Raw genomic sequence first — 255,962 nt, 5'->3', positions numbered from 1 at the left:
GGCCAGTGAACACGCCATGGGCATGAAAGAGAACAGTTGAAAGCAAACAGAGAAGGACAATGAGATGCTTTCTGCCATAAATGCAGAATGTTTGGCCCCTTTTTCCTCCTTTCTAAAGGCAAAAGATTAAAGAGGAACTCTTGGCTATTCATGGCGTCCTGTTCCCATTCTCCTTGGGTGTCGTAAAACCCAGCTTGCTTTTCTGCTAATAAAACAGTCCCTGCTTTGTGTTGAGTTTCTTCACGGAACACGTGAGGAGCTGGCAACCCTCTGAAAGACCTACGGATTCATTTCAAGTTTTAAATAAGCGGCAGGAGTCGTGTCTGAAATCTAGGCTTGCCACTTACTTAAACTGCATACTGTGTAGTAATCATACTGCATACTGTGTAGTAATCATACTGCATACTGTTTAGAACGTACTGTTCAGTAAAAACAAATGCAGTAAGCAACAAATATCAGCATACTAGTATCATCCTACTGAGAATGTGCAATTAATGAACAATTGAGTTGATTGCCGCCATTCATTCATTTTGATATAGTTGATTATCAGCGGTTGTCAAACACGTTGGTATCGAAAAACTATTCTCGTTCTCAAGTGTGCAGCGAATTCTACTAGATGAAAAGCCGAAATGAGTATGACATCCTGGCATTTAAAAGCATACATTTTCAAAATTTCACATACTATATAAAAAAATGTGCATACCCAAAATGCCTGCAGTTTAGAATGCAAGTACAGGTATTGGGACATGGCCAATGTGAAAGAGAGGGGGGTATTTCAGATTTTTTACCCCCATCTTGACTCCATCAGCAACATGACGCTTCCAAAGGAACTAGAATGCAGTACAGAAAAAGCATGCCCAGAACTCTAATTCTTTGCGTAGAGTAGAGTAGCAAATTGTCAATTTTTCACTCTCTTCAGAATGCAACAGTGACGCAACTGCATCCTGCATTTTGCAGAACATTCTAAACCTGCAAACATTGTAGTCGCTTGGCATGGGCAGCTTTTTGGGCTTTGTCAAAATGGAGCACCGGGTGGGAAATTCATGGGAAATTCATGGAGATTTAGGAGGTATCCATTTATTGTTACCATCATCCAAACAAAAGCAGACCATATGCAGCTGAATACCCACCATGTTTAAGATTGCCTCCTCTCTGTTGTTCCTGCATGTGAAGCCGTAACAGTAGCAGAAAACAATGGAACAATTCATCGATCCATTAATGTCATGGATTGCTCAAAAGGTACACCTGGTTTCCAAGATATACATCTGGTTTTCACTACTCACTGGTTTGAAGGAAGAGATGAAAACCATCAGACACTGGCCACGAGGAGTGGAATTACTCATCCCTGAATCAATCCTTTTTTTTAACTCAAATAATTGTAGGAGCTACAAAGTAAAGCCCAGAAGACATGAAACTATAATTCAACACTTACTTCCAATGTGGTCAAGACAGACCACACCAACCAACAAAAACACCAAGTACAAAAATCCTTCACTCACCTCTGATTTGGTGGACATATTGTCCTCCATGTCAGAGTAGTTAGCGTCCATCAGCTCTGGGAACGGCGGCAGCGTCAACGCCTTTCTGCGCTCCCCCAGCACCTCGCGGCCGTCCACCCGCAGTTTAGCGGGCTGCACCTGGGATTTGTCCTTCAGCAGTTTCTTATCTGAGTGGTGGGACTGGGCGTGCGAAAGGGACGAGCCCCCTGACGGTTTTAGTGACAATTCCGCTAAGTTTTTCTTGCGCTTTTTGGTCATGTGGTCCTCGCAGTCAGTGACAGACAGTCGCTTGTTAGTCCCCGCCCCAGACCCGGCCCCATGCAAGTAGCCCCCGTCCTGCCGGTGCTCCTTGGACATGGCCTTTGGCTCCTTGAAGCCCATCTTGGGGATGGGGGGGTTGTCACGAAGAAGAGGCTGGTTCTCTTTGGGTTTCTTGGAGAAATCTTTGGAGGCTTTGCTGGGTTCCCTGCCACAGTCTCGGAAGGCACTTTTGGTCTCTTTTGAAGGCTTGTCTTTGTGGTCCTTTGAGGGTTTGTGTAGCTTGGATGAGCTGCTACTGTTAGTAGTGGTGGTGGTGAGGAGGGCGCCAGTTCCTTTGGAGCTGTCCTGCGGCAAAAAGCACAGGCCAAAGATTAGGTCTCAATTTATTTAGATAACTTGATGATAGACCATCTATAGGATCCTATCAACTTTGACTCTTGATTTGCAACAACTTGCTTGAGTTCGCTTTAGCGCTACCTTTAAGTTTAGTGGATAGTTTAACATTGATAGTTAGTGAAACATCTTAAACCATTTGGATTACATATAACATTACATAAGCTTTGTAAATAACGAAAGGTTAATTCAGCCCTAACTAATGCTCCAAGGATTACGCACTGGCAAGAGGGAAGTTGATGAATGGAGAAATCCCACTTCAGGGTCAGTGGACACGACAGGGCAAACACCTAATTAGTCTTTTTGACACGCTGGCGATTAGCAACAACGTGGGTCAAAAAGCTTGGCTAATAGTAACTCCCGGGATCCAGGGCAGATGGTAGGGGCCGAAAACTAACTTCTTGACCTCAAGGCCTTTTGTACATACAGCGCCTTCAGAAAGTATTCACACCCCTTGACTTTTTCCACATCTTGTTGTGTTGTTACAGCCTGAATTTAAAATGGATTCAATTAAGATGTCAATGGCCAACACACAATAACCCCACAATGTCAAATTGGAATTGTTTATACATTTTTACTAATGAATAAAAAGCTGAAATGTCTTGAGTCAATAAGTATTCAACCCCTTTGTTACGGCAAGCCTAAATAAGTTCAGGAGTAAAACTCTGCATTATTAACAAGTCACATGATAAGTTGTGTGGACTTACTGTGTGCAATAGGTGTTAACATGATTTTTGAATGACTACCTCATCTTTGTACCCCACACATACAGATAATTGTAAGGTCCCTCAGTCAAGCAGTGAATTTCAAACCCAGAATCAACCACAAAGACCAGAGAAGTTTTCCACTGCCTAATAAAAGAAGGGCACCTATTGGTAATGGATAACATTTTTTAAAGCAGACATTGAATATCCCTTTGAGCATGGTGAAGTTATTAATTACACTTTGGATGGTATATGAATACACCCAATCACTGCTAAGATACAGAAGTCCTTCCTAACTCAGTTGCCGGAGAGGAAAGAAACCACCATGAGGCCAATAGTGACTTTAAAAACAGTTTAGTGGCTGTGATAAGAGAAAACTGAGGATGTATCAACAACATTCTAGTTACTCCACAATAATAACCTAATTGACAAATGTGAAGAGGAAGCCTGTGCAGAATGACAATATTTCAAAACATGCATCCTGTTTGCAATAAGGCACTAAAGTAAAACTGAAAACAATGTGGCAAAGAAATTAACTGTGTCCTAAACACAAACGGTTGTGTTTGGGGGCACCACCAGCATGGTGGTGGCTGCATCATTTTATGTGTATGCTTGTCATCGTCAAGGTCTAACGATTTATTTTAGCATAAAAATAAACTGAATAGAGCTAAACAGGCAAATCCTAGAGGGAAACCTAGTTTAATCTGCTTTCCAACAGACACTGGGAGTATTGTACAATCCAGGTGTGGAATGCCTTTAGATTTACCCAGAAAGACTAACAGCTGTAAAATCGCTGCCAAAGGGGATTCTAACATGTATTGACTCGTGGATACATATGTAAATTAGATATCTGTATTTCATTTTCAATAAATGTGCAAACATTTCTAAAAACATGGTTTTCCCTGTCATTATGTGTGTGTAGATGGGTGAGATTTTTCTTGGTATTAATTTTGAATTCAGGATGTAACAAAATGTGGAATAAGTCAAGGGGTATGAATACTTTCTGAAGGCACTGTACGTACCACTGAAATTAGTCTAGAGTCTAGACTGTTGACTAGATATTCCAGGGAAATGTGTAATGAAATTAGACGTTTGCCACGTCACAGTGAGATTTATTGGGGTCAAAATCGAAAAAAATTAAATACTCTACTGGGGGACAATTTACTTGGCTTCTAGCGAAGGGGGCTTGATTACAATGCTCAAATCTATACACCCCTGACAACTAAATGAGCAAAGACAATGTAAAGTCTGGCCATAGCATATCAAAGGAATCCTAATAATCAGTGTTCATTCATTTTAGAGAAAGCCATTGTGCCACCCTGGGGCTCTTGTACTGCTGTGTCAATGAAGAGTCTATTCTAGAACAACAAGATAAAAGAAAAAAAAGGGGATTCCAGTTTGCTTGAGAAGAGACCTGGGAACTTGTTTTGTCCAGAATGTGGGGGAAGGGAGGGAAGACTCAACAGCTGTAAGCGCGACCTTAAAAATTTGCGCAGACGGTGAAAAAAAACCTGGAGGTGGAAGCGAGTGCATTTCCTTTTCTCCAACTAAACGTGACCGGGGTCACGCCTTCTGGCCCCCAGTCAATATTTCATAGATGTCTTAAAGCCATTAAGCACATCTAGACGGTAGGGGTGTGTTACGACCTACCCAAACCCTTTGATTTTGTCGATCTGCTCCTGACCCCTTGACCTTTTGGACATCTAGCTGCTAACCCGCTCACACAAAACTGTTTAAGACCAGTAAAAGGTGGAGATAAAGTGATGCTCTATCAATAACAGCCCCCCCCCCCCGCCGCCTTTCCCGATACCAAAAGACTGGCACGTTAGTAGATGCTCCCAGAACATGTAAACCTATAGAGGCCATGAAAGTGAATGAACTGAGCAAAATCGAAGGTACCCCATAATTGCACATGTCAACGGTTGCTGAATATCAAACAGCTACAGTCCTAAGAGTATCACAGGAATCCTTGCAAGTTAATACGATCTCTGTTCTAAAGAACTTTTCATGCCAAGCACCAGCAAATATAATCCATGTTATTTAAGATGGTAACATTTTAAATTGAGTATATGGATGTGTGCATTATGTACTTTACTAGTCTCCTTGTAATAATGACCTGCCACTCAGCACTATGTACAGAGAATATTACAACGCTGTACATAACAGTTCTGCTTAGATTAATAAAAAATACTCGAGCTGTTTTGGAGTGATGTGCAATAACGGAGTTTCAGCAGTTTTGTTTTGCCTATAAAAATGCACTTACAGTCAAGTAGAAAAAGGCAGACTGCCATAGCATTCAGTAACACTTAACAAAGCCATGTGGGGTACAAGTGAACCGGAAGGAGAGGAGACAACAGTAGGTGGGTTGCCATTGGACGTTAGTGGAAGTGTGTGTGTGACCCCTCTGCTCCATCAGTAATCCATCACACAATCTGTTTGGATTGGAAACCATTTCCATGTGCACCGGGCCTTTCGTAACCCGGCCCTTGCAGGAGTGGTCTCTGACGGGCCGTGGTAAATGATACCATTTAAAGGGCCTAAAAATAACCCTTAATGGAAGCAACATGCCAGTTAGACCCCATGTACAGTGGGGAGAACAAGTATTTGATACACTTCCAATTTTGCAGGTTTTCCTACTTACAAAGCATGTAGGTGTCTGTAATTTTTATCATAGGTACACTTCAACTGTGAGACGGAATCTAAAACAAAAATCCAGAAAATCACATTGTATGATTTTTAAGTAATTCATTTGCATTTTATTGCATGACATAAGTATTTGATCACCTACCAACCACTAAGAATTCCGGCTCTCACAGACCTGTTAGTTTTTCAGAAGCCCTCCTGTTCTCCACTCATTACCTGTATTAACTGCACCTGTTTGAACTCGTTACCTGTATAAAAGACACCTGTCCACACACAGACTCCAACCTCTCCACAATGGCCAAGACCAGAGAGCTGTGTAAGGACATCAGGGATACAATTGTAGACCTGCACAAGGCTGGGATGGGCTACAGGACAATAGGCAAGCAGCTTGGTGAGAAGGCAACAATCGTTGGCGCAATTATTAGAAAATGGAAGAAGTTCAAGATGACGGTCAATCACCCTCGGTCTGGGGCTCCATGCAAGCTCTCACCTCGTGGGGCATCAATGATCATGAGGAAGGTGAGGGATCAGCCCAGAACTACACGGCAGGACCTGGTCAATGACCTGAAGTGAGCTGGGACCACAGTCTCAAAGAAAACCATTAGTAAAACACTACGCCGTCATGGATTAAAATCCTGCAGCGCACGCAAGGTCCCACTGCTCAAGCCAGCGCATGCCCAGGCCCGTCTGAATTTTGCCAATGACCATCTGGATGATCCAGAGGAGGAATGGGAGAAGGTCATGTGGTCTGATGAGACAAAAATAGAGCTTTTTGGTCTAAACTCCACTCGTCGTGTTTGGAGGAAGAAGGAGGATGAGTACAACCCCAAGAACACCATCCCAACCGTGAAGCATGGAGGTGGAAACATCATTCTTTGGGGATGCTTTTCTGCAAAGGGGACAGGACGACTGCACCGTATTGAGGGGAGGATGGATGGGGCCATGTATCGCGAGATCTTGGCCAACAACCCCCTTCCCTCAGTAAGAGCATTGAAGATGGGTCGTTGCTGGGTCTTCCAGCATGACAACGACCCAAAACACACAGCCAGGGCAACTAAGGAGTGGCTCCGTAAGAAGCATCTCAAGGTCCTGGAGTGGCCTAGCCAGTCTCCAGACCTGAACCCAATAGAAAATATTTGGAGGGAGCTGAAAGTCCGTATTGCCCAGCGACAGCCCCGAAACCTGAAGGATCTGGAGAAGGTCTGTATGGAGGAGTGGGCCAAAATCCCTGCTGCAGTGTGTGCGAACCTGGTCAAGAACTACAGGAAACGTATGATCTCTGTAATTGCAAACAAAGGTTTATGTACCAAATATTAAGTTCTGCTTTTCTGATGTATCAAATACTTATGTCATGCAATAAAATGCAAATGAATTACTTAAAAATCATACAATGTGATTTTCTGGATTTTTGTTTTAGATTCCGTCTCTCACAGTTGAAGTGTACCTATGATAAAAATTACAGACCTCTACATGCTTTGTAAGTAGGAAAACCTGCAAAATCGGCAGTGTATCAAATACTTGTTCTCCCCACTGTACATGTCGTTTCTATCCATGATTCTAAAATTGGTTCTCTGAGACTGCTAGAGAACAATTGTATCACAATGAAACACTGATACGTACCAAATTTCAACAGGCTTTAAAACGAGTGACTTCTTTATACTGCCTAATGGATACATTATGGCCGTTGCTATAACCGCTATCAGTAGCATACCTTGCATAAGCCCAAGTCGAGCATCTCTTGAAAATCCACAGACTTCAAATACCCTCAACATCTTTGAACCTAGCCAACTATGCAGGGATTAAGCTGGGCGAGACTTCGAAGAAGTGGGAATTTTTGGGGAAGAGAGGGAGGACGGGGAGACCGTCTAGCCCCGGGCTGTACCTGGAGACCGCCACTGACTTTTGACCCCGGGAAGGCCTTGCTCTTCTTCGCATCAGACAATGTCAATGTCAGGGAGCTGCTGGGGAGGGTGGGCAGCTTGAGATGCTGGCCGAACAGAGATGTGGAGCCCTCCTGCATTACCATCACCTGGAAGTAAAATGGGGTCATTAAACCGATGCCTTCATCCGAAGTGACTTATAGATCATAGGTGACACCCATTTGAATATATAAAATGTAGCAGATGTGGGAATCAAACCTACAACAGAACCAACATTGTAAAGACAATAAAACACCACAATAAAAAAAAGACATTAACAGAATTATATTGTCTTGATCAGCATGTGTAAAACTGAGTTTTGTATCTTATTGTGCGCTCAGTCTGGGAGTGAAGAGCTTTATGAATTAATTTGAATTGAAAGTACTGCATCAATTGGACAGTTTCTTATTTCCTGCTTATAATAGTGGATTCTGTGTGAATCTTAAGACCGCTTTAGTTTGGACAAAAACTTAAGCGAGGCAAACGTATTATTGTAGCGGTCTTGCCGATCCCAAGAGCAGTAAACTTAACATTCGAGCACTTAACACTGCACGTTACTCCTGGAGTCCCTCAGACAGTCATCGCTTTGCATGGAATGACAGTGAGCACGCGAAGGAAAGACAACACAGCTGCTTCACTGTGGGTCTAAATTTGAGGGTGCATCCGTTTGCGGTGTCACTTCAACATAGCAGCCGAGGGAAGAATGAATGTTTCATGTCTTGCCTAGCAGCAAGAGGTTAACAAAGGGTTAAAGCTCCACTGAGAACACGCGGCCTGTTTCTCGGAAGCTCCAGTGCCCTGCAGTTGAAATGAGCTGCTGTGAGTCAGCACCAAAACAACTTAGTAAGCATTTCCTTTCATACAACTTTCCCCACCTTCCGGTCTTTCCATTACCCTTTCTCCAATAGAAGAGGGGGACAATAGAGCAAGGCACGGGGTGGGTTACGCCTTTACAATGGCAGAGGAAACACTGGGTCAACAACATGCGGAAAGTCTCAGAAATAATAGAAGCTCATCCAACTGTGCGTATTGGATACAGGTCCCACATTTTACTGTGAGTCATGCTTAGAAGTCTATATTGCCATAGTGAGAGAGTCATGGCATTGGGGAAGCTACAATGTCAACACATTCTTATGTAAATGTTTCAATTTGAAGAGAACGCTAGTTCACATGTCTTACTTTAGAGTCTTCCAAACTTCTTTTGTTAGGATCCCGTTCCTGTGGACACACAAAAAGCATGTCAGTGTACACACAGCAAACAGCTGTATTGGAGAAGGCCTGAAAACATCCAGTGGGCTGAAGAAATGTGACTGACAAACCAGTCTCTCAATTAAACCACATCACATTCAGTGCACATCTGTTGCCAATCGTATTCATTTCCTCTGAAAAGGCATCCAAATTACATTAAGGTGCATGGTGTTGTGCGCACAGCCATAAAGCATTGGTGTGTTACTGGAATGAGCATGGCAGGGGGGCCTGCTAAAAATTAAAAAAAACACACCCCTGATCTTGCAAATTCCATAAGTTCCTGAAGATATTGTGCACTGAAATAATTAAGAAATCTATTCCAAAATTGACATTCCTATGTGGGCACACAAGGCTTTCTGGAGGTCACTTCGAAGAAAGAATAAACGTGTGTATAAACAAAAAAGCACTTTGTTCCAGTCATAAAACATGACAGAGAGAGTGGTTTGCCTGCCAATGGCTGACCTGATACGCCCTTTTTCCTGCCAATGGCAGGTCTGATGTGTGACCGACATGGATGATACCTAGTTGCCAGCAAGGTCAAGGTTGTTTTTTAAAAGAGCTACTCATTGGTCTTATTCAACTTCTGAATTGTCATTTAAATCATTTACCTCTCCAGGGTGGTGTTTATCTCAAAAGCCTTAAGCATGGGTGGCCATACTGGATATTCAGGGCTTTGCGCCAGCCCCGGTCCTGATGATTACCTCAATCAGGTGTTCAAGCAGGGATGGAGCAAGCCTGTATATCCAGTACGGCTACCCATGCTTAAGGCTAATAGGACAAACACCTGCTATTGAGATGTTCCTCCCCCACCCTCCAGTCTTGTCGTACCCCGCCGGCTTTGAGCAGCTTCCTGCGGAACTCCTCCGTGGGGTTGTTGAAGGTGAGCTTCTCGCAGCGCAGGTGATTGACAGGCGGGTGGCCGTCCAGGTGTAGGAACAGGTCGTAGTCGAAGCGCACTTTCTTAGGTTCTTCCTGTGAAGAACAGTGGGACATCCGTAGGAACAAAAGAAAGGAGTGAAGTCAGTTGCGTACTAAAGTCCAAAATGGTAAACATTCATACAAAAAGGTAAAGTTGTTAACCATATGGAATTCATAAAGATTAACATCTGCACTGACCACATTAAATGTGACATTTTTCAAATGCTCAACATAGATTGATTAAAATTGACCAACGTGGGATGATCATGGTCACCAATGGTACATAAATCTGGTTAAGCCGTATGTTCACAGCTTGGGATCTTTAGTAAGCAATACGTGTCAAATCCTTGTTAAATGTACCTTATTTCTGAAGTAAACTTCAATGGGCAAGATGAAGCCTGCGTATCCAGACTCCTCCACTTTATAGGGTGGATCCTTACACACTGAAACGAAGGGGAGAAAAATCAGCTTTTCACTCAACGCAGGCGTCACGTGTCCTATGTAACAAATGCCAGTGTGTGCATAGAGTCCCTCAAGGATATATAAAATATCTGGGGAGCCGTGTGTCCCTGTGTGCTCGCTTCTCACCGATCTTCCACTGTTTCTAATGTGTCTGTCAATAAAGCCTTGAATAGGAAAGGGAGTAATTCTCCCCTCTCCTTTAATAAAAAAAGGTCATGTGAATGTGACAACAGCACCAAGTCTCAAGGTAGCAGTTCATTTCCTAGCATGGCTCTAATATAATTAGGTATATTACCATGCATATTCATCAAGGCTACCTTAAGATTACAAACAGAAAGCCCTTTGTGTGTGTGTACAAGACATCGGCACTAATGGGAATTGGAATCTGTTGCTGCCAGCCAGCAGCACTCGCTTACAACTCAACACTGCCAGTGCCAAGACACTACATGAAATGCAGCGCTCTCTCATGGGATCTCATTATAAAACATGAAGACAATTTCCGCCAATAATCTGACGCAACGTCGATACCAGAAACCCTGGGTTTATATTAGATACAAATACACATCCCAAAGACTTGGATCCACCCAGCAGCACACCACGACACACTTAGTTCCCATCAGGCTGATCAGGACAAACAACCTGCGCTTCAGGTCAGGTGACCCTCTGACACCCGTTTGTCATTCTCTACATCCCAGGGGGCTTTGCAGCAAGACTGCCAGCTAGTCTGCATGTGTATATGTATTTACTGATAGTAGTTTCTCTTCAATTTTCCTTTCAGCTCCATTTCAATTCTTTTCGCTTTTGTTAGTCTTTACAGATTAGTATGAGCAGTATAACCATAACCAGTACAGATTGGACATTTACTTAGTGCTTTATCAATGTACAATGGGCTCCATTGCCCATTTCATCTCATTTGGAGGGGTAACTACACTGTATTTTATTTAACTAGGCAAGTCAGTTAAGAACAAATTCTTATTTACAATATTCAGCCTACCAAAAGGCCTCCTGCGGGGACAGGGCTGGGATATTTAAAAATAATAATAATATAGGACAACACACACATCACGACGAGACAACACTACATAAAGAGAGACTTAAGACAACATATCAAGGTAGCAACACAGCATGGTAGCAGCACAAAACATGGTACAAACATTATTGGGCACAGACAACAGCAAAGGGCAAGAAGGTCGAGTTAACGATAAATCCCGCGAAGCAGCCACTGTCAGTAAGAGTGTCCATGATTGAGTCTTTGAATGAAGAGATTGAGATAAAACTGTCCAGTTTGAGTGTTTGTTGCAGCTCGTTCCAGTCGCTAGCTGCAGCGAACTGAAAAGACGAGCGACCCAGGGATGTGTGCGCTTTGGGGACCTTTAACAGAATGTGACTGGCAGAACGGGTGTTGTATGTGGAGGATGAGTACTGCAGTAGATATCTCAGATAGGGGGGAGTGAGGCCTAAGAGGGTTTTATAAATAATCATCAACCAGTGGGTCTTGCGACGGGTATACAGAGATGATCAGTTTACAGAGGAGTATAGAGTGCAGTGATGTGTCCTATAAGGAGCATTGGTGGCAAATCTGATTGCCGAATGGTAAAGAACATCCAACCGCTCGAGAGCACCCTTACCTGCTAATCTATAAATTACGTTTCCGTAATCTAGCATGGGTAGGATGGTCATCTGAATCAGGGTTAGTTTGGCAGCTGGGGTGGAAGAGGAGAGATTACGATAGAGGAAACCAAGTCTAGATTTAACTTCAGCCTGCAGCTTTGATATGTGCTGAGAGAAGGACAGTGTACCGTCTAGCCATACTCCCAAGTACTTGTATGAAGTGACTACCTCAAGCTCTAAACCCTCAGAGGTAGTAAATCACACCTGTGGGGAGAGGGGCATTCTTCTTACCAAACCACATGACCTTTGTTTTGGAGGTGTTCAGAACAAGGTTAAGAGCAGAGAAAGCTTGTTGGACACTAGGAAAGATTTGTTGTAGAGCGTTTAATAATCCGGGGAGGGGCCAGCTGAGTATAAGACTATCTGCATATAAATGGATTCCTATTGCCTGAGCAATGTTGTTGAAGTAAACTGACAAGAGTGTGGGGCCTAGGATCAATCCTTGGGGTACGCCCTTGGTGACAGGCAGTGGCTGAGACAGCAGATGTGCAGTGTATAAAGTCAGAACTCTTTGAGAGCGGTAGTTATCAAACCAGGCCAAAGACCCCTCAGAGACATCAATACTCCTTAGCCGGCCCACAAGAATGGAATGGTCTACCGTCTCAAAAGCTTTGGCCAAGTCAATAAAAATAGCAGCACAACATTGCTTAGAATCAAGGGCAATGGTGACATCATTGAGGACCATTAAGGTTGCTGTGACATCCATAACCTGAGCGGAAACCAGATTGCATACCAGAGAGAATACTATAGACGTCAAGAAAACCAGTCAGTTGATTATTTTTCCAACACGTTTGATGAACAGGGCAAAAATTAAAAATAAGCATATAACAGTTAGGATCAGCTTGATCTCCCCTTTAAAAATAAAGGATGAACCATGGCTGCCTTCCAAGCAATGTGAACCTCCCCAAAGAGGAGAGACAGGTTAAAAACGGTCAGAGATAGGCTTGGTGATGATACGGGCAGCAACCTTAAGAACCTAAACCCAGATGTTTTTTGGGGGTCAAGTTTAAGGAGCTCCTTTAGTACCTCGGACTAGTGACCGCCTGCAAGGAGAAACTTTGTAGCGGGGCAGGGGGAAAAGAGGAGAATCGGGGCTAGTTGCATTAGAAGGGGTGGGAGATGAGGAAATGTTGGACAGGCAAGGCTGAGTCAAATAGGAATCCTGACTTAATGAAGTTGTGATTAAAGAGCTCAGTCATGTGCTTATTGTAAGTAACAATCACATCAACAACATTAAGGGACATGGGCAGCTGTGAGGAGGGTTTATTCTCCAGGTCTTTAACTGTTTTCCAGAACTTCTTGGGGTTAGACCCACAGAAAGAAAACTGCTCCTAAAAGTAACTAACTTTGGCCTTCCGGATAGCCCGAGTGCACTTATTTCTCATTTGCCTGAACGAGAGCGTGTAAGTATGCGTGTGCCGAGCCTTTCGCCAAATGCAATTCTTCAGGTGGAGTAACTCTGCAAGATCACAGTCGCACCAGGGGCTGAACCGGTTTTTAATTCTCATTTTCTTTATGGGGGCATGTTTGTTAACAATACCACTGAAAATATCAAAAAAGAAGGTCCAGGGGTCTTCGTCAGAGCTTCGTCAAGCTGATTCTATACCATTTTACAGAGACCAGTTCATGAAGGAAGGCTTGCTCATTAAAGTTTTTTAGCAAGCGTCTATGACAAAATCAGGACAGGTCGTTTCACTGAGCCATTACGAACACAGGCTGTAAAACAGTGATCACTAAGGTCATTACAGGAAACAGACTATTACCCATCAGGATTATTTCTAAGGATAACGTTGAGGAGAGTAGTCTTTTCTGGGTGGTTGGAGTCATACCTTGTGGGATTGGTAATAATCTGAGAAATATTTAGGGTGTCCCATTGCTGTAGGACTTGGTCAGGTGGTTTAAGAATGTCTCAGTTTAGGTCACCTAGCAGGACAAATTCAGAGTTAATGTAAGGGGCCAGGAGAGGGCTTGGGGCAGGAAGGATACAGGCCGGTGCTGATGGAGGACGATAGCACCCAGCAACAGTCAAAGAGCTATTTGAAAGTTTAATGCTTAAAACCAGCAAATCAAATTGTTTGGGGACAGACTTGGTGGAGACAACCGAGCACTGAAGTTTATCCTTGGTAAAGTGCCACTCTCCCACTTTTGGAAGATCTGTCTTGCCGAAAAAGGTTATAACCAGAAAGTGTTAACATCAGTATTCAAAATGCTCTTCCTTAACCACGTCTCAGAAATGACTACACATTTGGATTGGAGCTGTGAACCCACACTTTAATTTGATCCATTCTAGGTAATAAGTTTCTAGTGTTAACTTTTTCTCAATAGGGGGTGCTGTTTGCACTTTGTAATAATTTCGTTCCCAAATTAAACTGCCTCGTACTCAATTCTTGCTCGTACAATATGCATATTATTATTACTATTGGATAGAAAACTCTCTAGTTTCTAAAACCGTTTGAATTATATCTGTGAGTGAAACAGAACTGGAGTTGGAGGAATTTTCCTATGAGGATGTGAGAATGCTGAATTCTGCAAGCTGTTCCCAGGTCAGTTTATTAATTTGCCTGTCTTCTATTGGTTGAGATGCACTGCATACGCCTTCCCCTGGGTGTCAGCGAATAGTGAGAATTGAAATGGAGTCTCTAGGCAGATCTGAAAGCCTATAAATACCCTGGCAAGGTGGTGTACTCCCTTTTTCCTCTTCGCCATGACGCAAAAAGGACATCGCCATGTCGTTCTAGAATGCTCCGGTTATAGCCCTTAGATATATCCGGCTCTGTTTTTATTCGATATAGGTGTTAAAGACATCATAATGTTGTTATTTTAAACCGAGTTATATCAGTTTATATCACTATATAGCGATTTTTCAGGTATTTATTTGTCCTGCGTTCTAGGGAGTTGGACACGTCTTAGCCACATGGCTAATGTTTACTGCTAATTCCAACGTTGAAGACGACATTCTACAACCGAGAAACGATTCTTTTGGACAAAGGACACCTTGCCCAAGATTCTGATGGAAGCTCATCAAAAGGTAAGAACTATTTAAGATGTTAATTCGTTGTTCTGTTGAAAAAAGTAAAATGCATATTCCGCCATTAATTTCGGTGCGGTCTCGCTTTAACGCACGCTGTATGCCGTAGTAACGTTAATTTTTAAAATCTAACAGCGATTGCATTAAGAACTAATGTATCTTTCATTTGCTGTCCAACCTGTATTTTTTAGTCAAGTTTATGATTAGTTACTTAGATTAGAATAGGTGCCTCTCCCAAGATTTCTCCCGACATATTGTTGGCAGCCTGGCTACTATTCTCATTGTATAACCACGATTTGTGCCGCTAAATATGCACATTTTCTAACAAACTCTATATGCATTGTGTAATATGATGTTATAGGACTGTCATCTGAAGAAGTTTGAGAAGGTTAGTGAAAAAATGTATATCTTTTGCTGGTTTATACGTTAACGCTATTTTTGGCTTGAATCAATGCTGTTGTGTGGTTGGCTATTGTAGTAAGCTAATATAATGCTATATTGTGTTTTCGCTGTAAAACACTTAAAATCTGAAATATTGGCTAGATTCACAAGATCTTTGTCTTTCATTTGCTGTATGCTGTGTATTTTTCAGAAATGTTTTATGATGAGTATTTAGGTAATTCACGTTGGTCTCTGTAGTTATTCTAGTTGCTTTGGTGAGAGTTGTGATGGTGGCTGCAATGGTAAACTATGATTTATACCTGAAATATGCACATTTTTCTAACAAAACATATGCTATACAATAAATATGTTATCAGACTGTCATCTGGTGAAGTTGTTTCTTGGTTAGTGGCTATTTATATCTTTATTTGGTCGAATTTGTGATAGCTACCTATGCAGGAAAAAACTGGTGGAGTAAAAAAAGTGGTGTCTTTTGCTAACGTGGTTAGCTAATAGATTTACATAGTGTCTTCCCTGTAAAACATTTTAAAAATCAGAAATGATGGCTGGATTCACAAGATGTGTATCTTTCATCTGGTGTCTTGGACTTGTGATTTAATGATATTTAGATGCTAGTATTTACTTGTGACGCTATGCTAGGCTATGCTAGTCAGCTTTTTTACTGATGGGGGTGCTCCCGGATCCAGTGGTTCCTCCTTTAAAAAAAGTTACGTCATACTGCGGCACACCCTGCGTGCTGCTGCAGCATTCTGTGGCACGTCATTTAATTCTCAGCTATTTCTGTTACTGTAAGTTATTAATAGTTTGACCACCAGAGGGCATCTTTGAGAGGCATTTGATGGTATTTCGTATTGTCATTACCAGAGAATTTCAAAAAAAAATTGTAATAACATAGTATACGGGATTGATTAAGAAATTTGGCTTAATTCATTTGACTAATATTATAGCGTTTCAAATCGGTGACGTCACTTGCTCTGAGACCTTGAAGTAGTTGTTCCCCTTGCTCTGCAAGGGCCATGGCTTTTGGGGAGCGATGGGTAACGATGCTTTGAAGGTGGCTGTTGTCTATATGTGCAGAGAGCCCCTGGTTCGAGCCCAGATAGGGGCGAGGAGGAACGAAAGCAAAACTGTTACACGGGCACCATTTTAAATCAAGAGAGTCTCCTCTTTGTAATTATGTAAGTCTGGGCAGCGAGCTTGTTTGTCATCGATCGCGAAACCAGAAATAGTCCGAAGTTTTGCATTTTTTCCTACTTTTTTATTATGCAGACATAAGCACAGCTGACAAGAGTTTACTGATGTTTACTTTCTACACAAGTAGTTTTTTCCCCCCAGTTTCGTCCGATGAACAGATTGTGGTAAAATAAAAAGGGATACATTTAATGGAATTCTAAGCATCACTCCAGTCAAAACAGGCTATGCGAACGTTTGATTTCATTAATTTGCTATGGGCTCGCGCTAGTGTTCAGCGCTATAGATAGCCAGAGCGAATTTACAAAAGCACCCGAATGTCCATTGAGAAAGCACAACGACTATACCATTTAGCTAAGCTAAGAATGACAAGAATAATCAAGTCAATAAACATTGGATAGTTAGATAACTATAGGCTAATATACTGGCAAGTTTGATGTATAACTGTTAACGTTAGGTAGCATACATAGCATATCATTACAGCAGTATATACACACACACACACACCGGTATGTGGTTCGTAAGGACAGCGTAGCTAACAAATTGTCAGCCAACATAACGTGTAAGGTAACTTATTTGAAAAGTCATTACTTTATTACATTGAGTAAATAGCAAGCTACCCCTTGGTCGTTTGGGCAAATCTGGTCTGTGTTAGGAGGGGGGTTTTTCACACCTAGCTCGGCTATTAGACTATTCTTTAGTAAAGGTTGAATAGTCTAAAGTTCAGCTATTAGCCCCTCCTCCCCAACTTGCAACAAATCTCATTCCTTTCCCTCTTCCACGCGGCATTATTCTGCTGCTGACTGGCTCGCTTGTGGGCATGCTGGCAGAATATGGCAGCATCTTCGGTTGTGCGTCAAGAATTCTGCATAAGGTAGCACGTTTGTATGAAGGTGTGGTTATTCACAGGCAAATTGTTATATGCTATGGAGGTACAGTTGTCTTTTTGTCGAGAGCAAAAACATTTTTATTATTTTCAATCAAAAATAATTGTTCTGAAAGCAACTTTTTTCCGACAAAGGAAGTCATAGCAGACCCCTAGGAAGAAGGACTCTGGTAAGCAGCACTGGGCTGTACTGACGTATCCTGAAAATGACATCTGCTGCTTTAGATTGAACGGTCATCTCTCAGTTATTGTTTTCATATCTATAATTTAAAAAAAGCTGTTTTCTTTACTTTCAGAGAGCAAGCTGACCAAGGGGTCGAACATGTAGATATTGCCAGATGTTCACTGCCCGAAGAACAGGCCGTGGAAGCTTTATTGCTGGCAAAAGTGTCTAGAACCAGAGGTAACTGTTCTGTGTTCTTTTTCTCCATCTCTGCCTGTCTTGTTGTACATGGAACCTGTCTCACATGCATTAAATATAAAACCCTTAAGATGTCAGCTGCTAATTTTCAGATTTACACCACATAAACACAGCCATTTTCACTGGACTATCTGTTGCTGCCAAGTCATGATTTCCCTGGGGGTTAGCCTTGCAATAACCAAGTGGTGAGACACATAGCCCTCTATATTTAAATGTTTCAGGTACACTCCGATAGGTGTCTGCGTCACATACAGTATCTTCTATTGACATTATCTTCTATTGTTTGTCCTCATGTGTCTGTTTTTCAGCATAAAGTACTCTGTAGCCACTTAGTGTGGACACCAGGTGAGACCACACACACAGTCTTTCTTCTTCACTTCATCCCTCTCCCCCCTAAATCCTCTAGGTTTTATCAGCTGTTTTGGTGAACCCCTCCCGCATCTGAACTGGCTGACAGAGGGCACAGCATGATCATAGGTGAGATGTCACTTCGGTCGGGTCAACAGGAAGTATTATTGAAGAGATGCTTTACATAGAAATACAGACAGATGTAGTAGTCCCAGAGTTAATGATTCAAGGTCAGTTTTGCATTTCACCTCCTGATTTAAGATGACTGACCGTGTTACAATAAAAAAAAACAAGGCTTAAATCATGCTCTCTCGTCTGCAGGTATGTTTTGATGTGAGAGAGGAAGCCAGTCCCGTCATCGCCACCTCACCCGCTCTTAAGATAACCAGCCTTGGGCCCCCAGTTGGCCCGAAGGTTAGGAGACACCGCAATTGTCATGAACTGAGAGAATATTAGGGTAGCACTAATTCATGAACCATATGCTGTCTGCCGCTGTTCTTACCTCGTTCCCTTTCTGTCTTCTACACCTCTCCCCACCTCGTCTTTGTTCCTCGTTTTATAATGTACACCATATGTGCATTGAAGTACAGATTGAACTTGTAATTGTAATATTATAAATATCAGAATTCTAATGCATTTATGTATTTATAACACCTGGATAATGAACCTGGATAATGATATAGGACTTCAATAAAGCGTTTCACATTTTCCACTGGTTGAAATGAAGTATCTCATTGAAATACTATCCTGTGTCCTCAGATTAATGCAGATGAAGGGAGTTTGATATGCATTGTTTTTCTCTCTGTATATATGAATTACAAATCAATTATGTTTCTAGTCTAATGCATAGTTACAATGTGTAATCATTGATGTCCCAGGAGCGATAAACACTGTTGAAGTGTATAATTGTAATACATACATGCAGACACATCATCATTCAAATAATGGAGTTTGATATGACTGAAAAAGAATGTCTCAGATTCATACCTGAACCGCACCTTTATTTGCCAAGGAAGAGTACATGATCAGTGAACATATTCAATGTACAGGCTACAATGTTGGAATCTCACAAGTGGTAATAACTACAGTACATGTGTATATAGGACTTGCATCCTTGGCACAATAAAGTTATTATATTCTACTCTATCCATAGGCTTCATTAATGCCATTCAGACTTGAAGTTGATACAACTATGATAGCTGAGGTTCATAGATTGGTATGAATATTAGTTTTAGGGTCCATACACAGACCGGCTATATACTGTAGTAAGCTACACATTCATAGGCATACAGTTATTTTTATCCTCCACTACACAATAAGCAAGTAAATAGTTAGCTAGCTATGTTACTTCAGCTGCATTGCAAGGCAAGCTTACACAACTGTACATTCAATTTGCAGTAAATACTTTAGCTTGCTAGATTCTTTACATCCACTGTTTCACAAGATGACAGCCTGGTTTGTGCTTCTCTGGAGTCCCTAAAACATTAAACACGAATTACAAATCCATTATACTAACACTAGCTAATGTTAGCTAGTCAGATAACTTGCTAAATAGCGATTTTTGTAAATTAACTTTGACAAAAAAATATGTACAAACGTTTGTCTCTATGTTTAACATATACCTTTCAATTGTAAATGTTTTGTTCGACTCGTTATAACAACTTACATCTGGTTCCACCGTAATGTTTTGTCAGCCATCTTTGTTGAAGAACGCCAAAAGGCAAGGGTGGCCCGTGTCAAAATGTGTCATTGGAACCACTCGATATGATTGGTCATATAAAAACCTTGGGACCCAAATTCATAATGAGTGCTCTAACTCTCCCCTGTGGTGGTCTGGAGCAATGAAGCCGTGATGATGGGTAACTCTAAGTACAAGCTCGCAACTTTTAAAAGGAAGAACCACTGTTTATATATATAAAACGATTTGGGGCTTGCCATTGTCAGTTCAGTCAAACTGTCAAGGTCAGACAATAGTCTACTAAAGGCAGTAAAATGGCAGGGCACAGCATGACATGGACAACCAACAAGGATAAACAAAACAGCGGTTTTAAAAATGACTGCATTCTCCACCAGTGTTTGCCAACCATTCAAATGTGCCAAATCTCATAGAAAACCAGACAAAATGTAAATATAAAAACATTGTCAGAATGGCCAAAACAGCACTCGTCCCCTAAAGAGTCTTGGCTGGAAGTAGCCTAGAAACAGAATGCTAAGGAGCCAAACTGCAGTGACAGACAGGAAGCCAGTTGCTCACATTACACCAGCTCCGAATGACTGACTGCTCGGATGGCTAGACAGAGGTCGACCTCACCGCTGGGGTACGGGGGTCAACCTCACCGCTGGGGTACGGGGGTCAACCTCACCGCTGGGGTACGGGGGTCAACCTCACCGCTGGGGTACGGGGGTCAACCTCACCGCTGGGGTACGGGGGTCAACCTCACCGCTGGGGTACGGGGGTCAACCTCACCGCTGGGGTACGGGGGTCAACCTCACCGCTGGGGTACGGGGGTCAACCTCACCGCTGGGGTACGTGCTGCCCCATAACCAAATAAAACGAAGCAAATATTGTGGGTTATGATTAATTGCGCGGTCAGGTCAGATTCAATTACATGCGGCTAAAAGATTCCATTCACAGTAACCAACTGGCCTTATTTATGTAGAACCTGGGTTGACAAGATGAGCTACACCACCCAGAAACAGTGTAGGATAGTCTTGAGCAATTCTCTTCTTTTAGCCTCCAGCTCCTTTTCCTGTGTGGGTGTGAAGCAAGTGAAGAAGCAGGTGTGTGGACCTGTGAGACCGTCTGGAGGGTGGTTCCTCGGAGGGTTAGCTAGCGTCAAACACCTGGTCTACCTCCCACAGGGTCTCCCTCCTCATTGCCGAGGCAGAATCTCCCCAATCATTTAACACAGCAAAGCTCAACAATCCATCCACCTGTCTTGAAATCCCCTACAGCCATTGGAAGCTGTAATTTACATTTTATGGATCAATCAACCAATGAACAGCCTGCCTATTGTATTGCAGCAGTTGGGGTTTCCAACATGTCGAATCAACCACTCACTCTGTAGGCTTTGTTAAAATCACCACAACCCCAATGTTTTGAAACTATTTCATCAACTAATTTATCACCCACTAAAAAAGTATTACAGCTCAAACACACAACGACGACGAACCGCTAAAAGCAGCAGGTGGCCGTCCTATCGCTTGATGTACTTGGCCTTCCGTTATGGTGTACTTGCTCTCGAAACCTAAATCAGTAGACATCAGTATTTCAATGCAGGATCCCGGTTGCATGGTAAGTCTCATGTGGCAACTAAACTGGACAGCAACCTGTGCAATGTAGATCTCCATTATAAGCAGTGTGCTCCTACAACAAGTGACCCTAGAAGGAACTCATCAATACATTGATCTACCAAGCCAATACATTGGCTATCTTACCCTCTCTGTGTGCGTCACATCAGACAAGAAAGGGTGGGGGAGTTGGCTTTGCGGTACCATCTTGGCTACGTTTCCCTAGTCAAAGTTGAAAAGGTCACTGTACATGCAAAGGAGCGACTGGAAGAGCGAGGCGCACAATACACTCATTGACCTGTAACAGGAACTTTGCCAACGATTACAGCAAAGTTTTGGAAGGGAGAGCCTTTTTATTGAGCAAGCCCGAGGCACTCACTTTTTCCCTCTGCAGATCAAGCCGAGAGGCCAATCATAGAACAATGCATTTGTCCTTTCCCCAGAGACTGAGTTGTAATGAGCCAGAGTTGGATGACAGAACTGAACTGTAAAAGAAAAAGGTTGGAAAAATAAAATCGTCAAGAAAACGTCTTGCGTCTACTTCACCAACAGCTCCTTCCTCCTACGAAATCTTCCCCTCTAAACCCCTGCCCTCCATTATTTTTTAAAACCTTTATTTAACTAGGCAAGTCAGTTAAGAACAAATTCGTATTTTCAATGACGGCCTAGGAACAGTGGGTTCTGCCTTGTTCAGGGGCAGAACGACAGATTTGTACCTTGCAACCTTTCGGTTACTAGCCCAATGCTCTAACCACTAGGCTATTTGCGGCCCTTCACCTTGAATGGTGAGCGTTTATTAACTTAACGGGCCCTTACTGTATTGTACTTGGGATTAGAACCATCAATCAATTGAGTTCTAACAGATGCACTTAACTATTAGAATACAGTTTATGCACTTAAACTATGCAAGACTTTACCCTAAGGCACTTTCAAGAGAAAATATATTTTTAAAATCTGTCAAGTCGATCGGTCAAAGCGGCTGAATAATACACTGTCAAAGACATGCTGTCAAACTCCATTTCAAGCTTTATTCAACAATGATAAAGCTAACAGTTTAAAAACTCAAGTCGTTTTAAAGCTAGTCTTCAGTATGACCCTTTCAATTCGACGACATTTGGTCCGTGACTCAGCTGAAACACTGCATTATCCATGACTCAGCAGCCTTTAAACAAACATAATAGGTGCACTAATTGTGTGTTGCATCGTTTAATTAGAACATCTAGATTCTAGTTACTGAAAAAGGCCATCAAGCCACAGTGAACGATGTCCATTTTTTAATTGAAAGACCCAGCTGCGAGGTCTTGAATGACAGACCATGCTGTACTTATTTGGATGGCCATTGGCAGCAGCTACTCTTCCTGGGGTCCAAACAAGATTTAAACAATTACATCACTACACATTTACAATACAAAGTGTATAATACCACAATATTACATTGCAATGCATGTATGCAGAAAGGTCAAGCGTCTTCCCAACTGGAAGGGATAGCACAGAAAATGTGTTTTAGATGCCTCCAAGTCAACTTTAAGGTTGTCATTCCTATGGGTCTTTTTGAACTTGCCACAAGAAACAATACTTACAACAAGTGTTGACAAAAGCTTTGTTTCACGTGGCTACAAGTTATGCTTTGCTCAAAGGGTCCAAATGGCCATATGCCAAATGGTGAACTCCCACTACAGAGACAAATGAAGTTGTGAAAAGGAACACCGCTTATCTCCTGAACACAAACTTCAATGGCGGAACAGTGAGTCGGCTTCCATCGAGACGATTTAGTAGTGGTGTGAGTTGCTCAACCTATGGAGAGTAATGATTAGACGCGCCGCAGGGGTGAGACCTCAATCCGCTAATGAACATCCTCCCTCCAACACCGGGGTCATGGTGCTGGAGCCCCCCCGAGGAGTGGTCACCTGCTCCTCTTTGGACTAATCGAGTTAGCAAGGGACTCAATACGCAGGGGGCCATACGCTAAGCGCTTAGGATCAGCACACACTGCAAAAAAGGTGTCATCCAGGATATCCCCTCATCAAGCAAGGGCCACGGGGTCAAACATCAGAAGGTGGAAGGTTATGGCCTTAAAAGGAGTTGACTGAAGAGTGCAGACAGAATTGTACAACGCTCAAGTGCAGGGGGGGGTGGGGGGGGTGTCAGGCCTTCAAATCTGCTCATTCATTTTCATTTGGCCGAACTGCGGCCAACCTGTAATAACAAGCCATTTACAAAATCGGTTTGCCGATAATTGGTCCCAGGCATGGACTACTTAATTACCACAGCCCCAATGCTCTCCTCTCCCCGTTCGCTCTCGCTCCAGCCTTCTTTCTTCTGCACTATTGACCTATATGACTGGCTGCACTGCAGACTGCTGTACAAGCCCACGAGCAGCCCAAGACTGATTACAGGAAAATCTAAGCATTTTCAACCTATTTGTCTGTCCAATCAAAAAAGGGGAGGAAAGTAGAATTTCACTATTGTGATCTGAAAAGAATAGGCATTAACATTCATCTAGGACTATATCTATCATCATCATCTATGCTTGGATCAAACACCAGTGTAATTCCTCAAGCAGGCGGCTACACAAATATCTGACAGTCATCAGCATGCCAACCCTTGTCAAGTTTACCTTCTAGTTTAAGCCAGTACTGTTTAGTGTAGTTGTGTCCACTATTTCAACCACTTGATTGACTACTAGTTGTAGTTTTGACCACTACTACCAAGTGACTTTGGGATTCTAGTTTGTAATGAAAAGCGCTGTATAAAAATACTACCACCACCAATCCTGACAACTCATGCGCTAATCAAAGCAATTTCAGCCAGTCATCCCCGTTTCCTTCCTGACTCCTGTCGGTGCCCAACTCGTTGTATAGGCAATTTGCTCCCGTTTGCCAATGTGGACTTTTGGATTAGTGGAGAGACACTCAAATGGCACACTCCTCAGACAAACAAGCAACGAGGAGAGGAGGGAAAACAAGAAAGAGGGGGAGAACCAGGGATGAGAGCACTTCCTTCCACAAAGGACACCTCGCCATATGGGGGGTGGGGACTCTAACACAAAGGTGTAAATCTGCCTACCACATGGGAAGACACCAAAGACAGGGAGGGGGTTGTGTCCCCGAAGCTACAGGGTGTCATGGCAGCAGCTCTCAGGGGGAGTACATGAACAATACAAACCTCGTAACCAAATCATAAACATCTGCCACTCAGATTCACTGGACGACTTCCTCAAGCATCCCTTACAGCATCAGAGTTGGTTGATTCGGACAAAAATCCATATCGCCAAAAAAATAAAAAAATAAAAAAAATAATAATCGCCTGAATTGATGCGATAATGATAAGTTTATCATCAATGTGCACCACCGTTGTTTTTTTAAATTAGCCTTTAAACTACTACTTTGACAGTTGTACCCATCAATTGTCCCATTAACAATCACCCATATTAGAAAACCCATTTCAATTAAAACGTCTAATTTCTGTAGTAGACCTATAGGCTACTCATCGTAATGAGCGAAATCAGCAATATGCCTGCGATAAATGATCAACGTTGATCACTTTCGGTTTACCGCCCAAGCTCTACAACATCACAAGTCACTATTCTACCTGATTATAGTAAGGGCACGGTGTGAGGAGAGTATTTTAGGGGCATGATGGTTGGATCTCTCATGAGAATAGGCTGGCCTACTCCATGACTACAGCATTAGAAAGTTCCCCCTCCTGCCTTTCTGTTTCCCCATGGTTCCTGCACCTATAGCCCGACCCCCCGGTTCAGAAATAGACCATTGATCTCTAGCCTAGATCTTGAAGGTGCAACTTCTAGTGCCATACACCCCTCTCCTTACCCCTACTGATCCAAAACCGCTGAATGTGAGCATACTGAATGATGATTCAGCGGCCAGGCCAACGCTGATGTAGAGGGGTGAACAGTGAACACACATCCTCATCCACCAACCACAGCTGCGAGCACTGGGCGAAAACACTCTCCTAACACTAAGCTTAACAGTCCATGGCTGACCTCATCAAAGTAAGCCCCAAACAAGAGCATTTTTTTGTTTGTTTCAAGAATAGTTTTCTAACAATATTGGAAAGACTTGTCCATTAAAAACTACGATTATTATTTCTCAAATGTTTTCAAAATCACTTAACTACCATTCACAGCAAGACAATGCATTTAGTGTGCAACACCACCAGCACGTCGTTGCTCTAACAATGGCATGTTACTGGGCAAACAGATTGGGTTAGTCAGTCTGCATGGGACCTGGACTGAACTAGGTATAGCCCCACCATGCCCCTCTTAGATGTGTGATCTCTCCCTGAAGCCAGCAGCCATCCCAGGTAATTGACCATTAGGAGCGGAGATGGTAAGGAGACACATTCCTTGATCGCAAAACCCCCAACACCGACCCCATCCCCAATCAACAAAACGACAGCAAGATATTTATTAGAAACAGGGCACTCACATCCCATAATTGGCCCCATACTAAGGTGATCAGTTGCTGGGTAGAATTCCATTATGGTTCTAATTAAAAGGCCATTAATGGTGGCCACACTGACCAGTCTCACTTCCTTGCAAGGTGATTTAATTTCCTGTACAGTATTGTTTTCAGTGCACCTCACTGAGCTCCCCAGCTTGTAAAAGGTTTAAGAACACCAAATCCCCCCTCTGACATATTTTACCCAGGGCGCCTTGCTGTCAGCGCACCAGCTGGCCATCAGTCAGCAAGGCCGTTGGTGGTTGCTCCATCACTCTCCAAGTTCAATCTGCTCCCCCAGCCTTCAGAGCACTCAGACAAGGCTGTTTCTTTCTTCAACCTCTGGCCCTCTGTTTCACCGTCCCATTGACTTCCACGTGTCCGGTTTCTTCAAATGCAATGGGTTTTCTACAACCACTGACCTTGGTCCTGTATGGTCCCACTGGAATAGCCGAGGCATGATGGGAGATTTCATAAATATCTTCAAAGAAAATTTGATTCTCATGAAATCTGTGCTTTTGAATGTTACAATTTCCTTTAAAATAGCCATCCATTCTGCAGCTTCCTTTCTTCTACGAGCAACTTCTTTGAAGGCTAAATTGACATCAAGGTTAAAGGTATAGTTCACCCAAATTACAAAATGACACATCAGTTTCTTTACACTGACATCAATCCATGCTTTGGTTTTATTTCTCTGGCACAGTTTCCAAATGTTAACATTTGTCATTGGACCGATATTAGCATTTTTTTCGCACCATGACCGAATCATCCGGAAGTATCTAAAATTGATTGTGAAGCTCAAAGTCCCTTAGATGACTTGAACATGAAAATAACAAGTAAACTAAAGCTAAGCATGGATTGCTGTTATACCCTGTCCATAGACTTCTTACAGGGTAAGGAAACCAATACATAATTCTGTAATTAGGGTGAACTTTCCTATAAAGACATATTACATGCAAGGACAACAAAGCTATCAGGAAACGCAGACAATCACCATCGTGTTAAATGGAACAAAGCCGGTGTTGCATCACCTGTTTGTCATCGCTGCCTCCATTCAGGCCTGCTCTCTGGGGGACCCTACCTTAGGATTACACCCAAACTCCTCTGGACCAGGAAGTATTTCCCACTCACCTTCAACTCCCTGGCCTTTCCTCATTTGGATAAAAGTCAGTCCTCCACCCGCTCTCCTCTTCAGTGTCCCAGAAACCGATAAGTGGTCGCGGAGATGAAAATTGGTTAGTAGGCAAACGGAAGTGTCGTCCCCTCCTCGATAGTCACCTTTCATCGAGGATAGTCATGTGTATGTATCCTAGCCGAGTCCTTCACTGACGAGTTTTGAAATCTTCCACACCCCCTTTGAAATCAGCTTTTGTTTTGTCGTCGGAGAAAAGCATGCACACGTTAAAAAACGATACTTATTGTTTTATCTATAAAATACCTTGCACAACTAATTCACTTTGTTTTTATCACATTTATTTTGGGATCCACCCCTGTAAAAAGTAATTTGCCTGATGACGCGCAAGTGGCAAAGGAGAGTCCCATTTCATACAAGCTCATTTTCATCCCTCTCCTCGATTACCTTTGACTTTTTTCAGAGAAGACGAAGGAGTTGAGCTAAAAAGGCCCCTGCAGTGCAGGCTGGGGAAGATTAATTGGCCTACACTGCATACATATTGGGATTGATTAAAGCAAATTACAATGTGGTCATGCCCACGATTAGGGCTGGGACTACACCAGTATGGCAAACTTTTTTCATGCCAAAAAAATAAAATCACGAAGCAGACCAAACTCTTTTTTCCTTTAAAAACCTCCTGTATGTAAAATAGTGTGCTTTTGCTTGGAAAATAAATGTGACTCTGGATGACAACACAATGATGTTTGTTTACAACATTATGTCTGTTTTCCTAAAGAAGTTAAATCTGCTTCGTGTTTTGTTTCTTTGCCACGATACTAACGAGTATCGCGATACTGGTATTAATTATCCCAGCCCTACTCATGATAGACCTAGTCGAACAATGCATAAAATAAGAGAAATCTTCAATAGTCTTTTTATACATGCCTTCATAAAAAAGGCTACTCATTATTAAAGCTTCATAAAATTAGGCACAAGTTGCTGTGTGAAAACACTTCCAACTGGCAACTTGTACACTTCTCATATTTTACAAGTAAAAACAGTCTTTCCAACCATTCTGAATGGAAAAAAGGAGCATGACAAAAGATGACTTAAATTACGGACTGCCAAAAAATACCCAGACTAATCGTTTATAATTCCTATTTTAAAAAGGCAGTGACAGGCCAGTCTTTGAAAAAGTGACCAATTGAAAAAGAATATGATAAACAAGAGGGAAAAACCCTTTTCTGGCCAAAAATTCCCAACTGTTAAACTAAAAGAAACATCTTATTTCTTTTTCCTCTGACATTATTATTGAGCCTGCGGTTTGTGGGATTTATAACAATTTGAGTGGAGTTGAGTTCCCAGCCATGTTTAGAGTTTGAGTTAAGCTTCACTGCTTGCCAAACTGACAACGGCCACTGAAGGATTCCCCGTTGTCGAAGCAGCGGGTCGGATTTCTGCCCTGCACCCTTGCTGTGCCCACCACATATCAAGTCCCTCAACCCTCTTGATTATTATACATTGCACGCCTTTGGAATCATCTTGTGAAAACCTCGTCTTTGATGGAAACCTGGAGGCCAAAATGGAACCAAAACCATTTTCATACCAACGTTTCTTGTGAGGCTACTCGTTTAGACCCCACTCTCAATTTCCACAAACACTGAATCAATTTAGTCCAAGACAGTACCCAAGAAAAACTTGTTTTTGCCATAAGATTGCCATAAGAGTATGGCAGGAGTGTATTAATCTCACACTAATTAAAATTACTCCTTGTGCTCATATCCCAGTTCAGCCAAGCCATTTGGCTCATTATTGAAAATGAGAAACAATCACTAACAGCAGCAAGTCTTGACACAAATTTTCCTGCTTTAGTTTCTGGAGATGCTGTAAATAAGTAAAAATGTATGGCGATCATGAACAAGAGTGAAAGACCTGGCAACAGACAGCCCTTATAAACCGTGCTTCCATAAAGCACTTCCGCCACCCTCGCTTTCATTGACAAAACCAGGGGAGAGTGAGCATTTACGGCTCAGTTCCTGTTTTTCAGGCGGCTGCCCCCCTCTCCATCCCCACCTCCTCCTCCCCTTCCCCAATCCTTTCATGCCAGCAAGAACAGCAGCAGCCTGCAGTTTCACGGCCCGGGACCTTTGTGCTCCACCTATACTAGTAGGTATGATTTCTGCCGAGTCGTAAAACAATTACTGGCAAATTCCTGCAGCTCTTTGATTTCTGGCCAGAGGCTGGAGGGGGCGAAGAGGAGGAGGAAGGGCCATGGGGCGGCTGACGGTACCTCTGCTATACAGTAAGGGGCGGGGGGGCACAAGGAAGTAGCGGCAGAGGGGGCTTTGTCCAGTGCTGGGAACATCAAGGAATACTGAATCTTTGTGACAGTGCAGAGCCTGTGGTCATTAGGAAACAGTAGAATGAACTGAAGGTAACATGAGCAGTTGCTAACCTCGAGCCGTCTTCAAATGCTCAGTACCGTTGACCAACTTCCTGTCTCTCCCCGATTAATAAAACACCTTTACTCTGAAACAATCTTGGATTGTAAAATGTATACAACCTCTTTAAAAAGTAAAGAGGGGTTCAATGCCAAAAAAGGTAATTTGCCTCAAATCCAAACAGTTGACACTCGAAACCCAAGAAGGACCGATGTCAATTGCCAAACTACAGCTGACAGCACTGTATTCTCTGCGGTTTCTCAACTTCGCCAAAAGCCTGTCTCTCATATCACAACTTTCGTGCCCCCTTAAACTAAATGAACTCAAATCTGTGGAGCCAACATCCAGCTGGCTGGCAGGAGGGAAGAATGTATGCCTTTCTGGCATGACTGTGGTCTTGGGGTGACTCTGAGGTAACGATACAGGCAGAGAAGAGGGGGAAACCAAACAGGTTTCTGGCAGGGGAGGGTGTTGCTGACAGACCTCCCAAATCATGAGGGGGAAATCGGGGGAGAGCAATGGTTTACACTCTGCACATCTCCAATAGGAAATAATCAGTCTGAGGCCAAGAATGTCATGTCAAGCCCCAGGGCTGGAAACCCAATTACCTCAGCTGAGATGTGTGTGTAGAAATTGTGTGCAGAGTGTGTGCGTGCACGCAATGTTGGTGTGTGTGTGTGTGTGTAGTGCATTCGGAAAGTATTCAGACCCCTTCCACACATTTTGTTACATTACATCCTTATTCTAAAATTGATTAAATTAAATGTTTTTCATCAATCTACACACAATACCCCATAATGACAAAGCAAAAAATTAAACAGACATAGCTTATTTACATAAGTACTCAGATTCTTTGCTATAAGATTTAAAATTGAGCTCCTGTGCATCCTGTTTACATTGATCAGCCTTGAGATGTTTCCACAACTTGGAGTCCACCTGTGGTAAATTCCTCTGTGGAGATGGGAGAACCTTCCAGAAGGTCAACCATCCTTGCAGCAGTCCACCAATCAGGCCTTTATGGTAGCGTGGCCAGATGGAAGCCACTCCTCAGTAAAAGGCACATGACAGCCCGCTTGGAGTTTGCCAAAAGGCACCTAAGGGCCTCTCAGACCATAAGATTCTCTGGTCTGATGAAACCAAGAAACCGTCACGTCTGGAGGAAACCTGGCACCAGCCCTACAATGAAGCATGGTGGTGGCAGCATTATGCTGTGGGGATGTTTTTCAACAGCGGGAACTGGGAGACTAGTCAGTATCGAGGCATTGTACTGAGGGATCGTTGATGAAAACCTGCTCCAGAGTGCTCAGGACCTCAGACTGGGGTGAAGGTTCACCTTCGAAAAGAACAAAGACCCTAAGCACACAACCAAGACAACGCAGGAGTGTCTTCTGGACAAGTCTCTGAAGGTCCTCGAGTTGCCCAGCCAGAGCCCAGACTTGAACCCGATCGAACATCTCTGGAGAGACCTGAAAATAGCTGTGCAGCTATCCAACCTGACAGAGCTTGAGAGGATCTGCAAAGAAGAATGTGAGAAACTCCCCAAATATAGGTGTGCCAAGCTTGCAGCGTCATACCCAAGAAGACTCAAAGCTGTAATCGCTGCCAAAGGTGCTTCGACAAAGTACTGAGTAAAGGGTCAGAATACTTATGTAACTAAAAAAAATACTGATATCATATGTCAAAATTTCTAAAAACCTGTCTTTGCTTTGTCATTATGGGGTATTGTGTGTAGATGGATTAAAATAGTTTTCCCTCATCAATTTTGAAGGCTGTAACATAAAATGTGGAAAAAGTCAAGGGGTCTGAATACTTTGTCTGCGCGTGCATCCCATACCTGTATGGGAAAGGCTAGCGTAAAAGACATCACGCTGCTTGCTTAGTGATTAACACTTCCTACTGATTCAGCTCATACCGGACCCGCAGATAACGATTTATTTTTATTTTTTAATCCCCATAAAAATCTGTAGTTTTAAGCTAGAAATCGTTTTTTTTGCATGGCCTGCGTCTCATTCCACTGCCTCCGCCGATGTCGGCTTTCCGCATCTGTGGGGAAAGATGGCAGAGCTACAACGGTGTTTGTCAGACCATGAGACATCTCGAAAAGCGATCTTATCACGAAAACGTCTGTAGCGTCCAAACGGTTTGGCCGACAAACTATTATCACACCTCTATGGAAAGGTGAATCTTACGAACACGTACACTACCGGTCAAAAGTTAAACCCTTGAATGAGTAGGCGTTTCCTTTATTTTTACTATTTTCTACATTGTAGAATAATAGTGAAGATATCAAAACTATGAAATAACACGTATGGAATCATGTAGTAACCAAAAAGTGTTAAATCAAAATATATTTTATATTTGAGATTCTTCAAATAGCCACCCTTTACCATGATGACAGCTTTGCACACTCTTGGCATTCTCTCAACCAGCTTCACCTGGAATGCTTTTCCAACAGTCTTGAAGGAGTTTCCCAAATGATAGTCCCACCAAGCACAAACCAGATGGGATGGTGTATCGCTGCTGAATGCTGTGGTAACCATGCTGGTTAAGTGTGTCTTGAATTCCAAATAAAATCACTGACAGTGTCACCAGTAAAGCACTCCCACACCATAACACCTCCATTGCTTCACGGTGGGAAATACACATGCGGAGATCATCCGTTCACCCACAACGCGTCTCACAAAGACACGGGACCAAAAATCTCCAATTTGGACTCCAAAGCAAAGGATACATTTCCACCGGTCTAATGTCCATTGCTCGTGTTTCTTGGCCTAAGCAAGTCTATTCTTCTTATTGGTGTCCTTTAGTGGTTTCTTAGCAGCAATTCGACCATGAAGGCCTGATTCATGCAGTCTCCTCTGTTGATGTTGAGATGTGTCTGTTACTTGAACTCTGTGAAGCATTTATTTGGGCTGCAATTTGTGAGGCTGGTAACTAATGAACTTATCCTCTGCAGCAGAGGTAACTCTGGGTCTTCCAGTCCTGTGGAGGTCCTCATGAAAGCCAGTTTCATCATAGCGCTTGATGGTTTTTGCGACTGCACTTGAAGAAACTTTCAAAGTACTTGACATTTCCCGTATTGATTGACCTAAATATAGTAATGATGGACTGTCGTTTCTCTTTGCTTATTTGAGCTGTTCTTGCCATAATAAGGACTTGGTCTTTTACCAAATAGGGCTATCTTCTGTATACCCCCTACCTTGTACAACACAACTGATTGCCACAAAACACATTAAGGAAAGAAATTCTACAAATTAACTTTTAACAAGGCACTGTTAATTGAAATGAATTCCAGGTGACTACCTCATGAAGCTGGTTGAGAGAATGCCGTGCAAAGCTGTCATCAAGGCAAATGGTGGCTATTTGAAGAACCTCAAATATAAAATATATTTTGATTTGTTTAACACTTTTTGGTTACTACATGATTCCATGTATTATTTCAGTGTTGATGTCTTCACTTTTATTCTACAATGTAGACAAATAAAGAAAAACCCTTGAATGAGTAGGTGTTAAAAACTTTTGACCGGTAGTATATGTCGGTAGATTTGCTCTACGACCCCCACAAATCACGGGACTCGTCTGAAGTCGGTACCGCCAATCTGCCAACTTCGTTCTGTAGCGTCCGACCACTTATATGTGTCTCGTTTCAGGACCCTAGGTGTTTGTTGCGCATCACTTCTTCACAGGAGAGCCATTTAAATTTAAACTTGATTTGTAAAAATGTTTGTTTTGGCAGAAATGCTGTCTGGACCATGTGAACTTTCACGTGCCTTAACAAACTTGTATGCCATATGCAAATACGAATATATATTTTTTAAATTACGAGCCTACTTGGTTTAGCCACGAATAAAGACAAGAACCTTCCCGCTAGCCATGATTGACTGAGATAATAGCTGGGCATGCCGAGAGAGAAGTTCAGATAGAAGCGTGCTACATGGCAGACCAGTCTGTAAAATGAGTTGGTCAGTATGTGTAGGTAATCCTTTCTAACGCAGCTTTTTTGAAAGATCTCTCATAGTAGAACTGGAAAAGTGTTGTTCTCCACTTTATGGCAGGACCAAGTTTTAAAATCAGTGGAATGCCCGGTGAAATTAGAGTATGATAGCTATGGAGAAAATTCTGCCGTTTGTCTGCATATTTGCAACCACACGTAAAAGGCTGTGGTATAAAACACCCATCTCCGGATTACATCTTCAAACTAAGGGCAACCATGGCATGTGAAAGGGAGAAGCATCCTTGCACGTATATGGGTAAGATAGTCTAGCTAGCTACATTTGCAGATATTACACATTTCCAATTTTGTCAGAAAGTCATTTTCATTTCAAGTTAAAGCATACTGTTAGCTACCTAGCAACGTTAGCTGGCTGGCTCGCTAGCTAATGTATGATCTGCATAGTAATATTATTCATATCTCAGTTATTTGCATTGCTAGTTATAGCCTAATAGCTAGCTAACATTGAACCTGGTTGGTTAGTCTAAACAAAAACAAAAAAAGACTCCACTATGCAAGTAACCATTTCAATAGAACGTTCATGGATGTCACTGCGACAACTGTAGATAGACGTAGCTGGTAAATTTGCTCTGGCCATCTACTCCGATTTCAGAGCACTCTCGTCTGAGTGTACCAGAGCGCAGAATAACTGACAAATTCACAAACGTGCTACACCCATTGAATATGGCCAGTGTCTGTAAACGTTAGCAAAAAGCATCATAAAAATGTTGCCAGCAGCAGTTGCAGTCACCAACACTCTGGATAAAATAAAACAGCCTAACCAGCACTGCTAGGGCGAGTAAAATGGTCAGAGTGAACTGTTCTCCCATTTGTCTGGAAGTAGCTAGCCAATGTTAGCTTGGGTGCTTGACTCCCGTTGTGAGGTCAGAACACTCCGGATCAACCCTACTCCTCGGCCAGAGCGTCCAGTGTGCGCCATGAACACTCCGAGAGCAAAACACTCAGAATTTACAAACAGACAATCTGACAACAGTGAGTTTACGAAGGCTCCGAGCACACTCTGGCACTCCAGATTGAATGTATAAAAACAGACCCGTAGTATAAACCAGCTTTTAGTCTTGAAATCTTTGGTTATTTAGTACATGGCCTCACATGTGAATCCTTAAAGAGATGGGTGGGGCTAAGGCTTAAGAGGGTGTGAACGATGCTGAATGGGTGTACTGTAGACAAAGAAGAGCTCTCCAGTAGGTGTACCAAGGGCCATTTTCTCAAAAGTGAGGTTATCAACTTTCAAAGCAGAATTACTTTCCCATTATTCCTCAACTATAGTGTACGATATACAATTTTCTAGCTTTCATCCATTGTGATTTTTTTTTTTTTTATAATGTTAATATATAAGACCGAATCGAGCCGGTCGGTCACATATGACCACTCTATGGTAAGGGAAGTCTCTCACGAACACAAACATGGATGCCCACAAGCCTCGCCTGAAGGTAACCCGATACGAGTAAAAAGTATATGAAGTAGTTTAGCGCCTAAAAAAAGGGGGGTTAAATCAGTGTCAAAAATAAATTGTTTACTGTACTCATCGCTCTCAGATATAGGACAGACTCTTCAAAACTTTATTTTATATATACAGTTGGGGAGAACAAGTATTTGATTCACAGCCGATTTTGCAGGTTTTCCTACTTACAAAGCATGTAGGTGTCTGTAATTTTTAATCATAGGTACACTTCAACTGTGAGAGACGGAATCTAAAACAAAAATCCAGAAAATCACATTGTATGATTTAAGTAATTCATTTGCATTTTATTGCATGACATAAGTATTTGATCACCTACCAACCACTAAGAATTCCGGCTCTCACAGACCTGTTAGTTTTTCTTTAAGAAGCCCTCCTGTTCTCCACTCATTACCTGTATTAACTGCACCTGTTTGAACTCGTTACCTGTATAAAAGACACCTGTCCACACAATCAAACAGACTCCAACCGCTCCACAATGGCCAAGATCAGAGAGCTGTGTAAGGACATCAGGGATAAAGTTGTAGACCTGCACAAGGCTGGGATGGGCTACAGGACAATAGGCAAGCAGCTTGGTGAGAAGGCAACAACCGTTGGCGCAATTATTAGAAAATGGAAGAAGTTCAAGATGACGGTCAATCACCCTCGGTCTGGGGCTCCATGCAAGCTCTCACCTCGTGGGGCATCAATGATCATGAGGAAGGTGAGGGATCAGCCCAGAACTACACGGCAGGACCTGGTCAATGACCTGAAGTGAGCTGGGACCACAGTCTCAAAGAAAACCATTAGTAAAACACTACGCATGGATTAAAATCCTGCAGCGCACGCAAGGTCCCCCTGCTCAAGCCAGCGCATGTCCAGGCCCGTCTGAAGTTTGCCAATGACCATCTGGATGATCCAGAGGAGGAATGGGAGAAGGTCATGTGGTCTGATGAGACAAAAATAGAGCTTTTTGGTCTAAACTCCACTCGTCGTGTTTGGAGGAAGAAGGAGGATGAGTACAACCCCAAGAACACCATCCCAACCGTGAAGCATGGAGGTGGAAACATCATTCTTTGGGGATGCTTTTCTGCAAAGGGGACAGGACGACTGCACCGTATTGAGGGGAGGATGGATGGGGCCATGTATCGCGAGATCTTGGCCAACAACCTGCTTCCCTCAGTAAGAGCATTGAAGATGGGTCGTGGCTGGGTCTTCCAGCATGACAACGACCCGAAACACACAGCCAGGGCAACTAAGGAGTGGCTCCGTAAGAAGCATCTCAAGGTCCTGGAGTGGCCTAGCCAGTCTCCAGACCTGAACCCAATAGAAAATCTTTGGAGGGAGCTGAAAGTCCGTATTGCCCAGCGACAGCCCCGAAACCTGAAGGATCTGGAGAAGGTCTGTATGGAGGAGTGGGCCAAAATCCTTGCTGCAGTGTGTGCAAACATGGTCAAGAACTACAGGAAATGTATGATCTCTGTAATTGCAAACAAAGGTTTCTGTACCAAATATTAAGTTCTGCTTTTCTGATGTATCAAATACTTATGTCATGCAATAAAATGCAAATGAATTACTTAAAAATCATACAATGTGATTTTCTGGATTTTTGTTTTAGATTCCGTCTCTCACAGTTGAAGTGTACCTATGATGATAAATTACAGACCTCTACATGCTTTGTAAGTAGGAAAACCTGCAAAATCGTCAGTGTATCAAATACTTGTTCTCCCCACTGTATGTGTGTTTATATATATATTTTTTTTTTTACCATCTGCTTATCCGTGTATGAATCGGTTATTCAATGCGTTTCTATGGGCTAATAGCAGTAAGGCCAAATTCAATGTTTCATCAAATAATTATATATATATTTGATACCTTAAGGGGTCAAATCAAATATAAATGATCCTTGGTATGACCATCTTAAAACAATTCCATATGTTAGCTTAGTAGACCCCTGAACACCCAGCTTAGAATCTAGAGGGTTAACATCCATTAACACTTGAGTCATTTGTCTCGTAATACCCCTTCAGAAAGTCATTACCACTAGTAAAACACAGGCATAGTCACACACATTCACCCTCACTCCCAATATCCTGACAAACTTGAACATTTAAATTTGACTACAAATTGAACCATACATCTAGGCTACCACAATCTCCAAAGCCATACTCCCCTAAACGAATCAGAATGTTCTACGTTGCAGACAAAGACAATATGGCCATCAATATCAAAGCCAGACAAGATCACATTCGGGAACCCACAGCAAAAGGAGGAAAGGAACACAACATCTAAGACATGTTTTAGCCTGAGGAGATCATGTATGGGTTACTCCAGTCACTTGACTTATGTGTGTGCACATACACACACGCCACAAAAGAATGATGGGGAAACGCAAAGAGAGGATGTGGAACGTTAAGGCTTCATGCTACAACTTCAGGGGCTCAGGAGAGGCCCAAGGGTCCAACATACTGACCCAATCATTAAGCTAAGCCACCACTATGGAGGGAATAGGGCAGGTGTGTGTGTGCGCTTAGTTTATTTAATCTGGTTATTGGAGAGCTTCTTTTACAGAATAATAACAAAGAGCCTGAAAAGAGCCCTTCACTGTCAGTCTGTTTCCACAGAAAGATCCATTAACGCTTCTGTCAACTCCCCCATTCCGCCCGCGTAATGCCGAAAGCCCTTTTCTCTACTTCCCCAGAGTCAGATGAACTCATGGATACCATTTTTATGCCTCTGCGTGCAGTTTGAAGCAAGTTGCTAACTAGCTCTAGCGCAATTGCAAACTGGCGTGAGCATAATGTCTGGAAGTCTATGGGTATCTGCTTTCAGATAGCATTCTGACTGGAAGTCTATGGGTAACGCTAGTTAGAATTGGCTTGTGAAACCACCTCTAACTTCCTACATACTTGGCAGAGACATAATAAATGGTATCCAAAAGTTAATCTGATTCTGAGGAAGGGCCTCATTGGCAAAATCCCAAAGTATCCCTTTTAGGTGACACTATTCATTAAATATTACCTGCACATCTTATGAGGCATCTCAAAACACAAAATTGCATAGACCCATTATTGCACCAATTCAAATTTACCCCTACCTATATATACACATAGCTACCTCATACCCCTGCATATTGACTCGGTACTGGTACTCTGTATATAGCCATGTTATTTTTTACTTGTTATTGTTATTCGTTGTGTATTTTTTCTCATCTTTAACTCTGAATTGTTGGAAAAGGACCAGTAAATAATCATGTCAATGTTAGTCAAAACCTGTTGTTTTTACAAAGCATATGATAAAATTGATTTGATTAAATGGCACCAAATAGAGTGCTAGTGCCAAATCGAGTGCAATTGGAGAGCAATACAAAAATAGCCCAGTCTCGGTTCCAGTCCAGACCCAACTTCGAGGTTGGTGAGCTCCACCGAGACGACAGTGATGCCATTCGCAGCGGCCGTCGCCACGGCAACACCTGAACGCCAGGACCCAACTGCCGGCGATAATGAAGCGGCACTGTGACTTTACAGACTGTTGCATCATTAATTTTAATGTGTTGAGAAGAAGCAGCTTCCCCTCCTGGACTGAAACTGAAAATCAGTGCAGCTGTGTGGGAACGTGAGAGGAGAGCTACAGCAACGTCTCCAGTTCGCTTCCTAAGCACCACATCAAGGCCAGGGGAGAAAAAAGTGATGTGAGCTAGAACCGTCCAAACAAGTAGAAAATGAAAGGCTGGTTAAGCAAAAATATAGGAACAGAGGATAAGATTTAAGACTCGGAACAACGCTCCGAGAGCCCGTTTTGACCAACACCTTGTTGACGTCTCTGCCAGTGTGAACCATCAGTTCACTGGAATCTTTTCACAGGGAAATAGATTTAGAGAGTGACACAAATGTGACCCGCTCAGCTCCCTAAAAATCAATAAATCAAACTTCCCATAGAGCCAACAGTCATGATATATTACCATCAGGCCTTAAAACTGTCACTGAGGTTTTGAATTACGATTATGACTGAGGAGTAATGGGAAAAGGCCAGCTATTCCCCACTGGCTTTGAAGCAGGTGAGAGCACCCTTACAGCAAACACTGCATATGAGTAAGTACTCATTTCAGAACCTGAAATGACAGGCAAAATGGCCAGTGAATGAAATGAATCCCTCGTCATTCTGAATATCGGTGAATATGAATATCATGAATATGCCTACATGACGCACTGACTTATCATTCTTTATGCAAAAATAGACTACTTTACCATGATACAAATACATCTTGTTCAGAGAAGTATACAATGACAGAATCAAGTCATGTATGCTTTGACAGGTGACGCCCAATGTAAAAATGGCCGACCAAACCATGTTCCAGTCCATTTATTTTGGGATGGGGTCGGTCTTACACTCCTTCTCACAGCACTAAATATCAGGTTTCCAAGGCTACACAGCATGGCAGCCAATCATAGCCATTTTCTTCAGGTCCGTTTAAATGTCTTGCTGGCCATAAAACTCCAAATTGGAAGCTTTAACCGAGAGAGCAGCACAGTGGAGAATGGGGACAGTAACTGACCACTCCTGTTGTGACAAATGTTAACTATTTTATTTTTCTTCCTAATTCACATATAGCCTGCCTTACTCTACATTTATGCCACATTTTTCAAATTTAGAATGGTTAAAAAGTATAACCATCCACAATACATTTTTCAAAGCAAGGTGAGTGAAAAGATTCCCTTTCAAGTGAGGAGAAGGCACCGGTGTAATCCACAACAGCTGCAAGACGGACTATATTAAAACAGTATAGCCAGCGTTTAGCCGCCTCACAAGAAAAGAGGGAAGTGAGAAAGAAAGAAAGAGGGAAGAAAGAGAGAAAGTAGAAAAGTGACCTAATGCTGAGCTGCACATTCTTGACCTAATGCCGAGCTGCACCTCCTTGGAAGGAGTGTCTGTGCGTCTCTGCAGGAGTAGGGGCAGGCAGCTGCGCCCTTATGAGACCACTCTGCGAGACTGTTAGTATTAAAACTGTCAAACACATGCTTGTCTATGTTACAAGGTTTCCCCTCAATTTCTTTGGCTTCGCCCGTTAGGGGCCCAATGTTGATCAAAGGTACCGGAGGGGAAGGGGTGGGGGGCTTCAGCTGGGCTGAAGACGGCTTGTGGAATTGAATGAATCGAGCTTGAAGACTCTTCAGGAGCAGTGTGGCATCGGCACCCTCTCTCTGTTGGGTAGATACCACCAAGTTTCAGAACAAGACCTGTGAGACGGTAGTTTGCTAACCATGATACAGAATGAACTTGCCAAGGCAGGTTTCAGCCTAAAAGGAGAGTGTCAATTGGTCAAATTCAGTGATAAGCTACATCATCCTTGCAAACAAAATCCAAATGTGCTTTCATTTCAAACGAGTTTAAGCAAGGCTGGAAGAATTTAAAACCATGGCCTAGCCTGAAAACTCTGAGCTTGCCTTAAAAACGTAACGAATGTCACTGTAGGCAACACCACGTTTTGATAAGTGAGACAGCACTTGTGCCGACAAGAGGGTAACAATGAACCACTATACCCAATGATGGAAACACTGCTCATTTCCCAAAAACTGCCTCAAAAGAAATAAGTCACTCATTACCCATGCACCCAAATGTATTGTGTCTATGTTTTATACAAAACCCTTCCAAAGAAATAAGGAAGTACTTAGGCTGGCAATTTGCCACCATGTGAAAACACACAGAAGTACCAGAATACCATTCACCTCCTTGGGACTGGGCTAGGATCTCATGGCATGTGTCATCAGGTGATTTACACGAGGTTAAGCATCTTTCTGATGGGTTTTTGGGACATTTTCTCCAGGCCCAGCACAACATTTATCAAGAAGGGGTGTGGGGGGGGGTACTCTCACTGGGCTCACCTCGTCATCAAAGGTCCTTCTTCAGAACATACATCTCACGCAGTGCCGTTTCCATATCAGGAACACGTTTAGCTGGAAGTTCACACACACCGGTAGAAATAAACGCCTCATCTGTTCTCATGACCTTTGAAATGCATCTATTCCTATGCCATAAATCAGAGTACTGGATGATAATAAGTACTTTCGCTAACCACAAACTCTCCTCTCCAGTCAGGTGTTCAGACTAGGGAAGAGATCGGTTGCATACGCCTCAAGAATTCACTGCATGCATTGAAGCATGCAAGCAGCAGCACTTTGGAGCATCAAGTACAAGCAACACTTTGTATACTAGCCCTTGCCTTGACCCCCTCTCCTCTATTTACACACTATAGATTTATGCCCGTTGAAATGGGAAAAATACGGTTTCTTTTCAACACGCATGTAAATGGCCAGACTTTCCAGTTTATTGACAGAACACTGATTTGCTAAATGACTTCGCAGGAAACTGATGCTCAAGGTGGATTCGCAACCAAATACATCATATGAAGTACATCTACTTCACTTGCCACCATGTTCAAATGAAGCTCTGTAGCTCAGCTATTACAGATGAAACAGTACATGACATTGGTGTTATGACAAAATAACAAACATTTACCAGCAACTGTTTATTTTTGAATTCAAAAGTCCAGTAGCAAGACAACTTACAATTACATAGTTTTTTCAGTATTCTCGCAGTGAAAGAAACAAAGCTTCTCTTTTAACTGATTTCAACCTCGTTCCTTGGCACTAGTCTAACAGGCTGTTGTCTCTTTACACCACAAAGAGCAGACTCAAAAGCAGCCTTTGGTGGGTTGTGTGTGTGTGGAGGGGGGGGGGGGGTTGGCAGAGAGGGGTTTGTACAGTCAACCATGTACGACAGACTGTAGCCTACCTGCACCAGTGAACAGAGACCAAGCATAAGAAGCACCAGCAAAACAACCTTATGGTGGTGGCTGGCTGGTTCTATGGTTGTCTTGTGTTCAAATCTACCAGCCTTTTAATGAATATTGTAATAGGCTATGTCATTCATCCAATCAAACTGTGACAATTCCTGTGACATTTTTGAATTTTAGAAATAGGAGTGAAAATCAGATCACTATGCTTCTATAGGGTATTGGTAACATCATGAAAGCACACAGGGGCCAGCTGTCAATGGAACACGTCAGACACTTACAGGGGATACTGGTAAACATCACCATGACACCATGTTGTGAACTGTAAAACTCCCTGGATAACGTAACAGGTATGTGATGTGTAGCCTTTGAGAGGGCTATCTAGTCCAACTGCCCATGCAACAACATCACTGTGTGACACTAGAAGTCATTGGCAGGTTGTTTAACAGCCTACAAAAATGGACAATCAAGTCACTAATATTTATACTATATAGGGGTGAAAGCATAAAAGTATAAGAGTTTTAACAAAGAATAGTCTACTCAAAATACTTTATTTATATAGTAAAAGACAGTGGTTCTCCTGCACCCAGTAGGCTATGAACTCATTGCTATTAGACCCATTTTGTACATTGCATAATGCATATTTTTCTTGATGCAATGACTATTCTTCAGACTGTTGAGAGTAGTGAATGAATGGTGGTTGAATGAATAACAGCATGATCTTACAACTGTTCCCAATAAACTGCAAATGTTCCCTGGTAATCTGAGTCGCATGTAATTAATATGACAGGGTCTCTCCAAGGCATCGACTTTGGCACATTTCCCTGCATTATTCACACCAAACACTCAAACACACCAGCAGGAAAGGAGGTAAAAATACCAAACCAACAAATAGTATAATTGATCCCTACCAGCCATGCCAGAAGCTTAAACAACCACTATGCTCTCCACTGTTTGAACAAGCCCTCTTATGTTTACCATCACCAAATGCTGGGTAGTAGTCACATTTAGCCTTTCTAGTTATTACTGCCACACCTAGCAACGTTGTTACGGTTTGTAGTTTACTCTCACCATTTTTTAAATAAAACGTGTGGGGTGGAATTAGTAACCTATTCTACTAAAACTGGTTTACAAAAGAAAACAATGCTTTAATCCAACCTCTCTGGTTATGTTTTAATTGTAGAGATACACATATGGGGAACTCTATCCTATGACGATCAAAGATGTTTACAGTATAAATTATCCAATAGCGCATCTAATTAATTTTGCATGCGCTACAGGCGGGCATGTTCAAATGAATTAAGTAAGTTTTTTTGGGGGGGGGGGGTCCATTTACAAACTTTGCAAAGTGAAGGCTATAACAAAAACAAAGTATTTTCAATGAACCGCCAAGGATGGTCGCGCACACAAATCAATAGGCTTAATTTGTCCGGAGTGGTAGGCTATTGCTATAAGCTTTGCTTTACAAATCAAGCAGTCTATTATTTTACGACAGTAAAACTCAAAAAGCAGGGTAAATGATATGCCTACCTCGTTTTGGTCTTGGGAAGCTTTCGTGCAGGTGAAAAACGACTTTTTCCACAAAGTGCTGAATGTTGCTGTGCTCTGGTCCTCGGACAAACACCATCCAGTCGTGCGTAAAGCCTTCCACGGTGGGTTTCTTTCTGACCTGGGCACGATGTCCGAGTTCTAGTTTCACCTGAACAGCACCCTAGAACATCCAAAATCATATCACATATTGTTGCCAATCGGAGAATGGTATCATTGCATGTTGTACAACCTACCTAAATCTATCCACGAGTAAAACCATACATTGTCTCAATAGACACCCTCAATGCGTGGAATAAATTAAATAAAACAATCACACGTTAACATGTTTCGATTTGATAGGTCTACTCAATCACTTGCACTCTATCCTACTTTGCATTTCAGCAAAGAAAGCAAGGTGTCTATAGCCTTCCCTACACTATAAAGACATTCATGTATTTATGTTCATGAAGTAGCCTAGGCTACAAACGGCAAATAATGTTGAACGCCGAAAAACTATTACAAGGAGACTGTAATTTGCCAGGGTATACTTCTTTTCATGATTTTACTATCCAACCATCACTTTTGCAAACATACTTTATACGTGAGATATGCAACATTCTAGACGCGCTTCGCTGCTCAACTAACGTTAGTTCTACTGTACTTGAATAGCAATATAAATATGGCTGGAAATCTTCGGCTCAGACGCACCGGGCAATACCGCCTTCTTCGAGCAAAGAAAACAATACGTTGGAACACACCCTGCCTAAGCATGGTCGCGAGCAGTGTACTCACCGACGTGGCCATTCTTGAGGCCGCGTGCAACCGCTATTTCATCGAGAATTTGTTCTAAATGAGAAGATATAGAAGTGCAAATGGCTGATGGCGGACATGGTCTCTCCTAATTGAACTCAACCCCCGAGTTTCAGACTGAGGAGCAAAGTAAGACGCATGCGCTGTTTTGTGCACTGACAAGAGACAGACAGAGCAGAGGGAAGAAAACCAATGAGACAACGCACACGCGCAGAGAACCAATGCATGGACTCGAGTAAAACCACCTCACAACTTCCCCACATAGGCAAGGGATTATTACCCCATGCCTTCAAACCATTGATGACTAGACCCAGCTCCCAGCATGAACAGTCAACATACATTTACTTGCACTCTCGCAACAGTGTTGAGTGGAGCACTCAATACTGTAACATTATCCAATATATCCAACATGATAAACAGTCTGCTATTAGATGTTTGTTTTTTTTAAGTATCAATTAGCCTACAACTGGATGTCAATATATTCAAACATTTCCCCAAATAGTAATTGAATCAACATAATCATTCATACACCATTCTTATCAAATCGAACAACATATTATGAGCCCCAAAATAGATAACTATTCATGTTTTATTCGAGCATCCCCTCCCATAATGCCCATTTCATCATCTCCGCCCATAATGTGACAACCAAGTAAATAAACACCTTGATTTTGAACTATACTCCAAATAGCCCACAAATTCTGATCATACCTATGATCTGAATGAGTTAACTACAATTTCTGACTGAGAAATCAATGAATGCAAGGTGTCAGTTTCCACTTTCTTTCAATAGGTGTCTGCTCTTCAGTTGTGCCAGCAGCAAAATAAGAAGTGTTGGATTTGACAACTAGCCAACTGTTCATCATTCCCTACTGAAAAACGATTGTTTTTACTGTCATTGCTGTGGCAACTTGATGTTGCTTCTGCATGAACACATTGATTATTGTTAAAGAGGTAATAATTACTTTATTGAGGATCAGATCAGGTGGTGCCCTAATCTGAAAACACTTAATTTCACTAGAATGGAGGCGAGGACAAAAAGGTGACCAATTGCAGGGGGCAGAGGTCATGGTGCCAAACCAAAGCTCCATGAATTAGCATCGACTCCTCATTGGTCCGTCGTTACAGGAAGTCCAGAGAAAAGCCAAACCTAACCAAGCCATCTTTGGCCATACTGACTTTACAATATACCTATCCAAATCACATTAAATCAAGTGAAGTAAAATATTTGATGGAATATTTTAAGTATACTATTGGACTAAAAACAGATCTGGCTAATTAATCTATATGGGCCAAATAATGATGATCCACACTTTTTTGAAAATGTATATAATAATCCATTGAGTTCACAAGCAACGAAATAATCTATTAATATGGTGGGAGATTATAATACGGTTTTAAGTACCTCAATGGATCGTAAAGGAAATCATTCTACAAACTATCACCCTCAAGCACATAAGGAGATCACAAAGATCATGGATACATTACAACTAGTGGATATATAGAGGTTGAAAAACCCTGACCTAGTGAGATATACATGGAGGCTTCATCAAGCTAGCCATCTTGATTACTTCCTAGTTTCATTCTTGCTGGCATCAAAAGTAAAAAAGTATTGATAGGAAACCGAATGTGATCGAACCACCATCTAATTGGCCTCCATATAACTCTTACAGAATTTCCACGTGGACGGGACTATTGGAAATTTAATCAAAGCCTATTGGATGACAATTTGTTCTTAACTAAGAAAAAAATTATGAATAATTGACTTTTTTTTTGTAGAACATACAGTTGAAGTCGGAAGTTTACATACACCTTAGCCAAATACATTTAAACTCAGTTTTTCACAAATCCTGACATTTAATCCTAGTAAAAATTCATTGTTTTATGTCAGTTAGGATCACCACTTTATTTTAAGAATGTGAAATGTCAGAAAGTAGTAGAGAGAATGATTTATTTCAGCTTTTATTTCTTTCATCACATTCCCAGTGGGTCAGAAGTTTACATACACTCAATTAGTATTTGGTAGCATTGCCTTTAAATTGTTTAACTTGGGTCAAACATTCCGGGTAGCCTTTCACAAGCTTCCCACAATAAATTTGGTGAATTTTGGCCCATTCCTCCTGACAGAGCTGGTGTAACAATGTCAGGTTTGTAGGCCTCCTTGTTCGCACACGCTTTTTCAGTTCTGCCCACACATTTTCTATGCGATTGAGGTCAAGGCTTTGTGATGGCCACTCCAATACCTTGACTTTGTTGTCCTTAAGCCATTTTGCAACAACTTTGGAAGTATGCTTGGGGTCATTGTCCATTTGGAAGACCCATTTGCGACCAAGCTTTAACTTCCTGACTGATGCCTTGAGATGTTGCTTCAATATATCCACATCATTTTCCTGCCTCATGATGCCATCTATTTTGTGAAATGCACCAGTCCCTCCTGCAGAAAAGCACCCCCACAACATGATGCTGCCACCCCCGTGCTTCACGGTTGGGATGGTGTTCTTCGGCTTGCAAGCCTCCCGCTTTTTCCTCCAAACATAACGATGGTCATTATGGACAAAAAGTTTAATTTTTGTTTCATCAGACCAGAGGACATTTCTCCAAAAAGTACGATCTTTGTCTCCATGTGCAGTTGCAAACCGTAGTCTGGCTTTTTATGGCGGTTTTGGAGCAGTGGCTTCTTCCTTGCTGAGCGGCCTTTCAGGTTATGTCGATATAGGACTCGTTTTACTGTGGATATAGATACTTTTGTACTTGTTTCCTCCAGCATCTTCACAAGGTCCTTTGCTGTTGTTCTGGGATTGATTTGCACTTGTCGCACCAAAGTACGTTCATCTCTATGAGACAGAACGCGTCTCCTTCCTGAGCGGTATGACGGCTGCGTGGTCCCATGGTGTTTATACTTGCGTACTATTGTTTGTACAGATGAACATGGTACCTTCAGGCATTTGGAAATTGCTCCCAAGGATGAACCAGACTTGTGGAGGTCTACAAATATTTTTCAGAGGTCTTGGCTGATTTATTTTTATTTTCCCATGATGTCAAGCAAAGAGGCACTGAGTTTGAAGGTAGGCCTTGAAATACATCCACAGGTATACCTCCACTTGACTCAAATAATGTCTATTAGCCTCTCAGAAGCTTCTAAAGCCATGACATCATCTGGAATTTTCTAAGCTGTTTGAAGGCACAGTCAACTTGGCGTATGTAAACTTCTGACCCACTGGAATTGTGATACAGTGAATTATAAGTGAAATAATCTGTCTGTTAAGAATTGTTGGAAAAATTACTTGTGTCATGCACAAAGTAGATGTCCTAACCGACTTGCCAAAACTATAGTTTGTTAACCCGAAATTTGTGGAGTGGTTGAAAAACGAGTTTTAATGACTCCAACCTAAGTGTATGTAAACTTCTGACTTCAACTGTAGGTACAGAAGTTCCCCTTATTGCATGGGACACTTTCAAATGTACTTTTAGAGGCCATTCAATACAATACAATACTCATCATTAAAACAGAAGCAGTTTAGATCAAAATAGATTAGAATAATAAAGGAAATAGAGGAAGTAACAGCGCAGGTAGATGGTAATGGAAACTGTACCATAGAGGCACACAATAGGTTAGAGGAAAAACAAAAAGAATTGGAGTTACTTATTCAAGAACGATTGAGTGTAATGTATTACAAAAATAAAGTGACTTGGATGGAAAATTGTGAAAAATGTACAAAAATGTTCTAGAATCTTCAACATAGGAATTATACCAAAAATAATTTACAGAGACTTGTTTCAAATGATGGAGTTATCCATGATTCACCAAATTATATTTTGAAAGAGGAAGCAAAATATTTTAAGCATATGTTTTCTTTTCAGTCTCCTCCATTTCCACTGAATGATTTATTTCATAATAATGATAATAATGTAAAATAAACAAATTTACAGAAAGACCTGTGTGAAGGCCAACTTACCAAATAGGAACTCTTTGAGGCAATACAATATTTTCAGTCTGGAAAAACACCAGGGCTTGATGGTATACCAGTAGAGGTATATGTGACCTTTTTTGATGTGCTCAAAGATCCATTATTAGCATGTTTTAATTACTCTTATACAAATGGTAGACTTACAGACCCTCAACAAGGTCTGATTTAATTACTACTAAAACAGGACCCAGGTGGTAAGTATAAAGATCCAGTCCATTTAAAAAACTGGAGGCCTCTAACATTTCAATGTTGTGATGCAAAAATCCTGGCGAAATGCATAGCACATAGAAAAAAAAGGTTTTACCAGATATTGTTCATGCTGATCAGACAGGTTTTTTACATGGACGATATATTGGCGATAATATATGACAATTACTAATTGAACATTATGAAACATCGAAGATACCAGGCCTGGTCTTCATTGTAGATTTTGAAAAAGCGTTTGATAAAGTACAATTAGAATTTATATATAAATGCCTAGATTACTTTAATTTTGGTGAATCTCTTATACTGTCACGCCCTGACCTTAGAGATCCTTTTTATGTCTCTATTTTGTTTTGGTCAGGGTGTGATTTGGGTGGGCATTCTATGTTCTGTATTTCTAGGTGTTGTATTTCTTTGTTTCTGGCCGAGTGTGGTTCCCAATCAGAGACAGCTGTCTATCATTGTCTCTGGTTGGGGATCATACTTAGGCTGCCCTTTTCCCTCTTTCTGTGTGGGATCATGTTCTTTGTTTGTGTGCTTTGTTTGTGTGATGACTCCAGTTTTTTCTTAAATTCGCAATCTGGATCCCTGTACAATCTCATTGAAGATCTTGATCACTTTTCTAGCCCCTCTGGATTAAAACCTAATTATGACAAGTGTACCATATTACGTATTGGATTGTTAAAAAATGCAGTGTTTACACTACCTTGTAGTTAACCAATAAAATAGGTGGATGGTGAAGTAGACATACTTGGTATTCACATCTCAAAAAATATAAATTAACTTACCACAATTCATTTCAATAGAAAGTTAGCAAAAATAGATCCGATTCTGCAACCATGGAGAGGTAAATACTTGTCTATTTATGGAAAAATCACATTGATTAACTCTTTGGTCCCATCAAAGTTTACTTACTTACTAATGGTGGCCTAATCCAGATGACTCGTTTTTGAAATCATATGAGCAAAAAGTATTTCGTTTTATATGGAATGTTAAACCAGACAAAATTAAACATGCCTATTTATATAATGAATATGAGTTTGGAGGGCTAAAATTATTAAATATTAAAGCTTTAAACCTCTCATTAAAAGCTTCACTCATACATAAATTATACTTAAACCCCAAAATGGTTCTCCAGTAGATTATTAAGAAAGGCTCATCCTTTGTTCAAAAATTGCCTTTTTTTGTCTTCATACAGATTTTTTCCGGCAAATTGGAAATGAAATTTTGTTTAAAGTATCGCCCTTTCTTCAACAAGCCATACAAAGCTGGTTACAATTTCAGTTATATCCTCCAGAAAAGATAGAACAAATATTACAACAAATGTTATGGTTAAACTCAAATATACTGATTAATAAAAAAAACATTCTGTCACGCCCTGGCCTTAGTTATCTTTGTTCTCTTTATTATTTTGGTTAGTTCAGGGTGTGACGAGGGTGGTTTGTGTGTTTTTGTCTAGTCTAGGGTTTTTGTACTGTCTAGGTTTTTTTTGTAGAGTTATGGGGTTGTGTTCATTATAGATGTTTATGAAAGTCTATGGTTGCCTAGATTGGTTCTCAATTAGAGGCAGGTGTTTATCGTTGTCTCTGATTGGGAACCATATTTAGGCAGCCATGTTCTTTGGGTATTTTGTGGGGGATTGTTTCCTGTGTCAGTGTTTGTGCCACACGGGACTGTTTCGGTTTGTTCACGTTTTTGTATTTGTTTTCATGTTCAGTTTTCTTTATTAAAACATGGACACCTACCACGCTGCGTATTGGGCTGATCCTTGCTACACCTCTTCAGAGGAAGAGGAGGAAGACAGCCGTGACACATTCTTTATGGATTTTTAAAAACATTTTAAAATTATATTTATTAATGATATGAGTAGAAACGGAGAAGTTATGTAACATATGCAGTTATCGAAAATGTATGGGAATATCTGCTCAATCCAAATTTACAACCAACTAATTGCAGTATTACCACCAAAATGGAGGCAAGTGGAAAAAGGAGAAGTGGGGAACTTGTTTGCCTGCCATATATTAAAGATATAAATTGGCTGAAAGGAACTGGCATAAATAGAAAAATATACCAGTTTCATCTTAGGGCAAAAATGTTGACAGCTGCGCCATACAGGTTGCAAATAAATGTGAGGAGATTTTTGATGTACCAATTCCATGGCATATGGTTTATGAACTGATACAAAAAACTACACTTGATTCAACATTTTTTGTTTTTCAATTTAAATGATCATATAAAATTCTTGCCACCAACAGAATGCTACATATATTTTTGGGCATACAACAATCTCAGTTCTGTAGATTTTGCTGCAAAGAGACAGAATCAATTGTTCATTTATTCTGGTATTTCCCATATGTAGCTTGTTTCTGGCCACAGGTTCAGGAATGGTTAGAAAAATCATAACATGCACCTAAAATTAACCTTACAAATAGCAGTGTTGGGCGATTTGGAAAGCCATAGTCAGTCAATAAATAATATACTAATACTCATAGGAAAGGTTTTCATCTTTAGCTCACAATCTGTGGATAACATACGATTAGAAAGGTTCCAACACTTTGTAAAACATCACAGCACAATTAAAAATATATGGCACATGGAAACCAAACGAGGGTGGTCTATGGTGATAGGTGGGATGGTCTGAGAGTGGCTGAGGGTTGGGATTAAAGGGTTTATGTTTGGTAATGTATTATTGGTATGTGACTGCTTTATATAAAAGTTACATTTTTTATTTATTTATTTCACCTTTCTTTAACCAGGTAGGCTAGTTGAGAACAAGTTCTCATTTACAACTGCGACCTGGCCAAGATAAAGCAAAGCAGTTCGACACATACAACAACACAGATTTACACATGGAATAAACAAACATACAGTCAATAAATACAATAGAGAAAGTCTATATACAGTGTGTGCAAATGAGTTAAGATAAGGGGGGTGAGGCAATAAATAGGCCATAGTGGCGAAATTATTACAGTATGGCAAATTAAACACTGGGGTGATAGATGTTCAGAAGATGAAAGTGCAAGTAGCGGTACGGGGGTGCAAAGGAGCAAAATAAAATAAATAAATAACAATATGGTGATGAGGTAGTTGGATGGGCTATTTACAGATTGGCTATGTACAGGTGCAGTGATCTGTGAGCTGCTCTGACAGCTGGTGTTTAAAGCTAGTGAGGGAGATATGCGTCTCCAGTTTCAGTGATTTTTTGCAGTTCGTTCCAGTCATTGGCAGCAGAGAACTGGAAGGAAAGGCGGCCGAAGGAGGAATTGGCTTTGGGAGTGACCAGTGAAATATACCTGCTGGAACACGTGCTGCGGGTGGGTGCTGCTATCTTGACCAGTGAGCTGAGATAAGGCGGGGCTTTACCTAGCAACGACTTATAGATTATCTGGAGCCAGTGAGTTTGGCGACAGATATGAAGCGAGGGCCAGCCAACGAGAGCATACAGGTCGCAGTGGTGGGTAGTATATGGGGCTTTGGTGACAAAACAGATGGCACTGTGATAGACTGCATCCAATTTGCTGAGTAGAGTGTTGGAGACTATTTTTAAATGACATTGCCAAAGTCAAGGATCGGTAGGATAGTCAGTTTTACTAGGGTATGTTTGGCAGCATGAGTGAAGGATGCTTTGTTGCGAAATAGGAAACCGATTCTAGATTTAATTTTGGATTGGAGATGCTTAATGGGAGTCTGGAAGGAGAGTTTACAGTCTAACCAGACACCTAGGTATTTGTAGTTGTCCACATATTCTAAGTCAGAACCATCTAGAGTAGTGATGCTGGACCGGTGGGTAGGTGTTGGCAGCGATCGGATGAAAAGCATGCATTTAGTTTTGCTTGCATTTAAGAGCAGTTGGAGGCCACGGAAGGAGAGTTGTATAGCATTGAAGCTCGTCTGGAGCTTTGTTAACACAGTGTCCTAAGAAGGGCCAGAAGTATACAGAATGGTGTCGTCTGCGTAGAGGTGGATCAGAGACTCACCAGCAGCAAGAGCGACATCATTGATGTATACAGAGAAGAGAGTCGGCCCGAGGATTGAACCCTGTGGCACCCCCATAGAGACTGCCAGAGGTCCGGACAACAGGCCCTCCGATTTGACACACTGAACTCTGTCAGAGAAGTAGTTGGTGAACCAGGCGAGGCAGTCATTTGAGAAACCAAGTCTGTTGAATCTGCCGATAAGAATGTGGTGATTGACAGTCGAAAGCCTTGGCCAGGGCGATGAATACAGCTGAACAGTATTGTCTCTTATCGATGGCGGTTATGATATTGTTTAGGACCTTGAGCGTGGTTGAGGTGTACCCATGACCAGCTCGGAAACCAGATTGCATAGCGGAGAAGGTACGGTGGGATTCGATATGGTCGGTGATCTGTTTGTTAATTAACTTGGCTTTCGAAGACCTTAGAAAGGCAGGGTAGGATAGATATAGGTCTGTAGCAGTTTGGGTTTAGAGTGTCTCCCCTTTGAAGAGGGGGATGACCGCAGCAGCTTTCCAATCTTTGGGGATCTCAGATGATACGAAAGAGGCCTCCAACTGCTCTTAAATGCTAGTAAAACCAAATGCATGCTTTTCAACCGATCGCTGCCTGCACCCGCACGCCCGACTAGCATCACCACCCTGGATGGTTCCGACCTAGAATATGTGGACATCTATAAGTACCTAGGTGTCTGGCTAGACTGCAAACTCTCCTTCCAGACTCATATCAAACATCTCCAATCCAAAATCAAATCGAGAGTCGGCTTTCTATTTCGCAACAAAGCCTCCTTCACTCACGCCGCCAAACTTACCCTAGTAAAACTGACTATCCTACCGATCCTCGACTTCGGCGATGTCATCTACAAAATAGCTTCCAATACTCTACTCAGCAAACTGGATGCAGTTTATCACAGTGCCATCCGTTTTGTTACTAAAGCACCTTATACCACCCACCACTGCGACCTGTATGCTCTAGTCGGCTGGCCCTCGCTGCATGTTCGTCGTCAGACCCACTGGCTCCAGGTCATCTACAAGGCTATGCTAGGTAAAGCGCCGCCTTATCTCAGTTCACTGGTCACGATGGCAACACCCACCTGTAGCACGCGCTCCAGCAGGTGTATCTCACTGATCATCCCTAAAGCCAAAACCTCATTTGGCCGCCTTTCCTTCCAGTTCTCTGCTGCCTGCGACTGGAACGAATTGCAAAAATCTCTGAAGTTGGAGACTTTTATCTCCCTCAACAACTTTAAACATCTGCTATCTGAGCAGCTAACCGATCGCTGCAGCTGTACATAGTCCATCGGTATATAGCCCACCCAATTTACCTACCTCATCCCCATACTGTTTTTATTTATTTACTTTTCTGCTCTTTTGCACACCAGTATCTCTATTTGCACATGATCATCTGATGATTTATCACCCCAGTGTTAATCTGCTAAATTGTAATTATTCGCTCCTATGGCCTATTTATTGCCTACCTCCTCATGCCTTTTGCACACATTGTATATAGATTCTCTTTTTTTTTCTTTTTTTCCCCTACTATGTTATTGACTTGTTTATTGTTTACTCCATGTGTAACTCTGTGTTGTTGTCTGTTCACACTGCTATGCTTTATCTTGGCCAGGTCGCAGTTGCAAATGAGAACTTGTTCTCAACTAGCCTACCTGGTTAAATAAAGGTGAAATAAAAAAATAAAAAAAGGTTGAACAAGCTAGTAATAGGGGTTGCAAAAATTTTGTCTGATAATTTTAGGAAGAGAGGGTCCAGCTTGTCTAGCCCTGCTGATTTATAGGGGTCCAGATTTTGCAGCTCTTTCAGAACATCATCTATCTGGATTTGGGTGAAGGAGAAATGGGGGAGGCTTGGGCAAGTTGCAGTGAGGGGTGCCAGGCTGTTGACCGGGGTAGGGGTAGCCAGGTGGAAAGCATGGCCAGCTGTAGAAAAATGTTAATTGAAATTCTCAATTATTGCGGATTTATCGATGGTGACAGTGTTTCCTAGCCTCAGTGCAGTGGGCAGCTGGGAGGAGGTGCTCTTATTCTCCATGGACTTTACAGTGTCCCAGAACTTTTTGGAGTTAGTGCTACAGGATGCAAATTTATTTTTGAAAAGCTATCCTTTGCTTTCCTAACTGCCTGTGTATATTGGTTCCTAACTTCCCTAAAAAGTTGCATATCGCTGGGGCTATTTGATGCAAACGCAGTACGCCACAGGATGTTTTTGTGCTGGTCAAGGGCAGTCAGGTCTGGAGTGAACCAAGGGCTATATCTGTTCCTGGTTCTACATTTTTGAATGGGGCATGCTTATTTAAGATGGTGAGGAAATCACTTTTAAAGAATAACCAGGCATCCTCTACTGACGGAATGAGGTCAATATCCTTCCAGAATACCCGGGCCAGGTCGATTAGAATGGCCTGCTCGCTGAAGTGTTTTAGGGAGCGTTTGACAGTGATGAGGGGTGGTCGCTTGACCGCAGACCCATTACGGACGCAGGCAATGAAGCAGTGATCGCTGAGATCCTGGTTGAAGACAGCAGAGGTGTATTGGAGGGCAGGTTGGTTAGGATGATATCTATGAGGGTGCCTGTGTTTTAGCACACTCTGCCAACCCTGATGTCCTTGCCGTGTCTGAATCCTGGCTTAGGAAGGCCACCAAAAATTCGGAGATTTCCATACCCAACTATAACACTTTCCGTCAAGATAGAACTGCCAAAGGGGGAGGAGTTGCAATCTACTGCAGAGATAGCCTGCAAAGTTCTGTCATACTTTCCAGGTCTATGCCCAAACAGTTCGAACTTCTAATTTTAAAAATTAATCTCTCCAGACATAAGTCTCTCACTGTTGCCGCCTGCTACCGACCCCCCTCAGCTCCCAGCTGTGCCCTGGACACCATCTGTGAATTGATCGCCCCCCATCTAGCTTCAGAGTTTGTTCTGTTAGGTGACCTAAACTGGGATATGCTTAACACCCCGGCAGTCCTACAATCTAAGCTAGATGCCCTCAATCTCACACAAATCATCAAGGAACCCACCAGGTACAACCCTAAATCCGTAAACATGGGCACCCTAATAGACATTATCCTGACCAACTTGCCCTCCAAATACACCTCTGTTGTCTTCAATCAAGATCTCAGCGATCACTGCCTCATTGCCTGTATCCGCTACGGGTCCGCGGTCAAACGACCACCCCTCATCACTGTCAAACGCTCCCTAAAACACTTCTGCGAGCAGGCCTTTCTAATCGACCTGGCCCGGGTACCCTGGAAGGATATTGACCTCATCCCGTCAGTTGAGGATGCCTGGTCATTCTTTAAAAGTTACTTCCTCACCATATTAGATAAGCATGCTCCGTTCAAAAAATGCAGAACTAAGAACAGATATAGCCCTTGGTTCACTCCAGACCTGACTGCCCTCGACCAGCACAAAAACATCCTGTGGCGAACTGCAATAGCATCGAAGAGTCCCCGCGATATGCAACTGTTCAGGGAAGTCAGGAACCAATACACACAGTCAGTCAGGAAAGCAAAGGCCAGCTTTTTCAAGCAGAAATTTGCATTCTGTAGCTCTAACTCCAAAAAGTTCTGGGATACTGTAAAGTCCATGGAGAACAAGAGCACCTCCTCCCAGCTGCCCACTGCACTGAGGCTAGGTAACACGGTCACCACCGATAAATCCGTGATAATCGAAAACTTCAACAAGCATTTCTCAACGGCTGGCCATGCCTTCCTCCTGGCGACTCCAACCGTGGCCAACAGCTCCGCCCCCCCCCCCCCCCCCCCCCGCTGCTACTCGCCCAAGCCTCCCCAGCTTCTCCTTTACCCAAATCCAGATAGCAGATGCTCTGAAAGAGCTACAAAACCTGGACCCATACAAATCAGCTGGGCTTGACAATCTGGACCCCCTATTTCTGAAACTGTCCGCCGCCATTGTCGCACCCCCTATTACCAGCCTGTTCAACCTCTCCTTCGTATCATCTGAGATCCCCAAGGATTGGAAAGCTGCCGCGGTCATCCCCCTCTTCAAAGGGGGAGACACCCTGGACCCAAACTGTTACAGACCTATATCCATCCTGCCCTGCCTATCTAAGGTCTTCGAAAGCCAAGTCAACAAACAGATCACTGACCATCTCGAATCCCACCGTACCTTCTCCACTGTGCAATCCGGTTTCCGAGCCGGTCACGGGTGCACCTCAGCCACGCTCAAGGTACTAAACGATATCATAACCGCCATCGATAAAAGACAGTACTGTGCAGCCGTCTTCATCGACCTGGCCAAGGCTTTCGACTCTGTCAATCACCATATTCTTATCGGCAGACTCAGTAGCCTCGGTTTTTCGAATGACTGCCTTGCCTGGTTCACCAACTACTTTGCAGACAGAGTTCAGGGTGTCAAATCGGAGGGCATGTTGTCCGGTCCTCTGGCAGTCTCTATGGGGGTACCACAGGGTTCAATTCTCGGGCCGACTCTTTTCTCTGTATATATCAATGATGTTGCTCTTGCTGCGGGCGATTCCCTGATCCACCTCTACGCAGACGACACCATTCTGTATACTTCTGGCCCTTCCTTGGACACTGTGCTATCTAACCTCCAAACGAGCTTATTTCGTAACAAAGCCTCCTTCACTCACGCCGCCAAACTTACCCTAGTAAAACTGACTATCCTACCGATCCTCGACTTCGGCGATGTCATCTACAAAATAGCTTCCAATACTCTACTCAGCAAACTGGATGCAGTTTATCACAGTGCCATCCGTTTTGTTACTAAAGCACCTCATACGACCCACCACTGTGACCTGTATGCCCTAGTCGGCTGGCCCTCGCTACATGTTCGTCGTCAGACCCACTGGCTCCAGGTCATCTACAAGGCTATGCTAGGTAAAGTGCCGCCTTATCTCAGTTCACTGGTCACGATGGCTACACCCACCCGTAGCACGCGCTCCAGCAGGTGTATCTCACTGATCATCCCTAAAGCCAAAACCTCATTTGGCCGCCTTTCCTTCCAGTTCTCTGCTGCCTGCGACTGGAACGAATTGCAAAAATCTCTGAAGTTGGAGACTTTTATCTCCCTCAACAACTTTAAACATCTGCTATCTGAGCAGCTAACCGATCGCTGCAGCTGTACATAGTCCATCAGTATATAGCCCACCCAATTTACCTACCTCACCCTCATACTGCTTTTTTAAATTTACTTTTCTGCTCTTTTGCACACCAGTATCTCTACTTGCACATGATCATCTGATGATTTATCACTCCAGTGTTAATCTGCTAAATTGTAATTATTCGATTTATTGCCTACCTCCTCATGCCTTTTGCACACATTGTATATAGATTCTCTTTTTTTTCTACCATGTTATTGACTTGTTTATTGTTTACTCCATGTGTAACTCTGTGTTGTTGTCTGTTCACACTGCTATGCTTTATCTTGGCCAGGTCGCAGTTGCAAATGAGAACTTGTTCTCAACTAGCCTACCTGGTTAAATAAAGGTGAAAAAAAAAAAAAAGAATTAATAATTTGTGTGAGATTGAGAGCATCAAGCTTAGATTGTAGAATGGCAGGGGTACCATGTATATAAAATGTATATGTAAAATGTAAAATGTAGCAGAAAATATGTTAAAAACTAAGATATTTGTCCTCCGAAGAGGAGGGATGGTGGAGGGGTTAATAATAAAAAATATAAAAATAAAGAAAATAAATATAAAAATAAAATATATATAAAAATAAAATACAAATTGTATGGCACACCGAATGTTTGCTGAAGAAACTATCCCAAGCGTAGAAACCGATGACAGTGGCTATGATTCATTATGATATAATTACATTTTAGGATTCAATCTAATTTTGTTTTCTTAGACATTTAATGTAACAGTAGGACTAATTCAATCGAATATGGTTTCACCTGTTTAGCCTACGGACTTATCAACACCATCATGCTCTGTGAGGACTGGTTTGGCCTAGCCACTCATCCAGCACATTCACAGAGAAATTCGACTTGAAATGTCCGAAACCCAAGGCAATACCAAGGCAAGGATCCTACTTTGTTCAAGGTTACAAATCAATCAAATCTAATTGTATTTATCACATGCGCCGAATACAAGAGCTGTAGACCTTACAGTGAAATACTTACTTACAAACCCTTAACCAACAATGCAGTTTTAAGAAAAAATAAGTGTTAAGAAAGTAGTTACTAAATAAACTGAAGTAAACAATAAATAAAATGACAAATAATTAAAGAGAAAGAATAAAATAACAGTAATGAGGCTATATGCAGGGGGTACCGGTGCAGAGTCAATGTGTGTGGGGGGCACATGTTCATTTAAAATTCAAGCAGAACAGAAACATTTCTTCACACAACCATTTCCTGGAAGCTGATTTTTTCATTCTTATCAACAATGCTATTTGAAAAACATTTTCCTTTTAATGATAACAGCGATTTACTGCAGTTAAAAAGACAATCTCTGTTATGATCTTACATGCTGAAATTAAGGAAACAACCATGAAAAAAACATGCTAAAACCACATTTTAGTGAAATGTTGATCTAACATTACAACATTTTTGGGGGGTGGCAATTTGGTGTTTTACAGGAAGCACATGATGTGTGTCCAATAATTCCCCCTATCCTACCCCATCACCTCCTCCTCCTCATCATCATCCTACTCCATCTCCTCCTCTTCCTCCTCCTCCTCCTCCTCATCATCATCAGTAAAAGCTAGATCCAAATCAATGCACATTTAAATATATGTATGCAATAATAATGAATGTCAGAAAAATAGGAATCTTATTTATTTAATTATAGATTCATTCTTTATTCAAATAAGATTTCATGACATAGTATGGAACTCTCAATTAGTTTTCCATACCCATTTGACCCTTACTGCACACCGTAACTGTGTTTTTGGCAGATCTGGACCAGAGGTACAGTCTGAAAATATAGATATTGGTCATAGAGAATGATAGAGATCTCTAGTGGCCAAAAAAATATATTTTAGCATGGGCAGCGCCATTGAGAGCTTCCATCATTTTAATGTAGTCTTACATCTTCATTGGCTGATCCCTCCTGGTGACCCTGTTGTAGTCAGATGTCCAGATGTCCTCTATCTATCTCTATGATATTGTTTTAACTTTTTTAGCTTGAAATTTTAAATCTGTAATGTAAAAGTATAGAAGTTTTAAATACTGTATCTTTTGTGTTTAGTTCAACTGGAATATGCTTTCGTGTGCACTGGTGATGTTACAGAAGTTCTACAAGCTAACTAACATTATTTAACAGTGGCCAGCTAGCTAACTTAGCAAGCTTGACAAATGCATAAAATGTAGTTATAATTTACACATACGCTCTGTTAGTTTGTACTGCCAACTGTGCGTGTTCTTTGCAAGTTATCAAGACCTCAAAATTATTAACCTAGCTGAAAGTGAAAGTGACCCAAGACAAAGTTAGCTGTAGCTTGATAGCTAGCTAGCTCAGCTACATATATTTTGTATTTGCAAGCATCAACAGAGGAAGAGATGAACCGAGAGGTTTTACTCCGCCCAACATCTGTTCACGAAAATATGCCCACAAGGTGAGGATTTTTTTTAATGGAGGTGAATGAGAGCGTGTCGAATTTGGTAAATAAATAATGTACTTGCTAATTTGCTACATGAGGCTTATGGGATTGAATAGAAGTTTCGTAATTGTTAGGTTGTTACGAATGGACTGATATAAGTGGACGCACAAGGTGTCACGAATCCCGTTTCCTGAGTCTGTTTTTTGCCTGTGTTCTGTCCTGGAGTGTTTTTTCCGGCGTCCTGGAACGCACCCTGTCTGGTTGCCGGGCAATGTAGCCAGTTGGGAGAGTTCTGATTACCCGCACCTGTATCCCATCAGCTATCTGCACACCTGGTCCTGATCATCATCTCTCCTCTTCTTAAGCCCGGACCTGACATCCATTCCCTGCCGGATCGTTAGCCATGAACAGTATGTTGTGCCCACGAACCAGCCTCCAGTTGATAGAGTTTGTTTTGTTTTGTTTTGTTGTTTTGTTTTGTACGTCTTGCTTGCCTTTAACTTACCTCCGTTTGTTCTGTCTACAGCCATTCACCCGGAACCCATATCCCATCGCTGTCTGCTCGTTGCCAGTTTTTGTTTATCCCTTGGATCTGCCTATCCAATCCCATCAACACACCTCCGCTGCCCGCTCCACCACCTGGAACTATCTACCTCCACGTTCTCATTTATTAATAAATACTCACCATCTTCATACTCACCTTGTCCTGGTCTGCTTCTGGGTCCAATTTTGGTAAACCCTGACACAAGGCATTTCGGCAACTTACCCAAACACAACTTTATATTGGCGTTGTGTCTGTCATTAAGGACTCATCATGGATATAACCCATTTTAGCGGGGACATTGCAATTGGGGGCTTCCACCATTTTAAATTAGTCAACTGGGTGGGGATTCCTATGAGTTGGGAGCAATCAGCCAATGAAGAAGAAAATTGACTACTTTAAAATGGATATAGACTCATTGGCGCTGCCCATGCTGTCCCAGATGCAAATGGCACAGATACAAAGTCCTCTACCTAGCTCTATGGCCTGTTGTTCACACGTATCCGCCCTCTCAATGGCTAGAATGGTCCCACCTGATCTCACCTCTTAACGCCTGCCTTCCATCTTTGAGGACATGTATTTCCGTTGTTAGAGCGGTCACTTGAATATCTTGTCAATATAATAGACAATCTTTGGCATAAGGGACCTTTGCTCTGTTCCAGGAAACTCATCATGATGTTATAGATATACAGTGCATTCGGAACATTTTCAGACCCCTTGACTTTTTCCGCATTTTGTTACATTACAGCCTTATTCTAAAATTGATTAAATAGTTTTTTTCCCTCATCAAACTTCACACAATATCCCATAATGACGAAGCAAAAACAGTTTTTTAGAACACTGAAAAAAAACGGAAATCACATTTACATAAGTATTCAGACCCTTTACTCAGTACTTTGTTGAAGCACCATTAGCAGTGATTACAGCCCCGAGTCTTCATGGGTATGTCGCTACAAGCTTGGCACACATGTATTTGGGAAGTTTATCTCATTCTCCTCTGCAGATCCTCTCAAGCTCTGTCAAGTTGGATGGGGCGTGTTGCTGCACAGCTATTTTCAGGTCTCTCCAGAAATGTTCGATTGGGTTCAAGTTCGGGCTCTGGCTGGGCCACTCAAGGACATTCAGAGACATGTCCTGAAGCCACTCCTGCATTGTCTTGGTTGTGTGCTTAGGGTTGTTGTCCTGTTGGAAGGTGAACCTTCGCCACAGTCTGAGGTCCTGAGCGCTCTGGAGCAGGTTTCATCAAGGATCTCTCTGTACATTGCTACGTTCATCTATGCCTCAATCCTGACTAGTCTCCCAGTCTCTGCCACTGAATAACATCCCAACAGCATGATGCTGCCACCATAATGCTTCAGCATAGGGATGATGCCAGGTTTCCTCCAGACGTGAGTCTTTGCATTCAGGCCAAATAGTTCAATCTTGGTTTTAACAGATCAGAGAATCTTGTTTCTCATGGTCTGAGAGTGTTTTGGTACCTTTTTGCAAACTCCAAGCAGGCTGCCATGTGCCTTTTACTGAGGAGTGGCTTCCGTCTGACCACTCTACCATAAAGGCCTGATTGGTGGAGTGCTGCAGAGATGATTGTTCTTCTGGAAGGTTCTCCTATCTCCACAGAGGAACTGCTCTGTCAGAGGGAACATCGGTTTCTTGGTCAACTACCTGACCAAGGCCCTTCTCCCTTGATTGCTCAGTTTGGCCAGGCGGCCAGCTCTAAGAAGTGTCTTGGTGGTTACAAACTTCTTCCATTTAAGAATGATGGAGGCTGCTGTATTCTTGGGGACCTTCAATGCTGCAGAAATGTTTTGGTACCCTTCCCCAGATCTGTGCCTCAACACAATCCTATCTCGGACCTCTATGGACAATTCCTTCGACCTCATGGCTTGGTTTTTGCTCTGACATGAACTGACAACTGTGGGACCTTACATAGACAGGTGTGTTTCTTTCCAAATCATGTCCAATCAATTGAATTTTCCACAGGTGGACTCACATCAAGTTGTACAAACATCTCAAGTATGATCAATGGAAACAGGATGCACCTGAGCTCAATTTCAAGTCTCATAGCAAAGGGTCTGAATAGTTATGTAAATAAGATATTTCTGTTTTTTATTTTTAATACATATGCAAACATTTCTATAAACTGTTTTAACTTTGTCATTATGGGGTATTGTGTGTAGAATGCTGAGGATTTAAAAAAATGTAATCCATTTTAGAATAAGGCTATAATGTAAAAAAAAATGTGGAAAAAGTCAAGGGGTCGGAATACTTTCCAAAGGCACTGTATATATACATCTGTGGAGGCTGCTGAGGGGAGGATGCCTCATAATAATGTCTGGAATGGAGTATTATGGCTGTGTTTGACACCATTCCATTGATTCCATTCCAGCCAGTATTATGAGCCATCCTCTCCTCAGCAGCCTCCACTGATATCTATTGTGTCTCTAGTAACCCCAGGCGCAGCGGTTAGACAGCTAGCTAAATTAGGCCACTATACAGTCAATGCTACACTGTTGGTAGAGTTTGTGGTGATTCTATCAAATGTATCCCATTGAAAATGTAAAGAGAATGTCCTATGTGTTCTGCCTGCCTTAACCAGTAACTAAATCGTTTTGGAGGACAAGCAACAAGCCATGGATTATTCTCCTATCCACAAGCGGCAGGACTGTCACTTTCAAAGGCACAGGATTGACCATTTAAACAATGTAACATTGTTTACACTAGCAATGCCGAGCTAGCAGTACAGGTCTGTCTACATTGTTAGTGAACAAGTTAAAGGCAGTCTAGAAACCCCTGGAACAGTTTCATTTACATGTGTTTTGCTGAGTAGTATTCCTCTTTGAGTTTGGAAAATGTGCTATGAAGCACAAGTGAAATAACATAGATTTTTATACTATCTGGGGGTCACAGCTCGACATAGACATTACATTTAACATTTTAGTAGAAACTCTTATCCATATCGACTTACAGGAGCAATTAGGGTTAAGTGATTTGCTCAAGGGCTCGTCCAACAGATTTTTCACCTAGTCGGCTCGGGATTTGAGCCAGTGACATTTCAGTTACTAGCCCAATGCTCTTTACCGCTAGGCTACCTGCCACTAAGCTAGACTAGACTAGCAAGGTGAACGTTCGAATGTCGTCATTTCAATCCATAAATAATTGAACACCATCTGTCTTAGGCCTAATTCAACAACCACAAATGTGTTTTTCCACTCAAAGAATATGAATGTTAGTTTATTCCTCTAATTGTCTCGTATCCACATTTAACTACATACCCCACACAATTTTGTTCTACATTTTGATCGCTTCACAACAAAATGTAATTTTATGGAACCGAACACCTTGTGCAGTGTAATAACATTGTGGTGGATTCTATCCTCTTTATAACACAAAGTCAAAGTCACTTAACAAAGAAAGGCCCTACGATCAGGCTCAACCATAAACACCAACTTGTAGAAGACAGTTGTCAGAAGTCTACTTTTAGCATTGAATATGAGGACCTTACCGGGTCGTAAGCTTGGGCTGCAGTAGTGTGGATGCTGTTGTGGCTGCTTTGTTAAGTCGTTGGGAGTGAATGTTATAGCTGCGTCAGAGACTGTGAATTGGCTGTTGCACACTGTTCGGCCTGTCACTTATCAGCACTTTAATATAGGGGGAACGGGTGGGGCTGGGGTGGGGTAGGGTGCAGTATGTGTGTGTGTGTGGAGGGGGGGGTCGCTACATTGTCTCTCGTATCCCCCTCTGTTCAGATAACATACAGATCTCCCTCTGGCTATCAGCCAGCCAGGCAGCCAGGGTTAGGCCCTGAGAGTTACCATCTGGTGGTCAGTCCACTCGTCTGTCCTCTCTGCCTCATTGTCCTTCTATAATGGGAAGACAACCTGAGATGGTCAAAGTTGCAATGCATTCAATGTAGCAACTAGCAAACTGCTTAGGAGCTTGTCATCTTTCTGTATTTGGGAAGGTCAAGGTGTCTCGTGAACAATGCATTAAATTCATTCAAAATTATGTCAGTGGCTGTAGGCCAGTGTCACCTGTCAGAGCTTTAGTTTACACTGCAGGGGTCATCTTTCAAATGGATGCAGGTACAGTACCTGCTAGGGGGCTGTTCTTCATTGTAGGTACACAGCGCATTAGGTAAGTTGTATATGACACAGCAGATGGCTAGAGTTTGGCCATCACTACTATTTCATAGGTTGTCATGTCAGTCCACTGGGAGCTAGGAGTAAAAATGTAGTGTAAAATATATCTTTGAAACATGGCCAGAAAGTTTGGTTTTCAAACTTAATCAATAATCTTTGTTTTGTTGTGTACTTTTGTTTCCAACAGGAGAGCTCCATTCTATTTGAGTTTTAAGTTATTTGAAAGCACAAAAACAGGAATATTTATCTTCTAGGCCTGATCTTTCTCTCTCCCTCCCTTACAAGCAGGCATGGCCAGAGGCCCTGTGATGCCGTGGTGCTCTCCACCAGGTACTACACACACACACACACACACACACACACACACACACACACACACACACACACACACACACACACACACACACACACACACACACACACACACACACACACACACACACACACACACACACACACACACACACAAAACACATAATTATTAAATTATTAAAATGTTGTTCTCCTGCTACGACAGCCTCCCTGCCCCACCCTGTAGAGGTATTAACAGATCTTATCCATACTGTCAGACATGTCCCTCTATCTCTCTGTGGTTCAACACTGATAAGGACATCCTGCTACACAGCATTGTCATGTCATACTGTAGAGCAGCTGATCACGTTAAACTAAAAGTCATTTTGAAACTCAACCTAGCTCTCCTATAAGCCTTATTGAGACATCACTCAATCATATAAATCATGTTATATTATTCGCTATCGGAAGAAAAGAAAATACAGTGCACTCCACGTGTAGAATCATCACTATGGTTACTATGATTCACTGTATGACACTGATGCGTATGTTGTTGTTTATTTTATTTGTATTCTTTTTTACACCACTTTCATTAAGGTCTGTCACCATGTCAACACTTTTAACGATGGTAATTTATTTGAGTCTGGGCACCTTGCCCTGTTCTCTTTACATTGTTCGGACACACCATGGGCATTCTCGCTGTAAATAAGGTGATGACAGTCATTTCACTGAGGAAGGGACACTCTGTCCTTGCTACTCCCCAGGCTGCTGCTGCTGACTATTGATCTTGCTTAGGTAATGGCCTTCACAGCAGGAAATGGAACGTCAATCAGCTTGTGACCTTTCCCGCCTCGGATATTATGGCATGCGCCGTCTAACATCATTGTGTAAATGTACAGTGTTCTTCTATTACTGAGTCAGTCATGAAGCGTGCGTTGAGACTGAGAGGGACTGGTTGGTATTTAATATCCCAGATGAAGAGGGATGTGTCTGAGTGTTTGTCAGACTGACTCGGACTGTCAGTCCTCAATGTAAAATAGTATATTTTGGGGTCAAATTAAAACATAACAGAGATGCAGTGTTTGTATAGTGCTCTGTGGGCCAGTGTTTAAATGTTTTTCAAAATGAAGATTGGAGCTGTTTCTTCCCCATGTGCACTCATCAATATCATGAAGGTCCTCGACACAGTATACTGTAAGTAAGTGGTTCCCAACCTTTTTCAGTTACTGTTCACTAACTGAATTTATCTCTGCCCGGAGTACCCCTGAAGTACCCCCTCATGTGCATTTTACCAGTAGGCCTACTGTCTCATGAGTCTTCTCAAGTACCCCCTGTGGATAGGCCAAGTACATGGGTCCAAGTACCCCTGGGTACTACATGGGAACCACTGGTATAGGTTATAGGTAGTTATATCCCTGACCTTATTCTTTTTTTCTTCTGTTTATTGTGGACAGAAATGTGCAGGGGTTGATAAAAGTGATAGGAAGGTTTCTCCAGACGCAAGTGGACCAGAGAGACAAAGGAGCAAGCTTTCACTTGTCCCTACTCCATCAGGTCAGTCCACTTTACTTGTCCCTACTCCATCAGGTCAGTCCACCTCACCTGTCCCTACTCCATCAGGTCAGTCCACTTTACTTGTCCCTACTCCATCAGGTCAGTCCACTTTACTTGTCCCTACTCCATCAGATCAGTCCACTTTACTTGTCCCTACTCCATCAGGTCAGTCCACTTTACTTGTCCCTGCTCCATCAGGTCAGTCCACTTCACCTGTCCCTACTCCATCAGGTCAGTCCACTCCACTTGTCCCTACTCCATCAGGTCAATCCACTTCACTTGTCACTACTCCATCAGGTCAGTCCACTTCACCTGTCCCTACTCCATCAGGTCAGTCCACCTCACTTGTCCCTACTCCATCAGGTCAGTCCACTTCACTTGTCCCTACTCCATCAGGTCAGTCCACTTCACTTGTCCCTACTCCATCAGGTCCGTCCACTTCACTTGTCCCTACTCCATCAGGTCAGTCCACTTCACTTGTCCCTACTCCATCAGGTCAGTCCACTTCACTTGTCCCTACTCCATCAGGTCAGTCCACTTCACTTGTCCCTACTCCATCAGGTCAGTCCACTTCACTTGTCCCTACTCAATCAGATCAGTCCACTTCACCTGTCCCTATTCCATCAGGTCAGTCCACTTCACTTGTCCCTTCTCCATTAGGTCAATCCACTACACATGTCCCTACTCCATCAGGTCAATCCACTACACATGTCCCTACTCCATCAGGTCAGTCCACTTTACCTGTCCCTACTCCATCAGATCAGTCCACTTCACTTGTCCCTACTCCATCAGGTCAGTTCACTACACTTGTCCCTACTCCATCAGATCAGTCCATTTCACATGTCCCTACTCCATCAGGTCAGTTCAATACACTTGTCTTTACACTATTATACAGTATCATCATCCAGTCTTGGTCATTCCCTGTGAAAATGCCACACAACTTTAGTAAGAAGAAATATTATTTGAAAGGAGAATCTTAGAATATATATGATACTATACAGTATATTTGAATTTTAAGTCCACTATGTAATTTTTAACCTTTATTTAACCAAGGCTGGTCAACAGTAGTCATTATAGGGAATAGGGTTTCCTTTGGGAAGTATAGAATTATTTCCCTTCGGAGCGATGCTAGTAAGTTAGCATACCAACCCCATCCATAGGATTGTTCTCTGGCCGAGCCGTCCTGTTGATAGGGATTCATATCTAATTTGGGTAACATCAACCTACTCTGATGGGCTGTTAAGGCCCAGCTCTGATTTAATTTCATAGTGGAGCAATGGACCATGAATCATGACCCCCTCAGGCGTCACCATAGGTGTCAGGAATAAGGAGCATGAATTGGGGGTAGGGTCGAATTGCGTCATGGGGGTACAAAAGGCCAGCATCTACTCCTACACTAGTGATCTGGGGCCGTATGTATCAAGATGTCTCAGAGTAGGACTGCTAATCTAGGATCAGGTCCCCCCTGTCCATGTAATAATATTAAATATAGACGCTTGATACATACAGCCATAGAGTAAGTAGGTGTGCACCTTGAGCCATCTAACCAGCATAAAACTCTCCAAGACAGATATGGTGATTCCGGTTTTGAGAATGAATGGATATGAACCACCAGGGGTAGAGGAATCTGGAGGCCCGTCAATACTAGGCATGATGAAATAAAAATCTCTTAGCTATACCCAGAACACAAATGGATGCTTTTCTCAGAGTTTGCAGAGAGAACCCTCCTTTCCATCCCCTGGTCTTTGATATGCACCTTTGCCAAGATCCCGGGGCCTCTGTAATCAGTTACAGAGTGGCGGAGAAATACACCGAGTTAGGCCTATCCTTTTATTTATTTATTTCTCCCTCCCTCCCTTTTGTTTTCTCACAGCATCCCCTTGTCTTTCTTTCCATCCCTCCCTTTCTCCATATTCCTCCTTTCCCTCCTTTCCCTTCTTTACCTCTCCTCTCCGTCTCGCTCCCTGTCATTCCCTGGTGAGAAGATGAATATGCCGGGGGCACCAGGGTGGCGCCGCAGGCCCGTCATTGGTGGACCAGCCTGGTTTAAATGCCGGGCCGGTTTAAATGCTGCAGGATTTATGAAGGATACCCACTAGGTGCCCATTGTTGACTGTCTGCCCGCCGCTGCCCCCGTGCAATCTGCCACAGAGACACTAAGCCACTTAACTACCCAGCGGGACCAGGAGGAGGGGGATAGGGAGGTTCAGGTGGGCCGCATTCTCCCAGGATTACGTCCTGGGTATGTCTATCTGTCCCATTAACCTCCTTGGTCCCTTGCAACCAGACAGGCTTCTCCCGTGCATCTGACCGATTTCCGATTCAGACTTGGTGTGGCACTAAAGCTGTCGGGTCTCCCTCACCCCAACCCCCACCTCCTTTTGTGTGTTCTGGGTTCATCTGGGAGTCAGTGTAACCTGCACACATTGCCAGACAGGTGTGTTCTTAAACGTACAGTCCAAAGTTAATGGGACAGTTAAAGGGACAGGTTTTTTTTTGTCCGAGGTTTTCTGACCTCATAACTGGTCTAATGTGGAGATGTGTGCATGTTGCATGCCATCAGGCTAGATCCAGCTGTATGCCTCAATCCCAAATGAATGGAGAAGATAGGCACTATCTTCCTAATTCTATTCAGTACTTACATTTTCGATTCATTAGGATTTAAGCTATATAACTCATACAGACTTTCTACACCACCATTGCCATCAGATGGGGACTCATCTCGACATTAGATCACTTTGATATCTGAAAACATCTGACAAACTTTGGTTTTGGAGAAAACAGTCCCTTTAACGCCCCGCTACCCTCCAACCCAGCGCTCTCTACTCTGCCACTGCCAGTGAACTTGCAGTTCAACAACGGCAAGGTCAGTCTTGTCAGTTTCGCTCCCTCCATTGTCTGGCTGTGAAAGCAGGTAATGGTGGGTCTGTCTGGCCTGTCTAGAGAGAAAGAAGAAGGTCTGATGGATGAGCCGCATTGAACTGGAGGCCGAGACAAGCCACAGGGAACCTGAGGACAGGGATAGAGAGATGGTCAGACAGATTAAGCTATGGGACGCGGAGGGAAGGGGGAGGTAAAGGGAAGGGGGACGCTTTGTCCCTAAGAGTCTGTGGCAGGCAAGCTGGTAAGTCACGCTCTCAGTTAACAGAGCGAGAGACAGACTTCCTTCCCCCGGTGTTTCGGGAGCACTCAGTGATGCGTGCAATGATTGAGGTGGGGCAGTGGTCAAGATCATGCCTGTCTGTCTGCAGGCAGTTTCTCCTTGCCACTCTTCAAGTGTGTTGTTTTAACCTCAACCTTTGGTTGGTTCAAAGGTCATATCCAATCTCTCTTGACATTCAGATGTATGATTCTAAAGAGTGGGATTCCTTGTTATTGTAATCCATGAATCACTTTTCATGAAAGGTTCTTTGGGGTCTTCAGCTCCACCAGGGGTTTGGAGTTTATCCACTTTTCTTCAACCACTAGACATTCTTTTTTATCCCCGGGAGCTTCTCTTTTGACCTAATTGAACATCATTGTGGATTGTTGTGACTGGAAACACCACAGGCCCTCTGTTTGCCAGTGGGCCCGTGGCCAGATCTTAGCCCGGGTACAGTCTGTCTGACGCCAGCCCTTCCCCAAACCCCAGGTGGCAGGGAGAGGTAGGGGGAAGACGGGGGTGAGGGGCGAGGGCAGGCATTAGCCTCAGAAGAGGGTTATTTGGCTTTGGCGCTCTTCCTGGTAATGTTTTTTTGCCTCTTTGTTTTGCCGTCCAGTCTCACAGCAGACAAGGCAAGATCCTGTTACAATGATAGCCAGGCCATTTGTAGGCGTTGACAGGAACTTTGTTGGTTAGAAAGGCTTCCTATGTTAACCGGTTTCTTGTAAAACCTAAACTCCATTAACCTGTGCTTGAGGCTTAGCACCTACATACATTCAAAGTTCTGAAGCTTGGTGGTCAGAAGTGGATCCATTGTCCCGGAGGAATTTCTGTACATTTTGGACAAATCAAGTTACACATAGATTTGTAGACAGAAGAAACGTTAAAGACTTTGGTTATGCATGTTTTTAAGGCTAATCAGCATGACAAAAAACTCCTAGCTTACTGTTTAAAGAATAAAAAGTGATAGCCTACCTTAGGCCTCAAAATAAGTTATTCAGAAGAACATCTGTCTGACAAACTCTTAGCCGATGAAGCCCAGAAGCCTGTCAGTCACACACATGTCTTCAAGGGCAGGCGTCTGCTAGCACGTCATATTCCAGCATTTTCTTACACACACACAGGCATGAACGCACACACACACACACACACACACACACACACACACACACACACACACACACACACACACACACACACACACACACACACACACACACACACACACACACACACACACACACACACACACACACACACAACCACCCAGGGAAAGATTAGGAGCCCAACAAGTGACCATAATATCTACAGTATTACCCACTGTGCTGTAATATAATGATATAACTAAAGAAGAACAGAACACATGAAACCATTTATCCATATGTCTTCGTTGGATGCAATGGATGATGGTTCTTCCTGTTTCCACATGTATGTTTTTATTTATCAAAGCATATGTGTCACATTAGCTTTCAAGCTAAACGCCAGCAGACCAGCACTTTTCCCATGGATGTGAAACCTGAAATCCTGACCGTGTTGCATTGTCCTCAATGAGATGAAACAGGACAGATAACTGATTATGAGTTATTGTTTAAAAATGTCTAAGCCCAGACATGTGGGCTGATAATACACTGAGACAGTCCCAAATGTCACCCTGTTCCTGATTTAGTGCACTACTTATGAACAGGGCCCATAGTGCTGTAGTCAAAAGTAGTGCAATATATAGGGAATATGGTTATTATGGTTATACTGGTTATACTGGTTATTTACAGCATGCGAGCAAACGTAACTCGTCTTCACATATCCATGGAGATTGCGTACCTGCTGGTAACCCAAAGCATAGCCAAACTAACAAATGAATGTGTTACAGGAGCAGCCCCCATCCACACACCACCGTGCTGGAAAACTGGCCCGACTGCTGGCCCGTTCTGCTGCTGGAGATTGATGACTTCATCCAGTGGGCCGCTGACAGGTTAGCTAAAGGGTTTCCGGCCTTGGCCAGACCTGGGCCAGGGGCCTTGAGTGGCCGATAAAACCTCCACAGGAACCAACTAGAAGAGAGGCCAAACTGCTCTCCCTTCTAACATTTCAAAGTAATCTGGTTGTACAGCTGGAGCGTCCTCCATAACTCATGACTGTCAGCTGGCTAACCTGTGTGATGTTTGTTTTTCTTGGAGGCATGATATTATCTACTTGAAATATGCTTTAAAGTTACATTTTATGACATGGATGTGCAGGTGTGTGTTTAACATTGAATTCTCCTGTCAGTTTGTGTGTGTGTGTGTGTGTGTGTGTGTGTGTGTGTGTGTGTGTGTGTGTGTGTGTGTGTGTGTGTGTGTGTGTGTGTGTGTGTGTGTGTGTGTGTGTGTGTGTGTGTGTGTGTGTGTGTGTGTGTGTGTGTGTGTGTGTGTGTGTGTGTGTGTGTGTGTGTGTGTGTGCGTGCGTGCGTGCATATAACACTTGCACGTGTGTGTGTGTGCATGTAGGGGTGAGCCTGCGCACGTTACCATATTGGCTCCCTTCCTGCTCTACCTGTACTGTGAGCTCCAGCGGCTGCCTGAGTACGCCCTGCTCACACACAGCCTCCTCGGGGACCCTCCAGCAAGGGGACCACACCCAGAACCAGAACCAAGAAAAGAAAGAAGACCAGGAAAAGGAAGAGGACCCGGGACAGAGCCCTGTGGTACGCCATAGAATGGTTTGCTTTCTCTACAAGCTGGTACCTTACATGCAGGTGAGACAAGATTGATTTCCCTTTTTATTATTTTGAGGCAACACACAGTGTAGACATGGACCTGTGAACATAATGTAGCACAACACAGTACACGACACAATAGGTGAAAGACAAAACATATAGCAGGTATGATGGAACCATTGACGTGACCTGTGTTATGTCTATCTCTAGGTGGACTATGTGAAGGCGGTGTTGGAGCTGCGGGGCTTTTCGTGGAGGCCCTGAGCCCGGCCCTGGAGGGTTCCCTGGGGGAAGGCTGGAGTACTCAGTGGTCCCATCTGGCCCTTCAGCTGCTGTGTGCCTGTCAGTTTAGCAGGGACTGCAGACCGCTACTCCAACTACTGCACCAGCTTCTCCCAGCCCGTACAGAGGTGTGCCAGTCACGCAAGACGAAGTAGACCAGGGCTGCATCTCACTAGTCTTTTAACCCACCTCCTCTTCTTCATATGCACAGATCAGAAAACAGTTTGTGTGAGTTCTAATGAGATCAGCCTTTTGCTTTTCGATGTTGCACCACTGTTTATGGTCATGCCATATTGCTGACTCTCAGTATAAAAGAATGAAGAACCCCCAGCAAACAATTTCCGCACAGACAGACACAAAGCACAGCAGCTCTTTAGCTTGTTTTTCTGCCTGCAGCTGTGGAAGTTTTGTTAAGGTTCTGTCTACATTGCCCTGCCAGGGTATCCAGATCCGACTCACTGTGTGATCCTAATCTCTTCAAAGCATTGGATGGGGAGCGCACACAGCTCCAAAGATTCCTCTTGTTGTCAGAGACTGAGATGGAATCTTTTGAGCTCAGTGTGCTTACGATCCCTGCGTTGTCAAGACCCCTTGAGGATCTGTTTGTAGTCCCACTTCCTCTAAAGTGTGTGTGTGGTGTGTGTGTATATGTGTGTTTGCCTCTATGTGTGTGTGTGTGTGTGTGTGTGTGTGTGTGTGTGTGTGTGTGTGTGTGTGTGTGTGTGTGTGTGTGTGTGTGTGTGTGTGTGTGTGTGTGTGTGTGTGTGGGCGCGCCTGTATGTGTGTGTGTATATGTGTCTGACTATGTGTGTGTGCCTGCATGTGTGTGTGTCTGACTCTGTGTGTGTGCCTACATGTGTGTGTGTGTGTCTGACTCTGTGTGTGTCTCTAGGAGTTCCCGGTAGAGGAGATGATAGTGGGTTTGGCTCTGATCTGTCCCAGCAGACAGGGCTTCTCACACTGGGTAATGAACCAACGCTATATCACTCTCTCAGCCTCCTCTCCTTACACACACTGTTACCTCGCTTTGTCCCTGTCTCTTATCTACAATTACTTCTATCACACACCTCTCTCTCTCTCTCTCTCTCTCTCTCTCTCTCTCTCTCTCTCTCTCTCTCTCTCTCTCTCTCACTCACCTCTCTCTCTCTCTCTCTCTCTCTCTTTCTCTCTCTCTCTCTCACTCACCTCTCTCTCTGTGTCTTTCACTCATCTTTCTCTCTGTCTTTCATTCACCTCTCTCTCTGTCTTTCACTCATCTCTCTCCGTATTTCACTCAGCTCTCTCTCTCTCTCTCTCTTTCACTCACCTCTCTCTCTCTTTCACTCACCTTCCTCACTCTCTCTTTCCCTCACCTCTCTCTCTCTCACTCCTCTTTCACTCTCTCTTTCACTCACCTCTCTCTCTTAAGTAAAAATACTTAAGTCGTTATTTTGGGTATCTGTACTTTACATGACACCCAAAAGTACATGTTACATTTTGACAGGAAAATGGTGCAATTCAGGCACTTATCAAGAGAAAAAAAAAGGGTCTGATCAAGCAAACCAGATGGCACATTTATTTTAGATGTTTTTAAATAGCCAACGGTACACGCCAACACTCAGACATAATTTACAAACTAAGCATGTGTGTTTAGTGAGTCCGCCAGATCAGAGGCAGGGGATGACCAGGGATGTTCTCTGTTTAGTGAGTCCTCCAGATCAGAGGCAGAGGATGACCAGGGAAGTTCTCTGTTTAGTGAGTCCTCCAGATCAGAGGCAGTAGGATGACCAGGTCATCCCTACTGCCTCTGATCTGGTGGACTCACTAAACAGAGAACATCCCTGGTCATCCCCTGCCTCTGATCTGGCGGACTTACTAAACACACATGCTTAGTTTGTAAATTATGTCTGAGTGTTGGCGTGTACCGTTGGCTATTTAAAAACATCTAAAATAAATGTGCCATCTGGTTTGCTTGATCAGACCCTTTTTTTTTTTTATGCCTAAAATGACATACCCACATCTAATATAAGGAATTTGAAATGATTTATACTTTTTCTTTTGATACTTAAGTATATTTAAAAACAAATTATTTTAGACTTTTACTCAAGTAGTATTTTACTGGGTTTTCACTTTTACTTGAGTCATTTTCTATTAAGGTATCTTTACTTTTACTCAAGTATGACAATTGAGTTCTTTTTCCACCATTGCCCCTTTGCTAATATAACAACCTCCACTCTTCTGGGAAGGCTTTCCACTAGATGTTGGAACATTGCTGTGGGGACTTACTTCCATTCAGCCACAAGCGCATTAGTGAGGTCGGGCACTGATGTTGGGCGATTAGGCCTGGCTCTCAGTCGGCGTTCCAATTCATCCCAAAGGTGTTCGATGGGGTTGAGGTCCGGGCTCTGTGCAGGCCACTCAAGTTCTTCACACCGATCTCGACAAACCACTTCTGTATGGACATCGCTTTGTGCACGGGGGCATTGTCATGCTGAAACAGGAAAGGGCCTTCCCCAAACTGTTGCCACAAAGTTGGAAGAACAGAATAGTCTAGAATAGTATGTTGTAGTGTTAAGATTTCCCTTCCCTGGAACTAAGGGGGCTAGACCAAACCATGAAAAACAGACCCAGACCATTATTCCTCCTCCACCAAACTTTACAGTTGGCACTCTGAATTGGGGCAGGAAGCATTCTCCTGGCATCCGCCAAACCCAGATTCGTCCGTCAGACTGCCAGATGGTGAAGCGTGATGCATCATTTCCAGAGAACGCGTTTACACTGCTCCAGAGTCCAATGGCGGCGAGCTTGACACCACTCAACACTTGGCATTGTGCATGGTGATCTTAGGGTTTTGTGCGGCTCCTTGGCCATGGAAACCCATTTCATGAAGCTCCTGACGAGCAGTTATTGTGCTGACGTTGCTTCCAGAGGCAGTTTTATGCGCTACACGCTTCAGCACTCAGTGGTCCCGTTCTGTGAGCTTGTGTGGCCTACCACTTCGCGCCGGAGCCGTTGTTGCTCCTAGAAGTTTCCACTTCACAGTAACAGCACTACAGTTGACCGGGGCAGATCTAGCGAGGCAAAAATTTGCTTTGACTTGTTGGATAGGTGGCATCCTATGACAGTGTGTTAACAAAGAGGGAGACAACGCGGAAATAAAGAAATAACAAACATATTTATTGAATAAAGTAAACTATATCCAAGTAACAATGGTGTGTGTGTAGTCAGTAGTGTAAGTAAGTGGATGCGTGCATCGATGGGGATAATGAGGGGTGTTGAGAGGTGCCAAAACAAATGAATACAAAGAAGCCCAAAAATGCCGCAACCAAAAACAACAGTATGTCTGCATTGAGAGAGTTTCCTCAGTCTATGGGGGGGAAAGGTGTATTTATCCCCGGGACACACCCAAATCCAGGTGTGTCTCATTTCGCTGACGACCCTCCCGGCTTCGCCCACCGACATCCTATTAAGGAAAACAAGAGCAAAGAGAAAGAATTCGGCAGACCGAGTGGGAGGGTCGTCACACAGTGCCAAGTTGAAAGTCACTGAGCTCTTCAGGAAGGCCATTCTATTGACAATGTTTGTCTATTGAGATTGCATGGCTGTGTGATCGATTTGATACACCTGTCAGCAACAGGTGTGGCTGAAATATCCGAATCCTCTAATTTGAAGGGGTGTCCACATACTTTTGCATATATAGTGTATCTTTATCCCCTGCAGCTCTGAGTCTGGCCCCTCCAGGCAGACCCTGCACAGGCAGCTACTGGAAACTGCATACTGGAACCACAGTTATTGAATTTGACTGTTCAACAAAAAAAACAAGTTCAACTCTATGGCACACAGAAATATTACACATACAAACAATGAGAAACAAGATTTTTTTCCCTTTTGGATAATTTGCCGGCCTTGTCGTGTACAGAACGGTACACCATAGCAAATTGTTTTGGAACAGCTTAGTGCAAGCCTTTGATTCTATAATTGCTCCCTGAGCGCCTGTAGTTCTGCTAGTTAACAGGGACCAGTAGGTTATTGATGCCTGTAGTTCTGCTAGTTAACGGGGACCAGTAGATTATTGATGCCTGTAGTTTTGATAGTTAACGGAAGCCAGTAGGTTATTGATGCCTGTTGTTTTGCTAGTTAACGGAGGCCAGTAGGTTATTGATGCCTGTAGTTCTGCTAGTTAACGGAGGCCAGTAGGTTATTGATGCCTGTTGTTCTGCTAGTTAACGGATGCCAGTAGGTTATTGATGCCTGTTGTTTTGCTAGTTAACAGGGACCAGTAGGTTATTGATGCCTGTTGTTCTGCTAGTTAACGGATGCCAGTAGGTTATTGATGCCTGTTGTTTTGCTAGTTAACATGGACCAGTAGGTTATTGATGCCTGTAGTTCTGCTAGTTAACGGAGGCCAGTAGGTTATTGATGCCTGTAGTTCTGCTAGTTAACAGGGACCAGTAGGTTATTGATGCCTGTTGTTCTGCTAGTTAACGGAGGCCAGTAGGTTATTGATGCCTGTAGTTCTGCTAGTTAACGGGGGCCAGTAGGTTATTGATGCCTGTAGTTCTGCTAGTTAACAGGGACCAGTAGGTTATTGATGCCTGTTGTTCTGCTAGTTAACGGAGGCCAGTAGGTTATTGATGCCTGTAGTTCTGCTAGTTAACGGGGGCCAGTAGGTTATTGATGCCTGTTGTTCTGCTAGTTAACAGGGACCAGTAGGTTATTGATGCCTGTAGTTCTGCTAGTTAACAGGGACCAGTAGGTTATTGATGCCTGTAGTTCTGCTAGTTAACAGGGGCCAGTAGGTTATTGATGCCTGTAGTTCTGCTAGTTAACAGGGACCAGTAGGTTATTGATGCCTGTAGTTCTGCTAGTTAACAGGGACCAGTAGGTTATTGATGCCTGTAGTTCTGCTAGTTAACGGAAGCCAGTAGGTTATTGATGCCTGGAGTTCAGCTAGTTAACGGAAGCCAGTAGGTTATTGATGCCTGTTGTTCTGCTAGTTAACGGAGGGCAGTAGGTTATTGATGCCTGTTGTTCTGCTAGTTAACGGAGGCCAGTAGGTTATTGATAACTGTTGTTCTGCTAGTTAACGGAGGCCAGTAGGTTATTGATGCCTGTTGTTTTGCTAGTTAACAGGGACCAGTAGGTTATTGATGCCTGTAGTTCTGCTAGTTAACGGAAGCCAGTAGGTTATTGATGCCTGTAGTTCTGCTAGTTAACGGAAGCCAGTAGGTTATTGATGCCTGTTGTTCTGCTAGTTAACAGGGGCCAGTAGGTTATTGATGCCTGTAGTTCTGCTAGTTAACGGAAGCCAATAGGTTATTGATGCCTGTAGTTCTGCTAGTTAACGGGGGCCAGTAGGTTATTGATGCCTGTTGTTCTGCTAGTTAACGGAGGCCAGTAGGTTATTGATGCCTGTAGTTCTGCTAGTTAACAGGGACCAGTAGGTTATTGATGCCTGTAGTTCTGCTAGTTAACAGGGACCAGTAGGTTATTGATGCCTGTTGTTCTGCTAGTTAACGGATGCCAGTAGGTTATTGATGCCTGTTGTTCTGCTAGTTAACAGGGACCAGTAGGTTATTGATGCCTGTAGTTCTGCTAGTTAACAGGGACCAGTAGGTTATTGATGCCTGTAGTTCTGCTAGTTAACGGAGGCCAGTAGATTATTGATGCATGTAGTTCTGCTAGTTAACAGGGACCAGTAGGTTATTGATGCCTGTTGTTTTGCTAGTTAACAGGGGCCAGTAGGTTATTGATGCCTGTAGTTCTGCTAGTTAACAGGGACCAGTAGGTTATTGATGCCTGTAGTTCTGCTAGTTAACGGAGGCCAGTAGGTTATTGATGCCTGTAGTTCTGCTAGTTAACGGAGGCCAGTAGGTTATTGATGCCTGTAGTTCTGCTAGTTAACGGATGCCAGTAGGTTATTGATGCCTGTAGTTCTGCTAGTTAACGGAGGCCAGTAGGTTATTGATGCCTGTAGTTCTGCTAGTTAACGGAGGCCAGTAGGTTATTGATGCCTGTAGTTCTGCTAGTTAACGGAGGCCAGTAGGTTATTGATGCCTGTTGTTCTGCTAGTTAATGGAGGCCAGTAGGTTATTGATGCCTGTAGTTCTGCTAGTTAACGGAAGCCAGTAGATTATTGATGCATGTAGTTCTGCTAGTTAACAGGGACCAGTAGGTTATTGATGCCTGTTGTTTTGCTAGTTAACAGGGGCCAGTAGGTTATTGATGCCTGTAGTTCTGCTAGTTAACGGGGACCAGTAGGTTATTGATGCCTGTAGTTCTGCTAGTTAACGGGGACCAGTAGGTTATTGATGCCTGTTGTTCTGCTAGTTAACAGGGGCCAGTAGGTTATTGATGCCTGTTGTTTTGCTAGTTAACGGAAGCCAGTAGGTTATTGATGCCTGTTGTTCTGCTAGTTAACAGGGACCAGTAGGTTATTGATGCCTGTAGTTCTGCTAGTTAACAGGGACCAGTAGATTATTGATGCCTGTAGTTTTGATAGTTAACGGAAGCCAGTAGGTTATTGATGCCTGTTGTTTTGCTAGTTAACGGAGGCCAGTAGGTTATTGATGCCTGTAGTTCTGCTAGTTAACGGAGGCCAGTAGGTTATTGATGCCTGTTGTTCTGCTAGTTAACGGATGCCAGTAGGTTATTGATGCCTGTTGTTTTGGTAGTTAACAGGGACCAGTAGGTTATTGATGCCTGTTGTTCTGCTAGTTAACGGATGCCAGTAGGTTATTGATAACTGTTGTTCTGCTAGTTAACGGATGCCAGTAGGTTATTGATGCCTGTAGTTCTGCTAGTTAACAGGGACCAGTAGGTTATTGATGCCTGTAGTTCTGCTAGTTAACGGAGGCCAGTAGGTTATTGATGCCTGTAGTTCTGCTAGTTAACAGGGGCCAGTAGGTTATTGATGCCTGTAGTTCTGCTAGTTAACAGGGACCAGTAGGTTATTGATGCCTGTAGTTCTGCTAGTTAACAGGGACCAGTAGGTTATTGATGCTTGTAGTTCTGCTAGTTAACGGAAGCCAGTAGGTTATTGATGCCTGTAGTTCTGCTAGTTAACGGAAGCCAGTAGGTTATTGATGCCTGTTGTTCTGCTAGTTAACGGAGGCCAGTAGGTTATTGATGCCTGTTGTTCTGCTAGTTAACGGAGGCCAGTAGGTTATTGATAACTGTTGTTCTGCTAGTTAACGGAGGCCAGTAGGTTATTGATGCCTGTTGTTCTGCTAGTTAATGGAGGCCAGTAGGTTATTGATAACTGTTGTTCTGCTAGTTAACGGAGGCCAGTAGGTTATTGATGCCTGTTGTTCTGCTAGTTAACGGAGGCCAGTAGGTTATTGATGCCTGTTGTTCTGATAGTTAATGGAGGCCAGTAGGTTATTGATAACTGTTGTTCTGCTAGTTAATGGAGGCCAGTAGGTTATTGATGCCTGTAGTTCTGCTAGTTAACGGAAGCCAATAGGTTATTGATAACTGTAGTTCTGCTAGTTAATGGAGGCCAGTAGGTTATTGATAACTGTTGTTCTGCTAGTTAATGGAGGCCAGTAGGTTATTGATGCATATAGTTCTGCTAGTTAACAGGGACCAGTAGGTTATTGATGCCTGTAGTTCTGCTAGTTAACGGAGGCCAGTAGGTTATTGATGCCTGTAGTTCTGCTAGTTAACGGAGGCCAGTAGGTTATTGATGCCTGTTGTTCTGCTAGTTAATGGAGGCCAGTAGGTTATTGATGCCTGTAGTTCTGCTAGTTAACGGAAGCCAGTAGATTATTGATGCATGTAGTTCTGCTAGTTAACAGGGACCAGTAGGTTATTGATGCCTGTTGTTTTGCTAGTTAACAGGGACCAGTAGGTTATTGATGCCTGTAGTTCTGCTAGTTAACGGAAGCCAGTAGATTATTGATGCATGTAGTTCTGCTAGTTAACAGGGACCAGTAGGTTATTGATGCCTGTAGTTCTGCTAGTTAACAGGGGCCAGTAGGTTATTGATGCCTGTTGTTCTGCTAGTTAACAGGGACCAGTAGGTTATTGATGCCTGTTGTTCTGCTAGTTAACGGAAGCCAGTAGGTTATTGATGCCTGTTGTTCTGCTAGTTAACGGGGGCCAGTAGGTTATTGATGCCTGTAGTTCTGCTAGTTAACGGAGGCCAGTAGGTTATTGATGCCTGTTGTTCTGCTAGTTAACAGGGGCCAGTAGGTTATTGATGCCTGTTGTTTTGCTAGTTAACAGGGACCAGTAGGTTATTGATGCCTGTAGTTCTGCTAGTTAACAGGGACCAGTAGGTTATTGATGCCTGTAGTTCTGCTAGTTAACAGGGGCCAGTAGGTTATTGATGCCTGTTGTTTTGCTAGTTAACAGGGGCCAGTAGGTTATTGATGCCTGTTGTTCTGCTAGTTAACAGGGACCAGTAGGTTATTGATGCCTGTTGTTCTGCTAGTTAACGGAAGCCAGTAGGTTATTGATGCCTGTTGTTCTGCTAGTTAACAGGGGCCAGTAGGTTATTGATGCCTGTAGTTTTGCTAGTTAACAGGGACCAGTAGGTTATTGATGCCTGTAGTTCTGCTAGTTAACGGAAGCCAGTAGGTTATTGATGCATATAGTTCTGCTAGTTAACAGGGACCAGTAGGTTATTGATGCCTGTAGTTCTGCTAGTTAACGGATGCCAGTAGATTATTGATGCCTGTAGTTTTGATAGTTAACGGAGGCCAGTAGGTTATTGATGCCTGTAGTTCTGCTAGTTAACATTGCCTTGTAGCAATGTGTGTGTGTGTGTGTGTGTGTGTGTGTGTGTGTGTGTGTGTGTGTGTGTGTGTGTGTGTGTGTGTGTGTGTGTGTGTGTGTGTGTGTGTGTGTGTGTGTGTGTGTGTGTGTGTGTGCGTGTGCATGTGTGAGTACAGTATAGCATGTTTGTGTCATTATAGCCTGTGTTTGTGTTTGTACATGCTGTGTTTTGTTACCCCATATACAGTTTTTATCGGCAGATTAATTTCTTTTTACACTATTGGCTCGTAGGTTGAACACCCCCTGACCCTCTGACCCCCATATCTCTCAGTAACTTTGAGGCTAAATCCCGACACCACCATCTCCACTGTGGCTGCCGCAGTGTACAGAAACCAGGGTGCTGCCAACACAAGATTTTACAAGCCAGAAACATAAACGCGCTAGGCTAGTACCTACAGTATTCATGTCCCTGTATTCAAGTCTCTGTCTTGTCACTACAATGCTAACTAGCAGCATCTTCAGGCACTGCAGTGATACAAGTGAAGGAAGGATCAGATGGTTGATTATTGTGTTGGAGAACACAGGTGGCCATTACCTCTAAAAGGAGAGAAAATGTCCCCCCCTCTCACTGTCCTCCAACCCCACCCCCACGATAAGCCATGCAGATGTTTGGGTTGCTAGGCAACAGGGCAAGGTCCAGGCGAACTGGGAGCGATAAGTACGTTATGCTAATTTAGGCGTAGCAGTGGCAGAGCCGGCGCTCTCATGGAGCCGAGGGCTCAGAGAAAGACCCCTTTTTTCCTTCTTCTACCCCTGAAGGAAGGAAATTAGAAAGGCAGGAAGGAACGGAGGAAGGAAGGAAGGTTGAAGAGAAGGAGTGGAGGAGTGCTTTTAACCTCTTTGCTCTGGCACGAACATTCCTGCCTTCATATTATGAATTTGGCACCCTGGCACACTTCCATTGGTGCGTTTAAGAGGATTCCCCAAAAATATAATTAACTGAAAATAGCTCTTTCACAGAGCACTAAACTTAAGTCCATAGCCTCTAATGCCAACATTCCGGGATGAAACCAGACGTTTTTGGCATTTTTTATGATTCTACAGATAACAGACAGAATAGGTAGAGGGCAGAACACACACTGATCCCCTACCAAATCAAACCCACCCCAACCCCCCATGCTCTAACAGAGCCCCACCCCAAAACCAGACTTAAAGCAGGCATGATATACAGTGAGTAATATAATCAAATAGTTAAAAAAATACAAAGATATTATAAAACAAAATGTTAAAAGAGTAAAAATAATGATACACATTCTAATTTGGGTTGGTTTATGGAGTTGTGAAATTAGCTGGGTCCATGTCTCCTACAAAGGATAGGAAAAGTTGCCAGATATTATAAAATGTAATTGCAGATCCCCTAACGGAGGAGCGTATTTTCTCTAGCTTGAGATGTTTCATAACTTCCTTTATCCAACGGTTAAAAGTAGGAGGAAACTGATCCTTCCACTTGAATAGTAGGAGACGTCTAGCTAGAAGAGTAGTAAATACCGGCATGTTGCCCATAGAACTGTTTAGACGGGCCTCCTGTGCTGCCCCTCTGAATAATGCAATAAAGCCAGAAGGTTCTATAGGTCTCTCCAGTATCTTAGAAGACGTCTCAAATTGATATCCAGATATCTGTCCAAAACATGTAATAAAGTAGCAGGAGCCTCAGTCACAAGTGGGATCCATTTGGCATTTGACCAATGCAGCTAATGAACTATTTTAAATTGAAATACAGCATGTCTTAGACATATAGATGAAGAATGTATTGTCTGAAGCATACTCTGCCACGTTTCGTCTGAAAGTTGCTCACCTAAATCCTCTTCCCATTGGCTCTTAAGAGAGTTCAGGGAATACAGGTTGTGCAAGTTTAATAACGTATAGATCAAACTTATGCCCCCTTAGATTTTTTTAAATGTAACCTTTATTTAACTAGGCAAGTCAGTTAAGAACACATTTTTATTTACAATGACAGCCTACCCTGGCCAAACCTGGACGACACTGGGCCAATTGTATGCCGCCCTATGGGACTCCCAGACACGGAGGCCGGATGTGATAGAGCCTGGATTCAAACCAGGGACTGTAGTGACACCTCTTGCACTGAGATGCAGTGCCTTAGACCACTGCGCCACTCAGGAGCCCATTTTTAAAGGGTTCACTTTAAAAATAGAATCTAGAAGGGAGGTAGGTGGGCGTGATGGGAAGTGGCTAGAGTATGAAGATACAAAACGACACAATTACAGGTGTCTAAAGAAATGGGAATATTATAGGAATATAGGAATATTGAACTTTTGTACTAACTGTTCAAAAGATGCAAAATCCATATCAATGCACAAGTTGTTCAGTGAGGAGATCCTTTTTCCACACCAGATATGAAACGCCCGGTCTAATAATGATGGAGAGAATGTATGGTTCTTTAATAATGGGGCAGAAATTCACTGAGACCAAACAATCACCTGAACTGTTTCCAGGTTTTTGGAGAATGCTTCACAGTAATTTTTTTTGTGCATTTGGAAACAGGCTCAGCTACTGCAAGGTTTGAGCAGAGTAAGGCAGCTAATGAGGTGGGGCCACAGGATGAGATCTCCAAGGTCAACAATTTCGGACCTATAACATCAGGGATTTCTGTCATTCAATATAAAATGATTCATATATTAGCTGCCCAGTAATAATATCAGTAAGAATATTGAAAGTTCAGAAGTGCTAGACCACCCTGGGTATGAGATCTCTGCAATACGTTCTTACGTATCCAGGGTTTTTCTTGTTCCAGATAAAAGCAGATATCAGTTTATGGAGTCTATGGAGATAAAAAAAATATATTTTGTCAGAAAGGAAGGAATGCATTGAAATAAGAATAAAACCTTACGAAATAGAAAGTAAATCCCAACATTCAATATCCTGTTTCAGACAGAGTATCAAGGGAGGGAAATTGGCTTTATAGAGATCTTTGCAATTGTGTGTGACCCAAATTCCCAAATATTTCCATTTCTGTGGAGTCATTCTGGAGAGAATATGACAAAAATAAATTTGCATGGCAGAAGGGTTAATAAGCATCAATTACCTTTTTTGTAGATTAACCTTATACCAGGATATTTACCAACTGTCTTTAGTAGAACCTGGATCTCTGGAAGTGAAAGGGTCAGACATATATAATAGCATGTTATCCGCATAGAGTGAAACTTTCTGCTCTAAGCCCCCTCTTCGAATACCTTTGATAGTGGTGTTATTACGTATTGTATGGCTAAAGGCTCAATTGCGATGGCCAACAGCTGAGGGGATAGAGGACAACCCTGTCTTGTCCCACGTTGAAGCTGGAAATAGGATGAAAGGTTATTTGTGTGCACTGCAGCCATAGGGGAGGGGAAAAGGACTTTGATCCAGTACATAAAATTGGGACCGAATCAAAATTGTTTGAGAGTATAAAATGGATAATCCCATTCCACCTGATCAAATGCCTTCACAGCATCAAGTAATAACAATATATCTGGAGTGTCAGATGAAGAGGGATTATAAAGTATATTATAAAGACGTCTGATGTTGAAAAAATAATGATGATTTTGAATGAAACAAGTTTGATCTGTAGAGATAATGGAGGGAAGGACTGGCTCAAAATGGCAGGCAATCTTTTTAGAAGTATATTTACATCGCAATTCAGTAAAGAAATTGGCCTATATGAACCACACTCAATAGTTTTTTTTTCCTTTTTCAGAATAATTGAAATACACGCTTGTCTCATTGTTGAGGGTAAAGAGTTTGAGGAGAATGATTCTTCAAATAGAAGGGAGAGAGTTGATCTGAGAATTGTTTTAAGAATTCACTCTGAAATCTGTTGGGTCCAGGGGATTTACCACACTGCATAGATTTAATTGCCAACACAATCTCTTCTACAGAGAATTGTTCTTCTAATTCTGCAGCTATCTCAGGTTCAACTGTAGGAATATAGACTCTTGACATCATTGAAAGCAGCACGGTCAAGCAGCACGGTCACGAGCAACGCTGGGAAATAGAGATGGGTGCTCCATTGCATCGAAGTGGGCCAAATTCTTTGGCACCACTAAAAACATCAATACAATCTTGATAGCAGTGTAGTTTAGCCACAATGACGCAAGATTTTCCGCCAGGCTGTGAGCGGTCTACAAGGATGTCTTTATCCAATTTGAGGGCTTCCTTCAATAACTTTGAGACTGATGAAGTAGAACTTGAGCCCGGGTCCTCAGCTACCCCCATGATCCTGATATTGGATCTTCACATATAACCTTGTAAATGTATGCATTGTTCCTTAAGGCTAGCCACATCAGTTTCGAGCTTCTTAACCGTGGTATGTAGCGTAGTCGTGTCGTCCGAGCATGTTGGCAAGCCTTGTTCCATGTCGGAGACAGTTTTCTTAACTGTATCCAGTTCAGTACGAACTATTGCTGTATGCTTTGCGAGTTCATTCTTGACTGCTTGTAACTCCGACTTAATAAAATTAAAGTCCTCACTGCGTGCCTCCTTGAGTTCCGACTTGAGCATAGATTAAATGTCCACTCTGAGGGCAGCAAGAATCTCGGCCTTCAAATCCTCGGTGTTCATTTTTTCACCGAGCCGAGGGGAGGAGCCGCTGCCCCCACTTGTTGAAGAACTCGAGTTCCTCGTCTTGGGCCTAGTGTTTTCTCTTTTGCCAGTGACTCCGCTGAACTTAAACTTTTGCAGGTTATGTGCCATTTATGCATTAAAACAAAAATAAAAGTTGAACAAAGTAAAGCACGTCATTCAAAGGCTGTGTTTCCTAGTTCTTTTTGGGTCAAAGTCCAAAGAAAGTATTAAATAAATGCAATTTCAGCAGGAGCTCGGAAAAACGTGATCTACTCCATGGCTTCCTCACTAGCGGATGAAACCAATTTAACAAAAATTCTCCCAAACCAGGGGCCCACAGAGTTAGGTGGAGACATGACATAAAAACATGTATAGTAGTGATGAATGGTAGGCACACTGAGACTAATGCAGAATACTATCAATCCAATGCATCCAATTTGTGCTAAGTGGTAAGGGGTATTCTTCATCACACCATGGTGTCCATAAGACCATGTTAATTGGCCAAATCATGAATGGTTCAAAAGAAGGAGCCCTGCGATCCATGGGGAGGGGTCAGAGGTTACAACCCTGTTAATGGGGGCACAGGGAGGGGTGAGGGTTACACATACGTCCCGCAGGACTCAAGGAGTTAATCCCGCACTGTCTCAGTTCAGAGGTTAGAACATTTTTGTAACTCGCCGCCGGCAGTTTTGCATAGCTCATTGCATTTTTGAGTTGTGTACATTCTATCTGGCCACAGTTTCTGTCTGGCCACATTTGACCCTTGGGACTGCTGTTTAGCAGCCCTGCACGTTACTGTACGGCTGTATGTTGGACATGTGTGCATTACCTCATTTGTCCTGATTGTATTCTTTTTTATATTTAGTACAAGTCAATGGTTCGGACAGACCTACTCATTCCAGGATTGTTCTACATTGTAGAATAATATTGAAGACATCAAAACTATGAAATAGCACATATGGAATCATGTGGTAACCAAAAAAGTGTTAGTGAAAAAAGTGTTTTAGATTTGAGATTCTTCAAAGTAGCCACCCTTTGCCTTGATGACAGCTTTGCACACTCTTGGCATTCTTTCAATCAGCGTCATGAGGTCGTCACCTGGAATGCATTTCAGTTAACAGGTGTGCCTTGTTAAAAGTACATTTGTGGAATTTCTTTCCTTCTTAATGCATTTGAGCCAATCAGTTGTGTTGTGACAAGGTAGGGGTGGTATACAGAAGATAGCCCTATTTGGTAAAAGACCGAGTCCATATTATGGCCTATTGTGAATAAGGCCTTCATGGTCAAATTGCTGCAAAGAAACCATTACTAAAGGACACCAATAAGGAGAAGAGACTTGCTTGGGCCAAGAAACATTATCAATGGACATTAAACCGGTGGAAATCTATCCTTTGGTCTGATGAGTCCAGATTTGAGATTTTTGGTTCCAACCATCGTGTCTTTGTGAGACGCAGAGTAGGTGAATGGATGATGTCCGCATGTGTAGTTCCCACCATGAAGCATGGAGTAGGAGGTGTGATGGTGTGGGGGTGCTTTGCTGGTGACACTGTCAGTGATTTATTTATAATTCAAGGCACTTAACCAGCAATAGATATCCCAGCATTCTGCAGTGATACACCATCCCATCTGGGCTATTTGGCCAAGAAGGAGAGTGATGGAGTGCTGCATCAGAGGACCTGGCCTCCATAATCACCCAACCTCAACCCAATTGAGATGGTTTGGGATGAGTTGGACCGCAGAGTGAAGAAAAAGCAGCCAACAAGTGCTTTGTAAATGTGGGAACTCCTTCAAGACTGTTGGAAAAGCATTCCTCACGAAGCTGGTTGAGAGAATGCCAAGAATCTTCAAAGCTGTCATCAAGGCAAAGGGTGGCTACTTTGAAGAATATAAAATCTGAAATATATTTTGTGTCCAAACTTTTGACTGGTACTGTATATATTATTGAAGGATATGAAACAAAAGCAGTTATACAAGTTCAAGTTGTAAATCCTATTTGTGTTCTATAACAAACGGCTTCATTTTCCTTTTGTGCCCTTTCCATATTTTCTTGTCTTGGCATGGGAGGATGATACCTCCACCAGAACTGACACTAATTTGGCTTGGGTTGTCTGTTCTGCCCCCAAGGCCCTACACGTCTGTCAGGATTTGTGGGAGGGAGAGAGAGAGAGCTTAGTTAGGAGTCTTGGAATGGCAAGAGCCTCCAGGGAAAGACTCTGCTATAGTACAACTCTCTGTCCGGCTGTCTGTCTGTCTGTGAGAGGTTTTAAGGAAGGAAGGAGAGAGAGAGTGGGAGAGAGAAACAGAGAGAGAGGGAGGGGGAAGGGTGAGAGAGACAAAAAGTGAGTGAGTGAGATAGAAAGGAAGGAAGGAAGGATTAAGAAGCTCCTTGAGAGAGAGAAAAAGAGTGAGAGAGGAAAACAGAAAGAGAGTAACTCAGAAAGGAAAGAACAGGGAGCTCCTTGAGAGAGAGAGAGAGAGAGAGAGAGAGAGAGAGAGAGAGAGAGAGAGAGAGAGAGAGAGAGAGGTGAGTGAGAGAGAGAGAGAGAGAGAGAGGTGAGAGAGAGAGAGAGAGAGAGAGAGAGAGAGAGAGAGAGAGAGAGAGAGAGAGAGAGAGAGAGAGAGAGAGCGGGGTTACACCAGTGCTGGAACACAACTTTCAAAGTTCAAAGTCTGACGATTCCTTCGCCACTTCCTTTCCCTGTGCGGGGGCGGCGGGCCAGATGGATCGGGTGTGACAGTGTGCAGCTTAGTGCGGCCCGTAATGATGTGCGAAGAACTCGGCAAGAAAGTAGAAATTTTACCCCCATTTACTCCTTCTCTCTCCCCCATACAATAAAAAAGTATTTCAGGTTGGCATGTCTGTCTGTCTGTCTGTCTGTCTGTCTGTCTGTCTGTCTGTCTGTCTGTCTGTCTGTCTGTCTGTCTGTCTGTCTGTCTGTCTGTCTGTCTGTCTGTCTGTCTGTCTGTCTGTCTGTCTGTCTGTCTGTCTGTCTCACTCACTCACTCATGTTCTATCTCTTCCTCTTTCCCATCTTTCTCTCTTTTGCTTTCTCTCTCTCTCTCTCTCTCTCTCTCTCTCTCTCTCTCTCTCTCTCTCTCTCTCTCTCTCTCCCTCTCCCTCTCTCTGTGTGTGTCTCTCTCTCTGTCTGCCCCCCCCCCCTCTCTCTCTGCAGGTCCCATCCTTCCTTCCTATTCTGTTGTTTAAGCTGGGGAAGGTGTGAGACCCAGACTTGTTCCACGCTGTGCTCTACTTGCTGCCAAACCTTGGGACCCACAAGGTACTTTGTCGTATCCCAAAACACAGGGGGATATCCTCAACGCAGTGGGAAATTACATACTTTTATCTGATATAACTAGTACGTCAAAAGACAGCCCTCAGTTTTATAGAAGACCTCCAGCTAAAGAAATGATGGGGTTTTGAATGTCTCATGCTGGAAATGACATGTTAGTACTGTGGTCAATTGACATATATTCTGATCAAACACTCAATTTGGCACCATTATCAGTTTAGCACAAATGCTAAAGTGTGAAAATATAATGCGAGGTAAAGAAAAATGTGAGTGTGTGTGAAAGAGAGACTGAGTTTGAGTGTGTTAACAAGCTGAGGAATAGATTACTCAGGTTTGCATCATTGTCTTTCATTGAATAAGATGCAAAGCCTGCCAAGAGAGCCTGCATGTGTACTAATTCATGCATGAGTGTCTTTGAAAAGTGTGTGTGTGTGTGTGTGTGTGTGTGTGTGTGTGTGTGTGTGTGTGTGTGTGTGTGTGTGTGTGTGTGTGTGTGTGTGTGTGTGTGTGTGTGTGTGTGTGTGTGTGCGTGCGTGCGTGCGTGCGTGCGTGCGTGCGTGCGTGCGTGCGTGCGTGCGTGCGTGCGTGTGTGTGTGTGGTATTCTCCTCTGACGTGTGTGTGGCTGTGTCAGTTGTGTATTTCCTCCACTGTCCCCTCAGTGTTCACCCTAAACCCTTCACTGTCTCCTCAGTGTTCTCCCTACACCCTCCACTGTACCCTCAGTGTTCTCCCTAAACCCGCCACTGTCCCCTCAGGGTTCTCGCTAAACCCTCCACTGTCTCCCCAGTGTTCTCCCTAAACCCTTCACTATCCCCTCAGTGTTCTCCCTAAACCCTTCACTATCCCCTCAGTGTTCTCCCTAAACCCTCCACTGCCTCCTTAGCATCCTATCTAACATATGGAATTGTTTTAAGATGGTCATCCCAAGGATAATTTAGCTATTACAATTTTAAGACCCCTTAAGGTATCAAAAAATATATATACTTTTTTTGGGGGGTGAAACATTGTATTTGGCATTTCTGCTATTAGCTAATAGAAAGGCATTGAATAACAGAACAACAGATAGTCTCAAAGATCATATAAAAGCAGTTGTTCTGAAGTGTGTATAAGAAATAATATATGAAAGATCAGGCAACGTTGTTTTATATCGTTTTTATATGTATTTATCCCATTATTTTAGGCACTAAACTATCTACATATATACTTCCATACATTTTTTTAAACTGGCACCAGGGACCTTCAGACAAGTCTTGTGAGGCTTGTGGGTGTCCTAGAGCAAAACGGAGCCACCGTAGTGTTCGTGTGAGTCTCAGCTGTCCACAGAGGGGTCCTATTAGTGTTCTATGGCTATAGATGTTTTTCAGAGGTGGTGGTGGTCTGACAAACACCGCTCTTCCACCTTCCACCGCAGATGCGGAGCGGAGATATCGTCTGATGCGGTGGACGTATCTAGCTTAAACAGACAGATTTTGCTTGGGATTTTTTTTATTATGTTCATGAGATTTCCATGGGGGCGGAATACTGTCTTACTCATCTATTACAAGCATTTCACTACACTCGCATTTAACATTAACATATGCTAACCATGTGTATGTGACCAATAACATTTGATTTGATTTGCTTCAGTATGTGCTTGTTACAATAAGCATAATAAAAAATTCAAAAATAAGATAGCATTGTTTTCTGGCGGTAAACAGGTGGTAGACATGGACTCCAAATAGAGGGCCCTGGGCCCCAAGCTGAGCTGTGGTTCCAAAGACCATAGTGAAGTTCGTGGATCACTGTCAAGACAGAGGAGTATGAGGTACAGTACCACTCTAAATGGTCAAAATGGTTTCTTATGAATGTAGTGCATTTGAATTAGATTTAAGCAACACCCGAACCTCAGACCAAGACATTTTCATGCACATTAATAATTTGATATGAAACGGATTATGGCAGTAGGCAGATTATGCGTTAGTCATGTAAACACCTTACTCTGCTTATCTTAATCGGGGTAAGGTGAAAATCGAAGTAAGCATACGCCGATTAAAACACCTGGTTTTTTGAGCAATCTTTCGAATTTTTAGGACATGTAAACACCTTAATCGGTGTTCCAGCGGTGTATTTGATCTGGGCATATGCTACCACCAGCCGAGAGCCTCCCTCTTAATAAAAAGGGAAGTGAGTTCGGAACAACTAAGTGTAGCGTAGTAAAGGTAGGCCTCACATACAAACTTTATATGTCCCGAAATCAGAATCAAATATACTTCCCAAAAATAGTATGTTCGCTGTGGTGGAACGTTTATTTTGATTGGCAATTTTTTGGGCATTTATCAGAGTGCCATCAGGTAACCTGATGTCAGATGTGTCCATGTAAAAAGGATTATTAGGGGAATCGTTCTTCTTCCAAAGCATGTAAACCTTTTAATCGAACTGACTATGCACAGTAATCGCATTATTGTGTGCATGTAACCGTACTCATTGGTTTGTCACCCTACAGAAACTCAAAGACAGGTGGTTAGCTTTCTCCGGGCTTTGCTCTCAACAAGGTTGGTAAAACCAGAGAAATCAGCATACATTTTTCATACACAGTTTTTTCACTACACTCATGTTACAGACGCACAACATTGACACATTTGTGTGTGTTCCAGGACTCTGAGGTAGCCAGTTGTGGCTACATGTTAAGGCTGTCGCTCTCCTCATCCTCAGACGAGGTGAGGAGAGAAGGATCTTCAGACCAAAATGCAGTTTGCGGGAAATAAGCCATCTTTTATTTTATAACAACGATGAAGATGGCAACACGAAAACAAACACTTTAACAAACTTACAAAATAACAAAACGACGTAGAACGAAACCTGAACATAAACTTACATAACTGAACGTAAACTCACGAACAGGAAACAGACGACATCGAAACGTAATGAACAGCCAAACAGTCCCATATGTGAAAATACATCGAACACGAGAGACATCACAGGAGACAATCACCCACACACAAACAGTGAGCACGCCCTACCTAAATATGACTCTTAATTAGAGGAAAACGCAAACCACCTGCCTCTAATCAAGAGCCATACCAGGTAACCCAAAACCAACATAGAAACAGATAACATAGACTGCCCACCCAAAACACATGCCCTGACCATAAACACATAAAAAACAACATAAAACAGGTCAGGACTGTTACAGAACCCCCCCCTCAAGGTGCGAACGCCGGGCGCACCAGCACAAAGTCCAGGGGAGGGTCTGGGTGGGCAGTTGACCACGGTGGTGGTTCCGGCTCAGGACGCTGTCCCCACACCACCATAGTCACGCCCCTCTTCTGTCTACCCCTTCTAATGACCACCCTAACACTACCTTCCCCTAAACAAACGGCCAGCACCGGGACAAGGGGCAGCACCGGGACAAAGGGCAGCACCGGGACAAGGGGTAGCACCGGGACAAGGGGCAGCACCGGAACAAGGGGCAGCACCAGGATAAGGACCAGCACCGGAATAAGGGGCAGCACCGGGACAAGGGGCAGCACCGGGACAAGGGGCAGCACCGGGACAAGGGGCAGCACCGGGACAAGGGGCAGCACCGGGACAAGGGGCAGCACCGGGACAAGGGGCAGCACCGGGACAAGGGGCAGATCCCGGCTGAAGGACTCTGGCAGGTCCTGGCTGAGGGACTCTGGCAGGTCCTGTTTGGACGGCTCTGGCAGGTCCTGGCTGGACGGCTCTGGCAGGTCCTGGCTGGACGGCTCTGGCAGGTCCTGGCTGGACGGCTCTGGCAGGTCCTGGCTGGACGGCTCTGGCAGGTCCTGGCTGGACGGCTCTGGCAGGTCATAGCAGGACGGCTCTGGCAGGTCCTGGCTGGACGGCTCTGGCAGGTCCTGGCTGGACGGCTCTGGCAGGTCCTGGCTGGACGGCTCTGGCAGGTCCTGGCTGGACGGCTCTGGCAGGTCCTGGCTGGACGGCTCTGGCAGGTCCTGGCTGGACGGCTCTGGCAGGTCCTGGCTGGACGGCTCTGGCTGGTCATGGCAGGACGGCTCTGGCTGGTCATGGCTCGCTGGCGGCTCTGGCAGATCCTGTCTGGTTGGCGGCTCTGGCAGATCCTGTCTGGTTGGCGGCTCTGGCAGATCCTGTCTGGTTGGCGGCTCTGGCAGATCCTGTCTGGTTGGCAGCTCTGGCAGATCCTGTCTGGTTGGCGGCTCTGGCAGATCCTGTCTGGTTGGCGGCTCTGGCAGATCCTGTCTGGTTGGCGGCTCTGGCAGATCCTGTCTGGTTGGCGGCTCTGGCAGATCCTGTCTGACGGACGGCTCTAGCGGCTCCTGTCTGGCTGGCGGCTCTAGCGGCTCCTGTCTGGCGGACGGCTCAGTAGGCTCATGGCAGACGGGCGGCTTTGCAGGCTCATGGCAGACGGGCGGCTTTGCAGGCTCATGGCAGACGGATGGCTCAGATGGCGCTGGGGAAACGGATGGCTCAGATGGCGCTGGGGAGACGGATGGCTCAGATGGCGCTGGGGAGACGGATGGCTCAGATGGCGCTGGGGAGACGGATGGCTCTGTAGGGAGGAGAAGGAGAGACAGCCTGGTGCGTGGTCTAGGCACTGGCTGCGCTGGGGAGGAGGAAACAGCAGGAGAGAGAACCCGGAGAGACAGCCTGGTACGGGGGGCTGCCACCGGAGGACTGGTACATGGAGGTGGCACCGGGTCTACCGGACCGTGAAGGAGGACACGTGCTCTTGAGCACCGAGCCTCCCCAACCCTACCAGGTTGAATGGTCCCCGTAGCCCTGCCAGTGCGGCGAGGTGGAATAGCCCGCACTGGGCTATGCAGGCGAACCGGGGACACCACCTGTAAGGCTGGTGCCATGTACGCCGGCCCGAGGAGACGTACTGGAGGCCAGATACGTTGGGCCGGCTTCATGACATCCGGCTCGATGCCCAACCTAGCCCTCCCAGTGCGGCAAGGTGGAATAGCCCGCACTGGGCTAAGCACGCGTACTGGGGACACCGTGCGCTTTACCGCATAACACGGTGTCTTACCAGTACGACGCCTTCTACCTCCACGGTAAGCACGGGGAGTTGGCTCGGGAATCCTACCCGGCTTTGCCACACTCCTCGTGTGCCCCCCCCCAAGAAATTTTTTGGTCTGACTCACGGGCTCCCAACCGCGTCGTCGCGCTGCCTCCTCATACCAGCGCCTCTCAGCCTTCGCTGCTTCCAACTCCTCCTTTGGACGGCGATATTCCCCTGGTTGAGCCCAAGGTCCTCTACCGTCCAGGATCTCCTCCCAAGTCCAGAAGTTCTTGTTGCTCCGTCGAGCATTCCCATACCGCTTGGTCTTAGCGTGGTGGGTGATTCTGTTAAGGCTGTCGCTCTCCTCATCCTCAGACGAGGTGAGGAGAGAAGGATCTTCAGACCAAAATGCAGTTTGCGGGAAATAAGCCATCTTTTATTTTATAACAACGATGAAGATGGCAACACGAAAACAAACACTTTAACAAACTTACAAAATAACAAAACGACGTAGAACGAAACCTGAACATAAACTTACATAACTGAACGTAAACTCACGAACAGGAAACAGACGACATCGAAACGTAATGAACAGCCAAACAGTCCCATATGTGAAAATACATCGAACACGAGAGACATCACAGGAGACAATCACCCACACACAAACAGTGAGCACGCCCTACCTAAATATGACTCTTAATTAGAGGAAAACGCAAACCACCTGCCTCTAATCAAGAGCCATACCAGGTAACCCAAAACCAACATAGAAACAGATAACATAGACTGCCCACCCAAAACACATGCCCTGACCATAAACACATAAAAAACAACATAAAACAGGTCAGGACTGTTACACTACAAGACTTCAGAGTTCCCAGAGGCAGCACACACACTCCTTCACCTCCCCAAGCAAGTGAGACAACACTCTCAACCACCCAGCGACATTATAGTGTTGACTTTCTGCTTCATTCCAAGTCTCGATAGATATGAATTTAGCCAAAAGAACATGTCAAATATTTTGCCCATCGAGTCTTGCTATGCTGTTTTGTCTTCATATTTTTAGCCAATCATGTGTTTGGTATGCTGGTTTGTCTCCTTGATAGGCCAGGCCGGTCAGAAAGTTTCCTGAAAGTGAGGAGGAGGAACAGGGGAAAGAGAAGGAGAAAGAAGGCTCCTTGGCCTAACATCCCTCGGAGTCCTACCAGGTAGAAGCTGCACCTGTCCAATCTACCCCACATCTCTGACTACCTTGGTTCTTTCTCCTTTCAAGTTTAAAAACAAGTCAATAAGCAAATAAAGTCATATAATGAAAAAGGAAAAATGTAAAAACATAACTAAAAATGATTGTCACATACACCTGGTAGGTGCCGTGAAATGTGTTGTTTTACATGGTCAGCCATAGTATTACGGTGCCCTTGGAGCAAATTAGGGTTAAGAGCCTTGCTCAAGGGCACATCGGCAGATGTTTCATCTTGTCGGCTCGGGCATTTGAACTGATGACCTTTCAGTTACTGGCCCAACACGCTAACCACTAGGCAACCTGGCGCGGTATAGCTGAAGTAAGATAGCTGATGTCAGTCCTGTAATACACGCCACAGCGGCAGTATCGAGCACCGTGCCAACTTTTGGGGTTTCGGGAACTCGATTCAATACGGTATTTAAAGTGTTCTGTGTGAAACTATTCAGAAATACTCACCGAGGACTGTCTCTGTGCTGAAACACAACACCACAGAGCAGTTGACTCAGATAAATCAGAAATTCGTCCCGATCCTTCGAGACAGCCGCATTCGCCAAATTCTACCCCTCTCCAGTTGCCTGCTCCAATGTAATTTAATGAAGCGTGTCATTTAAATTAAACGATAAGGAATTCTGAACAGTAAACCAACACTCAATGTCCTTTTGCAGACTTGCTTTGTTCACATATGCCCCCGGCCACTCTTTCCCATCTCTTCTCTTCTCTGCCTCGTTAAAATAAAGTATGTTTGTTTACACCATAGTCTCCCATTGTGTGTGAAACTGTGAACACTCTTCCCTGGTCTTACACTGGCTGGGGACATCCATTATGACATCCATTATATACGCCTGAGTTTAAATAGTATTTGATTGAGGCTTCCAGCTCGCGCACTTGAACTCATTCTGACATACCTGGTGAATGGGCCAGGTGCTCCGCGGGGTGTACCGCTCTGCCCTGACAGGGGGCAGCCTCCGGTCAGACCAGGGGAAAACCGTAGCAGGGATCCCAGGCTTCATGCTGAAAATCTATGACAAAAACAAACAGCCTGGTCTCAAGCCTGGCAGGTAGGAAGGAACACACGTACACCCGCAAAGAGAGAGGTTCAATAAGATCTCAATGACGTCACCTGAATTGAAATATAATGATACATTTATAAAAATTGTGAATCATCCAGTCAGTTAAATGTATGCAAAATAAACTATTCTTGACTGCATGATTTACTATGCATTTAGTATACTGTTCATGAAAATAAAGGTAACATTTCTCAAATAAATATTAAACATTTATTTGACTAGGACCAGGTTAGCTAGGTTTTATGCAAATGAAGGTTTATGTGATTAATGTTTGTATGTTCCAGCCGGCCTCCTTCTCTCCTATGACCTGCCTGTCCAGACCGACAACCAATCAACTGCTTCCTCCTCAGCAAGGGGTGGAGCTACCAGCAGATGTTAGTCCATGGTTTCCCAAACTCGGTCCTGGGGCCCCCCCTTGCTGCACGTTTAGTTTTTTAGCCCTACACATCTGATTCAAATAACCAACTCATCATCAAGCTCTAAGTATTTGAATCACCTGTGTAGTGCTAGGGCAAAAAATGTGCCTTGGGGTCCCCAGGACCGAGTTTGGGGAACGCCGTGTTAGCCACTCTCTTTCACGAGGTGTGCTCTCCTCTGTCCGTCTCTCTCTCTGTGTAGACACCTTTCTATTTCTCCCCATCCAGCTCATATTTCATCTCTCTTTCCTTCGCTCATGTTCTCTCTGTCTACTCACATTCAATCTTTCTTCTTTTTCTGCTGCCCTTACTTTTTCAGTTTCTCTTTGTCTCCTGTCTCTCTTTCTTTCCCTCCCTCTGTAATCATCGGTGGCTGTCTGTCATGTCCATGCCTGAGATATTTGGTTCTCTTGAGGAAAGTAACCTGACCATTTCTACATTTCTTCAGATGTATTATCTTAATTTGAGCCAGTTTGCTACAGCAGGGAAATAATCCTGCAGCAGCAGCAATATAATTATTCTGTGGATTGTAATTAAGGGACATTTTTGTAGGGGTTGATACATTTTTCGTAAGGGGACATCAAGTCTGAATTTTCAAAGTAGAAATTACAAACTTCATAAGCCTTTTTAAATCTCAAGTACACTACAGGTTTTAAATTTCCTGCTTTGCAGGAAAGTTATCCTGCAACAGTGTTGTCAAATGTAGATCCTACATCTGTACACACTTCCAGAGGTTTCGTCTGGTGACCACCTGGGATGCAACCAACAGCCATGTTTCAAATTGACAGTTGGTTGTACGCTACAGTAACAGTCTAACACATCCTCAACATACTCCACAAACTGTTTATTTTAGCAGTCCATTCATCGAAGGGTTTTCTATATGAGAGTTCATTTTATAAATGAGCTTGTGTACATACAGGCTTCCACTAGCCAGGCAAAACACCTTCCATGAAAACTCTACACCAAGGAGTGTTTTTGTGTGGGAGGATCTTCGATCTTTGGAACATGTTCAGTTATTTTCATATGAACATGTGAAAAGATGGACGACCTACGTCCGCATGTTTCTGTTAATTTGTACACATACTGTGCTGAAACACATGTACATGTACGCACATAGACAGTCAGTCTTTCTCTTCTTCTCTCCGTGGTCAGGTGACCAATCAGCCTTCAGAGTGGCATCGTGCCCGTCTCCTATCACAGGCCTGGCGAGGGTTCAGGAGGCGAGCGTTTCATGCCATCCCACAGGTGTGTGTGTGTGTGCCGTATGAATACTGCATGTCTGTCTGTTTATCTGAGTTTGCTGTTCAGTTTCTGGTCATGGTTTCAGTATGAGTACGGTTCATTTGCGATCATGTTGCTGTCATACAGATCCTATGACAGCAACATTGCTAGAGGGGCTATGTCATCAACCCTAAAAGTTCCAGGATGGGGTGAAAATGGCAGTCATGTTGGTCAGGGAGAAATCCATACCAGTCTAATGTGAATGAATGGCAGTAGAGGCATAATCCTGATTTTACTTATGTAGGAAAATAAAAGTAAGGCATGTGATATATCAGAAATTGTGTAATAGAATTATTGTCTATCTAAAATATTGTCTTATAACAGTTTATACAGGTTTTATACCAATCTTCTGTATAAATAGTCTCTATAATACATGTAAACAGTCTATAAATGTCTAAATGTTTGTTTTCGTGGAAAGCCGAGAGTGCTATCATGTGATACAATATCAGTACTTGTTGCATTTACAACTTGTCTAAGTCCCATCATCAACTGATTTCAGCCAGTGTACTGCTGTGGCTTGACTGCATTGTTTGAATGGAATGTTGGCATCAGTGGAGGCTGCTGAAAGGAGGACGGCTCATAATAAGTGGCTGGAACGGAGCGAATGGAAACCCCGTGTTCCGCTCCAGCCATTACCACGAGCCCGTCCTCCCCAATTAAGTTGCCACCAACCTCCTGTGGTTGACATACTGGCAGTATGGCATATCACATGCATACATCTAACGTGTACATGTGGAGCACGTGGGGATGTGTGAAACTTACTCCTCAGCCCGAAGTGTCCCCTCTTGAGCCAGCGAATAGCTAGACGCTCTTTTCACATGGCACCACCTGGTGAGATGCCTCAGAGGAGGAGCCACGTGCTCGCAGGGTAGAGCTCGTGCCAGGTATCGGCCGATTGTGGTACTTGCTAAGCAAACAACATGACATCTTTTACACATGAGAATGGAATCATTTACATTTTAGTCATTTAGCTGACGCTCTTATCCAGAGTGACTTACAGGAGCAATTAAGGTTAAGTGCCTTGCATATTTTTTCACCTTGTCAGCTCGAGGATACTGGCCCTATGCTCTTAACCGCTAGTCTACCTTACACCCATTCCTCTAAAACTGCATGGCGAGCTAGATACAAAACATACAGTGCAGATAAATTCTTCAAATTCATTATTTTACACAATATTTTATCACTGCACTGACAAACCATGGTTGACCAACCCCCTGACCCAAATGGCTGGCCTTTATCCCATCATAAGAAGGTTCATGTCCATTCTGGTATTCTAACTGTAATTGACATTGCCATTGAATTTCAAACTGTGTTTCAGATGGTTGCATTCACAATGTAACTTTTTGCAATGATATTAACGTTACAGTTATGCTTGGTGATTTCACCAGTTGTTTGTCTATTGTTTATACATTTGGTCTCAAACAAACAGTGGGACTATTCTAGACTGGGCAAATGCCATCCTTCAAACCCTTGATTAGTTGAACCAGGCGGGTTAATACAACACAAGGATGGAAGAGCACTGGCCTATAGCCAAGCTGTATAGTTGACGAGGGCGATCAGTCCTGCTACGGTTGTCATGGCCATCCGGTGCTACACCTGTGTCTTCGTGGCAACAGGGGCAGTCCGATGGTGCAGGGAATCTCTCCATCGTGGCTCTGAGTGGTCTGGTTGCGGTGCTGGACAAGTACAAGAGCAACATGCCTACTGACACAGAGGGAGGGCTTGGGGAAGAACATACTCCACACGTTATGGGAGCATTGTATTTTACAGCACCGGTACTTACCTGTTATTTACTAGGAAATTATGTGGTGTCAAGGGGTATGATGTGGTGTCAAGGGGTAAATGATGTGGTGTCATGGGGTAAATGATGTGGTGTCAAGGGGTAAATGATGTGGTGTCAAGGGGTAAATGATGTGGTGTCAAGGGGTATGATGTGGTGTCAAGGGGTATGATGTGGTGTCAAGGGGTAAATGATGTGGTGTCAAGGGGTAAATGATGTGGTGTCAAGGGGTATGATGTGGTGTCAAGGGGTAAATGATGTGGTGTCAAGGGGTAAATGATGTGAGGTCAAGGGGTATGATGTGGTGTCAAGGGGTATGATGTGGTGTCAAGGGGTAAATGATGTGGTGTCAAGGGGTAAATGATGTGGTGTCAAGGGGTATGATGTAGTGTCAAGGGGTATGATGTGGTGTCAAGGGGTATGATGTGGTGTCAAGGGGTAAATGATGTGGTGTCAAGGGGTAAATGATGTGGTGTCAAGGGGTATGATGTGGTGTCAAGGGGTAAATGATGTGGTGTCAAGGGGTAAATGATGTGAGGTCAAGGGGTATGATGTGGTGTCAAGGGGTATGATGTGGTGTCAAGGGGTAAATGATGTGGTGTCAAGGGGTAAATGATGTGGTGTCAAGGGGTATGATGTAGTGTCAAGGGGTATGATGTGGTGTCAAGGGGTATGATGTGGTGTCAAGCGGTAAATTATGTGGTGTCAAGGGGTAAATGATGTGGTGTCAAGGGGTAAATGATGTGGTGTCAAGGGGTAAATGATGTGGTGTCATGGGGTAAATGATGTGGTGTCAAGGGGTAAATGATGTGGTGTCAAGGGATATGATGTGGTGTCAAGGGGTAAATGGTGTGGTGTCAAGGGGTAAATTATGTGGTGTCAAGGGGTAAATGATGTGGTGTCAAGGGGTATGATGTGGTGTCAAGGGGTATGATGTGGTGTCAAGGGGTATGATGTGGTGTCAAGGGGTAAATGATGTGGTGTCAAGGGGTAAATGATGTGGTGTCAAGGGGTAAATTATGTGGTGTCAAGGGGTAAATGATGTGGTGTCAAGGGGTATGATGTGGTGTAAAGGGGTAAATTATGTGGTGTCAAGGGGTAAATGATGTGGTGTCAAGGGGTATGATGTGGTGTCAAGGGGTAAATGATGTGGTGTCAAGGGGTATGATGTGGTGTCAAGGGGTAAATGATGTGGTGTCAAGGGGTAAATGATATGGTGTCAAGGGGTATGATGTGGTGTCAAGGGGTAAATTATGTGGTGTCAAGGGGTAAATTATGTGGTGTCAAGGGGTAAATGATGTGGTGTCAAGGGGTATGATGTGGTGTCAAGGGGTAAATGATGTGGTGTCAAGGGGTAAATGATGTGGTGTCAAGGGGTATGATGTGGTGTCAAGGGGTAAATGATGTGGTGTCAAGGGGTAAATGATGTGAGGTCAAGGGGTATGATGTGGTGTCAAGGGGTAAATGATGTGGTGTCAAGGGGTAAATTATGTGGTGTCAAGGGGTATGATGTGGTGTCAAGGGGTAAATGATGTGGTGTCAAGGGGTAAATGATGTGGTGTCAAGGGGTAAATGATGTGGTGTCATGGGGTAAATGATGTGGTGTCAAGGGGTAAATGATGTGGTGTCAAGGGGTATGATGTGGTGTCAAGGGGTATGATGTGGTGTCAAGGGGTAAATGATGTGGTGTCAAGGGGTAAATGATGTGGTGTCAAGGGGTATGATGTGGTGTCAAGGGGTAAATGATGTGGTGTCAAGGGGTATGATGTGGTGTCAAGGGGTAAATGATGTGGTGTCAAGGGGTAAATGATGTGAGGTCAAGGGGTATGATGTGGTGTCAAGGGGTAAATGATGTGGTGTCAAGGGGTAAATGATGTGGTGTCAAGGGGTATGATGTAGTGTCAAGGGGTATGATGTGGTGTCAAGGGGTATGATGTGGTGTCAAGCGGTAAATTATGTGGTGTCAAGGGGTAAATGATGTGGTGTCAAGGGGTAAATGATGTGGTGTCAAGGGGTAAATGATGTGGTGTCAAGGGGTAAATGATGTGGTGTCATGGGGTAAATGATGTGGTGTCAAGGGGTAAATTATGTGGTGTCAAGGGATATGATGTGGTGTCAAGGGGTAAATGGTGTGGTGTCAAGGGGTAAATTATGTGGTGTCAAGGGGTAAATGATGTGGTGTCAAGGGGTATGATGTGGTGTCAAGGGGTATGATGTGGTGTCAAGGGGTAAATGATGTGGTGTCAAGGGGTAAATGATGTGGTGTCAAGGGGTAAATGATGTGGTGTCAAGGGGTATGATGTGGTGTAAAGGGGTAAATTATGTGGTGTCAAGGGGTAAATGATGTGGTGTCAAGGGGTATGATGTGGTGTCAAGGGGTAAATGATGTGGTGTCAAGGGGTATGATGTGGTGTCAAGGGGTAAATGATGTGGTGTCAAGGGGTAAATGATATGGTGTCAAGGGGTATGATGTGGTGTCAAGGGGTAAATTATGTGGTGTCAAGGGGTAAATTATGTGGTGTCAAGGGGTATGATGTGGTGTCAAGGGGTATGATGTGGTGTCAAGGGGTAAATGATGTGGTGTCAAGGGGTAAATGATGTGGTGTCAAGGGGTATGATGTGGTGTCAAGGGGTAAATGATGTGGTGTCAAGGGGTAAATGATGTGAGGTCAAGGGGTATGATGTGGTGTCAAGGGGTAAATGATGTGGTGTCAAGGGGTAAATTATGTGGTGTCAAGGGGTATGATGTGGTGTCAAGGGGTAAATGATGTGGTGTCAAGGGGTAAATGATGTGGTGTCAAGGGGTATGATGTGGTGTCAAGGGGTATGATGTGGTGTCAAGGGGTATGATGTGGTGTCAAGGGGTAAATGATGTGGTGTCAAGGGGTAAATTATGTGGTGTCAAGGGGTATGATGTGGTGTCAAGGGGTAAATTATGTGGTGTCAAGGGGTAAATTATGTGGTGTCAAGGGGTAAATGATGTGGTGTCAAGGGGTATGATGTGGTGTCAAGGGGTAAATGATGTGGTGTCAAGGGGTAAATTATGTGGTGTCAAGGGGTATGATGTGGTGTCAAGGGGTATGATGTGGTGTCAAGGGGTATGATGTGGTGTCAAGGGGTAAATGATGTGGTGTCAAGGGGTAAATGATGTGGTGTCAAGGGGTATGATGTGGTGTCAAGGGGTAAATGATGTGGTGTCAAGGGGTAAATGATGTGAGGTCAAGGGGTATGATGTGGTGTCAAGGGGTAAATGATGTGGTGTCAAGGGGTATGATGTGGTGTCAAGGGGTAAATGATGTGGTGTCAAGGGGTAAATGATGTGGTGTCAAGGGGTATGATGTGGTGTCAAGGGGTATGATGTGGTGTCAAGGGGTAAATGATGTGGTGTCAAGGGGTAAATTATGTGGTGTCAAGGGGTATGATGTGGTGTCAAGGGGTAAATTATGTGGTGTCAAGGGGTAAATGATGTGGTGTCAAGGGGTAAATTATGTGGTGTCAAGGGGTATGATGTGGTGTCAAGGGGTAAATTATGTGGTGTCAAGGGGTAAATTATGTGGTGTCAAGGGGTATGATGTGGTGTCAAGGGGTAAATGATGTGGTGTCAAGGGGTAAATGATGTGGTGTCAAGGGGTATGATGTGGTGTCAAGGGGTATGATGTGGTGTCAAGGGGTAAATGATGTGGTGTCAAGGGGTAAATGATGTGGTGTCAAGGGGTATGATGTGGTGTCAATGGGTAAATGATGTGGTGTCAAGGGGTAAATGATGTGGTGTCAAGGGGTATGATGTGGTGTCAAGGGGTAAATGATGTGGTGTCAAGGGGTAAATGATGTGGTGTCAAGGGGTATGATGTGGTGTCAAGGGGTATGATGTGGTGTCAAGGGTATGATGTGGTGTCAAGGGGTAAATGATGTGGTGTCAAGTGGTAAATGATGTGGTGTCAAGGGGTAAATTATGTGGTGTCAAGGGGTATGATGTGGTGTAAAGGGGTAAATTATGTGGTGTCAAGGGGTAAATGATGTGGTGTCAAGGGGTATGATGTGGTGTCAAGGGGTAAATGATGTGGTGTCAAGGGGTATGATGTGGTGTCAAGGGGTAAATGATGTGGTGTCAAGGGGTAAATGATGTGGTGTCAAGGGGTATGATGTGGTGTCAAGGGGTAAATTATGTGGTGTCAAGGGGTAAATTATGTGGTGTCAAGGGGTATGATGTGGTGTCAAGGGGTATGATGTGGTGTCAAGGGGTATGATGTGGTGTCAAAGGTAAATGATGTGGTGTCAAGGGGTAAATGATGTGGTGTCAAGGGGTATGATGTGGTGTCAAGGGGTAAATGATGTGGTGTCAAGGGGTAAATGATGTGAGGTCAAGGGGTATGATGTGGTGTCAAGGGGTAAATTATGTGGTGTCAAGGGGTAAATTATGTGGTGTCAAGGGGTGTGATGTGGTGTCAAGGGGTAAATGATGTGGTGTCAAGGGGTAAATGATGTGGTGTCAAGGGGTATGATGTGGTGTCAAGGGGTATGATGTGGTGTCAAGGGGTAAATGATGTGGTGTCAAGGGGTAAATTATGTGGTGTCAAGGGGTATGATGTGGTGTCAAGGGGTAAATGATGTGGTGTCAAGGGGTAAATGATGTGGTGTCAAGGGGTATGATGTGGTGTCAAGGGGTAAATGATGTGGTGTCAAGGGGTAAATTATGTGGTGTCAAGGGGTATGATGTGGTGTCAAGGGGTAAATGATGTGGTGTCAAGGGGTAAATGATGTGGTGTCAAGGGGTATGATGTGGTGTCAAGGGGTATGATGTGGTGTCAAGGGGTAAATGATGTGGTGTCAAGGGGTAAATGATGTGGTGTCAAGGGGTATGATGTGGTGTCAAGGGGTAAATGATGTGGTGTCAAGGGGTAAATGATGTGGTGTCAAGGGGTATGATGTGGTGTCAAGGGGTAAATGATGTGGTGTCAAGGGGTAAATGATGTGGTGTCAAGGGGTAAATTATGTGGTGTCAAGGGGTAAATGATGTGGTGTCAAGGGGTAAATTATGTGGTGTCAAGGGGTATGATGTGGTGTCAAGGGGTATGATGTGGTGTCAAGGGGTATGATGTGGTGTCAAGGGGTAAATTATGTGGTGTCAAGGGGTAAATTATGTGGTGTCAAGGGGTAAATTATGTGGTGTCAAGGGGTAAATGATATGGTGTTAAGGGGTATGATGTGGTGTCAAGGGGTATGATGTGGTGTCAAGGGGTAAATGATGTGGTGTCAAGGGGTAAATTATGTGGTGTCAAGGGGTATGATGTGGTGTCAAGGGGTATGATGTGGTGTCAAGGGGTATGATGTGGTGTCAAGGGGTAAATTATGTGGTGTCAAGGGGTAAATTATGTGGTGTCAAGGGGTAAATTATGTGGTGTCAAGGGGTAAATGATATGGTGTTAAGGGGTATGATGTGGTGTCAAGGGGTATGATGTGGTGTCAAGGGGTAAATGATGTGGTGTCAAGGGGTATGATGTGGTGTCAAGGGGTAAATGATGTGGTGTCAAGGGGTAAATTATGTGGTGTCAAGGGGTATGATGTGGTGTCAAGGGGTAAATTATGTGGTGTCAAGGGGTAAATGATGTGGTGTCAAGGGGTAAATGATGTGGTGTCAAGGGGTATGATGTGGTGTCAAGGGGTAAATGATGTGGTGTCAAGGGGTAAATGATGTGGTGTCAAGGGGTAAATGATGTGAGGTCAAGGGGTATGATGTGGTGTCAAGGGGTATGATGTGGTGTCAAGGGGTAAATGATGTGGTGTCAAGGGGTAAATGATGTGGTGTCAAGGGGTATGATGTGGTGTCAAGGGGTAAATGATGTGGTGTCAAGGGGTAAATGATGTGGTGTCAAGGGGTATGATGTGGTGTCAATGGGTATGATGTGGTGTCAAGGGGTATGATGTGGTGTCAAGGGGTAAATTATGTGGTGTCAAGGGGTAAATTATGTGGTGTCAAGGGGTATGATGTGGTGTCAAGGGGTAAATGATGTGGTGTCAAGGGGTAAATGATGTGGTGTCAAGGGGTATGATGTGGTGTCAAGGGGTAAATTATGTGGTGTCAAGGGGTAAATGATGTGGTGTCAAGGGGTATGATGTGGTGTCAAGGGGTAAATGATGTGGTGTCAAGGGGTAAATGGTGTGGTGTCAAGGGGTATGATGTGGTGTCAAGGGGTATGATGTGGTGTCAAGGGGTAAATGATGTGGTGTCAAGGGGTAAATGATGTGGTGTCAAGGGGTATGATGTGGTGTCAAGGGGTAAATGATGTGGTGTCAAGGGGTAAATGCTGTGGTGTCAAGGGGTCTGATGTGGTGTCAAGGGGTAAATTATGTGGTGTCAAGGGGTAAATGATGTGGTGTCAAGGGGTATGATGTGGTGTCAAGGGGTAAATGATGTGGTGTCAAGGGGTATGATGTGGTGTCAAGGGGTAAATTATGTGGTGTCAAGGGGTAAATGATATGGTGTTAAGGGGTATGATGTGGTGTCAAGGGGTAAATTATGTGGTGTCAAGGGTTAAATTATGTGGTGTCAAGGGGTATGATGTGGTGTCAAGGGGTAAATGATGTGGTGTCAAGGGGTATGATGTGGTGTCAAGGGGTAAATGATGTGGTGTCAAGGGGTAAATGATGTGGTGTCAAGGGGTATGATGTGGTGTCAAGGGGTAAATGATGTGGTGTCAAGGGTTAAATTATGTGGTGTCAAGGGGTAAATGATGTGGTGTCAAGGGGTATAATGTGGTGTCAAGGGGTATGATGTGGTGTCAAGGGGTAAATTATGTGGTGTCAAGGGGTAAATGATGTGGTGTCAAGGCATACTAGTTGTGAATAGTTCCTAGTGGGGATGTATAATGAATTTGAAGAAAAAACAACCAAGTAGTTCATGCCAACGTTGTTACTGTGTAATTATCATTGGATCATGTTATTTGTCAGTAAATAATTGGTCATTTCTGTACCATGATATAGGAAAGGAGTATCTTTATAATGATACCTCAAACTACAAGGGCACAAGGCGAGACCCAGATGCGGACACAGGAGGCAGATGGTTTGAGTCGTTGATATTTATTACATCCAAAAGGGGTAGGCAAGAGAATGGTCGTGGACAGGCAAAAGGTCAAAACCAGTTCAGAGTCCAGGAGGTACAGTGTGGCAGGCAGGCTCGGGGTCAGGGCAGGCAGAATGGTCAGGCAGGCGTGTACAGAGTCCAGAAAACAAGCAAGGGTCAAAACCGGGAGTACTAGTTAAAGAGAATAGAAAAAGGCAGGATCACGGGAAAAACACGCCTGTTGACTTGGAACATGCAAGACGAACTGGCACAGAGAGACTGGAAACACAGGGATATATACACCAGGGATAACAAGCAACACCTGGCGGGGGTGGAGACAATAACACAAGGACATGTGAAACTGATCAGGGTGTGACACAAACCATAAGGAATCTATTGTTTTACCACATCATTCCATGTATGAACTGAAGCAGGACTGCTTTTCTCACTGGGTGTTGCTGTAACTCTCTCCCTCCTGTGTTGTGCGCTGTAGGTGTGTCCTGAGATCCTGGCCACATCCACCTGGCTGGCCTTGGTCCAGGACACTCTCCGCAGTATCGGCAGCAGCAGGTACAAGCCCAGAGGACAAGTCTTTCCCTGGTTCTGTACAACTGTACAACAGCAACCTAGCTCTCCTATAAGCCTTATTGAGACGTCACTCAATCACATACATCTTGCTATATTATTCGCTATAGGAATAAAACACAATACTATTGATATCTAGAGGCTGTAGAAAAACTATTTTATGCTCTATAGTTTTAATGCATATAATTTTGTCTGGCTGGAGAGGCTTTATATGTATTGTTAGTTGTCAAATAAATAAATCAAGTCTAATAAAAAAAAGATTAATTATCGAATTATAGCATTCTCCCATCCCTCCCATCTCAGCGGTCGTACTCAGAGGAGAACACGGGCAGTGCCATTGCCCACTCCTGTTCCTGGTGGTGCCCGTGCTGGTGGCCTGGCACAAAGACAGTGCGCCCCAGGTCCTAGCCACCCTGAGGGCAGGGCTGCCCAGCTCGCCCAACACAGACGACTCCTAGGCCGTCCTGTTCCATTCTTGCCCTGGGATGCTGCTGTCGTGCCTGCACCAGGAGAGCCTCAGGTAGGGGGGTCTGCCATGGGGTGGAGGGTGTGGAGAGGGGGTGGTTTGTTGTGTGTGTCAGAATTGACTCTTGAGATGTGATGTGTCTGTTTTGTTTTGTTTTTGTTATGTTATGATGATTGTTGGTATTGTGACTTTGGGTGTTATTGCATTTACTCAACAGTTCAAGTGAATTTTTGTATGAGGGAAGCCTTCAACAATGTACTCCCTACCATGTTCCCTTCCCCTCCTCCTCTCCTCCCCTTCTCCCTCAGTGCGGGCTGTGAGGTGGGCCTGGTGCTGGGGGCCCTGAGTGGTAGTGGACATACAGAACACAGGGCCCATGTGGCCCTCACCCTGAACAAGCTGCTGGAGGCCCTACAGGGGGACAGCAGCAGTCAGGCTCGCATACTGTAGAAGGTATGGCCCAAATCTTCATAGTAGTCATACAAATATTATTTATTACCAATAACGTTGTCAATCACTGCTGTTTTACTGCCATTTTTTGTTTTGCCCTTTAATAAATCATTTATAAGGTTAATAGATCATATTTTTTAATAGTCTGCTCGCCTTTAATAAATAATTTATAAGGTTAATAGATCATATTTTTTAATAGTCTGCTCACCTTTTATAAATCATTATTTCTTCATTAGTAAATGTCAGTATGCTATCTCCTTCCTTGATTCCTTCCCTCCTTCCCTAGGTCTTGACCTACTCTGTAGCAGGTGTGGGGTGGTACCCTGGATCTTACTGGCTGGGCCTTCCGAGTGACCACACAACAACATGCCTCAGAAGTATCATACCTACAGGAATGCATACTCGAGGCCACTACGAGGGCCTCTCCGTGTGGATGAAACACGGGTATGAGGACAAGCTCCAGATGTATGGGGAGACCCTGGGTCTGCAGCAGTTCCAGCAGGACGTCTATCCCCAGTGCCTGGCCCTCTGTTTGTCCCTCCTCCGGGCCCTGGTCTAGGCCGTCTATCTACGGCAGGCTGTCTACACTCATTGAGAGCGGGCTCCTGAATCCTACTGTGGTTGGCGGTTGCTGTGAAAAAATATAAATATATACTACATATATAATATATACAGTATATATTTCCTTAATAATTATTATATAAATGCATTTTTTGTTTAAAAAAAATTGTTGCTGCCTCTTGGGCCCCCCACAAGCCTGGGCCCAGGGGCTTCAACCCCGGTAAGCCCCTGCATTAATCCGGCCCTGCCCCTAACAGCAAACCTTTTTGTTCTAGTCACAAACTACTCGACTAATCATCAATTACCTTTATTAGTTGAATCCGGTGTGCTTGTGCAGGTTTAGAATCACAACATGTCATGTTGAGGGGTACTCGAGGACTAGAGTTGGTAAACACTGGTTTATAACAAGTATACTTTGTTGGTGTGTCCAAACGAATGCAGTGACTATTAGAGTTGATGGGACTCATAATAAATGTTCCTTACGGCATGACCACTGTCAAATGTTGGGACTCCAGGCAGGTGAGTACAGTATTTTAACCCGCGCTATTCGCAGAAACATGTACACACCTGTGGAGGCTGCTGTGGGGAGGTCGGCTCACAATAATGGCTGGAACGGATCGAAAGGAATGGTATCAAACACATGGAACCATGTGTTTGATGTATTTGATACCATTCCACTGATTCCATTCCTGACATTACCATGAGCCCGTTCTCCCCAATTAAGGTGCCACCAACCTCCTGTGATGCACACATGCTGTGTTATTTCTGTGTATGTACAGTATCAGTCAAGAGTTTGGACACACCTACTCATTCCAGGGGTTTTCTTTATTTTTACTATTTTCTTACAACCTCATGCTAATGACATTAGCCTACGTTAGCTCAACCGTCCTGAGGACGGGACACCGATCCTATATAATTTATTTCCTTCTTAATACGTTTGAGCCTATCAGTTGTCTTGTGACAAGGTAGGGTTGGTATACAGAAGATAGCCCTATTTGGTAAAAGACCAAGTCCATATTAAGGCAAGAGCAGCTCAAATAAGCAAAGAGAAACGAAAGTCCATCATTAGAGTAGGTGAAAGGATGGTCTCCGAATGTGTGGCTCCTACCGTGAAGCATGGAGGAGGAGGTGTGATGGTGTAGGGGTGCTTTGCTAGTGACGCTGTCCTCAACCCAATTGAGATGGTTTGGGATGAGTTGGACCGCAGAGTGAAGGAAAAGCAGCCAACAATGCTCATCAAAACTATGAAATAACACATATGGAATCATTTAGTAACCAAAAAAGTGTCAATCAAATCAACATATATTTTATATTTGAGATTCTTTAAAGTAGCCACCCTGTGCCCCAATGACAGCTTTGCACACTCTTGGCATTCTCTCAACCAGCTTCACCTGGAATGCTTTTCCAACATTCTTGAAGGAGTTCCCACATATGCTGTCTTCAAATATATATTTTTAAATAACCCTGTTATTCTACAATGTAGAAAATAGTAAAAAATAAAGGAAAAACCCTTGAATGAGTATATGTGTCCAAACTTTTGACTGGTACGGCGTTAACGTGTGTGTGTGTGACAATTGACACACCATCACATGGGATAGCTGGTATGTTATAGTTCACGTGCAGGTGAGATATTGGTATGTGCTGCAGGTCTGTAGTGAGTGGGTTCTGGCTGATTGGCCATCCTTCAGGAATGACTTTTGTAATGTCGCCCCTCAGGAAGTTGAGTATGTGAAATTTGTAGCTGTGGAATTCAAGGAATAGGGTGATTTCTGACTTACAAAACATGGATTTGTTAGCATTGGTATGCATTTATAGTCTGTTAATTGCCAAGTGCACTGTGTATTCTTTTAATCAGGAAGTCTATTGTGTGTCACATATACTTGGGCTTATTAACCTGGACTCCATTTCCCATCATCCTGTGCAGGCAACAGACTTCCTGCTCCAGGTATTGGCTGCAGCGGTCGTCTCCTGGGGGCGACCACACCATGCCCCTCCTCCTGGGCATCAGGGTCCAGTGGTTTCCATGGCAACAGGGGTCGAAGCCACCTCGGTCTACTTCATGCCATGTGCGTTAACGTCGCGTTGGTCGAGCAGTCGGTCTCACTATGCCTGCTGGGATTGCCCCACAGCCTGAGTTAGCTATTGGCTAAGGAGCCCTGGAGGGAACAGTCACAGAAGGTAGGTAAGTGCCCCAGACTTCACATACTCTCGCAGCCCCAACTACAGACACCTTTGACAGGACTTTAGTGGAATATTAATGAGTAATGAAAATGACATTAATGTCATTGAGGCGCATTGTAGATGCAAAACTAATTTCTAGGCAAGCAGACAACAAAGTATTTTCTCATCTCATTGACAAAGTAAAAATGGTGTGTTTCTGTGTTAGTTCATTGACTGGCTCTTCAGCATCACAGAGGGTCCTGAAACTAAACTATCAGAGACCTCCATCAGCCAAAGGTGAGACAAAGCACCACACAAAATAAAAAGTATTGCGACAAAACTTTTCCACACACTTTTCCCCTAAAAATGAACATTTTATTTTAGTTTACATTGTCCGCACACATGTAAATATTTGGAACATTGACCATTCTTCTACTTGCTTAGTAACATTTAGTCCCACCCCATCCCTACAGCTACCTTGCTGGCTCTGAATATGTGTATTGCGGGTGGTATACCAGGGCAGCAGCTGCGTATTAGTGGAGCCTCAGAGGTGACCTTGGGGTTAGGGAGGAGAAGACGAATTCCCCCACTCTGAGCTGTCCTGCTTAAGACAAGGGTGTCCAATCTTATCTACAAATAATACAATTACTCCTAAAGTGATATATCCTAAAAGAAGAAATCCATGTCATGTCCTTCTCATCTTCTTATTCCAGTTATCAAGCTGCAGTTTTCTCTCCCTCAGTGAATGCCACACTGTTACATAAGCACCTAGAAAGACAAAAGGTTGACTCACAGTTGTTCCAGTGCTTGAAAGATTATTTTCAAACTCTTTTCAATACACAAAATAGACAAAGTGGAAGGCAAAATTGCAAAAATGGCTTTGTTTTACTGTTGCAACTCTCTGGCCCACAGAGAGAAAAAACACACACACCTCCTGAAGTTGGAATGTGGTTTTCAGGTACATTTCCTGACTACAATATCTTGGTCAGGTCAGCCTGCTGTGCAAACTCACTTCCTGTCTGCTCTCACCCTAGTTTCCTCAGAACACGTAATGCCTGACACATCACCACCAACTGTGATGGGATAAAACAGACACTGGGACTGGTTAAAACAATACCCAATGAAAGCGTACTATTACATTTATCTATTTTCACTCCCGTCTGTGTTTTTAGTCTTCATTCTCTTTAAAGGGGCATTCAGTAAGTTGTAAACATGCAATGAGCCCTGAGACTATAGATAAAGAATCTGTAATGGGTCTGTCGGTCAGGAACTAAATCCTGTCAGGAAAATAACATTCCAAACAACCTGTAAAACCACTGCTGAATGTTTACAGTCAAAGCATCGGTCTGACACCTTCAGTGTTTACTGAAGCTTCATTCCCATTTAATAGAACCCTCATTCTTCAAAGAAAAAGTAGGAATATTCACATCCCTGCAAGGAATTATTTTCTAAAACCAAGGGGTGTATTTTACTGTAATAGTTGAAATAATCAGTAAGCTGTGGCAATGACATCTTCCTGTAAAATACGAGTAATGTACAGTATGTACCTTCTGTGATGACTGAGACCATGCAGAGGGGGATGGACAGGGTGTATCGAGCCCACAGCATGGCAAAGGAATCAAATCAAACTTTATTTGTCACATGCGCCAAACACAATAAGTATAGACCTTACCGTGAAATGCTTACTTACAAGCCCTAAACCAACAATGCAGTTCAAGAACAGTTAAGAAAATATTTACCAAATAAACTAAAGTAAAAAATAATAAAAAGTAACACAATAAAATAACAATAACGAGGCTATATACAGGGGGTACCAGTACCGAGTCAGTGTGCAGGGGTACAGGTTAGTTGAGGTCATTTGTACATGTAGGTGGGGGTGAAGTGACTATGCATAGATAATAAACAGCGAGTAGCAGCAGTGTACAAAACAAATGGAGGGGGGGGGGGGGGGGGGTCAATGTAAATAGTCCGGTGGCCATTTGAATGCATGCCTATCTAACACAGGAGTGCATGGTGGGTATCTGCAAATGTCAGACACAACCAAACGTAACCCTTTAAGCACCCCCTAGGGTGGTAGACATTTTTGTTCCAGCCCAGCACTTACACACCTTATTTTACTAATCGAGAGCTAGGTGAATAGTTGAATCAGGTGTTAATGCTGGGCTAGGACAGAAATGTGCAACCCTTACTTTTATACAGTATGTCTTAGTTCCGATGACATAACTTATCTAGAACATTCCACAGGTAAAACTGGTTTCCTCTGGAACTCCTCTTGACTGATTATCACCACGAACAGTAGGACGTTTCTCTCCATAACCTGGACAAGGAAACGTTGACATGAGACTACTTTTGAGTTCTTTGATTTTGGCATGAACTATTACCACAGGAGTCAGTGGGGACATACTGCGCTTTCCGATCTGACATAGAGTATCACTTATCTCCATTTGTTGCTCGCACAATCACATACAGTCACATACAGACCAATCAGACATGAATTGCTCTATCTTAACCTGTCCAATTTGACCAGATTGGTGAACTGAACATCTTCAATTATTGGATGAAGGTTACACTTTGTAGTATTTGAACAGGGCCCAAAATGCAAAGAGACAGAACACAATATTAGGCTTGGGAGAGGCACACACTTGAACAAACCGTGGCAGAAGGCGTCCCTTCTCGATCTCATCAGCGATGTGGAAGAGCTCCAGCATGGACAGCATCTGGCATAGACTCATCACAACCTCTACAGCATAGAACATGTCAGCTCAACCTGGTCTCAGAGCATTAAATATGATTCTGTATGTAAACCCGAGAGACTCCATTAAGTATGATATGTTATGTTTCATATGGTATGTATTAATCTGTGGATGTCCATCACCCATTTTGTTTGATATGTTACCAATTACAATTGAAAGTCTCCATCAAAATCCATCAGTTTAAGATAGAGATATCTGTTTTTTTGCATTGGATGCGTCTCAATCCACCGCATCTGCTGTGTCGCACTTCTGTTTGGGCTACAAATGAATGGGAAAGGGGAGACTCTCACAAATATGATGGTGTTCTCTGTTTTGCTCTACGACCCCCACAAGTGTCACGGGACTCGCCTGAAGGTAACTGGTTTAAGATGAATGGAGGTAATTTAGTGCCTACCCCAAAAAGGGGGTTAAATATGTGTAAAAAAAAGTATATATAGTACCAGTCAAAAGCTTGGACACACCTGCTCATTCAAGGATTTTTTTTGTTTTGTTACTATTTTCTACATTGTAGAGCTATGAAATCAAACTACGAAATAACACATATGCAATCATGTAGAAACCAAAAAGGTTATATTTTAGATTCTTCAAAGTAGCCACCCTTTGCCTTGATGACAGCTTCGCACACTCTTGGCATTCTCTCAACCAGCTTCATGAGGTAGTCACCTGGAATGCATTTCAATTAACAGGTGTGCCTTGTTAAAAGTTAATTTGTGGAATTTCTTTCCTTCTAATGCATTTGATCCAATCAGTTGTCTTGTGACAAGGTAGGGGTGGTATACAGAAGATAGCCCTATTTGGTAAAAGACCAAGTCCATATTATGGGAAGAACAGCTCAAATATGCAAAGTGAAACGACAAGCCATCATTACTTTACTCTAAAGAATGAATACAAATCATGCAAAATGTAACATACTGTACTAAATGGAGCGTCTCCGATTAAAATACTAAATTCTCTGAGACCAGGTTGCAAAGCTGCATGGATAAGCATAGGTCAATGTGTCAATTCAGTGTGTTCAGTCAGTGGTGTTATTGCATGCAGAGACCAGTTGGCTAAATTGATGTCAGAAGTGGGAAGACACCATAGGGCCATTGGAAGAGTGAGCAGACCCATGAAGGGGCTAGTGAGAAATTGATGTTTGGATGTATGGCGATGCAATAGCTTATGGAACTTGGCACTCCAGTTATGCATCTGTTTTGCTGGTGTGGGCCAGGGGTTTCAGTAGCAGATTTCTGACTGTCTGTGAGATGTGGAGTTAATGCCCTCTAGTGGTTGATTTTGTACATGAGGTATTCAAATACAGGCCTTGGGGGTTTTAAACCTTACTCTACAATCTGGTTTTCAACCTTACCCTGTAAACCAGTGGTTCCCAACCTACTAGGACCCCTGGGTGTACTTGGTCTATCCACAGGGGGTACTTGAGAAGACTCATGAGACAGTAGGCCTACTGGTAAAATGCACATGAGGGGGTACTTCAGGTGTAAAATTCAGTTGGTGCTACAGTAACCGAAAAACATTGGCACTGCCGTACACCACCCTGTCTGACTTGATTTTAAGTACTTGAGGTAAAACCATAAACAGTTTTGGTATTTGTTTGGTATTATAAGGATAGCTCATGCAAACATCTCCACAAAGTCAACTTTGGGCTCATAGTGTAGTATGGAATGAATCCATGTGAATAACAGGTTGTGCCTCCCCCACCGTGGGTGTAACAGAAGCCATGCAGCGTGACATACCAAGGGGTCTGGCCTATAGCTGCAGCCTGCCACTCTGGCACCTCAGGATCGGGGTGAGAACAGCACCCACAGGGTCCAATCAGGGTGGGGGTTCGGGTTAAGCGTGTGTTAGAGCAGAAACACTGGAGGGAGCGACCCTGGATGCCGTGCATGGCTTAGAGTATTGATGACAGCTCACTATATCTTGCGTTGCATTTTTGAAAGATACATGCACTTTATTACTGCATAAAAGGGGCATCGAGCAATTTGTATTCTTCAGATCACACTGTCTCATCGACGAGGCTTTAGATTCCCATCATACAGAAGGTCAAAGTGACACCGGAGAAGTACTCAAGTCCATTCCAAGTTTGTAGTTTTTAGATGCCGGTGTCTGTCTGTCCTTGCTCTACCACAGTGCGGTATGAAGAAACGGCTTGATGAAGGGGGACGTTAGGACGCTCTCCACACAATTCCAAACAAAATGACTTCATGTCAATATGACTGCCTAATATGTGATTGATTACTGGTTAGGCTATACTTTATCTTACACGTGGCTATTTATTTACCTGATGTTCAATTTGAAAAAGTAGTAAGATAGATATTACATTATAAGTACATAGTCATTACTATTTTATTTGTTTGTGATTCATTAAAATAAGAACTATTTAGTACCATTTGATAGCAGGTATATGCTAAAAACTGTCTTGAAGTCCTCAGACTAAATCAAATCAAATCAAATGTTATTTGTCACATGCGCCGAATACAACAGGTGTAGACCTTACAGTGAAATGCTTATTTACAAGCCCTTAACCAACAATGCAGTTTTAAGAAAATACCCCCCAAAAAAGTAAGAGATAAGAATAACAAATAATTAAAGAGCAGCAGTAAATAACAATAGAGAGGCTATATACAGGGGTACCGGTACAGAGTCAATGTCAGTGTCAATGTACGTGGGCACCGGTGTCGAGGTAATTGAGGTAATATGTACATGTAGGTAGAGTTATTAAAGTGACTATGCATAGATAATAACAGAGAGTAGTGCCTTGCGGTCGGAGGCCGAGCAGTTGCCATTCCATGCAGTGGTATGGCAACTGCTCGGCCTCCGACCGTATAATGGTATTTTAGTAACTGTCAGTTTAGTTCATGATCTTACAGACAGTCTAAGGTCACCCAATCATCATATTCTTAGTAGAAAACAACCCTCCTCAAAACGGATTGGTAGATGGACCAGGGTCTCATTACGACCACAGGCTCCAGCCCTTAATATAGTTCTCTGTAGACAACCACAGGAGCCTGGTTGCTAACGGACAGCCCTTCAGAGAGCAACAGACCTGGTGCCCCAAGGAGGCCTGGAAAAATACAACCCAATGAGGTCAGTGTTGTCAGGGGGCGACTAAAGAGAGGCCCAGTGTCCGCTCAGATCTCCCAGCCAACCAAACCGCTTCCAATGTTTTCCATTGCCTCCCAACTTAATCCTAGACTTAGAGGTATGTGGAATTTGTGAGATGGGATCGATCCATGGTAATTCAGGAAATTAATTGAAATTCCAATTCAAGAATGGAGAAGTCCCATGTCGAAAATGCTGATTGAAGTAACTATCAATCACCATTAAAGTCCAAAGGTTATTCTTACCACCCACACAACATAGGGTCCAGTAGCAGGTTCCATACCCCCATGCCAGGGGCCATATCAGATTACCTTTACACCTAGTATCTACCCTTTCTTTGGGAATCCCCTGTCCAGCTCCAGCCCTAACCCCATTGGCTGACTGGCTGATAAATACATAGTGACAGATGGTGAAGCGGTCAGACTCCCACTGCCCCATTCACTAGGCCTCCTCTGGAGCCTTGCAGGCTGTCATGCTCCCACTGCCCCGTTCACCAGGCCTCCTCTGGAGCCTTGCAGGCTGTCAGGCTCCCACTGCCCCATTCACCAGGCCTCCTCTGGAGCCTTGCAGGCTGTCATGCTCCCACTGCCCCGTTCACCAGGCCTCCTCTGGAGCCTTGCAGGCTGTCAGGCTCCCACTGCCCCATTCACCAGGCCTCCTCTGGAGCCTTGCAGGCTGTCAGGCTCCCACTGCCCCGTTCACCAGGCCTCCTCTGGAGCCTTGCAGGCTGTCAGGCTCCCACTGCCCTGTTGTGATGCTACAGATACAGGGTGAGGAGGCCATCCGTCAACTACCCAACACCTCCACGTTGGTGGAACACTCCTGTTCCTGTTACGTTCTCTCCTGTGTGCGTGAAGTGTGACGCCACAGCCACTGCTAACATGGCGTAGTAGAAGAGGTCCAGGATCCATGTGTGAGGTTGTTACCTTTGTCGTAGAGCCTTTTATATTTTAGCATACGGTTGTTTACGCTCTCTTTTTTATCTGTCTCTCTCTAGCTCTCATTACGTACGAAAATGCCACGGGCATATCACGAATCATCCAGCCATTGGGTAACATCTGCTATCATGTGCCTTTTTAGATCACATTTAAAAAGGTTGCTCTTTATTTGGATAGTCCGCAATAGATGATTTATAAATGCTCAAACTATCAACAAACTATCAAACGCAACTGTTGATATGCAACAGCTTGCTAGCGTTAGGGTTCTTGGATAGTTAGTTGAATAACTTGTGGATGGTTAGTTGAACATCTATAAAACATCTGTTGCAGACTATCCAAATAAAGTGTCACCAAAAGTACAATAAAACATTGGAGCGTTACTCAACATCTGGATTTCAATCCAGACCCATAATATATAACGTATGTGTGCTTTGTCTATGAATTGAGATGAATGAGAAGGCCCATCTAGGAAGCCTTTATTAGCTACTAAGAAGATCTCTTGCCTTGCCTCCAGATAGCTGCAAAAAAAAATGTAATGTAACTGCATTGTTGGTTAGGGGCTCGTAAGTAAGCATGTGACTAATAAAATTGGATTTGATTTGATGTGCTTTAACTAAATCCATTGGGGTGAATTCAGTACTGTGCTGAATACCTTGAGGAAGTAGGTAATTGCTGTAATAATCACCTTGGAAATGTCTATAGTGACGTTGTACACAGTGAATACGCATTGTACAGTGAATATACAGTGTTTGCATGTGGTGGACATACACGTTATGGGTTTTGTGTAAAAAAAAATTGCAAAGTAATAGATCATACCAAATCACTGATCCAGTCTGCAGTGTGTGCATTGGTGAGGGATTGGGCATGTGCAGCCAGGTCACCCGTGATACAAGTCAATATTAGACGTCCATCCATGTCTGAGGACGTTGGGAGATGACGTGGAAACCGGCCACTTGGGCAACAGTGAGCTCTGTTACCTTCAAGTAGGTTTTGGTAAGCATCTGCCTCTGATTCCAAAGGTCGCAAGTTCAAATCTAGCGATTAAAAGTTGTTTTTTAGATTTTTGTTTAAGCCTATCCCAAACCTTAACCCTTACCTTAGTCATTCGGAGTAAATGCCTAACCTTAAGATTTCTGAGTAAATGCCTAAACTTAACCCTAACCTTAAAAATTCTGAGTTCATGCCTTAACTTAACCTTAAACACTTTGAAATTTGACGTTTGCAACAGCTTTGAAATTTGACATTTGAGAAACATGGATGAACGTCTAATTCTGACGTGAGACTGTGAGAGCTAGTTGGTGTGTGAGTGTGTGTATTCTTGTTAACCACCCGCAGAGGACTTGGAACCATTTACGATTAATGACCGACATGATTTAACACCTGCTGTTTTGATACGGGCACCAAAAGTAACTGTATCTACTCCTCAAGACTTGCACAGACCAGACCAACTGTCTAAAATAGCGCTCTAAATTTACCCTGTTTCAGTGGGAGAAGGAAGGTTTAGCCTTGGTCACAGCATGGAATGGTGTTTTTAAATGCAAGGGGTCCTCATAGATACACAGTGAGGTCTTGGTACTAGACAAACAGGCAAACAACTGACAGATATACAGAATAACAGATAGGCAGACAGACAGAAATATACAGACGGATGAAACCATTTGGATTATGCAATGGGGGCCCGGAGTTATTCGGATGCAAGTGGCCCTGACATAACTGAGGCTCAGCCCACTTTTGTTCTCTTCCCTAGGGGTCGGGTACCTCTCTGGTTACCTAGGCTGCGCTTAGACAGGCAGCCCAATTCTGATGATTTTCCATTAATTGGTCTTTTGACCAATCACATCAGATTTTTTTCACGACTGATCTGATTGGTCAAAAGACCAACTAGTGAAAAAAACATCAGAATTGGGCTGTCTGTGTCCACACAACCATAGATACCTTTTCTACATGACACATGACACTGTTGGCAGGCTGTGGAGCCATTGGGATTTTACAACATGGGCCTCCTTGTTGGATGCCTATCCTGACTCCTCAATGGTAAATTTGCTCTGATTGCTCATGGGCCTTTTCAATTGATAGATTATTTTCCTTTCCTTCTTCCCTTAAGGTTATCACTGGTCAAACAGAATTGGAAAAAGAAGTGCATGTTTGCATTAAATCTATTATCCGGTTATGGGATGTAACAAAAGATGGCTTGTAACAGAACGTGAGTCATGGCGAGTCAGATCAGTGAGATTTGTGTCGTGCTGAGTACAGGATCTTAATTTGAGCCAGTTTGCTACAGCAGAAAAGTAATCCTGCAGCAACAATAAATGTGAATTATTATGTTGATTATAATGGACATTTTTTGTAGGGGTTGATACATTTTATGTAAGGACAAATCAAGTCTGAAATTTGAAAGTGGGAAATTACAAACTTTAGAAGCCTTTTTAAACCTTCGACACACTACAAATTTGCATTTCCTTCTGTGGAAGGAAATTCTCATCAACAAAATACTGATCAAATTAAGATCCTACATCTGCAGGGCGGCGGGCTGGTCGTGACATGACCAGTGCTGTAAGTCTTGGCAGGGGTGTGTCTCTCCAGTATGAATCTTGGCAGGGGATGTGTCTCTCCGGTATGAGTCTTGGCAGGGGATGTGTCTCTCCAGTATGAGTCTGCAGATGTTGAATCTCAGAATGGAGTGTTGATAATGTCTGGTCGTCAACACTGTCTGTCACAGGGTGCACACGCACAGACGCACACACACACACACACACACACACACACACACACACACACACACACACACACACACACACACACACACACACACACACACACACACACACACACACACACACACACACACACACACACACACACACACACACACACACACAGGGCACTATTCAATCTAAACCGGTCTCCGGGTCAAAAAGTGAAAAATGGTGCTCTTCCACATCAGGATACAGTACACAATACAGTATATCACTTTCTACCATGTGGTAACATGTGATCAAACTATTTATGAAGCAGACCTACACACTACACACAGTGCTCCAGGGTGAAGTTTCCCCTAGGTACAGATCTAGGATCAGCTTCCCCTCCTCCAATCCTAACCTTAAACACATGGGGGAAATGCAAAACTGATCCAAGATCAGCTTCTAGTGGCGACTTCACCCTACTCCCCATCATGCACTTTTATGAGACACTGATAACAGATCATCAGATTGATATGAACAAGAGAAACACATCAGTGTTTAGCGAGGCCAGGTGATACCATGGCCTGTTTGCACAATCAGGAGCCCTGTGCCTATTTGCCCTGTGAGCAGCTGCTCACTAACAGCCCATAGCTCATACCTAGAGCCCTATAGAGCCATTACCAAACACATGAATCACCTTGAGAAATTGCATTTAGCGATATTGGTGTATAATCGATAACACTTGACTTAATCCTAAAGGACACTGTCATAATACTGTCAAGTCATAAACTCAGGGTGACTTACATATATGACTGTCATACATAAATAACTGCTTGTATCATGACTTACGTATATTTCCGTGTATGTGCACCAGCTCTCATGACTGTTGATGTCCACATGTCATTATTATGAGTATTAAGATAAAGTCTTTATCATCAATACATTTGCTACTATCTTTAATTTCCCTAGCTGAAAGAAAAGTTCTTCTTGGCACCTTTTAAAAGTTTTATTTATGACTTGGTCAACATGACATAAAGTTTCGAGCAGGAAATATTTGCACCAAACAAGTGTCAATCAAATGTAGTCTAATTCTGAAATAGAAAGTAACCCTAAAATAAAAAAAATCAGCATGTGATGCATAGTGTCACGCCCTTACCTTAGAGAGCCTTTTTATGTCTCTATTTGGTTTGGTCAGGGTGTGATTTGGGGTGGGCATTCTATGTTTTTGTTTTCTATGATTTTGTATTTCTATGTTTTGGCAGGGTATGGTTCTAAATCAGGGACAGCTGTCTATCGTTGTCTCTGATTGGGAACCATACTTAGGTAGCCCTTTTCTCTCCTTTCTTTGTGGGAAGTTAACTTTGTTTCTGGCACATAGCCCTTAAGCTTCACGGGTTGTTTTGTATTGTTTATTGTTTTTGTCGGCGTCATCCTAAATAAAAGGAATATGTATGCTCACCACGCTGCGCTTTGGTCTACTTCTTACGACGGCCGTGACACATAGCGAATTCTCTTCGATTCAGAGTGAGATACGGTATGCATAACAGTTAATATTGCGAGCTTATTTGCATGTGATTTGACGGAGGCGGTCCTAAGGAGCTGTCTACTACCATGGTTGTGCTAAAACAATTCTGAAAAGATGACTTTGAAGCAGAACACAGCAAAAATAGTTGTGTTATTATGAAAATCAGTACCTTAAAATTCTATCTAATTTGATGCATTATGAGTCATACTCCATATCAAGAGACATTTGTGTCTATGTATAACTTTACAAAATACGTTTATAAATGTGCTTTAATGAAAAATAAGATTGAGTGTTACATTTCATGATTTAATACATTGCCTGGAATGACTGTCATTAGCCTACGCAATGCGATTATTTATCAACACAAATCACTAGGCCTATTCATTGACACTGGAAGTAGAGAATAAAAAAATAGAGTAGGTTATTAAGATGCAACCGTGCGTAATCACCATCGCCTGTGTGTATTGCAAAACATTACTGTCTTATTGTGGCATGTGCCTACAAGCAACGCTCACAACATGACTATCCTATTCCCAGTGACACGCATCTCAATTATCATGTGGCTTAAACCACTGTGCGTGAAAGTGTGCTAATACACAGACACTTTTACAAGCATTTACATTAATAAGCTCAAAATAACTCCCATCACTTGTGGACGAGGCAGCTGATGATTTGTTTGCTGGGTGGAATGTATGTGGAGACAGCCTCCCTTGTCTGCCGTGTGAAACAAAACACGCCGCACATAACCGACGTTTAAAATAGCCTTTTTATAATTTTGTCACCATTTTTATGTTTGTGTTCTAGCATGTATTTTAAGAAGGGCAGCAACGGGTCCGTCTCCACACAGAATGCCACCTCTGTTCAACTCCCGTTCAGGCTTGGAGTTGGAGCAAATTATAGTAGTAGTAGTTATAGTAGTAGTTGCCATTATAGTAGGCCTAGCTTAATGCGTTAATTTTGTTCACGCCTGTGAAAGCGCACACCGGTTCGTAAATAGCTCGTCATTTTTAGATGCTTTGCTTACAATGGCTATGAGTTAGAATATCTGGAGTACCGGCGTGTCCAATGGCCTCCGAAGTGACAGTCCCGAGCGCAGCTGTCGGCCAGAGGCTGGCGCACAGCAATGCCTCCACTAGGAGCCTGTGGTTGGTTCTCTGGACATCAGGGAGTGACATAGGAAATCCTGGGGACTTCTATCTCTATTGTTTATTTTCTATCCCATTCTATCCCATAAAATTGCCAGCATACAAGGTGTGCGTAATGCAATGGAAACAATGGACGCGTCCGAGAAGAATCTAACTCACCCAAAGGACACCGACGTGTTAGAAAAGCGCATACCCGATAGCAAGGATACCACTGGGACGCAAGATGAATCGAAGTACGTTGAACTGAACGATTTACTTGATTTGGATACAGACGGCACGAAAACTGTCAACGTTTCTGTCACCAGTGAAGGAAGCCAAATGGCGATTGACGCGGGCAACTGGGAGTCGAGCGCAGAAGAAGAAACTCCTGGATATGGAGACATGGCGAGTAAGATGACTGATCATATCAACAGTGACACATTTAAGGAGGATATTGTCGCAAAGGAGTGTGCCAAGGGCTATCTATCCGGGTTTCTTGGAACTGCCTGCTGCTCCAAGGTTCCTATTCTGAATGAAAACATTATGGCCAGCACCGAATCACAACAAGACGTTGGTAATGGAGCGAACACCCGAGATTTTACCCCAAAAGAGGACGCAGAAAATACACCTGTTGATGAACAAAATGACAATGAAGATTTACAATACACTGACATGTTAAGCGAGCAAAGTGAATCGGACGATGACGTAAGCTTGGTGCTGTCCGGTGATTGTGATGATTGCGCGCCTTGCAGTGGGAAGGATGAGTCTCATTACATAACCACGCACGAGATCCAGCTCTCCGAGCTTTCAGATCACGATGTCGACTATGATATCGAGCAGGGGTGGGATGATAACCAGGTCTACTCTTTTGTCGATTATGCTGCTTTTGACGGTGATGGAACGACGGCAGGGAGAAAGGAGAGGGTGAAAAACAATCAGGGCCTGGCTAATAGAGGAGCAGCAGTCAGCACTAAGATGGAAAGTGATCTCGGTGACGGGGACAAGTGCGCCATCTCAGAGAAAGGTCTGTCAAAGAACCAAAAAAATGTTGCAGGGCAGATCCAGCTGTCAATCAAAACGACTTCCCGAGTTATAAATAAGCCTAGCAACGTCCAAGAAAGTCCAAATAATCTTTATCGTGCCAAGCACGCCGCAGACATGAGTCGCTATGTTTTTAGAGGAGCTGGGGATGCAAATACGGAGAAATTCTGTGACAGTGCTAAGTGTTTTATTGCCTCCCCCGGACGCTTGCACTTTGGTGGCAAATTAAAAGGGAAATATGTTAACGACTATTCCAGCGGAGCATCCAGCGCCTTCAGTGATCTTGACGACGCCGATAAGGAAGTGCGCAACTTGACTGCCAGAGCGTTCAAGAGTTTAGCATACCCTTATTTCGATGCCATCAATTTCAGCACCTCCAGCGAGTCCTCCGCCTCCGAGCTGGGGGTGAAAAGGTGGTCAACTTTTGTTGACCTTAAATATGGCAACATGAACATGTATCAGAGACGGGGACCGAATAAAGGGTCTAATAAAAGTTCCACGTCATCCTCTGAAATTGCTAAGAATAAAGACAATAAAGGATATAAGGGTTTGGTATTGGCTAATACTAAACCGTACCCGAACAAGCTCTTTGCTTTGAATGGTGCCCTTTCTGGCCACTATAACCCATCTTCCGCAGCAAGGAAATGCGAGTTTACGGGGGAATTTGGGCAGGGGCACAGTGGGATTATTACGCTCACAGAAACATTAAATGTTTGTTGTAATGTCACATCCGGGATGTCTGGGAGTGAAAGGCGCTCAAAATGTGCAAAAAACGCAACAGGATCACGTTCCACAGATGACGTTACCAACACATTGCCAAGCGGCCAGGGGAGTGAGAACAGGAAGCAACCGTGTAATGCAGGGGAAACCATGGAAGACACACACAAGAAAGCAATATTAGCCTCGAGCCTTCTTAAAAATGTAATTTCTAAGAAAATGCAGTTTGAGCAGGAGCGTAAAATGGAGAGGGGGGAGATAAGCGAGCCCTATCACGCGCCATCTCCCTTTCTCAAACAAGAGCCCGAAATTACGCACAGGGAGAGGACTACACCAAAGGAGTCTAAGGATTTTCAAAGGCAGAACTCGAAATACTCAGAGGCGAGTTCTGACCTAGCTATTGTTTGTGTGGATGAATTAGGAGATTTAGTGGACACCAGCTCATGCGATGCCAAAGACGACTGTCGGAGACAAGACAGTTTAATTATTGCATCAGAAACTAATTTTGAGTCGACAAATGAAGTAGGAATCGATACTAAAATAGGAGCATTCGAAGCGTCCAAAAGCACGCTGCTACGAAGTCAAAATAGCGCATTCAGATCCTGGAGGGACGGTGAGCTAGAGCTTCAAAGGGAACATAAAAACGATAAAACTCCAGAGGAGAAACCGTCTTCGTCCACCGACAACCAGGGGGAAACGGACTTGTACACCGATCCAGGCAACAGTAAGCTTACCAAAATGACACATTTGCTTGTGCCAAATATCCAACTGCTACTATCCAATGAGATAGAAGTTTCAAAACCCCTGCCGACTATGAATTATTTAACCCGCGCGCCCGCGGATCAAGGAGAGGAAGGTGTGAAGTTGCGCACCAACAACACCCTATACGTCTCCGATCCTAGAAGAATTGTAACATCTAAATCTCCGGAAATTAAAATCAGTTTACGGAGTGTAAAAGAAAACAAAGGCGCCCCGTTCAACGTTGCAAAGCTGGTGCCTCCCAACATAGGCTGTAACTCAGTGAAACTGATAAAGCCAGGAGACGAGTCCAAGTGCCAAGCGCTCGCTAAGGCGTTGAAGGGCGAGTCCTCCGAAAAAGTACTACACTTCACGGTCAGAGACATACGAGACCACAGGGCCGAGCTGCAAACACATATACACAAAGTTAGAGATGTGCGTAAATTGGTTAAAAGTTCTTATCACTTTGTGTCTTTGGATAATAACGCTACCGCCGGCGACTTTCACTCAGATCAGAAACTTTCCAAAAAGGGATCTTATAGAAACCCTTCGTCGCTTTCCCCCATCAAAATAAAGTATCAGTCTGTGAATACCAATAGCAATGTGAATGGGAAGCAATCTGTAAATCAAACAGAGAATTCTAAATTTCAGCTCAACGAGGATTCATTTGAAGTATTCAGGTCATCACCCAAGCAAGAGGCGGCCAAAAGCGGCATCCGACGACCGTCAGGGAGAGTGCCATTAGGCAATACAAAACAACTGAAAGGTGATTCGTCCGAAGGCCCCATTGGACTTCTAATTGAAACCAGCACAGCTTCTATAAGACAGGAGAAAACACCGGACATCGGTGACAAGACAAAACCTGAGTCTAAATTGTCCAACCTGGCTGCCTTCGAGAAATTACAGGATGCAGTCAAAACCATGGAGCAGTTGTATGTTTTTGATAGAAATGAGTGGAAGAGGAAATCCGAGCCACCCTCTATATTATCAGACAGTCATGCGCTCTCTCTCATATCCAGCAAGGAGGATGGGTCAGAGAAGGAGGGAGTGAATGTGGCCAATGCCATGGTGGCCATGCCAACATTTAACATGGGCAAGGTCATCTGGAGAGACTCGTACCCAAACTCTGACAAAATCCCACCTGCGATGACCACCTCGCCCAACTGCAAAACGACACCACCCAAGCGAAAGGAGAAAGAGCCCCCGGAGACGTTTTACATTCCCATCAGCCGGGATGTGCCCAAATCCCTGGCTCAGCCAGGTGGAACACCAGCGGGTACCAAGACTGTGTTTAATGTCAGCTCCAAGGCTTCAGGAAACCCCACCACGAGTAACAATATCAAGGCACCATCACAGCTACACCATTTATCACAATCACCTTACTGCAAAGGCTTCAGCCCAGTGTCTAATAAACTTCCAGCAGCTGAGGAACGTGGAGGAGAGAGAGCGAGAGAGAGAGAGAGGGAAAGGGCCAACAGTATGGAGGCAGACAGGCCCGTCCAGTTCAGCAGTGCCTCTGCCGAGCCCGAAAACTGCCTCACTATCCCCGTCAAGTCTCACGACACCATCGCCAAGCAAGCCGCCGTGTCTGCCGGCGGTGGCTATGAGAATACAGCTATTTATACCTTCGCCACCACGGGCGCCAAGATCCAGACCCAGACGGCCAGCCCACCTGGTCATGGTGGCGCCCGGAAGCAGGAAGAGATCCGACAGTCCCCACAGAAACGCTCCACCATCGTCATGGATACGAGAGCCCAGGACACGTTAACCGCCACAATCTACCACATGCCCATGGCTCAAAGCATGGCGTCTGCCCAACTTCAGATGTACTGCTTCTCCCCGACCATGGCCCCACAAGCCGTGCCCCACACTCAGAGAAAGATGCTCTTTGACCCCAGCACAGGGAACTACTACCTGGTGGACACCCCTGTCCAGCCGGCCACCTGCCGCCTCTTCGACCCCGAGACGGGACAGTACGTGGAAGTGCCCATCTCCCAGCAGCCCATGTCCCCCGTGCCCATGTCCATGCCCCAAATGCCGCCCGTGCCCATTTCCATGCCCATCTCGCCCTTAGCCCTGAGCCCCAGATCCTACGGCCCCACCTACACGATCTACCCAGGTTTCATGCCCGCCATTCCCGGCATGCCCCCCCTGATCCCCACTGATCCCCACAAGGGGTCGCAGCTCTCCATGCCGTCGGAGCAGGAAGACTCCGGAGACAAAGGAGGTTCCTCCCAGCCAGACTACATGGAGAGTCCCTACTACATGGCCATGGGGTCTGGAAAGTCTCCCCAGGCTGGAGGCTCCAGTATGGGCCAGGTCCAGCAGCAGGGACGGCCAGGGGTCCAGGGGTTCTCCAATGGGAAGCAGCCGGTGATCAGCATCACCTCCCAGCAGGGGCCCTGCATCGTCGCCCCGCTTTCCTTCGATGGGACCACCATGAGCTTTGTGGTGGAGCATAGGTAAACGGCAGAACGTGTCTCATGATACATAAGTGAGTCAGTCACATAGAAGGGAGAGAATGAGAAGGGGACCAGCACCTCCGGCACTAAGCCATTACATAAACAAATCATGGGGACATACCAGCGGGGAAGCAAGCACAGAAGACAGTTAGATTGGGACTTCCCCTACCCAACTAAAAAGTTATATACCAAGTATATTCACCTTGGTTACGGTTATTGACCCGCACATTGACTCAGTACCGGGACCCCCGTATAAAGCCTTGTTATTGTTATTTTATTGTGTTACTTTTTTAACTTTGGTTTATTTAGTAAATATTTTCTTAATTCAATTTTCTTAAAACTGCATTGTTGGTTGAGGGCTTGTAAGTATGCATTTCACGGTAAGGTCTACACCTGTTGTATTTGGTGCATGTGACAAATACAATTTGATTTGATTGATAAAACAAGGAGTATCAATGTTATTTGCAGAACATGTTTGTGTTGTAATTTCTGTGGTTCATTGTTTTTTTGGGAAGGATATTTCCATGCATACCGCATTCATTTGTAGCAGTGAATAAGCATGAATGCGGCATGTATGGCTTATTGACTGTTTTATGAATTCCTGTAGGTACCCTTAAAGTGTTACTGTTTTTTATGTAGGAAACATGACAAATTTACGGTTTTCTAATCCTAATCTCCCATTACATTGTGTTCTGTGTCCCACACAGGAGTGACTTTTGATGTTTCCTGATGTGTTCTGGATCGTCCAGTGCCACTAATCCTATCGTCTGGACTTTATAGTCCATGCATCCATCACGGTCATCACAGTCATCGTGGTTATTAGTCATCTCAACAGACATAGAATTGTTATTGCCTCACCCTTCTCTGAAGTAGGTTACCATCCCATTCTTCTTATCTTAACACCTCTGTGTTAAATTTGGGAGCTTGGTTGACATTTTTAATTGTTAAAAAATATCCACTGGTTAAAGGGATAATTCCGGAGTTTGGCAATGAGGCCCTTTATCTACTTTACCAGAATCAGATGAAGTCATAGATACCATTGTTATATCTCTGTGTCCAGTATGAAGGAAGTTAGAGGTAGTTTCGCGAACTAATGCTAACTAGCGTTAGCACAATGACTGGAAGTCTATGGGTATCATCCTCTAACTTCCTTCATACTGGATACAAATCCCAAGGTATCCCTTTAATAAAAGAATTTTTTTTACCTAGCGCTGTATATTTTGATTTTGATTTATATGATTTTGTGTCCTTTGTGATTTCATAGTGCAATACTCATGCAATGCAGTCTAACCACAATTGTACTCATAAGCATTCATGATAATCAATTTAACCTGGACATTGAATTAATAATAGTAATCATAAAAAAAACATGTATTTTCACGAGAGAAGCATAATTATCAAACCATGCACCATTGGTCATTAAGAAGATTTGCCTTTCAAATCCATTTGTTTGGGATCGTCAGCATTTGTGTGGGATCCCCACCATCTTTATTCTAGCCCAGCATTAACACTTCTGAGTAAACTAATCAAGGGTTGAGTTATTTTAGGTTTTCTGTGGAAAAATTAGCACTCCCTGAGGGGTCCCTAGGAATGGATTGGGCAACATGTTGTAGACATTTTAACATTTTAGTCATTTAGCAGACACTCTTATCCAGAGCGATTTACATTAGTGAGTGCATACATTTTCTTCGTACTGGTCCTCTGTGGCAATCGAACCCACAGCCCTGGAGTTGCAAGTGCCATGCTCAACCAACTGAGTCACGCAGGACCATTAGCTTTTTCTCATTCTCCACAGTTGAGGTCTATGTTCTCTAAATGTGTGACTTCCGGGACGGTGTAGGTTGTCCCATTTAGCAAGTGCATGAGTGCATGAGAGCACACTTGGACAGCACACTTGAACTCAGTCTTCAGAGTGCAAGGTAGGAGAATAGGACAGGGCTTATGTATCTTTTTGTGTCTTTCTTGACCTTGATCGGAACCTGAACTTGGCTCCCTCCCTTCTCTCTGTCACGGTGCCACCTGCTGTTTGCTATCTCGCTGTTGGTGATTTTAGTACAGGATGATCTAATGATATATTTTTTTAACCTTTAGCCTACAATTTCTGCTGCCCCACGGAAATGTAATTAACAATACAAAAATCCCCATCAAAATCCGTCTATTTAAGCTAGAGATATCTGTTTTTTGCATGGGCTGCGTCTCAATCCACCACATCCGCCGATATGGCACTTCCGCATCTGCGGTGAAAGGTGGCAGAGCTAGAGCAGTGTTTGTCAGACCATGAGACATCCCGAAAATAGGTCTTCTCACGGAAACATCTGAAGCGTCCAAACAGTTTGGCCTACAAACTAAGATGAGACTCTCACGAACACAATGGTGTTCTCCGTTTTGCTGTGCGGCCCCCACAAGCATCACAGGACTCGTCTGAAGTCGGGACGCCTCTTCTGACAACTTCTGGGTTTAGCATCCAAACAGTTTGGTCTATACACTCTAGGACCCTCACAAGACTCTTCTGACAACTTCTGGGTTTAACATCCAAACAGTTTGGTCTATACACTCTAGGACCCTCACAAGACTCTTCTGACAACTTCTGGGTTTAACATCCAAACAGTTTGGTCTATACACTCTAGGACCCTCACAAGACTCTTCTGACAACTTCTGGGTTTAACATCCAAACAGTTTGGTCTATACACTCTAGGACCCTCACAAGACTCGTCTGACAACTTCTGGGTTTAGCATCCGAACAGTTTGGTCTATACACTCTAGGACCCTCACAAGACTCTTCTGAAGGTCCCCAGTACCAGTTAAACAATGAATGGAACTATTTATGGAGATAGTTAATTGCCTAAAATAAGGGGATATTTTACCCCCTTTTTCAATCTTGTCACATCGCTGCAACTCCCCAAACGGCTCGGGAGGCGAAGGTTGAGTCATGCTTCCTCTGAAACATGACCCGCCAAACCACGCTTCTTAACACCTGCCCGCTTAACCCGGAAGCCAGCCGCACCAATGTGTCAGAGGAAACACAGTTCAACTAATGATCAAGGTCAGCCTGCAGGATCCCGGCCTGCCACAAGGAGTCGCTAGAGCGCGATGAGCCAAGTAAAGCCCCCCTGGCCAAACCCTCCCCTAACTCGGATGACACTGGGCCAATTGTGCACCGCCCTGTGGGACTCCTGATCACAGCCGGTTGTGATACAGCCCAGGACCGAACCCGGGTCTGTAGTGATGCCTCTAGCACTGCGATGCAGTGCCTTAGACCGCTGCACCACTCAGGAGGCCCGCTATAATTTTTCTATTGAAAATGAATGAGCCATTGTCTTGAATACAAATTGTGCAATATCTGGTTTGGTTTGCTATACAGTACTTATACTGAAATGAGTATGTTGTTGTCTGTTTATTCTGAGTATGTTTATTACTGAAATGTCATTAAGTGTTGAGAATTTTGCCCTGTCACATTTAAGTGCTCTTAATATACAGTAGGTAAGAGGTGAATGTTTAGACATTTCATAAGAACACAAGGTATGCAGTGAGGAAAGTATTATCCATTTTTATTGTTTTTATAGTAACAGGGACAGAGCAATCTCACATTTATGAACTGAAGTGTGTTTTGGAAATATTTTCTTTCCAGACCCCTAGACAGTATATGCAAGCATATTACTGTTCTATATTGATGTGTATAGCAAACCACATGCTTTCAGAACTGCTGGCCAGTCCATCTGTCTCCCTTTATGAGTATGTTTTGGGATTGCTATTTGATATTTCTTATGCAGGATAACCCACTGACACAATTTAGGGCTCTATTCAATCCGTATCGCGGACGTTCAGCATTACAGCGTGTTTTAAATTGAAAGACAATGTTCCCACGTTAGAGAGAGACTGCATTCAATGTCGGCTCAATCAGAAATGACCTTTACATTTCTATCGCGCAATCTGTAACACTTCAGCAATACAGATTGAATAGAGCCCTTACTTTTATAATTTTACTTGTCTTCATAAATTAAACATTGCTCTGTGAAAAAAATTAAATTGATTTGCAGCAGTGGAATGTTTCAGGGTTGTCTAGGGCTGGACGTTTTGTAACCCAGTACATTTTATACGTTTTGTTGGATAACAAAAAGGTGTCACAATCTTTTGGAGGTGCCATTGTGAAGGGAAGTGTGTGTGCTAACAATTGGACAGAAGGACTAGAGAATGTTGAGGGTATGCACAAGTCTAAAAGTAATGGTTGAAAGGAAGAAGAGAGATTGAGAATATTGTCTTTTAAATATTGAGATCTCTTCTTCCACCTGACAATACGGACGTAGAACATGAGGCAAAAAGAAAAGATCAAGATGATTTCCTGGCCACAGGAAATGTAGATAACTAGTGTCAGTTAAAGAAAACAAACACAGCACAGAATACTTTATGGCGTAAAATATGTTGATACTGCGAATGAATGTGTTTTTGCAAGCAAATATACATTTTGAGAGTTGTTCAATAAATTTGAAATACTTTTCCAGAACTTGTTCTCTTTTTCTTATTTCTTTATATTATATACAGAACAGAACACATATGTTGTAGTGAGTCTGACTTTAAAGGGAGGCTGGACATTTTTGTCTTTCTAGCGGGCATGACTAGCGGGTATGACTGAAGCCAAAAGAGAGTTGGCTTGGGTGTGGTTTGATGTGGATGTTTCTTGGTCTGTAGTTGCCATTCAATCACATCAAACAAGGGCAGTAGTGAGTAGTGACAGCGAGGTACGCTAAGCTAGCTTTGCTATGGAGAGAAGTTTTGAAGTTCCGGACTTCTCCCCTCCTCCCTTACGAAAAAAGATTACAGTTAGAGTGCAGTATAACTGCAGTATGCTGCAAACACTGCGTCCAAATCAGCACAATTTTGCAGTGTTACTGCAGTTAGAGTATGTGCTGAAAACTCAGAAATGCAACAGAAATCGTCCTTTTTTTGAGAATATCAAGATCCGGATATGACCCTCAGTCAAGAGATATCTGGAATCAATATAGCTTCCTATCTTGAATGTGCTGAAAAAACAGATATGCTATGTACAGTATACAGTTAGTATTTGTCAACATGAAGAGAGAAAATAGGAGGTCACATACTGTATCTCAGGATATTGAATGAGGCCATAGGAAATGTCCATGTGTGATATTTGGAGTAATCCCAATTTTATATACATTATGTCTAAAATACACATCTGGATTCCAAATATGTCAGGATGGTGCATTTCCACAAAACTACAAATGTGCATTGGAAATGGTCTGTATTCTATAGAACAGGTATTCCCGAACTGGGCTACGTACACGCAATGCTGTCGGGGCTACGTCAAATAAAAATGTGATTCACAATTTATTTATTTTTTAAATAATTAAATCTTCACATATTCAAACAGTCCATTTATATTTTCCAACGGGGCTGTACATTTGGGTGAGGTTTTTTTTCTCGCCTGAGTAGCCTCGTTTCACCGCCAAAAATAAAATTAAACCATTTAGTGTTCAGCGAAATAACAAGACAATGTCAAATACAGGTAGCCTAGTCAAATAATTAACATCCAATCACATGAACCTTTACTCGCGGGAATTCCCGTGCAGTAAAACTCCATCCACATGGAGCGCTGTGTTGTGTTAATAGGCTCGCCACACGCTGATACACAGAGAAGAAGAAAATGCGGAAGTAAAAGTCATAGTTACGTTTCAACCCTCTTTGACGAAGACATACTGGCTGAATTCCAAACTCGCAGTCGACTAAAACATGTCTAAACTACAGTCGTTTAGTGTGTTTTTAGATGATCGTTTATCGGCGGCCGCTCTTGAGATTTTCGGGGCAGTTGAGAAAACAGTAGTGGAGTACCAGGAAGAGAATGATCGTTTAAGAAGAATGCTGCTGATCACGCCGGAGATAAAACTATGTATAGGTTCGTATGTAGGTCTACTAGCTAGTTATAGTTCTAATAAATTAATACACTGTTTAGGCTAACGGTGATCATTATTCCATACATTTTTTAAAACAGTTATCTACTGTTACTTTTACCGTGAATGGAGAAAAAAATTGTCTGTCACGAAAATCTGATTGAAATAGCATAACGTTACATATATCTGCACTCAGTTATGACTAAAGGCTGAATTAGATCTAGCTGAGTACCTCACCTCCCCCCATAACATTTAAAACTATATAAATATAAAAAAATATATACAAAAATAAGACTCAGAAATATCAAAAAGAAGTAACAAAGACAGATAGAAACAAATTGTAGTATACAAATATAAAAGAGAATCGAATTATTACACTATTACCCTATTACTAACAAAAAACACAAACGAAACTAAATTGCACAAATCCTATATCACACAAATGCACAAATAGAATAACACACTTATGAAGAAGAGAACCTCATTATTAAACTATTGCACTTCAAACAAGAAACACACAAACTAAATTGCACAACTGCCATCTAAACCCTGACCTTTCTTGCCTTCCTTGATGCAAAGTCATCAATTACATCATCATAAGAAATCTGCCCAGCAATTGCATGGTTAATACTGATGACAGCAAGGCCACTAAGGCGTTCCTGTGACATGGTGGACCTCAGGTAGAATTTGTTGAGCTTTGAAAAGCTCCTCTCAGCTTCAGGTACGGTCACTGGAAGAGTAAGACAAATTCTGAGACTGGTTTTATATTATTCTTAACGATTTCGCACAAACCAGAAAAAAATGCAACAATATGTCTGTGAAACTATATATTCATAGTATTATGAATTCATTATGGTATATTTGGTAGCATTTCGTAGTGTGACTGATTCTACTAATTGTATTAGTACTGTATTAGTACAAAGTTAGAGGTGCGCTATTTGATAGATTCCCCATTACCCCTACCTCGGGCTTCCAGTGGGGAGACCTGAGCTCAACCTACCAACGCCCCCCTCCCCATCTCATACTTCTGAGTGGGAGACCTTCCCATGCAGTAGACTGCCTAGCTCACAAACTAGAATCAGGGCGCCCACTCCGACAAGGTTAATTGACCCACAGTCCCACACGGTGACATGATATCATTGACGTGACGTGCAAATGTCACCATTACAATTTTTTGTGTTCGGGCGCCCCGTGCCACCCTGGGCGGCTGCCCATGTCGCCTACACCTAAATCCGCTACTGCTTAAACCCTTACCATGTAGCAATGTTTGTCCTCTGTTGCATGCTTTTCTTTGATTGCTGAAATCCATACTTTTTGATAAAAAGTTAATCAAATAGACCCACCAACTGTTTCCTTGTTGAGATTGTATTGGCACATGTGCATTCGCACTGAGTTGGCATCTTAGAGCAACTGTCGGTGGTTATATTTTAGGAAACAATCGTGGTTGTATTTAATTAATATTTTATTAAAACGTATGGATTTCAGCAAACAAAGGAAGGAGCGCAACAACAGAGGACAAACATAGGTACACGGTAAGGGTTTAAGATACATATTTGAAGTGTTGATGCATAGCGAGTCAGAGGTTAATTAAAAAAACTCTAGTCTGCTCTCAACTCCTCCGGTACTCTGCAATATTAGATAATAGCTTCAGATTTGTAATGGTCGATATGCAGTAATGTAATCTGTACTTGCATACACTGTTGTAACTTAGGTCCATTCAAAGCGTGGCACATTTTCAACCAACCTTTACTTGCCGATACTTCTTTAATGATTCATTGGAAGGCACTGCAGTGATTTATTAATGAGGGGATTAGATTAAGCTTTGGCCCTTCACGTGACTAGGCGAAGCCGGTGAGGGAGGTGCACCCTGCTCAAATCAAACAGTATCCTAATCTGTGCTGCTCGGTTATATTGTCAACAATGCAGCATAATGCATCGTTTAGAAACATCTTTCTATAAAATAAATGTCAAACTAGTTTTCATTGGGAAGGCAGGTAAAGCGTTTTTATCAAAATAAATCACTTTAGCATGTGAAAACACAGAATCCTACTCATTAAGCGCCTATCAGAGTCCAAAGGATGTTCGTGTCCACACAGCAGTGTTCTAGAATATGGATCTGTTTGCTCGAATTCTCAGCGCACCTCACACAATTTCCAAACCGTCACCAAATTAATAAAATGAATAGAAGCCGCATAAGCGGAGTCGTGTTGGTTGGGACACAGTGGTGACAGAGCGGGACAGATATGTCACAATGGAGTACAATCGTGGCTTTGGACTCTGAATTGCGCATTACTCCACATGCTCCTACGTCACTTTTCTTTTGAGGCAACTTCGCCTTAGGCCAGAGCGGGGCACCTGGCTCACGGCTGGGATGCAGCCCGGTTCCAAAAGGAATGCAATCACTTTATATAGATAACCTCTGCTCCTCCTCTCCTACCCTCCAGACTCCTTGCAGCCCTCTCTCACCATCTCTGAAGAGGAGATTTCCCCTGAGCAGCAGCACTGTGAGCAGGAGTGGAGCCCCAGTCTGGGGCAGGAGGACCCAGAGCCCACACAGATTAAAGAGGAACAGGAGGAACTCAGGACCAGTCAGGAGGAAGAGCAGCTTCGGCTCTTTGATACCAGCGACTCCATACTCACGCCTTCCTGTGTGAAAAGTGAATGTGATCAGGAGGACCCATGTCAAGAAGCCATACTAGCTGAATACCCAACTCTCAGTCTACTGAAAATGTCTAAACTAAAGTTATTTAGTGTGTTTTTAAATAAGCGTTTAACGGCGTCTGCTGCTGTGGAGATTTTTGGCGCCTTTGAGAAAACGGTAGCTGAGTACCAGGAGGAGAATGATAGCCTACGGAGACTGCTGCGGCTCACCCCAGAGATAAAATTATGTAGAATAGGTTTGTATGTATTTCTACCAATGTCTAGCTACAGTTCTAGTCGATTAATAAACTGTTTAGGCTTTCAGTGATCACAATTTCAAAAAAAGTGAAAGTACTTTTTACTTTTGCCGTGAATAGATAAAAGTAGCACTGAAGTGCCAATGCTTTCCCTCGCTTGGACAGCAGCATCACACATTTTTCCATTGACAAATGTTGAATACAATTACATTTGAACTTACTTCCCTAAAGTCCTTTTGTTGCCCTTCTGATTCCAATGCTACATTGGAGTTATTCAAGGTCCCTCAGGGATTTTTCTGCCATTGCAAACCTTGGGCGTGCCGCCTAAGTGTTTTTTTAATGTTCTATTAAATCCAAACAGTGTGTTATTTAAAATATAATAAAACATCAGGATCGAAAATGCTAGGGAACTAGCTTTAAAACTGCAAAGAATTTGTAGAATTGCAGGAAATTTGCTTAGAAATGCACACATTTCTCTCCACCGCCAAGATGGGGGCCTCTCAAATGTAGTCGGGCCAACCGGGCTCATTGCCACGCCCACCACCTAAGCCCCTTTTTTATCCAGAAACAACCCTGCCTTTTGATTAGCTGAGGATGATGATTTGATCAAGTGTGAAATGCTTTATCTAGAAACAATTGATCATTGATTGCGATACGGTTTTGGAAACCTTGAACACTCAATTTAATAATAATCCAACAATTTTACCACAGATTGGCTGTTTTTTGTGGAACACAGCTTTAAGGTGATATACAGTTGAAGTCGGAAGTTTACATTGTGGTGGCATATTTCTGCTTTACCAAATGAGGAGAGTTACAAACTACACACCAGGCAGAGTTATACTTAAACTACATCTTTAATAATAAGCTTTGCAATAGCATTTGACTTTCAACAATTCACTATTAATAATGAACCGTTGAGAAGTACCAACAGAAAAGTACAAAGATCTTTTATAGCCAAGATACACCCCTCTCAACCTACATGACGAACCACAGATCTTAGGAACAGTTCACAAAGGGACTTTATAATTGAGAAAGGAGTATCCCTTAGCCAGATAACATTCGCTATTAATTATCGTTGAGTTTGGTCCCTCAGACGAGGTTCTAATCTCGTTCCTGGTACTTCATAGTACAACAACACCATCTCATCCAATGGCATGTATCAATTATCAACTCTAGATACTTCCATCTCAAGTAAACCCCCTCTTGACCCCACTCCTGGACAAGCTCACTGAGGGGAGTGAGCCTCTAGGTCATACACTATCCCAGGATAAGTGTAAGATCAGAGAGGACATACAATGTTTCCAGACACTGCCATACACCTCCCCCCAATGGGAAAAGGAGGGAGGGACTGGCGCACAGACATTGTGGAGACAAGTAATTGGTTCCCCATTAATCACGCCATCCCTTCACATGGTTTAAGAATAGGTAAAGACACATTCACATGTGAAGACAATGTTCCATTCTGTCCTCTTCCCTTTCTGATATTCTGCATAGAACCAGGGACATGTGAAAGACAAGCCTGACCTCTGACCTCTCTGGGCCCCAAGTGACTGAGCCCTAGCTGAGGGAAAAGTGCAACTGCCAACACTATAGTCCAAAAGGATACATTCTAATGACAAGTATCTCACATAAGCATATTATGCAAATAAAACATCTTAATTATCTATGTTACCCAACTAATTCTGATTCATCCGCCACAACATACACTTAGGTTGGAGTCATTAAAACTCGTTTTTCAACCACTCCACAAATTTCTTGTTAACAAACTATAGTTTTGGCAAGTCAGTTAGGACATTTTTTCCTACAATTGTTTACAGACAGATTATTTCACTTATAATTCACTGTATCACAATTCCAGTGGGTCAGATGTTTACATGCACTAAGTTGACTGTGCCTTTTAAACAGCTTGGAAAATTCCAGAAAATGATGTCATGGCTTTAGAAGATCCTGATAGGCTAATTGACATCATTTGAATTGGAGGTCAATTGGAGGTGTACCTGTGGATGTATTTCAAGGCCTACCTTCAAACTCAGTGCCTCTTTGCTTGACATCATGGGACAATCAAAAGAAATCAGCCAAGACCTCAGAAAAAAGTCTGGTTCATCCTTGGGAGCAATTTCCAAACATCTGAAGGTACCACATTCATCTGTACAAACAATAGTACGCAAGTATAAACACCATGGGACCACGCAGCTGTCATACCGCTCAGGAAGGAGATGCGTTCTGTCTCCTAGAGATGAACGTACTTTGGTGCGAAAAGTGCAAATCAATCCCAGAACAACAGCAAAGGACCTTGTGAAGATGCTGGAGGAAATGGGTACAAAAGTATCTATATCCACAGTAAAACGAGTCCTATATCGACATAACCTGAAAGGCCACTCAGCAAGGAAGAAGCCACTGCTCCAAAACCGCCATAAAAAAGCCAGATTACGGTTTGCAACTGCACATGGGGACAAAGATCAAACTTTTTGGAGAAATGTCCTCTGGTCTGATGAAACAAAAATAGAACTGTTTGGTCATAATGACCATCGTTATGTTTGGAAGAAAAAGGGGGAGACTTGCATTCCAAAGAACACCATCCCACCCGTGAAGCACGGGGGTGGCAGCATCATGTTGTGGGGGTGCTTTGCTGCAGGAGGGACTGGTGCACTACACAAAATAGATGGCATCATGAGGATGGAAAATTATGTGGATATATTGAAGCAACATCTCAAGACATCAGTCAGGAAGTTAAAGCTTGGTCGCAAATGGGTCTTCCAAATGGACAATGACCCCAAGCATACTTCCAAAGTTGTTGCAAAATGGCTTAAGGACAACAAAATCAAGGTATTGGAGTGGCCATCACAAAGCCCTGACCTCAATCTTATAGAAAATTTGTGGACAGAACTGAAAAAGCGCGTGCAAGCAAGCAAGGAGGCCTACAAACCTGACTCCGTTACACCAGCTCTGTCAGGAGGAATGGGCCAAAATTCACCCAACTTATTGTGGGAAGCGTGTGGAAGGCTACCTGAAACGTTGACCCAAGTTAAACAATTTAAAGGCAACGCTACCACATACTAATTGAGTGTATGTAAACTTCTGACCTACTGGGAATGTGATGAAAGAAATTAAAGCTGATATAAATAATTCTCTCTACTATTATTCTGACATTTCACATTCTTAAAATAAAGTGGTGATCCTAACTGACCTAAAACAGGGAATTTTTACTAGGATTAAATATCAGGAATTGTGAACTACTGAGCTTAAATGTATTTGGCTAAGGTGTATGTAAACTTCCGACTTCAACTGTATATATATTATCTCTTTTTTTTTTTTGCCTCCTTGTTTCCATTAGCTAAGGAAGCATCATAGTTCAGGTAAATGTGCAATGGAAAACACCATCTTTTGTATTTGTTAAAATCATTTTTGGGTGATATGAAAGTAAAGTTTCTAAGGTTTCCAAAACCGTATTGACAGTGAGGACTATTAATGGTCAGAGAGTGTTGGGACTTTTGTACACATTGGCTTCGGTGTGTTTCATAGTAGGCAATAGGAGTGAGAACCCAAGCCCTATGTGGCTTGTGTGAATGAGAGCAAATAGCTAAATATCTTCACTCAGATGTGTCTAAAGGCTGTATACAGTGCCTAGTGATGGTCTCTACACCCCATTCACAGTCTTCACCTTCCTCTATGATATACAGTCGCTAGTGAAAGTCTACACATTTTGCTGCCTTAAAATTAAATATAAAAAGGGATTACATTAGATTTTTTCCCTACAGATCTACACAACCTATTCCAAGGAAAGAAAAGTATAGACAATTGTCAAAATTGTTGGCGGGTTTTCCTTTAACTTTTAACCAGGGCTTTCCTCATTTTAAATGTATTTTGATCCTGACAAACTCCCCAGTCCCTGCCAGTGACACGCATAACCATAACATGATGCTGCCACCACAATACTTGAAAATACAGAGGATCAACACCATTGCATTCACTCCACATTACTGGCCTGTATGACAAAATGAATGTAAGAAAGCCTGTGTTAAAATCCACTCCAAATCATCCATTCTTTTTGCAACAAGGCCGTTAAGTAATACTGTAAAAAAAAAACATAGCAAAGAAATTAACTTTTTGACCCAAATTAATAAGTACAGTTTGGGTCAAATCACAGAGTGAAACACTCTATTTTCAAGTATTGTGGTGGGGTCTGCTTGTTATGGGAATGCATGTCATTGGCACAGACTGGGTAGTTTGTCAGAATCAAAATAAATATTAAAGGAGCAAAGCACAGTTAAAAAGTTTGAGAAAAACCTGCCGTAGTCTTCCGAAAACCTAACCTGGAATAGAGATTTACATTTTTCAGTGGGACAATTACACAAATTTGAATGTCAAAGACAACAGAATGGCTTTCCAAGAGGTGTTGAGTGTTCCTGAATGGTCCAGTCACAGTCCTGACTTAAATCTGCTTGAAAATCAGAGACACGGTTTGAATATTGCTGTCCATCAATGATTCCCAAACAAAATAGACTGAGCTTGAGCACTTTTTGACAGAAACAATACATATATGTTGCCCTAAGAGTTGTGCAAAGTTGCTAGAATCTGATTCAAAATTATTCACAGCTGTAATGGCTGCCAAATGTGCTTCCACCAAGTATTAACTCTTCAATGTGAAGACATACACATCTTAATGTTTTATTAAGTTGTAAAATGTTCTATAATCTTCTTTCATTTTGAAAATGTGGAGTAGGTTGTGTATATCGGTAGTAAAAACAAAAATTGAATCTAATCCGTTTTTGGATTTAATTTCAAGGCATCAACATTTGAAAACTGCAAGGGGTGTGTAGACTTTCACTAGCATCTGTATATCATAGGAATATACAGTACCAGTCAAAAGTATGGACACACCTTCTCATTCCAGGGTTTTTCTTTATTTTTACTATTTTCTACATTGTAGAATAATAGTGAAGACATCAAAACTATAAAATAAAACATGGAATCAAGTAGAAACTAAAGTGTTAAACAAATCAAAATATATTTTATATTTGAGATTCTTCAAAGTAGCCACCCTTTGCCTTGATGACAGCTTGGCACACTCTTGGCATTCTCTCAACCAGCTTCATGCGGTCTTCACCTTGAATGTATTTCAATTAAGAGGTGTGCCTTGTTAAATGTGCAATTTCTTTCCTTAATCTGCGTTTGAGCCAATCAGTTGTGTTGTGACAAGGTAGGGGTGGTATACAGAAGATAGCCTTATTTGGTAAAAGACCAAGTCCATATTATGGCAAGAACAGCTCAAATAAGGAAAGAGAAATGACAGTCCATCATTACTTTAAGACATGAGGGCTCCTGAGTGGCGCAGAGGTCTCAGTGCTAGAGGTGTCACTACAGACACCCTGATTCGGAGTCCCATAGGGCGGCACACAATTGGCCAGGGTTTGGCCGGTGTAGGCCGTCGTTGTAAATAAGAATTTGTTCTTAACTGACTTGCCTAGTTAAATAAAGGTTACATTTAAAACATTGTTTTAAAGTGAAGGTCAGTCAATCTGGAACATTTCAAGAACTTTGAGTTTCTTCAAGTGCAGTCACAAAATCCATCAAGCACTATGATGAAACTGGCTCTCATGAGGACCGCCACAGGAAAGGAAGACCCAGACTCACCTCTGCTGCAGAGGATAAGTTCATTAGAGTTATCTGCCTCAGAAATTGCAGCCCAAATAAATGCTTCACAGAGTTCAAGTAACAGACACATCTCAACATCAACTGTTCAGAGGAGACTGTGAATCAGGCCTTCATGGTTGAATTGCTGCAAAGAAACCACTACTAAAGGACACCAATAAGAAGAAGATATATGCTTGGGCCAAGAAACATGAGCAAAGGACATTAGACCAGTGTAAATCTGTCCTTTGGTCTGATTAGTCCAAATTTGAGATTTTTGGTTCCACCACCGTGTCTTTGTGAGATGCAGAGTAGGTGAACAGATGATCTATGCATTTGTGGTTCCCACCGTGAAGCGTGGAGGAGGAGGTGTGATGGTGTGGGTTGCTTTGCTGGTGACAATGTCTGTGATTTATTTCGAATTCAAGGCACACTTAACCAGCATGGCTACCACAGCATTCTGCAGTGATACGCCATCCCATCTGCTTTGCACAAAGTGGGACTATCATTTGTTTTTCAACAGGACAATGACCCAACACACCTCCAGGCTGTGTAAGGACTATTTGAACAAGGAGAGTGATGGAGTGCTGCATCAGATGACCAGAATATGTCGGAACTCCTTCAAGACTGTTGGAAAAGCATTTCAGGTGAAGCTGCTTGAGATAATGCCAAGAGTGTGCAAAGCTGTCATCAAGGCAAAGGGTGGCTACTTTGAAGAATCTAAAATATATTTGTTTAACACTTCTTTGGTCACTACATGATTCCATATGTGTTATTTCATAGTTTTGTTGTCTTCTATTATTCTACAAACCCTTCAATGACTAGGTGTGTCCAAACTTTTGACTGGTACTGTATATACTTCTAGTGTTCGATGTAATCCTGTGGTATATAGATAACGTCTGCTCCTCCTCTCCTTCCCCCCAGACACCCTCCAGTCCTCTCTCGCTGTCTCTGAAGAGGAGATTCCCTCTGAGCAGCAGCACTGTAAGCAGGAGTGGAGCCTCTGTCTGGGGCAGGAGAAACCAGAGCCCACACAGATTAAAAAGGAACAGGAGGAACTCAGGACCAGTCAAGAGGAAGAGCAGCTTCAATGGCTCTTTGATGCCGAAGACTCCATATTCACTCCTCCCTGTGTGAAAAGTGAATGTGATCAGGAGGACCCACATTGGTTCTTGACTCCTCCCCAAACCCAGACTGTGGAGAACAGAGAGTTTGACTCTAAACCAGTGAATCTCAGACCTTTTGGCACTGTGACTTACCTAAAGGGTCTAGACACTTCCTGTGACACTCCAGATAATCAAAACGATGCCTCCAGCCACAACTCCGCCATAAGCAGCGACCGAGTTGGACTGAACAGCAGCCCACTATTGGATCCCAGCTCACCATTGAATCCAAACCCATCAATGGGGGAACACTGTTTGAAGCTCAGCACTACGTCTAAAAAAATTCACTGCTGCCGTGACTGTGGTGAAGCGTTTGCTCTGAAACCTGACCTGCAGAGGCATGTGACTCTAGCCAAGAAAAGACTCAGTGAATGCCACTTCTGCAATAAATGTTATAACTCCATCTGTAAACTGAAGGCCCATGTCAGACTCTGTCACGGTGGGAAAACCTGCACTTGCCCCGTTTGTGGCAAGACCTTCAAATACAAAAAAGATCTGTCCAGGCACATGAGGATTCACACAGGAGAGAAATCATTCCACTGTGTTGACTGTGGGAAAAGCTTCAGTCAGAAGGGAGACCTAAATAAGCATATACGGACTCACACAGGAGAGAAACCATTTAGCTGTGGTGACTGTGGGAAAAGCTTCAGTCTCAAGGAGAACCTAACCAAGCATACACTGACTCACACAGGAGAGAAATATTTTAGCTGTGGTGACTGTGGGAAAAGCTTCAGTCAGAAGGGGGACCTAAGTAGGCACATACTGACTCACACAGAAGAGAAACCATTCATCTGTGGTGACTGTGGGAAAAGCTTCCGTCGTAAGGATAACCTAACAGATCATGTTCGGAGTCACACAGGAGAGAAACCATTTAGCTGTGTTGACTGTGGGAAAAGCTTCAGTGCCAAGGGGAACCTAAACGTTCATAAATTGACTCATACAGGAGAGAAACAACATGGCTGCTCAGTCTGTGGTAAAAGATTCACTAAGAAGGCTTCTCTGCTGACACATGTGAAAAACATCCACAAAGCAAGAAGACAAGACAAAAAATGAACAAAGAAAGAAAATTAGGACATAGACACAGAGAGTAGGTTTTCGGTGTGTACAATAAATGCATTATGTGGGTGGAACACAGAATGAAACAATAAAAGCCCTGTGGTTGTAGTGACTGCCCATTACTGCTTATCAACCATTTATAGACATTACATATTTGTTTTTCATAAATGAATTGCAAGAGGCGGGCAGTAAATCTTTATATACACACACCTCACCAAATGCATTACCATGTATTACAGTGATGTCCATTATTAGTTTACTTGTCTAACTTTTGCGTTGTCCTGTCAAGCCATTGGGGCAAGATAAAGTTGTCACTTGGCCAATGTAACTTGATTGGCGGCTATGGGTGCATACTCTTGCCTATGATTAGCCAACTTTATGGAGGAGTTGTCAGATTATAAATCTGTCTGTCAGCAGTGATGAAGTCAATGTCCTATTAATTTGATGTTGAAAAGCGGTGAAGTATTCTTTTAAGAATTGACTAATAGTAGTACTATTATAACTAACAAGACTGAACTGTACCTAGGTCATCAGCAGGCAGTCCTTAACTGCCCTCTCCCTCTTGCACCAATCAAAGAGCTGCATGTCCACAAAGTTTCAAATCCCAATCAGGAGCAGCATCCTGGGAAGAGACAGAGTCAAATGTCATCTTAAAAAGCAGGCGTTTACGTCAGATAGCATATCACATAGTATTAAGTCATGTTTTGCTGAGCATATACCACAAAATATGAAGTCATGTTTTTTTCAGAGAATGCTACATACTGTCCTGGGACCATTCTTCACTTTTCCTGAAAAAATGAAATGACAAGCAAGAGATTGGCAAAAAAATAAAATAGCATATTATCCAAATGTAACAGTATAACTTTAGACCGTCCCCTCGCCCCGACCCGGGCGCGAACCAGGGACCCTCTGCACACATCAACAACTGACACCCACGAAGCGTCGTTACCCATCGCTCCACAAAAGCCGCGGCCCTTGCAGAGCAAGGGGCAACACTACATCTAGGTTTCAGAGCAAGTGACGTAACTGATTGAAACGCTACTAGCGCGTACCCGCTAACTAGCTAGCCATTTCACATCCGTTACACAAACAGGTTGTCTGTTGTCACATGGAAGCCTTGAGCCTATCATATTTACTTCACACAAAGTTGGTCCACAAGAGACCGAATGCAGTTTAAAGTTCTCATCAAAACTGAAAATTCGATCTGATCTGACCCAAGTCCGGTGAGCTGAAAGGCGGAACGGTTTGACTCCGCCCACGTTTGACCCCACCCACCTGTGTTTTTTTTGTCCATCTGAGGTTTGACAGTCACACACTGAATACAAACACACACGTTTGTGCAAGGCACACGTTGAATACAAACATATTTCATTTTTGAAGATCATAAGAAATATTATATAAAGTGGTAACAGCACGTGTTGTACTTTTTGCTTCATGCTATATTTGAGACAAGCTACTGATATTGTTGCAGTGAACAACAGACTTGTTATGTATGTCATGTACTGTTAAAATTGTGTTGATAAATGTTATAACTTTGCAATTATATTATTTCATTGAGCATATATATATACAGTTACTACCTATCCTGAGTTATAATGCTATTTACTTTCCTCATGAGAATGGAGACAGACTATACCATATCGACATACTGACAAGCTGAATGTGTGTTGTACATTAGGTTATACCAGCTCCAGTAAAGAGATCAGAGACTCGGGTGACTTACTAAACATCAAAACACAATTAACACAGCAGACAAAAAACAGGTTTGACCACTCCTCAAAAATGGCTTCACTCCTGCTTCTCAAAAGAGGCAAAGGCAGTCTATTTCTTGTTGTCAACTGCCTCCACATAAACAGTGTTCTGTTGATTATTGTTGCCGTAGCAATAGCAACAATGAAAGTGTGTTGCATTTCAACAACTGAAGCCACACTTTATGATTGTGATCTCTGAAAGAGAGGAATAACAGTAAAGTAACAAGTTATACAATTTAATTAAATACACTGATGTATCTGAAAAAACAGGGCAAATCAAAAAAAACGTGAACGTCAAATATATTCAATAAACAAAGAAATAAATAGTTATTGAATAATTTAATTATTGTATATACTATGTGTAGGCTGTGTAGACTCACTATGTGTAACTTAGGGAATGGCCGTCGGCATCAACGATACACATTTAGAGCCAGGCAAACACAACAAGGCATACATTGAAGAAACACAGAAAATCAACGATCAAATCGATTACATAACTGTACATGTAAACCTAGCCTTGATGCTCAAATAGGCAAATTTGTCCAAATAAGATTCACTTACTGTAAGCAATTAGCTAGTGTAACAGTATAACTTTAAACCGTCCCCTCGCCCCGACCTCGGGCGCGAACCAGGGACCCTCTGCACACATCAACAACTGACACCCACGAAGCGTCGTTACCCATCGCTCCACAAAAGCCGCGGCCCTTGCAGAGCAAGGGGAAACCCTACTTCAGGTCTCAGAGCAAGTGACGTAACCGATTGAAATGCTATTAGCGCGTACATGCTAACTAGCTAGCCATTTCACATCCGTTACACTCACCCCCCTTTCGACCTCCTCCTTTTCCGCAGCAACCAGTGATCCGGGTCACGGCACCAATGTAACAGTATAACTTTAAACCGTCCCCTCGCGCGAACCAGGGACCCTCTGCACACATCAACAACTGACACCCACGAAGCGTCGTTACCCATTGCTCCACAAAAGCCGCGGCCCTTGCAGAGCAAGGGGAAACCCTACTTCAGGTCTCAGAGCAAGTGACGTAACCGATTGAAATGCTATTAGCGCGTACCCGCTAACTAGCTAGCCATTTCACATCCGTTACACTAGCTCACGTGCAAATGTGTGCTAATTAACGCTATGCTAACATCAGTGCAGTAGTTGGTTATATAAAAATATACCACTGCACTGGTATAACATGAATATTACAAAGTACATTATGCCTTATTATTTTCTTTTTTAAATTTAGTTTATTGCAAAAATAATATTACACATCAATACAGGTACAATGAAAAAAATGAAATAATAGAACATCAGGCAAACACCCCCAAAGAAAGAATAAGTTCTCATTTACAACTGTGACCTGGCCAAGATAAAGCAAAGCAGTGTGACACAAACAACAACACAGAGTTACACATGGAATAAACAAACATACAGTCAATAACACAATAGAAGAATAGTTCAATGGAAAAAAAACTACAAAATAAGGAATTTTTCCACCCCATTTACATTTGTGAATATAATATTTGGCCAAGAGAATAATAATGTTAATAAAATAGTTATAATCGGGATAACAAGGTTAAGCATAATGCCATTTAGCATCATCAAAGGTAAACATACAGTTGAAGTCGGAAGTTTACACACACTGTTGGAGTCATTAAAAATAATTTTTCAACCACTCCACAAATTTCTTGTTAACAAACTATAGTTTTGGCAAGTCGGATAGGACATCTACTTCGTGCATGACACAAGTAATTTTTCCAACAATTGTTTACAGACAGATTATTTCACTTATAATTCACTGTATCACAATTCCAGTGGGTCAGAAGTTTACATACACTAAGTTGACTGTGCCTTTAAACAGCTTGGAAAATTTCAGAAAATTATGTCATGGCTTTAGAAGCTTCTGCTAGGCTAATTGACATCATTTGAGTCAATTGGAGGTGTACCTGTGGATGTATTTCAAGGCCGACCTTAAAACTCAGTGCCTCTTTGCTTGACATCATGGGAAAATCAAAAGACATCAGCCAAGACCTCAGAAAAAAAATTGCAGACCTCCACAAGTCTGGTTCATCCTTGGGAGCAATTTCCAAATGCCTGAAGGTACCACGTTCACCTGTACAAACAATAGTACGACAGTATAAACACCATGGGATCACGCAGCCGGCATACCGCTCAGGAAGCTTACCAGAAACGTTTGACCCAAGTTAAACAATTTAAAGGCAATGCTACCAAATACTTATTGAGTGTATGTAAACTTCTGACCCACTGGGAATGTGATGAAAGAAATAAAAGCTGAAAGAAATAATTCTCTCTACTATTAATCTGAAATTTCACATTCTTAAAATAAAGTGGTGATCCTAACTGACCTAAAACAGGGAATTTTTACTAGGATTAAATGTCAGGAATTGTGAAAAACTGAGTTTAAATGTATTTGGCTAAGGTGTATGTAAACTTCCGACTTCAACTGTACATGGAAATCTATTCCACATCAAGTAACTGACGCAAGCAGTAAAATTAGATTTAAAAAACAGATTAGATAAACACCTTATGGAACAGCGGGGACTGTGAAGCAACGCAAACATAAACTGCCTTAATTCTGCTGGAGCCAAGGAAGAATAGCTGCTGCTTTAGCAGATCCATAATAAATACAAATACACTGACTTAATGAAACTCATGGAATTAATCCTATCATCGATGTTTAAAGATTCTAAATCTGAATGCCAAGAGTGTGCAAAGCGGTCATCAAGGCACAGGGTGGCTACTTTGAAGAATCTCAAATATATTTTGATTTGTTTAACACTTTTATGGTTACTACATGATTACATATGTGTTATTTCATAGTTTTGATGTCTTCACTATTATTCTACAATGTAGAAAATAGTAAAAATAAAGAAAAACCCTGGAATGAGTAGGTGTGTCCAAACTTTTGACTGGTACTGTACATGGGTAATATGACCAGTGGACTTTACCGCTATAACTACAGTCTACATAAGAAATTAATTTGGAAAATAGGACATAATAAAATGTTGTATTGAGATGAATCGATAATTATTCATAGGTCAAGTTATGTGAATAATAAATACCAAAGCAAGTATAGAACTGTTGAAACACACAATCCAGAAACAGTGTAGTAATTATTAAATACAAGCAATTAAACAAACAATAAAGGTACTTCACACACCCAAAATGTCCAAATGAAGCACTGAGCTGCAAAAGGGGAACAAGGAGGTGGAGACTTTCTTGTTTCGTCTTTCTTTTATCGTCTTCTTACTGTCTTGTTAAAAAAATGTCGTCTTGTTACTGCTGTGAAAGAAAATAATTTGTCCTCACAATCAATTAACACTGTTCCATTGAACAAATTTACAGGTTAAGGAAACCAAAATAATATTTTATAATTTGAGTGAACTATCAGTCATTCTAGCAGTGACTCAATGATTATGTCCACAGAGTAGGAAAGGCTCACCTATGAAAATTATCATTAAAACCAGGCATACCAATCCAGGCAAGGTCAGATGAAACCAAGTCCAACAGCCTGATAAGATTCATCACAGGTTAAATATAATACAGTATTACATTCACACAGAGGATTAACTCCTAACATTTGAACAGAAATGTCCTCTTAAAACGTGCTGTGTTTAAGTCATCTCTAGGTGTCTTCTAACTAGGCTGTTTTTCTAACCATCTTTTGCTTTTACTTATTTTGCATCACTTTGTGACTGGTGCTGATGTATAGAGCTTTATACATTGGATTGATTGATCTCACCTGGGCCGATAATGCTCTTGTGGATGTACAGTCCTTGCAGGGAGACGTGTGACACTCTACAGGAATAGATTGCGCACCCAGAGTCCTGAGGGGAGGGCCGCAGCCGGACGAAGGCTGCCAAAGAGTGAGTACCGTCATGATGTTGGAGGTGACTAGAGTGCAAGACGTTCCCCAGCTTCTCAGGCCGTTGACCACTGCTGGTCTCCTTGAAAAGGTCAATCTCCACGTCCAGGGGGTAAAAGCCATTAGCCTCACACACTACGCTGGGGATCTGCTCCTCCTTTGTGGTCAAGGAAACATCAGGAGGCTCTGAGGGAGGAGAGGAGTGAAACACAAAAGACGGGCATCTAGTGTCTGCCATGCATCTGTGTGATTATTTAAAGTTGCACTTTCTCAAGTCATTAAGACATTTTCAATGATTTCAATTCACTTCCTGATTTGACTGAATTGAAAACTAAATTGACCCCAACACAGTGAGCTGCCCCCCTCATACCCCCAGAGGTCTCACCTATGATGTGCAGCGCGATGTCCACGCTCCCGTTGAGTGGGGGTACGCGGACGGAACACACGTACATCCCCTCACTGCTCACCTTGGTGATGGGCACAGTCAGGGAGGCATCCCCCCCAGCAATGCCCTTCACTGCCACCCCGCTGCCCTCTGTGTGACCTGAGCTGCTGGAGTAGCTGAACAGCTTGGTCCGGCGCTCTCCGTGCCGCTGTAGATGCCACTCGACTGTAAGGTGAGGGACCTTGTGGTCCACAGCAAACTGACAGTGCAGGGTCGTCTCTTTCTGCAGGCCGACCCGCACGGATGGAGAGCGGGTCATAAGCACCATCACAGCTACATAAAGACAGGCCACAGGGAGAGTGTGCGGAAGGTAAGGGCAATAGAGGAGAGGGGAGGTACACAGACAGATCTTAGGTTGGACCACTGCCATACATACCTGTATAAAATTATAGACACAAGAGTATATGTTAAAGTGTATGCTGTATTTGTATGTAAGTTCACAATACAAAAGAAATCCATTGGTCTGCACCATACCTGAGGCGTTTATTTTTTCTTTAACTCCGATGGTGAGCCAGCTGAAGAAGTCTGGCTGGTGGGCCGACATGGTCGTGGCCGGGGTGACTCTGAGGAAGGAGGTGATGTTGTAGAGGCCTGCGGTGTGCCGCAGCGTGCAGGTGAACCAGATGTCGTGCACCGTTCCTCCCAGGCTTGGCCAGCGCACACGGCTCATCCCTTTGCTGTACCTGTGGATGTCACACTGCAGTCGATCCACCGGACCCTCCACAAACTTCCTCATATCCACCTTAGATGCTGGGGAAGACACATCTGGGTTAGAATTCCAACAAACACAAGTAGCAGAATAAGAATGACTTTGTATCTAAGTTGTTTCTCTTACTCAGGGTTGTTGTGGTAGAAAATGTACGGACAATCCCAGAGCCCTACACTCTTTGAAAAAGGGTTCCAAAAGGGTTCTTTGGCTGTCCCCATAGGACAGTGGTGGCCAACAGGTCAACGATAAAGCCAACGATAAAGGCTTGCGCTCCTTTTCCCCCCCGCTGTTGGCATTAGGTGCAATTGATTCAGACGACCTGCGCACCGGGTAAGCAACATGTTCCCATTTTTAACCATTTAATTTGTCGCACCGGGTATATGTGTCTAAATCGAGTGTGCCTACCGCGCTGGCCAATTCTTTGACAGTGTTTCTGTTGTCATGGTTTTAAGTTTTTATTCACCACTGTCACTGTTTTTAAATAAACACTATTACAAAACAAACTATTCTCTGTACTTCCACTCAAGCTGCAATGTATGAGTAGCCAAGTGTATCGCCCTGCGTTTTTACTATCATTAGCAGCTCACGTGTTTATTTTAATATCGAGGAATATTTCACATTCTCGTGTCAAAGGAACGACAGAAATTTGTGTGTAACAGTTTTACTTTACGTCCATCCCCTCGCCCATACCCGGGCGCAAACCAGGGACCCTCTGCACACATCAACAACAGTCACCCACGAAGCATCGTTACCCATCGCTCCACAAAAGCCGCGGCCCTTGCAGAGCAAGGGGAACCACTACTTCAAGGTCTCAAAGCAAGTGACGTCACCGTTTGAAAGGCTATTAGCGCGCACCACCACTAACTAGCTAGCCATTTCACATCGGTTACATGTGCATGAGGCAGATGCGGTGCTACTCCAGTTTCGCCATTGGTTGGAAGACGGTGTCCCCCCTCTCTGTTCAGTCTCACCGGAGGCCTCTCCTTAGACTAATGGCGTGTTCATAAAAACTGGGAACTCAGAAATGTCAGATTTCAGTGTGTTCAAGACAACTGGGAAGTCGGGAAAAAACGTGATTTTACTGGGGGAAATCGCTTTGAAAGGTCATCTAACTCGGAATTCAAGTTGGAAACTTGGGCATCTTTCATGAGCTCCGACCTTCCGACCTGAAGATCACTGACGTCATGATTTGACCCCCCATCAGTCCAGTAAAACAAAAAGCTAATTATTTACATTTATGCTACGCAAGTGCTACACCAACTGATCTATTTTGTTATCAAAGCTTGAGTTTTGAAATATAATATGGTCTAAGAATATCAATATTGGCAGGCCAGGCAATGAGCTAATATGTTGTGATCACGGATATTAGTCATATTAGTCCTACTGCCCAAACATCATGCCTACAGAACAGTTTTTAGGATAATGTTCGATTTAAGTCATGTTTTACATTTTTTTATTATCAGAGCAGTGATCTTGACTCAAAAAAGGTTTGTGAACACTGCCATAGAACTAGGAGAACCCTTTTTGGTTCCAGATACAACTATTTTCGCTTCTGTGTAAAACCCTCTGGGGAAAGGGTTCTAACTGGAACCAAAAAGGGTTCTTCAAAGGTTTCTCCTATGGGGAAAGACGAAGAATCCTTTTCAGTTCTAGATAGAAAAAAAGGTGCTAAGAGTGCATAAACCATACCAATAGCTCTGGATATACCCTAATGTAAAACACACTGCGTAATAGGTGGGTAAAGCCAATGACAAAATAAAAATAGTTTTGGAGTTTACTCTCCACTACACGGATCTGACCTCACCTGCAACAAGGAACGTGATTGAGTCAGACAACATAGCGCTGTTCCCTGAGTTGTCAAACTGCAACACAGCATCTCTGTAGCTGTTATTAGTTTCAACGTGTCCCTCAGCATTTGTCCATACATACTCATCTGTCAGTCGACAGCGCAGCCATTGCACCTGTAGGAATCCAAGCACACCTGGGGAGGAAAGAGAATAGTGCTGAGCGATTAAACGATATTTCGGTTGTTTTTTGTGTTGTTGGTAAACAAGTAGACCTAATTGACCGAAGTCGGTTTAATTACTTGAATACCATTTTTTTTTTTGTTCAGCGCAGAAACGTAGTAATAAACCACAAAGACCATAACTCATTGCGGCAGTTTATTCCTGCTCAAACAGATCCGAGAGGAAGAGGCGAAGCGAGAGGTTTCACGCTCGGGAAAATCTGTCCAAAATAAGCCCAATGGGTTTCTAAGGGTTTATTTAGGATTTAAGCTTGTCGCCTGCCTTCCCGTCTTTGGGACAACGACTCCCATTGTTAGGGCGGAGAAATGAGCGTCTCGTCATTATATAACGATCTTTGGACGAATACACCTTTACACCAGCTAACTTAGGTTAGCGATACACACAAGACCGTCTGAGAGACGAATGTACACGCACAACACAACGATGAGAAGGACAGAGACAGTTCGTGAAAGTATGACTTAGCTACTTAGTCAAATTATTTCTTTAGACAGCTACTTAGGTAGGCTAGCTAAATAGGATAACTATAGACATTACAGTATGGGGAGGACGTCATGTTAGATGGCCTGGCTGGCTGACTGCTACTGCCTGAGCAGAGTTGATTACAGGAATGACAAATAAGTAATATACACAACATAAATATTGTATCATTTCATATTAATTTCCTATTTTGCTATTGATGTCTACCCAATGTTTTGGCAATTGAATGTTCATTATTTATTTTCATTTAAAAGCTCTATTTTATAATGCATTTCATGTTTTCTTTTAAAAATTACATCGAAAACCATGATTATTTTTTTTAATAATCAACCAACCGACCTAAAAACAGTAATCGTTCAACACTAATGGGGAGGTTGTGAACCGCCACAACAGGGATGAAATATAGCATAAAGGGTAAACAGAAAATAATAATATTAATAACAGAATATATGTTCTAATTTACCTGCATATGGAATTAAACAAAGGAGAACAGTGAAGATTTTCATGTTGTTCAATATCTCCTCTCGTTGCAACTGAAACAAGTTAAACTTTTACTTTCATTTCCACCACCATAGTGTGCATAGCACAGATAGATTGAACCTAGATCTTTGGCTAGCGGCAGAGCGTCATTAATTGTGCGACTGTGCAGTGTTTGCTGAAGAGGACACATTGTGGGACAACGGAAAAAGGTACATGTGGAATGGCCAGACTGACAGGGAACATTTAGCCAATGTATTATGTTTTTAGAGGGTCCTTTTTTAAATTAAAAGCATTAGTTAGCGAATGTGTGTGTGAATTATTATATGCATGTGGTTGGTAAGCTTTACTTTCCCAGGAGTAACGTGCATTTGAACACTAGCTAGTAGTAGCGACAACCTGGCTGTTTGCTACAGAAGCAAAAACACACGACCAATGACCAGCGAATATTTAACACCATCAAAGGAGAAGAATGATGTTGCCAGTGCCACTGAGAATAAAGAGGGACAGAGCAGTGCTTATAAAAAAGAAACCGAGACTCTCTCAAAAAAACAGAGGAAGAAGCTTATGAGGCACCAGAAATGGGAAGAGGAGAGGAATCTTCGCAAGTAAGTAGCTAACTAGGTATACGTTACTGTTTTAAGTATTAAGTAATGTTTTCAATGACAACTTCCCCCATGCATTCACGTAGTCTACTTCTTTGTGACTATGTACATATTGACAAATTATTGACTTAACAGTAAGACATCATCACACTGCTTACAAACAACAACCGAATTCAACTCTACATAGATTGCCACTATTGACTTATGGCAAGTTGTGCCTTGAAGCATGCCCACATGATACATTTTAATGTTGATTTTCGTAAGCAGGAAGTGCCTTGTTGTGTATGGTAATGTCATATTGAAATTGTCACAGAAATTTGCATCCTGTAGCACAAACTCCCAAAAGTTCTGGGACACTGTAAAGTCCATGGAGAATAAGAGCACCTCCTCCCAGCGGCCCACTGCACTGAGGCTAGGAAACACTGTCACCACTGATAAATTCACGATAATTGAGAAATTCAATAAGCAATTTTCTACGGCTGGCCATGCTTTCCACCTGGCTACCCCTACCCCGGTCAACAGCTCTGCACCCCCCACAGCAACTTGCCCAAGCCTCCCCCATTTCTCCTTCACCCAAATCCAGATAGCTGATGTTCTGAAAGAGCTGCAAAATCAGGACCCCTATCAATCAGTTGGGCTAGACAATCTGGACCCTCTCTTTCTAAAATTATCTGCTGCAATTGTTGCAACCCCAATTACTAGCCGGTTCAACCTCTTTCGTATCGTCTGAGATCCCCAAAGATTGGAAAGCTGCCGCGGTCATCCCCCTCTTCAAACGGGGAGACACTCTAGACCCAAACTGTTAGACCTATATCTATCATACCCTGCCTTTCTAAGGTCTTTGAAAGCCAAGTTAACAAACAGATCACCGACCATATCGAATCCCACCGTACCTTCTCCGCTATGCAATCTGGATTCCGAGCTGGTCATGGGTGCACCTCAGCCACGCCCAAAGTCCTAAACGATATTATAACCGCCATCGATAAAAGACAATACTGTGCAGCCGTATTCATCGACCTGGCCAAGGCTTTCGACTCTGTCAATCACCACATTCTTATCGGCAGACTCAACAGCCTTGGTTTCTCAAATGACTGCCTCACCTGGTTCACCAACTTCTTCTCTGACAGAGTTCAGTGTGTCAAATCGGAGGGCCTGTTGTCCGGACCTCTGGCCGTCTCTATGGTGGTGCCATAGGGTTCAATTCTCGGGCCGACTCTTTTCTCTGTATGCATCAATGTTGTCGCTCTTGCTGCTGGTGATTCTCTGATCCACCTCGTCGCAGACGACACCATTCTGTATACTTCTGGCCCTTCTTTGGACACTGTGTTAACTAATCTCCAGATGAGCTTCAATGCCATACAACTCTCCTTCCGTGGCCTCCAACTGATCTTAAATGCAAGTAAAACTAAATGCATGCTCTTCAACGATCGCTGCCCGCACCTGCCCGCCCGTCCAGCATCACTACTCTGGACAGTTCTGACTTAGAATATATGGACAATTACAAATACCTAGGTGTCTGGTTAGACTGTAAACTCTCCTTCCAGACTCACATTAAGCATCTCCAATCCTAAATTAAATCTAAAATCGGTTTCCTATTTCGCAACAAAGCATCCTTCACTCATGCGGCCAAACATACCCTCGTTAAACTGACTATCCTACCGATCCTTGACTTCGGCGACGTCATTTATCACAGTGCCATCCGTTTTGTCACCAAAGCCCAATATACTATCCACCACTGCGACCTGTATGCTCTTGTTGGCTGGCCCTCGCTTCATATTCGTCGGTAAAGCCCCACCTTATCTCAGCTCATTGGTCACCATAGCAGCATCCACCCGTAGCACACGCTCCAGCAGGTATATTTCACTGATCACCCCCAAAGCCAATTCCTTCTTTGGCCGCCTTTCCTTCCAGTTCTCTGCTGCCAATAACTGGAACGAATTGCAAAAATCACTGAATCTGAAGACTCATATCTCCCTCACTAATTTTAAGCATAAGCTGTCAGAGCAGCTCACAGATCATTGCACCTGTACATAGCCCATCTGCCAATAGCCCATCCAACTACCTCATCCCCATATTGTTTTTTTGTTTTTATTTGCTCCTTTGCACCCCAGTATCTCTACTTCCACATTAATCTTCTGCACATCGATCACTCCAGTGTTTAATTGCTAAATTGTAATTACTTCGCCACTACGGCCTATTTATTGCCTTACCTCCCTTATCTCACCTCATTTGCACACACTGTATATAGATTTTTTTCTATTGTGTTATTGACTATGTTTGTTTATTCCATGTGTAACTCTGTGTTGTTGTTTGTGTCACACTGCTTTGCTTTATCTTGGCCAGGTCGCAGTTGTAAATGAGAACTTGATCTCAACTGGCCTACCTGGTTAAGTATATATTATAGTGTCATGAAATCCTTCCATTTGACAAACTTTTTGTTTGTGGTGTGCTTCCCAGGCAGAAGCGGAAGGAGAAGAGGCAGAAGAGGAGCCTTGAGAGGAAGAACCAGGGGGAGGAGGGAGGGGAGTTTGTGGGCCGGAAGCGTTTGAGGAAAGAGGTGACGACCAGTAGCCCCCTGAGACTGGTGATAGACTGCAGCTTCGACAACCTCATGATGTTTAAGGTAGGTCGGTAGGCTGTCAGGGCCCCCGTGGTCAGTAGGGCACAACATTGTGGAATGTTCAGATAGAAAAATATTATGTAGAACAGACATGTAGAGTAACGAATCAAGTCAACTCTATTCATGGCATTTCTGTTTGTCTGCAACGTTCCATGTAAATACAAGAAAGGAACGGTATTGAATCCTGTGTTTCAGTCTTTGTATTGTCTCCCCTGTGTAGGATGTGAGGAAGCTCCATAAACAAATCCAGAGATGTTATTCAGTTAACAGACGGGCGGCGCACTCTGTTCAGGTCAGTCTACCTGCCCCACAGGACATTGCCATCATCGTCATCCCCTGCAGCATCATCCATCAACCTCCACTGAAGTCAAGTGATTCAAGACTGAAGTGGTGTATTTTATCTCCTTCTCCCAGTTTAATTTAACCAGCCTTGGTGGACAGCTGAAGCAAAACATGGATAAGACTGATGAAGGATGGGTTAACTGGAAGGTGAGTGTACAAAGTCTGTTAGTTTGAATGCGCACACGGTCAATGCATGTTGAAATGACCAAGGGAAATACAGAGCGGTGTGTTTCTGGGTGGTTAAAGAGAGCTGTAACTGGAGGAAGAGTAATGTGTCATTAGGCCGTAAGGACTTCTATAGGTGAAGAGGGAAAGGCTGCAAATTACATGAACACCTGGTACCTTCTGTGTGTGTGTCCGGGGCAGGATATAACGGTGAAAACAGAGGCGTACCATGAGGTGATGGCCAAGGAGGAGCTGGTGTACTTGACCTCTGACTCTCCCAATGTGCTGACAGAGCTGGATGAAACCAAGGCCTATGTCATCGGAGGCCTGGTGGACCACAACCACCACAAGGTCAGTAACACAGAATTACCTACAATATTTAGAACATGACTATATGGTCGATTTCCACAGGACACCAAACATATTTTTTTATCTAACAGATTGGGTGTGTTGACCAGCAAGTCAGACATCCAATTCCAAATCGACCCCCTACCCCTAGACACTTCACGTAGATTTGAGCCAATTAAATGGGAGCCCTCTTCACGTCCCATGTTTCTCAGTTGTTGGTCTGACCTTTAACCTTATCCTGTAGGGCATCACCTTTAAACGGGCTCAGGAGCTGGGGATCGACCACGCACAGCTCCCACTGAACAGCTTTGTCAAGATGAACAGCCGCAAAGTGCTGGCGGTCAACCACGGTGAGGAACTATCCTAATTATTTACACCTCAAGATATGACACCAACTCCATTTACTGTGGCCTATTCATGTAGTGTTGACCCTTAGTGGTCCACTACATGACCAAAAGTATGTGGACACCTGCTCATCGAATATCTCATGCCAAAATCATGGGCACTAATATGGAGTTGGTCCCCCTTTGCTGCCATAACAGCCTCCACTCTTCTGGGAAGGCTTTCCACTAAAAGTTGGAACATTGCTTCTGGGACTTGCTTCCATTCAGCCACAAGCGCATTAGTGAGGTCGGGCACTGATGTTGGGCGATTAGGCCGGGCTCGTAGTCTGCTTTCCAATTCATCCCAAAGGTGTTCGATTGGGTTGAGGTCAGGGCTCTGTGCAGGCCAGTCAAGTTCTTCCACACTGATCTCAACAAACCAGTTCTGTATGGACCTCGCTTTGTGCATGGGGGTATTGTCATGCTGAAACAGGAAAGGGCCTTCCGAAACTGTTGCCACAAAGTTGGAAGTATAGAATCATCTAGAATGTCATTGTATGCTGTATTGTTAAGATTTCCCTTCACTGGAACTAAGGGGCCTAGCCCAAACCAAGAAAAACAGCCCCAGACATTATTCCTCCTTCACCAAACTTTAGTTGGCCCTATGCATTCAGGCAGGTGGCGTTCTCCTGGCATCCGCCAAACTTTGATTGGTCCGTGGGACTGCCAGATGGTGAAGCGTGATTCATCACTCCAGAGAATGCGTTTCCACTGCTCCAGAGTTCAACGGCGGCGAGCCTTTACGCCACTCCTGCCGACGCTTGGCATTGCACATGGTGAAATTAGGCTTGTGTGCGGCTGCTCGGCCATGGAAACCCATTTCATAAAGCCCCCAACTAGCAGTTATTCTGCTGACGTTTCTTCCAGAGGAAGTTTGGAACTGTGTAGTGAGTGTTGCAACTGAGGACAGAGGATTTTTTACACGCTTCAGCACTCAGTGGTCCCATTCTGTGAGCTTGCATGGCCTACCACTTCGCGGCTGAGCTGTTGTTGCTCTTAGACGTTTCCACTTCAATAATAGCGCTTACAGTTGACCGGGTCAGCCCTAGCAGAGCAAAAATTTGACGAACTGACTTGTTGGAAAGGTGGCATCCTATTACGGTGCCATGTTGAATGTCACAGCTCTTCAATAAGGCCATTCTACTGCCAATGTTTGTCTATGGTGATTGTATGGCTGTGTGCTCGATTTTAGACACGTCAATAACGGGTGTGGCTGAAATAGCCAAATACACTTATTTGAAGGGGTGTCCACATACTTCTGTATATGAAGTGTATGTGATAGAATTAATGTGCTCAGGATTTGTTTATGTTAATTTATGAATTTCTAAGTGTGTGTGTGTTCCCTGGCACAGTGTTTGAGATCATGCTGGTGTACCTGGAGAAGGGGAACTGGCAGGAGGCCTTCTTCACTGTCTTGCCTCTAAGGAAAGGGGCCATGCCCCTGGGCCAGAAGGGCACAGCCACAGAAGATGAGGAGGAGGAGGAGGAATCTGACAGAGACTCAGACACAGCAGAGACAGTCACACCGAACACAACGGGCAACAAACAGGACCAACAGTAGAACGTACAGGGAGGACAGGACACACTGCAGTCGGAAGACGCCCCTAAATGTGCAGCATAGCTGTGTCCTACTATGAATTATCGATTGCAAAATGGTTGATTTAGTGAGTTTTTTTATTTATTTTTTTGCAGAATTATAGATCCCTTTTAGTCAATGTTTTGTTGATATCACATTTCTGTTTTCAGCTTTATTTAATGGAAGATATTTTACTTGGAGTGCTTATATTAAGTGAACAAGTTGTACACATCTGCAGTTCTATGTTCTACCTTATAACCTGTTGTTGCTGCTCTGCAGCAAGCCTTGTATTGTGTTTTATTAAAAAGTAAAATCATTTTTACTTACACAGCAGACTGGCATTACTGGAATAAAAATAGTCTCCATATGTAAAAATGACTATTCTTACACAGGTCAGTCCCTGGATGGGAGACCAGATGCTGCTGGAAGTGGTGTTGGAGGGTCTAAAAATATCCCAATGTAAAAATAAAAAGGGTTAATATAAAACATTTGGTAATTCTACAGGATAATCACTGCTCTAGTAGTATACAGTAGTGCCCTCTTGTGGCTGAGGAAAGATAATACACCTAAAATAATTTGGTTGAAACCGGAACTCTCAGACGCCATGGAAACACATGACGCTGACCTGTGCTGCTAAATTGACAGCTAGCTAGCATCAATAGAATAGCTAGCTACTGGTGAGATTAATGTCTCGGAAAGCAATGAAAGTGGTAGTTGACTTACAGTTTAGAGCGGTAAGACATTTTTGTTAATGCAACCAGCTAATTACCTGATTCCCAGGCAGTAGTTTACTTGTGAAGCGTCGTGTACAGTGGTGCATATACATTGGCTTTCTTGAGACTAAACTCAACTGTCTCTGTTCCAACACATTCATATCTAGCTAACTTTAGTTTGTAAGCTTTCATGCAAGATATATACATAACAGTAATGACATTCGGTGACATACTTGTGGGATCCACCCACTGTGTTTGATTTTTCCAGGCTATATCATTTTGATTTGCAGTTATGTAGCCTTAAGTGTATTGAAACTACTGCCTATGCTACAAGGCCAGGGCTTTTATGGCATCATCATTGGAGAATTGTTGGTTCTAGGCCCAATTTGGATCTTCCTTTTCAATTGCTACATTAAACATGGTGAACATGTATCTGCAAAGCCGGTGTCGTTCATCATGACACCATAACCAGTTTTCATTACATTTCAGGTATCATGCCCTGGTGTGCATTTGCCAGCCAAGGATGACATCTACCTCAGTGTGTGCTTCATGAGCCAATACCGCAAGTCGGAGTGTCTCCCCCCTGTCTTCCCTCTCCTGTTTCGAGAGAAGATGAGATTTGAGAAAGTGGGTTAATGTGACGCGTCTCTTCCTGGTGATTCTAAACCAAGTATGGCCTAATCCCTCTCCTGACGAGCTATCAGGAGTGCAGGCTTTTGTTTTACCCCAGCTCTTGCACGGTATAAACTAATCAGCTTTTCATCTGGGTGCTTGATTTGTTGACTTAGAGCAGGGCTGGAACAAAAGCCAAAATGCCCTGTAGCTCTCTTGGATGCCAGGAGGTTGGCACCATGCAGCGGTTCTATAAACTAGTAACAGATCAAATCTAAAATGGGAATGAACAAGATTTTCTAAATGAGATTTGTTCAGTTTCTGTTCCCATCCAGGTGTTCCACTATGCTGTTGACCCAGGAGATGTTGCAGAGATGCTGGAATGTATGTTATATTTTATGTACCTGTAGGCCAGTGGAGGCTGGTGGGGAGAGCTATAGGAGGATGGGCTCATTGTAATGGCTGGAATGGCATAAATGGAACGGTATCAAACAGAAACCACGTTTGACTCTGTTCCATTAATTCCATTCCAGCCATTACGATGAGCCTGTCCTCCTATAGCTCCTCCCACCAGCCTCCACCGCGGTAGGCCTATTTGATTAATTTTGCTACTACAATGTTGTATGCTCATATTCAACGACTGTGTGTTTGCTTATTTTTCCTCCCAGATGAAACGGTCAAAGTTGAACTGGTACAGTTGATCCCCCCAGGTGCGGTAATCTTCAAAATGTTTAGAAATGACTTTGGTCCAAGTTTGTAAGCTAAGTGTTTAACTTTAACATGATACAGACACAGTCTAATACAGTGGTCCCCACCCCAGTCATCATGTACCCCCAACAGTACACATGTTTATTTAGGCCCCAGACAAAAAAACTGTTAATTTAACTTGTCAACTAATCATCAGGCCCTCAATGAGTTAATTCAGATGTTTTTTGTCCGGGGCTACAAAAAAAACGTGTGCGGTTCGGGGTACTAGAGGACCGGAGTTGGGAACCACTGGCCTAATACACCATAAGCAAGTTGATCATATCATAATATGCCATGTAGCAGCTTTTTATCCAAAACAACTTGCAGTACATTGGGCGCACACATTTTAGTATACGTGACCCCTGCAAGAAATGAACCCATGATCTTTGCGGTGTGTTCTTACTAACTAACTGAGCCACACAGGACTGCAGTGATTGACCTCTGTGTGCTTTGCTGCAGTGGGGGAGGCCCTGGCCTGCTTTGAGGAAGACGCCAGACACTTCCTATTTCCAGAGCCCAAATTGGTCCCATCCTTCTCTGGAGTGGACAGAGAGGTTCTCATGACACGCTCCATTAGCTTCCCTGTAAGTAGGAGAGAGCTTACACCATCACTATGGAGAACCAGGCTGTAGTCCTGTTTCAGTGAGATGTATGAGACGGCGATGTTTCACTAGACACTGATTGATAGGTCCGATTAGGACAATACAGAGGCAGCGTACCTGTACAGAGAGGATACAATTTACGTTGATGCATTAAGCTGCTCTTCTAACTAGTGGATTGGGCCAGTATCCATTCAAATGATCCACTCTCATCTTTCCCAGGGCATTGCTCCAAGGTTAGAGTTCTCCACCAGAACAACCATCAGTGAGTGCTCTGCGAACGCCGAGGTCAACAGCACCCATCTCAGGTCTCCAATGGTAATGCTTTCAGTTTACGTCATTAGCACTCTCCATAGACTTCCACTTAATGTTAACGTTCCTCTATTAGCCTGTTCCCAGATCTTTTTGTGCTTTCGTAACTCCTATGGTCACCATGATATGGGACCAGGCTAACCCATTGCAGGCCAATGTGCAGGACTTTTTTTTCAACCACTTATTCCCATTGGACCAAGGGCCAAGATTGAGAAACACTGAGCATATGGAATAATACTTTGCTCATTCACTCATTCGATCACAGAGGACAGTGGTGCCAAAGAAACGCACTAAAAGGTCCCGAAAGGGACACCGGAGAGGAGATTGGGACGGTGCCCGGCGGGTACCAGTGATGCCCAGATCACGCTCCCTCTCCCCGTGCAAAGCCAGCCAGATGGATGGTTGTCATGGAAACATGGGGCGGCTGGCACAGCTCAGTTTGGGTTCCAGCTGGGATATAGATGAGGAGTTTTTACCCCGTCATGTAAGTATATTTTACTTCTAGTGGTGTGAGCTGTCATGGTGACAAATGACAGTATGACATCTGCTATGTCATGACAGCGAGTCAGCAATAAGTTCATACATAGTTGTATTGATGTGTGTTCATGTTATATTATTTTGTGTGTGTGTGTGTGTGTGTGTGTGTGTGTGTGTGTGTGTGTGTGTGTGTGTGTGTGTGTGTGTGTGTGTGTGTGTGTGTGTGTGTGTATCAAATCAAATTGTATTAGTCACATGCGCCGAATACAACAGATGTAGACCTTACAGTGAAATGCTTACTTACGAGCCCCTAACCAACAATGCAGTTTAAAAAAAATAGGGATAAGAAATAAAAGTGACAAGTAATTAAAGAGCAGCAGTAAAATAACAATAGCGAGACTATATACAGGGGAGTACCGGTACAGAGTCAATGTGCGGGGGCACCGGTTAGTTGAGGTAATGTGTACATATAGGTAGAGTTATTAAAGTGACTATGCGTAGATGATAACAACAGAGAGTGGCAGCGGTGTAAAAGAGGGGGGGGGCAAAGTAAATAGTCTGGGTAACCATTTGATTAGGTGTTCAGGAGTCTTATGGCTTGGGGGTAGAAGCTGTTTAGAAGCCTCTTGGACCTAGACTTGGCTCTCTGGTACCGCTTTCCGTGCAGTAGCAGAGAGAACAGTCTATGAATAGAGTGGCTGGAGTCTTTGACAATTTTTAGGGCCTTTCTCTGACACCTCCTGGTACAGAGGTCCTGGATGGCAGGAAGCTTGGCCCCAGTGATGTACTGGGCCGTACGCACTACCCTCTGTAGTGCCTTGCGCTAGGAGGCTGAGTAGTTGCCATGCGAGGCAGTGATGCAACCAGTCAGGATGCTCTCGATGGTGCAGCTGTAGAACCTTTTGAGGATCTGAGGACCTATGCCAAATCTTTTCAGTCTCCTGAGGGGGAATAGGTTTTGTTGTGCCCTCTTCACAACTGTCTTGGTGTGCTTGGACCATGTTAGTTTGTTGGTGATGTAGACACCAAGGAACTTGAAGCTCTCAACCTGTTCCACTACAGCCCGTCAATGAGAATGGGGGCGTGCTCGGTCCTCCTTTTCCTGTAGTCCACAATCATCTCCTTTGTCTTGATCACGTTGAGGGAGAGGTTGTTGTCCTGGCACCACACGGCCAGGTCTCTGACCTCCCTATAGGCTGTCTTGTCGTTGTTGGTGATCAGGCCTACCACTGTTGTGTCATCGGCAAACTTAATGATGGTGTTGGAGTCGTGCCTGGCCATGCAGTCGTGGGTGAACAGGGAGTACAGGAGGTGACTAAGCACGCACCCCTGAGGGGCCCCTGTGTTGAGGATCAGTGTGGCGGATGTGTTGTTACCTACCCTTACCACCTGGGGGCGACCCGTCAGGAAGTCCAGGATCCAGTTGCAGAGGGAGATGTTGCGTGTGCGTGCCCATGAGTGTATGTGTGTGCGTGTATGTGTGTGTGTGTATTAAATTATGGCATTATAGACAGTAGTTGGCAGAGAACAGCACTCTGTTATTTGAACTGAAGAATATTCCCAGGTGATTTTATCCTCGGCCCTACCCAGTCATGTGGTAATGATTCCCTGTACTGGGCATAACACTCTCATTGAGATGATGACATTCACATTCAGTGGTGCAACTTTGTTGATGAAGGAAATAGAACATTGAACTCATCAATCCATCCACCTTTGGACACTAGCTCTAAATAAAACCAACCATTCATTCCGTTTGGAAAATGATAGGATCATTTCAGGCTATGGACTCCCAACTGAATCAAATAGTTTTTATTATATTTTACTGTTGTTGTTTTTTACCCCCTGCTTTGCTCTACTCTTCTCCTCCTGTCCTTAGAAAAGCGACCTCTGGCTTGGGACTGGACACTCCCCTACATCCCACCTCTCCCCTGTCATGGCCAGACCCACCCTGACCAACGACTCCTCTCCTCTTCTCCCACGGTCCCTGTCCTCTGACACAGACAATCTCCTGGACTACCCACCAGGTCCAAGCCAACGGTGTTCCCTGGTTAACATAGGGAGATCCTCCACCCCTCCACCCAGCCATTCCATACTTTGGCACTCCTACGGGGAAAGCTCGAGACAAAATGGGTATGTCGAGCTTAGTTGAATGATCTTGATGTAAGCTCTTGGCTCCTATAAGGAGCGTAATGCCATTGACAAATGTCCTCCATCTCAGTTGGTTCAGGCCTGACCCTGTCCTGATCCTTGTCTCTATCTCTATGGACAGGTCACGCCCCAGCTCCCAGGGCATGTGGGAGGAGGTCCAACACCGTGTCCGAGGACTCCTTACCACCCCTAGAGCGGTGCACAGACTCGCCCATGTGAGTAAGACACATGTCGCGTTCATCTGCAGTGGGTGCGTTGGAAACCATAACAGCAATCACACCAGCAATTTAACCTTGACAAGATTGAACAGTAACTTAAATTGACCAGTTACTACCGTTTCCTGTCTGCTTCATTGAGCTTGCCTGGCACAATGGAAGCAGTAGAATAGTTGTAAAATGGCCAACCCCGCCCAGCTGCCACTCCAGACAGACTAGAACAAAAGCTAAAAGTAGAGCCTAGTATTTGAACCCAGGTCTGCAGTCATGCCTGATCCCTACGCTTTGTTTGGAAGCTAATGTTTGGACCACTTGCCTCATCCTCGGCTCGCATCACCCTCATTCCAAAAATAATTTTAGTATTAGCAATTCCCTAAAAGTTTTGTGACGCGTCTGGCTGCCGTAGATAGGGGAATAGACCGGATAGAAATGCAGAATCGATCCATAGGGAACTGGAACTCCAGCAGAATGACAGAAAGTCATATGCAGACTCCACTGCTCCCTCTCCCCCTGACCCTCCTCTCTCTCTCTCTCTCTCTCCTTTCTCTTTGGCTATAGTGTGATGTAGTAAGACAGGTCTGTTTTTTATTGTCAATGACAAGATACTGTATCATAAACCAACTGGGATTAAGCTAGTGATGTGTATTTGTGCGAACTCAGTGCTAATGTATTGGTTGGTCCTCAGGGGGCCACAGACTCCGAGATAGACGAGGTGCTAGCCCGGAGGTCCATCTCCCCTAACCGATGCCCACCCTAGGGAGTCAGTGGGGAACGGCCTGGGAAGGTAAGAGGGAATAGTCAGATAGCCTCGCTGCACTAACGTGTCACACTGTATTCAAACAAATATCTTCTTCTTACAAACATGAATTACCATGACAGTATTATATCACAATTATGATAACACAGTATGATCCCCGGTATTGATCTGCATTGGTAGTGATCAATATTTGAATACCTTTACATTTCTGTATTGAATGACAGTAGAAGGCCCGTCTAGAAATATTTCAATCAAAGTTGACGTTCCAGGGATTTTGATTGGATTTACCTGCCTTATTTCCAGGGGTGCCTTTCACTCAACAACTTGAAGCTTTATCTTCTATACCACCAGTGAAGAAGCCAAAGTGTCCGGTTCATTTCAGCATTGATTTCATAATAATGTCATAATTCACTCTGTGTGTGTGTGTGTTACGGTTAGCTGAAATGAAGTATTAAGGCATACGGTGGCTATTGCAGAGAAGTGATTACCAGAATTCAAAGCATCTCATTATATTGACGCTAATGTTATTAGTCATTTTGTATGTTTATTTATGGTATTGAATTGAGGCAGAAACCATAGAAATGCATATCATTATAGTTGTGTTCTGTGGACATGGTCATTTTGTGTGAATAAAACGTTGTGTTATCTAACAAAAACAATCATGAATTTCTCACCCTATATTGAATGTACAGTTTTTGAAAATATAAGCTATGGTACAGTAACATCATATTGTTACTCTTGGGTGTGTTCAGGAGAGTGAAACCTGCAGATAGAACTGTAACGTGTAGAGCAGCCTGGGTTGCCTATTCTCCATGACAAAGAAGAATATCTGCTCAACACAATGTATATCTATCTGAACGTTGTCATGTCGCACCTTCCTGAATGAGCCTCTGGCCTCTAGCCAGCAAACGGGCTGACTTTGTGGAGTCCTCGGGTGCGACGGTGGAAAGATGTTAAAGAGGAATTATGGGTAGGTCGATAGTGCTCTTTGTTCTCTAACATCTCTCAGGGGAAATAGCCGGTTAGGTGATTTATATATTACTGCACCGACTGACTGCTTCAGGAACATTCTGTTCCATCACTGTACCTTTCTAAGCTATGACAGTTCAATAGCTAGTCTAGAGGATCCGAAACCGCAACCTGTGGTATAATACAGTGACTGCAGTATTTCAAATGGTTTGCTAAGTCGTTCCTGTAGATAAAAAGAAGGTTGTACAGTAACCAAAGGATGCACTTCCAATGGTCAGATGCTGGACAGGAAGAAACAAGTAAATGAAAGCAGTAATGTCCACAACTCTAATTCTGCATTCTCAACCATTTCCAAAACCACTCAAAAAGAGAAACGCCCAAGTTATATTTTTCTTTATTAGCTTACATCTAGTACACGTTGATTCATATACTGAAGTCATTTGTGAACTGTTCGCACTTTAGCCATTGATTGTTGTTGATCTCATCATACTGTGCTTTTGAAATGTACAGAAGAACCTGATTCACAAGCTTTATTTTGAGCCACATCTGATCAATCAAATGTTAGTTACGTCGCCCTTGACTTGCTTTCCTATACTCAATAACTCGAGAGATGTTCTATAATAACGTTGTCTACTACCTCAAATTAGGCCCGTATGCCTCTGTTATGGAACAAAAACAAGTCGTAGAGGTCAGATTGCAATGAGCTGTTAAATGAAGAGGCAGTTTCAATAATCCCATGCCTCAAGGGATGAAAACAAATTCTAAATTGAGATGGATGTAATTTTAGTTTAAAAAATGTTACATTAAGGCTCATATCTCTCAAGTTTAACCTTTATTTAACTAGGCAAGTCAGTTAAGAACAAATTCTTATTTACAATGACGGCCTACCGGGGAACAAACATTAAGGCACTAGGTGGGCCAAATGCTACACCTGGTTAAGTCTTCTACAAATAATTTACAATTCAAACAGTGCAGTTTTACATTTGTTAACTTTTGTTAACTAGACTGCCTTGTCTAGGGTCAGAATGACAGATTTTTACCTTGTCAGCTCGGGGATTCAATTCAGCAACCTTTCGGTTACTGGCCCAACACTCTAACCACTAGGCTACCTGCCGCCCCAAAGTAAGGCTACACAAAATAATGAATTTGTTGGGCCACACGAAGTTATTACATAATGAGCTGTTTGGAAGGCTTTGTATCTAACTAAGGTTTCATGGTTGATGTTGGAAGATGTACTAACTGCATTCAATTGAATTCCTGGATTCTACTGCTGGGTCTTCCAAAAAAAACATTGCCTCAGAGGCCCCACAATTCTTTGTTTCTCTGACAAACAAACATGAAGCTTTTAAAGTTAGCGTTCGTTATCAGAAAGCCTTTATTGTCAAGACCATCCTTATTAAAAAGTCATCCATCCTCTTTAGCAATTCATTATGAAAATATTTCACAGTATTCAATTAAATTCATAACTCAAACCTCGTTAGTGTGCCCATCAACTCTACTTTCTTAAAGGCTATTGGTCACTTGAAAAAGACTTTCAGCAGGTCTATGTTCATTACAAGTTTCCCACTGTATTTATTTGTAATATTGCTTCATGCAATAAAATTACATGGATGAATGATATAAAGTTAATGAATTAATGAATAAGATGTTTGGCACATATTGTAAAGCTTAAGAACATTAACTTTCACCAACAAATATACTTGACTATGTAAAGAACAATCTCAGCTAAAGCGCCACACATACAAACCAATTATATATATTTATTTAAACTTGCTTTCGCTTTCAGGCCCACGGGGAAGGGGTGGTATGGGGGTCTCTGGATGTTGTTGGGGGATGGGGGGGCGACTCTGGGAATGGGTTGGTGGGGGGCTGATGGACAACCTCTGTTGCTGGGTGAGATGGGAAGGGATGGGAGGCTAAGGGGGACTACGGGGGGAATGGGTTGGGGTTGTCTTTGTATGGATTGCTTTGTATCTGACCCCCCCAGAACAAAAATGGACAAAATGAAATAAAAAGTCACACAAAAAATAATTTGCAAAGAGTGGTCATCTTCTGAAGAGCAAACAAAGTCTGTTTGAATCTTTGCAATATACAGTGTATTGAACATCAAGAATATAGTTATTTCTTCTTCCATGCTCTTTTTCACAATACATATACACAGCTCAATCCGGCGATATATTATTTCAGTTACACACACGCGCTGTTTCAAAAGCTCTGGCTCTTGTAGTCGCCTTTGTTCCCTCTATGTAAAAACAATAGCAAAAGTATTGATTCATTCAAAAGTGACTGTGTACATTGTCGGTACTATGTCAACATAACAATGGAAGCTCTTTTGGTAAAAGAGAGCATGGGTTCATACCAAAGGGCACCTCATTCTCTACATAGGCCCTGGTCTAAAGTAGTGCACTATTTAAGCAATAGGGTGTCATTTCAGATACAGCCCAGCTCATTTTAAGGGCTGCTGAGGATTTCCACTTGTGGTTAAAAAACCATACTGATCATTGGGGACAGTGCTGGAAAGAGAATCAAGATAGAACAGATGGTGGTGGCTGATATTGCTACAGATGTAGGATCTTAATTTGAGTCAGTGTGCTACAGCAGGAAAATAATCCTCCTGCATCAACAGGAAATGTTGGTCACAGATCTAGAACCAGGCTACAAACAGAACCAGGCTAAACATCTAGCAGCATTGGCACTTCTTTGCTTCCCCCCTTCCTCCTAAAACTGGGAGGTCTCAGTGAAGGAGATGGCGTCAGTTTTGTCGACGGTGAAGCCGCCGTTGACGTAGGACTTCTTCTCACACTCCTCGTTGTCCAGCGTGGTCCCCAGGGCGAAGGGGTTAGTCACGTCCGAGGTGCCGTCCATCCTATCCAGCTCCCGCCTGGACAGCTTCTGAACGATGCCAGCTCCGTAGGCATCTCCCAGCACGTTGATCATGGTGCGGAAGCGGTCTCTGAAATGGCGAGTGAACATTGATAATCAGTTAAAGATGTAGACTTTGCAATACGACGTCATCCTACACGGCGGGTCAACTTCCAGTTTACAGTCATCAACAACAACAAAACGTAACCTGCCAAGACCGTCCCTCCTGGGCATTGTTTAAGGGATGGCACAAATTGGGAAGAGAATGTAGTGGTATTCTTGGCAGATTTATGTTTTTGTTGTCTCTACTGTGTATGGTGATGTTATATTGCTGAGTCTACCTTTAAAACGTCACACCATTGGATTAATCACTAAAACAATATTTTCTCTTGACAATATTTCACTCAACAAGGTATTACTCACAGCAGCCAATCCACAGCAATAATTAAAGTGACATCATTTGCCGGTAGTCCAACCGCAGTCAGCACAATCACCATGGTAACAAAACCAGCGTTAGGTACACCGGCGGCTCCGATGCTGGCTACTGTTGCTGTTACACTAAAATCAGAGGAAACAGTAAGTTACCATCATTACAATTTTAATTATTTTAAATTATTAGTTCAGTAACTTGATACATGATACTAACATACATACTGCCATGACATATTTCAACTGATTATGATTGAGTTTCCAGTGTGAAGTCTGTTTTGTCACGCACAAATACATTTTTCCTTACATCACTCAGTGGCGTACCCATTCTGAGCAGCGGAAGTCTGAGACCGCCAAAGACTTTCCGTCTGATTAGAAATATGCCATGACACTTTCACCTGCCCAAAATGAGTACATCGAATACACAATCTCCTGTCAACCCAAGGTGTTGGGGACTTGCCTGATGGTGACAATCTGACCCACGTCAAGAGCATAGTCGTTGAGCTGGGCAATGAAGATGGCAGCGACCGCCTCGTAGAGAGCTGTACCGTCCATGTTGATGGTGGCGCCCACGGGCAACACGAAGCGGGTGATCCTCTTGTCGATCCGGAGGTTCTCTTCGGCACAGCGGAAGGTGACAGGCAGGGTGGCAGAGCTAGAGGGAGGTAGCATTTAGGTTAAAGAAGGATGGATGGATGATTGGACAGGTAGGTGGATAATTGGACGGATGGATGGAAGAACAGACAGATGGATGGATTGGATAAATAGATGTATTAAATTAATGGATAAATAGATATGTCAGGGTTTAATGCTATGCTTTGCTATATACAACATATTGTATGATCCCCAATAGTGACCGAGGCTTACCTGGAAGAGATCATGAGAGCAGTGACCAGTGCCTGAGCCATCCCCAAGGCAAAGGTATACGGGTTCTTCCTCACAATGACAAAGTAGATCAGCGGCAAAAAAACAGTAGCGTGGATAGCTAGGCTGAGGAGAAAAGTAAAACATTACAAAAAAGTGTTTGATTTTGACTCATTGTAAGAAATAGCTGACTAATCCCTGGGGGTTAACTGGGGACTAAAACTTCTCCAGGTTATAATAACAGAATAAACAGGCTGGGTATCAAAAGCTACCCTATTCCCTTTATAGTCCACGACTCTTTGACCACGGCACATAGGCCTCTGGTCAACAGTAGTGCACTATATAGGGAACAGAGTGCTATTTAGGACACACACGGACAGCGTTCCCCCTCACTAGACTCTGGAGAATCATTTTCATGTTGACACAGAAGCATAATTCTGTCCGGGAAATTTATGGTTGGACAGGTGTTCGCAAAAGGCCTCATTACCGCACTTGCAGGTTGAGCAGTTTTAAATGTCCTTGGTTCTTATCTGTGCCAGGACAGAGATGACATTTTACAGTATCTTTGCAAGAATACTGGACCCTAATCCCAGGTATAAATCTACCAATGTTGTGGAGAGAGAAAGAGAATGCTGGTTTAGGCTCACCCACTCAAAACTGTCACCATGTACATTCCCAACTTCCTGAAGATCTCCCAGTCTTCTACCTCGATGATCTTGGCAGCGATGAGGAAGAGTATTCCCACTGGCATATAGCTGTAATAATAACAATGGTTATGTTAATGCTATCAACATTTCCACCATCACCTCCACCATTGGAATAGCATTGAATACTACAGTACATTCATATAATTGCATAGAAAATAGTTAATGTGAACTACAAGATTCTAAACATTTGTAGTGTAGCTAAGTGAGATGGAGGGTGAATTTTAAGATTTAAAAAATTGTATTCGTAAAGAGCCTGTAGACTACACTGTACTTATGCCGCGTTCACATGCTAGTCGAAACTAGAAAACACTGATTGTAGTTATACGCGTGCCGTGTTCAACCAGTTAGCAAGTCGGAAATGTCCAAGTTCCGACTAGCACGTGAACTCAGCAATACATACCATATGATAATCTGGACCAGCCTGTAGTTACATACCACATGATCATCTGGACTAGCCTCATGGTGGCCTGTAGTTACATACCACATGATAATCTGAACTAGCCTCATGGTGGCCTGTAGTTACATACCACATGATAATCTGAACTAGCCTCATGGTGGCCTGTAGTTACATACCACATGATAATCTGAACTAGCCTCATGGTGGCCTGTAGTTACATACCACATGATCATCTGGACTAGCCTCATGGTGGCCTGTAGTTACATACCACATGATCATCTGGACTAGCCTCATGGTGGCCTGTAGTTACATACCACATGATAATCTGAACTAGCTTTATGGTGGCCTGTAGTTACATACCACATGATAATCTGAACTAGCCTCATGGTGGCCTGTAGTTACATACCACATGATAACCTGAACTAGCCTCATGGTGGCCTGTAGTTACATACCACATGATAATCTGAACTAGCCTCATGGTGGCCTGTAGTTACATACCACATGATGATCTGAACTAGCCTCATGGTGGCCTGTAGTTACATACCACATGATCATCTGGACTAGCCTCATGGTGGCCTGTAGTTACATACCACATGATCATCTGGACTAGCCTCATGGTGGCCTGTAGTTACATACCACATGATAATCTGAACTAGCCTCATGGTGGCCTGTAGTTACATACCACATGATAATCTGAACTAGCCTCATGGTGGCCTGTAGTTACATACCATATGATAATCTGAACTAGCCTCATGGTGGCCTGTAGTTACATACCACATGATAATCTGAACTAGCCTCATGGTGGCCTGTAGTTACATACCACATGATGATCTGAACTAGCCTCATGGTGGCCTGTAGTTACATACCATATGATAATCTGAACTAGCCTCATGGTGGCCTGTAGTTACATACCATATGATAATCTGGACTAGCCTCATGGTGGCCTGTAGTTACATACCACATGATAATCTGAACTAGCCTCATGGTGGCCTGTAGTTACATACCATATGATAATCTGAACTAGCCTCATGGTGGCCTGTAGTTACATACCACATGATAATCTGAACTAGCCTCATGGTGGCCTGTAGTTACATACCACATGATAATCTGAACTAGCCTCATGGTGGCCTGTAGTTACATACCACATGATAATCTGAACTAGCCTCATGGTGGCCTGTAGTTACATACCACATGATAATCTGAACTAGCCTCATGGTGGCCTCGTTTAAAGCATCAAAGAACTCCAGCAGAATGCGTCCCCTTTCACCCATCTTGCCAATGACGAGGCCAAACGCCACACAGAACACGATGAGGCCCAGCACGTTGAGCCCATCAGAATATGACCCGACTATTATATAGTCCTTGGTGATGTTCTACAGAGAGGAGAAATAAGGAAGCAAATAGAAAAATAGAAATAGATTTTGGTCAAAACATCCACAGGTGAAGTACTGTGTTTCAGTGGGCCGACAGCCATTTTCTTATGCTTTTTCCTCAGAACACAACATATTGACCCCTGTCCACACAGTGGCATTATAATGTTCTACAAGTTGATCTGTGGTCATCACACTCGATGTGGGTAGCCAGGTGTAGACGCACCAAGGCACATCTGAAAAAAAGACTGAAATGGACACATTTTCATACCACAAAAGATTGTGATTGGATAGATAGACTGATGAACTCTAAACAAGTAAGAAAAGAAGACCGGGCTTGCCAGCTTCGATCCTATCAAATCACAGCTCTTGACACACAGGCGGATAAACATATGGAAACAGTAACACCTACCTCTGGGGGGAAAATGGTTGCCATGACAGTGGTAGAGAGAGGAGGGAACATTGTGGTTGTAGTGTTCCTCTTCACTTTAGAGGGTTCCAACTCTTTGCGCGTTGTCTTGTACTGGTTGAATTGAAATAGTAACATTTGACATGGTTATATTTGAATGTAGATCATGTTTTCTCCTCAAAGAGCATTGAGTGGCTGCTGCCAACATACTGACTCAACTCCAGCTCACTTTAATAATGGAAATTGATGGGAATTGATCAAAAATGTATCACTAGCCACTTTAAACAATGCCACTTAATATAATGTATATACTGTACTCTATATCATCTACTGCATCTTGCCATCTTTATGTAATACATGTATCACTAGCCACTTTAAACTATGCCACTTTTATGTTTACATACCCTACATTACTCATCTCATATGTATATACTGTACTCGATACCATCTACTGCATCTTGCCTATGCCGTTCTGTACCATCACTCATTCATATATCTTTATGTACATATTCTTTATCCCTTTACACTTGTGTGTATAAGGTAGTAATTGTGGAATTGTTAGGTTAGATTACTCGTTGGTTATTACTGCATTGTCAGAACTAGAAGCACAAGCGTTTCGCTACACTCGCATTAACATCTGCTAACCATGTGAATGTGACAAATAAAATTTGATTTGATTTGTATAGCCTGCCCCCAGATTTGTTTGTGCCGTCTTGACAATTCTCATAAGAGTTGACAAGGCAGCACAAACAGATCTGGGACCAGGCTAGTGACCGTAAGCTTGAATGTACAAATCAGACAATGACTCTTACCTGTTGGAAACAAGCCTGCACTATGTTTTCAGGAAACATGTTTCTGTGGATCGAATAGGACAAATGTTGAGATGCCAACAATGTGAGCCAAATGTGGAAATGTTATTAACTGCATCTCTGACTGATGTAGAATGGGCCTTTTATAGAAATGCTATCAAATTAAATATCATATTCATTTATTTGACTGCTAAATTGGTTCGGTTCGGCCACCCCTCCCCTCCCTCAAACTAACTTTGCCACTGCTGCTGAAAATAATTACAGGGGAAACACTGGAAGCCGTCACCTGACAAGATCCAGTAGTGTGTCGACAGTGTTGACGTTTTGTGTGTTCTCTGTCCTGTCGATGTTTTCTGCCTTCTGAGAGACACCAGGTTTGATGGCTATCACCAATGCAATACCTGAAAAACATGTTCACCATCATTCAATAGTCAAATGTCATTCTTCATAACAAATGGGGGAACAGCTGAAAGGGAGTGAGACCAGGCGCTTTTAACTCACCCAAAATGACTGCAATGATGGTGGTGGTTAAGTAATAAACCACAGCCCTCAAACCTATCTTTCCGGAAACATCCGAATCCAGGGCGGCCACTCCTGTGAACACAAACAAGACCTGTTCACCCAAAGGAAGCATGTCTGTCAACAAGTCCTCTCAATGACTAGGACTATGTTAGTTGTCTTTGACTAAGATATCTGTACGCATTCTCTGACGGCCCCCTTCATTAAACATAGTGCAGAGTGACTGAAATCGAGCTGTTGAGATACAATTCATGTTTACATCAATGATGTCGCTCTTGCTGCTGGTGATTCTCTGATCCACCTCTACGCAGACGACACTATTCTGTATACTTCTGGCCCTTCTTTTGACACTGTGTTAACAACCCTCCAGGCGAGCTTCAATGCCATACAACTCTCCTTCCGTGGCCTCCAACTGCTCTTAAATACAAGTAAAACCAAATGCATGCTCTTCAACCGATCGCTGCCTGCTCCTGCCCGCCTGTCCAACATCACTACTTTGGACGGCTCTGACTTAGAATATGTGGACAACTACAAATACCTAGGTGTCTGGTTAGACTGTAAACTCTCCTTCCAGACCCACATCAAACATCTCCAATCCAAAGTCAAATCTAGAATTGGCTTCCTATTCCGCAACAAAGCATCCTTTACTCATGCTGCCAAACATACCCTTGTAAAACTGACCATCCTACCAATCCTCGACTTCGGTGATGTCATTTACAAAATAGCCTCCAAAACCCTACTCAATAAATTGGATGCAGTCTATCACAGTGCCATCCGTTTTGTCACCAAAGCCCCATATACTACCCACCACTGCGACCTGTACACTCTCGTTGGCTGGCCCTCGCTTCATACTCGTCGCCAAACCCACTGGTTCCAGGTCATCTACAAGACCCTGCTAGGTAAAGTCCCCCCTTATCTCAGCTCGCTGGTCACCATAGCAGCACCTACCTGTAGCACGCGCTCCAGCAGGTATATCTCTCTAGTCACCCCCAAAACCAATTCTTCCTTTGGACGCCTCTCCTTCCAGTTCTCTGCTGCCAATGACTGGAACGAACTACAAAAATCTCTGAAACTGGAAACACCTATCTCCCTCACTAGCTTTAAGCACCAGCTGTCAGAGCAGCTCATAGATTACTGCACCTGTACATAACCCATCTACAATTTAGCCCAAACAACTACCTCTTTACCTACTGTATTTATTTATTAATTTATTTTGCTCCTTTGCACCCCATTATTTCTGTCTCTACTTTGCACTTTCTTCCAATGCAAACCAACCATTCCAGTGTTTTTTTAGTTTTTATTTTACTTGCTGTGTTGTACTCACTTCGCCTCCATGGCCTTTTTATATTTTTATTTATTTATACATATATCTGTTTGCCTTCACCTCCCTTATCTCACCTCACTTGCTCACATTGTATATAGACTTATTTTTTTCACTGTATTATTGACTATATGTTTGTTTTTACTCCATGTGTAACTATGTGTTGTTGTATGTGTCGAACTGCTTTGCTTTATCTTGGCCAGGTCGCAATTGTAAATGAGAACGTGTTCTCAATTTGCCTACCTGGTTAAATAAAGGTTAAATAAAATAAAATAAATAAAATAAATCCCAAGTTACCTGTTATCATGCTGGAGATGATGAGGGGCAGGATGACCAGCTTGAGCATCCGCATCAGGATATCTCCCGGGAATCCAAAATACTGCTTATCAAGGTGGGAAAGGGAAGCATAGTCCCTAACCAACACCCCAAGGCCTATCCCTGAGAGAGAGAGAGAGAGAGAGAGAGAGATGAATAAGGTTAGTTTACGAAGGTTAGTTCAGTACAAGGTTTGTTCAATACATCACAAGTTTAGTTCCCAGTTCCCACACTACCCATTCACTGAATATGAAGCATTTTCACTGTGGAAATGTAGTGGGAGAGAGGGAGATATAATGATGACAAAAGGAACAACATTGGTGTTCGACCTGCATGCCATGTCAAATTAAAATGTAAGCGTCGCTATTATTTAAGAGCTGCCAAGTAGGATACCACAGTATTATGACTATATGACTTTCTCGTTTTTAGTTTATGGGCAAGGTGTTACATAACTTTAGCTTGGCACAGGGTTTCATGACAGGGGTTTAAGGTTATGACATTGAGAAATACACTGTATGTAACGTTTATGGGGTGGAGAGGTGGGGGGTTCGCCCATAAACGTCACATACAGTGTATTTCGTGTATTTCGCTGATCCACTTCCATCTTCCCCACCCTGTGTGTTATCAACCACTACAAGCCATTAATTTTACTGAGTTACACTTCATATAAGGAAATCAGTCAATTGAAATAGATTCATTATGCCCTAATCTATTGATTTCTCATGACTGGGCAGGGGCGGGAGGGCATAGGCCCTCCCACTTGGGAGCCAGGCCCACCCACTGGGGAGCCAGGCCCAGCCAAACAGAATGAGTTTTTCCCCACAAAATGGCTTTATTACAGACAGAAATACTCCTGTTTCATTAGCTGTCCAGACTGATTTCAGACAATCTCGCAGGTTAAGAAGCCAGGTGTGGCAGTACTGGGCTAGCATGGTTGCACGTGGTCTGCGGTTGTGAAGCCGTTTGGACGTACTGCCAAATTCTCTAAAACAACGGCGGAGGCGGCTTTTGATAGAAAAATTAACATTACATGCTCTGGCAACAGCTCTGGTGGATATTCCTGCAGTCAGCATGCCAATTGTACGCTCCCTCAAAACTTGGTATTTTATTGTCCCCAGCACAAGGTGCACCTGTGTAATGATCATGCCGTTTAATCAGCTTCTTGATATGCCACACCTGTCAAGTGGATGGATTATCTTGGCAAAGGAGAAATGCTCACTAACAGGGATGTAAACAAATGTGTGCACAACATTTTAGATAAATACGCTTTTTGTGCATGTGGAACATTTCTGGGATCTTTTATTTCAGCTCATGAAACATGGGACCAACACATGTTTCATGTTGCGTTTATATTTTTGTTTAGTATAGTTGCAAAGTAGCTAAAAAGTATGAAATAGTTGAAAAGTTGCTAATTAAGCCTCCCGGGTGGCGCAGTGGTCTAGGGCACTGCATCGCAGTGCTAGCTGCGCCACCAGAGTCTCTGGGTTCGCGCCCAGGCTCTGTCGCAGCCGGCCGCGACCGGGAGGTCCGTGGGGCGACGCACAATTAGCCTAGCGTCGTCCGGGTTAGGGAGGGTTTGGCCGGTAGGGATATCCTTGTCTCATCGCGCTCCAGCGACTCCTGTGGCGGGCCGGGCGCAGTGCGAGCTAACCAAGGGGGCCAAGTGCACGGTGTTTCCTCCGACACATTGGTGCGGCTGGCTTCCGGGTTGGAGGCGCGCTGTGTTAAGAAGCAGTGCGGCTTGGTTGGGTTGTGCTTCGGAGGACGTATGGCTTTCGACCCTCCCGAGCCCGTACGGGAGTTGTAGCGATGAGACAAGATAGTAATTACTAGCGATTGGATACCACGAAAATTGGGGAGAAAAGGGGGTAAAAAAATTAAAAATAATAATAAAAAGAAAAGTTGCTAATTAGCTAAACGTATAAAGTTGTCCGTGATGAGATTTTAAAATAGCTCAAACATATAACGCAAAAGTCTAGCAACCTGAAGGTTGCGAGTTCTTATCTCATCACGGACAACTTTATAATTTTATCGCATTATACGCCCATCCTTCCACCACCCCGACCAACCACCCTCCTTTCGTTTTCGGAAAAGGAAATTACAAAATGCTCATTTAAAATACCATGCACCCACTAGGGGTCAAAAGGTTTTTGGCGCTCCAACAATAGGGTACGGGTACTGTTTTCTGTGGAGTGGAATTACAGTACCATTCGAAATACAGCAATTATTTTACTGTTAATAATACAAATAATTACCATTAGTTTTCCATTACAGTGTGACATCTGATGGCAGAACTGTGTGTCTGTTTAAGGCATTACATGGCAAACCAACCAAATTACAGACTGACAGAGTGCCCATCTCAGTATGTAATCCAAATGACTCTCTGTGGTCACTCAAGATTCCATGACACTTTCTAAAGAATAGAGGTGTTAAAGTAATATTCTGCAATTTTGAGGATGAAATCCATTAACAATCAAGGTTCAATCAGAACACTCAATCTTAGGCGAAGAAGGTGCTAATGAACATTGTTCTGTGCCTCTGTGTTCAGTTTCTTCCAAATGTAATGTTTTTTTTATTGTGAGCTTCCATAGTTTCCCGGTCGATGTAGAGCTCAGAAAAAGGTGGTTGGTGACAGTAGGTCGCGACAACTTTACTGTCACCAAACACACAAAGGTGTGTAGTACACATTTCGTCGAAAGTGACTTTGTTGAGGGAAAAATTGGGGGGGCGACAATACCTAAAAAGAGGTGTTGTTCATACTGTCTTCGCGTGGAACTGGCACATTCAAAAGAGACCTGGTGTTTGGGAAAGAAGACTGAAACCTTCTTCTCCGACTGAGGGGGATGAAGAACAAGGTGCGCTGCCTATGGACTGTGCCGTCTCTGATCCGGTCCAGACCCATGATTACTGTGCAGTCCCTGAACCCGCAGCCCTGGACTTGGCCCTAATGGCAAACCATGAGCACGTAAGAGAAATTGAGGAGCTTCGAGCCAAGCTGGAGAAACTGACCACCCAACGCGGCTTTGGTCTACAGCGATTTGCTGGTTCTGACGAGGATATCCGTTTTTACACAAGGTACAGTAATTATTTATTATTATCCAGCATTACTATTGTTTATTATTTACTATTAATTATATTATCCCAAAGTCCATCTTACCTTTAAGTACATGTTCATTGTTATTTAAAACCGGGCTAGCATATATTAGCCTAAGTAGGCACATTGGATGTATATTGTCTTTACATTCGTTTTCAGTTAACCCCCAAAAATGCTCCCAGGTCGTTGCTTCAAATAAGATTTGGTTCTTAGTCCACTTTCCAGGTTAAATAACGGAACATTTAAAACAAATTCGCTGCTGTGAATTACAGTACGAACTGCAGTAACAAGAAAGCAGGCTACAATAGCAGCTAGGTCATGTCTAGTGCTAGGGCTTAAAGATGGGAAATAACAGTAATGAGCTTTTTTGCTATTCAAATACTCTGGGTCCATCTTTAGATTTGCAAGCTACACCCACCTGATGGCCTTCTGGCACTTGATTGAGCGGGCAGCAGAGACCAAGTTTATAAGTATCACAAGCACCAATCCATCTGAAACAAGTGTTACTCGAAGAAAACCGGTAAGGGACAACTTCATTAAATACTTAAGAGTTTATTATTTGATCTTACTGTAATTGTTAAACATTATTTACTTTTTGTTATGGACCGAATATAAGGACTATTGTACTAAAATGGGTTTCTTTACATTCAGACACTGCCATCAATCGACGAGTTCTTCTCGTTTATGACTCATCTGTTGCTGGGTCTGAAGCAGAAGGATTTAGCCCATCAGATCAGCATCAACCAATTGACGTTGAGCCAGATTATCATCTCTTGGGCCAACTTCCTCTACTGTCTGCTTGGATCAGCACGGATATGGATCCCCAAGAAAACCATCAAAGCCCACCTACCACCTGAGTTCAAGGACTATCCAGACACCCAGGTAGTGATCGACTGCACTGAACTCCACTGCCAGACACCATCTTCACTACTACTGCAGAGTGAGGTGTTTTCTTCCTACAAGTCAAACTGTACCTTTAAAGGCATGTTGGGAATGTCACCACATGGAGCTGTCACTTTTGTGTCATCGTTGTATGCTGGATCTGTGAGTAACAAGGAGATCTTCAAGTAGTCTGGAATTATTCCCTTACTCACCCCTGACATGGCCATTATGGTGGATAAGGGCTTTCTCGTAGATGACATTGTTCTGTACAAGGTCTACCGGCCAGCCTTTCTGTCAAGACGCACACAGATGCCAGCGCATGAGGTTAGGGAGACCCAATCCATTGCCAGGCTGAGAGTGCATGTTGAAAGAATGATCCGCAGAGTAAAGGAGCACAAGCTGTTTGACACAGTCATCCCCCTGACCATCTCAGGCAGCATCAACCAATTATTTGCAGTGGCGTGCCTGTTGGTCAACTATCAAAACGGACCTTTGGTCAGAGCATGGGCCAAACCAGTGTAAATGAACATGTGTTTATTTGCTAGCAGCAAAATAATAATTTGTTTATCTACGACATGTATCAATCATTTGTGTTGTAGTGAATATCAGTTTGTGTGGAGCTTGTATTGGCTTTAATTAGGCAATGAGTAACAGGGGTGGGGGAAAGAAATCAAGTAAACACAGAATAGCCAGAATGCAAGATTGAATACAATGTTAGAGATGTGTAATTGATTAACTGAACTGTTGAACATTTGCTGAAATACATTTTTTTAAACAAATCTATTCTACTGTAGATTTCTTCACAAGAACATCAATACTTATTTTTCATAAAACCACTAAACTTGGCACCCATGCAGGGGTTCCATTCAGGTGCGATAGACACTTCTGCAAGTAGTGGTAAACATAAAAGTGGTCAACCTTCTCTCTTATAGTTTTTGAAACCTGTAGATCTTTATAAATCCTTTCAACTAGGATGTCCTCCTGTGCACAGATGACAAAGTCACACCAGCTACAACCTGTGAGAAGGATTTGACCTTGCACCTGCCAGAAGTAAGCATGAGATCTCTTCAACTTCAGCTCTCCATTCTGTATCTTCAGGTAAGGGCAGTCAACATAACTTGGTACATTTGGGCACTTGACCTCTAAGAGTCCAAAGTGTAGTCTCACACTGGGATCAAATATGATTCCATCTGGAGAGGATCCTAACCACGGAGCATCTGGGTGCACTACGAAGCCACATGGAAAGAAGTTAACATTCTTCAGTGTGCAGTACTCCTGTACAGCCACTGGCTCCATGGCAAGCCCCCTCTTCATCTCCATGGTCTGCATACCAGATCCCTTGAACATCCGCTCAGCTAGGTGGTCTGAGGTGAGGTCTCTCCCTGGACATGGCAAACCTTTCGGAAACAAGAGGATGTTATTCTCATTTTCCTGAGCTGATGCCATTCCGGGCTGCTGCTCTGCTCCCTTGTAGCAACCTGGACTTTGTGTGACATCTCATAGGTTGTCTCTAATGCCTTGAGGTGGAACTGCTCCTGATGGCTAAGGACGTAAGCACACTGGAAAGACTGAAGCCTGTATCCATCTAATGGAAGTATTGGTGGAGAAGGGGCATCGGCAATCTTCACAATTTCACGGGTCTTTGGCTGTGGAAGCTGATAGGACAGAACACTGCCGGCTTGCACTGGCCCAAAGGCGGACTCAACCAGGGGCACGTCAGCTGACATTTCCATTGTTGTCACAAGAGGGGCAGTAAGTGGAGAAAAGTTGGCATACGTTTCTGAGATGCGGAGAAGGTCCATGTCAGGCATGTATCCATTGAGTGCTTTGTAGAGAGCACTTCTGCAAAACATTTTAAAACCTTAACATCAGGTTGGAGACTACTATGACAAAGACTCATGTAACTTTTCCAGAAATAGCACAAGCCTAAAAGTTCAAATAAAATGAATTAAAATATACAGATTTATAGATTATATATTTCCCCCCAGTCTTTGTCCCAAACATTTGTCATTACATCGTAAAGACGCCACTGTTTAGGCTTATCATCTGGATACAAAAACAATCACAAGAAAATGTTTTCTAAAATGTTTCCATTCTAGGAACCTCCAACTTACCTTATTCCATCAGCACACGAGTTAGTAGGTTTACGGAACTCTATCCCATCAAACAGACCTGGTTTCACACCCTAATTAACAAGGATTTACTGTTACATAGGCTGAATACTTTTCAGGTGCATTTTTTTATGGATATTGATAGACTCACAAGTGTTCTTGGCTTGTGCCAACTCTGTTCTGTGTCTGTGCAGCTGTGAACTAACTGGTGGTGCAGTAGGAATGTTTAGTTGAGAGTAGTGCGCTGTCTGGTAAAGAAGGGCCACCAGATGACTGCACAGAGCACTTCCTGCAACACAGGAGCAGTGGCTTTGGACAACTATCACTGGTACGGAGTGCTTTAACCTGTCAAGTGGGCAATTCTGAATTGGGATTGGGCCCCATCATTAATATCTATCTACTGATCAGATTAAACGTTGACACAGTCTCCAACACATTTTGACCATGATGACAGTGTCTCACAGGAGATGTTTAACAAGGTCCCTAGTAGCTATCTATAACCTTTCCCTACTCTCATGCTGTGCGGCTTTTCACTCTTCCTCATGGACCTGTGACAGGCAGCCCTCACGGTGATCTACCCTGTCAATGTATCTTTGTTAGATACTGTGTAGAAGACACGAATAACAATTATTTTTTAGCTAGCATGCATAACTTAACCAAGCTAACGAAAATACACACATTCTCAGGTAGATTCTGTCAACGTTACATCATTTTACGAAGTAACTAGCTAGCTACAGTTAATAGTTAAATTAGCTAGCTAATGATTGTAGCTAGCTAACGTTATATCTGTCACTGACTTGGTACTCATAGTTGTCTATGTAGGTTCCTATATACATCTTTAACCCCTTTTCATTCTTGCTAGCTGGAGTCTCGGAGGCTGATTTAACAATTCGATGTACATCATTAATATTAATTTTAGGCAAGTCCTGAAGACACCTAGTAAAAAAAACGCGACATAGTGGTAGTAACGTTATATCGTCGATAACATCTAGACTGACCGGAAATTGCCACACCGGTAGAAAGTGTGTTTAGAACGTTCGATCATGGAATGTGCATAAGGGCTATTGGCTCTACTAACTCTCCTCTCCATGGCAACTGTTACAATGTTATTGTAAATGACTATGCTTTTTTCCAAGAAAGTAAAATAAAAATAGGAATAGGTTATCTATTTGGCCAGGTTTACGTGTTTACATTCTGAAAATACCCACTGGGTACACACTGGTTGAATCAACGTTGTTCCCACGTAATTTCAATGAAATTACATTGAACCAACGTGGAATAGACGTTGAATTGACATATGTGCCCAGTGGGTAACTTCATAAGCAGAAATTGCATTATCCTTGTGGAGGGCCCTTCAAAGGCACCATTTATCATTTAATGGTTTGACAGCCTTTAAAACACAATACTGCCACTGAGCCAAAGTCCATTTAGTCCATAAAATCATAAATGTTCAACCAAGCAAGCACAACAAAATGGTTACAGGGCAGGACAATTCAGTGACGGGCCCTAAATGTCAGTGGGCTGTTTTTTCCAAAACAACGGGTCGCAGGCAGCGTCAGAAGGCAGTGTGAAATTGTGCAATATGGGGGGCAGGACCAAGTTTGGGAAACCCTGCTATATGGAATCCTTGGTACGTCCCTACCTTAAACCCTAAACTTAACACCTAACCTAACCAAGGATTCAAAATTGCAAGGACTGATGCAGAATAACTGACTGACTGGACTGAAGGAGCCAGTGGAGTGGGTCAGTTCAATCTAGTTCCGTTTGACTGGGGCAGTGAGACAGGCTCAGGGAGGCAGCACAGCATACAACAGTGCAGGGAACCCTGTCTCTGTAGGAGAGTGGGCATCAGCGTAGCAGTGGCAGAGACTGCTGTGCACATCAATATAATGAACAGTCACACAGAAACACACATTATGACCAGCCACAGTCACACACACACACACACTGGCCCCCCCTTGGGTTGTGCTATGGGGGAGATCTTTGTGGGCTATACTCGGCCTTGTCTCAGGATGGTAAGTTGGTGGTTGAAGATATCCCTCTAGTGGTGTGGGGGCTGTGCTTTGGCAAAGTGGGTGGGGTTATATTCTGCCTGTTTGGCCCTGTCCGGGGGTATCATCGGATGGGGCCACAGTGTCTCCTGACCCCTCCTGTCTCAGCCTCCAGTATTTATGCTGCAGTAGTTTATGTGTCGGAGGGCTAGGGTCAGTCTGTTATATCTGGAGTACTTCTCCTGTCTTATCCGGTGTCCTGTGTGAATTTAAGTATGCTCTCTCTCTTTCTCTCTCTCGGAGGACCTGGGCCCTAGGACCATGCCTCAGGACTACCTGGCATGATGCTGTCCCCAGTCCACCTGGCCGTGCTGCTGCTCCAGTTTCAACTGTTCTGCCTGCGGCTATGGAACCATGACCTGTTCACCAGACGTGCTGTTTTCAACTCTCTAGAAACAGCAGGAGCAGTAGAGATGCTATGAAAAGCCAACTGACATTTACTCCTGAGGTTCTGACTTGTTGCACCCTCAACAGCTACTGCGATTATTATTATTTGACCATGCTGGTCATTTATGAACATTTGAACATCTTGGCCATGTTCTGTTATAATCTCCACCCGGCACAGCCAGAAGAGGACTGGCCACCCCTCATAGCCTGGTTCCTCTCTAGGTTTCGGCCTTTCTAGGGAGTTTTTCCTAGCCACCGTGCTTCTACACCTGCATTGCTTGCTGTTTGGGGTTTTAGGCTGGGTTTCTGTACAGCACTTTGAGATATCAGCTGATGTAAGAAGGGCTATATAAATACATTTGATTTGTTCTGTTCGCATCCATCTTTGAACATCCTCACAGCTGCATGCACACAGGTGCACACACACACACACACGCAGCATGCACAAGGCAACATTATGCACACACAACAAATACACCCATGCATGCACATTAGTACTCCCATAGGGTTTGGCCGGGCTAGGCCGTCATTGTAAATAAGAATTTGTTCTTATGTTCTTAACTGACTTGCCTAGTTAAATAAAGGTTAATTTTTTTTTATTTTTTTTTGCAATTCTCATCAGCCAGTCCCCCAGCCCTACACATCTTTATAGGACCAAGACAGGCTTCTGGATAACTCTAAGCCTGGACTGCAGCAATGGAAAACATCAGGAGAGATTAAAAATGTGTCAAAATAGACAAAAAGGAGAGAGGGAGTGGGGAAAGGGTGCACTGACAGAGCAAGGAGAGAGAGCGGAGACAGACAGGCAGCTACGCGGGAGTGTGTGACATCAAGCAGGGCTTCTTCACACTAAGCCGAGCGCAGACAATAGGGTTAGGGGGGCTTGACTTTCACTTACCTAACAGCACTGACACAATGGTCGCAATCAGCAACCAGTTCCTCTTCAGTAAGCCTTTGAGGTCCCAGCCCCTGTGTTCTTTCATCTTGTCCACTGGCGGCGGTTTCCTTTAGCACCCACAATAGATGGCACAATGGAAGTCGGACACAAAAGGATCCACGTATCGGGCGGCCAGCTGACAGATGTAAGCAGGCAGTAGAGGCTAGTAGCTGTATACGCTCCAGCTATAACTACCTAAACAGAAAATGCAGCTCTCCCGCCTGGCCGTCAGTTGTTTCTGATGGAGAGGGAGAAGAACGCCTCCTGCGTGTGACGCTCTGTGTGTGTGTGTGTGTGAGGCAGAAAGTATGTGTGACAGAGAATGAGATCGATCAGCAGGTTTTTACCCGTAGGGTTACCTCCAACCCACCGCCATTCCACACACACACCCCGTCCCTCCCACAGACACACGAAGGCTCCATTCCCAGAATACACTGCCACCTACTGTGTCTTTAGACACCTAATCATTACTCTATCTAACACCAAAAGGCATTCTACAAGAATATATATCACAAGACCTATAGCTAAAAATAAAATGACAAATTAACAGTTCTTTACAATTACCAAGCTCATTATTTTACGATAAAAATAAACATTCTGTATTTCACAGGTAGATATACTGTATACTGAAGAATGTTTAGAAATTGGTTATGTTCTAAATGTTTAATTAGAACAGCATTAACTAATCCAAATTACAGTTAATTTTATACAGAATTCTTAGATGTTCAATATATTACATTTAATCATTCCAAAATGAATTATTAGAACTATAATATTTATAAAATCTATCAACAAAACTGATTAAAAAAAACATAGAATGCATGTATTAATATCCTCCCCATATAAACCTGGGTGCTAGTCTGTCCATTGTGGGGCTGTTGTGGAGTATGCTCTATTCGACTGAGTATCCTCCCCGCGGCACTATGGGAGAATCTGCTGCCTCCGATGCCTTCAGAGGAGTGACTTTCTGAGGAGGCGTTAGGCGACTGGTTGCCTGTGATCTTCACTTCAGTGGGGTCAGGGCAGCGGAGGGCCGGAGTATCAGTGGGGGTCTGGACAGTAGATGGTCTTCCATGGGTCTGGACTGTGGAGGGGCTGTTTGCGGGTGTAACAGGGTTATATTGGTGATTCCCCTTGCCACTTTATTGTTAAGCCAATGGGTTTTTGGTTTTAGTTTTGTCTTGCCTTCACCTATTCAACATGGCATCTTATTGGCTGGTTTGCGTAGCTTGCTTACGAGGGGGGATGTTTCAGTTAGAATCGTCCCAGTGAACAAGCACCAAACCAGCGGTAAGTTGTTGGTTGCAAAGCACTGTACGTCAAAAGTGATTTTTATACTCCCAAGTGATGATTTAAATGTACAATTTATATCAATCGGTTTGTAAATGTTATTCGAACATCACACATAAGATGCAGTGTTTTTTTGAGAATATTGGTTGTGCATTTTGTTGTAAAGAATTTCCGCCAGTACTAGCTAGCAACTTACTGTGTCTGGTGGGGGGGTTCATATATTTTGTACAGTGCGTGAGTGCAGAGTTTGGATGGTGAGCCGTGCATTGCATGACGTGCAATTTTGTGCTGTTCCTATCAGGTACATTGTTAAAGATATTATATTGTATATTGTAATTGTATTATTTTGGTAACTACAGCCCAGTGAACAAGCACCAAACCAGCGTGCGTGAGTGCAGAGTTTGGATGGTGAGCCGTGCATTGCATGACGTGCAATTTTGTGCTGTTCCTATCAGAATAAATCTCCATGACTGGTGCTACACGTTGGAGTTCGTGTCGAGGATTGATTGTACACAACGCAAGAAGAGTACTGTTACAGTGGTGCCGTGACCGTTCTTCTGGATCGGATCATCCTTCGCTGGATTTCCATCTCAGAACTTCGCCCTGGTTGCCGTTGAAGAATCAGATAAGACGTTGCTGGTGCAGTTTATGGCGATATCGCATTTCGCCACAAGAGGGCGCCACCAACGTTTTATTATCGAAATTGATGATTTCTCTGGCTGAGACACTTCACAGATAAACGATATAACTTTTGTGTTACTTGTTTATTTGCAATTCTAATGTATATCTGATATAAGTAGGGTGAGTTTTACCAGTGTACTAGATATAGGTTAGATTTTGACGTGAGGTTAAAGAAAGAAATATATATATGCATTTTTTTTGCTAGTTACATTTTTATTAGTGTGTTGATTTCCCATTGTTAAAATGGAAGGTGTTGGGAGAGGTAGGGGTTTCCTGTCATTTAATCTGTCACCATCTGTTGGTAGGGGTTCAGGCAAAATTCCAGTTGCTTCTACACCTATGCCTAAACTGGAGGGTTTTGGGTTTTGATGATAGTGTACCCATGGAAACGCCCAAGGATGTGTATGACAGAGTTTTGCCAAATACAGGGAGTGGGGAGGTCTCCATGGATTTCATAGCAGACATAGTACAGCAGATTGGTCATTCCATTGGGGAGAACATTGCCTCCTGTTTGGAGTCAAAGGCAATTGTTGGACATGTTGGGGACAATGTTATGGGGAATGCATGCAGCTCTAGGGGTTTCGATGTGTCAGGCCTGAACCTGGTATTGAAGTCTGATATCAGGGAACCGGTGTACTTTCGGGGGGATGACTCTGAAAAGTGCACAGTGCATGAGTGGGAGGATATGGTCATGGTTTACATGCGTAAGAGGGATGTATCTGTGATGGACCAAGCTGTTGAGGTTATGGGTAGGCTTATGGGAAGGGCCCGCGATGTTGTTAAAGTGGGCATACGCAGCAATCCCTCCGTTGATTTATCTAAAGGCTCGAGTCCCATCTTTGACATACTGAAACAACATTTTAGTGACATTGCTTTTTCAAGCATGCCCCTCGCTGACTTTTATGCCACATTACCTCTGACTGATGAACAACCATTTGAATATTGGCTCAGACTGAACAGGGCTATGGAGGTTGCTGAAGATTGTCTAAAGAGACAGAAAAAAAGTGTTGAAGACCCATCTCGTGAGCTCACAGTCATGTTCATCAGACATTGCCCTAACGCTGAACTGTCCCTTATCTTTAAGTGCAAGCCATTACAGCAGTGGACTGCTGCAGATGTTCATGAGAGGCTGGATGAATACAGGAGGGAGCAGAGGTACTCTCACTTATCTAAGGTGACCCCAGCCATCACAACAATGAAGCAGGAAGTTGGTGCTGTCATGCCGATCACCATGCCTGCTGTGAGGCCCCACATGGAAGTACCCAATACATTGCCTTACCCAGCCCAGACTATTCAGGGCTCAGCTGAGCCGATGGAACGTATCCTTGCAATGCTGGAGCGTGTGCTGGAGCAGAGGCCACAACAGTCTGACCATAAATTCCAGAAAGGGAATAGGAGCAAAGTGAAGTCTAACGGGCCATGTAACGTGTGCGGGGATGCTGGACATGATACTTACTTTCACTGCAGGGCCAATCACCTCTGCTTTCTTTGTCATGTAGCTGGCCACGCACGCTCTGTGCCCCAAGGCCGCAGCTCTGAGCACAGCTGGTGGAGTCCCTACAGTAACCACTGCTCAGCTCCCGGGAAAACTAGTAGGCCTGCATGTAGAAGGGGAGAGTGTTGGGCCTTTTGTAGAGTCCCCATCGGTGAGAGCTGTTGATTTGGAGTCTGTATATAAAAGTGTTTATGACGAAATGGAGACTGAGAAGAGTATCATAATGCAGAACACACAGAGGCTTTCCGCACATGATTTATTTTATGCCAAGGTGTTAATAGGAGGAGAAGTGGAAGTGAGAGCTATGCTTGACAGTGGATCCATGGCTTGTACCTTGAGCTCTAGGGTCTTACCTGAACTGTTGCGTGCAGGAGTGTTGAAAAGTCCATCATTGAGTCCTACAGAGGTAGTCTTGGTTGGTTGTGGTGGGTTGAAGACGAGGCCTTTGGGAGTATGTGAGCTGGAGATGGAGGTGTACGGATGTAGAGTTGCCGTGCCTACACTGGTGGTTGAAGGCCAGAGTGATGACCTCATCTTGGGCAGCAATCTCCTAAAGCACTTGATTCGCCACCTGAAGACGGATGGAGATCTCTGGAAGAGGGTTTATACTCCTGTGTGTGACGGGGGTGAGGAGAGCAAGCTAATCGATATGATGGCTAATGTGGAGAGATGGAGAGACAGTGAAGTACCTGACAAAGTTGGAACTGTGAGACTAAAAGGGGCTGTGACTCTAGAGCCAATGCAGGAGCACTTAGTCTGGGGCAGACTACGAAACACTCAGAATCTATCAGCGGGCAGTGCTGTTCTCATTGAGCCCAGCAGTTCAAGGTCAACACCAAGGTCAATACTGGTAGGGAGGACAGTAGCTCTATTGCGGGGGGATGGGTGGCTCCCTGTTAGAGTGATAAACCCTTCTCAGAAGACAGTGACATTGAGACGAAACGCCACTCTAGCCGATGTCTTTCCTTGAATGGCTCTAGAGGACTTTGACTGTTCGTGTGTGAATGATGATTCATCAGCAGCTTTGCAGCAGCAAGTGCAGAGAACGGCTGATATACTCACTGACTGCCAAGATGACTTGACACTGACTGATGACGGTTCCAGCCAACTTCACGATACTGACAGACCTGACAGTTCAAGCGATCCTGAGGTCTTACGTGACTTAGGTTTGTCTGATATTGATGTCGACTCCTGTCAAGCGTCTCCTGATGGTAAGAAGAAACTCATCCAGCTCATAGCTGAGTACCAGTCTATTTTTTCCAGGCACAAGTTGGATTGTGGAAAAGCTTCCGGATGTCTTCACCGCATTCAACTGAGTGATGAGAAACCCTTTCGGATGCCCTACCGACGCCTTTCACCAAATCATTATGAGAAGCTCAAACAAGCATTGAATGAGATGGAAGAACGTGAAATCATAAGGAAGTCTAGTAGTGAGTTCGCCTCTCCCCTTGTCCTTGTATGGAAGAAGTCTGGAGACCTGAGACTCTGTACTGATTTTCGTTTGCTCAATGCTCGCACCATCAAAGACGCCCACCCACTCCCTCACCAGGCTGACGCGTTGGCTGCTTTAGGTGGAAATGCCTTTTTCTCGACAATGGACCTTACCTCTGGCTACTACAATGTGGAAGTGCATGAGGATGACCGGAGATTCACAGCATTTACGTCGCCATTTGGATTGTACGAATACAATCGTATGCCGCAGGGGTTATGTAATAGTCCTGCAACCTTTATGAGGATGATGCTAAACATCTTTGGCGATCAGAACTTTCTTAGCCTGCTGTGTTACCTTGACAATGTCTTGGTCTATGCGCCCACTGAAGATCTGGCTATACAGCGCCTGGAAATGGTTTTTGAGCGTCTCAAGGCTCACAACCTGAAGTTGGCGCCAAAAAAGTGTAACTTTCTGCAGAGGTCTGTGAAGTTTCTGGGGCATATCATTAGTGCGGATGGTGTAGCTACAGACCCTGAGAAGGTGAAGGCCATTACAGGAGTAACAGAAGCTGATCTGATGGAAGATGGCACTGACATTCCATCTCAGAAGAAATTGAGGTCATTCCTTGGGATGGTGGTGTATTATCAACAGTTCATTGAAGGTTGCTCGACCATTGCAAAGCCTCTCTTTGGATTGACTACTGGACACAAGGCTCCACGCTGGAAAAAGAAGCGACGCTCACCTGTCAGGAAGTTGACGGCTGCCGACTGGACAACAGAATGCAGACAGGCCTTATTCCAGCTAAAGCAAGCCTTACTGGAACAGGTTTTGTTGGCCCACCCCAACTTCGAAAAACCCTTTCTACTCTCGGTGGATGCGTCCAGCAATGGCTTAGGTGCTGTGCTGTCCCAGGTGCAGGAACAGGGAGCTACAGCGAGACCTATAGCCTTCGCGAGCAAGTCCCTCAGTTATGCGCAGTCGAGGTATCCTGCGCACAGGCTCGAGTCCTTTGCCATGAAATGGGCTATCTGTGACAAGTTCCACCACTGGCTACGGGGACAGCAGTTCACGGTATGGACGGATAATAATCCCTTGACATACATTCTGACCAAAGCAAAGCTTGATGCTTGTGAACAGAGATGGGTCGCCAAGCTGGCACCGTACGAGTTTGACATCAAGTACATCCCTGGAAAAAGAAATGTTGTTGCAGATGCTTTGAGCAGAGAGCCCTTCGTACGACCCAGTGCACTCCATCGCCTGACAAGGGTCCCGTACGAGACCTTACTAGCTGAAGCCGACGCTGTGCGCACAGACAGAGTGCAAGATGTGTTTCGCTGGTCCAGCCACCCCTTTGACAAAGCCTCTGACTCCAACGAAGTGGTCATTAGCTGTCAGGCTACTGTTGACCCCCCATCTAGTGCTTTATCAAGACATGAAGTTGCAGCTGTTCTTCATTCACACAGGTGCTGGGGGGGTGAAGTGGGCTCACATGCACTGCTGTTGCCACAGCTTCCACAAGCTGTTATGCCATCAGAGCAGACCGATGTCGATGTTCTGCCACACGACCTACTGATGAGTAAGCAGCGTGATGACAACGTGATCAGCAGAGTGATCTTCTTTGTGAAGAGGGGGAGAAGACCATCCCGGAGAGAGCGTGCCCATGAGAGTGTTGAGGTTTTGTGTCTTCTCAGAAGTTGGGACAAGTTGACCATGAAGATGGGTGTACTGTATCGTGTTTCAAAGAATGTGGTTACAAAGAGGAAAACGTATTTGTATGTGGTTCCAGCCTCCATGAAAGCAATGGTGTTGAAGGGTGTCCATGATGAAGCTGGTCACCAGGGCCAACAGAGAACAGTCTACCTGACAAGACAGAGGTTCTTCTGGCATGGCCTGGAGAGGGAGGTAAAAGCATATGTGAAGTGCTGCAGGAGATGCGTTGTGAGCAAGACTCCTGAACTGGAAGCAAGAGCTCCTCTTGAGAGCATAATAACAACTGAGCCTCTTGAACTAGTGTGCATAGACTTCTGGTCTGCAGAAAATTCTTCAAACAAGTCCTTGGATGTGCTCGTTGTTACTGACCACTTTACCAAATTGGCTCATGCCTTCTTGTGTCCGAACCAGTCTGCTAAGTCAGTAGCTCATCAGTTGTGGAACAACTATTTCTGTGTCTACGGGATGCCTCGCCGTATACACTCAGACCAGGGAGCCAACTTTGAGAGCGCTTTAATAGCTGAACTGTTGAGTGTTGCAGGTGTTCAGAAGTCTCACACCACGCCGTACCATCCGATGGGGAACGGGTCCTGCGAAAGGATGAATAGGACGTTGGGAAACATGATCCGGGCCCTGCCAACGAGAGCAAAGCACAGATGGCCTCAGGCGCTGAAGTCCCTCACGTTTGCGTACAATTGTACAATCCACGAGACCACAGGCTTTGCCCCTTTCCTGCTAATGTTTGGGAGGACGCCAAGACTGTCATAGAGAACCCAGAAGTTGTTGACTATGACCAGTTTGTTAAATCTTTGAGGAAAGATCTGAAAGAAGCCATGAATGCAGCACAGGCATCTGCAGCGAAGCAGTTGAAGAGGCATGCTGACCTTTATGACAGAAGAGTCAGAGGAGCACCAGTGGAGATTGGGGCTCGAGTGTTGCTGGCTAACAAGGGGGAGCGGGGAAAGCGGAAGCTTGCTGACCGTTGGGAGGATACTGTCTACCTTGTCACTGGATTGAATGCTGACAGTCACACTTTTAAGATTCAGAACAGCTCCACTGGACGGGAGAAGACGGTACATCGCAACCTGATAATGCCAGTCAACTTTCTTCCTCTTCCCCATGCTGCCGTTGATGAGGGAACAGACATGTCTGGATTAACAGAGTCTGAGGGCATGAATGACAGCCTTGTGGTCTCAGCTGCCATGGACACTGCAGTGGATGATGATGCTGAGTACAGAACAAGAGTGTGGGTGTCAGAATTGCCTTCTGAAGGAACAGGTGACACAAGCCTGGAGGGTGATGTGCGATCCTTGGATGCTCAGGATATTCCACCTTTGGATTCTGTGGAAGATATACTGCAGCTGGAAGGTCTGCCTCGATCAGAGAGTCTTCAAGAATCTGACCGAGACCGTAACAGTGTAGTGAGTGAGCTAATTGACCAGTCTACTTACGATATCCGTACTGACCTACCAAACTCGGACCATTCCTTACCTGATCAGTTACAGACGGACTGTGTTGACAGACCCACTATTGCAACAGTACACAACACTGTTACCCCTTATGCTGTTGAAGGTAGTCGGGGTCGTATTAGGTCAAGGGCAGGAAGACTATTTAAACCAGTGTCAAGACTGATTGAGATTATGAATCAGCAGACAGTTAGCTCTTGAAGGTTTAATATGTGAATAGAGGGTCAATGGTATTGGCATCTTTTATTTGTTTTGCTTTTACATCATTGTGACCATGATTAGAGGTTGCAGGATGGTAATGTGACGGATATGATCAACTCTCTTATGGTAGTTTATTTTATTACTTGGATGTTTTAAAGTCACTGAGTGTACTTAACATGTAACAGGCATGTTTACCTATGAGGGCTAAGGGGATTGATCAACCGCTTTTCACTCTAATTCTCAAGGAGAATAGTCTAATGACTGGAATATTTAGTGACTGATTTAAAGCAGGGTCTGCATCCTTGGTATACACAGCTTTACCTTTTAGTTTCTCTATTAGGTAGTATATAAATATATCAATTTTTTTTTCTCTGGATTATTCTGTACATATGTTGAGTGTTTCTGTATCTGGTATGTTTGCACAGTGCCGTTTTGTATTTTTATTATTTTTCTTTGCAAGTGGAATTCAGTAGGGGGGAGTGTAACAGGGTTATATTGGTGATTCCCCTTGCCACTTTATTGTTAAGCCAATGGGTTTTTGGTTTTAGTTTTGTCTTGCCTTCACCTATTCAACATGGCATCTTATTGGCTGGTTTGCGTAGCTTGCTTACGAGGGGGGATGTTTCAGTTAGAATCGTCCCAGTGAACAAGCACCAAACCAGCGGTAAGTTGTTGGTTGCAAAGCACTGTACGTCAAAAGTGATTTTTATACTCCCAAGTGATGATTTAAATGTACAATTTATATCAATCGGTTTGTAAATGTTATTCGAACATCACACATAAGATGCAGTGTTTTTTTGAGAATATTGGTTGTGCATTTTGTTGTAAAGAATTCCCGCCAGTACTAGCTAGCAACTTACTGTGTCTGGTGGGGGGGGTTCATATATTTTGTACAGTGCGTGAGTGCAGAGTTTGGATGGTGAGCCGTTGTTAAGGTTGCGAAGGTTCAACTGAGATAGGAACAATAGCACACCTGAACTTGGTTAAAATAATTGTTTAATTCAAAAGTTAATAAATGGCAAATACAATTTCCGTATATACGGGTTCAATGTTTCATCACGCAGGATAAGACAGAGAACTGATTTGTTCCTGACAAAGATAATATATATATACTCATGACAGAGATAGTTCCCGCTTCCGAGCCGGCCTGTCAGAGTAGAGACTGGGCGTGGTTTAGACTCACCCAGCCTATCGTTGGTGTTGGCGCATAAGCTGGTCCCAGCCCCTTTTCGCTCTCTGGTGTCCTGTCGCTGTTGCTGTGTAGATTACGCTCCCTCACCCCAGAGACTGAGGTCAGACAGTTCTGTAACATTGTCTGAGATATTTGCACCTGTATACAATGTCCACTGTTCTCGCTCAAGGCTAACTACAGCTTCCCAGCACTCTTATCTGGGGCTAACTGTTACTTCCAGCACACACACACAGACGCCCAGGCCAACAGTTAGCTAATATTCAATCACGTGTGTTATAGTATTGGGTTATAGTGCATAACTCAGAACCTCACATATGTTCTTCGTGTGTATAGTTTATCTGTTATTGTCTATTGTACACCACAGTCAGCAGTCTCCTGATTCACCCCCCTCCCTCTACAACCCTCCTGTGCCTCTCTAAGATTAGCACAGTTTCGGTCACACAGTACAGTGCCCTTCTTAACACACACACATTTCACACTGCTGTTCATATCTTATGCTCAGATACATTTGTTGCATACACACACATATTTCAGGCTGTGGCCTCATGGTTAGGCCCTGAGCACTGGTAAGAGTGAGAACAATGGAAAATGCAGGTTCACATGAGTCAGCAATTCAAACTTTAATGCATAAGAAGCCCTACTAGCTTATAGTTAGTTAAGCATGTCAAAAACCTTATAAAACCCACACCGTGCATTGCATGACGTGCAATTTTGTGCTGTTCCTATCAGGTACATTGTTAAAGATATTATATTGTATATTGTAATTGTATTATTTTGGTAACTACAGCCCAGTGAACAAGCACCAAACCAGCGTGCGTGAGTGCAGAGTTTGGATGGTGAGCCGTGCATTGCATGACGTGCAATTTTGTGCTGTTCCTATCAGAATAAATCTCCATGACTGGTGCTACACGTTGGAGTTCGTGTCGAGGATTGATTGTACACAACGCAAGAAGAGTACTGTTACACGGGGGTCTTCTCCCCTGCTGCGGTGTCCGTCAGGGACTTTTGTCAACATCTGCAGAACAAGCAACCATATCACACATAAAAGCAATCAATATGAATCCACAATAACAAATACGAATAGCCGACAGTCAGCGGAGAGACCAGGTGCATTATTGCGCATGAAAGAATAGTGAAGACATGCAGCTCCCCTGTTGTTCTCTTACGGACAATACAATTATCCTACCTAGAATAGCCTATAACACCACAATGCAATGAATCATTGCATTATTGTTTTCAAGCGAGTTTCAACATAGCCCAAATATTTATCATTTATATTTTAAAATGTATGATATTTTATGTGTCAGAAACACAACCAGTCACAATGTTTTCCTCTGATTAGGCTACTTCAAAAGTACCTTGTAGGCATGCGCACGTTTGTCCAAAAATATAATTCCAGCGACCTCAAAATGGCTTGACGTTAAAAAGGTTGGATGGAAACCTGGTTATGTGAGTAACTTTGCAAGTAATGTTGGATAAAAAAATGTCACGACAACATGGGAAATCATGCAATTTATTAGGCTACAGGTTAAATAAGTTCTGATGAACTTCAGAGGGTGGTGAAAGTGCAAGGCGATGAGCTTGATGCTCCTTTCAATAAAAATTGAGGGTCTTATTCTGGTGACATGAGGATCTATGCCTGGCCGACGTTTGACAAATTATCTCATGTAGTATGCTATACCCGCACAGTATCTGCAAATTGTTGGCTAGAGCGCACGTGCCAATATCAGAGTGGGCATATTCGTTATACCTACGCAACATTTATAGTGACATAACTATCAGCTTAGCATTGATAATGCGATGGAAACCCATTTAACTTGTATTTTTTATTCGGTACATGGGAATTTAATCGCAACAGTTATTTCTATATGCACAATATATTTTATGCACATACTTTTATCCCCAACAAGTCAATTTGATGGAAACACATCTCTGTTGAGAAAATGTCCAATACAACATACAGAGATATAGCCAGACGCATGTTTCGAAACACAAAAAAATAAAAAACGATTGCAAGTCGGACTGCGAATCGCAAAACAATGTTTCAACGTCAAGAACACGTCGCTCTACAAAGCACAACGGCCCGGAGAGCTCTGCAGGTAGTCAGCACCATAGACAGCAGTACCCAAGCAGAGATTCATCGAAACATTAACATTAATCGCAGCACATGACAGGCTCATTTAGCCGATAAATAGGCCGACATTCAAAGATAAAGTAGGTCTACAACTACAAAACTGGCACAGCGTAAGCAACACATGCGGCAGGCAGGCAGTGTCACACACACATACCGCCTGCCTATAGGTGCAGAGAGGTGATGATAAAGAGGGCCTGTAATAACATTGACTGCATTCATCTTAACCAAAGACCAATAAAAACAGTTTTTAAAAAGTCACCAGGTTCTCTGCTCAGCCGATCTAGCCATGTTGTGGTTTCATGAAGCTGCTTCCTCGTGCGCCCTCTTCGCAAACTCAGTTGTTGCGTTATTTTGTCAGGCCGTCTCTTTCACAGTGTTCTCCATTGTGTCATAGGCCTCATCTGTGCGCATCTGTCTGATCTCAGCCATCCAGGTGTCAATTAGGTCCACGGCAGTGTTTACATCTATCCAATCATTTTGCAGATACTATAGTTAGAAAGGATGCACGTTTTCTTTAGTAAACAATTCCAAAACATAAATGTAAACTCAAATGTGCAAATTTTTTAAATCAGGTCATCGACTTCAGAGGCCGACTTTGGTGTAAGCTTGTATGGCTATGGTGCTTTATATGGTGCTTTATTCGGCGCAGGGCTTCAAGGATCATAGGCAGGCTCCGTATAACCGCTTCTGTGGCCTGTTTCCAGGAGGCCCAGCTTGTGTCCAATAGGCTCTCTCCATCTGCATTTTTTTCCTGTTCCTCCTCAAGTAGGCCATCTTAAACCTTGAGAAGCTAGAAGTCAAAAAGCAGTACAGGGTGCTCCAATATGCCAACAAAAACACGTTGTTTTCGCTACACAAGGAACATGCATCATTCATTAGAATTAAATTGAGGTTGTATGCTGCAGCAGCAGTGCATATAGAAAGCCTTGTTCGAACAGGTTATTTGATTAAATCGACACCCGCGCCGAGGCTACGCTTCAATCAAAGTCACTGCTATCTTGGATCGTCACTACAGTAAACCCTAACCATAAGGGCCAGTTAGGGTAAATGGAGCGTTTTGAATTTGGAACCTTACCTTAAAACCACTTCCAATTTGAACTTCAAGGGGATAGGGATTTCCCAATGATACCGGATAGCACAGAACCTTCCATCGCCTCAAGTAGTCCCTGTCACGCCAGAGCTGGCGCTAGCAGCAGTGGTTGGGTTTTCCATGCCGGTTTTCTTGTTGCAAGGACGATGACTAGAAGAAGTAGGTTGCAAGGACGATGACTAGAAGAAGTAGGTTGCAAGGATGATGACTATGATAAGTAGGTTTTAAGTGGAACACAGGATGCAATTAAAGTAGTAATATTCTCTCGCTGCTTGCGGTTTAGCGCACCTGATTTGTAGCCTACTTTTTATCCAGATCATTTTTTACATGTACTACTCCCTTCACAGAACACGCAAACTGGCTCTAACCAGAATAGAAAGAGGAGTGGAAGGCCCCGGTGCACAACTGAGCAAGAGGACAAGTACATTAGAGTGTCTAGTTTGAGAAACAGACACCTCACAAGTCCTCAACTGGCAGCTTCATTAAATAGTGCCCGCAAAACACCAGTCTCAACGTCAACAGTGAAGAGGTGACTCCGGGATGCTGGCCTTCTAGGCAGAGTTGCAAAGAAAAAGCCATATCTCTGTCCAGTGTCTGTGTTCTTTTGCCCATCTTAATCTTTTATTTTTATTGGCAAGTCTGTGATATGGCAGCCTAGTTTTTTTTAGCCTAGGCAGACGATAGTGGGCGCTAGATCTTCACTGTCTTCTTGGATTGATGTGCATTCCCGGCTCGAACATAAAGCATCCTCCATAAAGGCTGCAAAGGCATTATTTTCCTCCTTAACTAGTTTTAATGGCGGGCCGTCTGGGAAAAAAAGCTAGGAAAATATGTGTACTGTCTTAATACTTGAAAATAAAGGAGAGCCGCACACTCTAGGAGCTCAGATGCAATTTTTATTTTTTTATTACTGTCAGGCTTTTTATCAGGGGGAGGGTTTAGTATTATTATAATTTTTTTGTCCAGGAGAGGGTCATGTAATTTGTAGTCGATGAAATGGGGGGCAGGTAGCCTAGTGGTTAGAGTGTTGGGCCAGTAACGAAAAGGTGGCTGGATTGAATCCCAGAGCTGACAAGGTAAAAATCTGTCGTTCTGCGCCTGAACAAGGCAGTTAACCCACTGTTCCCCGGTAGGCCGTCTTTGTAAATAAGAATTTGTTCTTAACTGACTTGCCTAGTTAAATAAAGGTAAAAAAAATGAAATGTCATATTGCATCAGTGTTTGTTAATTAGTTGCTTATTATATATGTGGGCCCGATGCTGCCCCTCACCCCTGTGAAGACTTACAGAAAACATTTGACCTCTGTCATTGCCAACAAAGGGTATATAACAAAGTATTGAGAAACTTTTGTTATTGACCAAATACTTATTTTCCACCATAATTTGCAAATAAATTCATTAAAAATCCTACAATGTGATTTTCTGGATTTTTTTTTCTCATTTTGTCTGTCATAGTTGAAATGTACCTATGATGAAAATTACAGGCCTCTCTCATCTTTTTAAGTGGGAGAACTTGCACAATTGGTGGCTGACTAAATACTTTTTTGCCCCACTGTATAATAACTTGTACAAGCCCAATAATAGATTTTATTTGAAAATAACAATAATTTCATACCTTGATTATATTGAGACAAGATCACATGTCTCTTTTTTTTATTTGTGGGAATACTTGAACAGAATTCCTAAATTAAATTAATTTTTAGTTAAAATTCCTTGTGATTTTAGGCTTTTTTTAACCAAAAAATGTAATACTACAAATAATTAAAATCACTCACGGGCTGGTTTTGGCCCACGGGCCACCTATTGCCGATCCCTGACATATGTTTATCGCATTCAGTACCGTTTCTGTTGAATTCAATGTTGCACACCGTTCTGTGGCACTGAATGCAACCCGGCTCTCGTGCAAGTGGGAACTGGAACATCTGTGTAGATGTGAATTGCAGGTTTTAAGGTAGTATTTCTGTAAGCTTACGGGGTTTTTTTATCAGCAAAATATAAATTTTTATATTTAATAGATTTACTATATGAATACAGTTGTCAGGGACAGGCCAGGTTGGCTATTTTCAAGCTATTCAGAAAATATAGTTTACCAATTACTTCACACTAGAAGAAGTTAAGTTACACTAAAGCTACCCCTAAGAAAAATACAGTTTACTTAACTAAAACTACTTTGATAAAGTTGCACACTACTTCCAAACTACTTTGTCATAAGTCTGAAGTGTCATAGAATGCAAATAGCAAGAACAGATTACTATATAGTCAAAATATCCTATTAAACACAACAATGTTTCAAGTGAAAATTAGACGGGTCTGATGCTGAAAAAGAAAATACATTATTGTCTACTACACCCATGTTTTATTTTTACAAAAAAAGTAGTGTTCCAATATTAACTGCACCGCTACTTGGCAAAAAAATAATTAACTACTGAAAACATTATCAATATTTGAATTTAGTTCAACTACCACCAAGCTACGCAAAATGTAGTTTAATTACTAGTTTAACTAGTCCTACATGTAGTTCACTACTCCCCAACACTGGCTATTTTAGCCGGAACAGTATGCTCAAATGACCTCTTGGAGTAAGGATTAATATTATTTATTTATATAAGAGGAAATGTCGAAAGTACCAATCTACAGCTATAAAAAATACATATGGATAAAAAAATCTCTGCCCTTCTCAGGATAATTGATTTTCAAATGACTCCCTGTCATCAGTGGCTATTTTAGCATGTACAGTTGAAGTCGAAGTTTTCATACACTTAGGTTGGAGTCATTAAAACTCGTTTTTCAACCACTCCACAAATTTCTTGTTGACTAACTATAGTTTTGGCAAGTCGGTTAGGACATCTACTTTGTGCACGACACAATACATTTTTCCAACAATTGTTTACAGACAGATTATTTCCCTTATAATTCACTGTCACAATTCCAGTGGTTCAGAAGTTTACATACACTAAGTTGACTGTGCCTTTAACCAGCATGGAAAATGCCAGAAAATGATGTCATGGCTTTAGAAGCTTGTGGTCGGCTAATTGACATAATTTGAGTCAATTGGAGGTGTACCTGTGGATGTATTTCAAGGCCTACCTTCAAGCTCAGTGCCTCTTTGCTTGACATCATGGGAAAATCAAGACCTCAGGAAAATAAAAATTGAAGACCTCCAGAAGTCTGGTTCATCCTTGGGAGCAATTTCCAAACGCTGAAAGGTACCACTTTCATCTGTACAAACAATAGTACGCAAGTATAAACACCATGGGACCACGCAGCCGTCATACCGCTCAGGAATGAGAGGCATTCTGTCTCCTAGAGATGACCGTACTTTGGTGCGAAAAGTGCAAATCAATCCCAGAACAACAGCAAAGGATCTTGTAAAGATGCTGGAGGAAACGGGAACAAAAGTATCTATATCCACAGTAAAACGAGTCCTATATCGACATAACCTGAAAGGCCGCTCAGCAAGGAAGAAGCAACTGCTCCAAAACCACCATAAAAAAGCCAGACTACGGTTTGCAACTGCACATGGGGACAAAGATCGTACTTTTTGGAGAAATTTCATTTGGTCTGATGAAACAAAAATGGAACTCTTTGGCCATAATGACCATCGTTATGTTTAGAGGAAAAAGGGGGACGCTTGCAAGCCGAAGAACACCATCCCAACCGTGAAGCACGGGGGTGGCAGCATCATGTTGTGGGGGTGCTTTGCTGCAGGAGGGACTGGTGCACTTCACAAAATAGATGGCATCATGAGGAAGGGAAATTATGTGGATATATTGAAGCAACATCTCAAGACATCATTCAGGAAGTTAAAGCTTGGTCGCAAATGGGTCTTCCAAATGGACAATGACCACAAGCATACTTCCAAAGTTGTGGCAAAATGGCTTAAGGACAACAAAGTTAAGGTATTGGAGTGGCCATCGCAAAGCCCTGACCTCAATCCTATAGAACATTTGTGGGCAGAACTGAAAAAGCGTGTGTGAGCAAGGAAAGTGGTGATCCTAACTGACCTAAGACAGGGAATTTTTACTATGATTAAATGTCAGGAATTGTGAAACTGAGTTTAAATGTATTTGGCTAAGGTGTATGTAAACTATCGACTTCAACTGTACATCTTGGTGAGGCAAACAAAACGGAAATGTGGGGATGCATGTCACTACACAACACGGCACTAAACAATACATTAATTCCACTATAACTGTGACAAACGGAGCCCACAAACTGTTAGTGCCTACATAAAGCTGTCCCACAGCAGTCCCAACACCTTACTTACCACTGCTACACCTGGCTATCAGCAGAGCCTTGTCTGGCAGCGAAACAGTTCATTCAGCCTCATTTACTGCCTTTAAAAAAAAACATGGCTGACTCTCTTAAACAAATGTGGTTTCTACTGACAATTGAGATTTACAAACTATGGCATAAGAGGACGACAAACGGATAAGAGGCAATCCGCCATTTAGATTAAGACATTAATGAGCGAGCTAGGACGGACGTAGCCATAAGTATTTGTTCAACACTTTTGAAATATACAGCGACAGAATTCAGAACATGAGCCGCTCTTAGTGTTCTCCCTGTATACCAAGTCAGAACCGTAGGCTAAATAACGGGGGCATATAAGCAGACAATGATATCTCTTACAATATTCGATGATTACATTTCTCTAAAACAGGTTAGTCTACATGTGCACCACCAAGTCAGAACAGTAGGCGAAATTAAGAGGGGAAAATAGACCAAATTATTAGGGGTAGGCACATGGGCTACTAACAGTTTACTACACAACACACACTTAATATTACTTTCTTAGCTACAGTATGCATATTACATGATTTATGCAGCAACATACAACACATTTTTGTGCTCCCCTTGTTGTGCTGTGCTCACTTGAACAGGAAGGTGGCGCAGCTGTCCTTCACAGGGTAATTTTGACATCAGTCTGGCATTCTCTGAATTTATGGTGCTTTCAAGACAACTGGGAACTTGAAAAAAAAAAGTTTGAATCATGACGGCTGTGATCTATTTATTTCATATATTTTTAATCTCAATTTCCATCTACGGACTGAACATACTCTCCTGCAACCCGCCTCACCCAATGTGGTACGGATCTGCTAATTTTGACACTTTAGAACCGGAACCCCCATCAGAAGCTAGCCAGCTACTAGCTAGTAGTCAGTTAGCCAATGCTAGCGGTCATCACCGTTAACTCGGACATCAGCCAGCCTCAGCCCGGTCAATTCCTGCCAGTCTGCACAGCGCGATATCAACCCAGAGCATATCGGACTGCTTTTTCTCTACCACATCTCCGGATTCCAACAGCAAACTCTGAACCTTTACACCGGATCATCGCAGCTAGCTAGCTGCTATCCGAGTGGCTACTCCTGGCCAACGACTCTGTCCCGAAGCAAGCACCAGTTAGCCTGGAGCTAGGCCCATCTCCCGGCTAGCCGAAGAGGTCCATCAGCCAATTCTTGGGCTACAATACCTATTTTGCCAATTTGGCCTGGATCTTTTTACTGCCAACACAGAGCCCCGCTGATCCATCACGGCTGGTCTGCCGACGTAACCGTCCAAGGGGGTTTTCAACAGGTTCTTCCGTTGCGATGTCCCCCGGAGGCCCGCCTGCTAGCCCCTGCCCTCTAGCTGTCTGAATCGCCGTGTCTCCAGCTCGCCTAGCTACTCACTGGACCCTATGATCATTCAGCTACACATGCCTCTCCCTTATGTCAATATGCCTTGTCTATTGCTGTTTTGGTTAGTGATTGTCTTATTTCACTGTACAGCCTCCAGCCCTGCTCAATATGCCTTAGCTAGCCCTTTTGTTCCACGTCCCACACATCTGGCTTAAATGGTGCCTCTGGAGAAAACCTCTCTCATCATCACTCAATGCCTAGGTTTACCTCCACTGTATTCAAATCCTACCATACCCTTGTCTGTACATTATACCTTGAATCTATTCTTCCACGCCCAGAAATCTGCTCCTTTTACTCTCTGTTCCGAACGCACTAGACGACCAGCTCTTATAGACTTTAGCCGTACCCTTATCCTTCTCCTCCTCTGTTCCTCTGGTTATGTAGAGGTTAACCCAGGCCCTGCAGCCCCTAGCTCCACTCCCATTCCCCAGGTGCTCTCATTTGTTGACTTCTGTAACCGTAAAAGCCTTGGTTTCATGCATGTTAACATCAGAAGCCTCCTCCCTAAGTTTGTTTTATTCACTGCTTTGGCACACTCCGCCTACCCAGATGTCCTAGCCGTGTCTGAATCCTGGCTTAGGAAGGTCACCCCAAAAAAATCCAGAAATGTCCATCCCTAACTATAACATTTTCCAACAAGATAGAACTGCCAAAGGGGGTGGAGTTAGCCTGCAGAGTTCTGTCTTACTATCCAGGTCTGTGCCCAAAGAATTAGAGCTTCTACTTTTAAAAATCCACCTTTCCAGAAACAAGTCTCTCACCATTGCCGCTTGTTATAGACCCCCTTCAGCCCCCAGCTGTGCCCTGGACACCATATGTGAATTGATTGCCCTCCATATATCTTGAGTTCGTACTGTTAGGTAACCTAAACTGGGACATGCTTAACACCCCGGCCGTCCGACAATCTAAGCTAGATGCCCTCAATCTCACACAAATTATCAAGGAACCTACCAGGTACAACCCTAAATCTGTAACCATGGGCACCCTCTTAGATATCATCCTGACCAACTTGCCCTCTAAATACACCTTTGCTGTCTTCAACCAGGATCTCAGCGATCATTGCCTGCGTGTGTAATGGGTCTGCCCCTCACCACCCCTCATCACTGTCAAACGCTCCCTAAAACACATCAGCGAGCAGGCCTTTCTAATCGACCTGGCCCGGGTATCCTGGAAGGATATTGACCTCATCCCGTCAGTAGAGGATGCCTGGTTGCTCTTTAAAAGTGCTTTCCTCCCTATCTTGAATAACCATGCCCCATTCAAAAAATGCAGAACTAAGAACAGATATAGCCCTTGGTTCACCCCAGACTTGACTACCCTTGACCAGCACAAAAACATCCTGTGGCGTTCTGCATTAGCATCGAATAGCCCTCGCGATATGGAACTTTTCAGGGAAGTCAGGAACCAACATACTCTGTCAGTTAGGAAAGCAAAGGCTAGCTTTTTCAAACAGAAATGTTCATCCTGTAGCACTAATTCCAAAGAGTTTTGGGAAACTAAAGTCCATGGAGAATAAGAGCACCTCCTCCCAGCTGCCCCATGCACTGAGGATAGGAAACACTGTCACCACTGATAAATCTACGATAATAGATAATTCCAATAAGCATTTCTCTACGGCTGGCCATGCTTTCCACCTGGCTACCCCTACCCCGGCCAACATCTCAGCCCCCCCCCCCCCCCCCCCCCCGCTTCTCCTTTACCCAAATCCAGACAGCTGATGTTCTGAAAGAGCTGCTGCAAAATCTGGATCCATACAAATCAGCTGGGCTAGACAATCTGGACCCTCTCTTTATAAAATTATCCGCCGCAATTGTTGCAAATCCTATTACTAGCCTATTCAACTTTTTCGTATCATCTGAGATCCCCAAAGATTGGAAAGCTACCGCGGTCATCCCCCTCTTCAAAGGGGGAGACACTCTAGATCCAAACCGCTACAGACCTATATCTATGTTACCCTGCCTTTTCTAAGGTCTTCGAAAGACAAGTTAACAAACAGGTCACCGACCATTTCGAATCCCACAGTAACTTCTCCACTATGCAATCTGGTTTCCGAGCTGGTCATGGGTGCACCTCAGCCACGATCAAGGTCCTAAATGATATCATAACCGTCATCGATAAAAGACCGTACTGTGCAGCCGTCTTCATTGACCTGGCCAAGGCTTTCGACTCTGTCAATCACCACATTCTTATCGGCAGACTCAACAGCCTTGGTTTCTCAAATGACTGCCTCACCTGGTTCACCAACTACTTCTCTGACAAAGTTCAGTGTGTCAAATCGGAGGGCCTGTTGTCCGGACCTCTGGCATTCTCTATGGGGGTGCCACAGGGTTCAATTCTTGGGCCGACTCTTTTCTCTGTATATATCAATGTCGCTCTTGCTGCCGGTGATTTTCTGATCCACTTCTACGCAGACAACACCATTCTGTATACATCTTGCCCTTCTTTGGACACTGTGCTAACAAAGCTCCAGACGAGCTTCAATGCCATAACACTCCTTCCGAGGCCTCCAACTGCTTTTAAATGCAAGGAAAACTAAGTTCATGTTCTTCAACCGATTGCTGCCCGCACCCCCGCACCCTCCCGCCTGACTAGCATCACTACTCTGGGCGGTTCTGACTTACAATATGTGGACAACTACAAATACCTAGGTGTCTGGTTAGACTGTAAACTCTCCTTCCAGACTCGCTTTAAGCATCTCCAATCCAAAATGTAATCTAGAATCGGCTTCCTGTTTCGCAACAAAGCATCCTTCACTCATGCTGCCAAACATACCCTCGTAAAACTGACTGTCCTACCGATCCTTGACTTCTGCGACGTCATTTACAAAATAACCTCCAACACTCTACTCAACAAATTGGATGCAGTTTTTCACAGTGCCATCCGTTTTGTCACCAAAGCCCCATGTACTACCCACCACTGTGACCTGTATGCTCTCGTTGGCTGGCCCTCACTACATATTCGTCGCCAAACCCACTGGCTCCAGGTCATCTATAAGTCTTTGCTAGGTAAAGCCCCGCCTTATCTCAGCTCACTGGTCACCATAGCAACACCCACCCGTAGCATGCGCTCCAGCAGGTATATTTCACTGATCATCCCCCCAAATCACTGAAGCTGGAGTCTTATCTCCCTCTAACTTTAAGCATCAGCTGTCAGAGCAGCTTTCCTATCACTGTACCTGTACACAGCCAATCTGTAAATAGCACACCAAACTACCTCATCCCCATATTGTTACTTATCCTCTTGCTCTTTTGCACCCCAGTATCTCTACTTGCACATCATCTGCACATCTCACTCCAGTGTTAATGCTAAATTGTAATTATTTCACCTATATGGCCTATTTATTGCCTTACCTCTCAACTCTTCTACATTTGCACACACTGTACATACATTTTTCTATTGTGTTATTGACTGTACATTTGTTTATATGTAACTCTGTTTTGTTGCACTGCTTGGCTTTACCTTGGCCAGGTCGCAGTTGTAAATGACAACTTGTTCTCAACTGGCCTACCTGGTTAAATACAGGTGAAATACAATGTGAAAAAAATAGAGGCCTGAGTTCCAGACTTTGACCATTCAAAGCGTATTTTCCCAGTCGGGGTTAATTTGAGTTCCCAGGTGTCTGTAACTCACTGAAGCCAGATTTCCCAGTTCTGAGTAAAAACATTTTTTGAGTGTGGCAGAAATGGCCAATGTAGAATTTTTATAATTTTAAGCTTGGAAAAGAGACCCTTAAACCGAGAATTGGGACCACACACGCACTCCACTGAATAGCAGGCTAGTGATTGCTTTCCAATGCTTGCAGTTAGCCACTCATTTTTCAATTTGCGATTTCCAATTTGTTGTGTAATGTTAATTTGCAATGGCCTGTGATACTAGTTCAATGAAAATAGTGCCTTAGTCTTCCAGTAAAGTAGCTAGCAGACCAAACCATGTAGCTACAATTCTGTTTGTATGACTTAATTGCTATGAATAGTGATGTCACTTGAAAATTGGACATTTTTAATAACACTTTAGGGCGTGGCACGAGCAAACGACACAGACTTTGGCCAATGATCGTGGAAAACGAGTTATGTGCAGGCCAAGAGCCAATCAACCGCCAGCAATAGGCTGCGATTCACTGTGCGTGGAATCTGTAGCTGCTGCATGTGCAAGCGAGCGAGTAGTAGGAAGTGCGTGTCTAGCAGAGTTGAAGCAAACTCTGTGGTTGAAGTAGCGAATATTGGCGTCGATGTGGATTAATATTACTAGCGGATAAATTACTCAACCATACCATAGTTGTGAGGTGGGGGTTGTACTATAGGCTACGCTTCAAGCTTTCCCGGTGGCATCTGGGAGGGAGAGTGCTGTGGCTTACTGTTTTTTGCCGGGGACGACACGGCGTGGGTTAGCTAAGGTGGGCCTTGCCTGGGTATATGATTGACCAGCTAGCTAGATAGCATCTTCGAATAATATAAAATCAAGTGTTGTTAACCAACACTAGCTAACAACTTGCACGTTTTTCGCTGTGAATAGCAGTTTGACAGCCTCCTGGGCGCATCCTGATCCGAAACTGCTTGGAGTATCGCTCACACTAGCTAACGTTACAGTAGCTAAATGGGTGAGTAATCAACATCTGCTTCATAACGTCATTTAACGTAAATATAAATTAGACAGACGTCGACATAGTAGCCCACAAATGCCAGGGTAGGGTATCGTAATTAGCCAAGCTAACGTTAACTAGCAGAAACATTTCCTTTGGGAGCATCAAACTAGAAGACCGCACTCGGTGGCTCTAGCGTTGGATTCAAAGGAGTAACGTTAGGTGGGGTGAACATAGAGAAAACGGGCAGCTAGCGGTTCACATGCCCATCGTAGCCTATACTTGTCAGACGGAGAATCGCATTATGTAACACGGGCATTGCTAGACAGAACCTGCATTTGACAGCCATAAGCTGTAATTTTTGGGGACGAGCTGCGTTTGTTTCAGTTTGAGCCTCCTTGTAACGTGTGGATTTTTTTGCATTGATTCCTCAACTATAGATTATGTAGTTAACCACATGCATAGCATACATGTTATGACAGCCATACTACTTGTTTACTAACATAGTGTACTAAACTGTCTGAAGCGCAGAGATGTTTATCATCCATCTCACACTGTTACGCAATAGGCCGGCGCACACACACACACGCCGTTTTGTATTACTGTCCTTCTGGGGACCAAAGAATTGATTCCCATCCTAAATCCTATTTTTCCTAACCGTAACCCCAACTGTAATTGTAACCCTAAACCTAACTCCTATCCCTAAAATATAAATGTTCCTTATATGGACCTGCAAAATGTCCCCACTTGTCTGAATTGTTCATGCTTTACTATCCTTGTGAGGACTTCTGGTACCAACAGGATAGTTAAACAAAAACACAGAGACAGACTGACAAATCAAAATGTTCATGGCCAATTAGTAATTGTGTGCTTGACATTTAGTAAGAAATGCGCTGACTGAGGATGCTATCTCTTAGTGTAATGTACTTACTCCCATTTTAACCAGAATAAATGATTTCAAGTGACTTGCATTGGACCGTTGAGGATGTACTGTACTCTTGTCACATCAGGGTTTTTGACTATTCCAGAATTCTAGGGTATATGTTGAGCCTCCATTGCTGTACAAGGTGCAATCATATGATACTAGCCTTCAGAAAATGTTGCGTGATTCAGCAGAAAGGAGGTCCGATGGACCCATCCATCCACAGACACAAAACACAGTATCTCTATAGGACAGGGGTGCTCCAGCAAAGCAGAAACACACTTAGGTCATTGCATTTATCACGGTCGTTCCACCAAATTAGTACCTTTTTAGCATCCCTTTTGATATTTTAAGTAAAAATTGTGCACCAATATTGAATTTTAAAAGCTGTTATATTGAAGTGGCCTTTACCATAGACCACATGGAACATTAAATCTGAGTGGCCAAAATTCTGCATTTTGGCATGTCCTTCTGTGCGCCCTCTGTGACATCTAGGAAGATTTTACCATTGTAAAACTCTCGTTGATTTCAGTCATTTCTGAAGATTGTTATTGATTTAGTGATTAATTTTATCGCACAACGTCTGTCCTTCATTTTAAGTTCAACCCTGTTATGTGAACTGGACTCATTTTAGTATGGTGAAACTACTACTTAATTTTTCTTTTTCAAAAGAATCATTGAACATGTAATAGTCAAATCATAGTATAAAACTCAGATCTGGTATTACACTTTTTGGCAATTTTCTGGTGGAAAACTGAGCAGGTCGATCATAACGTCAACCCTGTAACCCGTAGATAGACAGGCAATTAAAAACTAAACAAAAATACTGGCAGTTCTCTACTTACCCACAGTTAGATTAACTTGTGGATACCATTTCTATGTCTCTGCTTCCAGTTTGAAGAGGTAGTTTGGCAACTGGAAGTCTACAGGTACAGTAGCGTGCGCTAACTTCCTTCATACCGCGTGCAGAAATATAAACATCCATGGTATCCACGTTTTTTAAAACTACTTTAAAAAAAAAAAAAATTATCCTACTCTGGATAAATAGAAACACAGCTTCATTGCCAGTCTCGCAGTATCCCTTTTAGCATTTTTTTGTTTTGTTGTGAAGTTTGCATTCAATTGCCACTTCCTGTTGCACACAGCAAGCTTCCATTCCCCCTGTCACAAGAGGAGTTAAGGCTAATTTACTGGCCCATTGCAGCCGTTTTGTCTCAATCTCAAATTATTTCTGGGTAACAATTAAGTACCTAACTGATTGTTTTCAATTAAAATGGTCAAAATAAACAGCTTTTTGGCAAAGAGCAATTTCTCAAGCAAGAATTTAGCTAGGACTGTCTGGGAGTGGTCTGAGTTGGGAGGGGAAAACTGAAAATTAGCTGTTATTGACAGATTTTTAGAACTAACTAATTAATCAGCTGGTGACCAGGCATGCTAAACCTCCATCCCACAAACAGGTTTACATTTCAGACAGTCTTTTCAAGTAGCTCTTACACTAAAAGGGGCGTCATCGTCACAATTTCAGTATTATCCCAACCACATAGTGTGGAAATGTGTATATAAAACACTGGAAAATGTATGTTTTTGACTGCACTTTTAAGATAACCTCCAACCCTGTTAGTCAACCTTGTTTCTTTATTTGGCACGTAATAGGTACAGTTGAAGTCGGAAGTTTACATACACCTTGGCCAAATACATTTGAACTCAGTTTTTCACAATTCCTGACATTTAATCCTAGTAAAAATTCCCTGTCTTAGGTCAGTTAGGATCACCACTTTATTTTAAGAATGTGAAATGTCAGAATAATAGTAGTGATTTATTTATTTAATCACATTCCCAGTGGGTCAGAAGTTTACATACACTACTTGGTAGCATTGCCTTTTTAAATTGTTTAACTTGGGTTAAATGTTTCGGGTAGCCTTCCACAAGCTTCCCACAATAAGTTGGGTGAATTTTGTCCCATTACTCCTGACAGAGCTGGTGTAACTGAGTCCGGTTTATAGGCCTCCTTGCTCTCACACGCTTTTTCAGTTCTGCCCACAAATGTTCTATAGGATTGAGGTCAGGGCTTTGTGATGGCCACTCCAATACCTTGACTTTGTTGTCCTTAAGCCATTTTGCCACAACTTTGGAAGTATGCTTGGGTCATTGTCCATTTGGAAGACCCATTTGCGACCAAGCTTTAACTTCCTGACTGACATAACATAATTATGACTCACATAATTTCCCTTCCTCATGATGCCATCTATTTTGTGACGTGCACCAGTTCCTCCTGCAGCAAAACACCCCCAAAACATGATGCTGCCACCCCCGTGCTTCACGGTTGGGATGGTGTTCTTCGGCTTGCAAGCCTCTCCCTTTTTCCTCCAAATATAACAATGGTAATTATGGCCAAACAGTTCTATTTTTGTTTCATCAGACCAGAGGACATTTCTCCAAAAAGTTCGATCTTTGTCCCCATGTGCAGTTGCAAACCGTAGTCTGGCTTTTTTATGGTGGGTTTGGAGCAGTGGCTTCTTCCTTGCTGAGCAGCCTTTCAGATTATGTCGATTATAGGACTCGTTTTACTGTGGATATAGATACTTTTGTTCCTGTTTCCTCCAGCATCTTTACAAGGTCCTTTGCTGTTGTTCTGGGATTGATTTGCACTTTTCGCAACAAAGTACGTTCATCTCTAGGAGACAGAATGCCTCTCCTTCCTGAGCGGTATGACGGCTGCGTGGTCCCATGGTGTTTATACTTGCGTACTATTGTTTGTACAGATGAAAGTGGTACCTTCAGGCGTTTTGGAAATTGCTCCCAAGGATGAACCTGACTTGTGGAGGTCTAAATTGAACATTTTTCTGAGGTCTTGGCTGATTTTCTTTTGATTTTCCCATGATGTCAAGCAAAGAGGCACTGAGCTTGAAGGTAGGCCTTGAAATACATCCACAGGTACACCTCCAATTGACTCAAATTGTCAATTAGCCGATCAGAAGCTTCTAACACCATGACATCATTGTCTGGAATTTTCCAAGCTGTTTGAAGACACAGTCAACTTAGTGTATGTAAACTTCTGACCCACTGGAATTGTGAAACAGTGAGTTATAAGTGAAATAATCTGTCTAAGCAATTGTTGGAACAATGACTTGTCATGCACAAAGTAGATGTCCTAACCGACTTGTCAAAACTATAGTTTGTTAACAAGAAATTTGTGGAGTGGTTGAAAAACAAGTTTTAATGACTTACTATAGTCATTTTTAAAAATGTTAACCTCCTGAGATGGGGAAACAACATGTTTTTTTAATTAAGTTGAACATGCGCTCTTTATAATGTTGGATGAGGTTACACGACCAAAAAGGTGCTAATTTAGTTGAAGGACCCATTAATCCTTTTGATTTAAGTAGATGAGTAGAATTGTCAGTAGGCTATCTTGACTCCTTGGAACAGAAAGCTAGGCTTGACTGGCCCTGTCATGTCTTTATGCAAACATTGCCTGTGTGTTTTATGACGTGTGATGAGAACACTTGACCCGGGCCTCATTGGCTATAAGGAGGGACCCTGACAGATACCATCATCTGAAAGGCAAGAAAAATCCATTATAGAATTGAGGCCAGCCTGGAAAAAGAAAGTCTCGTTTGACTGGTTTTAAAATGTCATACGATTTAATCCTAATCCTCACTGCACACAGGAGAACACCTGCGGGATGGGGAACGTCAGGGTCTTTGCTTTCTGTCTCTGTGTGTCACCGCATCTCCGCTTGGCCCCGTGCAGCCCAGAATCCAATTAGCTGAGCACTGTAACAGCTCCAGACACCAAAATCTGTAAATTATTAGTTGGCCCAGCATACCAGGTGTACTGTCTAGACACAGAGAATGTCCATTACGATAAGGACCCATCACAAAGTACTGGCGGATTCCAACATGACTTGAACTCATATTTTATTGACATGTTGGTGTTTACCCAGTGAGTATGTTGACGCAGTCGTAATGGTTTGATACCCGCTGCCTAGAGCTGGGACAATAAACCAAACATTTTAGGCACCGGCCACTTATCGTGGACATTTTGCTCATGTCGTTCATTATGATAAATAACATATAGGACTCTACTAGAGAAATGTGAAGTTTGAAATGAAATACGTTTGCTAATATGGGTGTTTATGAACTTAATGTTCAATTTAGCGTTATGAAAAAAAAAAATATATATATATATTTTCTTTTAATGCAAAACAGATTTTTGTCCATATTGCCCAGCTCTACCGCTGCTACGTGTCAGCTGTGCCCGAGGTTGTGGAGCTCCTCAGGGATGAGTTCTACATCCGCTCATGTCCTGATTATACTGGGGCTCACCACTGTATGACCCCTGGACTGTCTATCATAGTGTTTTGTCTAGAGCTACCATTTGAGAGGGAGAATGAGGAAGGGAGGATGCAGCACAGGGCTGTGTGCATTCTTATTTAGTCTGAGGAGCCAAAAGGCTTAGACAGTCAGGGGAAATCTTAAATTACAAAAATGATGCATGTTTTCAGGACAATTTGTCATGTCATGGGTCTCCCTTGATTTTGTAATACTGTTTGAGTCACTCCGATAGCGTAAGAACAAATCATAAGCCATGGCAACATTTTTTAGAATTGAAGGAAATTGGCTTTAAAATGGCAAAATTGTCTCCGCGGCCAAGTTATATATATTTTTTTACGATTGTCAATTGCCGACTGTGCCCAATACCACAACCTTGCCACGCCTCCCATCTAAGCCCCATTTTGACCAAGAAACAATCCTGCTGTCTGTCTGCCTTGCTGTGTAATAACGTTACTAAAACAGGGATTATAGACTACTTGTTTTGAGACCCATTTTTATTCAGAATTCACAAAATGATGGATGGGGGATTTAGTGTCGCCTACATGTCTTCTCGTATACCGTTTTACTGTGTGATATGATTTGTGGTTGCTCTATACTGTATGGCCCAAGGTAGTTGTGGTCAAATCTAACATCCAGCCCTAGTGTGTGATTTAAAAACATTGAATAACATAGGCTACCTTAGACCGAGGAGTAAATTGACAGGTTAGGACGAGTGCTCATTCACCTTTGCCCTTTTCCCTCCTCTCCCAGCAGATAACCTGAGCGAAGCGTTGAAGAAGCTGAAGCTAGCCTCAGCAGACAGCGCCACAGACAATGTGGAGAGCTGCCTGGACTGCTTGCTCAAAGCACTGGCCCACAACAGTAAGTTTGACCCACACTCCTCAGAGTAAGTGAAATACACAGTACAGGATGGAGGAAAAATGGAGAGCCTAGTTAAAGACTAATTGGAGAACAAAAAAACATCCTAGTCACCAGGCTCACATTTTGTTTTCGTACAAGGCCTAAGTAAGAATCTCTCAGTCAGTGTTGTTCACAAACTTGTCTGTCCTCCTTAGTTTGGGAAACGCAACCAATACAATATTATCACGTTACTTAAGTGCCGATACGGTATGTATCGCGATTCTATATGTATTACGATTCGATTCTGTGATTTTATTGCGATTCAATGTTCCAAACATATTGATCACCATGTCTGCTGCAGAGGGGAAATGGAGAGGTATGAGAAAACAAGTTTTGATCAGTCGTGGAAATAAAAGTGCTGAAAACGTTCTCTCTATTTAAAAACAAGATGGAGAACAAGCTATGAAGGAAAATACTAGAGTTTTGGTGCAAGTATAGCCAACTAGCGCAAAAAATATTGCAGTATTGTCATAACGATTAAAAAATATTGTCAGAAGTCAAATCCCGATATGTAACTATATTGAGCCCCTCCCCACCATCACTAATAACCATCTGCATGATCTGGCTCGGCCTATCAAGTATCTTGTTTTTGGAGCATTGTAATGGCCTAACTTCTGTGCTTTTAAATTCATCGAGTTGTTGGCTTTCTGCATCCTCTACTGTCTTTTTAGCTTTGTGCTCTGGTGTAGCTAGGTTTAATGTTCTACTGCACTTGGAAGCACAACCCCCCCCCCCACCCCCTCCTAGTCTCTTTTGGCACTGACAAGTGATGAGCGTGCAATAGTCTGTTTGGGTGAGGAGATGGCCAAGAAAACCAAAAGGCACACACTTTTGCCGATGCTACCTTTAGCCTAATAGTAAAAATCCAAGTGACGGTAATAATCATTTCATTGGTTAACCCTGCAGGTCTAAGGACTTAGATCGCAACATCTACTAAGCTAACATATGGAATTGTTTTAAGATGGTCATAAAATGTACTGTTTAAGCTAGATATTTTATCTTTTTAAATTAAACATTGAATTTGGCCTTTACTGCAATAGCCCATAGAAACTGATTGAATTACACATTTGTATATGACAAAACACAGTCAAAATGTATTGTAATGAATATGGTTTTGAAGTGCCTGTCATTTATCTGAGAGATAAGAAAACTCAGACATTTTTAGACCTGTTTGGTTACTTCACTTGTGGCACTTTTACTCCCTATGCACGTGGTGCTATTTTTACAGCCTGGTACCAGGTTACCTTCAGACGACTCCCCTTAAGCTTGTGTGCGTCGTAGAGAAAATTAACTGACATTTGTGTGTGTGAGAGTCTCCCCTTTGTAGCTCAAACGGTTCTGGTTTTAAAGACCATTTCCTTGTCTGGAGCCTCTTGTGTACAAAAACACAGCTTTTAGAAGCCTCATGTCATGGAATAGGCACACACGTTATAATGGCGGAAAGAGGGGATTGAGCTGCAGCGACTACAAGAACCGGTAACTTGCATAAACACACAGGGAGCTTTTCAACATGTGATGCCTATGGGCGGCGGGTGGCCTATGGGCGGCGGGTGGCCTATGGGCGGCGGGTGGCCTATGGGCGGCGGGTGGCCTATGGGCGGCGGGTGGCCTAGGGGTTGGAGCGCTGGTCCAGTAACCGGAAGGTTGCTAGATGGAATCCCCGAGCTGCCAAGGAAAAAACTGTCGTTCTGCCACTGAACAAGGCAGTTAACCCACTGTTCATAGGCTGTCATTGTAAATAAGAATTTGTTATTAACTGACTTGCCCAGTTAAATAAAGGTAAAATAAAAAATTGACTAAGAGATTAATAATCAGTTCAGGGCTGCACTGTCGTCCTGCTAGTAATTTGATTTATATGGGACATTTTCTGGAGCTTGGTTTAGGATGATCATAAATAACCCCAAAAATGGAATGACCTGGATGGGAAGGGATTATCTGCCTCTCCATGCCCAACTCACCTATTTTTCAATTAATCCTTCCTCGATTCCCTACCATCTTTCTACTGTCCTCTTTCTCAATAAAGCATTCGAAGGTCAGATGGGAGATACCTTGGATCTCCTCCAATATGGTTGAGAAAGGGCCAAGGGGATAGGATGCAAGGAATCAATGAAAGACAAATTGAGATAGAGCCCTTGTCTTTTTTTCCCAACTGTTCACCTCCTTTCTCCGCTCTTCCTCCTAGATGCTAATGCCAGTGAGAAGGTCCAGGAGATGGGCGTTCTCCCCCTGCTTCCCACCCTGCTGGCCCCACAGTCCTCCTGCACCCCCAAAGTAGCCAACATCATAGCCGAGGTGGCCAAAAATGGTGAGGCTCCCCCCGTTTGGTTTCTCCACACCTCATCTCATCCTCCCCAGGAAACATCATTCTCCTCACTTTTGGTTCCGCCGTCTTGTCAGTATACCATTTAATTTATTTTTTTACCTTTTTTTTATTTATTTTTTTTAACAACGTTTTATTATATTCTCAGCTTTGTGTGTATCTGTCATACAGTGGCGGTTTAGCATATATCTGTATTTGTTATTTAATTGTCATTATCTTAATTTTGTTAATTGAATGGGATTGTGATTCATCTAGTTGTGGGCTGATGGGGAAGATTATGGATGATTCTCTTACAGATGATCAATCTTAGACAGTCACTTATGGGTGATGATTCTATAGATGTTTGCTGTGTAGCCTAGATTGTGGTCTAGTCCCTGTGCTCATTTCTGTTTGTCCACGCCACTCCCCATAAGCAATTCTGCCTTTAGCCATTCCAACGGCAACAGATGGCTTCAGTCTTTCTAACAGAAGGCACCATAGGAGACCTGTCTGTTGGTGTTGCCATCCGTCTTGCTTTCCTAGACCGTAGTCGTTTTCACACAATGTCAGCACAGTGAATCATGCATTTACTTCCTGCCGTACTGTAGCTTGATCAAGGGAAAATGCACAGCAGTGTGTGGCTCATTTTGAGATTCAGGAACTCGTAAGATCTAGTTGAGGTTAGAACGAATCAATCAACCTAAGGCATTCATAACGCTCACAAAAGCACTTACTTAATAGACATGAAATAACATCTGCATAGTGTCCTATGTAAAGCTTTATACTAAGGTTGAGATTGGGCATTCAAGTAAGTTGATGGCTTCTTGACTTCGCTCCAATTGTAGAGAAGTCACACATTTTCTTGGCCACATGTTGGACTCAAGCAGTCTTCCATTGGCAATGTGGCAGATTACAGTATGGAGGCCTCTCAACTTGCATACTGCAGTTACAGCAACAACTGGGCCATACTAAGTGCTTTTAGAGTAATTTATGAGTGGGTTTCAGGGAAGGCAGGTGCAGAGTTGAAAGGAAGTGACTTGAGAGTTGGGGGAAGACAAGTCTAACATAATGAATGGCTCGCTGCCTGCTGATGTGCCAGCCTGAGACTTGGCACCAACCCGCTGGCATTTTATCTGTCAGAGGCCCCGGAATTGTCTATGCCCAGTCCACAGTGGAATGCTTACTGTGTAAAAGATACTGGACTAAAATAACCTTTTTTCTAGTGTTTAAAGTGTTTAAACACTTTTATTTCAAACCTAGTCAGTATTATGTGAAGGTTTTCTGTATTTGGCAGAACTTTAGGGCTGCCTTAAATGTGTTTCTGACAAAGATCCAGAGTTGTTTCATCCAGAGTTTATTTTTTATATGCGTTCATATAAAAATTGTCAAATGTGGATGCACTTAAGAAGCATCCAGTCTTCCGTTGACTAATCAATTGGAGTTTGGCACACACAGTATATTTCTGAGCAGATTGGAGGTTATAGTGAAATCCATTTCAATTCCAGTCAAACCAGCAAATTAACTGAAAATCCTCAGAAAATAACTGGTCCACTTTTCAGTCAATTTCAACTTGATTTTAAATGTCATCTCCTTAATCGAGACGGAATGGACCATGAAGATAGGAGTAGGGTGAAGTTTCCCCTAGACACTGATCATGGGTCATTTTTTAAATTTCCCCCGCTAATGGTTAAGATTAAGATTGGGGATGGGGAAGTTTATCCCAGGTCTGTACTGTTGGGAAACTTCACCCTGGAGCCTAATTGCTAATCCTGACTGCTTCCTCTCCCCTCCAGAGTTCATGCGGAGCCCCTGTGTGGAGGCAGGCCTCATCCCTCCCCTGGTGCAGCTGCTCCACTCCAAGGACCAGGAGGTGCTGCTGCAAACGGGCCGCGCCCTGGGCAACATCTGCTATGACAGCCGTAAGTTCATCCTGCTATAGGTCTCCCTCTCATAGGCTTCTCTTACACATTTCGTATAGGTTTCCTTTAAACATTTGTCATAGGCCAGTTGGAAAAGGACCCGGAATCGGTGTGTCTGGGTTCCGCCATAATTATTATAATTTATGGGAAGGGGAGGTCAACTTTATAAGGAAGGGGACTGCATCTTGCCTAGGTGTAATTATAGGGGAAGTACTGAATCGACTTTTCCTTTCAACTGGCCCTCCTCTCTTCCCTCCTCTCCCCTCCCAGAGGTGCTGAGTTGCATCATGCCGGGGAAACTGGTGTCAGGATTCTAAACCGGCTGTTAGCGTTATCTGCTCTTTTTGATGACATTGGTCTGCTGAAAATCTGTTTAGTCTTAGTTCATCATAATATAATGCGATATAACCTGTTTCTCATCTGGATATATTGGAGGTGGGGAATAGTCTGGCCGGCTGTAAATTGGAATAGTCTGGCCGGCTGTAAATTGGAATAGTCTGGCCGGCTGTAAATTGGAATAGTCTGAGGTGACTACCAGTATGATATTGTCTGTGCTTCACCCCATTATCAATATGAAATCCATATTTCATCTGTGCACTGACTACTTACTGTAAGTCGCTCTGGATAAGGGCGTCTGCTAAATGACTAAAATGTCAAATGTACTATTGAGATTTTCTGTCCGTTTCAAGAGGCGACGGAGGGGCAGCCGTAGTCAGTCTAGCCCTGAGCTCCTGCCACATTTCTTTCCCCAGACAGACACCTCAGAGACCTATGTCTGTCACACAAAGGTAAAACTGCTTACAATTTCCCCCGATGCCTCTAGAATAAAAACAATGTAGGTGACTTAATCAAGAGTTGTCGTGAATACATTTGAGGAGAAAATGTAATTGTCGGGTTTTGCTGAGTAATTAGTGGTCTGTCTGTGTTGGGTCGAGGCCTTAATGGCAGCTGTTGTTTCTGGGGCATTGTTTCTCCCAGACGTCTGTGGTTTGATAGAATCAGAAAGAGTTTGAGTGTGGGGGCAACTGATGAAGCCTTTTTTGGCATGGTGGCAGAAGTGTGTGCGTGTGTGTGTATCAGTCAGAGCTGCAGCTGTTTTCAACTCTTAATAGGGGCACCACTGAAGAAATCAGTTTAGAGGGAGTCTGTAGCTGTCTGGGTTCTGGCCCTTTCAAAATGTAATCAACCCAGCAACAACCCTACCACTTCAACTGCCAATTGCATTCATACAACTTCCAGACCTAGCAACAGAAAAACAGTGCCAGCATTTTGTCCATTGTCGATTTAACGCCATCCAGATTCAAGCCAGTTTGTTTAGTCCTTCTCCCTTGCTTTCTCTTTTTTGTTTCTTTCTCCTGCACTTTCTCCATCCCTTTCCTGCACTCTCTCTCTCTCTCTCTCTCTCTCTCCAGTCTATGCGCATGCACACACATACGCACGCACACTCTCACACACACACACTTGCGCTCACACTTTTTTTTTTCTCTGTCTTTCTCTCAACTCCATCTCTCTCCCCTCCTTTCTCTTCCTGTCCATGGTTTAGTGTTAAGGAAGTGGGCAGGCATCCAAACTAGGCTGAGGTTGGATGTGGGGGTCGTGGTTGCCTGTGGACTAGCAAGGTCGTGGTTGGCTGGTATCAGGAGACTAGAGGCGAACCAGTCTGTGCATGTCCAGGAACGGGATGACTGATCATTTAACACTTCCTCTGCCAGCAAGCCAGCTACGCTCCAGACACCCCATTCTGTCTGCCACCGCCATGCACACATAACACTGTATAATGTGTTGTGTTTCTGTGTTAAAACAGCTAGTACAGACAATGATATACTGACAAGGCCCATAACGCTTCCTCTGCTAGCTACACTCCAGACATCCCCATTTAGTCTGCCGTCGTCAAGAGCACAATGTGTGTCGGTATGTTCCTGTGTTGGCTAACGCAACGCATATACAGACGTCTTGTTGACTTTTCGATGTCCAGCGTTGGCGTACTGTCACAGGATGTGGCTTGTAATTTTCACAAAGGGAAAATACTCTTCCATTCCTTAATTGGAGAATTAGTGTCTACTTTGACATGGACATTATCCCCACCTCTGAGTTCGAAGAAAAGTCATGAATTCCTGGTCTGTAGTCTGGAAATTCAACCAGAATAGGATGCCTAACATTAGGAACTCCTTCCTAATATTGAGTTGCATCCCCTTTTGCCCTCAGAACAGCCTCAATTCGTCGGGGCGTGGACTCTAGGTGTCGAAAGTGTTCCACGTTTCTTGACACAAACCGGTGCGCGTGGCACGTAGTACCGTACCCCGCATTCAAAGGCACATAAATATTTAGTCTTGCCCATTCACCCTCTGAATGGCACACATACAATCCATGTCTCAAGGCTTAAACATCCTTCTTTAACCTGTCTCCTCTTAATCTACACTGATTTTGAAGTGACTTTAACAAGTGGCATCAATAAGCGACTGTTGCTTTCACCTGGATTCACCTGGTCAGTTGATGTCATGGAAAGATGTTCTTAATGTTTTGTACACTCAGCGTATCTATCATCAGAGCACATGGCCTCCCTCCGGCTCTGGTCTTTCATGCTACATTATCTCTTGGCACATTAAGCACTCCTTGTCTACGCGATGTCTGCAGGCAAAGGTGATGTCCTTAAAGTTCAAACCCTAACCTCAGGAGCACCAACAAATCTCCATTTTAGTTGACCACAACTAGCATTGTTAACCACGTTTCTATCACAGGTGAGGTTGAGTCCTATTTCGTTTAATGATTTATAAATATGACCGGATTATTCTATGCATTTTTTTTTTTAAAGATCGGATTTGCATGGCTGTAGTCGATTGCTATGTCGCGCAGTATCCTACAAACGTACTGTGATCTGTAGTAATGTGGTGCTAATTCAGGTTACTCAATGAGGCGTCTGCTAAAAACGATTTCATAAAAACAGACTAGTCACTCGGTATGACATAACTTCAACTCCCATGGTCCCAAGGCTGTCTGGTCTTCAGTTCCCAAGATGTGGCCTTTTATTTGCACAAAGAGAACAGCCGTTTTGTCTCTCCTCAATTCAGCTGGGTTTCAGTCACTCCACCTCCATACGTTTGCTGTTCAGTCATGCTCATTTGCATAACATGACTCAACTACATTCTGTTTAGCTGGACGCTAGTATGATTGTTGCTACCACTAATAACTATACTGTGTGCGAGCTTGACAGTGATTCTGACAAGTGGCATACGATTGTCCACCAATTTAAGGCTGTATATTTTGAGCTAATTGGAAGATTTGCTGTGATTAATCGTGACTAATTGCAAATTCAGAATTTGATCAAATTTAACTGTAATTTACGTTTTCTTTTTATTTATATATATTTTTTTATACGAAAAGCATTACAAGAATATTGACCTGTCGGTTATGTCCAAAGTAACGGTAAGCAAAATCAAGGAAAATTTATAAGGCGCACTTTTTTTTTTAACCTCAATGTCGATTTAAGACATCACATTGTTGTTTTTAGCTGTATAGATGTATTTTTAGATTTTTTCAGTGCGTTTTGAATGCTTTCAGACTACGATTAATCGCAAAAGAAAGGAGTGCACTAAAATGACAAACTGGAGTTACATGATTAACTCTGACAGCCCTACTGGGGTGGGCATGACCAAAAACACACTGGAATTATGTCACGACTCCCAGTTCTGTATGAAGGGTATGCACTTTGGTAATGCTAGTTCTTTTCATTTTATTTTTTGCTTTTCCTTGTTCTGATTAATCATTATTCTTTATGGTTATATTTAAATAGCATTTTTGTGATTTTGTATTTTCTTTTTTCTTTTTTACTGCTTGCTTAACTTTCTATTGATTTATTTTCCAGGTTGCTTGTTGTGATTTTTGTGGTTTTTCTTTGTTGATGTCCCCCTGACCTCTTTGTTTTGCAGATGAGGGCAGGAGTGCAGTTGACCAGGCGGGAGGGGCTCAGATAGTAGCTGGACACATAAAGTCAATGTCCCAAAATACTGACCCGGACAATGGAAAGCTCTTGACTGTCTTTTGTGGCATGCTGATGAACTATAGCAATGAAAATGGTAATGACAAACTCCCCCCGGATAAACAAAATTAACCAATCTAAACAGAGTAAACTTTTTAAAGAATTAATCTAAGAGATAAAGTGAGATGTTTTATTGTCACATACACCAGATAGGTGCAGTGAAATGTGTTGTTTTACAGGGTCAGCCATAGTATTACGGTGCCTCTGGAGGAAATTAGTGTTAAGTGCCTTGCTCAAGGGCACGTCAACAGATTTTTCGGCTCGGGTATTCAAACCATCGACCTTTCAGTTGCTGGCCCAATGCTCTAACCGCTAGGCTACCTGCCGCCCTACTTTGGCAGTGTTGGTGACTGTACTAAATGTAATGTTGACACCTTTTATCCAGTCTTAAAGTGATAGTTTACTTAAAAATGAAAATTGTCTGATATTTTCAGACCTCAAATGTAATTAATGACGAGACGAGTCCACGTCCCAGGCCATCTGTTGTGCTTGTTTATGTGGATCGCCATTAGCTTTTGCAGCTGCTATATGCCTCAAATCCAAACTGATTGTTATTTCCATATAGCTGGATCTACACAACTGGGACTTTTTAATAGATGGTGTAGGGGCATGGACTCATTAGCTGACTGTTTTTGAAGTCTAAAAATGTCTGACAAATTTAGATTTTAGCCAATGTTCAAGTTTATATTAGTCAGCCTTTACTCACCATGGTGACAGGAGGTGGTGATAAAGAGGATTGTTCAATATCTGTCCCCTGGAGAGTGGTCTGTCTGCTTCAAGTCCACTTCCATTGCTTTCTATTGTATCTTGCTTGAGGCCTTGGTAATTTTCCTCTTAAAGCAGTGACTGCTTGTCCTTGTAATTGGTGGTAGGTGGTGATGGTGTCCCTACAGCTTATACTGCAGCCATTTCTTCCCCTTTACACAGCACTCTCTTGTTTTCTAGTTAGATTGCCTATTCTCCCACAACCCTCCTTGCAAAGCCTATATGGTCTATCCAGGTGCAAGGTCCGGCGTAATCAATATGGATCACTTCTGTTGTCAACCTTCCAGCACCTGTTCCAGTTTAATTAGGCCGCGTTCCAAATGGGACCCTATTCCCAACGGGACCCTATTCCCAACATAGTGGACTACTTTTGACCAGAGAATAGGTTGCCATTTTGGACTTGTGCATAGACTCATAAAATATGAATCTTTCATTCAAATGAACACATTGTTTAGAACCGTTTAACTGTGCTAGGTAATTAACTAGTCTTGTTGTGATGATGCAACAGTTTTGCCACTGGGGATTAGCAGTGACTCATTTTCTTTTGCAAGTCACTTTACTGCACAACTCTTAACACTGCTTTTTAAAGGTAGACTCTGCAATATGACATCATACACAGCAGGGGGGACTTCCTGCTTACAGACATCAACAACAAATCAAATCTACCAAAACAGCCACTATTGACTCTTCCCAATGTGCGTCCTCACTTGAAGCCTGCCCACATTGGGAAGAGACAATAGTCAAGTGTCAGTCTTGCCAGATTTGAAATTGGTTGAGGTCTGTAAGCAGGAAGTCACCCCACTGGGTATGATGTCATATTGCTGAGTCTACATGTAAAACATTTCAAGTAGCTGCTGTGGAACCCTCTTCAAATTGGACTATAGAAAGTTGAGTTTTGGTCTTATTTGTTCCACAGGAGTGTATTCACTAGTGACCTCATCACAGATTCTGTGCATAAACCGAAGAATAAGATTCTGCACGTAAACTGAAGAAACTGTTGCGGCGGTATAGAATGCGTAGGATAATGAGCAGCATTAGTTCTGGTGTTTGGACCCAGAGTTGTCATAGCTGATCAAATTACACAAGATTTTAGTTCTGGGTTAAGCGAGATTACTAGGAACCAAACGGAAGTAAATGGGCCGAAATGGAGTTGTAGCTGAATTTGTCCCATAAACTGTTTTAATTGTTCTGATGCAAAACAATTTTGCAACGGTTTGCATGAATGAAAACACCCCAGGCTGGTTAGTGGTGTAGTGACAGGGATGCTCGGTGGGTGTTTTATGGCACTTTCGTCTACGTTCTAACCCTGATGTTCCACGACGTACTGCTCCTCTCTGAATAATGTCAATTATTAATGAATGGGCCAAGTTCTATAACTTTTTCTCCTCCGTGGGCAAGATGCAGAACGTAATTTTCGGTCTATCGCTTCACCTGTACGATCCCTGACCAGTCCGAGGTCACTCACCAACTCTTTTGTCCTCCCGTCGAAAATAGACTGAGGAAATTTAAGTGACCAAAAATGTGGCGTTCAGGGGAGGTACATGCAAGTCAGCGACAACTCAGGCTTTCTCTTGTTCTTTTCCCCCAATCAAACATGGAGCTAAGATAATTTTCTTCGTTAACCTAATGATCTGCGATCAGATCATCAGACATTAAACAGTGCTGTGGTTACACAGAAATAGAATTACTAGAACGGACATCCCCATTCGAGGCAATGTTCCACGATGTTTGGAATTCTGTTTCCATGCGAGTTACTGTCCTCTGCTTGAAGCGGTGCTACTTCCGGTGACACTGACATTTAGCCTGAGCTGCCAAGCACCGTTATCACTGCACTAAATCAAACCATTTCACGGAGCTCAGCAAAGCCTGATTTGACTTGAGTTAAATCAGATTCAAATATCTCACACAGACATGTTTTGACTCCACTAGTCAATTATGGTTGGTTGTGGCCTCCAATCTGTTGAGCTTTGAATAAGGCCATTTTCTTTTATTGCCGCTCCATGAAAAGGATGTTTGAGAAAACGAGACACTTCATGTAGCCTCTATACCAAAGTTGAGAAAATAATGTAAGTAAATGTAATTACAAATAGTGTGTAACATAACTGCCTAGTGCAATTACGTCCTGCTCAACACTGTTCATAGATGTAGTACCCAAATTAAGTTTGAATTATTTAGCACGAGGTTAGGTGTGAAATGCAGCCTAGAGTTGTTTCCAAGCCCTGTCATCGGCTATAATAAAACAAACGCTGTCTCAGATGTCACCACTCAAAAGGCTGAAAAAGTTGATGGTTGAAAATAATACATACAAATACCGCAAGCTCTACACGTCCTTGGAACGGTAAAGAGGAGAGAAACCGCCTTCTCTACGCTGAGATACGGAATCTAACACGTCAGAGTGATGGATTTCGTCTGCTCTGCGCACCACAGCGAGGGCCTGGAGCATTTTTGCAATTACACAATGCAAATTAGTTTGTGGCCGTCAGCGGATCATTCCCTTCAGCTGGCTGTTTGTAAACTCACCACAGCTAATATAACCTTCATTAACATTGATAGAAGCTCTGCACGTCCACTGGTTTTTACAGCGTCTGTGCAAATTGAAGAAATAGAAATCAATATTTTTGTATAAATGTAAATTTGGAATATGATAACTTTGACCCAAGTTGGTTTATGTTTCTGGAGTTCGATCTTCTCCAGTAGGCCTTCTGCTTCTGTCGAGGCCTATTGTGGATTATGGTTAGGATCTAATGTTTTGAGTGAATAACAGTTCTGGCGGATGACAATTGCTGGTGGTTGTTTTTAAAAAGTACCAGCAAAAAATGTCAGCTTGTATTTCAGAGAGACCCCTTATTAATTCACTAATATAACTATTTTTCAATTGGTTACCTCCTTTTAGCACTCACCCTCCTTCCTTCTAGCCTTTTATCGTCTCCCTCCGTCTCACTTTCCCATTCTTCTTTTCTTTAACTTTTCCTTTTTCTTCTTGTACCCTCTCTCTCCGCCCATTTTGTCAGTATTGGTAGTCTCTTAAAGCCAACTTAATCAACTCTTTCTCTTATCTTTCCTCTCTAGGCTCTTCTAGCTGGTTTTCCAGAGCTCACTACAACCAGGGAAATACATCTGCACTCTGATATCCTGTATTTGAAAAAAATATATACTGTTTAGCTAGTCTACATTTAGCAAATGGTAGTTCAACTGTGCAAATTTGTTTCCTTGTTTGCATTAACTAATTTCCCTTTTTAGAAATTGCCTTTATGATCCTCTTGAGACTTGATTTTAAGACGTATGGCTTTATACCTTCCATTAGCTTTTCCACTTCTAATTATATTATTGACTAGTGTGGGTGTGTGTTTTTATGGCAGCGCGAAGCTGGCAGACAGACGTTTTCATAGCCCAATAATGTATCTCTACGTTTTAGGGCTGAGACAATAGTGCCTTCATAAATTACACACACACACACACACACACACACACACACACACACACACACACACACACACACACACATCAGGGTGTTTCTGTTTAGTTAATTTGCCTAATTAGCAGAAACACTGCCCACCCTGATCTTTGTGGCCTTATTGTAATTCCACCTCAAACACTAGATGGCAGTGCTCTTACCTATCCTCTGATCTCCTCTGTGTGTCCTCTCCAGACTCCTTGCAGGCCCAGTTGATCAACATGGGGGTGATCCCCACCCTGGTGAAGCTGCTGGGGCTCCACTCAGACAACACAGCCCTTACAGAGATGTGCCTCATCGCTTTCGGAAACCTGGCTGAGCTCGGTGGGTAGTGGGACATCTTAGAGCTGATCAGAGAGGTCACTATGTATTTTGTGTATATACCAAAGAAAAGGTATTCTAAATTAATTCTACGGTACATTGAGTAGAATACTGCTGCCACCCCGCCATTCTGGACTTGGTTCAGCTTTTATACCATGCTGTCTGGGGCCTGGGCTTTGAGCATTAAAAAAAGGGTCAACCCCAGATTAAAGTTGAGCCGTGGACTCTCATGTCATTCACATATTTTGTAAATCCGTGGACAGAACTGATTCCGGTGTGTGTCTTTAGCCTGGTGCCAAATCTTTGATCGTTATCATGCCGTACGCTCGGCATGCAAATGAATGAACACAGAGAAGAGTTGGCCTACGCACAAACCGACTGGACCAGTCATTTCATCTTGATTTAACTTTTTTTCTTCCGTCTCTGCAGAGTCCAGTAAGGAACAGTTTGCCTCCACGAACATCGCTGAGGAGCTGGTACGTCTGTTCCAGAAGCAGGCAGAGCACGAGAAGAAGGAGATGATCTTTGAGGTCCTGGCTCCACTCGCTGAGAACGGTAATTCAATACAACTTTTTCTTTATCCCCACAGGGGCAATTAAGACCGGCAAGTGAGGTTATAAATATTAAATATACACTATACATTACCTTCGGAAAGTATTCAGACCCCTTGACTTTTTCCATGTTTTGTTACGTTACAGCCTTATTCTAAAATGATTAAATAAAAGACTATCATCAGCAAGCTACACACAATAACCAATAATGACAAAGCGAAAACAAGTTTTAGAATTTTTTGTGAATTTATAGCAAATATAAAAACATACCTAACATTAAAATTAAGCTCAGGTGCATCCTGTTTCCATTGATCATCCTTGAGATGTTTCTATAACTTGGAGTCCACCTGTGGTAAATTCAATTGATTGGACATGATTTGGAAAGGCACACACCTGTCTATATAAGGTCCCACAGTTGACAGTGCATGTCAGAGCAAAAACCAAGCCATGAGGTCGAAAGAATTGTCCGTAGAGCGCTGAGACAGGATTGTGTCGAGGCACAGATCTGGGGAAGGTTACCAAAACATTTCTGCAGTATTGAAGGTCCCCAAGAACACAGTGGCTCCATCATTCTTAAATGGAAGAAGTTTTGAACCACCAAGACACTTCCTAGAGCTGGCCGCCTGGCCAAACTGAGCAATCGGGTGAGAAGGGCCTTGGTCAGGGAGGTTTCCAAGAACCTGGTGGTCACTCTGACAGAGCTCCATAGTTCCTCTGTGGAGATGGGAGAATCTTCCAGAAGGACAAGTGGCCAGACCGAAGCCGCTTCTCAGTAAAAGGCACATGACAGCCCGCTTCGAGTTTGCCAAAAGGCACCTAAAGCCTCTCAGACCATGAGAAACAAGATTCTCTGGTCTGATTAAACCAAGATTGAACTCTTTGGCCTGAATGCCAAGCTTCATGTTATGAGGAAACCTGGCACCATCCGTACGGTGAAGCATGGTGGTGGCAGCATCATGCTGTGGGGGATGTTTTTCTATGGCGGGACTGGGAGACTGGTCAGGATTGAGGCAAAGGTGAACGGAGAAAAGTACAGATCCTTGATGAAAACCTGCTCCAGAGGGCTCAGGACCTCAGACTAGGTTGACGGTTCACCTTCCAACTGGACAACGACCCTAAGCACACAGCCAAGACAACGCAAGAGTGGCTTCGGGACAAGTCTCTGAATGTCCTTAAGTGGCCCAGCCAGAGCCTGATCTTGAACCCAATCGAACATCTCTGGAGAGACCTGAAAATAGCTGTGCAGCGACGCTCCCCATCCAACCTGATAGAGCTTCAGAGGATCTGCAGAGAAGAATTGTAGAAACTCTCCAAATACAGGTGTACCAAGCTTGTAGCGTCATACCCAAGAAGACTCGAGGCTGTATCACTGCCAAAGGTACTTCAACAAAGTACTGAGTAAAGGGTCTGAATACTTATGTAAATGTGATAGCAGTTTTTTATATATACATTTGCACACAAAAAAACTTGTCATTATGGGGTATTGTGTGTAAATTTGAGGGGGGGTGGAAACAATAGCCTTATTCTAAAATGTGTCACGTAACAATGTGGAAAAAGTCAAGGGGTCTGAATACTTTCTGAATGCACCATATATACAAAGTATGTGGACACCCCTTCAAATGAGTGTATTCTGCTATTTCAGCCACTCCCGTTGCTGACAGGTGTATAAAATCAAGCACACAGCCATGCAATCTCCATAGACAAACAATGGCAGTAGAAGGGCATTGTTGAAGAGCTCAGTGACTTTCAACGTGGCACCGTCATAGGATGCCACCATTCCATCAAGTCAGTTCGTCAATGTCTGCCCTGCTAGAGGTGCATCGGTCTACTGTGCTGTTATTGTGAAATGGAAACGTCTAGGAGTAACAACGGATCATTCGCAAAGTGGTAGGCCACACAAGCTAACAGAACGGGACCGCTGAAATGCGTAGCCAGTACAAAATCGTCTGTCCTCGGTAGTGAGTTTTCCAACCGAGTTGCTTCCAGTGGCAGTGTGGAACGTCAGCACAAGAACTGTTCGTCAGGAGCTTCATGAAATGGGTTTCCATGGCCGAAAAGACGCACACAAGTCTAAGATCACCATGCACAATGCCAAGCTTCGGCTGGAGTGGTGTAAAGCTCACCGCCATTGGAAACTCTTTTTCTCTGGAGTGATGAATCACGCTTCACCATCTGGCAGTCTGACGGATGAATCTGGGTTTGGCGGATGCCAGGAGAACGCTACCTGCCCCAATGCGTAGTGCCAACTAAGGGAATAATGGTCTGGGGCTGTTTTTTCATGGTTCGCGCTAAGCCCCTTAGTTCCAGTGAAGGAAAATCTTAAAGCTACAGCATACAATGACATTCTAGAGGATTCTGTGCTTTCAACTTTGTGGCAACAGTTTGAGGAAGGCCCTTCCCTGTTTCAGCATGATAATGCCCTGTGCACAATGCCAGGTCCATACAGAAATGGCTTGTCGAAATTGGTGTGGAAGAACTTGACCTGCCTTCACAGAGCCCTGACCTCAACCCCATCAAACACCTTTGGGATAAATTGGTACACCGACTGCAAGCCAGGTCTAATCGCCTAATGTCAGTGCCCGACCTCACTAATGCTCTTGTGGCTGAATGGAAGCAAGTTCCCGCAGCAATGTTCCAACATCTAGAGGAAAGCCTTCCCAGAGAAGAGTGGAGGCCGTTATAGCAGCAAAGGGGGGACCAACGCCAAAATAATACCCAGGATTTTGGAATGAGATGTTGGACAAGCAGGTGTCCACATACTTTTGGTAGTGTAGCTGCGAGCAGCAATAATTGTGGTTCACAGGATGACCAAAAGGAAACGAGATCAGTTGGGAAACAAAGCAAGCACTCCATCATGTAGGAACTCTTCCTTTATGTGAAATCAGTGAAAGCATTACCATGTTTCTCTCAATACCACAACGATGACACAAATGAAGTTTATTCTAGTGCTGTAAAATCAAATTTCATTGGTCACATTCATGTGATTAGTAGATGTTATTGTGGGTGTAGCGAAATGCTTGTGCTTCTAGCTCCGACAGTGCAGTAATATCTAACAAATTACACAACATATACACATCGAAGTAGGAACGAATGAAGACTATATACATATATGGACGAGCGATGTCAGAGAGGAACCGACTAAGATACCATAGAATACAGTATATACATATGAGATGAGTAATGCAAGATATCTAAGCATTGTTAACGTGACTAGTGTTCCATTCCTTAAAGTGGCCAGTGATTTCTAGTCTATTCCTATAGGCAGCAGCCTCTAATGTGCTAGTGATGGCTGTTTAGCAGTCTGATGGCCTTGAGATTGAAAAACAGCTTCAATCTCTCGGTCCCAGCTTTGATGCACTTGTACTGACCTCGCCTTCTGGATGATAGCGGGGTGAACAGGCAGAGCCTCGGGTGGTTGTTGTCCTTGATGATCTCTTTGGCCTTCCTGTGACATCGGGTGCTGTATTTGTCCTGGAGGGTGGGTAGTTTGCCCCCGGTATTGCGTTGGGCAGACCACACCACTCCGGAGAGCCTTGTGGTTGCGGGCGGTGCAGTTGCTGTAGGTTGGTTCTTTGACTGCACCTTGTAATCCTTCTTAGTCATTACTTAATGTGTTGAGTTTATATACCAATATACCAATTCGATTTTAGATGGCCAACTATAGATGGCTGAATAGATTGATATATATATATATATATATATTTATTTTTAAATTAGGAGAGCGAGAACTTGTGAAAGAAAATGAGGAGGGGGAGAATGAGGTATATGGAAAAGGAAATTATGGCTAGGGTGCAGAAATGTAGTGTTGAATTATAATGTTAATGTTGTATTAGCATAGCCATAGGGATGCATTCCCTAGCTATTTTACATTAACCATGCGAACATGTCAGATAAGCATACAGAAAAAGTGGCGTGTGCATTTTAGAAAATGTCCAGTTAAGAATTTGAACCTCCCCTCAGCTGTATCGGTCTATCAGAAATGAATAATGTGTTGGTTGAAGTCAGTTAGGTGAGGAAGTGCACACTGCAACAACAAAATAAATTGAGCGACCACGGCTGAATTTGGGTCGGCTCCTAAAACCAAAACGTGCTCGTATGCCAAGTAGAAAGCTAACCTTGTTTTGGGACAGTATATGATATTTGAAGGGGGATTGTCATTATCAGTTTAAAGTAGAGTGGCCAATTTCCACTCACTGGCAGTCGGGCCTATATTATGTGGAGTTATCTGTGGCCTTGGTAACTGCTTATTGGAGTATAGTGGCTCTCGTATCCATAGCTGCTGGGCTGAGGCTGCTCCGAGAGCGAGGGAGAACTAACACCCACAGTGGCAGGAGGAAGAAGACTGATGATGAGCGAAGGGCTCTGACAGTGAACAGGAAGGAGAAGATTGGTCCACCACCATCCTGCCAACTTGACACAACTGTGGGAAGCATTGGAGTCCACATGGGCCAGCATCCCTTTCAACACCTTGTAGAGTCCACGCTCTGACAAATTGAGGCTGTTCTGAGGGCAAAAGGGGGTGCAACTCCATATTTGGAATGTGTTCCTAATGTTTTGTACACGTGTGTTAGACTGAGCGTGTGTGTACGTGCACGTTTTGTGAGAGACAGAATGTGTGTGAGCATGCGTGACAGAGGGAGTGACTCACTGACTGTTGTTGTCAATCTTGGCAGCACACTGGGTTTTCCCCTTCTGCCCTGTTCTTCGACAACGTCCCGCTTAAACTCTACTCCAGAGAACTTCTCCCTCTCTGGCACACGGACGCATACACACAGACACAATACAATCCTAGACTCAAAACATCTAATCTCGCTTACCCCTCACACAAACCCTGTATCCTTTTCTCCCGTCTATGACCGTACTGCTGTAGTGACCTCTTTACCATTTGACCATAGCTACTGCCCAAGCCTGAAGTGGTTTTTTTCCAACACATAGTCCACATTCAAGATTCCCAAAAGCCAAATGGCAAAAAGCACTCACGGAGATCCAGGGACATGGTGCAACAATTGTTATTTATATATATATATATACACTGCTCAAAAAAATAAAAGGGAACACTTAAAAAACACAATGTAACTCCAAGTCAATCACACTTCTGTGAAATCAAACTGTCCACTTAGGAAGCAACACTGATTGACAATAAATTTCACATGCTGTTGTGCAAATGGAATAGACAAAAGGTGGAAATTATAGGCAATTAGCAAGACACCCCCAATAAAGGAGTGGTTCTGCAGGTGGTGACCACAGACCACTTCTCAGTTCCAATGCTTCCTGGCTGATGTTTTGGTCACTTTTGAATGCTGGCGGTGCTTTCACTCTAGTGGTAGCATGAGACGGAGTCTACAACCCACAAAAGTGGCTCAGGTAGTGCAGCTCATCCAGGATGGCACATCAATGCGAGCTGTGGCAAGAAGGTTTGCTGTGTCTGTCAGCATAGTGTCCAGAGCATGGAGGCGCTACCAGGAGACAGGCCAGTACATCAGGAGACGTGGAGGAGGCCGTAGGAGGGCAACAACCCAGCAACAGGACCGCTACCTCCGCCTTTGTGCAAGGAGGAGCACTGCCAGAGCCCTGCAAAATGACCTCCAGCAGGCCACAAATGTGCATGTGTCAGCATATAGTCTCACAAGGGGTCTGAGGATCTCATCTCGGTACCTAATGGCAGTCAGGCTACCTCTGGCGAGCACATGAGAACGGATCTCCGCATGTGTATTTCCCACCGTAAAGCGTGGAGGAGGTGGTGTGGGGGTGCTTTTCTGGTGAAACACTATTTAATTTATTTAGAAGTCAAGGCACACTTAACCGGCATGGCTACCACAGCATTCTGCAGCGATACGCCATCCCATCTGGTTTGCGCTTAGTGGGACTATCATTTGTTTTTCAACAGGACAATGACCCAACACACCTCCAGGCTATGTAAGGGCTATTTGACCAAGGAGTGATGGGGTGCTGCATCAGATGACTTGGCCTCCACAATCCCCTGACCTCATCCAAATTGAGATGGTTTGGGATGAGTTGGACCGCAGAGTGAAGGAAAAGCAGCCAACAAGTGCTCAGTTTGTGGGAACTCCTTCAAGATTGTTGGAAAAGCATTCCAGGTGAAGCTGGTTGAGAGAATGCTGAGTGTGCAAAGCTGTCAAGGCAAAGGGTGGCTATTTGAAGAATCTCAAATAAACAAATCAAAATATTTTAACACTTTTTGATTCCATGTGTTATTTAATAGTTTTTATGTCTATTATTCAACACTAGAAAATAGTACAAATAAAGAAACCCTTGAATGAGTAGGTGTTCTAAAACTTTTTACGCTGAGTATACAAAACATTAAGGATACCTGCTCTTTCCATGACATTGACTGACCAGGTGAACCCAGGTGAAAGCTATAATCTGTTATTGATGTCACTTGTTAAATCCACTTCAAATAGTGTAGATGAATGGGAGACAGGTTAAAGAGGGATTTTTAAGCCTTGAGACATGGACTGTGTATGTGTGCCATTCAGAGGGTGAATGGCCAAGAAAAAATGTAAGTGCCATTGAACAGGGCATGGCAGTAGGTGCCAGGCACACCGGTTTTTGTCAAGAACTGCAACGCTGCTTTTTAAAATGTTATTTACGCTCAACCATTTCCAGTGTGTCACCACCTAAAGGACATGCAGCCAACTTGACACATCTGGGGGATTCATTGGATTCAACATGGGCCAGCATCTATGTAGTGTGCAACTCAATATATATTATAACCGATGTTAGGACATATGCCTGTAATATACAGTACATAGACCTACATAACAATTGGAAATGCAGCATAGCAAACTTAATTATTTACAGATGCATTCTGTACAGTTTATTACATTTTCTTAGTGGCATTGTGCTTCATTACAAATTAGTCCAAGAAGCAAAACAACAAATGGTTACCAAGACCAATCCCCCTTAGTTACACAAAAAGTATTTCAGCATCACAGCCAGGATCGTAATAACAAACCACCATCTCTCTTTGTAAACCCCAGGTGACACGTCAACACTATTTCCTGTTATAAAAAAAAAAGTGAAAAGATAGTCAGATTCGCTTTGCAACACATTATCTACGTAGGCCTGCCTCTCTTTCTTCCTGTTTCACTTAATATATAAACTACCTACAACCTACCTTTTCATTTTCACTATACATCAAATGCACTGCCGTATAAATATATTTCCTTTTTAAGTTACCTGAGAGAAGTGTGATGTTTCTCCTGATCTCCTGTCCCAGGTCCTCGTTCTTTAAGACAAAAGTCAGGGTCTTATTGACCGCTCCTTGCAGGGATACTGTGCTCGAAACAGTGTATAGGCCCTGTGTGTCCTGGGAGAGGTGTGTGACTGTGTCTTCGGTGACGTCCTCGCCACTGACAGTCAGCCACTGCACTGAGGGTCGGGGGTACCCCTCGGTGGTCAAGAGTAGCTCCACACCACAGGCAGATGTTGAGAACTTCAGGCGAGGCTCAGAGTAGAACGCTATACAGAACAATGATAGAATTGGATGTTAAAGTAGTATCATGACTAACTGTGTGCTTGCTAAGAATATGAAGGGGAGCATGACTGTATAACAACCCCAATGGACTTAATTGGAGACATGGCTGTTAAATCAACTAAATGTTCCACTGAATAACATGTTTGTAAAGAGTGCAAAATCATGAGTCATACATACATGTATATAACTTATGCAAGGTGCTTGATTGTTTCTCAGCAAATTACAAGTTAGGAATAAATACTTTAGTACTTGTTCCAAAAAGCAGGAATATAGATGTGGGTGTTACCTGCTAATTTAAGGGATACAGATGTCCTCTTTTGGCCCATTTCTGTGTGCACAGTGCAGGTATAGTTTCCCTCATCTCCCAGGGTGGCACGTTCCAGCCTGAGAGAAGCGTTCCCCTTCTGTATATCAGAGTGGTACAGGCTGGTTCTGTTGACATAGCGACTGCTCTGGTCGTTCAGGTGGTCCTGACCATAGTAGAAACTGTGGACCACCTCCTTGTCTAACTTCCATTCAATCTGGCTACGTGTTCGATCCCATTGTTTGTCCACAGGGAAGCTGCAGTCTAGGACTATATGTTGCCCCAGGATGGCAAGCTGCGTCTCACTGGGAACAGTGGTCTCAAACTCAGCTACGAAGACAGAAAAATAGAGGTTTTATAGAACCCCAGTCTCATAGAAGGCATTATCCACTGAGCCAAAGCTGTTCTGTGAAAGATTGACATTTTAGTCATTTAGCAGACGCTCTTATCCAGAGTGACTTACAGGAGCAATTACGGTTAAGTGCCTTGCTCAAGGGTACATCGGCAGATTTTTCACCAAGGCGGCTTGGGGATTCGAACCAGCGACCTTTCAGTTACTGTCCCAACACTCTTAACCAGTAGGGTGGGTACCTGCCACTCCAGATTTAGGAGGTGGTTCAGGAAGTGTGCAGTTCCATTTCTTACTTCTGGAGTTTTAGAAATAGTCTTGAGTTTTGTACAGTACAACCATACTGTGTGCTGTACTTTTACATTTTAGATGGTTAGATTAGCAAAAATGGCACAAACTTGCATCCAGTACCTTTTAAAAATGGACAAATAGGACAGAGTTTGGATATAGGGCTATGTCCAAACATTCTTATCCAAAATGGCCAATTCATTACTGCATTGAATGTGTCTCGAAACCACTTTTGTTATTTTCAAACAAACCTTTGACCTTGCAAGTAATTGACCACATAAAACTTGATGTTCTCATCTGCATATTTAGTAACACATTTTTTTATAATCACTCTGTCTATATTACTGGTAAGTTTATATTAATTGAAGATGATAACTGAATTGTTAGACTTACTTAAGTGGAATAACTTGAAGAGCAGAAATGAAACAACAAAAGTGAGACAGGATTTCCAGTTCATAGCCATGTTCTTGAGTGGACCGCATTCATTCAGCAAATCACATGGAAGTCCTTCAATGAAGTTCAGCTGCAGACTCTTCCAACCAAATGTCATCTTTTCCTTTTATATTTGTTTCTCAGTCTAACTCCGCCCCTCTCTGTCTCCACTTACTACATTAAGCATTCCTCTAATCAGTTCTCTGCCAGAGTGACTCATTTTGACTACACAAGTAAATTGGTGTCTGTCATTCCCCCAAGGGCATAGCAATTGTTCTACAGTCACCCACATGACTAACATGTAAAAAAAAAAAATGGTGGAATGTATTTTGGCTGGTTGACCATTCTTGGTACACACGGGAAAATGTTGAGTGTGAAAAACCCAGCACCGTTGCAGTTCTTGACACAAACCGGGGTGCCTGGCACCTACTACTATACCCCATTCAAAGGCACTTAAATCTTTTGACTTGCCCATCCACCCTATGAATTGCGCACACATACACAATCCATGTCTCAAGGCTTAAAATCCTTCTTTAACCTGTCTCTTCCCCTTCATCTAGCGTGTTGAAGTGGGTTTAACAAGTGACATAAGTGATCATAGCTTTCATCTGGTCAGTCTGTCATTGAAAGAGTAGGTGTTCTTAATGTTTTGTACACTGGGTGTATACTGAACCATCATTATCCATGTCTGGACAGTTTTCTTTTCTTCTTTTTTTTTTCTTTTTTTACTCACTCTGACACTCACGTAGGAATTGGGTACACAAAGAAAGCATCAAGATATACATCCTGAAAAAGATGAGGCTGTTAGAACACTGGGATTTTGTGTCTGAGAATTTTAGCTGCAGCCAATGGCTGCAGTAATTTCAAATCAAATTTTGTTGGTCACGTGCAGATATTATTGCGGGTGTAGTGAAATGCTTGTGTTTCTAGCTCCAACAGTTATTGCCGGATGAATGACCGGTTAATGATTGTCCGACAAAATGCACACAGTCTGAAAAATTGTTGACTTAAGTACTTTTGACGGACAGAAATGGACAATGATTGGGGTGTATAGCCTAAAGGAACAAACGTGGGGTGTGTTTGGGAGAGCTGGTGTGTGTGTGTATCATAAGTTGTTGATAGCATTTCCCGGCGGTGGATTAACTGTAATTTCTAATTTTGTATAACTGTCTCTCTCTCAGATGTGATCAAGTTGCAGTTGGTGGAGGCGGGCCTGGTGGAGTGTCTGTTAGATGTGGTGACTCACACCGTGGATGGGGAGAGGGATGAGGATGTGGCCCAGCTCAAGACTGCCTCCGATCTGATGGTGCTGCTGCTTCTGGGAGGTACTACACACATAGCGATTTCCGTTAGCCAGCAATTGCCGGCTTTTGGCCCAAAAATAATATGAAAAGCTGATTTTTAAATAAAAATTACCTGGAGAAAGAAAAATACATTGCAAAATAATGCTTTTTATTAATTGATGGAAATACCAATCGATGGAAATAGATTTGACCGTCATGCTTATCGGTCTATAGGTTCAATTGCATCATTTTGTGTAATTTAAATTGGCCTCTGTGTATTTCCGTTAGTCATTGTTTATCTTAATTATCCAACACCACTATTCTACACGCACTGCATACAGAGCTATTTTGAGCGGATTTCTCCTGCTGCTCCTCAGGAGATGCTTTATAAGACGGAGACGGGTGGGTATGCTTTATAAACATACACCAAGTCCCTTTTCACCCTTCATTGACCCCAACATATAAACTCAGCAAAAATATATATAGACTCAGTCAACTGAGTTTATTTTCAGCAAACTTAACATGTAAGTATTTGTATGAACATAAGATTCAACAACTGAGACATAAACTGGACAAGTTCCACATACATGTGACTAACAGAAATGGAATAATGTGTCCCTGAACAAAGGGGTGTCAAAATCAAAAGTAACAGTCTATCTGGTGTGGCCACCAGCTGCATTAAGTACTGCAGTGCATCTCCTCCTCATGGAATGCACCAGATTTGCCAGTTCTTGCTGTGAGATGTTACCCCACTCTTCCACCAAGGCACCTGCAAGTTCCCGGACATTTCTGGGGGGAATGGCCCTATCCCTCACTCGCCGATCCAATAAATCCCAGACGTGCTAAATGGGATTGAGATCCGGGCTCTTCGCTGGCCATGGCAGAACATTGACATTCCTGTCTTGCAGAAATCACACGCAGAACGAGCAGTATGGCTGGTGGCATTGTCATGCTGTAGGGTCAAGTCAGGATGAGCCCTGCAGGAAGGGTACCACATGAGGGAGGAGGATGTCTTTCCTGTAACACACAGCGTTGAGATTGCCTGCAATGACAACAAGCTCAGTCCGACGATGCTGTGACACACCGCCCCAGACCATGACGGACTCTCCACCTCTAAATCGATCCCGCTCCAGAGTACAGGCCTCGGTGTAACGCTCATTCCTTCGATGATAAATGCGAATCCGACCATCACCCCTGCTGAAACAAAACCGTGACTCATCAGTGAAGAGCACTTTTTGCCAGTCCTGTCTGGTCCAGCGACGGTGGGTTTGCCCATAGTCAACGTTGTTTACGGTGATGTCTGGTGAGGACCTGCCTTATGACAGGCCTATAAGCCCTCAGTCCGGCCGCTCTCAGCCTATTGCGGACAGTCTGAGCACTGATGGAGGGATTGTGCGTTCCTGGTGTAACTCGGCAGTTGTTGTTGCCATCCTGTACCTGTCCCGCAGGTGTGATGTCCGGATGTACCGATCCTGTGCAGGTGTTGTTACACGTGGTCTGCCACTGCGAGTACGGACATGGCAATTTATTGTTTATGGTTCATTGAACAAGCATGGGAAACGGTGTTTGAATCCTTTACAATGAAGGTCTGAAGTTATTTAGATTTTTACAAATGATCTTGAAAAGACAGGGTCCTGAAAAAGGGACGTTTCTTTATTTGCTGACTTTACATTCTTTTACATTCCCTCACCACTTTGTTATACTGAAGCCAAGAAGTAGGACATTTATCCTGTAACATTATCTTCCAAAAACACGTGTGCTTATTTGTGTGGTCTGTCTTTTTAATTTTTTTTGTAAATAACTGCTGTGACATTTTGATGGCCTCTCTCCCCTCTGATGCAGTGGCCAGGTGTTTTGTGTTGACATCTCTCTCCCCTCTGATGCAGTGGCCAGGTGTTTTGTGTTGACATCTCTCTCCCCTCTGATGCAGTGGCCAGGTGTTTTGTGTTGACATCTTTCTCCCCTCTGATGCAGTGGCCAGGTGTTTTGTGTTGACAGCCTCTCCACATCTCTCTCCCTTCTGATGCAGTGGCCAGGTGTTTTGTGTTGACATCTCTCTCCCCTCTGATGCAGTGGCCAGGTGTTTTGTGTTGACATCTCTCTCCCCTCTGATGCAGTGGCCAGGTGTTTTGGGTTGACATCTCTCTCCCCTCTGATGCAGTGGCCAGGTGTTTTGGGTTGACATCTCTCTCCCCTCTGATGCAGTGGCCAGGTGTTTTGGGTTGACATCTCTCTCCCCTCTGATGCAGTGGCCAGGTGTTTTGTGTTGACAGCCTCTCCACATCTCTCTCCCTTCTGATGCAGTGGCCAGGTGTTTTGTGTTGACATCTCTCTCCCCTCTGATGCAGTGGCCAGGTGTTTTGTGTTGACATCTTTCTCCCCTCTGATGCAGTGGCCAGGTGTTTTGTGTTGACAGCCTCTCCACATCTCTCTCCCTTCTGATGCAGTGGCCAGGTGTTTTGTGTTGACATCTCTCTCCCCTCTGATGCAGTGGCCAGGTGTTTTGTGTTGACATCTTTCTCCCCTCTGATGCAGTGGCCAGGTGTTTTGTGTTGACAGCCTCTCCACATCTCTCTCCCTTCTGATGCAGTGGCCAGGTGTTTTGTGTTGACATCTCTCTCCCCTCTGATGCAGTGGCCAGGTGTTTTGTGTTGACATCTCTCTCCCCTCTGATGCAGTGGCCAGGTGTTTTGGGTTGACATCTCTCTCCCCTCTGATGCAGTGGCCAGGTGTTTTGGGTTGACATCTCTCTCCCCTCTGATGCAGTGGCCAGGTGTTTTGGGTTGACATCTCTCTCCCCTCTGGTGCAGTGGCCAGGTGTTTTGTGTTGACATCTCTCTCCCCTCTGATGCAGTGGCCAGGTGTTTTGTGTTGACAGCCTCTCCACATCTCTCTCCCTTCTGATGCAGTGGCCAGGTGTTTTGTGTTGACATCTCTCTCCCCTCTGATGCAGTGGCCAGGTGTTTTGTGTTGACATCTTTCTCCCCTCTGATGCAGTGGCCAGGTGTTTTGTGTTGACAGCCTCTCCACATCTCTCTCCCTTCTGATGCAGTGGCCAGGTGTTTTGTGTTGACATCTCTCTCCCCTCTGATGCAGTGGCCAGGTGTTTTGTGTTGACATCTCTCTCCCTTCTGATGCAGTGGCCAGGTGTTTTGTGTTGACATCTCTCTCCCCTCTGATGCAGTGGCCAGGTGTTTTGGGTTGACATCTCTCTCCCCTCTGATGCAGTGGCCAGGTGTTTTGTGTTGACATCTCTCTCCCCTCTGATGCAGTGGCCAGGTGTTTTGTGTTGACATCTCTCTCCCCTCTGGTGCAGTGGCCAGGTGTTTTGTGTTGACAGCCTCTCCACATCTCTCTCCCCTCTGATGCAGTGGCCAGGTGTTTTGTGTTGACATCTCTCTCCCCTCTGATGCAGTGGCCAGGTGTTTTGTGTTGACATCTCTCTCCCCTCTGGTGCAGTGGCCAGGTGTTTTGTGTTGACATCTCTCTCCCCTCTGGTGCAGTGGCCAGGTGTTTTGTGTTGACATCTCTCTCCCCTCTGATGCAGTGGGCAGATGTTTTGTGTTGACAGCCTCTCCACATCTCTCTCCCTCCAGATGAGTCCATGCAGAAGCTGTTTGAAGCGGGCAAGGGCAGCGTGTTCGAGAGGGTCCTTTCCTGGGTACCATCCCACAACCACCAGCTGCAGTTGGCAGGGGCACTGGCCATCGCCAACTTTGCCCGCAACGGTAAAGAGATTACTGCACACGTTGTCCGTAGTAACAGCTCAGTGGGCAAACCTGGTTGAAATGAAGTCATTGCAATGTTGAAAGGATATCGTTACCATGTTGAAATTACATTATGTTGAAATGACGTCGTTGCAATGTTGAACTGAAATAATTCAACCAGTTTTGCCTGCTGGGATAGGGAACCAACAAAATGGGTTATTCAGGATAAAACTGCCTTGACCTGCCTCGATATTGACTAATCTCATCATCACTCAAACTGGAAACATATCATGTAGAACAGAAACACTTCTCTCTCTAGTAGTAAGCACCACAACACCAGTTGATCAATCAATCAAATGTATTTATAAAGCCCTTTTTACATCAGCAGATGTCACAAAGTGCTATACAGAAATCCAGCCTAAAATCCCAAACAGCAAGCAGTGCAATAGTAGAAGCACAGTGGCAAGGGAAAAACTCCCTAGAAAGGCAGGAACCTAGAGAGGAACCAGGCTCTGAGGGGTGGCCAGTCCTCTTCTGACTGTGCCGGGTGGGGACTATAAATGTACATGGCCATTTAAGGCCAGATTGTTCTTCAAGATGTTCAAGTCTTCATAGATGACCAGCAGGGTCAAATAATTAAAGTCACAGTGGTTGTAGAGGGTGCAACAGATCAGTACCTCCAGGAGTAAATGTCAGTTGGCTTTTCATAGCCAAGCATTGAGTTTGAGACAGCAGGTGTGGTAGAGAGAGTTGAAAACAGCAGGTCCGGGACAGGGTAGCACGTCCAGTGACCAGGTCAGGATTCCCTAGCCACAGGCAGACCAATTGAAACTGGAGCAGCAGCATGACGAGGTGGACTGGGGACAGCCAGTCTTACCTGAGGCATAATGGTAGGGCTCAGGTCCTCCGGGAGGGGAGAGGGAGGGAGGGAGAACTTAAATTCACACAGGACACCAGGTACAACAGAATAACCCCAGCCCCCTGGCACATACACTATTGCAGCATAGATACTGGAGACGGGTGGGTCGGGTGACACTGAGGATATAACCCCACCCACTTTGCCAAAGCACAGCCCCCACACCACTAGAGGGATATCAACAAACCACCAACTTACTACCCTGAGACGAGGGTGAATATAGCCCACAAAGATCTCCTCCCGCACAAGCCTGAGGGGGTGCAAACCGGACAGGAAGATCAAGTCAAATTGTATTTGTCACATGCGCCAAATACAACAGGTGTAGACCTTACAGTGAAACACTTACTTACAAGCCCTTAACCAACAATGCTTTAAGAAAAAAAAGTTCAACATTGAAAATAGGAAATAAAAGTAACAAATAATTAAACTGCAGCAGTAAAATCACAAGTGAGGCTATATACAGGGGGTACTGGTACAGAGTCAATGTGCAGGGGCACCGGTTAGTCGAGGTAATATGTACATGTAGATAGAGTTGTGACTATGCATAGATAATGAACAGAGTAGCAGCAGTGTAAAAGAGGAGTCTGGGTAGCCCTTTGATTAGCTGTTCAGGAGTCTTATGGCTATAGGGTAGAAGCTGTTTAGAAGCCTTTTAGACCTTGACTTGGAGCTCCAATACCGCTTGCTGTGCGGTAGCAGAGAGAACAGTCTATGACTAGGGTGGCTGGAGTCTTTGACAATTTTTAGGACCTTCCTCTGACACCGTCTGGTATAGAGGTCCTGGATGGCAGGAAGCTTGGCCCCAGTGATGTACTGGGCCGTATGCACTACCCTTTGTAGTGCCTTGCGGTCGAAGGCCGAGCAGTTGCCATACCAGGCAGTGATGCAACCAGTCAGGATGCCCCCGATGGCGTAGCTGTAGAACCTTTTGAGGATCTGAGGACCCATGCCCAATCTTTTTCGTTTCCTGAGGGGAAATAGGTTTTGTCGTGCCCTCTTCAAGACTGTCTTGGTGTGTTTGGATCATGATAGTTTTTTGTTGATGTGGACACCAAGGAACTTGAAGCTCTCAACCTGCTCCACTACAGCCCCGTCGATGAGAATGGGGGCGTGCTCGGTCCTCCTTTTCCTGTAGTCCACAATCATCTCCTTTGTCTTGATCACTTGATCACATTGAGGGAGAGGTTGTTGTCCTGGCACCACACGACCATGGTCTCTGACCATCACGTTTGTGACTTAACCCACTCAAGTGACGCACCCTTCCAAGGGACAGCATGGAAGAGCACTGGTAAGCAAGTGACTCAGCCCCCGTAATAGGGTCAGAGAGAATCCCAGTGGAAAGAGGGGAGCCGGCCAGGCAGAGACAGCAAGGGCAGTTCGTCGCTCCAGTGCCTTGCCGTTCACCTTTGCACCCCTGATCAGGGTCCCATGTGGCCCAGTTGGTACAGCATGGCGCTTGCAACGCCAGGGTTGTGTGTTCGATTCCCACAGGGGACCAGTACGAATGACTAATATATAACTCAGATTCTATAATCACAGTGCATTTGGAAAGTATTCAGACCCCTTGGCATTTTCCACAATTTAAGTTACAGCCTTATTCTAATTATTATTATTCTAATTACAGCCTTATTCTAATACCCCATAATGACAAAGCAAAAAACAGGTTTTTAGAATTATTTTGCAAATGTATACAAAAAACATGCAATCACATTTACATAAGTATTCAGACCCTTTACTCAGTACTTTGTTGAAGCACCTTTGGCAGCGATTACAGCCTTGAGTCTTCTTGGGTATGACGTTACAAGCTTGGCACACCTGTATTGGGATAGTTTTTCCCATTCTTCTCTGCAGATCCGCTGAAGCTCTGTCAGGTTGGATGGGGAGCGTCGCTGTACAGCTATTTTCAGGTCTCAAGAGATGTTTGATCGGGTTCAAGTCCGAGCTCTGGCTAGGCCACTCAAGGACATTCAGAGACTTGTCCCGAAGCCACATTGTCTTGGCTGTGTGCTTAGGGTCATTGTCCTGTTGGAAGGTGAACCTTCACCCCAGTGTGAGGTCGTCAGCGCTCTGGAGCAGGTTTTCATCAAGGATCTCTCTGTACTTTGCTCTGTTCATCGTTGCCTCGATCCTAACCAGTCTCCCAGTCCCTGCCACTGAAAAACATCCCCACAGCATGATGCTGCCACCACCATACTTCACCGTAGGGATGGTGCCAGGTTTCCTCCAGATGTGACGCTTGGCCTTCAGGCCAAATAGTTCCATCTTGGTTTCATCCGACCAGAGAATCTTGTTTTTCATGGTCAGAGTCCTTTAAGTGCCATTTGGCAAACTCCAAGTGCGCTGTCATGTGCCTTTTACTGAGGAGTGGCTTCCGTCTGGCCTCTCTACCATTAAGGCCTGATTGGTGGAGTGCTGCAGAGATGGTTGTCCTTCTGGAATGTTCTCCCATCTCCACAGAGGAACTTTGGAGCTCTGTCAGTGTGACCATCGGGTTCTTGGTCTTCCCTGACTAAGGCCCTTCTCCCGATTGCTCAGTTTGGCCAGGTGGCCAGCTCTAGGAAGAGTCTTGGTGGTTCCAAACTTCTTCCATTTAAGAGTGATGGAGGCCACTGTGTTCTTGGCGACCTTCAATACTGCAGAAATGTTTAGGTACCCTTCCCCAGATCTGTGCCTCGACACAATCCTGTCTCGGAGCTCTACGGACTATTCCTTCGACCTCATGGCTTGGGTTTTGTCCTGACATGCACTGTCAACTGTGGGACCTTTTATATAGACAGATGTGTGCCTTTCCAAATCATGTCCAATCAATTGAATTTACCACAGGTGGACTCCAAGTTGTAGAAACCTCTCAAGGATGATCAATGGAAGCAGGATGCACCTGAGCTCAATTTCAAGTCTCATAGCAAAGGGTCTGAATACTTATGTAAATAAGGTATTTCTGTTTTTATTTTTAAATAAAAAAATCTAAAAACCTGTTTTTGCTTTGTCATTATGGGGTATTGTTTGTAGATTGAGGATTTTTTTTCTTCAATCCATTTTAGAATAAGGCTGTAACAATGTGGAAAAAGGGAAGGTATGAATACTTTCCAAATGTACTGTATATAGAACAAACACGCTTCTCTGTCATGTAGAACAGGGAATCGACTTTTGCAAGTCCCCCCACTTTCTTCCAGATTTTCTGTCTAGTTAAGTCCCCCCCCCACCCCCCTCCAATGAAACCACACTCCCTCAGAGTGAGCTGAATACAAGTCCCAAGCCTGACAATTAGTCATTGCATACCATTACTCATTTACACCACAGAGTTTCAGAACACATGTTTCATCTGATTGTGAAATCTTAAAGCCAGGAAAATGTTGTTTAGAAAATAGTGGGCAGAGTTATCACTATTCACCTCCCCCACACAGATGGTAACTGCATACACATGGTGGAATCAGGCATCGTTCAGAAGCTTCTGGAGCTGCTGGATCGCCACGTGGAGGAGGGTAACGTCACCGTGCAGCACGCTGCGCTCAGCGCCCTGCGCAACCTGGCCATTCCTGGTGAGACGCCCAAGGCGCTCCATGCATGATTGAGTATACTGTCAATGTTCTATATGACGTCTTTGTAATCTGTGGGTGGGGGCAGGTTTTGGCAAATGCAACTACAAACAACTTCTAGTCAAAAGTGCTTCCCTGTACTTAAGTTCCTTAGGTTAATATTGGTTGAATACAATAGTTACTAAATTAGTGTAGCGTTTATTTTCATGGTGTACAATATTGTCAGCGAAGAGCTTAATTGACATGTACAGTCCATACCTAAGGAAACAAAGCAGATTATACATGTCTTTGAGGAGGGAGCATAGTTTGAAGCGAGAATAGTTTGGATTTATTTATTTAACATGTTTAATCTTTTATTTATAATCTTTCCCTAAGTGGTGAACAAGGCTAAAATGCTGTCAGCTGGTGTGTCAGATACGGTGTTGAAGTTCCTCCCGTCAGAGATGCCTCCTGTCCAGTTCAAACTGCTGGGGACGTTACGCATGCTCATCGACACACAAGGTAGAGCATCTTTATAACACCTATATATCACAATTATAGCACATTTAATACACTGTAAAACAACTTCCTAATGATGCCCCCGAGGTCTGTGCTTCGCGCTCTATTTAAATTGACCAGAATCAGTCACAGGTGTGAATGTTTCAACCCATTAACTCTGCAGAAAGATCTAAAGGAACATTTTCTGAAATGGAGGCTAGAATGCTTTCCTAATGATGCTCTAAACTTGATTCTTTCCATACCTCACTCTTTGTCCTTAAATTGATCCGTATCAAATCCAGGTGCAAAGATTTTATTTATTCAGCAGAGTATTTTCGAGAGCCATGCGTCCTCCGAAACGCGGCCCTGCCAAGCCGCACTGATTCTTGACACACTGCTCGCTTAACCCGGAAGCCAGCCGCACAAATTTGTTGGTGGAAACACCGTACAACTGGCGACCGTGTCAGCGGAGGGCGATGGGACAAGGACTTCCCAGCCGGCCAAATCCTCCCCTAACCCGGAAGACGCTGGGCCAATTGTGCGTTGGTCACCCGGTTGCGGCCGGCTGCAACATAGCCAGACATCGAACCCGGATCTATAGTGACACCTGTGCCACTCGGGAAGCCATTGATAGGAAAGTACAGTCTAAAAAAAAAAAAGCCAGGAATGCGATAAGTTTTCTGCCAAACGTTTGAATCTTCATCAAATAGTGGTTGGGGAGGACCGGACAAGGCCAAGTGCAGTCCAGTTGGATCCAAAGTGACATGGCGATCGATGGAGTCCATCTTTGATTGAGTCGCAATGGGACCGGAGTGTCACAGTGAGATGTTGACAGGGTGTTAGAATAGCAGGCAACTCAAGGTGATAGGACATTAATACCTGTATGTCGTTACAATACGCATTTTTATCTCTTCCTTCCTGGAGTTCAGAGATTCATTATAACAAATACTAGAAAGTACTCATTGTTACCAAGAATTGACCCAAATAATTTCAACAAGAAGTTACCAATTTTTAGGTCGAATCATTTCAAGAAACCAGTCATTTCAGTTTATATACCAGAGAGCTACCAATGGTAATGGGGATGTAAAATAAAGTGTTACGTGTTGTTTTCTCCCCAGCGGATGCGGCAGACCAGCTGGGGACCAATGCCAAGCTGGTGGAGCGTCTGGTAGAGTGGTGTGAGGCCAAGGACCATGCAGGAGTCATGGGAGAGTCCAACAGACTGCTCTCAGCTCTCATCCGCCACAGCAAATCAAAGGTTAGGGCCAGCTGCCATGGAAACACACACACCGTCTGTGACTGACTAGCTGGCTGGCTGTGACCACAGAAAACATTCTGACCCATGATGGAACTGTTCAGATCATAAAGGGGAACAACGGACTGTGATTCATTGTCTAACTCTTCCTGAAATACGATCTTTCTTGTTGGTTAATGCCTAGACCTAGCGTTGGCAGTTCTGCAATACTGCCCATCCGGTCTCATCTCAGGGGAGAATGACTCAGGTGTTACTCGGACTGGTTTTCTCCTTCTAATCTGTAGATTTGTGACTTCCGTCCTACTTGCAGCTCGTCATATAGAATAGCACCCCTGTGGCAGTGCTAGAGATGTCATACTTACGCACCGTACACAAGTCATGTATCATTTAGAGCAGGGGTCTCCTCCTGGAAAGTCACTGGGTGTGCAGGTTTGTGCTCCCACCCTGCTGTAACTTACACACCTGATTTCAGCTAATCAGAGTCCTGATGAGCAGCGGGTTAGTAGAGGGTATGTATGTGTGTTAGGGCAGGGCTGGAGCAAAACCCTGCACGCCCAGTAGCTCCCCCACGAGGTGGATAAGATATCCCCGTTTTAGAATTGTGTCCCATTGAAATGTTTGTTTTTGTGGTTTTAGGACGTCGTAAAAACAGTCATCCAGGGGGCAGGCGTGAAGCACTTAGTAGTCATGGCGATGAGCGAACACATGATCATGCAGAACGAGGCGCTGGTGGCTCTGGGCCTCATCGCCGGGTTGGACCTGGGTAAGAGTCAGGGGTCACAGTCAGGTTCATGTCACAGTGCAGCCTAATTCTGACTACTGTATTAGCCACATGGTGTTGTAAAGTCCAGATTGGGAGCGCTTCCTTTGACTATGCCTGGGTTGTGTTCAGTAGGGCATACTGTAGTAAAATGTTTAGAAATGGAGAGGGGGAAAAAAGCTAAGTTTCTGTTTAACTCAGTTTAAAAAATCTCCATTTTCCATGCTCAACTGCAAGTAGTTTGATGATGCACAGGGTGAGTTAGAACCATACAATGGAAAGCAATTTTGACCTAGTGAGATGCACTGTATGAATTAAATTCACTGTTGAAGCATTTGTAACGGGGTGCTCAGTACACCCTTTTCTCAGAAGCAAAGCATTGACTCTGGTGGAGCATTGAAATGCATTAAAACAATTGGACAAATGAGTCTGTGACTTGTGTTTTTCATGGTTTCAGTGGGGGCTGAAAAGGACTTTGTCGGGGCTGGCCTGGTGCAGGTGCTCCACAAGCTGCTCTCAGACGAGAGGACCGCCCCGGAGATCAAATACAACTCCATGATCCTCATCTGTGCGGTCATGGGCTCAGGTAAAAGGGGCGGCCATTTTGAATCAGCCACTTAGACAGCTTCTGCTCCAATATCCAAACTAAGGCATAGCAGAGTGGTATACTAGTATGGACATTGGGATATAGCTGAATGTTCTGGTTTAGATTTGTGCTCTTCCTTTTAAAGACTTCTGAATGAGACCTGTTATCTTTCCCTCCTCCAGAGCCTCTCCATAAAGAAGTGCAGGGCCTGGCCTTCATCGACGTGGTCTCCAAGCTGCGGTCGCATGAGAACAAAACGGTGTCCCACCAGGCGTCGCTCACAGAGCAGAGGCTAACGGCACAGAGCTAAAGGACTCTTAACGCCCACAATCCCCCACTCCCCCCAATGCCTGCCTCATAGCCAATCCCTGCCCCCCTTCCCTCTCTCTCCAGAACCTCCCTCTGTGTGTCCTATCATCACGTGCCAAGGTATCCTGTCCCTTTGCCCCCGTCAACAGCCAGCTGTTCCAGCTAAAACGTACCCGCCCCCTCTGCCTTCCAGCCTGCCTTTAGCCTGCCTTCCCACACTACCGCCGCTCATGCATGCGTACTCCTCCATAATAAAAACAAGACAGCCTTTTCTTTCTCCAATAGATAAACATACAAAGAGAGAACACTTTTTATGATGACCATAGCTGTGAAAACCGTTGAAAAACAATACAAAAGAACAAAAAAACTGTGAGTTAGGTTGGTCTGAAAACAAACTAAGCAGCCATGCATCCATCCTATGTCTCATGTTAGCTTGAGTTGAAGACGAACTGCATGTTTTAGTCCAGTTGATGGTGTATCCATGTTCATTTGGACCCTCGCATACCCAAAACCACAGCCCTGGGCAGATCTTCCAGAGCTGAGTAGGGTTCAGTCATGTTGTACTTAAACTGGCGTTTGAAAGGAGTTGGCTTGATAATCCCAACCGATCCCTCTCTCTAACCTTAACTTTCATACAAACCCGATTTAAACTTAACTTGCTGTCTCAAACAACCTTACTGTTATATCAAGGGTATGTTTAGAATGGGGAAATGTTACAGAATGTTCAGATGTAAATATATTATGTAGAACAGATATGACCCGTCTGTCAAGTAGAATAGGGAATTATGTTAACTAAATGTGTTAGATTTCTATCTGCAATGTTGTAAATGTTTAACCCCAACTGAACATACCTTAGGCTATGACTCCACTAGCACGTAATAATTCTCACCTGACATTGAGGAATCCTGTGTAAGTTACAAGTTAGAACTCCCAGATAAACAGTCACTCCCTCCCTGGTCTCCGAGTGTAGCAGTCAGCCATACCAGGTGTGTAGTATATGTCTGTATGGATTATGATGAGCCGGGTGTGCCAGGGAAGACCAATGGGGTGTGTTCCAGGGCGTCTTTTTTTGCAGTAGCGCTGCAAATTTTAGAAGATTCCTATATCATATTAATGTGGTTCCTAAGTTATTTAACACTTCTCCAGGTGTTGTGAGATCTGATCATCTATGTAACGCGACTGCAAAAGAGATGACCTCGAACGTCACCGTCGATTGGAATCTGGCTGCGTCGTTTCACATAGTCACTGTGGTCTCCCTGACAGCTATGCGAACCTCCCCATAACCCTGTCAGAATGGGCCGGTCCAGACAGCCAGAGAAGATCCCCCGTCTACGTGTGGTACCGCTCTATGGTTTATCCCAGCCAGCGCTTTGTTTGCATGTGTGATGGTTTCTCTCCCACTCCAAGTATCGAGAACATGCCCATTCCAGCATGTTGGATACTGCGATAGGCAACGTCTGGTGACATAGGCGTTTTTTTAAATATAAATTATTTGTTTACTAATCGGTCTTGTTAAATTTTCTTATTTTGTCAGGTATGAATGGTAATTTCAGATTTGTAACTTTACAAAGACACAATCCAATCAAGACGTAACTACAAACTAACTGCGTTACGGTATAAATGTTTGTTGTAAATGTCATTGAGTTGTACATTTGGAAGATTGTAACTCAAACAGATAATTAAAGATGATTGCTGGCGATAATGTATCTGTTGCTTCTAGAGTTTGTACTGCCTGTTAATAAAGTAAGAGGGTGACATCTGTTTCATAATATTGATAAGTCACTCTAATCATGTTTCATTCATTGTGTCAAACAGGGTTTCCCGAGTGCATTGGCAAGGGCAATGGTGTCACCTAGGCTGCATTCCATTCCATATGGTTGTCCCTTCCCATCTATCCTTGTTCACTGCTCTTCATGGATCTGAGACAATTAGGTTAGGGGTAAGCAGAAGCCCCATCTCAAATAGAATGCAGCTTCACATGCCTGGCTTTGAGGCGCTCTGATAGGCCTGGCAAACACTACGTAGTTTTGACAGATGTAATGTCCGTTGATCACACCTTTGTCACTGTTTCTGATTGGAATTAATTCCATCTGATTGAGGGACTGGCCAAAGCACCATTGACCAATACATGAATGTGTAATGGAGTCCGAGAGAAAGATGCCAATTCCCTTTTATTAATTATTAGCACTATTAACAATGTCAGCAACCAACAATGCAGTTCAAGAAGAAGAAAATATTCACCAAATAGGCAAAAATAAAAAACTAAGAATAACTAGGCTATATACAGTGGGGCAAAAAAGTATTTAGTCAGCCACCAATTGTGCAAGTTCTCCCACTTAAAAAGATGAGAGGCCTGTAATTTTCATCATAGGTACACTTCAACTATGACAGACAAAATGAGAAAGAAAATCACATTGTAGGATTTTTTATGAATTTATTTGCAAATTATGGTGGAAAATAAGTATTTGGTCACCTACAAACAAGCAAGATTTCTGGCTCTCACAGACCTGTAACTTCTTTAAGAGGCTCCTCTGTCCTCCACTCGTTACCTGTATTAATGGCACCTGTTTGAACTTGTTACCAGTATAAAATACACCTGTCCACAACATCAAACAGTCACACTCCAAACTCCACTATGGCCAAGACCAAAGAGCTGTCAAAGGACACCAGAAACAAAATTGTAGACCTGCACCAGGCTGGGAAGACTGAATCTGCAATAGGTAAGCAGCTTGGTTTGAAGAAATCAACTGTGGGAGCAATTATTAGGAAATGGAAGACATACAAGACCACTGATAATCTCCCTCGATCTGGGGCTCCACGCAAGATCTCACCCCGTGGGGTCAAAATGATCACAAGAACGGTGAGCAAAAATCCCAGAACCACACGGGGGGACCTAGTGAATGACCTGCAGAGAGCTGGGACCAAAGTAACAAAGCCTACCATCAGTAACACACTACGCCGCCAGGGACTCAAATCCTGCAGTGCCAGACATGTCCCGCTGCTTAAGCCAGTACATGTCCAGGCCCGTCTGAAGTTTGCTAGAGAGCATTTGGATGATCCAGAAGAAGATTGGGAGAATGTCATATGGTCAGATGAAACCAAAATAGAACTTTTTGGTAAAAACTCAACTCGTCGTGTTTGGAGGACAAAGAATGCTGAGTTGCATCCAAAGAACACCATACCTACTGTGAAGCATGGGGGTGGAAACATCATGCTTTGGGGCTGTTTTTCTGCAAAGGGACCAGGACGACTGATCCGTGTAAAGGAAAGAATGAATGGGGCCATGTATTGTGAGATTTTGAGTGAAAACCTCCTTCCATCAGCAAGGGCATTGAAGATGAAACGTGGCTGGGTCTTTCAGCATGACAATGATCCCAAACACACCGCCCGGGCAACGAAGGAGTGGCTTTGTAAGAAGCATTTCAAGGTCCTGGAGTGGCCTAGCCAGTCTCCAGATCTCAACCCCATAGAAAATCTTTGGAGGGAGTTGAAAGTCCGTTTTGCCCAGCAACAGCCCCAAAACATCACTGCTCTAGAGGAGATCTGCATGGAGGAATGGGCCAAAATACCAGCAACAGTGTGTGAAAACCTTGTGAAGACTTACAGAAAACGTTTGACCTCTGTCATTGCCAACAAAGGGTATATAACAAAGTATTGAGATAAACTTTTGTTATTGACCAAATACTTATTTTCCACCATAATTTGCAAATAAATTCATTAAAAATCCTACAATGTGATTTTCTGGATTTTTTTTTCTCATTTTGTCTGTCCTAGTTGAAGTGTACCTATGATGAAAATTACAGGCCTCTCTCATCTTTTTAAGTGGGAGAACTTGCACAATTGGTGGCTGACTAAATACTTTTTTGCCCCACTGTACATGGGGCACTGGTACCGAGTCAGTGTGCAGGGGTACAGGCTAGTTGAGGTAATCTGTACATGTAGGTGGGGGTGAAGTGACTGCATAGGTAACAAACAAACAGCAAGTCGCAGCAGTGTACAAAAGGGGAGATCAGTGTACATTTTCCGGTGGCTATTTTTATGAATTATTCAGCAGTCTAATGGCTTGGGGGTAGAAGCTGTTGAGCCTATATGCAAAGTTTACCATGAGTGCAATCATGCTATAGCACTGAACTTCCTCAATACAGATTGAATCAAACCCTTATTTTCTTGTTCTGAGGGTAGAAAGGAGTGTAATTGGTTAAGTTATTTTAAAAGCCACACCAGGAATCGAACCAAGGACCTAATGCATGGACACCCTCATGTTACGACCTCTGCCACCCAGGACCCCATCCACCAGCCTTAGGTTTTGGTCCTTTAACCAGTCACAAGAAATAGTTAGACAAGAAATGTGAAAAGTGATTGGTTAACTTTAGAAAGTAAGTTCCA

At 43.4% G+C, this 255,962-nt stretch overlaps 7 protein-coding genes across 13 annotated transcripts in view; 4 read left to right on the top strand and 3 right to left on the bottom strand.

Moving 5' to 3' along the window:
- LOC120049487 (protein AF-9-like) overlaps positions 1-43,880 on the bottom strand; it is a 49,467-nt gene extending 5,587 nt beyond the window's left edge. Inside the window, exons 1-7 of the mRNA XM_038995751.1 lie at positions 43,869-43,880; positions 43,077-43,257; positions 9,946-10,028; positions 9,496-9,639; positions 8,599-8,637; positions 7,401-7,529; positions 1,500-2,105 (exon numbers count right to left, since the gene is read on the bottom strand). Coding sequence (XP_038851679.1) covers positions 1,500-2,105; positions 7,401-7,529; positions 8,599-8,637; positions 9,496-9,639; positions 9,946-10,028; positions 43,077-43,257; positions 43,869-43,880 — 1,194 coding nt within the window. The remainder of the gene's footprint in view (positions 1-1,499; positions 2,106-7,400; positions 7,530-8,598; positions 8,638-9,495; positions 9,640-9,945; positions 10,029-43,076; positions 43,258-43,868) is intronic.
- An 89,744-nt stretch (positions 43,881-133,624) lies between these two features.
- On the top strand, positions 133,625-145,469 carry LOC120049642 (zinc finger protein OZF-like). Of its 2 annotated transcripts, XM_038995962.1 has the most exons (3): positions 133,625-133,858; positions 136,298-136,750; positions 143,306-145,464. In XM_038995962.1, exons 1-3 carry the CDS (start codon positions 133,696-133,698, stop codon positions 144,595-144,597), a joined length of 1,908 nt encoding a protein of 635 aa, XP_038851890.1. In that variant the 5' UTR covers positions 133,625-133,695; the 3' UTR covers positions 144,598-145,464. The 2 variants fall into 2 exon arrangements, with proteins under 2 accessions (XP_038851890.1, XP_038851891.1); XM_038995963.1 differs by lacking the exon at positions 136,298-136,750 and having other exon boundaries at positions 143,306-145,469.
- A 2,944-nt stretch (positions 145,470-148,413) lies between these two features.
- On the bottom strand, positions 148,414-154,498 carry LOC120049644 (tapasin-related protein-like). Of its 4 annotated transcripts, XR_005477130.1 has the most exons (8): positions 154,357-154,498; positions 153,194-153,370; positions 151,155-151,430; positions 150,621-150,953; positions 150,113-150,421; positions 149,813-149,881; positions 149,531-149,652; positions 148,414-148,462 (listed from the first exon to the last, which is right to left on the bottom strand). XR_005477130.1 is itself a non-coding variant. In XM_038995964.1 (7 exons), the coding sequence occupies exons 1-7, from the start codon at positions 154,397-154,399 to the stop codon at positions 149,606-149,608; spliced, it is 1,254 nt and encodes a 417-aa protein (XP_038851892.1). In that variant the 5' UTR covers positions 154,400-154,498; the 3' UTR covers positions 149,202-149,605. The 4 variants fall into 4 exon arrangements, 3 of the variants coding, with proteins under 3 accessions (XP_038851892.1, XP_038851894.1, XP_038851893.1); XM_038995964.1 differs by lacking the exon at positions 148,414-148,462 and having other exon boundaries at positions 149,202-149,652; XM_038995966.1 differs by lacking the exon at positions 148,414-148,462 and having other exon boundaries at positions 149,202-149,652; positions 153,319-153,370; positions 154,357-154,409.
- On the top strand, positions 154,211-160,737 carry LOC120049645 (tRNA methyltransferase 10 homolog A-like). Its single transcript, XM_038995968.1, has 7 exons — positions 154,211-154,978; positions 157,433-157,598; positions 157,816-157,887; positions 158,010-158,084; positions 158,304-158,453; positions 158,695-158,800; positions 160,186-160,737. Exons 1-7 carry the CDS (start codon positions 154,806-154,808, stop codon positions 160,392-160,394), a joined length of 951 nt encoding a protein of 316 aa, XP_038851896.1. The 5' UTR covers positions 154,211-154,805; the 3' UTR covers positions 160,395-160,737.
- Positions 160,738-160,783: 46 nt separating this feature from the next.
- On the top strand, positions 160,784-167,551 carry spata6l (spermatogenesis associated 6-like). Its single transcript, XM_038995750.1, has 11 exons — positions 160,784-160,801; positions 161,612-161,749; positions 162,070-162,118; positions 162,403-162,444; positions 162,941-163,065; positions 163,303-163,398; positions 163,658-163,876; positions 165,746-165,999; positions 166,139-166,232; positions 166,918-167,016; positions 167,293-167,551. The coding sequence occupies exons 1-10, from the start codon at positions 160,784-160,786 to the stop codon at positions 166,987-166,989; spliced, it is 1,107 nt and encodes a 368-aa protein (XP_038851678.1). The 3' UTR covers positions 166,990-167,016; positions 167,293-167,551.
- A 2,762-nt stretch (positions 167,552-170,313) lies between these two features.
- On the bottom strand, positions 170,314-190,647 carry LOC120049484 (excitatory amino acid transporter 3-like). Its single transcript, XM_038995749.1, has 13 exons — positions 190,559-190,647; positions 187,384-187,490; positions 177,943-178,083; positions 176,307-176,399; positions 176,092-176,206; positions 175,809-175,851; positions 175,000-175,110; positions 174,406-174,590; positions 172,761-172,868; positions 172,117-172,239; positions 171,710-171,904; positions 171,244-171,378; positions 170,314-170,911 (listed from the first exon to the last, which is right to left on the bottom strand). Exons 1-13 carry the CDS (start codon positions 190,645-190,647, stop codon positions 170,677-170,679), a joined length of 1,680 nt encoding a protein of 559 aa, XP_038851677.1. The 3' UTR covers positions 170,314-170,676.
- A 19,297-nt stretch (positions 190,648-209,944) lies between these two features.
- On the top strand, positions 209,945-253,282 carry LOC120049641 (rap1 GTPase-GDP dissociation stimulator 1-like). Of its 3 annotated transcripts, none has more exons than XM_038995960.1 (16): positions 209,945-210,186; positions 210,306-210,390; positions 216,385-216,492; positions 218,714-218,836; positions 220,624-220,749; positions 224,676-224,822; positions 229,200-229,328; positions 229,755-229,880; positions 239,929-240,072; positions 243,627-243,758; positions 248,058-248,192; positions 248,565-248,690; positions 249,785-249,924; positions 250,558-250,684; positions 251,139-251,267; positions 251,450-253,282. In XM_038995960.1, the coding sequence occupies exons 2-16, from the start codon at positions 210,387-210,389 to the stop codon at positions 251,575-251,577; spliced, it is 1,824 nt and encodes a 607-aa protein (XP_038851888.1). In that variant the 5' UTR covers positions 209,945-210,186; positions 210,306-210,386; the 3' UTR covers positions 251,578-253,282. The 3 variants fall into 3 exon arrangements, with proteins under 3 accessions (XP_038851888.1, XP_038851887.1, XP_038851889.1); XM_038995959.1 differs by having other exon boundaries at positions 216,382-216,492; XM_038995961.1 differs by lacking the exon at positions 224,676-224,822 and having other exon boundaries at positions 216,382-216,492.
- Positions 253,283-255,962: the final 2,680 nt, after the last annotated feature.

This window comes from Salvelinus namaycush, chromosome 6, assembly GCF_016432855.1.
Source record: "Salvelinus namaycush isolate Seneca chromosome 6, SaNama_1.0, whole genome shotgun sequence".
Lineage (NCBI taxonomy): Eukaryota > Metazoa > Chordata > Actinopteri > Salmoniformes > Salmonidae > Salvelinus > Salvelinus namaycush.
Note: the sequence above shows the minus strand (reverse complement) of the source record. Positions and strands in the feature narration are given on the sequence as shown.

Coding starts and splice junctions, on each gene's coding strand:
- LOC120049484 (XM_038995749.1), bottom strand. CDS start 190,647: ATGTGGGGCCTCACAGCAGGCATGGTGATCGGCATGACAGCACCAACT. Junction 187,491..190,558: donor GCTGGGGTCACCTTAGATAA/GTGAGAGTACCT, acceptor TGGGTGCTAAAG/GAAACCGCCGCCAGTGGACA. Junction 175,852..176,091: donor ACACTACTGGATCTTGTCAG/GTGACGGCTTCC, acceptor TTCGATCCACAG/AAACATGTTTCCTGAAAACA.
- LOC120049641 (XM_038995959.1), top strand. Junction 216,493..218,713: donor CAAAGCACTGGCCCACAACA/GTAAGTTTGACC, acceptor TCTTCCTCCTAG/ATGCTAATGCCAGTGAGAAG. Junction 218,837..220,623: donor AGCCGAGGTGGCCAAAAATG/GTGAGGCTCCCC, acceptor TCTCCCCTCCAG/AGTTCATGCGGAGCCCCTGT.
- LOC120049645 (XM_038995968.1), top strand. CDS start 154,806: ATGACCAGCGAATATTTAACACCATCAAAGGAGAAGAATGATGTTGCC. Junction 158,085..158,303: donor AAGGATGGGTTAACTGGAAG/GTGAGTGTACAA, acceptor TGTCCGGGGCAG/GATATAACGGTGAAAACAGA. Junction 158,801..160,185: donor AGTGCTGGCGGTCAACCACG/GTGAGGAACTAT, acceptor TCCCTGGCACAG/TGTTTGAGATCATGCTGGTG.
- LOC120049642 (XM_038995962.1), top strand. CDS start 133,696: ATGTCTAAACTACAGTCGTTTAGTGTGTTTTTAGATGATCGTTTATCG. Junction 133,859..136,297: donor GGAGATAAAACTATGTATAG/GTTCGTATGTAG, acceptor CCTACCCTCCAG/ACTCCTTGCAGCCCTCTCTC. Junction 136,751..143,305: donor GATAAAATTATGTAGAATAG/GTTTGTATGTAT, acceptor CCTTCCCCCCAG/ACACCCTCCAGTCCTCTCTC.
- LOC120049644 (XM_038995964.1), bottom strand. CDS start 154,399: ATGAAAATCTTCACTGTTCTCCTTTGTTTAATTCCATATGCAG. Junction 150,422..150,620: donor CATCGCGCTGCACATCATAG/GTGAGACCTCTG, acceptor CTCCTCCCTCAG/AGCCTCCTGATGTTTCCTTG. Junction 149,653..149,812: donor TTTAATGATAATTTTCATAG/GTGAGCCTTTCC, acceptor TTTCTTTCACAG/CAGTAACAAGACGACATTTT.
- spata6l (XM_038995750.1), top strand. Junction 162,445..162,940: donor GGTACAGTTGATCCCCCCAG/GTGCGGTAATCT, acceptor GCTTTGCTGCAG/TGGGGGAGGCCCTGGCCTGC. Junction 166,000..166,138: donor GAAAGCTCGAGACAAAATGG/GTATGTCGAGCT, acceptor CTCTATGGACAG/GTCACGCCCCAGCTCCCAGG.